The 243,793-nt window shown below is 40.3% G+C and overlaps 8 protein-coding genes and 2 long non-coding RNA genes across 19 annotated transcripts; 5 read left to right on the top strand and 5 right to left on the bottom strand.

Moving 5' to 3' along the window:
* Positions 1–1,012: 1,012 nt before the first annotated feature.
* Positions 1,013–7,841, top strand: LOC132323882 (uncharacterized). Of its 2 annotated transcripts, none has more exons than XR_009485447.1 (3): positions 1,013–1,171; positions 3,684–3,813; positions 5,536–7,841. It is a non-coding gene; the product is annotated as an uncharacterized LOC132323882 (long non-coding RNA). The 2 variants fall into 2 exon arrangements; XR_009485446.1 differs by having other exon boundaries at positions 1,014–1,171; positions 3,684–3,802.
* Positions 7,842–13,500: 5,659 nt separating this feature from the next.
* On the top strand, positions 13,501–24,382 carry PROZ (protein Z, vitamin K dependent plasma glycoprotein). Its single transcript, XM_059839651.1, has 8 exons — positions 13,501–13,649; positions 15,600–15,763; positions 17,121–17,145; positions 19,907–20,020; positions 21,274–21,405; positions 22,636–22,721; positions 22,803–22,926; positions 23,443–24,382. Exons 1-8 carry the CDS (start codon positions 13,583–13,585, stop codon positions 23,952–23,954), a joined length of 1,224 nt encoding a protein of 407 aa, XP_059695634.1. The 5' UTR covers positions 13,501–13,582; the 3' UTR covers positions 23,955–24,382.
* Positions 24,383–24,489: 107 nt separating this feature from the next.
* Positions 24,490–37,158, bottom strand: PCID2 (PCI domain containing 2). 2 transcript variants are annotated; one of them, XM_059839652.1, is made up of 14 exons: positions 37,004–37,158; positions 35,433–35,522; positions 34,787–34,860; positions 34,032–34,097; positions 33,501–33,542; positions 32,962–33,016; positions 31,262–31,365; positions 30,537–30,612; positions 30,277–30,418; positions 29,150–29,250; positions 27,010–27,083; positions 26,722–26,847; positions 26,388–26,511; positions 24,490–25,400 (listed from the first exon to the last, which is right to left on the bottom strand). In XM_059839652.1, the coding sequence occupies exons 1-14, from the start codon at positions 37,037–37,039 to the stop codon at positions 25,308–25,310; spliced, it is 1,203 nt and encodes a 400-aa protein (XP_059695635.1). In that variant the 5' UTR covers positions 37,040–37,158; the 3' UTR covers positions 24,490–25,307. The 2 variants fall into 2 exon arrangements, with proteins under 2 accessions (XP_059695635.1, XP_059695636.1); XM_059839653.1 differs by lacking the exons at positions 35,433–35,522; positions 37,004–37,158 and having other exon boundaries at positions 33,501–33,540; positions 34,787–34,861.
* Positions 37,159–38,069: 911 nt separating this feature from the next.
* On the top strand, positions 38,070–70,319 carry CUL4A (cullin 4A). Of its 2 annotated transcripts, XM_059839648.1 has the most exons (20): positions 38,070–38,290; positions 38,827–38,942; positions 42,233–42,337; positions 44,396–44,464; positions 46,223–46,296; positions 47,711–47,873; positions 49,565–49,654; positions 50,094–50,176; positions 51,128–51,195; positions 54,339–54,457; positions 56,915–57,107; positions 58,519–58,623; positions 60,331–60,441; positions 60,818–60,903; positions 61,861–61,968; positions 63,153–63,266; positions 64,186–64,291; positions 67,269–67,441; positions 68,289–68,441; positions 68,716–70,319. In XM_059839648.1, exons 1-20 carry the CDS (start codon positions 38,125–38,127, stop codon positions 68,809–68,811), a joined length of 2,298 nt encoding a protein of 765 aa, XP_059695631.1. In that variant the 5' UTR covers positions 38,070–38,124; the 3' UTR covers positions 68,812–70,319. The 2 variants fall into 2 exon arrangements, with proteins under 2 accessions (XP_059695631.1, XP_059695633.1); XM_059839650.1 differs by lacking the exons at positions 38,070–38,290; positions 38,827–38,942; positions 42,233–42,337 and adding an exon at positions 45,357–45,713 and having other exon boundaries at positions 44,420–44,464.
* LOC132323881 (uncharacterized) lies at positions 62,355–74,749 on the bottom strand. Its single transcript, XR_009485445.1, has 3 exons — positions 74,639–74,749; positions 64,740–64,854; positions 62,355–62,650 (listed from the first exon to the last, which is right to left on the bottom strand). It is a non-coding gene; the product is annotated as an uncharacterized LOC132323881 (long non-coding RNA).
* Positions 74,750–74,830: 81 nt separating this feature from the next.
* LAMP1 (lysosomal associated membrane protein 1) lies at positions 74,831–93,438 on the top strand. The gene is made up of 9 exons (XM_059839644.1): positions 74,831–74,988; positions 83,805–83,920; positions 85,226–85,439; positions 85,545–85,706; positions 88,725–88,942; positions 90,357–90,479; positions 91,379–91,448; positions 91,648–91,818; positions 92,431–93,438. The coding sequence occupies exons 1-9, from the start codon at positions 74,952–74,954 to the stop codon at positions 92,568–92,570; spliced, it is 1,251 nt and encodes a 416-aa protein (XP_059695627.1). The 5' UTR covers positions 74,831–74,951; the 3' UTR covers positions 92,571–93,438.
* Positions 93,439–94,856: 1,418 nt separating this feature from the next.
* On the bottom strand, positions 94,857–129,411 carry GRTP1 (growth hormone regulated TBC protein 1). 3 transcript variants are annotated; one of them, XM_059839645.1, is made up of 8 exons: positions 129,258–129,410; positions 127,605–127,756; positions 121,497–121,655; positions 113,927–114,051; positions 112,111–112,207; positions 97,789–97,961; positions 97,488–97,673; positions 94,857–95,348 (listed from the first exon to the last, which is right to left on the bottom strand). In XM_059839645.1, the coding sequence occupies exons 1-8, from the start codon at positions 129,293–129,295 to the stop codon at positions 95,259–95,261; spliced, it is 1,020 nt and encodes a 339-aa protein (XP_059695628.1). In that variant the 5' UTR covers positions 129,296–129,410; the 3' UTR covers positions 94,857–95,258. The 3 variants fall into 3 exon arrangements, with proteins under 3 accessions (XP_059695628.1, XP_059695629.1, XP_059695630.1); XM_059839646.1 differs by lacking the exon at positions 121,497–121,655 and having other exon boundaries at positions 129,258–129,411; XM_059839647.1 differs by lacking the exon at positions 97,488–97,673.
* A 30,317-nt stretch (positions 129,412–159,728) lies between these two features.
* On the bottom strand, positions 159,729–180,835 carry ADPRHL1 (ADP-ribosylhydrolase like 1). The gene is made up of 7 exons (XM_059839643.1): positions 180,296–180,835; positions 176,350–176,514; positions 171,230–171,355; positions 168,528–168,668; positions 165,348–165,475; positions 161,735–161,867; positions 159,729–160,646 (listed from the first exon to the last, which is right to left on the bottom strand). The coding sequence occupies exons 1-7, from the start codon at positions 180,507–180,509 to the stop codon at positions 160,489–160,491; spliced, it is 1,065 nt and encodes a 354-aa protein (XP_059695626.1). The 5' UTR covers positions 180,510–180,835; the 3' UTR covers positions 159,729–160,488.
* A 3,795-nt stretch (positions 180,836–184,630) lies between these two features.
* DCUN1D2 (defective in cullin neddylation 1 domain containing 2) lies at positions 184,631–208,178 on the bottom strand. 3 transcript variants are annotated; one of them, XM_059839640.1, is made up of 7 exons: positions 208,025–208,178; positions 205,417–205,633; positions 202,200–202,368; positions 199,575–199,705; positions 189,745–189,827; positions 188,414–188,510; positions 184,631–187,775 (listed from the first exon to the last, which is right to left on the bottom strand). In XM_059839640.1, the coding sequence occupies exons 1-7, from the start codon at positions 208,025–208,027 to the stop codon at positions 187,696–187,698; spliced, it is 780 nt and encodes a 259-aa protein (XP_059695623.1). In that variant the 5' UTR covers positions 208,028–208,178; the 3' UTR covers positions 184,631–187,695. The 3 variants fall into 3 exon arrangements, with proteins under 3 accessions (XP_059695623.1, XP_059695624.1, XP_059695625.1); XM_059839641.1 differs by having other exon boundaries at positions 205,417–205,990; positions 208,025–208,039; XM_059839642.1 differs by lacking the exon at positions 208,025–208,178 and adding an exon at positions 207,571–207,747.
* Positions 208,179–208,325: 147 nt separating this feature from the next.
* Positions 208,326–241,374, top strand: TMCO3 (transmembrane and coiled-coil domains 3). Of its 3 annotated transcripts, XM_059839638.1 has the most exons (13): positions 208,327–208,494; positions 211,087–211,633; positions 216,158–216,337; positions 217,986–218,177; positions 218,956–219,084; positions 222,034–222,126; positions 223,287–223,473; positions 224,421–224,538; positions 225,130–225,325; positions 231,451–231,601; positions 237,831–237,910; positions 238,365–238,514; positions 240,204–241,374. In XM_059839638.1, the coding sequence occupies exons 2-13, from the start codon at positions 211,187–211,189 to the stop codon at positions 240,315–240,317; spliced, it is 2,037 nt and encodes a 678-aa protein (XP_059695621.1). In that variant the 5' UTR covers positions 208,327–208,494; positions 211,087–211,186; the 3' UTR covers positions 240,318–241,374. The 3 variants fall into 3 exon arrangements, 2 of the variants coding, with proteins under 2 accessions (XP_059695622.1, XP_059695621.1); XR_009485444.1 differs by lacking the exons at positions 231,451–231,601; positions 240,204–241,374 and having other exon boundaries at positions 208,326–208,494; positions 238,365–238,504; XM_059839639.1 differs by lacking the exons at positions 231,451–231,601; positions 237,831–237,910; positions 238,365–238,514; positions 240,204–241,374 and adding an exon at positions 225,875–231,424 and having other exon boundaries at positions 208,326–208,494.
* Positions 241,375–243,793: the final 2,419 nt, after the last annotated feature.

Genomic DNA, 243,793 nt, shown 5'->3' with positions numbered 1-243,793 from the left:
TCTGCCTTCAAGGAAAAGCCAGTCCTGAGAAGGGAAGAAAAGAAGATGATGAGTAAGCCCTGTGGCTAGAGTAGCCCTGCAGTAGATATTCCCAGGAGGGCAGTGATGCTGATTCCAGAGTGGGAGATGTAAGGAGATGTCAGGTGTGCAGGGGGGTGATAGGGGCTGCCCTAAGGAGCAAACATGGACAAGCTGCCCTTTGCTATGGCATCCTACAGTATGGGAGGAAAACACACTGCAGCAGGCTCAGTGTCCAACAGCGCTAAAATTAGAAGAGGTCGGTTTGATTCCCTGCTGGCTCAGTAGGTTGGGCTGGGTGGCCCTGTAGGTCTCTGCAGCCCCTGTTTTCTGTGTTTCCAGGTGAGCAGCACCTGTCACTTTTAGGATCCTGCCCTTGTGTCCTGCACTGGAATTTTAAGAACAATCTTCCTGTGTACTGCTCTCTGGCACAGGTGACTCACCTGGCAGGATTGTCTTCCATAGCCTGATTCCCAGAGCACAATGGCCTGTCAAGAGCTGTCCCCTTGGAGAGGTTTGAACAAAAGGAAACAGCACATAAAACCCATAATCCCCCAACTTTCATAATGGGATGGCAATTGATGAATGTGTGGAAGTGTGCTCTGTCCAAGTGTGCTTGTGATGGAGCTGGTGGGTTACGACTGCAATGTGCTCACTGAGACCTGCAAACTTGGTGCCCTGATCTACTCCTCACTCCTGGGGTGCCTTCCTGCTTCGGCCCAGCTTACAGGAGGCACGATGCTCTGGCTCTGGTTGTTCTGCAAGAGCCACATCACCTACTCTAGCATCTGGTTGCCTGCATAGTCCAGCTGCTTTCGAGAGGCTTTGTCAAAATCTCTAGAGGAAAGCCTCCTAGAGGTTCTCTGTCAGCCAAGGCTATCAGTGTGGTATTGCTGCAGCACACTCACATTTTTTGTGTCTCAACACTGTGCCATGGTGCCACTGAGTGCAGACTTTGCTCTCAGAGGTTTTGTTTTCTCATGAGTGGCTGACCTTTGCACTGTGGTGTTTCTCATTCAGCAGCTGCCCCAGAGCCCTGCAGAGCGAGCAGCGGGTGATGCGCAGCGAGCTCGGAGGATGGGCATGGCCGGGCATCGTGGGACAGTGTGGCTTCTTCCCGCTGTGCTCCTTGTCCTTCAGATGAGGCAGACAGGTAGAGTGTTTGCTTCCCCTTGGCTTTGTGCTGCTTTGCCTAAACCATGCAGGTAGCTGTCAATATTTTTGCTTTGCAGGGCAGGGGACATGAGTGAACACCCGGTGGCCTTGCCCTCTCACCAACTTTGCTTCCCTTTGTCAGCTGCAGTGTAATGATATCCAGGGCTGAGGCACATGGGGAATTCCATTTTGGAGTGACAATTGTGTCAGTGTAAATTATGGGGTCAGTATGTAGATACGTAGTGTTTTCAAATGCTCAGCACAATTAATGGGCTATTCTTCATGTTCTCAAAAAATTTGATAATTAAATAATCTTTGCTAACTAATGATAAGATACCAAGGGACATAATGAACCCCACAATGTTTAACAGTGTAGAGGGGAATGAGATCCCTACCCCAGCACCCACTGTAGTTTTCTACACCTCCACAAAACCATCACATCTCCACTTGCTAAATCATCCCACCTGCCCTTCCGGTTGGACCCTGAAGTCCTCCCTACAGAGTAAATTTATGAATCACATTGTGGAAATGGTGTCTGCCTTATGTTTTAATTTTGCTATTGTCTCTGACTGGAGACAACTAACAAACACCTGAGTCATCACCATTACAAGAGCTATGAGTTAGAGGTGAATTTTGACATCCCAGACATGAGATGGTAGAGGTACTTAGTGGGACACAGGGTGCCCTGAGAGTCTTCAGAATGTTTCAAGGAAGATCTTGTATAAACATGTCAAAAGCAATTTTGAGTGCACTTATGTGCATTTAATGTTAAAATATAGACTAGAAATTGATCACAAAACAAAGATAGAAGGTAACTTGTATAAAATTAACTGTAAAAATGACAGAACTCATTAATGAAGTAAAGAAAAAGAACAAGAGGATAAAATTAATGTATTTTTAAAAGAAAGGATACTACTAAAACCCCTACAAATCTCCAAAGTGTGTAAGGCATATGTCAAAACTGTCCCAAGGTCAGGAAAGTACAGGGCAATTGATTAAAACTGTGAGATCTTATGTGACCTGACCTCCAAAAACAAGTGTTAAAGTGCCTAGATCTGTATAAAAGAATTGTAAACATTCTGACATAAAACCAGAAAAGATGAGAAGTAAATACAATAAGATAAATGTGATATGAAAATCAAGAGCTGATCGAAGTATTTTAATAATGGAAGAAAGAATGTGAGTGTTAGTCTGTGCCCAATGGAGAAGAAAGTCTTTCTTCCTTAAGGTACCAAGTAACTTGCACCCAACAAGGAGGAAAGAAACTGCTGAACTGCACTATTCAGGAAAAAATCACATCAAATTTTTCCAAGGGAAAAATCATATCACTTTTCCCCAAAGACAGGATGATTGGCTGTGTGGCTGCAAAAGATGAAGTGAGCCTCAGTCTCTCCTTCAAGGGAGGCTTCTAACAAAATTTTATCTGGCACTTTTATTGCAACAGAAAGAGAAACAGCTGTAAGTTTGGTGCCAATCTGGTCAAGAAACTCTGCTACTTGATTAAAAGATTATATGGAGTGCAAATCTCCACACCTCTGAAGACTTTTGGCACTGGTGTCTTCCACAGTAACGTGCAAGACATGAGTGTTTTCTCACTGCTTTTTCACCTCATTCCAGACTGGAAGGACTACTGTAAATTGAGATGAGCATTCAGACAGTCTTGGGAAACTGAAACACCAGTCCAACATAAATAAAAGGCAATTATATAAACACAAAACCAAAATTTCTCCTTCAGTCCCACAGCATGCAACCACAGAGATTTGTAAAATATGTAACAAAAGAAAGACTTCTTTGTTTTCATGAGGATGAGAAGCTAGGACAAGAAGTAATAGGATCTCACCACTCTAAAGGCTACTCAGATTAGATATTAGGAAACACTTTTTAGACATTATAAGGCTAATGAAGGAGTGCATTAAGCTGTGTGGGTGAGCTGTGGAATCTCATTAGGAATCTGCAGGAGCAGGTTAGACAACATCTTTAGGATCAGTTTACTTGCTCTTGCACTGTTAGAGCCAGGAAGACCTTTCTCACTCTGCCTGTGATCTTGCAATACCAGGACTGAGCTAAGGTAGCACGAGCCATATACAGATGGAAAAGGAACATTGCAAGGATATACCAAGAGCTCAGTACCTCATTTGTTAGTGATGCTCTAGTAGTTTATATTTTTTGCCTCTTACCCACACCCATGTTCACCTTTGCCTTAGTAGAATGGCTGTTCTGGCAAGTACAGATTGCTCCCTGAATTGCCCTCTGAGAGCTGTTAGTTACAGCTGGGAAACACAGCAGAAGATGTAGAATAATTGTGCTCTACCTAATGTTGACAGATTACCAATTTTTAAATAATAATACAACTATGGTTATTATGAAGGCCTTTTGCAGGAATTGGACTGTATTTCCTAAAGTGATGGGGTGTTTGACTAATGGTTGCAAGGCAGCTCTTATAAGCTGTTTGTGCTTTTATGAAGTCACCATGAACCTGTAACCTGCCTAATCATTTGTCTCCTTTGCAGTCATACCAAGTGATGCAAGGTCAACTTGAGAACTCTGAGCAATTCTGAAAAACTGAAGAGGAATCATAAGTTCCTGTGCTGCTGGCTATGCCCTGGGCAATGAAAAAACCTGTGTTTCTGTAGGTACAAAGTACGTTTATAGTTCATTCTATGGAACACATCACATCTGTACCACATTTAGGAAGGGCTGCTGTGTTGCAGTGCCACTGTAGCATAAAGAATAATGGTAATTGTTCAGGCCTTTCACATGACTTACTTGAGCTGCTGATAACAAATTTAGTAAAACCTTAGCCAGAGGACATAATTTAAGTAACATCAGATTATGCAGCTGAGAGGGATGTTTGGCAGCAAAAGCAGCTCAAGAAAGCATTCTGTGCAATTGGGTGTGTTCTCTCAGGGGACTGCAAAATCTGTGTCCCAGCAGGGGGGAAACCATATCAGAAACTGGCGATTACTGCAGGGCTCAGATTCCTCTTCTCCCGAAGACTGAAACAGACCTTTCATGCTGTGGAGGATTTTGTTAGAAAATAACAGGTTAGATTTTTGATTGATAAAAGTTGGTGTCTAGTTTCAAGGCCTCCGGGACATGCTGAACACCTACAGATCCGAATTGGCAGAAATCCAAGATAATTCTCCCTTTACAGTGTACTGTTCACAAAGGCTCATTATCATTTCAGTAGTAGTAACATCATGTGACTAAGTTATATTTCACTCATTTCTCCTCAAATACCACCTGTTCCATCTGAAAGAAACACAATCTGCCTTTCTCTTTTCTTCTAACAACCGGTTTTCTGCAGTTTTCATGTGGCAACCTAAACAGATTAATTACTACTGACGCTGAATTTAATTTAATCAGTTTTGCCTTCATTCAAATTGAACATTAACAATTATTAGTCTTAGTCTATTTTTCTGTCTGATAAAGTACCCTTTGTAATTTAATGCCAAATTACTATTATGAGCTTATGATTTCAAGCACAGAATACTTGACTCTTTTTTCCAATAAAAATATTTATTAACAGCAGGTACATAACAATAATTATACCAGTAATGGAAGATGTTTAACTTTCAAATACTTTGAAATGCTGAACCCACTTGCCTACTTGCTTAAAATTGGTAAGTTTACAAAGAAATGAAAATAATTTCCATTTTTCAGACATTCCAATATTTTTGCATGTGCAAAGTTTTTGTTAATATCTTGAAAAATCTAGCAGAGCCAAACCTGACAAGGACACCTGCATATCTAATTAGATTGTAAAACGCTGCTGTCAAGGAGTTTTTCTTCAAATGAATGTTAAGCAAGTTTTCTCTTGTTTTCATGAAGTGTTGATTCCCTGAAAGTGACCTGTTTCCCTGCAAACCATATTCCTCCACTGTAGGTATCTATCTGTAACTTTAAAGGCTGCTTTTGACTGAAAAACCAGTGTTCCAGCAGGTTGGAATTACTGTGGTGAAAACCAACTCAAGATGCAATGCAAACTAGCTGTACTTTCCTGACCATAAAACTATTCCTTATACCAAGGGCTCTGTCAAACTAGCTCTGCTGAGTGGCACTTCAGTGACAGAAATTGCTTCCAACAGCAGCTGCCTGCTCTCCGGGGTTCCTTGCAGGTCACTCAACTTGGTACCTCAGGGACAGCACAGGCAACATCCCCCACAGAGATGGGAAGACCACAGTCCTCCATTTCCAATATATTGGCTTAAATCAGGTATTTCTGAGCTCAAGTGGAGGCTGGTAACACCAGCTGAGCATTTCACAGAGTGTGTTCAGTGTTATGGACAGGGGTTCTGCTGTCACATGCTTCAAAGTCCCAGTACCACCCTTACAAGAAGCATTTTGATTATGTCTTTGCAGCCCAGCTCCCACACAAAGGTTCAGAAATCATGAACTAGAGGGCAGAAAGTCACGGGACTCACAGCAAACCCAGATGCCCATCCTGAAAATGAGGATTCCACTGAGGTCTTGAGCAGACAGTTGAAGATCACCAGGGAGGCTGGCATTCACCCAGCATGTGCCCCTGGCAGGCAAGGAGCCTGGACTGGCAGATCATGCTCATCCAGCCCTGGGCCTGAGAGGGCCAGGCTTCCCTGGTGTCAGAATTTTGGGTGGGTTATTCCACTCTCCTGAGTACTGTGCTTCTGCACAGGCCTCCAGCCCTGAATGAACTTGTGTCTCCATTTCAGCATCAAGCAAGTGCAGCCCAGGGCAGAAGTGGTTGCAGGTATGGCATTGTTGGTTAGGGGCTCCTCATTGTGCCCTTTACTATAAAAATAAGAAACTGTCCCACGTTTTATTCTCCATATGTGAGACACAGAATTCTAGCAGAGTTTTTCTTACCCTCTTCTTGCTCCTCACTGCCTCATTTTATCTCTTGACTAATAGTGAAATACATGGCTGAATTTATAGAATAGACAGTTTCTTTAAGCTTGGCTTGACCTAGTGTATTTTGTATAAGTTAGAAGCCAAATATAGACTAGGGGTGTATGTGGGCAGGTAAGGTCGAGCTGATGTAGTTAAATTGGTGTGATATTACAACTTTATGCAATTTCCTGTGTTGGCCAAACACTGAAGAATTCCAGATGTCTCATTCAGATATTAGCAATAACTGTTTCGACAGCATGTAGATATTGTTTTGGGACTGTGCCTTACTTGAAACCTCAAATATAATATTTACTATTGTTGTTTATTAAAAAGTAGTTTATCACAAATTCTAGGCACTGAAAATTGGTGTTCTGAGTCATAAAATTTGTACTCAAGCTACCAGAGTAAAGCAAAAATTGTAGTTGCCTTAGCTCCAATTGCCTGACCCTTTAATTCCCAAAGAGTCTTCACACAAATTGAGGAAGACCAAACATAGGAGTGAATTTGTAGATTTTTTGTATGCAGAATGCTGAAGTTTTAAAAGACAATAAGTATCTATTTTCTGTTTAAGTCTGACTATATTGCTCTACAAATGAGGCAAAATCCTTCTGAGTTGAGGTTTGTCTATCATGAGGGCCATAGCAGTACTGCAATGAAGTCCAAAATATTTTATCAAAGTTTTCATTGAAAGCATTATTCTGATTGAAAACTTCTGATTTTCTACTTGTTTGACATTTTGTCAGCCCTCTAAAACCTCTCCAAAATGGGTATGATTTGCTTCAGCTTCAGGACACAGGACTGGTCCATTTTATTTGTACGTCTCATTACCTATATAGAGTGCAAGGAACTTTGGTCCCTTCTATTATTGATTTGCCTTAGACTTGTTGGTATTGTCTTATTAGCAAATATTTTCATTATCTGACACAGGGATGGCAGACAAGGAAAGGTAAGAGCCAATGCACAGAGTGAAAAAAATGTGTGGCCATGCTGAATTGGGCACAGAAACTTTCAGCAGCAACAGCAGCACGGTCTTTCTCAAATTGGAGAAACCTGTCACATTTTCTGAGAATGTTGTCCCAGCATGCCTTCCAGAAGATTTTGCTAGATATGTTCTTGTGGAAGAGGTTTTAGAGTGGCTTCTGTGAGCCAGAGAGGTTTGATAAGAGGATCCGTGTTTACCCCTGAAAGAATTTTCTACCAAGGCCATTGACATAAAAATCAAGAAAGAAAGAAGGATAAATAAGAGAAACCTGCAACTGCCTGCTCCAATAAGCACTTTGTTTGTCTTGACCAATGAGTAAAGTGTAACTTATGAATCTTGTAAGAATGTATAAAAAGCAGGCATGCTATAATAAACTCGGTTTGAAGCCTTCTGAAAATGGAGTGTTGCTTTGTATTGTGACAGTCTCAACTATGACGAATTCTGATGAATTAATTGGAATTGTCAGTGGCTTGGAGAACATGCATTCAGAAAAAACCCCTAGAAAATGCAAAACCCACTCATGTATCCAGAAGAGTGTAATTAACTGTGCATGTCACAGAGTGAAATGAGTTGTTACATGAAGTTCCTTGAATTGGAAAGCCTTGCTTGCTGTCACCAAAATCACTGCTGTTCTGATAGCTTCTCACTTTCTTCCTAAAATACTTCCTTCACCAGAATTATTGATAAAATGGTTTTGGCTATCATAAAGTGAATGCATTGCATACCCCAGAAATTACAATATTGTTATATGTTATTATTTACATTATGTAAATCATTCACAACTGAAAAAATTTTAAATCTGCAAGGGTAATTAATATTTCAAGACTAATAAAAGCCTAACTCTCTTATCATCTGAACCTGACATCCTCTGTCTGCCTTATTTCAATCCAGAGAAAAAATTATTTGTTTTGCAGCCAGTTCAGTGATATGTAAAAATTGTGAAGGAGATACTGAGATATTTGAGCCCCTACAGAAAAATACTCTATGTTGTACTTCAACAGGTGTATCAATATGTATTTTGGGAGAGAGAAGAAAGATGTTACAAATGGGATTGTGGCATAAAATGTGCAATATTTTTCTCATTCCCTACCTTCACCACATCCAGTTTTCAAGTGTGAAAGTCACCATTTGGGGATGGTTTTTACAATGAAATTTGTTGATTAGTTTGAAAGGAATGGAGCAGTCAACTTTGTTCTGCAGTGATCACTGTCTGGTTTCCCTATAACAACCCAAAAAACCCACTCTGGAGTCTGTCCCATTTGTATTATTTCCCTGTCATTTTTCTCTGACACATCTGAACTGCAGGCTGCTGAATGAACTCGATTCAGGAGTGACAGTGCATTGTAGGCCATGGTGTTCAAGCCGGATAGAAGCTCTGCCCCTGCCTGATGGCTGCCTATGTCACTCCCTGACATCACTCTCCAAAGGATATACCCCTGTTTGAATTCCCACAGGACCTCCTTTGAAACCTCTGATTATTGCTCAGCCCTAAACCATAGAGAGAGCCACCCTGATACATGGAACAGTGGGCCAGGCTTGGATGTGTCCCAGGGACTACAGGGAGACCATAACACAGGGCTGCCACTTGCTGACCCATTCCCTCATTGCCATCCAGCTCTCCTCCCACCCAGCCCCTCCATGGCCACTTGTCCCAGTTCTGCAGCACTCCTGGTTTATTCATAATCAGTTACAGAGGGCACAGACACTTCTGATGGGCTTTGATTGCTGTCTTTAGCTCCACGTGCATTCATGAGGAATCAGTCATCTGAGCTTCTCCTTCCTCACCTCCCAGTTTGCATCGCCAGGCAGGAAACAGCATCATCAACCTCCTCAGAAATTCAGTACCAGATAAAAACAAATTCTGTCTGCAGGGACACTTACCCCAGCTGCTTAATTGCACAGAGAACTGCAATCCTCACTCAAGACACATAGCCAGGCACGCATCATCAGTGCTCTGCCTCAGTGCTCTTTGGGTCTGCACAGACAGGATGGAGTTTTAACTTGAGTCATTCTGAAGATGCGCTTTGGAACTCAAATGAGCTTTTTTGCCATCCTATTTCAATACAGATAGAGGTTTTTTCCTGTCATAAATGCAGAAGTCAATCTCCAAAAGCAGTGCAGCAGTGTGACAGTTGCACAAGTCCGCAGAATCTGTCTCCCACGGCTTGGAAGTCAGGTTGATGGCAAAAGCCAGTTCCACCACCCAGCTACAGATATCTGGGCTGTGGCTGGAAGATGTTGGGTGCAGTCTTTGCACTGGTGCTGCTGAGGTCATGTTAGGACTTCTCTCCTGCTGAATCTGTTGCAGAAGGAGTGACTGGTTGGTCAAAGAAACAATTTAAATTATAGCATCTGGACACAGATGCAGGGCTGCTGCCCCATGTGGATGCAACAGCCTGGTCAGAGAGTGAGAAAATGGGTTTCGTTTTTTCACAGTGGACTTGTGAGACTTTTAGGGAGTCATAGAAATATGATAACTTGTTAGTATAAACAACATGCAAGAGGTGTTTTTCTACTCTTGTTTTCCTGTTCTTCTCAAGGACTGTTTGTGAGAAAAATGTTTTTTTTGTCAAGTAGAATATGTCAAATCCATCTATAAAAGAGAGGATTTTTCGTATTAAATGCTCTTCTCCTGCAAACCAGCCTTCGAGTGAATTTGTGTCATTTCTGGCTCAACGGTGACAGCCCCATGTCCTGGAGAGTCAGGCAGAAAGACAGAGGAACAGGAAACTTCATTAAAAAGTCTGAACTCGGGGTAAAGTCCAAGTGCTTTCTTATCTCTTCATTGTCCTCTTCAGACCACATCAGTGTTCCAGGAGTTTGCCTGAAAAATCTGCCATTTAGGTTCCTCTGAGAGCCATCCTTAATAATTTTTATCCTGAACTCCAGGTTAGAGCAGTAAGATGTTACCAGACAAAACTGGAGGAAAAAACAATCTTCATCCAAATGGCACAAATTCCAAAGTGATTTTGCTTCATTTTTCACATGGGATGAGGGGATATTCCTCATCTCAGAGCAAAATTCTGCATCTTACCAACCACTCTTATCCATCACTGAAACTGTAACTAAGAGCTGAAGTGCAATGATGCTGTCTGTGCATGTGCTCTGTCATCTACTGGTTCTTCCATAGACAAGTATTTTGGCTGGAATTTTGTTAGGGAAGAGAATTTTAATATATAAGTTGAGAGAAAAGGTAAAGAAACATGAAGGTGGAAGTAAAGAAATAATGCATTTTAATAAATTAAATATTAACAAAAATAGCTATTTTTAACAATATGTGCAGAGAAAATGTCAGAGCTTGCACCTACAGAGATCCTAGAAGCATAGAAGGGTTTTGGGTAGAGGGGGCCTTCAAAGATCACCTCATACAACACAGCCTGCCATGGGTAGGGACACCTTCCACTAGACCAGGTTTCTGAAAGCCCCATCCAGCCTGGCCTTGAATACTTCAGGGGATGGACCAAATGTAAGAGGAGTTCCAAGGTGGCTTTTGTTTTCACTGCCAGGCCATCAGGACACTTGCATATCCTTGAGGGTAGGCTGACAGTCTTGTTATGAGTGCAGCAGCCAAAGGAGAAAATCAGAGCTCCCTAGGGTTACATTGCTCCTGTTTGCTCCTCCAAGGTTTCCTGCAATCTGTAACCAAACCACAAAGAGAGTGCTGATGTTCTTTTGAAACAGCCGCAAGTTCCTCCTCATTTAGAAATGCTGATGCACTTCAGATTTTGCAAGAAAACCTTTTTTTTTTTTCCTGCAGGTGGTGAACAGACTTGGCTGATCTCAATCCAGGTGTTTAGCTGAAATCAGTATCCATTTTAACTGCACTAAGCAGCTCACTAGCTGAGGTATGCATTCCCAAAAAGGCATGTGGTGGGTTACTCAGGACAGCTGCCCTTGGCACATCATGCTGCACAGGGCTAATGGCCAACCCATGGCGTGAGATGGGTGGCATTGACATGTCCCCATCCCTGCCCCATCCCTGCCCCATCACTGCCCCATCCCTGCCTGAGCAGCAGGTCTCCAAACCCACTTCCCCTGGGTTGCTGCACTGGGCAAGGAACAACTTCCATGTGAACCAGTTCCTGAAGCAGGACTAACTCCCTCAGCTGCTCCATCCCAAGGAACTGCTAACTTGGTGTCTGACACTGCCTGTAGGCTTCACCCTGGAATGAGCAACCCTTCAAGAGGAAGGCAACCCCTAAGCAGAGCTGCAGGAAATGGTGCAGGACTCCATAATGAAACACGTCACCATATGCTCGCTGTGGTAATTAAAGGAAGGGAAAAAGAAATCCCAGTAACTCTTTATAAATAAACACACAAGGAAAGGACTGCCCTTTTAAACCCCCCTTTTTATGAAGCTTTCCATAGTAATATGAAAGTTAAAATGTAAACCTGTTGCATTGATGTCAATAGAGAAAAAGCAAAGTCAGTGCCATGCATACTGAGTACGCTGTGTCCCGTTCCCAAGGACACAGCTGCACAGTCAAGGGATATCTTTTGTAAAAACAATACCACAGCAAGAGGAAAAATGACCAAGTAAACTAAGATCTTGTGAGAATACAGCTTCTGAAGCTCTGTGTTATTAATATTAAACCAATTTGAATGACAAACTTATACCTGCAAGAGTTCCTTAGTTGACATAGGTTTAGGTTTGTGAAATGTAAACAGTTTCTTAAAAAAAAAAAAAAAAAAAATCTGTGGATCCACATTTTTGTGCTGGGTTCTGTAAAGTCCTGTGCTGACATCAAGTGGTGACATATTTTTCATGCCAAAGGGAGCCAGAGTGGCTGTGCTGTGTATGCATGGGATGATATTCATTGTCACAAGAAGGTAAAGGCAAGTGGTCCCAGGCCACTGGGGGACTACAGCAGCAGCCTCACTGGTAGGAGGTCCCATGGGGATGGACAGCCAGAGGAGTGTGGAAAAGCAACACAGCCCCTGCAAAGCAAGGCAAGGGGGGAGAGGTGAGCCTCCACAGCGACTCCTGGGCACAGGAGAGGCTGTCTGAGCCCCCAGCACCCACCAAATGTGACCACTGGCAACAGCTCTCCCTTTCCTAGCCAAGAAAGCTCTGGCTGGGAGAGGTACCGTGGGGCTTGGTGGCCTCAGGGGACTGAGGAGAGCATGGAGAGCTCATTTACTGAGGAAAGATGGACACACAGGTAACCAGAGGCTGGGAGGCTGTCTTAATTAGTTCTGTAGAAATACCAAGGAGGGCAAAACAAATACATAAGGTCATGAACTGGCTGTGAATAAAATTAAGCTTGGTATTAAAAGAGTTTTAACTCCAAGTGAACTTCTGGAACAACAGCCCTGTGGAAACTGCAGGAAAACCCTCCCACAATGGAATTTTAAAGGACAGGTTGATTATTTGCTGCAGGTATTGTGGCTTGTGATGAGCTGTAACATCGGCCCTGGGTTGGTAGGGACTGGCCTTGATGAGGGATGTGGTTTGTTTCCCTCATTGGCCTCAATACTCACTGAAGCTTGTTTCCAAAGGTGCAGTTGATGGGAAGTGCAGTTTTATTTGTGAATTTACCCATGGATGTTCAGGTCAACCATACTTAAAATACTCAAATAATAGCTGGGGATTTACGATATGAAAACACAGAATGGTCTCAGTTCATAACTTCATAACTTCATAACATAACATTAAGTAAAAATCCCCTCTTCCTATCACTGGTTGTTGCTCTGAGTGTAGAAATTGTTTTCTGCTCTTCCCAGGAGCCAGCCTGTTCTGGGAGCCCTGCAGCAACACTACTACTGCATGCCAATGGGTTTATCCTTCCTCTTGTCCAGGGCTGGGAAGCAGGGTCACCCTGCCCACAGGGTGCATATCTCAGCAGCCCAGGGAATGTTTCTGTCCTCCCCATGCCTACACCTCCTTTCACAGACTCCATCTGCCTGTGCATCTCTGGGTGACCAGAATCCTGATATCAGGAAAAGTTTTCCATGCTCTCCTTCATGCCTGGGCATTACGAACCAAAGAGCAAAAAAGAAAAATGCCATATCCATTCAGATGCATCCCTAGGGGGAGAAAAGCATGTTTGTGGCCTTGGTTGCTCCAAAGCTGGTGGGATTTGCCCATTGCAGCTCAGCCTTGGTAAATGTTTTGAGGGACAATGTACAAAAGGGCCACGTCATGTAATTGGTCCCTGAGGTCATTGCCCAGCCTGTGCCTTGCTATGGCACAAAGAAACGCTCGTGCTGTTCTTCTCCACCCACACTGTGTTACAGTAAGTGAGTGCTGGGCCATGGGAGGAACATCCAGGTCTCAGAGCAGCTCCCAGTGGCACTAACAAAGGGCCCCACAGTCAGGCAGGGCACGGAGGGAAGGGCACTGTTGTGCCACTGAGCGGGGCGTTGATTTCTTTGGTTTGCTTTGGGTTTGTTTTTTGGGTTTTTTCCCCATGTGTTGACATTGCAGATGTGATTTGCCCTTAGAGGTTTTGTTTTCTCATGAGCAGCTGGACTTTAAACTCCAACATCTCTCCTGTAACCATTTCCCACAAGAGCTGCAGGAATGCAGGCAGGCACCATTAGGCTCAGAGGGTAACAATGGCAAGGTGCTCTTGGATAATATTCTTCCTTCTCTCTGCCCTTTTCCTTCAGACAGAGCAGGCAGGTATGGCTTTTGTTTTGTTGCACCTTTGGTTCTGATTTGTGCTGCTGCTTTTCTAAAAACACCAGTAATTTTGTACCTTGTATAATGTTTACTTTGTAGCACAGAGGGAAATCAATGAAAACAGTCTGTTCCTTTTTTTCTTTAAATTTCTGCTGTTTATTTCATGCAGCTAAGCGAAAACTGCTGTAAGCTAATGGGGCAATGCAGTTTTGAAGTACCATCATTTATGCCAAGGTAATACCCTGGGATGCCCCAGATATTAAAGTGAATTTTGTTTTATATTTCTAGTTGCTGCTGAAATAAAAATGGGAGAGTACTGTGGAAGAGGCCAATAAGCATGCTCGTTATAGCTCAAAGAAATTTATGTTTTTGTATTAATGCTCCATAGTCTGTCAAAAATAAGGAGGAGCCAGGCAAGGAAGAAAAAATGGTGTTCTCTCAAGAAAGTCAAAATACCCTGCAGCAGAAGTTCACTGCCAGCTGTGCTGCCACTGCATGGCAAAAATATGTGCTGGGGGTCAGATAACATTTAAAATGCAGAACAGAGTCATGAAGCTTTTCTTTTTTTAATATCATGTGCAAGACAGCTGCTTATGGGATGTCCTTTAAAAAGATAACTAAATATCTGTACACAGTGTTGGAATAATTTTGCTATTGCTCTCACCTTTTCTAGTTCTATGATTATTGATTACTTCAACCAGCAGTGTTGGGTCCCCAAACACTATAAAAGAGAAAAAACCCCTGAATATTCCCTGCCCCAACACATTTACTTTCCAAGCACAGAAGAACTGACAAACATGCTGACGCACACGGTCACGCATTGCTTCATGTGGAAGATGAGGCTCCAGGGTGGCACCAGCTGCCCAGCCTGCAGGCAGCTTTTGATGGAGGTGTCATTTGCAAAGAGAAGTTTTAAGATCTGTTAACTGGTTTCTCCTCCTCTTTACTCAAATCTGAAAGATTACAGTGTCTTCCACATGAACAGCTCTTAACTATGAGCTTCAGAACTTCATGACTTCATAACACAACATTAAGTAAAAATCCACTCTTCCTCTCACTGATTGTTGCTCTGGACAGGGTGACCCTGCTTCCCAGCCCTGGACTAGAGGAAGGATAAACCCATTGGCATGCAGTGGCAGTGTTGCTGCAGGGCTCCCAGAACAGGCTGGCTCCTGGGAAGAGCAGAAAACAATTTCTACACTCAGAGCAACAACCAGTGATAGGAAGAGGGGATTTTTTACTTAATGTTATGTTATGAAGCTATGAAGCTCATAGTTAAGAGGGCTATATCCCATATCACTGTTTATGTGGAAGACACTGTAATCCTTCAGAACTGAGTAAAGAGGAGGAGAAACCAGTGTCTTCCACATAAACAGTGGTATGGGATATAGTCCTCTTAACTATGAGCATTGCTGAGAGGTAGTTTTTATTTATTCCCCTTAAAAGAGAATTGATTGAGAACTCAGCCATGTCATGGCTTTGCTTCTGGACAAAAAAAAAAAATTGCCATGAACTAAGACTGAAGAGCATCAGTTTGGATCCACCATCATAACTTAATACCACTAATATCCACTTCTACCAATGCATCTGAGACCCCTGTGCAGTCTCACAAAATAGCCTTTGCCTTTTACAATAATGTTTTCCCCCTTTCCCTGGCTGTGCCACCACACCCTGCTCTGTATGTCTCGTGCAGTAAAAAAATTTGCCAGGAAGGGTTTCAAATTCCCAAATTTCCACTGCTTGGGAGCAAGTCAGGCATTCCCCAGAAGTAAAAGGTCTCAACTCCTCAGCTGAATTTGGGCTAAGACAGTAGAGCTCTTTAAGCATGTAAGTTTAATATGGCTGAAACCCCAAATCAGCCAAGATTATTCATCTTAAAAAAGAAGGTAAAAGTATATAAGGAAATTCATCTAAGTACTTATATTAGTGTTTTGTCATACAATGTTCCAGTATTTATATCAGCTCATGATGCAAACAGTGTTATCAAGAGACAGAGACGTGCCAGTTCCATCCTTCTGGAGGAGGTCCTTCAAGGCAGCTTGGAAAGAGAATGCCTAGAAGAGAGGTGTACACATGAAGAAGCAAGAGAAGTATTTGAAAATGATGAAATGCTTGTAAGTATTTTGTTTCCCTGCATGCACAATAAAGACTGCTGCCACGATCCTTTACTTGTGAAACATGAGACTGCTCCATTTGTTTGGGTTTCTCTCCGTGTGAAATCTTTGCATTTGCCATCTCAGCAGGTAGCAAGCAGGTGTTGTCCATGGTCAAAATGGAAATGAGGAGGTCAGCTCTGATATTGTCCTCTCCAGAAAATGATGTGTCATGCTCTTTGTATTAGTAAATCACGTGGCTGCTGTCCCATCCTGACCACACACAGAAGTACAGCTTCAGCACCCCTTAGGGACCAGGAGGGGCAAAGGGGTGTTGGTCAGCAGAAGAGCACCTGGAGGGCAGCACAAAGGAATTCCAGCCCCTCCAGCCCATCAGGGCCCAACTCAGATGTCTTTATGCAAATGCATGCAGCATGGGGAATAAATGAGTTAGAGTTGTATGGGGCACTGGAAAAGGTTGTCCAGAGAAGCTGGGGATACCCCATCCCTGGAAGTATTCAAGGCCAGGCTGGATGGGCCTTTGAGCAACCTGGTCTAGTGAAAGACGTTCCTGCCCACAGCAGGAGATAGGAACTAGATGATTTTTAAGGTCCCTTCCAACTCAAATAATTCTGTGATTTTATGATTGGGACAGAGGGAGTCAATACACCAGCAAGTAGAGGGGCCTATAGAGAGAGGCTCACTTGGTGAGTAGCTGCAAATTCCTTTGCACCAGGGGCTCTCCAGACTTATGCAGATGGATGCTGTGCCCTTTAATGGCAACCTAGATGGAGCTTTGTTTGCAGGAAAAGCAGAGGAAACAGCTGTAGGGCTGCCCATGAGTAGCCGTGGTGCTTTGGGGAAAGGAGGGGAGGGCAGAGGTGTGGCTTTGGGGAAAGCAGCTCCAGGGTCAGCTGCAGTACCCAGGGAGATGCAGGGCCCAGGGTGGGGGTGACCAGCAGTGGTGCCCACAGCTCTGCCCTGTGCTGACCTCTCTGCCTCCAGCAGCACCTGCCAGGGGCCAAGTGGGATGGGACAGGATGGGGTCACTTCCCGGGCTGCTGCACACCAGAGAGACAATAGCCAGCCAGTTTTTTCAGGGAGCTGCATTGCTAAAGGAGCCAGCTGTTCCTCTCTGGCCTGTGAAGTGTTTATTTTCCTGTACAGCTTCTTAAGAAACAGCAAAGTAAGCAGTAGGCAAAGCCCCTCCCTTCTCATGTGTCTATTTGCTAGCAGCACACTATAGTTGTGCAACTCTGTAAACATTAAACCACTGTATATATTCTCTAATAACATGTTTTTGGGTTTCGCAAAATATTTATTACATATTACATTACTTGGGAATTAAAATCTAATTTCCTTTTTTTTTTCCACCCAGAAAATGTTTTGGGAAGTCTACTACGGTAAGCTGGCCTCTTGATTTCTCTCCTTCATAGTACTGTCACATTATGAACATTATGATTCAGTCTAATACTGGTTTTCTTAGAGTTTATTCTATGAGAAACAATCAGTCTCTATTTTTCATGTCTGTAGTAAAGCAGAAGGAAAATTCTTGATGTGCAATAATTTGTAAAAAGTAATATACAGGAAAAACCATTTAAATCTGCAAAAACAATAAAAGCAGCAGATGAGTAAAGGTTATCATAGTAAATAGGCTTCTTCTTTTCCTGAATCTGAAACAGCCTGGGACATACCAGCAAAATCTCCCAGACACAGAATTAGCACTTAAACCTGAACAAGACAAATAGATATTAAAAGCTACTGAGCTGTCTACAAACTCTGCACAGTGGGATTGCATCATTCCCTGTCAGGTGCCAAGGTGAGAAACAAATCTGTAGAAGCTGAGGCCCTGATGTAAATAAATGCCACCTGAACAGGGAGCCTGTAGCACCAGCTCATGGTGACTGTGCCCTATTTCCACCCTTTTTTTCTGCATGCTTCATCCCAAGTTTTTCTCTTGTTTTTAACTTAGCTATAATTAATTTCTAATCTTAGGTTTAAAGAGTGGAAAAGGAGGTGGCAAAACCAGCAGTCAGTAATAATTTTCTGCACAAGCCACTAAGTCATTGAGTCCTGGGAACCATTGCATAGAAGAATCCCATCAGTGCTATAAAGGTTATGAAGGATGATGCTAGATATCTGGCATTTTATTACTTTTGTGAGGGTGGGATTAAGTTCTAATTTGAGTCATTGGATATTTGTACTAAGCATGTCATGCAGGCTTCCTCTCTAGCCTAGGATGAGAGAAAGGAAACCAGTTCAGAATGGTCCCTCCAAACAAGCTTGGCCACAATCAGGACACATTACTGACTTCAGCCTCAGGGATGGCTTTCTTGCTGCAATTAAAAGCCATATGTTCTGTCTTCTTCCTAAAGAACAGCAGTGTGTGTTTCCTTCTCTGTGATGTCTTCTCTGACATTTTGGAGAGTGTTTCCTTTGAAAAGTGTCTTTTTCCTCCTCACTAAACAAACACATTTTTTCATCCTGTCTTCCAATAATCTCATTTTCTAGACCTCTGGTATCTGTGTTGCTTTCTACTGAAAGTCCAGGGTGCAGTGGATAAATCTGCATTGTGAATACAAGAGGAAAGGCTGAGCACCCACCCAACTGCTGGGTCACCCACCAGCTCTGTTCTGCACTGCTTTGTCCCTTCAAGTCAAAACTGATGTAGTGGCAGTTTGATGGATGTTTGCTGTCAGGGCGCTTTGCCTGAGGTCACACTTGTCCCTGACCCTCTTTTATCAACAGTATAAACTTCACTATTACCAATCTCTCTTTGAACATCACTTTCCAAAAGTTCTGTGCAAGCCTTATAGCAGTCTGCTCCCTGAATGACAATGTCATTTGAGACATTTCTATTTTATCATGTTCACTGATTCCCCCTAGGTCCCTTATCTAGATATGATTAGATGTAAATGGTTTAATTATTTTGATGTTGAAAAATGTATATTGGTTTTTACTATCCTCCTTTTTATATTGCTGTGTGCTTACAGTTTAATCATAGCTCGCCAGTAACAGGAATCAGGCCAATTTCTCTATAATTCTTTGAATCTTCTCTTTCCTCCTTTAAGAAAACTAGGTGCTGGATTTATTTTCTTTCCAGCACAGATTTTAGAGGCTTTAATCCATCTAACTGCTTCAGGCTGCAGGGGTAACTCCTCCCTAGCTCCAGCTCCTCAATTCTGCCTGCTCAGCTGTGCAGGTGAGATTCCCCCAGTTCACCCAAAAATGCTCTCTGGAGGCCTACATTGTGCTTGGATATGCTGCTGGCATCTGACTGCAGATGGGTTGAAAGGTGGTAACCCTTTCAGCCAGTATTTTAGTACATCTAACACTCAAAGACATAGTGCCCATAGCCTAAGCAGATGATGATTGGTGGGTTTTTCCCAGCAGCTGGCAGAGTTTTCACTTTTCCATCCCTGAAATCAGGTAGGGCAGCTTGCTGACTGAATTAACCTCTCTGACGAGGTGTTAATTTTTAGAAAGGTTGGACAGCATGTCCCAGGTTAGGCTCTTCTGGCTTGCTTACTGATAGCCTATGTCTAAATTAAGTAGTTGTTACTTGGATCATGTTTTCAAACTGCTTAGGAGTCATTCCTGTGGGCAGCTTGAAGGGAAACTGGCAGCTCTGCCTGGTGCTTCACTCCCAGTGAGGACACCCTCTTGTTTCAATGTTCAGTTCAGCAGAAAGAGCAAGCTTGCTAGTGTCTGAGCTGCTGCATGATAATTGTGCAGGTATAGAAAAGTTATATTTCCTCCTGTTTTGATGTTGCTTGCCGTACACTTACTCTGTAATTTTGATGCCAGCTTTTTCTATCCAATACATATCAATCTAACATGGGAGACCTAAAACACCAGTCTTATATCACATTTGTAAAAAAGCAGGAACTGGGACTCAGTCCTTTTCCCTGAATCAGAGCATCCATCCTCCAGAAGGAGGCTCTGCCTCTGGGCAGCTCCCAGCCTCTCTGACAGGAGCTGCAAGAGCACCTCTGGCAGCAGATTTGAGCTAATATTACCCCTGAGGAGCAGTTCAGTGGCACTTAGCCCATTTCCTTCCAAACTGCTCTCACAACACTTCTCTGAACAGCTCATGTGCCGGGATAGGGGCTGTGTAATTTGGGATCTGTGCTGGTGGTGACTCCTCCCTCTCCATTTCTTCAGGTGGCAGGAGGTGCTCCTCAAGCCCCTGCCAGCACAATGGTGTGTGTGAGGACAGCATCCGTGGCTACACCTGCACCTGTGCTGAGGGCTACGAGGGAGAGAACTGTGCTTTTGGTAAGGCATTGCCCCTTCTGAGAAGCCCCACCTCATCTCGTCACAGGGTACCCCCATGAAACCATTCCCAGCTCTCCCATGGTGCCACTTACCATGGCTTTGGGTAAAACACACTGCTCTGGCAGAGCAGGGGTGATGTGTGCTGCCTGCCTGCAAAACATTATGAAATCCTGAGGTTCCATGGGCTATCCCTGTGCCCTGAGCCTTCCTTCTCCGGGGTTGCATGGGTACACCCCAAAGCCAGCCCTGCCACTGCCACCTGTGCTGCCTGGCTGCTTGTCCTGCTGTGGTCCCAGGTGTGTGGCCTGAAGGAGCAAGGCTGCAGTGCCAGGGTGGCTTTCCTGGTGCCTCTGAGGCCACACACCCCCACAAGACAGTCCCTCAGGACAGAAGGACTCCAGAAAACAAACTGTTTCTAGTGGAAGTGAGAAGCATAAAGTAAAACAGATGTGTTCTGGCACAGGAAAACCCTGGGCCAGATCCTGCATTTTTATATCTGCCAGGTTCTACTTTCCAGCCCTGACATCAGGATTTCTGCTGGTTCAGAGGTCCCCTGGGGTGGGAGACGCCCTGGCTGCAGCAAGACAGGGTGGTTCTGTGTATAAGGGGTGTGACTGTGACCAGCTTCTGGGGAGCACAGAAGGTGACAGAGCTTGGACCAGTGCTGGGAAGTAGATCATCTCAGAGCCTTAGGCAGCCATGTTATACAGGATTTTTTGCTACCTATGAGCTAGATCAAATAACAGTTGCTTTGTGCTAACAATTTAAGTGCTTGCTTAGCTATGGAAAGTTGAGCATGTTTTGAAGTTCATACTCCCTCTCTTTTTTCTTATCTTTGGAAGCTGATGTGTTCAAAATCAAACAAGTGTGCAAAACGAGAGCTACAGGGTTTTGTCAAAACCAGAAACCTTAGCTGCCTTCTTCCTCAAGCAATTCATAATGTGCAACACTTCCCCCTGCCGCACATACTTGGTACTTTGTTTGAAAACCCACGGCACCCTTTCCCAGAACTCAGAGGTGCAGTGTCTGCTGCAGGGAGGTGCAGGGGGAGCACAGTTTGCAGTGAGTCTTTGAATGCTGCAGAGACTCAGCTCTCTCCAAGTTCTGCTTAACAAGGGGAAAAAAATCCCAGTGGTAAATACTACCAAGCAGAGCCCCAGCCCACATCCACACAAAGTGAATAAAAAATAAAACACAGAGGACTCAAGTGATGAAAGAATACTCCATGTTTTTTCTCTGCTTGCTCTGTTTAGCTAAAAATGAATGTCACCACCAAGCAAAGGTAGGATGTGACCACTTCTGCTATCCAGGAAGGGATTCCTACCGCTGTTCCTGTGCTGATGGCTACAAGCTTGGGAAGGATAAAAAACAGTGCATTGCATTAGGTAGGTGTGAGCACGGAGGTAAAGGGGGCACCTGCTCAGGGCTGGGTGGGCAGGCCACCATCTAACAGATGGGATCAGCCTACCTTGAGCCTAAAGCAATATTACTGGGTAGAAAAAGGAATCTAGGGACCACCACCTGAGATGCCAAAGTAATGGTAAAAGAAGGGCTATTTGATCAGAACGTTTGAGTCAGCAGAGAGGACATCCACCACCCTGCATATCACTCCCTGGACCAGGTTTTCCACTCCTGTGTTTAATAAAGAGTAATTCTGCTGAACCCGTGTTTGCTTGGGAATGAGATTCAGTTGATTCCTATCAGGTGACCAATTGTCTAATAAATGAAGGGAAACATTTGCTGCCACAGTAATTAGCTGGAAACAGTAGCCCTTTTTAGTTCTTCAGTCTCATATTAGGTATCTCATTCAATTTCATCCCCTTACAAAGTAGGTGTACTAAAACCACAGAAGTACATTTAGACCTGTGTCTGTATGACCACAAGTGGGGCAGCCAAATAGGAGTTCAGCTGCAGAGCCACACTTTTGGTGGTGACAGACTGATGTCCACACTCAGTGGACATTTCAGGTGGGCTTTACATCTAACTGGCCTAGTTCAGTCCTGTGGACTAAGCACCAGTCAGCTGTGAGACCATGGCATGTGTGCACCTGGAAGGTGCCCTGTGGTTTAGCTTCACCTGAACAGGATCCAGTGTGTGTGACCCAAACCCAAACCAAGTGGAAGTGTGACAAATGGAGGTAACTGGGTGATCCAATCAAAAAGCATGTGTGTTGTTTGAACGAGATGAGAAAGGCATGCATATCCCTAGAGTGGCAGCTGTAACAAGGAAAACCCAGGATTTACCTTGTCCAGACTGGGCCCCAGCTCTCAGGTATTTGACACAATTTTGAATACAGGATACAAAGATGAAAAAGCATGATGTGCTAACAGCTGGCTGGAGAGGAAGCCCCATTTCATTAGTGAAATGAAGCACAGTAAAACCTGTTCCCTACAAGCCTAACACAGTGACCATGTTCAGCCCCTTGCTGAACTATTATGACTACAATTACCAAACAAATTATTCCAATTTTCACCAGCTGAGATATAGTCATTCTTTTTCTTTGCACAAAAGCAGAACCCCAAAGTCTAGGTGGAACAGTAGGCAAATGCAGGTATTAGCTATCTTGAAATATACAGCATGAAGTTTTGATTTTTTTTTTTTTAATTATTTGTTAGATGCATGTGCATGTGGCAGACTTCAAGACAGTGATAACTTAATAAGTGAAACCAGGAAGAAAAGTGATGAGCGATTTCCTTGGCAGGTATTCCTAGCAATTCATCAAACCCATCACTTTATCCTCACATGGATAGTGTTATCTATTGGTTTTTTTGCATTTTCCTAGGTACTGCTGCTAAATCCAGAAGGGAAAGGCTTCTGTGGAGGAGTGTTGCTAAAAAGTAACTTCGTGTTGACCACAGCAGAGTGTGCCCTTCTGCACAGCCATTTTCAAATCAGGGTTGGTGCTGGTAGGTGATCCAACATTTTTTCTTGCTGCAGCACATTTCAGTATTGACAAGCTAAATTTTAAAAAAGCTTACTAAACTTCTTGCTGCATAAAAATATTGTTGAAGGAAACAAACATTATGTTATTTCATTTAAGCACCTCAGTCGAGTATCTGAGCTAGAACTACAGCTACCCCACATTCCCCTTTACAAGGCAAGCAGAGGTAAGTGCCTCTTGAGCACAGCTCAGAACTCAGCACACAGCCATCAGCTAAACATGGTGGATTTAGTGGTGACTTGTTTCATGCCAAAATCCACATCAGTGCTGGATATTCATCCTTACTGCTGAAAATATTTGTGCTCCTACCAGCATTAAAAAGCTGCCAGTGTATCATTGCTTGTTTCCCTTTACTGCAGAGGAAGTATGCCTTTAGCTCCTCTGCTGCACGTGTTTCTCAGCATGACCAGGCAGCTCTCACGCAGCTTTCAGGTCTCTGATAAACTATTCCTAAGGGCAGTCAAATGTCATTGCTCCACAGGGCCTAATGGAACAAGTGGAACTGGGAAGATAATGCAAATTAGGGAGAAGCACATCCACATCCGGTATGAGGAAGACACTGGTGAGAACAACATTGCATTACTACAACTTCAAGAGCATGTTGAGTGTGACAGCTTCCACCTTCCTGTGTGCACCCCTGAGAGAGACTTTGCAGAACACGTTTTAATTCCAAAACTGGCTGCTACAGTCAGCGGCTGGAGAATGGTGGGTGATGAACTTCAAGGCGAAGAGCTGCAGGTTTCATGCCTGCCTGCTGAGGACTGCAAGCGAATACTCAACATCAGCCTCACAAACAGGCAGTTCTGTGGGCACTTCCAGGAGGCTGGAGAGAAACACCTGGTTGGAGGAAGCTTTTTGGTTACTGAGTACAAGGGCACGTGGTTTCTGACTGGTATCCTGGGATCCTGGCCACGGGAAGACACTGACTGGGAAACACTGCTTTTCACCAACACTGCAAGGTATATGGTATGGGTTAAACAAAAAATAAAGTAAGGCACAAACACAACCAACTCTCAAGCACCAAGCCCCTCCCAGTCATTGCAAGGAAACACATGGAGGTAGCCAGTACCCCCATTTGACTCTACTACTATTTGCAGCAATGGAAGCTGCAACAATGACATGTACTTAACTCCAGTTTATACAGAAAAGCCTGTTTGTCTTTCCTTCTGCTGACACACAGTACTGTGAGTCATGATACAGCAACATAGTTATTGAACTAAAAACTGATTTAATTTTAAATTTCCGAGAACTGTTCATCCTAAACCTCAAAACATGTTGAATATTTTTCTGTGATTTCAAATGTTGCTAGTACCCTGAGGTTTGATTCAGCAAATTTATATTCTTATTTCAGGATCCATACAAGTAAAACTTAAAAGACATGGGGATTGTCAAGCTTTTAAATGTCTTTGTTGAGGTAGCACTTGACATTTTCATCACACTAAAAAGTGATTCCCCTCATACATGGAATTTATGTTTACCCTTATGAATGATGCCCATATCAGTTAGAGGGTAAAATAAAACCCAACTGTCAAAGACAACAAAAAATAAGTGTTTTATTTGTTTTAAAAATAATTTTAAAACCCCCAAACTAAAATCTCATCAGTCTGGACAAAGTTATATTGTACCACCCCCAAACAAACAAACCAACCAACCCCCAGGATAGTAACACTTAAAATACTGGATCCAGTGGTAGTGTTTTCCCCAGAAGCAAAATAAAACAGATGAGATTTTGTTCATCATAACAAAAATTAAACAAAATATGACCAGAATTTAATCCCAAAGCCATCTGTGGGCACCAACCCACAGATATACTCAAACCCATAAGTATTACTGACACAGTAAAGCTTTTGGTGTCAAACACTTCTGTATTTTTCAGAGACAGTTTGAAGAGAGTATTTAATACCAGCAAAATTACTGAGACTTAAAAAACATTGGAAACCATGTAGGAAAACATTACTTCCACTCTGCAGAATGGATCAACACAAGTAACAAAGGCAGATACTTCTCTCTGAAGGATAAACACAGAAATAGTAACATGAAGTACTTTATAAAAGCTTTTAAGTAGTTGGGAAGGAATTTGGAATGCTTTGCTTTATTTCTTCATGAGATACTCTGAATGATCTAGAAAGCCTGTGGAAACTACCATTTCAAAATCAACATTTCATGTCAATGCACTTTGTAACCCTGGCAGCCTTGGCCATTCTGGGAAAGGAGCCACAAACCGTTCCTGGTATTTCAGTCCTGGACATGAACCAGACCATTGACAGTGTTCTTGGGGTCACTGGAAGCAGATCCACTGGGCAAGCTGAGCATCTGAAGAGTATTTGCATAGCTAAGATGCAGTACTCAACAACACACTGTTGACAGTGGAGGAAATGGGTTCTGCTTGCTGACCACAAGCTTCTGATGCTGATGGGATATGTAGCCTTTAATGTGACCCTGGCAGAAGAAGAAAAAAGCAGTGTTAGTAGCTAGAGCTGGTAACACAATCCCTACAACCCAAGCAAACACCTACAAGCTACCCATAGCAGAGCTGTTTATGCTCACTCACCACTGCACTACTCTACTTCAATATCCATGAGGGTCCAGTTTAGGTAACTGGGTCACCTCGGAGAGCCAGCACAAAGCTGGAGCCACCACCCTGTTTGTGCACTAAGGGTGCTGTCAGACTGAGAGCCTCTTGCCAGGGCCCCCCATGGGTCTGCTTACACTGCCTCCAAGAGACAGAGCTCTACAGAAGTGTTTCTAAATTCACTCTTGCTCACTTTAAAATGAGGATTTTAATCAATTAGTATTCCATACCTAATGAACTAAATGACATAGTACTTCCTTTTCAGACACAGGGTTGTAACAGTGAAAGAAATCTCCCAGTGACCTAAATCACATCAAATAATGTTTCAGAAACAGAGTAGTGGTTACTTTTCTTGCTGGCACTACAGTGATGCTTCACAACCTCTGATTTAATACAAATAATTAGATTTCAAGCTTTTATCCATTCATAAGCAGTTGAGATTCACTTAGAGTAAAAGACAAAATGTGGAACAGAACCAAAGAAATCTAGCTCTATTTTTTTCCAATTTGAGAAGACCAAGAGTCTCCTACTTCAAATGCAGACCAAATCTTTCTGGTGCCACCTGAAAGGTTTCTATTTTTAAATCAATGTTTCTGCATATATAGAAATGTCAGTATTGAATTTGCAATGCAAAATTCAACTTCACTTTTAACTGATTCCTGCAAAAAAAGGCAGGAACTAGAAGAAGTCCTCAGGGCAAATGAAAACATTTCACTTTGAGCAGAAGTCTCAAAAAAACCACAAGAAAACCTGGGATTACTGATGAGTTTTTTGTCATAAACTGTTATTCTCTGTCTAATATTTTTCATTGTCAGATGTATGGAAGCACCAGACAACAAGTGGTGAGCACTTACCAAATATATGAGGTTAGCTAAAATACACTGGACTTCATCAATATCAACATCATCTACTTGCATGAACTTCAGAGCAATCAGAAAAGCATCTAGAGATAGCTGATGAGTTTTGAGCAGTAAATATCTGAAAGAAACAACAGGAAAAATGTGTTATTGAGAAATAATCACTTTAAAATTCTGTTTCTTAGAAAAATGGTCTTTCTACAATAATTTCACCTTAAAAGGAAGTCAGCTCCCTCTGAGAGAACTAAGGAGCATATACAATTCTACCCCAGTCCCAGGTGAAACCCTATTAAATCTGCTTTTGCAAAAATGTAATTTTTGTTATGCTTACACTTTCTTGAAGAGATTTCTGTATGTGATGATTTTCAGCTTCTCAAGGATAAGAAAGATTCCACATCGAATAAAGAAGGTCTCATGCTTTGTTAGAGCATCATTCAGAAGGAGAAGATTTCCTTCACTGCAAGGATAAAGAAATGAAAAAGTGAGAAGGTCTGACACCAGTGAGAAAAGGAAGTATGACTTGGTAGGAATATGCCTCCCCTGCCTTCCTCAATTACCCCAAAGAAACACTTTTTACTTAATACTTTTTGAACACAAAGCAGAAAAGCAAGCATCATACCTCACAGACTTTGTTACTTCAGCAAACTGCATAAGGTCATACTTTTTTAAGAGCTGAACTGTTGGCATATGGCCCTGAAAAATAAATGGTGTCCAAGTTTTCCAGGGTAAAGTTAAATACATTTTAAATAGAATCTAGTAAAAAAAAAAAATCTAGCTAAAAAAATTGTTAAGAGAAAAAAAGAATTTTTAACCACTTTTTTTTTTCCTACAGAATACAAGTGAATACAAGTATTTGCAAGACAACCCCCTCGTCCCTCTCAAACACCTGGTAGCACAACTCACAATAACTACTGATTTATCATGACTTAGGGACAATTAATACTTAATGTTAGGGAGCAACTATCAAACTTGTAGAATCAAGATCCTGTGACACGAGGCCTTGGCAGATTCAAATTTTGTGTCACAGTTGTATCATTTAATCTACAAACAGAAGAACTGCAGGAATCTCAAGCACTTCCAAAGGAATATGAGCAGTGCTTTAGCCTTGTCAAGTCTTATCACAGCCTGTAACAGACTTTTTTCTTCTCTATGCCTCCATGCAGAAATAAAAATGTCCTCTCAAAATACAAACACCACCACCATGCCCCATCCCCCCCCCAAAAAAGAGAGAAAGGTTAAATTTAAAGAAACAAAATCAATTTTTATTGTTAGATCGGGTAAGACTGAACCATCTATAGACTCAAAAAGAAACTTTATCTTTTATCCCCTGCACAGCAAAGATCAGAATGCACGTTGACTTGGTCAGACTTTAAATTTAGTTACATCATGCTATGCTGTTGCTAACTCCTTTCCTGGATGAAGGATTAGCTGAGAGCAGAACTGAGCTGCAGGTTTACTGAGAGCTGTTAGGAACAAAAAACCCAACACACAAGCTATTTTAGTAGTTTGAAGTTAGTGTTAATGTTTGGGCTCTGATTTAAAATAGCAACTGTAAATACAATGACCTTTATCTAGTTTCTTTAATGCCTCTTGTGCACTAAAACTGCTTTAGAAAAGCCACAGTAATTCTAAGCACTAACAGACCAACCAGTTTAAAGCACCCAGTCAGGACTGGGACAAAGCTTTTAGGAAGATTGTTAATAAGTTTTCCTTTATCAACCCTACCACTGATTGATCTGAAAACAACCACTAAGAAAGTCAACAAATAAAACAAGGAAAACAGAAGGCAATTATCATACCCACTATACTCCCCCTTTACCCACTTGACACACCAAGGGATTGGAAAGGGAGCACTGAAAGGAAAAAGCAGGGAAGTCATAAACAGCTCAGGGGGAAGGTGGAAAATGGCAACTCAATAAAGGCAGGTGATAACAATCTATATGGGTAACTTTGGAACAGGAAACTCTTAAAAATCTCATTCCTGTCACCTCAGTCACAATGAATTAACACTCGGCATAATCCACTAATTCAGGGATACACAAATGTTAGCACAGCACATGGGAAAGGACAGGAACAAGAAATATGTGCTTAATTATTTTAACAGAAATATGAAATTATCAAATAGTAACAAGACTTCACTGACTTTTCAGAACCAAAATGCTCTGCCTCATGACCCTTCTGACGTGGCCTTGAATGGGAAAATGTATGAGGTACAAATAAAAAAGCCAAAGACAGGCTGCAGTTGTGGCAAACCCCTCTCAACGGTCCTCAGCCATCTGTTTGCACACCCTCCTTTCTTCCACCAGGTGAAATAGACAAATTTGTTCTAGTGGATTCACACCTTCCATGGCTTTTGTGTGCAACTGATCAGCAGAGGCATTCTGCTACAAGACAGAAGTCACACTGTGGAGTGCTTCTCCAAAGAATTCAAATATACCTTCATTAAAATAGTAAGATCAGGTTACACGCTTAGGAGGGGTGGGAGAAAGGTAGGGGGAAAGGAGGGCCAGATTGGTTTTGTTTGGGAGTAGAGTTTTTTTGTTTGGCTGTGTTATTTCCCCTGCTATCTCCTCTCCCATGTTGCTGTAAATGACAACACTTTTTGCCCTCACATAACAAGGTGTGCATACGCTGGCTCTTACAGGGGTAAAATAGCCTCTGGATTCCACTAAGGGAAAACCAAGAAAATACTGAGCATCAGTTTTACAGTCTGGATGTGTACCCCCTTCTCCTTATTCAGGAAAGTAGTATCTACTCACCAACAACATTTTTACTGGCAGCAGGTAGATCAAAATCATTCTTTTGTTCTTCTGGCTTGATCGGTGACAGTGCTCGAAGGCAAATGACAGATACTCCTCAGCTGCAAGCACAAGTAACACAAATCAACACAAAAATGCATTAAAGCTGTAACCCAAATTCTGTGCTCAATGTCCATCTCTCTTGAAGACATAACATTTGAAATTGTATAAAAAAGAATCATGTCATTTAAAATACATGAAGTTGGAGATTCACACAAAATATTACTAGAAAGGTAAGTTCTCCTTCAGAAAGTCAAAGAAAACTCATCAAGATCTTCATGTCAGACATTACAGTTACAAGCAATACTGGATTTTTAAGCTAATTTCAGTAATATTATTGTGCTCCTATTACAGAAGCAGAGAATCTAAGAAGTGCTGGTAATACACTCTATCTCCTAAACTGAGATTAGGTTCCTCAAGAGATGAAAGCTGAATGCAATGCCCACATCTCCTGAGCTGCAGAAATGTGCCAGCGAGACCACACAGCAGAAAAGCATGAAAATCTCTCAGCAGCTTCCACTGATAGAGAGAAAATGATAAGCCTGAAAGGCAGAACACAGTTTGGAGTAACAGAGCCAGCTCCAGAACAGATGTTGGTTGAGGGCTGCAGTTAGTGATGAAGCTGTACCCCTTAGCTCTAGAAGCATTTCTGTTAGTGAAATCTATTAGAAATCTAGGAAATGCACTTTGTACATCTTCCAAAATCAATGGATCGAGAAACTACATTTTGCTACACTACAGTTTGCTGAAGATTTCCTATGTGTCATACAGCAACTTGGAGAGTTGAAGGCTCCTTTGCAAAACTTTACAAACCTATTCTTTTGGATGCTCACTCATTTTGTAATGCACACACATAATGCATAAGACTGTAGGGAACTTCACTGACACAAATATTTTAAAGCTGGGCAAACACTACAATTAGAAGTGTCATGCAACCTCATCTCTGTTTTGAGTCAGCCTGTGGGCCTTGGACCTTTCAGCATGACTTTTCCTTTGATCAGTGCAATTCTGAGTCACACACACACAACTTCAGCAAGATTTCATGCCAAGCAGCAAGACTTTAAATGTGCCTTACAGGCACACAGTACCTTGCTTAAAGTCACTGTCAAACATGGCCTTGCGTCCAACATAGTATTTGTATGTAACTCTCTGTGCCATACTGTACTCATCCTTCAGATTTGAGCTGTCAATTGCTCTAATTAAGGGCTTACAGAGATGGAGCTTGTTGATCTGTTGAAAAAAAAATAGCATTTTAGTCATCATGTAGACATATGGTATCATATAAAACCAGGGTGGGTTTAACTTAGAATATGAAATACAAAACACAGCTTACCAGACTTGAACCTACCTTAAAATAAATTTTAAACAGCTGATTCACAAGAAACAACATGCCCCACTTTTTTGAGTCTTCGATGCCTGCTCGACTGTCATAAGGAAAAAGAAAAAACTTGCTAGTATGAACATTGTAAGAAAATAATGACTTTGTCCGCACAGCAAATTCATTCCATAGATATTCACTCCATAGCATTTTTAGGGTAAATATAGGTGTTGCTCTGCTATATATTTTCTCAACATAATGAAAAGATGTCATACAGAATATTATTCATCTGCATCAGAGTCCTCACTCCAGTCTGCAGATAACATACACAAGCACAGCAGTGGCTTATAATACCTGAGATCAAAGAAAGACCTCAAAAAAAGCATTTTTTCTACTTCAGAAGTGTTAAAATTGCTAACACTGGAAACCAGAGCCACCTCTTTTCCATCTAATTAATTCTAATGGAGTAAACTTCACAACTAACAGGACACAGAAGAATTAATCACCCTTCTTGAGAAACAGGGACATACATAATCAGTCCCTCCCAACAATACCTGCTAGGAATGCTAAACCTAAAGTGAGGGCTCTCCTTCTGCAGTTAATAGTCAAGAGATTAAGACAATAAATGAAAAGAGACAAACCTCAGAAGTGTTCATTCTAAGACCTAGATATGGTCTAAGTATGTAGGAAAATCTAAAGCAAAGTTCATTAAGTTCTTAATAATTGACTAGTGCAGCAGAGGGTCCTTCACTTACGTGTCACTGGCACAGACTCGAAAGCAGCCCATCAGAAGCTCTGCTGCTTTTTCCAGCATGTCACCCACTTTGCTTTTCCCTTTCTTCACAAGCTGTTGATCTGCCTAGCAAGAAACAATATGCAACTCTACATCATGGTTCATTGGGTTGCCAAGTTTAGTTTTAAAATTCAGCATTTTATGAAGTATTATAGCAAGAGATCTGTCATGGCTGCTGTCTCCCAAATCTAGAAGGCAGTCAAGCTCCCAGAACAAAAGAAAATACTCAGAGAGGCTCCTGGACATGCACCAGGCCCAATGTAGAGAAGGAAGATAGCACTGATTATTACCTTTAGTATCACTCAGTGTAATGCAGCTCTCAGAAACCTAAATTCAGGTTTAACACCTGAAATGGAGCATTAACACTTCAACTCAAGTGTACAAAGGCCAAGAGCCTGGAAAAAATTATGGAGTTTGAGTCTTAGAATTTATAATTTAGTTTCTCTCCACAGCCACAAAGACTAGATGTTATTTCTAAACCATATTCAACAGTTTCCAGTACTGACACACGCTGCTGGGACCTGAGACTTCCAGAAGGAAGATAAAACATATGTTACAGCAGCAAGAGGAAAAAAGAATAATTCAGTTGTCAACATATGGGAAAGATCCACACATTGATGCGGAACTTCAACAGAAAAAAAAATAGCAAGTAGGTATTTATTATGTGCATTCTAAAAAGTTTTATTATAGTGTTTGCATTCCCACTAGCTGAAACATAAATAAAAGAAATGGAAATGCATCCTGCTGCTGAAGTCTTCTCTGAAACCAGATCCTCTGAATACACTAAGGTTAGAAGATGGAGTTCAAACACTTCCAGCATGACTGATTCAACACTACCCTTTCTCATGCATCTAAGAGACATGGATTTCCCTCATTCAAACTGAGAATTGAGACTTGTTGCAGAGCAGTCACACACACAAAAAATATTCCCTGTGCAAGCATTCCACATGTGGTTTTGTGGGTAAGTGGGCACAAGAGAGTGATGAGGGGATGAACACTGAAAATACTGGATACTGTCAAACCCTAACCTCACTTGAACTCTAGCTTCAACTCTTCAGGTGAAGTGACTACGAACAAAACCACAACTCTGCCACTTCCCTTGGCCTACAAGTTCTCAATAGATCCCTACACAAGCTACTTCAATTCACCAGCCTGAGAAAAATAATGTAAATTTGGGGATTATTAGCATGTCAGCAGTTGTACGGGCTCACCAAGGGCTCCAAAGAGCATCAGAAGGGTGCACACATCTGGAAAAGGGGAGCAGAAAGTTCCCTCTTCAGATCTGGTGAATGGTTAAATCAGCTTGGTTGTCTGTGACACCTCCAATTCCCACCAAATCTCAGGGATAACATGGAAATAGTGACTTACACCACATGCTACTCAACAGAGAAAATATCCCTTCATAAGTTCTAAGCAACTGCTGGGAGTTGCATTCAGGTCCTCAGAACTCCCCTAGTTCCCTCTTCCAATAGGAGGTGGACAGATTGAGCAACCTCACTTTTCAATAGGATTGGATAAATTTAGCATGCCAACAAAATCCTAAACAATGAGTTAAAGAGAACTGAGCAAAATTAGACTGTGTAATAAACCCTGTAAAAATATTTCTATTGTGGAAATACCAAACAGATAAAAGTAATGAGGCAGTTAATGAGATCTACTTACATTATTAGCAAAAATTCGAAGATCAAGGGCTACAGAATACATAATAGGTAAAGCCCTGGAAAAGAAAATCATAGTATATTGAGTAGGTGCAAATCAAGCAATAAGACATGAGAAACAAGAGATTTTTGTTGTTGTTGTTGTTAGCTGGTCATACAATTAGAAAAGTATATATTAATCTTTAAGTGAAGAAGAATACACTTCTTAAAAGGACAGTTCTTCAAGATCTCAGCATTTCAGAAATCCTACACTATAAAAATTATTTTTAAAGTCTTTTTTACTGTGGCTGTAATAAAATTCCACTTCTCTTTGAACAAATCCTTCATGTACTTAGATATGGACCATTCTATGTAATTAAGCTTAGATGTTTAGATTCCACACTTTGGACATGAAAACTCAACCAGGCAACAAAGCCAATTAGGCTTGATTTTAGCATCACTGGGGATAAATAAAACTACAGGTATAATTTTAGTTTGACTCCAATGGTATTATACTAGGAAAAGATGAGGCTATTTTCTAGTAGCTTTCTACCATGTACTCACCAATTTTCTTCTTTATGTGCCTGAAATGCTCGCAGGAAAGATATATTGTATTTAGGAAAATTTAAAATGCCATGAAATGAAGCACACATATGACTTCAAGAAAGACTAGAAATCAAAACACCATCAAGAAGTTGAGGAGCTGAGTTGCAGCATGGAAGAACATGAGCACAGCCATGCACTCAACTTTGACTGGCAGCAACAGTAAGAAACACTAGCCAGAGATAAGATAGAAGCTTCTTTATCATTATCTTGCCCTCCAGCCATGTTCAAAGGTGTTATAATGATTTGAGACTCTCCTATATTCTGGGAGAAATTAATATTCTGTTTTAGAGCCAAGTAAAACATTTTTTTCTTAGCCCTACAGAAACCTGGAAGAAGACTGTATCTGGATTTCCTTGCTTAGAAACCTAAACAACTGAAGTATATTGGGAAGCAGACCACATTTTATTAGATTTTTAAAAACCATAAAGAGAACTTATTCTACAAGAAGTTAATCTGAAAACAATATGTAAGATTTATGGAAAAGGATATTGGACAATAACTGTTTGGCATTTGTATGCTTCCACGAAGTCATGGTTTGCAACAGCATAAGTACACCTGTCAAAGAAAAGGTCCATTAGTGCAACAGAAAATATACATAAATGAAATACTTATTTTTGTGTCCTACCAGGCATGAAGTTTTTCAGTTTATTTATGGCACAAAGGAATATGACTAGAAGCATTCCTAAAAAAACTGGCACAAGTATTTTAATAGAGCACAAAGCTTGATAATTGTAGAAAAGAGATGCTAGAGATGAATAGTATTTGTTTTATATAAACTAATGTTTATTGAAACTGTCACCAGGATTAAATTTTAAAAATGCAAGATTGTTGAGAGAGACTAGATGCAAAAAATTATTAGTAAAAGCCTTGCAGAATTATTTAGATACTAAGCTCTCTTAAGAGTACTTTTATGATTAAAATTCCCTTTTAAAAATATTTATTTCCCTCACTTATTTTACTCTAAATTCTTGTGCAGCTAGTATGCAGAGGGGAAAAGCAAGCATTGCCACCAAAGCTGTGCCAATGGCCACAAACAGATGACAGCCAGGTACACAGAGCAAACTTTATGTGGAGAGGAGAAAGAAAGTCTTCATTTCCTGCAATTCTAGCATTATTTATAAGAGTAATAAACACCAAGTTTTCAGGTGTAAGCCCTTTAAAACAGGAGAGTAAACTTAAGGATATCCTTCCCCATCCCTGCTGAAAACCTCACAACTGACTTTACATTCCAGGCCCATCTTTACCTCAAGTGGGCTGCAAACATTTCATCATACGGTGATTCCAAAACTTGTTGACATTTCTCCTCTGGAGATGGAAGCTAAGTGTAGAATAAATCAATAAAACATTACAGGAACATCCAATGCACCAGAAACAGAACATCACATGAATATTTTGTCATGGCAGTTCTCACAGATTTGCTAGGGTTGGAAGGGACCTCTAGTATGCATCTACCAGAACTTTAAATTACATTAACAATCACATCCAGTGTAATGAATTACTAGTGTGCATTCTGTCTCCAGAACCTGAACAGAGCCAGCCTTAAATAAAAGCATCCAAAACACACAAACACCAAGCCCTTACCACCCACAGTTTTTTTGTCTATAGTGCTTTCCATGGTGCTATGCTAATAACTGATGCAGACCTGGTCTGAAAGGACATTCAAAACTGAATCTATCCAGAAAACAATTCAAAATAGAATACAAAGAGCCAACCAGAAAACAAAAATTATATAAAGTATCCTTGTAAAAAGAAAAGGGAAGCAAACCTACATGGGGATCCTACCTCAGCCTGTGAAACAGATTTCTGTGGTTTCTCTCCAATGGAAAGGAATCCACACCTAGAGCTGGGAAAACTCAAAGTAAAACAAAAGGTCAAAAAATACATCCTCACCTGTAGCCTTGGGTTTGCAACATGTGGATGTTTAAATGACACTAATTCTGCACAAAATGTACCATCTCTGGTCTCAATGGCTTCTTGTACCTAGATAAGCAAACAGTCACATTACAGAATAAAATCCAGCAACAGGCACATGACATATTTACACAACTACAGAAGCCACCACCTAGTTACCACTGTTTATACATATTAATATCCAATCAAATGCAAGTTTTCAATGGCTTAAAACTGAATAAATAATTTTGTATTTCCAATATACCTGTTGTTCAAAAAGGTCTCAGGGAGAAGGTAGAGAGAATACCATTGTGTTTTTTTCCTTATTTGTAGGATGCAAGCATACATATGGACATGGGTTTAGCATTGTAAAATGGCAGCTAGGAGCCAGATTTGGTTAAGTTTTTTAAAATTCCAGTTGGACTTGTAGGCATCAAACACAAATACAAAGATGCAATATTTGAGAAATGCTTTAAAATGAAGACAGGGAGATTTAACATGTAAATATCATTCCAAAGGCAATGTCTGATATTAGACTGATATTCTATCTGTATCAAATGCTTTTGAAACCTACTAAGACTCTAAATGTTATATTCTGTAGAAGAATGGTTTAATCCTGCTTTCTGCTAAAGATAACTCCTCGTAAAAAACAGTCTGCTTGGACAGGCTATTGTGACATCAAGGTGGAAATTTATTCAGTTATGGAGACAGTTTTAAGTACTGCTTCTTAAGAGTTTCCTTCCCTTTGCTTGTGCTTTGTCATACTTTTGTGTCCCAATATGAAAAAAAAATCTTTTTGATGTATGGAAAGCTCATATCAAATGGGAAAAAACCCCATGGACTAAAACAGCAACAAAAAAGGAAAAATCAACTGTTTAAACTCCTTCAGAAATTTGTGTTTAGCTTTTATTTCAGGAAAAAGAAGATGTAATTTTACGTTTGCAACATAGTTTTCCATCTTGAATGTTCAACGGAGTGTCAACCGAACAAAACGTGAACTTTTCAGAGCAGATTGCTGTCCTGGGAGATCTCAGACGCTCCATTTTTGGAGACTAAAACCGAATTACTTTCTTTTTGTGCCTTAACTAATGCCCGATGAAGTAAGACGGTAACAGCGACGAGAATGCGATGGTCCAGCAAGAACAGAGCAGAGAGGAGCCACAAAAGCTTGTCACTGACGGCCCCATCCAGCTGGAACCCCTGCGGCTGCGCTCCTGCCTCTCCATCCTCCAGGGCAGAAGTTGTGTCCGCATTTCTGCGCATCCCCGAGCCCCGTATCCCTGGAATCCTGAGCTGCCCTTGCTCCTGGACACACACACAACCCTCCGTGCCGGTTCTTACACAGAAATTACCTCAGAAACCTCCACACTTCTCAGGCATTCCAGGTGTACATCCTTGGCACTCGGACGGTGCGTGCCTCACGCACACTGAAGAAATATACTTCCCCACTCATCCTCCGTTGATTTATTTCTTAACCAAGGCACCACATTTACAGCAAAAAAAAACACACCCGCATACTCAAACAGGGCCCATAGACTAATTAAAAAAACAAAGAAAAAAACCTTGCTTACTTGCTGCAAGTACTGGTTAATGGTGATGTGCGCCATTGAAGGCAGAGGAGCTGAGGCGGGAGCCGCACCCCGGTGCCGCAGCCCGAGCCCCGGAATCCCGGAACTGCCCGCGCGCTTCCGGATCCCGGCGCGGCCGAGGGCGGCGGGAACGGCCCCGAGCGTCACGTGACAGCCCCCAGCGGCCGCTGCCCCGCCTACCGCAGGCCCGTGGCGTGGCTTCACTCGGGCAGCCAATGAGAGTGAGCGGTGGGCGGGGCTAGAGGGCGCGCGTCAGCGGTAAACCTCGTGCGCCGAGGGCGCCGCGCGTCTAGGGGCGGCGGTGCGGTGTGCGTGTTAGGGCTGTCACCCGTGCTGCCCCTTGTACCCTCGGCTTGCTCAGCAGGCGGGCTGTGCCCTCCGTGTGGCAGGACCCCAGTGGCGGGACACTCCGGTTACTTCCCCGGGAGAGCTATGGAGGCTCGCCTCCCCTCTTTCCTCGCTAGCTCCGTTACCCACGGGGACCACTGGAGAGGGGTCGCGGTGAACTTGGGTGGAAAAAGTTGAATTGAGCATTAAACTCCCGAACAGGTTGACTCCTAAAAGCACTGCCGCCAAGGAGATGTCATGCTCCATGTTCGTGCCCACTGGGCTCGGTTGGGTTTGGCAGGTCCCAGTGAGCAGGGCGCGGGCGGCCTCTCGGGCTGGTGGCTTTCGTGGGCGGGAAGGAGCGGCTGCTCCTTGGCTCTCGCTCCGGCCACCCTTGGTGGTTCGGCGGGTACCAGCAAACAGAGCCAGGGCAAGCGAGGCACACCGAGGGGCTGCTGCCGCCGGTGGCAGGCTGCCCCGGCCCGGGAGCCATCTTGTGAGCGGGGCTGGCGCTGCCCGAGAGCCGCGGGCCGCCCGGACTCGGGAACGGGCTCGAACCCGGACCCGCATCGAGCCGGCCGCCGGGGCGGGCGGAGACGAGCGGGCGGCTATCGGTGCCTCCCCCGGCGGCACTTGGCAGTCGCCCGCGAGCAGTGGGGGAGGGCGGCTGGGTGGTGGCGGCGGAGGAGGAGGAGGAGGGGAGCGGAGGCGGGGACCAGCCGGCCCCGGCCCAGCCCAGCGCGTTGCCCCGGCCGGACACGGCGCCCGGGGCGGAGATGGCGGACGAGCCGCAGAAGAAGTCGCACTTGTCGGCCTTGGTGGGACACACGAACGGGCTCACCAAGCCCGCCTCGCTGACCGCCACCCGCTCTACGGGAGGGGGAGGAGGAGGCGGAGGCGCGACCGCCTCCTCCAAGAAACTCGTGATCAAGAACTTCAGAGGTGGGTACGGGGCAGGCCGGGCCCTCTGTCCTGGCAGGTGCGCTCGGCCCGATCTTTGTTTACTGCTGCCCCGGCCGCTCCCCGCCCCTTGCCCGCGGCCGGGCCCCGCCGCTGTCACCCGCCCTGCCGCCGTATCGGCGAGGGGCGGCTGCCGCGGGGCTGATAACGCCGCCGGGCTGATAACGCCGCCGGCACCGTGCCCGTGTACGGGCTCCCGGGGACACGCGTGGGGCTCCGTGCACGGGGGCAGCGGCCGTAGGGAGCGGGCAGAAAGCCACCTTAGTGTCAGCGCTGATTAAAGCCAGGCCACGGTGGTTGCCTCGCTAAAAGTAACACGGGCGTCAAACACAGCAGCCGGGGGTGAAGCGCGTCGTGCAAAGGCTCGGGTGGAATTAGTGACCCCTCTGTGTGTGCCAGAGTTACATGGCCAAGAGCACGGTGGCTTGGCAGAACTTGATGGAGCAGCAGGGAGAGAGACATTGCTGCAGGCTCCCCTTGGGTGGCCTTTTTCAAACTACCTGTGTCTTACTTCACAGAAAGACCCAAATTACCAGATAATTATACTCAGGACACCTGGCAGAAACTTCATGAAGCGGTGGGAGCAATACAGAGTAGCATTTCTATTAAATACAACCTTGAAGAGCTCTACCAGGTAAGCTACGTAAGGTTTTGGTTTCGTTTTTTGCAAGTAAATTGCTTTGGCACGCATTCAGCAGAATGTATTTTGATTTCTTAAAAGCTGATTGAATACTTTGCTATGTACTCTATTTCTAGTCAGTTTTTGTTTATCAGTTCCTCGGAGAGCTACCAGAATCTGGGCCCGTGAAAAAGCAGTTTCTGTTGGAAGGCGCACAAAGCTATTCCTGGGCAGGGCTGAGATCTAAGTCTTAGTTTCTTCAATACTCTGCCCACTCAATGTGCTGAAAACAGGATGTTACTCTAACAGGGTTATGGAGTTATATATTTTATAATTATTTTTGTACATGCTCTGGTCTCTTGTAAATAGTAATATTGAAGTGTTTGATATTCATACATTATAATATTACACTTCTGTACCTTTTGGAGAATTAAAAAGGAATCTTGATTGGGCAGGCAACAAACTGTCACTTTATCCACATTTCAGATTACTGTTACATTTTCATAACAATCGCAATCTTAGTTTTCCTGTTCAAGTGGTGAAAAAGTATTTCTGGAGCACCTGGACTACTGGAGCAGGGGCTAGGGAGGGTAAAAGAAAGATGGACTCCTGAGCCATTTCTCTGCTTTCTCCAATTATATGTGGTTTAGTTCTGTGTTATTTCAGATGGATGTGCCTTGAGGTATTTAGCTGAAGTGGTAGCTTTTTAGAATGATCATGCTATAAAAGATGACTGATGTGCTATTTTGTGCTACATAATGTAAGTTAGTTATGAAGTTTCTGTGGCTGCAAGTGTTTGATCTGCAGATTGATGTCCTTGCCAGACCAGGACTGAAAACATTATTATGCACACCTAAAATTTTCTGAATGTTTAGTTGAGGTGCAGAGGGGAGACTGTGAGAGAGGACAAGGCTAGTAGTCCGTACTGGGTCCCTGTTCAAGAAGATCAGGACGGATTTCAGAACTGACTATACTTACCTCTTTAGTTAGGGTATGTAATATATGGGTCTAAAATGGCTGATTATGTATATTGACTTAAAGTAATTATTCCCTTTAAAATGAAAGCTTGATTGTAATATATTTGTCTGTTAATACTTGCAGATTTGCACAGTTTGAATGACATAATGCATTTTATTTCTTTAAATTCAGCATTTGAAAAATGCTGCTTTTTCATGTCTAACAAAAAAAAACCTAAAAACAAAAACTAGCCCACAGATGCTTTGAGTGTTACCTAACTTGTTTTCAGAGGCTCAGAAATGAGATTATAGTAATATGGCTATGAAATCACTAGGGTACGTGCTTCAGTTTTGGCAGAAGAGGAGAGATATTTCAGATAAACTGTGAAGGGAGAACTGTACGTCTTGCTTTGTCTCTTTGCCTGCTTATTTGTAAAAACTGTGCAAGGCTGGTTGAGCAATCCTTAAGGCAGCAAATCAGGAAGATTTCTGCACAGCAGGTGGTGGTGCTCGGTGTGCCTGTGCAGGGACAGGTATTTACTGTCCTGCCAGAGGAATAAAAGATGAGGTTCAGCATCCATTGGAAACCTGATCTGTATTTACAGATTATTTTAACTGCCTATTGGTGAGCATCGAGTCATCCACAGGGGAAAATATCTCTGGGTGCATCAGTTCTTACTATCAGGCGTTTGTGGTGGGTTTTGGGGGTTTTTTTTTGAGTTTTTATCTGACATTATGGCAGGAAGTGAGAGGCCTGCTAGAGTTCAGTGCATTCAGTGGGCTGGTGTACCAGCCTACAGTTGAACCTTCTGATTTATTTATTTAATTTGGCACGATGGCTGAGAAGAAACTGAAGAACAATGATGAGGCTGAGTGGGAAGCCTGAAGGATACTCCTTTCCAGGCATTAGAGGCAGCATGGAATCAGGCATGAGGGTGCTTGGCAGAAGCTAGTCACTGCTGCTAGTCAGTGAGCAGTGGGAGGGTGGCAGCCAGTTTTTTGTGACTAAAATAGAAATGATGTCCGGGATTGATGGTAGATTGCACAGATTTTGATAGAAGTAGCTTTTACTTGATGGGATAGAGAAAGTGGGCCAGTACAAAGAATTGCTGAATGAGGAGTGAGTGATAAAAATAATAGGAAAATGAAAATTACCTTTGCAGCAAGGTGCTAAATAACCTGAATTGGGGCAGCACTGCCCTTCTGGAGGACACAGAACAGGACAGAGTAGTAGCAAAGGAAAGACAGTAGAGCAATGAAGGAAAAAAGTATGAGAGTCCTGACCAGACTTATAATTGGATGGGTGGATAGGAGTGGCTATAACATTATCTGCAAAGTGATTGTCTGAATACTGCTTGTTGCAAGTTATCATTTTACTTACCTTAATACCAGATGAAAAATGTTATAGGCACTGTATTATAATTTTGTTTGTTTGCATACTTTAATGTTGTATCAAAATTCTGGAGGCCATTTTTATGTGCATTTAAATAAAAATAGATTAGGTAGGTTAGAATCCTCTGGAGCAGAGGAAAATATTCTTGGGTCGGTTTTAGTGCTTTAAATCCTTGGCAGTGTTCTGTGCAATATTGCCTCATAATATAACAGCAGCTGATATTAATATAGCAATCCAGAACATTTGGTTTTGGGCAGAATTGGCATCCTTAGTTAACTAAGGATAAAAACTCCATTAAATCCTATGAATTCCCAATAAATAAGTTCAAGTCTTTATGTAATGGTTAAAGTGAGGTTGGTTTTGGGGCTTTTGTTACTGTTTGGGGCTTTTCTTAATTTTTCCCTCTCAGTTTATGTACCTTAGCATGAGTGTGTGAATCAGTGGAAATACTTGGGAAGAAATAAGTGGATAAAAAGACAGGAAAGGAGCTATACTCATTTACCATTTAGACAGACTGGCTGAAATGTCTAACTTAAAGTTAGACATTATAAAAAAATTAAAATACTTGGTATGGTTGTGTTCCTGCCCCCCAAAAAAGCACTTGTGTGCATACTGAAGGATGCACAAAATGGACCTTCTAGAGGAGTTCTACTGCTGAGTAGTACTGAAGGAGGCAGAATTCTGGTAGTGTTTAATAGCGCATCTGAAATATGACCCATATTGTGATGGTGGATCTTGTTTGTGCCACAAAATCTTGCAGAATAAGAGGGGACCAAAATCAGGAGGGACTCCTGACGTCTTAATTTTTCTGCATAACTTTGTTTTGATGTTTTGGTTTTGTGCACAGCTTGAACATATAACACTGAATTTTTTTTCTTTTGTCAGCCTTAATTACATAGACACAAAAATTTAAGTTCTTTTTTTTGTCTCATTCATAATCCTTTTTTGGTTTTTAGGCTGTTGAAAATCTCTGTTCCTACAAAGTCTCTGCTACACTGTACAAACAGCTGCGCCAAGTCTGTGAAGAACATGTGAAAGCACAAATCCTTCAGTTTAGAGAATATCCTTTTGTCATGCACAGAAGTGGTTAGAATGGTTAGTTTAAGTCATTATTTTTTAAAACAAGACTTTGCAAAAAATGCACTAGAAATTGTCAATGTGTCAAAGAGATTCTTTGCTTACATGTTTTTAAATCAATCATAGGCAGCTTTAGTCATCTGAGTGAATAATTTTTGTGTATTGATGTGTAGCATCCTAGTAAGAATTTATCATTTGAACAGGGATGCAAATTTTACACTAAATCTAGAAAATGTCAATACCACTATGAGATATCTCAGCAGGTATGAATTTCTGTGGGAGGTGAGTAGTGATGCTTATGGCAGCAGTAGCTTAAAAAAAAATCACAGTGATTATCAACAACAGTAAAAAAATTTTCAAACACAGTGTACCTGTTTGACTAAAAATAACTACTGGTCAACAGTGATGTATCACAAAGGCATTCAACAACCTTTCATGTATCTTATGTGTACCTTGGGGGGTTCTTGGAAGAGAGCTCTAAGTTCAAGAGATCATTTGGCTGTCTTGGGATGCATAGAAGGATGAAGTTTTATGACAAATTTCCCCATGGTTTACTGAAGTTACATTGCTGGACTTTTCTTCTGGCTGAATGGGTCAGAAGTGCCTATAGATCTTCTGTGGACACCTGGCTGTAGCCAGCCCTGTTTCCTGAATCTAGTCAAGCTTTACATGCTGAGAAGGTGCTTTATATCATAGGTGTCTTTTGTGTAATAGCCACGGGCTTGCACTGCTGGAGCAGCAGATGAATAGTCTATGTCCACCTTGCTGTCCCCAAATTCCTGGAAAATGCCTTAGCCAGTAGATGATGGATGGAGAGTGCCATATTGAACAGATATTATAGCACTGTGGCTGCTGGCATTGTTTTCCAGCTCTCTATTGATTTTTTAGCAGAAAATGATAGGATAAAGTAGAAAAAATGAAAGGGCCAGGGCCCAGAATGAGCCTCCTTTCCAGGTGAATGCTTTTAATGTGCTTTGAATTGTGACTCTCAGTTTCTTGGTTCACTGCAGTCCCCAGGTAGGTGCCTACACTCAGAATAATTTGGGGTTTTTAATGGTATGTAGCACACACATGATTTCAGGCTGTGTGGTTTTGGTTTTTGTTGATGGTTTGGGGTTTTTTTTGAGTCCCATTTATGACATCTGGCTTCTACATAGCACATTAATACAGTAGTCTTTAACATACCTGGTCTTTGAGAACCAAATCTTATAGTCTTCTTTAAAGAAGTGTACAACCATATTTTGCATTCCTGCTTTTTCAGACTTCCGATGATGTTATGAAGAAAACGTTTTAAAACTAGTGTTTTCAAACTTTGCTTTCACCTTGCCCTCTTGACACGGTGATGGTGGATTGGAGAGTTGAAAATTTAATATTTTACAGGTGTGCCACTTTGTATCCCAAGGACATGAGGTCAGATTAACCAGATTTGCCCAGAATGAGTTGGAAATGATGATAATGTGTGGGAGAGGAAGGTAAAGCCTCATTTAGATTTATTTGTGAGATACATGAGAAATGGATGATTTGTAAATAACAGTTGGATCTGTTGTGTAATGAAGAAAACTCTGTAGATTACTTAGGGTGACCTGGAGATGTATATGAAAAGAGTGGTATTTGGATTTGTTGAGGATTATTTAGAACTGTAACTGCTTTTAAGAGATTAGGGTCACTCCTGTTGTGCTCAGTGTGAACTCATTAAATAAACAAAATAACCTCTCCATCCCTCTCACCTCAGCTGGTGACAAACGTGTGTTTGACGCTGGTGGGATTTCTTGTTTAAATCTATATTAAGGTTGCACAGTGCAGCCACTAGATGGTATTACTGAAGAGCTGGGAGTGTTATTCCTTGAAAACACAGGGAGGCCTTTTGGAGAGCTGCCAGCCTCTGTGCTGGGCAGCTCTGCAATTAATGGTTTATCCCTGGCAGGCACAGTAGCATTGGAATATCCATGGAGCAGCTTTGCCTAATGGCTGGCAAAGATCATCTCCAGAATCTGGCCTCTAAAGATACTGGCAAACTAGTTTTCCTTAATGGGTGCTGTACAGATTCTCTGGATAGTCTTTTATTTTTAAAGAAGATAAATAAATGCTGGCAAGATCATTGCAGACAAATGGTAAGTTGAATGTTTGTTCAGAGTTTATATCCTTGAGGTGTGAAATCTGGCTAAAATTAGTTTGTCATAGTTTTAGCTTGGGACTGCACTGCATTTCCTCCTCCAAGTTTTAGCATTGCTTTTCACTTTCCCCTTTGCTGACTGAGGGAACTGCTGTTGTTGAAGTATAGGTTCTGTTAACTCTGACTTTGATAGGTTCATTTAAGGATTGAACATCACTCAAATTTAGTGACTCTTTTATTTTTTTGGGTGGAAAGAAAAACTAACCAAGAAATGCTGAAGTTGTTTGCTGTTCATAATTTTAAGTAATTTGGGGAGTCTTTGCTTTTAGATAGCTCCAAGAACTAGGTTAACTTGTGAATTTTTTTTTCAAAGCAGAGATTTTATCCTGACTATAGAGCTGAGAAACAGAAAGGATAAAGAACTCAAACTTGCTTTCTATCTGCCTTTTTTTTCTTCTATCTCCACAATGATTTCTGTTGCAGAAAAAAGTCCTCTCTGAAACACACTCTATGAAAACTGTGCCTTTAAGAAGGCACCATTTTAATTCCAAACTAACATTTTACAATGAGTTTATATTGCATTGTCACTTACTTAGCTTTGGCTGATGATGCCCCACATGGTTGAATTTCTCTTTTCATTGCTTAAATCTACTGTTCTTTTCTTTCCTGTGAGGCTTGGGCAGAGGTATATGATTTTTATCTGAATTAAAAATGGAAGGTGTTAGGGAAACTATTTGAATTCAGCAGTCTGATGAAAACAGAGTTGAAGATACTGCCTTGAAAATGTAGTTAGTGTGAACCTGTGTTTTCATGAAAGGGCTTTTGCTGTTAACGCTGTTTGCTTTAATTACTTCTAAACATTCTTTTTTTTTTTTTTTTATTCCTTAAAGGAACAACCTGTAGCAAGTGGCTTTCTTGCCCATGTGCTGGGTCAGCACTTGTGCTATTTAAGAAAAAAAAAATCAGCTGTACTGCTGTTTTGCTTTAATATGCTTGGCCAGTAACTATATCAGCCTGAGAATTGCTTCAGAGGCAATGAAATCTTTTAGGAAAGGAGTAGGTGGACAGCTGGGAATAGAAATCTCTATCTGGCCTGGGGGGAGTTACTGACATCCGGAGTTACACGACTGCTAAACTGGGAGTTGGGCAGCCTTCTTATGAGCAAAGTTAAAAATGGATTTTGAATGTAAAAGTCTAGTAAGCTACAAAACCACCTCCTCCTCCCACTTCTTTGTTTAAAAAAAAAGGTAATATATTTTTATACCTTCTTTTGACTGTTGGATTTAATGTATCTCTATTTTTCTTATGAATTTGGCAGCTAACTTTTACTATGAAAAGATCTGTTGCACAGCTTATTACTGTCTTAGTTTAAACCTTTGTTTGTTTTGTTTTGTTTTTATTTTAAAGCAAGAAGCATGGCAGCATGCTATTTCAGGGTGTTTACTGACTGTATTGGAGGTACTGTTTGAATAGCTTCGTATATTAGTGGTATAAAACTCCTAACAAGCTAATAAAACTATTTAGTTAATGGTTATGAATTTGAAAACTGTCTTGGATGTACTTGGGAATACCACCAAGTAATAGTATTAACTTCAGTAGATTGCATACCCGTGGCTGTAAAAGTCACCATAAAAGTTTAAAATACCTACGTCGGTAAATGAGGTGTGTGTCTGTGATGTAGTTTTTCAGAAGCTGTTTTATAATTTAAAATACCACATGGAGATGAAGAGAAAAATATTTTCTTTATACATTTCAGATCATGATCAGAAGCATTTTCTTATTTTTGGATCGTACATATGTGCTTCAGAATTCAGTGCTTCCTTCTATATGGTAGGTATCCATGTAAGTATTCCTATAATCTTTAGAGTGTTGGTGACTATTACATTTGCAAAGATGGAAAATAAATTTTTCACATTATATTTGATCTGTATAATAATCTCTAAAATTTTGTGTCAGTTTATGAAGATGCATGTGTGTGTTATGTCCTCCTTCCCCAGGAATATTCACTGCAAAGGGGGGCTAAAAGAGGAAGGTCTGTGAACATGGGCTTCAAAGTCAAGGCTTATGTGTAGCTGTTGTTGTCAGAGCCTGGATGAGGCTGAGTCTGTGGGAACCTCCCCTTGACTGCTGTTTCCCACCTTAGCACTGGGCCAGCATTACTGTAGGTGCTCCTGGTTTTGACAAAATTCAATATTCAGCTTCTTGCTCTGTTTTCTTAAGTCAGATAGAGTGGCAAGGTGCAGATTATCTTTCCAGCTCCGGTCATTTGATGATGCTTTTGTACTTTCAGCTCACCATGGTCACATCTTTGGGCCTTCTGCTTTAAAGCATCCCCCCTGGGGGGCATTTTACATCATTGCCCAAGCAAACAAACCCAGGCTTTGCCAAACATTTCTGGTATTGTTACTTTATCTGAAGCGCCCTCCCCACAAAAAAAAAAAAAAAAAAAGTAGATAAAGTACTGAAGTAAGAGCCTGTCTTTTCCCTGCCTGGCTGGCTGGCTGGCTGCTGTGCTCTTGTGAGTTCCTCAGGCTGTCTGAAGAGCCTGGCATCTGTCTCCAGTCTCTTGCTTGTCCAGTGGACATCTTTTATTCCCAGCTTCAGCAGTTTTCCGCCAACTCTTTGTATTAGGCTTCTTTTTACTAAACATGGGTGATGAGATCTGTTCATACTTTGTCTTCTTTTTCTCCCACTGGTAAAATTCCTTTAATTGAAATCCTGATGCATGTGAAGAAGTCTGAGGTAACAAGTTCTATCTAGGATTGCTCAGTTTTCAATATTTAACACTTAGCTGCTTCATGGCATAGAGGCACCATTCCTCATCATCTTAGAATGAAACAAGAATCTGATAGAGGTGGTAAGATCCTAAAGATACAAAGAATTCATGCTTTGAACAAAACTTACCAATTACACTTAGAATATCTGATCCAGGGAATTTTATATTAAGGTATATGATCAGGTTTGTGTTTTTTTTTAATAAGCAGAAAAACTTATAGTCTAATATGTGAAAGCTGGACAGGCTGCTAACAGTTTTCCACTGAAGTGTATGCCTGTGGTAGCATGTGATCTGTTATTTTTAGGATAATTCTTGTTACAGTTTTATTAGAGGATGGTGTCAAAAAGAGAACACACACCATAAATATATACTTTTTCTGTATAATATATATACACTGTATAGATTTTAAACATATGTATGATTTTTCAAAAGACTCAACAGTGTGACTAATTTTCAATATCCACATAGGGATATGGGGCTAGAGTTATTTAGAAACCATATCATTAGTGACAAGCAAGTTCAAACCAAGACTATTGATGGAATTCTCCTGCTGATTGAGCGAGAACGAAATGGTGAAGCTGTGGACAGGAGTTTGCTGCGGAGTTTGTTGAGCATGCTCTCAGATCTGCAGGTGAGTATGAGTACAGTCAAATTCACTAGTAACAGCTTTGTTTAGAAACACAGTGTGGATTGTCCGAGTAGTGTTTTGTACAAAAATTATCCTGTTCACCCAGAATATGCATGTAAAATCTAGCTATTACATTGGTATGATTGCCTCTTCTTTACCCCATGTGCTATCTTGTACTGTTTTTAAATGAGACCTCTTTGCCTGTTTTCCTCAGCAGAGGTAATGGCCTCAGGTCTTAATAGATTTGCAGTATTTTGTCTGTCTTAATCACTCATTGTCTCATCCTAGTGCCAGTTAAATGTAGGAACAGAAAGATCCTTCTCTGTCGCTGTAAAAAGGTGTCAGTTTTTGGAGTCCAGATCTTGGGTCTGTATCACAAAAACATCACTCTGCTGGCAACATCTTAGAAATGCTGAGGATAGAATGGGATGCCATATTAAGGCCAAGGTTTTCAGATAGATCATGTCAAGCTGCAATTTACTGGAACTTTCCATGAGCAAAGATAGTAAGTACCAAGGAGACTAACAAATGGCTGTGCTCCTGGCTTCTACATAGGTTGTCCTTGAGTTAGTGTTGCTGCCTTGAGGGATCTGCAATGAAACTTCTAAAACCTGCTTAGGTTGCTCCATTTCAAAGTGGCAATACAGCATCACAGAACTGAATGAAGGTTTGAAGAAGCAGACTACATAAAAAAGCCCTTTCTGGTTAGGCAGCTTACCTGGTTTTCTGCCTTTCATGTTAATCCTCTTGACTTTAATCTGTAGCTGCCTCTCTCATCCCAGAAAAATTAGTCTGTTTGAGAGAGAAGCCATTGAAAAAAAACTTAAGTTTTTGAAAGTGATAGAATAGTTTGGGTTGGAAGGGATCTTAAAGATCATCTAGCTCCCACCCCCCTGCATTAGGCAGAGGACCTTCAACTAGGAGTCCTTAAGAGACAAAAAATGGTCAGAATGTAATGAGGTTTACAGCTCTGTTAAATGTTTTGGAAAAAATATTTTCTTCTATTGTTCCACCACACTCAAGGAATTTTCCCTTTTTCTTTTCACTTTGTTCCTCAGACTGTTATTACTTATTCTTTATGTAGTTGTTCTTTCTGACTTACTTCCTTTCTATAGTAAACTGTTAGTCATTATGCAGAGGTTTTTTTAATGCCTATGATTGTTATTGGTGCCCTTTTTGCACACCTTGTTTGTTCCCTGTAGAAAAAGTTCACCTTATTTGGTATAATTTGTTTTTCCTGGGCCACTGAGAGAAACTTAGCAGATCTGGAGATGTGTTACTGAGCATATTAATATTTTACTGATGACAGTTACCTGGTTTGTGCTAGTTGGAGGGGTTTTTTTGCTACAGAAACGAGTGGGAGTTTAGATCTCAAGTGAATTGGATGTCATGGCTGTGCTGTGATGTTGGGTACTGATGTTGGGCTGTGTACCTTAAACAGAAGCCCATTAATTTAGACTGTTCAAGTACTGATGACTGAAACAAATTGTTGCTGCTCTGGGAGGTCAGTTCTGATCTCAATATTTCTGAAACCAGTGGGCAAACAGAAAATTTGTTAATGTAATGTTACATTGACATTTCTCACAGCTGAGTGCATCCTTAAAATTTTACTTGTCCTCTTACACCTGACAAACAAAACATGATACTGTTACTGTGAGCTTAATGTGAGTAACTACATTGATTTCTTGAGCCAGGTTTACAAGGAATCATTTGAACAGAGGTTTCTGGAAGAGACAAATTGTTTATATGCTGCAGAAGGCCAAAGATTAATGCAGGAAAGAGAGGTAGGTGCATGTGGTAGATGATGGCTTTTATGTTAGTTTTATCAACTGTGGAATTACATAAGAACTTTGGTAGTGCCATGGTGTATTAATGTCCAGTGACATTTACTGGCACACAGGTATTCCAAACACAGTATGTTGATATGGACCATGGTATTGTATCAACAGGGAGAGCAGACCCCAGGTTGTATTGGAATTTGATACAATTGTGTAGTAACACAGTGACATTTTTGTAGCTAAAGTCACATTATCAACTATAGTACCTTTATTATGAAGTAATATTGATTATTAAAAATACAGATTATGTAGTACATAACATTCTGGTGGAATAGTCCTTTCCAATTGATGTACTCTTTTAAAAATGTAGTTTAATTGTCATGCAACAAGATTAGCTGCCTTTCATACTTTTATAGTTGAACTGGTCGTTGTCTTGTCTTGTTAGGTCCCAGAATATCTTCACCATGTTAATAAACGTTTGGAAGAAGAAGGAGACAGAGTTATAACATATTTAGATCACAGCACACAGTGAGTACAAATTTTATAATTTTTGCTATAATTCAAGCATTCTTCATAAATCAGTGGGATTATCTATGGTTGTAGAGACACTGACTTAATGTCTTCATTATCTTACAGATATTATCTTGTTGAGACTGCTTGTGAAATAGCTTTTTTTTTTTAAGACTTTGGTTTTATCAAAAGTTACTTCCTTAAAATGAAGGTATATTTTCTGTAAGAAAGAAGACATTTGTTCAGAAATATTAATTCTGTATAGTGCAGATAAAAAAATCTATAAGAGCTCAAATTTGCATTATCAAAACAGCAGCTGATTTTAGCTGTTCTTGTACTGATAACATCTTTAAAAATCTCTTGAGGGAAGGAAAGACTCATTAGAAAAAAATGCAACCAAAAAAGCAAAACCACAAAAAAAACCCAAACAAAATCTGAAAAAACCCAGGAGGGCAGAGGACATGAGTATCATTTGTAAACAGTCCAAGGTGTGAGCTTAACAGTGCATGAGCTGTTGCCAATGTACTGTATGAGGTAGCTTGTCCTTTTTTCATGTGGGTTTTAAGTAATAGTTTGTGTTTTGTTGGATTAACACATTCCTCCAGGAACTGACACTACATAAATCCATATAGAAATTGTCTTGTAGCAAGTGTTTGCTTTTTTTCTTTAGTTAAGAACATGACATTAAATTTATTGGGTTTTAGTCTTCTAGAGGATTTATTGGCATGTCATTTGGTGTCCAGAAGGATAACTGAATAAAAATTCTTTTATTATTTTCTTCAGACATTTTATATAGATGTTTATCGTTGTCTTATATCATGTGATGGTTTTTGTCTTAATTTGTAATCTCTAAGTATAAAATTGTTGGGGTTTTTTGCATTATAATGTAAGGTATGCACAAATACACTCTGACAGAAGGTAACTCCTTTATACTGTAATGCTTCTAATATTTTTTCTTGTATAATTCAGGAAACCACTGATTGCTTGTGTGGAGAAGCAGCTCCTAGGAGAACACTTAGCAGCTATTTTGCAAAAAGGTATTTTTTTTAATAGTTGTAATCTTTGCTTAGCACTGGAGTCTCATACTCTGCAATAGCTATAAATTCCATAGCTTTTACTTTAGGAGGTATATTAGTCATGGGAAAAACTTCCACAGACACAGAAAGCCAATCCTGTGATTGTTACCCTCACTGTGACAAGTAAATGGTATATTTGGAAAGAAATGTCTAAAATCTAATTCCATATTTGTAAAGGCTGCTAAGCCTCTAAATCTCCTTTAATTTGCAGCAGTGGGCTTAGGAATTAAACCTTTGGAACTGCTTCTTTCGTAGAATTATATAAACTTCTAAATGAGAGCTGCAGTTACTATTGTAGCTTCTTTTATGTGATAATCACACAGCTTAAGTGCAATAGTTTCACTTATTCTGGTGATTGTGTCGTTTAAGAATCACGAGTTACTGGAACTGGCAGCGTTTGAGGCAATGAGCTTTCATATGTCTTTGTCTGTCCCTTACCTTTTGTCTGGCAATTTCAGATAAGAACTGCAGCCTTCTTAGGAGGTCCTTATTAGTGTGTTCAAACTGCCATTTCTGTGTTCCTCTTAATCTCTCCTTTTTCACTGAATTTCTGGGTTAAGAAATTCAGATCATTTAAAGTATTCAAAGATCAAAATTCCCTGATCTTTGAATACTTTGAATAATCTTCTCCTTCTCTTGCAGTAGCCATATTTTAGGTTTTAGATCTTCTAGCAAATTGTCCTTACATCTGTGTTTTAAGTTGCAAAACAGATGTCCCTGGTAGTGTGGTGTCTTCAAGCTCCCTCACATCCATGTTTAACACTTTGATGTTATATATATACCCTTTCTATGTCTTTTTTTTGTCCCTTTTAAAGATGACTTATGCTCAGTTTTATCTCAGCTACCCTAGGAATAGCTTGTTTCACTGTTTTCAATACATTTATAGAAATAAGCTTGGTCACTTCATTTTAGCTATTCATAAACTTATAAACAGAAGGTAAAAATAATTATAGTTTGCTGATATGTGTTAATTTTGCTTGCTCTTTAATTCAACTATGATTAAGTAGCTGTTCCAGTGATATGCTTGTTTATCAAGTGGCTTCAGCAGGAAGTATGTGATCTTGCTTTAAACTGAACTTTCTTGGTTTACAATATGTATGAGCCATCCATGTAAATGTGGAGGGACTTTTACATTTTTCTAGCTCTCTGGTTACTGTGCTTCAGGACTCCAGTATTGTTGGATCAGGTTTTGCATTCTATATCTCTACTGGAAAAAATAGTTTAAAAAGCTTCTATCATCACTTGACTTGCTTAGTTTTCTGTATTTGTTTGATCTAGGACACATTTTAATTTGCTTATGACATCTTAGTATTCTGTTGAAGTAGAAAAAGATGCTGTCTTTTGTAGGCTTTCTTCATTCAGTCAAGGAATGTGAATTAGTCAGTTTGATACAAGAGAAAAAACCTTAAAAATGCAGGGTCTGTATAAGAAACCTTTTTTTCATTACACTAGTATAGCTGCTGTTGACTAGTTATTTGGGGTCAGATCTAGTGGTGGGGGGGGTGTTTTGAGAGTAAATAGATTTTTCCCAAGGCTATGGCAGTGCTTTCTGGAAGCTCTATGAAACCTTTTATCAGAGGACTTTGCTGCATGTCCTTTTTGTTCGTCAAATGTGTGACTAAATATTTTTTTCAGTCACACAGCTCATGTTAGAGAAAGAGGGAAGGCTTTATTTTGTGATCGAGGTTATAATAAAGCAGATGAATGTTCTGGTGTCTTTAACTGAATAGGAGGTAATGGGATGGGATTTTCTTAATTAAGAGATCTGGGGTTATTCAGCATGGAAAAGAGAAGGCTCCTGGGAGACCTCACAGTGACCTTCCAGTACTTAGAGAGGGCTTATAAAAAAGAGAGGGCAGATAGTGATAGGTCAAGGGGGAGTGGTTCTAACTAAAAGATGAGAGATCTAAGATGAGATGTTAGGAGGGAATTCTCTACTCTGAGGGTGGTGAGTCACTGGAATAAGTTGCCTGGAGAAGCTGTGGATGCCCTATCCCTGGAAGCATTCAAGGCCAGGTTGGAAGAAGATGTGAGCAACCTGGTCTGGTGGAAGGTGTCCCTGCCAACAGCTGGGAATTGGAACAAGATGATCTTCCAATCCAAGCCTTTCTATGATTCTTTGATTTCCAGGATCTTAATTCCATGTTCAATGAAAAGAGAACACTAAAACCCTGTATTCAGGACTGTGTAGTCTGTTGTCTTACATTTAAAGTATGCCTTTTCTTCTGATATCTCAGAAGTTTAGGAAATCTCAAAACAGCAGACAAAAGTTTACCTGGCATCATTCTTGAGCGTTGCTTGCCTTTCTGAGCATGTATGTAAGTTACAATATACACTGAAAGTATTTTTGAGCTGAAGAATATAGTAGAATATGGAATAATTTGGTAGTGATTTGCAAATCAATTTTTAATATAATTTAAAAATTAGTATTAATGAAATAAGTTGGTGAAGTAGGACAGTTGTACAGTGTCAGCTACACTGATGGTGTGAATTGTCAACCTGTGTAAAAATAAGCTTTTTGTTTTTTAAAAAAATGTCACATCTTTGATGCTATGCTCTGGTATTACTAAAGCCTCTGTAACTGACACCAAAGTACTTCTGATTACACTGGAACTACATTTGTCATACTTGCAAATGGAAAAATGTGTATGAAGTTACTTGCTTGTTACATTCTTTGGGCTTCACGTCTCCATTTGTTAACCCAAAGCTTAGTCTCATGTAGGGTGAATCAACAAAGCAAAAGTTGCTTGAAAGGAATTTGTAATCTTATGTTATTCCATTGGTAAGAGTGTAGATTGTTCCCAGCACATTCTTAATTTAAAAACATGGCTCACCATACTCCACAGGAAAAATCTTGTGAAGTATTTATCATTACTTTAATTTTAGGGCAGTTTACTTAGCTTCCTGTTTTCTTTAGTGGTTCTTGATTAAACTATACCCTTGAAGTCAAGCTCTCTTCGTAACCATTCTGCAAAAGGCTCGCGATCATCACCTTGTTGGGAAAGTATTTCAGTTGAAATACTAATATATTCTCTAATATATTTCTAACTGTATTTATGTAACTGTATTCAAATTTCCTTTTTTTCTCATTTAATTTGTTTTAGGACTTGATAGCCTGCTCGATGAAAATAGAATATCAGATTTGACCCAGACATACCAGCTGTTTAGCCGGGTAAAAGGTGGGCAGCAGATCCTTTTGCAGCATTGGAGTGAATACATCAAGGTATTTCAAAGATCTCTTACTAATGTAAAAATTTATGCTGTTACAAATTTCTTCTGTCAAAGCCAAGAATAATACATAGGTGTACCACCAAACTTCTGTTTAAGTAAATATGGGGAGGGATGTTAATGCTTCTGCCTCTGTAACAATCACGTGATAAGAAACAGCAACACCTACTTTGGTTTTAAATTTCTACTTGGAAATTGCTTTCCTTATAGGTTTGAACATTATACAGGATTTTTTTGGTTGCATTGCTTTAAATAGAACCACGTGCATATGTGTTTAGACTGTTCTGGACTGTACTATGTGTTGTTTTGCTGCAAATACACTCAAGTGTTTACATACCTGCAAAACCTGTTATTCTTCTGCAGCTTAGGCAGTGCTGCTTGGAACCAGCCTACAACAATGCTGATGGGTTTTAAAGCTGTTGGGAAGAGAATGATCCTATTGAAAATAATCCATCAGTCCTATTTAGGTGTTTTGGGTTTGTTAGGCACAATATCCATATAGTATGCTGCCCCAGAGAGCTTGCAGTCTAGTGTTCTTGCAAGATGAAGGCAGGAAAGCGTCACAGATTTTTCTACCTGGAGTTGATAATTCCTGATGTCAGGGCTCTCCCCTGAATTGCCCATGTGTTTATCAACCTTCAGGACTAAGTACACAATATCAGTTAATTCCAGAGGTGCATTTTCTGCATACCTGTGTCTGGAGTTCAGCATGATCCATCAGTGCTGCAGCTCATGGGAGTGGAACATGGCTACCCTCTGCCCCCAGAGCTGAGGAGGAGTTTATTCCTTAGGGTGTTGCCCAACTGAATTGTGGTGCTGTGGCTGAGGAGGATCATCTTTCTTCTTCTTTCTCCCAGACCACGCTCATCACTTAATCTTAGTGCTGCCTGCCACTATATAGGCTCTCCTGTTACCTGTTTTATCACAATACCTGGGCAAGGTCAGCTTAATCCCAGGTTTAGTGAGCTAAGGAGACTCACAGAAAAGTCCAAGGTCCTTGCTGGTCTAAGGAAAGAAGTAGGCATTCAAGATGGGTAGAAAATAAGGAAAGGAATCTCTCCTCTCACAACAGCTGTTAAATGGGATTATCATACCCCGTGTTTCAGAGAGTCAGACCTCTTACAGCTTTAAAATGGTTGTGTACCTACTCAAAAACCTAGAAAACCTTTTCTGTAGTGTCAGTAAATCTCCTCCTTCCAAACATTGTGTGACAGTGACGAGAGGCTTCAAGAATTTCTAATGTTTATCTTGTGAGCCAATTTACTGTGGTAAGGGTCTGTGTTCTGTTTTAGTCACCCTTTTGTGAATTTGGGGGTGCCATTTGGCTTTCTGCATCTAGGTTTGCTGTTTCAGAATGGGGGGAAAGCCTTGCAATTTATGAATGTATCTGGTGGAGACTGTGAGATGCCCAAATGCTGTGTTAATGAAGGGGAAATTGTGACAAGTGGAAGATCTGATGGACTAGGTGACCATTAGAGGTCTCTTCCAGCCCACACTGCTCTGTGATTCTGTGATACATTTTGATTCTAAGGACCTTGGGAGCCTTGTGTTCAGCTTTACTCTGAAATGGTACTTGAGTGAGATCTCCATGAAAGATGACAGTAGCTAATTAGATAATGCAGTGGAAATTCTGAGGCTGGAGAGGGACTTCCTCCATCTCTTTTACTGTTGTTGGATAACATACTTCAGTTGGCAAAAATATACCCATTGATTACTGGTTTGCTTTTGCTTGTGCTGTGTCCTCTTTCTCACCTTGGAAAACTGAATATTCAGTCCAGGGCAATGATCAGTGTTACTAAGCAAATGTTAATTGTCCCCTAGGTGAAAATCCTCCTTTACAGGATATTTTAGATATCCATTAGACAAATGGTATTCTGTCTCTGAGATAATAAATGTAGGAGCAGGAAGAGAAAGTCAGGTCTGTGGCTGCTTCTTGTACATGGGAAAGTTTTGCTTCCCTGCAAGTCGGCTAGGATCATTTTGGTTTAGAGCCCTTGATGAAAAAGAAATCTTTGAGGGCTGAGCAGCAGTTAAAGTTTTGCTACCTGTTTAATCAGTTAAGCTCTCTAGTGGGTTTAATAAAAATAGTGCAGGGTTTTCCTTTATACTTAACATTTCTGAAGCAGTTTCCATTTAATTTATTTTACATGAATCATAGTTCTGTATCTCGCTGTGAACTTGCACATCATAGTCATGTCTACTGTATATTTTTTTTACTTTTGTCTTAAATGTAAATAATCTTTAAATCAAGCATTAATGTTTGAAATCCATCAATGTGTGTCTAGTTTTTATTTTGAATTTCAATGCATCTCATTTTTAAAAAACTTGAAGTCATAAGTAGTTCTGTAAATAAATTAATTTTTCTAATACTTTTTATAAGGGTAAACGTGTCTGTTGGGGGAGATAGGTAGCACTCTAAAGTATTTTACTATCAAAAGTGTTTGTTTTACAGAACTTTGGGACAACAATAGTGGTTAATCCTGAAAAAGACAAGGATATGGTGCAAGAGCTACTAGATTTTAAGGATAAAGTGGACCATATCATAGAAGTGTGCTTTCAGAAAAATGAAAAATTTATAAACTTGATGAAGGAGTCCTTTGAAACATTTATCAACAAGAGACCAAATAAGCCTGCAGAATTGATAGGTACACAAATATTTTTCTGTAAAATATTTCCAAAATCTATAGAAAGCATGATAATGCTGCTGAGTGTGCTAGTGCAATAGTTGTGCAGTCGCATTCTGCTTTAGGAGACTGGTTTGGGGACACGAGGCAAACGTTGACCGGGGCGGCCCCAAGAGCTTGGGTGTGCTGCCAGGGGGGCTGCTGGAGCATGTGTCACCTCCTGTCCCTGCACGCTGCTGCTTGCACGGGGCCTGGTGCTAACAACTGCTCGCTGCAGCACTGCGGCTGCCACAGGAGAAACTGCTCAGGGGGAAAGCAGCTGTGGCAAGTAAAGGGGAACTGGCTTTAATTGTGGTAGTTGAGAAGTTCTGTGGATGTTCTGGATCTCTCAGAAAGGAGTAAGTACAGCCCATCCCTCTGCCTTGAAGGCTGAAGTTGGGATAACAATTTTAAAGCCTTCAGATACAAGGAGTTTTAATAGAGGGGAAAAAACCCACTACCTGATAGGAGAACTTATGCTTATTAAGGGGAAAGATAATAACAAATACTTTAAAAATATTATTTAGTTTATCCCTGATCGGGCAAAACCTATCCTGACAGTTTTGCCTGCTGAAAAACTGGAGCTGTGACATTTTACACCAGGAGAGGATCCTGCTCCTTGGTTGTTTGTTTTTCCTCTGTACTTTGTTTTGCCTTTATTTGGCTGATTTTGTGTCTTCCTTCTAAAAACAGTTTTATGTAGGACAGATTGCACAACATAGTGATACAGGTTAAAGCCATTATATGGGCTGTTGTCATTTGTGGATCGTGGTGACCCAGCTCCCACAAAGGTTTTCTTCTTACACAGAAGGTTTTATAAGGATACTAACATGGCTTAATAAATACCTAGCTAAATTCAAGGCTTAACCTTATTTCTGGCACTCTGAAACTACTAACTGGAAAGCATTGCTTCTGTTAAAATTTTAATATGCTCCTACCAAGGAGTATGAGGGACATGGTAAAGATCTATAAAAATATAGTCCTCTTCATGTTGTTTGTTTCTGTTTCTCATAAAATACATTCATATACATTGTACGCTCCCAAAACATTGTCTTTCAACAAGTAACGTGCTTGTATGACACAAAATGTAGGAATTTCTAATGTATTAATTTTAATTATTATACTGTATTCATTTTTTTGCCTTGGACTATTCTTTTTGCAGTAGTTTTCCATTATATATAGTAGGGCTCCAGTAATATTCCAGTAATATAGTAGGGCTCTATAATTCCACTGAACACAGGGATGGGAAAAGGGAAAATAGAAAATGTAGTGTTTATCCAATGTTTTAACATATAGTAGTACTTAACACATAGTAATATTTCAAGCAGGAGATGTGTAAGTTGATTATTTTAGATCTGTTTTTAAGCTGTTACCTAATTTTATTTGTTTGTAGCAAAATATGTGGATTCCAAGTTAAGAGCTGGTAATAAAGAAGCAACAGATGAAGAGCTGGAAAGAATCCTTGACAAAATAATGATCATATTTAGATTCATTCATGGTAAGCAATAGCAGTTCACTGTAGATGCAATTAAAACTATTCCCTTTGCTACTAGCAGGGCTGCTTTCCTCTGAATGCAAGAGATCTTTTTCAGCATGAATTTCTGCTCAACTCAGTCTTTAATTCAGGTTGCCTTCCTCTTGAAGGAGCACAATAAATATACGGGGGAGGACAAATAGTTCTGTGGAGGTTGGCAAGTTACAGACCTTTCCAGAGTCTTGTGAGCGGAGACCTGAGAGTTAGAGGTGCTCCTGGAAGTTTTTTAACATAAATTAACCATGGCTGTAACCACAACTTCTCCTCTAATGACAGTGCAGACTTTCCTGTCCACTCATGTGTGTTGTAGGTACTAAGCATGAAAACCCAGCAACTTTTCTTGACTTCTCTTTTCTCATCATAGCTGAGAAGGAACACAGAGGAGGGCTCAAAATGACAGGAAAAAGTGTTACTGCTGAGTTTCACTGCCTTTGAAATGCATTTCCCTGCTGAATTAGCAAATCCCCCCTCTTAGCAAAAACCTTGAATGTGTTAGGATTTTTTTTTTTTTTCCTAGACTGGATATCAGAAAAACCAGTGGTCTAATCCAATATAGGTGAATTGTCACTGCTCTGAGGAAAGTGGAATGTGTGTCCTGGGCTGGGGTGGAAAAGCAAGAATTATCTAATTCTGTATTAGTTTGTCTGAGATCTATGGGGTTCTCTCCTCATAGAAATCCCAGACAAGTACAATATGATGGGAAAGCAGTCAAGTCATAAAGTAGTATCATTTGCATAATTGAATCATAATTGCAGCATTTTTGTCAGATTGAGATGGTGAACAAAAACAGTTGTATTGGCAGCTTGTCAACCTAAGAGAGTAATTTTTCTTAATCTGAAACTTTCACCAACTCTTTTTCTCTTCATAGTTTTTGTAGTACTGAGCTAAAAGCATAGATTGTATTTTGAGCTGTCTAGTACATAAGAGCTCTTTCAAGAGCAGATGATAATTAGTAGTAGTTTCTGGGCATTGGCCTTTTTGATAATATCTTGATGCAGCTGGTTCATGAAACTCCATCAGGACAGGATGGGGAAGGAAGAAGACTGTCACAAGAAGCCCAAAGTGGAAGGTGTTCACAAGAATTATGAGGAGCTACTGTAGGCAGCCCAAGTAGTGCCTTGGGTTACAGTAAGTTTGTTCCTCTTAAAAGGGAAACGCCTTGCGCTGTCATATGGGAGAAGTTTGGGTTTAAGGTGTGAAAGTTTGTGGGTATCTATATGACTCTTTCATTTCAAAAGACTATTGGCAAACAATGTGAGAAGACTTCTGTTACATTTTCTTTCACTTAGGCTTTTATAATATATTCTTTAATATATAGAAAACCTCCCCCCCCACTTTTTTTTTCCTTAATAAATCAGCAGTGGAGGGAAAATGTTGTTCTGGACCCCAGAGTAATTTCATTTGTTTTGTAGCTGATCCAGTGGGAAATAGAAGGCAGCCCAAGTTCCTGGGGCAGAATAAAATGAAATAAGTAAACATTTTGCAAAATATGTTAAAAATTATTAAAATATAAAAAGAACAAAATGTTTACATCTTTTTCTTCACTGCTACATAATGAATATTCTGCTAATCAGCTTTTCATGAGAAAGGCTTGTGTCACAAACCTAAAGGGCAGTGATGCAGATAGAATGTATAATTTAATTTTATTTTTTTGTTTCAATTTCTTTACAGGGAAAGATGTGTTTGAGGCATTTTATAAGAAAGACTTAGCCAAAAGACTGCTGGTTGGAAAAAGTGCTTCAGTAGATGCTGAGAAGTCCATGTTGTCAAAGCTTAAACACGGTAGGTGTCTTCAGATGTGTTCAATTTGTATTACTTTTTGGCATGCAAATTTGGAATCCCTATTTTCTCATGCTTTTAAGAAGTGACAAGCCAAATTTTAAGTAATAGCTGTTCAGCTCTTAAATATTAAGGGAGGATGTAAGTGTGTGTGTATATATATATATCAGACCTTTCATTATGCTCAGCTGACTTCTTAGGTATGAGACTGGAGTATTTAATATACCTACAGAGGAGCAAAATCCTGAAAAGGTACCTATTTGTGGGTGCTCTGTAACCTGGTAAATGTGGCTCAGCTGTCTCAGATTAAGTGTTTATCACTAGTTCTGTGCTTCTTTGTAATTATGGGATCTTTGCTTTCTTTTTGTGTGTGTGACAGAATGTGGTGCTGCTTTTACCAGCAAACTGGAGGGCATGTTCAAGGACATGGAACTGTCCAAAGATGTCATGGTACAGTTCAAGCAGGTACATTAACTTTTGTTTGTATGCTAAGTTTTTCACAGTCATGAGGAGGCATTTAATGGTGCTATCCCTTGGATTAAGCTAAAATTAAACAGAATAGCTTTTGAGCAGGTCCTAGTAATAGTGTCTACTTACTGTTCTGTTTCTACAACATAATTTATTTATTGTATACAATAATTTTATGATTTTATTTTATTCATTTTAAAGTAAGTCTAAATACCACATAGTAATTTAGTTGACATCCTTGGAAGTCTGTATCTCTTCATTCTGGTAAACTGGTACTGCTCTGATCAATTTTTTGTGAATGACCCACACCAGAGAAACTCCCTGAAGGTTGCTTAGTGCACAGAAACTATGAATATCTCAGCCCCAGAGTTTCCAGCTTGTTAGTGACCGATGAATGCTTTCAGGAAATACTGTACATGCTCACCCTGTTGTTGCATTTCTCTCTGGGTACTTGTTTTGGGGCCTTACTGAAGTCAGGATACTGGGTTAGAGACCTGACCCAGGACATCACCTGTAATAAAATACTGTAGTGACTCTTCTGGCCCAGATTTTTCAGTCTGGCTTGACTGATGCTCTACTCCAATTATATAAAAAAAGTTTTGTCTAACAGATGTAGAAGTCCAAGGGGATCCTTTTGACTTTACAGTCCTTGCCGTGGCTTCTTTTCTTTGGCTTTATCTGCATGTGATCAAAGCTTGTTTGACCTTAGCATCCTGTATAGACAGAGGTCTAGAATATTTCAAGGCATGTTGATCTTTTCTTTGTATTCCCAGCTGCTTGCTGTGTTTTGAAGTTGGGGAAGTGGTCATTAGATAGTTACTCAAAATCCTGGTAGAGCGTGTCTAACCAAGGTTGTGGCCTGTAAGAATTGTTGTTATACTAATCCTAAATTTCTGACTTCTAATTTAGTATGTAGATAGTATATTTGAATAATTTTTGTCTCTTGTGTTTTAGTATATGCAGAACCAAAGTGACCCAGGAAATATAGACCTGACAGTAAATATATTAACTATGGGATATTGGCCAACTTATACACCTATGGAAGTCCACTTAAATTCAGAGGTTCGTGTTTAAATTCTTCTTCTAAATACACTTTACCAAATGAAATCATCATCACAGAGTGCATTAATGACCTTCATTTAAAGTTTTTTCTGCTAGATATCTAAGGGGCTTATGTAATTTTAAGGACTCCAGAATTGCAAAAAAAAGAATGTAGTGGATAAAGTCCTCTTTTTTCAGATGACTATTTTACTCAGTGTGGGGTTTTTTTTACCTGTATAATAATAATATCATTGCCTTACTTAGCATTGCAGTCAGCTACTTAAAAGTTTGCAGTGGGTCAGCTCACCTTAATTTAGTCAATCTTTAACTACATTGGTTAGGCACTTTGAACTAGTCAATAGTTATGTTTTTGCAAGTTCCTTTTTTCAAAGATCCTTTGTCTGTTCCCTGCAATGTATCATACAAAACCAGCCCCTACATTTAAAAAGTATTTGCTTGAAAAATGATTGTTTCCAAGTTGATAGATTGTTGCAAAGCTCCTTTCAGTAGCAGTTTAGGTTGAAATGTGTATTTGGAGTCCCTGTTTGCTACAATACCTTGTTTGATCAGAGGTGAAGGAGGCACTGCAGAGGCCAGAGGTGGTAATGGGGTTCCCACTCAGTTTGGAAGATAAGGAAGCTTTTGTACACTTGTTCCTGAGGTGTCTTTTCCTCCGTGGCAAACTACTTCTGAAGGGTCCAACCTGAGCAACACATCATAAAAATGGAGGGGTAGAACCCCCTTAGTTGGAAGTAAGAGGGTGTAAAAGGAGTGGCATTGGACTGGAGTTTCATTCCATCCACAAACTACAGGAAGAACTTAAGAGCAGATGGTACTAGCCAGTGTAAAGGTGTGAGATGGATGCTTGTTGTCCCATGACTTCTAGTTCAGATTCAAAGTCAGGGACAAAACCAGTGTCTCTTTTGAGGTTTAAAACCCTTTACAGAGAGTTTATTTTACTGCTACTCAAAACAAGCAAATTAAAAACCCCAGGAAAATGTAGTTATTTTTGAATTGTGGCTTTCTTATATGCGTAGTAGTACCAGTGTACTTGAGAGCAAAATTTTGCTCTTTGGATTAAGTTTTTCCTACAAAAGAACCTATTATGAAACATAAGGTTGAGGAGAATAAAGAAATTACATGTGTGAAATCATTTGGTATCACTGCAAGATACAATGCTAGTGTTTCTTCTCTTTTCTTAACAGATGATAAAGCTTCAAGAGGTATTTAAAACCTTTTACCTGGGAAAACACAGTGGTCGAAAACTTCAGTGGCAGACCACTTTAGGACATGCTGTCCTAAAGGCAGAATTTAAAGAAGTAAGTTTGCTTGCATAATGCTTTGCCTGTTAGGCAAAATTTAAGTCAATTATTTGGAATCTAATCATGTGTTGCATTTTTTATAAAGGTAGTAGCATTTCTGTGGAGGAACAATCACAATTCAGTACTGTTATTTTGTACAGAAAGTAGGCTTTTTATTATTAAACTGAAAACTAACAAGACAACAGTATGATACCTTTTGGTAATATTAATTTGATAGAAATTGTTGCTCATTCAAATAAATTAAATTGTAATAAAGCAAGAAATAAAAAAAAAACACAGCATTTTTCTGTCTGTAATTTGGAATTGTTTTGATTGTAGAAATCCTGGTGATGCTTTTGGTATGCTTGACATAAAGAGACTGAAGGGTGTTAGTCATGTGATGGCTGTGGTTAAAATTTAAGTGCTTGTTGAATGTTTAATGTTAAATAGCTGCACTGTTTGTTCATGTGGTTTTGTTTTGTCTCATGCAGTATCTTGCCTTGTAATAGTGTAGCTTCACTAAGCCACAGCAAAGACAAAAATTCTCGAATTCCTTGAATTCTTTTACTAACTCATTGTGAACATGAGTTAATTACGGACAAATTCACTCTTGATGGCAGCAACACCAAAATATCATATATTGTAATTAAAATGAAGTGAAGGATTCACTTCACTAAACACCAGGCCACCCTAACGAGCTTCTGCTATGTATTGTATTGTTACTGTTAGAGGAGCAAAAAAAAAAAGAGATTTTATAAATATCCTGTTTCCTCAATACTACATTTAGGGAGATTCTTCTGTGTGCCAGGCATTCTAAAATGCATATCCATTCTTCTAGAAATAGAAAAATTAATGTATGCTTTCTGTAACTGTCAAATGTAGGGGGTACAATAGAAAATTCTCTGAATATTACTATTATTTGTTGTTTCTCTTTTAGGGGAAGAAGGAGTTTCAAGTATCGCTCTTTCAGACATTAGTATTACTTATGTTTAATGAAGGAGATGAATTCAGTTTTGAAGAAATTAAAATGGCTACTGGTGTAGGTAGGAAAAATACTTTCTGATTTTTAAATTTATTCATCAAGTGATTGGCAATTATGATTTGGTATGTGAATAATATCTAATTTTATAGAAATTTTTCCCGATTATTAGGACAAACTTTGTGCCAAAAGCATACACACACCAGAAGAGATGAGGAGAACACACTGTGTGTGTTTCTTAGTGTATTTTCTTGGTGTGTAAAATTGACCCTTCACAAAATTATTAATAAGAGCTGTGTGGCATGTGGTACTACTGACAACATATTATATTTACAAAATGTATCACTGCAATTCTTGAAATGTAAGTGGTGATAAAGACTGTTGTGTGTACAGATTATTTTTGCTCCCGTTCAGTTTCACATACTATATTTTGAAAATAATCTTCTGTAGAATGCTCTCAGTTGGGGGTGATTTAAGAGAGTATTTTCAGTTGAACTGTCCTGAGAGCTCACCTGCCTGTTGCCCATTCCTATCGCTGGGGTGCCCCTTCACAGCAGGTCTGATTTGTTCAGAGCAGCACTGTGTGCTGGGTGTTTACTCTGTCGCTGTCTGCCTCTGCACTTGAACCTGAAGGACAAAGAAAGCTGAGGAAGAGTACAGTTTTTTTCTCTTTAACCATCTGCAGTATCTGTCTTATGTTTTTATGTTCCTGGGTGGGTTTTCTTTCCCCAGATTCTTACACACTCTTGAAATAGTTAAAACACTCATCATTACTCTGCAATTTTTGCATCAATCAGCAGCTTATATCCAGTAGTCCTTCACATGTTGAAACTTAAGATCAACCTAATACAGCAGTATCTGAAAGAGTATTTGAGCCCTTACAAGTACTAAAATGTTGCAATATATTTACTGAAAGACTGTAAAATGGGGATACCAAGAATCTTTGCAGTTCAGAATGATGCATTGCAGAAGGAAGTACAGCCTGGGTGCTCCATTGTCTCAGTGTCAGTGCTTCAAGTTACTTAGTCATCTTCTCCCTTAATGGTAAGGAAGCTGAAGAAAATCCATGCCAGTGATAATAATCATCAGGATAGTCTGGAGAGGCTCATTAGGTTGGAGTACAATGTTTACAGAACAAACATATGTTCATGCAAGCCTGATCCAGGTCCTGCTTTCTCATCTTGGACTGCTGTCCCTTGGAGCTGGTATTCTGGCTGCCTGACAGCAACAGATAAAATCTGCTGCATGGAAATCCATTCCATTATAGCACAAAATAAGGAATTCAATAGACTGTTTTTAAGGAAGGTGGCTGGAATTGATAGCTGGGAGCTACCTCTGTGTCATTGCACTGAGCACCATGTCTGTATTTCTCTCCCCTTTGGAGTAGTATAGAAATTTAGGTGGTAAGGACAGCTCATGGTCCACAGGGTTCCTGTGAGGTCAGGATGAATAGCATAGAATCACAGAATAGCTTGGATTGGAAGGAATCTTAAAGATAATCTAGTTCTAACCCTCTGCTCTGAGCAGGGACACCTTCCATTAAGCCAGGTTACTCAGAGCTCTATCCAGCCTAGTCTTGAACACTTCCAGGGAAGGAGCATTCAGACAACCTGGTTGTCTAGTGCCTTGCCACTCTGATGATAAAGAATTTCTTTCTAATACCTAATCTATTCTGTTTCAGTTTGAAGCTGTTCCCCCCTTGTCACGTCAATACATGGTCTTGTAAATTTACAAGTTCCTTTCCATTTTTCTTGTAGAGATTAACTGGCCATGGTTGGAACCATCATCAGCCTCTTTAATGAGATTGTCCCTGGTACATTAGGACAGTGAGAAAATGCATAAACTGTTACTCAGAGAAAGAATGGTCACCTTCTCTCTGATTGTGCTTCTTCAAGATGTGTTAAATCCAAATATATTCTGTGTTTTTACTTGCCTATCAAGAGAGCCTATAGGAGCTGTAGTTTTTACTTCTGTTTCAGAGATTGATAGGTAATTGTAAATTCCTTCCCTTTGGCATATGTAACCTGTGACTTCACTTGCAAAGCTCCAGAGTGTTTTAACAGCAGCCTTGTGTTCGGGCAAAAACACAGCTCAACAATCTGCATTTACTGAGGCTGAAACACACAAAATGTGCCAAATGTCATAAATGCCAGTTTAGCCCACATTGTTTAAAGGGTTTTTTAAAGAAATCATATAACAGTTGGAAGTTTAAAACAAGGAAAAGGTTGCTCTGTGTAAAAGCTCAAGTATTTTAAAAATAGCAATAGTGTTAATCTTTTACTCAGCTGTACTTCAGCACTAGATTGCAAAACCTTTCTTTCAGTTTTTAGGCTAAAACTCTGTTCAGGAGATCCAGCAGATTCAGTCATAATTTTATACTGTGAATAAAGTATTCTAGAGACTGCAGAGGCTGTTTCAATGCAAAATTTTGATACAAGACTTTGCAACATAATTAGAATGTTTAAGACTTTATTTTATCTTGTCTAAATGCTTTTAGCCTTAAATATTACTAGATAAAATTTTCTTCACACACTTCTGTCTACTACTTTCCCATTTTGGGGGAAGTTTGACTGTAATAGCTGTCAGCTCTACCCTCCCACAAAACTTCGTCCTGTCAATTTAGACTTCTGTATTTTTATTCTATTATGTATTTTTTGCTGTGTGATCAAAACACTGATCAAATCTTGAAATAGGTGGCTTTGAGTTTCTTATCATACACTGAGATTTATTTTCCAAAGTCCTGTTACTACTAAGTTTCTGTTAATGTGAATCTTTTCTGAAACTATTTTGGAAGGAAAACTCACTGAGATGAGCCTAAATATGTCTTTTGATGTATATAATCCTGTGCATGCTCTCAGCATTTAACCTGTGGAAGATGAGACCAAGTTTGAAGGCTGTGAGCTACTTCTTAATTGGAACTTAGTTAGAGAAAGTATTAGTATAAAACCACTGGCTTTTCAATTTATTTCTAGATTAATCCCATAAAACTCTTGATGTTAATGTTTTGTTTTGCTTTCTCCCATATTTGAACTCCTTCACAGAGGACAGTGAATTAAGAAGAACCTTGCAATCCTTAGCTTGTGGAAAAGCAAGAGTATTGATTAAAAATCCAAAGGGCAAGGATGTAGAAGATGGAGATAAATTCATCTTTAATGGTGATTTCAAGCATAAATTGTTTAGAATAAAGATCAACCAGATTCAAATGAAAGAAACAGTACGTACTTTTTGCATTCATTCAGTTTATGTATTGTTTATCTACATAGCCCATATGGAAAGACATAATATCTTGGTTTTTTTGCATATAAAGAAATAAATATTTAAATTCAAATATAATTAATTTTTAGAGTAGACAAGATGACTCAGGCAATAAAGACTTTAAAATCACTGAAATTGAAAACAACTTAGGTTGCTTCCTGTGCTTGCAAATTTAAATGGCTATATATTAAACTAAAAGGATCTTGTAGATGTTTCAGTCCATCTTAGAAGTTTCTGTGGTATTGCTGAAGTGTTGGTACTATACTGAATTCAATTATCAAATGTCACCATGTCACTTACTTAGCAGGTAGGAAAGCTATAAAAGTCAGGGTTGTCCCTGATTCTGCAGTGAAAACAAACCTTTTTTGTTGTATCTGAATTCCCATTCTTGACACAAGGTGACATACTCTAATTAACAGTGACTTGTTTCTTTTTTGCCTTTGCATATTAAGTTCCCTGAAAGTCAAACTCGAGTTTGATACAAAATGCTGCTGTATTTGGGCCGTGAAAGTGTTGTGTTTTCTCAAAAATCTAAAGGGAGTTTCTAAGATTTACTTTTATTTATCAAATAATGTAAGATAAGACACATTTTTTCCTTTACATTACCCTGAATTTTCTTTTACTTGCTTTAGCAGTACACTTCAGAAATCACTTAGCTCTTAGAATGCAGTAATGCATGCATCTGTCTCAAAGATAAATAAGAATGCATGAGCTTCATTTTATTGTGAAGGTTAACTATAGAGATAGAATTAATAAAAAGTAGCAACAGAGGGTGATATGATTTGTGGTGTTGTATTGTTCTTTAGGTTGAGGAACAGGTCAGCACAACTGAAAGAGTATTTCAGGACAGGCAATATCAGATTGATGCTGCTATTGTACGAATAATGAAGATGAGGAAGACTCTTGGTCATAATCTTCTTGTTTCTGAATTGTATAATCAGCTGAAATTTCCTGTAAAGGTAACTCATATTTTTGTTTGTCAAACGATCCTAGATTTATCTAAATATATATAATAAATGTTTCTATTCAGCTTGTCTATAAGAGCAAGAAATGTGAAATATCATAGAATTAAACCAAAGATGAAGGTATTGCATGAACAGAAATAAGTCAGAGTATCATACTACATCAGTTATATGCTAAGGTGCATTTCTGTGTAGCTTTTAGCAGTATTTTTTTTAAAGATGTTTGCCTTTGTATTACTAACTGTTATGCTAATCTAATCTTTTCTTGTAGCCTGGAGACTTGAAAAAGAGAATTGAATCTCTCATTGACAGAGACTATATGGAGAGAGACAAAGACAACCCCAATCAGTACCACTACGTTGCATAAAGAAGAAGAAATAGTTTTATTTAAAAAAATAAAAAACCCTAAAAAACAAAAACCAAAATCATCCACATATATCTTTAGGACACCAAATACATATGCTGTTCCAGACTTCCTTTTAGCAGATTTCAGGTTGATGTATATTATTCAAGCAGCTGCATGCACTGCTGTGGAAGAGAAGCAAAATGACATGTTAACTGATCACCTTTGTCAAGACTTCTTACTAATTTTAAATGCCCTGTTTTGTTTTCTTTTTTTTTTTTTTCCCTTTAGTTAAACTTTTGTTCTCTTGGGTTCTTCAAAATTTAGTTTTACAGTTTTGTTTAACAATGTCATTGAAGTTGGATGGAAAGGTAAAATCACCTGTGTGAGAAATACTTCTGTCATGGATGCAAGTCTGGTTTCTTCATTTAGGTGTTCCTAACTGCATCCACAAAGTCCCTAAATGCTGCATTCTTTAGCTACAGTTACAACTTGGGTAACTTTTTAAAAACCCTTCACTGATGAACATATATGTACAAGCAGTGTTGTTGAAATACACTGAAGTTTTGCACCATGAAAACCCTTAAGCTTATTTTCAGTTGATTTTCTTTCAAGTTATTACAAACTTCAGTCTGGTTTGGATAAATCAGGTTTTGAAGTGAGATTCTTGAAGTGCCAAGAGGACAACTGCATTCATGTGTGTACTGAGCTGTTGGATTATTTAGCTAAAATATGGATTGTTCTATTATTACTACTTCTGCTGGCAAAGATTAGATCTGAGTCAACAAGGCCCTACCTCATTTTAGGGCAGCAGGTGTATTTCACTGTTTCTGTAATTGCCGTAACATTTAGCTCTGCCTTGAAAATAACATCCAGGGAACCTACTGTACAGCGTGCTCCACTTTAAGAAAACAAAACCTTTTTTTAAAAAAATACTTTTATGGTCTCAACATTGGGAAAGCATAGCATAGCTTTTTGTCTTGAAAGACTAAGGACTTTGTGAGTACTTTGTTACATATTGTACATATGTAAGTTGATTTGAATTAAAGAGTGAAAGACACTGTAGATCTGTTAGATAACTGTAACTATAAGGAAGACACTTTTCTGGTAATACTTTGCAAGACTGTTTATTTTCCTGATTTGTCTACTGGTATGTTTCATTCTGAAAAAGAGATACCAAAGGAGTTTTGATCACTACATAAAGGAGAATTTACCTGAGCAATATTTTCTTGAGAGATACCTTACTAAGTTTATGTAATGTGGGGTTTAGGCATCAATTAAAAGGCCACTTCTTAAAGTAAACAGGGCTATGAGGTGACAATTTGTGGAACTACATATTAAAAGTCCTTATTCTGTCCTCTGGTGTTATTAATTGTATTGCATTCTGAATTATTTTTGTTCCCTTTGTGTTTGGAAACTAAACATGTTTAGTTTATTGTATTTAAAGCATATTTAATATTATAATTTAATGTAGACTTATTTTAATATTTGAATCTTCAGTTAATGCAAATAAAATCTCTGATGCATATTAATTATTAATTTCTTAGCCTTTGTGAGAATGTGGCACTTCAGTTTATTTTTGAGGTTGGTTTTCTAGTGTTATACCATTCACTCTGTAGTGCACTTTTTATGTATATGGAAACCAAAAGGTCCATCTTACCGGACTTCTAAACCCAAAAGGAATATGTGCCACACAGAAAGGTAATGGCCAGAGAGGCTTTAACCACACTGAAAGCTGGCAGTAGTGTGCAGTAACTGTTAGGAAGCAGTGAGAATGTCCTGCCTGCCCCTTCTGAACTCAGATGTTCTGGTTCAGTAGTTTTAAACAATAGCTTAAAGGAGTGGTGTTATCCTGAAGATGACGGAAATGGTTTTGCCTCAAGAAGCAATGTTAATTAAAACTGCTGAGATGTGCAGTTTTTCTTAATTGCCACAGACTAAGGGCTCTTCGGCCACGTTATTTTGGTCTAGCAATTAAAAATTAATTGTTCCGCAGCAGTGGAAGTTATGAAGGCTGTTTTCTGTGCTGTATGCCCTTGGTACCCAACTGTATCATCCCCTGAAAATAACCTCAAGCAGCAGTACTCAGAGGGGTTCTCCTTGGTTCTGCCTTTCTGCTTGTGGGAGTGGGGGTTTTGTCCCTCATCTAGCTGCTCATCTCTACCCATCCCCTTCCCCCCCTGAACCCACAGAGAATGTCATAATCCCTGAAGACTTTGCCAGACTGGTCTGCAAGTGGCTTCAGAGGTTCAAAAGCTTTGGGAGAGACTGCCAGGCCAGGTAATTGTGACTCTTTTTCTCAGGTCCTCATTTTTAATTTGATTTCCTCAAATTTTTCTAACAGGGACATTTTGTGTGCTAAACCAAACAGGTAAGCAGTTATTTTATGAATCAGCATGGGATTCACTTCTCCATAGTGAAACAGCTGCATTTGATTGCTTTTCAGTAGCTGGTGATGGAATTTGGCTGAGCAGTCTGCCTCAATCAGTCGGTTCTTTGCAGTCACATTGCCTGAGTGTACCTGTACCCAGAGGGCTGAGGTTGTTGAACATTTTTTCCTGGAAGATCACCCAGTGTTGAAGAAGTTGGGCAGTAGCTAAGTAACAGATGTCCTGTATAGAGTGTCAATGTTCAGGTATGTCAGGGAAACCTGGATCTTGGCAATTCAGTGTCCTTAGAACAAATTCTATAGCAGCTTCTATGGAATCACAAAAATAACAGCAGGAGCCTGGATACAGCTGAGGGCTCTAACTTATCCAAACATATATTATAAGCATTTAAAAAGCAACTTTCCTAAATGTGACATGCTGTTACCTGGCCCAACGTTTCCAGAGGGAAAGTGACTATGAGAATGTAGATTGGGAGCTGACTTAAAAGCGCTTCCCAAGCCTGGCAGTTCCGGCTCTCCTTAGCTCTCCAGCCAAAAGCCTCCTTTCTGCCCTCTCCTTGGGTCTTTTATTCTTAGTTCTGTATTTTAGCTTTCCCTGGATTCCTTTATCTGAACCTGGGCTTAGCGTTTAACTCTCTTGATCTGCTGCAGCTTTTTTCATCCTTTCTTTGTGCTATATATCTTTGAAAAAAAAAAAAATTACACACTTTTAGGTAACTTCAATGTCTCCATTTGTTATGCTGATCTACCTATGCACTGCTCCAGGCAGGGGGGCTGAGTGCCTGGGAAGCTGCCCAGTGGAAAAGGACCTGGGGGTGCTGGTTGGCAGTGGCTGAACATGAGCCAGCAGTGCCCAGGTGCACGAGAAGGCCAATGGCACCCTGGCTTGTATCAGCAATAGTGTGGACAGCAGGAGCAGGGCAGGGATTGTCCCCCTGTACTCAGCACCAATGAGGCCACACCTCAAATTCTGTGTTTGGTTCTGGGCCACTCACTACAAGAAAGACACTGAGGGGCTGGAGCATATCCAGAGAAGGGCAGTGGAGCTGGGGAAGGGTCTGGAACACAACTCCTATGAGGAGCAGCTCAGGGGGCTGGAGTTGTTAGGGCTGGAAAAAAGAAGGCTCCAGGAAGGGAGCCTTATTGCTCTCTTCAACTGCCTTAAAGGAGGCTGTAGCCAGGTGGGGGGGATTCCTCTCTTTTCCCAGGTAACAAGGAATGAGAGGAAAAGACCTCAAGCTGTGCCAGGGGATGTTTACACTGGATATTAGGAAAACTTTCTTTACTGAAAGGATTATCAGTCACTGGATCAGGTGGTCTGAGGAAGTGATGAAGCCACTATCCCTGCAGGTGTTTAAAAGGCCCGTAGATGTGGTGCTTAGGGACATAGTTTAGTGGTAGGCTGGGCAGTGCGGGGTTGCCAGTTGAACTCAGTGACGTTTGAGGTCTTTTCCAACCTAAATGGTCCCATTCTGTTTGTAGGTTTATTACCTTTGGCAGAGATGTTCAGGAGAGTGGACTCTGTACCATGAACTTGGTTAGCCATTCCTAGCAAGTCTCTTCTGAAAGGAAGTAACTGTGTGAAGTCAGGTAATACTCAGCAAAAGGCTACGGGAAAATAGTCATGTTTTGTGGAAGTTCTTTCCTTGTAAAATCTCCTAGCCTGTACTCTGTCTCCCTTGCTTGTACTCTGCCTTGACCTCACAAGACAGTTTTTACTGTAGTAATGACTCCTAACTCTCCTGGGTGTTTCCCATGAGCAGCCCAATCTGCCTCCACAGCTCTGAGGGAAGGCCAGGGAGTGCATCGTGGTTCCTATCTGGGCCTGTGAGCATGCTGGATGGTCAGCAGCTCTGTCAGATGAAATGTGTAGTGGCTGGATATGGACCATGTTTCCTTTCCCTCAGTGACAGCCCGAATCTGGACCTCCAGGCTGTGTATATAGCAGCTTTTACAGAAGCTTTAACTTTGTTTGTTTATGTCTTCCCCTGCTATCATGTTTGATTGATGTCAGCCAACAAATTACCAAGCAGCGGGGCTGATGGCCAGCACGGTTGTGCAAGACTTGATGCATTTGTCTAACAAACACCTGGTAGTACTTGTACTGAAAGGAGGTGGAAATTGATATGGTGCTGTCTCTGCACCATTAATAAAGGCCCAGTGAGCTAATGATCCACATCATGGAAGGTCAACATCATTCTCTGCTGATAACCTTATGTTCTTTATTTACCAAATTTACCCACAGTATTGTTGCTTTATGCAACTTTTTCCCCCCACCCCCTTTACAGATGCCTACTGATTTTCCAGCAGGGAGGCAGAATACTGCACACCAAGTTTAAACCTGACCTTGGGCCTCCCTCCCCATTTATCTTGTGGCAGACTTTGTGTTCCACAGACCTTCCTCCACTCCCAGTGCAGGTTCCAAAAACAATGATCCAAAACGAGAACAACCCATATCCCACCTCCATTACCCTCAACCCCTCTGCAGATGAGTCATTCAAACACTTGACCAGAGCTGCTTATTATGTCCTTTTTCAAACTAACTTCTGCTTTTGGCAATGCATGGAAAGAATAAAGATTGCTAGACGTGTTGCAGGGAAAAACAAACTTAACTAAAATAATACATTACTGTGTCTAAAAATGACAGGTAAAAATGCAGCATTAAAAAAGAAATACGTATTTACAGCAATAGCATTGAAAAAGAAAGGTAGATCCCCATGCCAACCTAAGGAGCAACTACACTTGTCCAGGATGTTTTGGGGAAACAGGAACTGTGAGTGAACTGAGACAAACAGCAAGGAAAGGTCAAGTTCACAGCAGCTGAACTGGACTTTAGAAGCTGGGAGTAACTAAATTGCATTTCAAATGGGTTCAAAGCAAAAAAGTATGAAGGCAGCTTGGGAGCAGAAATCATTCTGCCTCAGAGATGATGAATCTGGAGCCGCCTGTAGTGAGGAGAGGGAGTCCACAGCAGTCATTGTGAGAAAGCAAGAGGCACACTGCTACTAGCACACATTCCAATCGTACTAGAAACAGGACTGCAGGAGCAAGATACAGCTTCTGAGGTTTCAGATGAAGTAAGCATACCCCGAGCAGTGTGGATAAAAGAGAGCATTGGATTGCAAAGTGATCAAATAACCTGGGCTGTCCATCTCCATTACATCTCAGAATGTTTACAAGCTAACTTCACCTTCTTTTCTGGTTATCTCAAAAAAAAAAAAAAAAAAAAAGATTCCTTAACAACCATTAGACATCTGAAGCTGTGTGAAATTGCAATTTTTATCCATGCAAACACACGTCATTAGCAGTCCCTGTTTTGTCTTAGAACACACGTGACTCATATGTATACCTGGGTATATATAGACAGAACACTTCAGAGGCAAAAGACCATCAACTTCCAATGTTCCAATGTTTTTATACAGCTGGGACTGAAGTAATTCTGTGCGAGACGACTATACTGACCTTAGACTGCCTTAGACTTAGTGGCAGGAGCCCATTCTGGCGCAGCACACCGCCCGGCGGCACCACCGGCACCTGAACCAGCTCCCCTCAGAGCGGCCCCGCTCTCGCGAGATTCCCCCCCCCCCCCCCCCCCCCACCGCCGCTGCAGTGCCCCGGCACGGCTCACGTGACGGGCGGTCCGCCTCTGTGACGTCAGCGGTCACATGACCGGCCGGGGCCGTCGCCAGAGCGCCCCGAGCGCGGATCCGCCGCCGCCCCGCGCCCGCCCTCGCTCCGTGCCCGCTCCTGCCGCGCCCCGTCCCTGCACCCCGACATGGCCCGGGGGCTGCTGGCGGCGGCCGCCCTGCTCGGTAAGGGGGGAGACGCGGGCGGCCTGTGCGATCGCCGGGGTGGCGGGGGCGGGTCGCAGCGGCCTGAGGTGGCCCCGGTGCCGGCGGCGCTGGACGCGGCACCTGTAACCGGAGACCCGCCCGCCCGTCCGCTCCCGCCTGCTGTCGGCCTTCCTGGGTGCTGACTGACCCGCGGGGGCTTAGGGTTCTTGGGGGGCCATCCCGCCCCCGGGCCCCTGTGGCGCCCGGGGGCCTCCGAGGGCCGCCCGCGGTACGAGGCCGATGACGGACGGGAGGCGGCGGCTGCCGCGCTCGGCGCGCTGAACCGCCTCAGAGCCCGGGAACGCCGCTCTGGGCACCTGCGTTGGGTGTAGGGACTGCGCTCTGGGAAGAGCCTGGAAACGCGCCTGGAGCACGAGGCATGGAGACGCGGGAGCTACTGATGTCATTGCTGGGAAGCAGCGCTTTTCTATAGGATATGTAGTGCTCCGTTGCTTAATGGCTTTCTTCCTACCCTGTCTTGAGTAAAATATGAAACGTGTCTGGAATAGAGAGATTTCAGTGCCTTGATGAGAAGGTTTGTTTTTCAGCGAGGCTGTTTTACGAGGAAGTGTGTCTTGCTTGTTTACTGATAACTACCTTGCTTTTGGTTTCTTGTCTTGAAGGCCACATCACACAACGCTAGCAGGTTTCTGAGATGTGGCTTTGGCAGCAAAGGAAACTTGTTCAGCAGCTGGCCAAAATATTTCCCAAATAGAGCAGCAGTTGAGAACGCTTATCTGCCATCATTTTTGGGCTGGCACAGTCTTTGTGACTCGTGTAATGTCTCTTTGGTAGTAAATGTCGTTATCACCATTGACCGGACTTCAGTTTCACTGAGCCCAAAAGGTGCCCCTCGCAAAGGGCACTGAGCAGTTCGAATATCCAGGCCTCGTGAGCCACTGTAGCAAGCACAGTGATTTACAGTGCTCCTGCTTTTTTGGGCTGCCAGCTGAAGTGTCGTTGAACTGGTGTCATAGTGGGGATTACTTGAATAGTTTATGCCATTTTGTTATGGCTTAAATGAAGAATTGCTTTACAGTTTGCTTTCAAATCAGCTTTTGTGATTTTTATGTGCTACCACAGTTAATACTTTCGGCCATTGCAGTAGTCTTCCTCTGCTTAATTGGCAGTTACAAGCATCATTTCGTGCACTATCTTTGTTGCTTTCTGGCATGTGAGATGTTAGGTTTCTGCAACTGAGGCAACAGAATGATTTATCTCACTACAGATTTATTTATTTTTGATTTTTTAAAAAATTTTTTTACTGATAGTGAGGACTTTGTACTAGTGTCTAGTAGCTTAGCAGCTGGGTGTTTCTGCATAGCTTTATACTACAATGTTGGGCAAAGATCTTGTGGAGGAGATAGAGACCCTTTTCTTGTTAGAGTGTGGAGGGTTTGGATTTTAGGTGAGGGGAGAAGAATAAGAGATAAAGGTAATATATGAGCTGAAGTCTTCAAATTTTTTAGCTTATTTGCAGCCTTTTAATCATCTGAGTAAACACTGGTTAGGATAAGGTCATGAAAGATTAGTATGGGTGGGGCAGATGTGAAAACTTGTTTGGTGATGCCTTGACTTCAGGACAGCAGATTTTTTTTTTTTTCCCCACCTGAATACCTCACCATACCTCACTTAGTGTTTCAGTTTTCTATTTAGATTGAGCAGCAAGCACTAAGCTGAACGTTTCATGTGTCAGCATTGAGCATTTTGTAATTAATTTCCTCGCTACCATCAAATATACATATGGAATTAAGAAAATACTTAGGTAGCATATGGTACATGCAAGGAAAGGGGGCTATGGGAAATGGAAGTACCTCCCCTAAACTTAGCTGCTGCTTTTTGAAATACTGAGTAAGATGGTGCTTGTCTGTTGTTGAGCACGATGAGTCAGTTGGGTTGTGTGCCAAACCCAACAGAGCTGCTCGTGCTCTCTGAGACCTAGAGCACCCATACATTTTTTCATTACTGAAGCACAGACACATCAGAGAACACTTTCCTGAAAATTTAAGGTTAAAATCAGACATATGTAGTGAATAAGTAATGAAGTGTTTGAGAATTGCAGAAGGGAAAATTAGTTTTTCAAAATAGTGTGATGACATTTCAGAGTCACTGACGTGTAATCCACATGTTTCTATTGTGCAATTCTAGTCCAAAGAGAAATTTCAAACCTTGCTACCCATGTAGAGATATTTGAGAAATTTGATAATGAATTCCAGCTAGTGAGCAATCTGGTGCAGAGTTGTTTTTTTCAGGTTTGGCATTATTGGGTGTTTGCAACTGAGACCAGTATAACTTGGTTTTCACAAAATCTAACTGCTTTAGTGTTGAGCAACTTTGGAAATATTGTTTTACCAAGTGCTGCCCTTGACATAGTGTTTGCTTGATCGCTGCTTGAAGTGTATGGACATAGTCTCTAAGGCTCTGAATTAGTGTGCCAGTCATCATGTGATACATTACTTGGCAGATGACAAAGTGAAGAATTGCCTCTAAGTACAGAGGAACCTGACTCAAACATTGATACTCTGTTGCAACATTAGCTGCTGTTATCTTTGATAAGCTTTTGTAGGTCTCAAAGATAAAAGTTTATTTCTAGCAAAAGGCACACCTTGCTTTTGCTTGTTTCAGCTTCCACAGTTTGTCTTTGCTCTCAAGTCAGCCGTGATTATTTGGAAATTCCTTGAGAAAGCTTGGTGTTGAAATGGATTTCTTGGTATGTGTTCTCTTAAGCTTGGCAGAAGACACTTTTGGGCATGTAAGTGGTGAGAATTACAACAACCATTTGAACAATCCCTTGCATTATCTTGATTCTATATTGCATACTTCTAAATGTACCTTATGATTTGGTAAACCAGGATTCCACAGTTTTTGGGCATCTGACTTCAAGATGGACTGGTGTCCCTTTCAGTCTTAGTATAATAGTTTCTTAACCTTCTCTGTCCCTTGACAGCACCACTGACTATCAGTACTACTTTTTCTACTGTTAATTCCCAAATGTGAGTCTTAGGTGCACCCTGGCATTAAGAGTACAGAGTTTAAATGTGCTTCAGCTCTGCGCAGTGGGTACTTGTTCCCTCTCCAGTTCAGCCTTGAGCACAGTAGTTCACAGTTAATACATTTGGGTTTCTTTTATTTAACTTCTGATGGCATCTGTTTTCTTAACAAGAATTCACTCTGTATGATATGGGAACACTTGTATTCTTATTTTCCTTGACTGGGCTAAGATCTACTGTCTAGAACTCGGAGAGTAGTTTTACTCAAGTAGTTAGTTTATCTCCAGTATCCTCTCCTCTGGGAAGCTTTCTCTTTAAATTGTCACACAGTGCTCCTTTCTTCAAAACATTGTTTGGGGCTGGCAGCTGCCTTGAAGAATGTGTGTTAGTTGTGTGGTGTGATACAGCAGCACTAACCCGAGCCAGTGCAAAATGGACTTATCTGAATGCTGAAAAGGGTCCAGCCAGGGGAGTTCAGCTCTCCCAATGCACTCATGCAATCACTTGCTGTAGAGCTATCCCAAGACTTCCTTCCTTTAGATAGGGTGCTATAAAGAAGTTTCATGTGACTAAACCTGATGCAATTGTGCAATTCTCTGGTCAAATGGCAAGTGTATGGCTGTTAGTTAGCCTTTCCTTTCTAATGCTTTTGTACTTGTATAATTTGGTTTATAAAGACAGGAGTTGTTCATCTGCAAATTGAAATTGAAAAACAAAATGTTTACTGCTTTAATTGAAATCAACAATATCAAACCATAATCTGAGATTTCATGAATTTGACTCTTGGTTGGCAAGGATGCATATTCAGGGCCGGATCAGGAACTTGACATAATCAGGTGCTGCACCTGCACAAGTGCAGCTGGTTCTCTTATCCCCGAAAGTACTTTTATGCATCCTTGAATTAAGCTCTGTTCTCCCTTTTCCCACCACTGTGTGGGTATTCAAGTGAGTCCAGCCTTGTCTTTTCCTGCCACCTTTCCAGGTAGCCAGCATTCAGTCTCATGTGTCTGTTGGTGAAAGGTAAGTATAACCCATCATTTTATGAAGACCATCTCACCTCTTGCAAAGTGTTTTGTACATCAAAGCCTGTCACAGGATTTTCCTGCTTTCAGTTGTTCCTGTCTTTTTCTTTTTGTATTATCCTGAGGTGGCATAGGCGCTGAATCCTAAGGAAGTATCTTGACTTGTCTTCTGATAAAGGACTTGTACCTTGTGTCCCCCTGGGAGTGGTGCATACATTGGAAGTCAAAGCATCGTAGGGGAGTGTAACTGCTCAGGGATTTTTCCATTCTATTCTCTGGCGTAGATTTAGGAGTTAAAAGTGATGACTGAAATTACCACTGTTCACAGAATGAACAGTGAGAGATGACAGGATCATTCTGAACCATCAGAATGAGTAAATTACTGGGCAGTTTGGTTAACATGTACAATAGAAAATAAACCTTCTTTAGATAATAACCAGCATTTCTTATCTCCTTGGATTAATGCCCCACAGATAGCAGTGTTTGCTGTGTTTGTCATCAGAACACCTGGGCAAAGGTGCAAGGCAACACATCAGTGTTGCAGCTCAAGTACAGAATGATTATGTAGGGCTGGCATTGCTTACCCTGGAGTGCTGCTGCACAGTATTTCCAGGGTGGGCTGGAGCTGAGGAGAGTCTGTGGGTTTGACCAGGCTTTGGGATACTCTAAACCCCATCACAGCACATCTCAGGAGCTGGCAGCTGTGCTGTGCTGCAGCCATGGTTTTTCCTCCTGAACACTGCAGGCAGTCCCATCCACTGGATATCTGCATGGCTTAAAGTACCAATGATACAGGATGTGTACCCAGGTGGATTTGGATGGCTTACTGCCCTTTATTCCAAGAGGGAGAACAATGCTAAAGAAGTTTTTACTTATGCTGGAAACATGACTATAGTAATAAATTATACAGAGTAGATAATAGATATAATAGATTATACAGAGTAGCTTTTGTTTTTCCTTATTTTCAGTGTTTAATGTTTCTAATAAAAATTGGAGGCAAAGTAAATAATTAACTGTAGTAACCGGTCCTCTTTGCAAGCAGATGGTGTACGCAATTATCATTAAATATGCTTGAATTTCTAGCACACAACAACCATTCATCTCTCTCCCTTAGTAGGTTTCCATTTTATGGGAGAGTAAATCAGGATTTGCTGTGTTTGACTAACAGGATTTCAGTTATAAAAAAGCTGAAACCTGAAAGCATGTGCTAGATTGTTTTGTTAGCTTTGTAGTTTTCAGCTTAAAACAAACAACTTTATGAGGTGGATTTCTTTAAGATAAATCGTTAGACAATCAAGGAAGTATTTGTTTTGTTTGACTTAGTTATTTTATCTCAGACTGTTAATATACTTCAGGTTTTTTTGAGGTAGGTATGTATGTTAGATAAAGAAGGATGCTGGATTTAATTCAAGCAAGATCTCTAGTTGTTGCTTTAACAGTTACCTTAAATGTTTTCTTGCATAAGACTGTAATTTCAGAAAAAAGGTATAAAGGGAGAGATTGTTTTATGATTTTTCAATTGAAAATATGCAGCTAGAATAAATATTATAAGCAGTCTTTTTTTGGTTCTTACTGGAATACAAAGGAAGCATCTGAACCAAGTGAAATTTATTTGATGTTAGTATATTTTTGGTAATTCCTTTACTAGATATCCGTAGTGTAGTGCTTCCAGCCAAATGAATAATGAACCTAACAAAACTTACTTTTTGCTATTGAAAGGTCTTGGACTGCTTCATTTAAATCTGAAGTACTGCCTTTGCTGTGTCACAGATAGTTGTCATAGAGGGCTCTGCAGTTTAGTAAGAGCCTTTAAAGCTTAAAGTTAAAACTCTGGAAGTTGTATCAGTTTTTGTGTTTAACTACAAAGAATGATATTGTTATGAGATGTACAAACAATATTCTCAACCTGTAGATATACCCTGATAGAATTAAGCAATACATTATGTAACTTTATTAGAAATATTTCCAGGATGGATTGATTCAACATCAGTTTGCTTTTCTGTAGTCTTGACATTTTGACTGTAGGCTTGTAGTGTTTGTAGGCTGGTGATGATTCATGCATTAATCACTGCTCGACACTGAAATTGCCTTTACAAAACTCAACAGCTGCTTTCCTGCGAGCTGTTCCTGTGCCTTAAACTGGCTGGAGCAGACAGTAGGCGGGACCTTCCTTCCCTCAGTGTCTTGGTTTGTTTTTCAGTGGTTTTTTTCCAATTTTTCTTTGCTCCTATGTCCCATACATTTCACTTGGTTTCATCTGCATTCCTTCAGGACCTTGGGAGCAGATGATGGTGCAGCTCGGTTCTGTCTGATCACCATCTCTGTGAGTGTTGCCTTACTTGCAGTGAAACAGCTCTCACCACTCCATCAAGGACACTCAGTGTCTCGTGCTGGAGGCGTCTGTCTCATCACTGAAACTGCAAATCTAGCAGCTGCTGAATAGTTCTTAAGAAGGACTGGGGTTTTTATAGCATTTGTTCCACACTAATGAAATCAGGATTCATAAAATGATATGACTTTACCCTTAAAAAAATCTAGTGTTTATGCAGGTGTTACTATTTAATGTTTATTCATGCCCCTTATTCTTTATTACTTAAACTTGCTGAGGGTGATTTATCAACTCTTCATTACCAGAATTTGTCTTCCATTTGATGCTTTCTGCATTGTCTGTTTTTCTCTGAATCATTTGTAATGGACAGGTCTGTCATGTTTTCATTTGGGCCAGCAACATTTTTCTTAATTGTTTTTCAGTCTTTTCTTTCCCCTGCATTTCTTTTAAAAATTATTTTTCTTTCATTCTTTTACTCCGTTACTTTTGGCAATTTTAGAGCTAAAAATAATAGATTTTAATAGCTATCAAATAAGGGAGTCTGCATGCACACTGAAGGTTTTCATTCTAGAATTTTTCAGTCGTAGTGTTAGTTCAAGGAGCAATGGATTCTTATTCCCTGCCTCTACTCTTTTCTATGCTGTGCTAGAAATCTTCAGGAAGGTGTAAGCAGCTTGCTTTAGAGAAAAGCAGTGCTTTTATGAAATGTAAATAAGTTCCAGATGTAAATGCAAATTGAAACTTCTGTGTGGATAAACATGTTTCTGATACTTCTCTGATACTTCACATTTATTTGTGAATATGTGGTCCTTAATGAACATTTTATGCTGGACATAAAGGCAAAGGTAGGACAGGTTTCATTTGAAATAAGTTTTCTACACTATCTGTTCTTAAGCATTTTCTTTCTTCTGTCTATCTCTGATTTCAAGTCTAGACTGTCCAAAAATTAGGTAAAGTTGAATGAATTCCAGTTTCAGCTCTGCCCCCTTGGTGCTGGGGGAGGATGTGGTGTTGCTAAGGGGAAGATGACACGGGAAAATGCTTGCTGAGTGCCAGAGAAATAGTTTCCGATGTGTTCCTGCAGTTGATGTGCCTTCTGCTGAAGTGCAGCTGACAAAAGTCCAATTTTTCCTAATAATTGTCTTCGTACACACCATAGTTTTGCAGTGAAAAGTTTTAAGATTTGTTTTTTGAGAACTTGTCAGGGAGGGAAGCTAGCTAACAGATAATCCCTCATCTGGATCTCTTTGCTGTTATCAGCAGTTGAATGGATTAGCATGTTTGACTCCTTAAAGCTTATTTGCTTGTGATAATGGCTTATGTCTTGCAGCTGTTTTTTTATCATGTTTTCTGCAAGACTGAAGTTGTTGCAAATGCAAACTGATAAAGTGCTAGCATGAGAATGGTGCAGGCTTTTTGCAGTGAGGTTCACTTGTGGGGGTGGTGGTGACAAATTGAGAATCTGAAAAATAAAAGATTCTAAAATAAAGAACTGGCCAAGTGCAGGAGCACTGTCAAGTATCCCTTGCCACAAATAAAGTAGGAGATAACCAGCTTTCCAGCTGTTTCCAGCCTGCCACAGTGCGTCCCCTGAGTGAAGCTTTGTTGGCAGTGGGCACTGGTCACACTGGTGCAAGTCCATGCTGCCATCAGAAGGGATGACTGCGTGCTCCCCTTGCTGTGTTCTTGCCCTGTTAAGTCAGTACTTTGGGCAGTTGTACTCAGTGTGCTCTTGAGTGTAGAGGCTGGAATGGAACAAGGGGCAGAAAGGCTTTTCTCTGCTTTCTCAGCAGCTCAGTCTGAGTTTAGCTTAAAGCAGTCAGGAAAACATAACCTCAGTGTGTGTCAATGTCTTGGCCTCCTCCTCCTCCTCTAAAGTGTGAAGAGCATGAGGATGGTAAAGAGAAGTTCTCCTGGCAATGGTAGCATGCTCTATCATGCTATTTTTGGCAGTGCCTTCAAAACATCTGCAGTCAATTCAGGCTTTCTAAATGCTGCATTCAGTGCATGTACAGCTGAGTGTCCTGGTACAGCAGGAGTGAAGGCTGCATGGTGTGCCGTGGGGGGAAGGCAGTGTTGGAGGCATGCAGTATCAAATAAGCTAAGCCAGGTCTGGCTGAAGATGGTAGAATGGTTGCTGTGTGCAGAGAACACTGAAGCTGCCTTGAACACTATGACTGGTGTTTATTGCATATCTTTCTTATCTCTTAGGAACCAGAATGTCAACAGTTTTGGTTTGGATGGCTTTGCAGTTTTATAAATGAGGTGTTTAATTTGTCTTCTGTTTGTTAGTGATGTTGAAGCTAAGCTAGAGACTGTCAATGCCCAAGTTTCCAAACTCAGCTTATGCTTAAGTTTTACTCCCAAAATGTACTGTTGTACATATTTGTCTCTTTGGGATTAAAAGTGCAAATTTATGTGACACCAAGCTAACCACTTTTTTTCTTTAATCAGGCTTTTTACAGGCTTCCTCTTCATTTGAAGTGAAAGATTCAAGTGGTAAGGTCTGCATAATTGCTGATTTGACAGTAGCCTTCTCAGTGGAATACAAAACCAATGCGCAAAAAGAGGTAAGGGCAGTGAGGATCTGACTGCTTGTCATTTATTAGTATTTTTAGTATTTATAAAATATAAAATATCTTTGCACATGTGCAGTATTTAAACTTTGTCTGAATATCTGTGCATGAAGAACTGCTTCCACAAAGATTTTTACTCTCCCAGTCATGTTGCATCAGCTTTTCTTTATTGTGGATGCTTCTAATTAAACGGCAAGGTTGAGGCGGCCTGAAACAATCACAAACAAAACATGTACAATTACTTTTGTGACTGAAATTCCACACCTGTCCTGTTGATAACTAAAATGGCTTCCACTGGAACTGTAAAGGCAAAAACACTATGAGTTTTCTTTTGGTAACTTGGTCTCACTCACATGGAGTAAATCTGAACTGAAACATAGCTTTTAAACTTTTTAAACTCTGGAAATCTGTGACCTTCTTACTTACACTGAAATCTAGAGATTTGCTATCTACAGACTAGTGCAACACTTAGAAATTGTTCCATATTAACAGCAAAAGCTTGTTAATGGAAAATTAAGAATTTACCTTAACAAATAAGTTTTGGGGGTTTTTGTATCTTCACTACTGAGTAGGAATTGGGGTTTAGTCTTACTGCAGTTTTGTGTTGTTGATTTTTTTTTCCCTAGCCATCAGTGTAATACAAGGTCAAAAAAATCCTACTACTTTACCAGTGGTGCACTTGCTATGTGTAATTGGAACTGAGCCTTGTATAATCCATGTTTTCAGTGGTGCTGATGGTCTGAAATCCTGCTGATACTGGTATATGTGTTTGCATTCAGAACTGACTTCTTTCATAACATACTTTTGTCTGTTTCTTATTGTAAGCAGTAAGCTCAGAACTTTGCATAAATGTTTTATTGGTCTTCAGATATCACATTTCTTCACAATGTGTAATAAACTCAGAGTGTTACAGGAAGCTATGTAGGATGTACCAATCCCTTTTGTTCTTGCTCAGTTGTGCTACAAGAAGCAAAGCTTAAATTCTCCCATTTTTCACTTGTCCAGAGTTTGATTTGCCTGATTTGATTCTTGTAGAGAAGTATCTACAAATTCATATTGCTGGTTTAGAAGGAAGAAAAGTCTTAAGAGGTGCTGTGAGTATATAGTGCTTAGACCTCCAATTTCAGAGAACAGGATTCTCAAACTTCAATGTCAGTAACATGCTGCTTGCTGTATACTGGTATACAAGTAGACATCTTATATATTAATATCTGCTGTATGTTTGTAACAGTTTCACAGGGCATTTAAAAAGCTGTGAGGTTTTGTGTGCTTACATGTGTTTTATTTTCTACCCCACAGTTTGTACACTTTTCTCTTCCACAAAATGCTTCAGTAGACTCACAGAGCTCATGTGGTAAAGATAATGTGTCTCATCCAGTTCTGGTATTGGATTTTGGAGCAGGACATTCGTTAAGCCTGAATTTCTCAGAATCTGCAGACAAGTACCAAGTTGAAGAGCTAGTTTTCCACTACAATCTGTCAGATGCAACTTTATTCCCAAATTCAACTACAGGTAAAATAAAAACTTAGTGTTGTTACTGTAAAACCCTTCCAGAGACAATACTGAGTCCTTTCTTCGACTACTGGTACATACAAATGCAATGCATTTTTTTTACAGGAGGCATGAAGTCTGTATCACATAAAAGTATCATGCAGGCACATGTGGGCACAAAATACAGATGCATCAACTCCAAGCACATCAATATGAAGAATGCAAATGTGACTTTTAGCAATGTCACTTTGGAAGCCTATCTCACAAATGGCACTTTCAGTGTGAACAGTAAGTATCTTGTAACAGAAAATGTACTTGATGAGCTAATATTTCAAATAATAGGTTATTTCTTTTTAAGTCCTGACTAATCATATTTAAGGTGAGTACTGGATCTAAAACTCTGACAACAGCATCTTTTCAAATGAATGGACTTGCCTCAGGTTTTCTCTGTAGGATGTCAGAATCTGTGGTTAGGGGATAGTGCCCTGGGTTCCCATGGGTATTGGACGGGGCTCTTCATGAGTATGGGTATTAAACACATGCTGCAGTAGGTTGACTGGGCACATGGCCAAAATCCTAGTTTAAGAAGTACCTGATAACTTCCAAGCATTATGGTCTCTACCAGAGTAATTTGAACTAGTTACTCTGTGCTCTGGGGAAAATTAGTGAAATAATGGCAGACAGTAGAGAATTGGTCTGTAGAGAGCAGGAACATACATCTTCCTACTGGAGGTTTTATTTCATCAGTAAAAGTCAGGTTTTTCTCCTTCAGGGACAATCACAAAGTCAAGTTTTTATCCTGATTGTTTGTATTGAAAAGTAGTGTGGCATTTTACTTCCAATTATTGAAGGCCAGTCATGTCCCTTGCTTTTGTGGCAGCAGTCCTCAAACACAAAAGAGCTGTATAAACTGATCACCCATACTATCTTAAGGAGTGATAAGTCTTTGCCTTACTTTTAGAGTCTTCATTTTCCCTGGGATGTAGAACTTTCTTTCAGCTGTTAATCCCATTTATGCACCTGCTAAGTTGAAACAAATATTAAAAACTAGGGTAGCCAGTGCTAGCATGGAATGGTAACAATGAATAGGTGCCTTCTACTGGAGTATCTCTACCTTGTCCCATTTCTGTGAAAAATACCTTGCCTGATGCATGAAAATAGTGGCATTGACTTTTTTTATAGCTGCTTCACATGGCTGGCTCAGATTTGTATGTATCATTCCCTTGATCAAACTTTTCCATTCAGTGAACTAGTTTGCAGTAAAGATGTGTACCTACATTTATGCTTAAAAAAACCCACACCAAGCCCTGATTTCTATTACTGCAGTCTTCAGAACTTTTTTTTTTTTTTTTGAATTATGGAACTTTGATCTGATTGTTCTAGCAGTTAAGTATGATAAGTGATCATTTATCAGCAGGCTCAAACATAAGACATGATACTGAGAAAAGCTGATTTTTGCTTCTACAAAACTTCAATAAAATCTCCCTACTGTGTAATACTTTTCTTTTTAAGACATTAAGATCTTCTTTTATATAATCCTCTGGTTCCATTCTTGTAGGCTTGTGCCTTCCCCTGTCCCTTAGGCAGCTAGTTATTGATCTTTAGATCTGGAATTTTTCCTTAATGTTTTTCTTTTCTCTGCAAATCTTTAATGAAAGGATATTTCTGCTGGTGATTGGTACAAGGCTCACTGAAGGGAAGAAGGGTCAATATTCAGTGCATCTGCATAACTAGAAATTGTGACTTCTGTCAAGTGTACTAGAAGTTAGTGACTGAGGGAATGGTAGTGGTTATCTGCAGCTCTGAAAGGGAAACTTCCTTTTTCTCTCTGTTGGTAGTTTTGCCAGCTGCTTTCCTGTAACTGTCAAGACATAAGGATTTGTCTCATCTTTTGATCTGTCCTGAAGAGCTACTAGAAACTGCTGCTCTAAATCGGTTCAGTAAAAATAATGTATCAAAACTCCAACTAGACTAAACTTCCACTCAGTGTGATTTGGTTGTTTCCATCTGTGCCAACTTAAAGAAGAGCCTCTATGTGTTAAGGTCTTGCAGATAGAGAGTAATTCTCCGTTGAAGTGCCAAGAAAGATGCTTTTTGGTTTGTTAGGAAATTATTGCATTTTGGGATCAGACCAGTATCAGTCTACAAAATACAGGATCACTTCTCTTTCATCCACCTTCATTCTGCTCTTGAACTTTTCAGGCATGGAGTAGAAATAGGAAAGCATGCTGTGTTGGAGTGTGTGTGACTTCAGATGGTGTGATTAGAGTTCTTCTTTCTGAGCCATAATCAAAAATTAAGCTGCTTAAACTGTTTAAGGCTATTTATTAGTTGTCTTGTATCTGTGAAATATGTATGCATTAAATTTTAGAAGTAGGCCCTTTGAGTGAGAGTTGATTGTTGCTGCAGTTGCTGTTGTCCTTAAAAAGTTGCAAGTTGTTATCCCTGGCATGTGGAGATGACCTTGGCTTGGAACATGGAAGTCTCTACTTTAGTAATGTCTTTGTTATGACCTTGGGTTTTGGCTTAGATGTTCAATGCAGGAACCTTCTTGGCTCCCAGATCAAGTTAAGATCTTGCTGCCACATGTTTCCAAGTAGTCTGACAAATAAATCAGAGTCACTGTTCCCTTGGAAGTTGCTGCTGGACTGGATGAAAAGAGAAGGTGAACTTGCACATCTTCACAGCCTTGTTAACCCCGTGGAGGGTGGATCCTCGTGCAGGACTGAAGGGAACATGAATGTGAGAGGAGACAGCAGAAAACTTGGCATCAGAAACAGTGTCTTAGAATCCCCCTGTTAAGGACAGAAGAGCCAGAGCAATATATTAAGGCTACTCTGGTTATTGCCAGAATAATGAGAGTGAGGGGAAGGAGAATACATCTCCTGGGAGGCCACTTTGAACAGTGAGCAGGAGAACTGTTCCCCTGCTTTTCCCACACGAGTGCCCAGAGTGCGTGATAGGGATCCCAGCCTGGCAGACAGCAGGAACGCTGGGTCTGTCAGATTTACCCTGACCTGATGGCAAAGTGAAATGATGGATGGGAATGAAAGTGGATGTGGTCCCCATGCACTTCAGTAAATTACCAGCAGAAGTGTAATTTTCTCATGCCATGCTTTAAAAGGGTCTCATACTCTGCAACAAGACTTGAGGTAATGCTTTACTGTTGTGTTTCTGAGCTTTTATTATCTGTTATTAGGAAAAAAGCTACTTGAAATTGTGTCGTCCTTTCCCTCAAGGATTAAAAAGGTAGATCATCCTACAGCTTCATCTTGATTGGTAATGACTGTTTTCCTTTCTCTGCAGAGACAGAATGTGCTGAAGATATGGTCTCTACTACTACTATGGTGCCTACAACTCCTAAACAGACTACTAGCCAGGTTCCAACAGCTGGCCCAGCACCAACATCATCACCCCCAAATCCTACAGTTGGTAAATACAACGTGACTGGTCCAAATGGAACCTGTGTACTTGCCTACATGGGCTTACAGCTTAATATCACCTATCCAAAAAAAGATGAAAAGGTACATTTTGATTTTTGTTTCTTCAAAACCTTCAGTTTTCTTCTTTGGGAAAGACTTGGTAAATTATTATAAGCTAACTTTTCTTTTATAAGCCCAGGTGTTTGTGTTCATCCATCATTATCCTCTATTTGAATTGCTCAACCTGGTCTGGACTAGTGACATTCCAAACACTTGTACTGAAAGTGGTTCTTAAAGATTATTCCATTCACTAAAAGCAGCATTAAACTTGTCTGTTGAATCTAGGAAGTGTATATATCGTCATTTAAGAGAAGTAGTCAAAATTACCAAGATATGACTAGGGGAATCCTGTTATCAAAGTTGCAATCAAAACAAGATTTTTAAACTGTTAAATAAAATACAGAAATTTGGCCTGAGGTATAGAAAGAGTGAATGACTAGTAGAAGGGAAAATTAGTACTGTAAAACTGAACAGGCTTCTGACTTAATTACCCTCCAGCCAGCACTGAAGAATTTAGGTTTGACTTTGATGCTTAAAAGCTACTTAACAGCTGACTTTAATAGTAAAAACAAACAAACAAACAAAACCAAACAAGGTTTATGTAAGATCCAGCCCTACTGGTGCAGAGCCTGGCTTGCCAGCCAGTGGACAAACCCAGATTGCCAAAGGGACTGTTGAATCCCTCCAACAGGAAACAGTGGTTTGCAAAAGGAGCTACTGCATTTATTTATGATGTTGATGACTGAAAGGTAAAATTTATGCAGTTATAGCTGGTGTGTGGCTGAACAGTGGCTTATTGTGATGGTACCTGTGTTTTAGCCACCTTAATTGTGTGAAATTCCCTGATTCTGGTCTTCTGCTTCTGGTGGAACAGCTGATTTCTAATGTAATGACCAGTGAGGAGGTGGCAAGTAGGTTTTCTGGTCACATGGGGATCAGCTAAGAGCTGCTGAAAGGGTTTCTATTTAATTGTTTGGCAAGTGGCATTTAACCCACAGCCTTCTGCAGATGCAAGACAGTATAAAATCACAAACCATGAACAAAACTAAAACATTTTGAACTGAAATGACATGCCAGATGATTTGCTGACAGGTGGCCCCTTAATTGCTTCTACCTTATGTCAAAGCAGTATTTTATAGCATCTTGCCCTCTGTGTGGTTTGATGGTTCTTGATGTTTTTTCTTACACCACAAAGACCAAAGCAGTTTGTGTGGAGAAAGCAGTTGGGTTCCTTCCTGCAGCCAGCCAGGGCTGCAGAAAGCTTTGTTAGATGTGCCCTTAGTTGTGTGTCAGCCTGGTAACTCGGGTGCAGCCTGCATGGGTCTGCCCTGGTGTCTGGGACACAGGGCAAACACAACACTGCAGGCACAAGACACAAGCAAGCCACGCCTCAGCTGAGTGTAAGGTGATGTGCTCAGTCTCTTCAAGTGTCATAATTTCTCCTCTTCTCTCACAGATGGGTTTGGATTTGCTGAATTTCATACCACATAATACAACTTCTTCTGGGAGATGTGACAATACATCTGCCTTGTTGAACCTGACTTTTGAGAAAACGAGGGTTATCTTCCACTTTGCCTTGGTAAGAATCACTGCATCAAGTGTGTAGGGTCTGCAGCACTTTACATGTGGGAAAACTAACTGGGGCAAGGGCAAGAGGAAAAAAGACAGCTACAACGAGAGTAACTAGTTCCTTTGGTTTTAATACTAGGATTTAGTGGGTTTTATGCTTGGTTACCATTGTGTGAAAAGAATGTGTTTGTGTATATATGCACACATATATATGTGTACACAGAAAAGTATTTTGTATGGAGTGGGAACTTCCTTGAAGATTATGTTGCTTACTCTTTAAGGCTTCTTGCTGAAACTGGGAGCAGCTGTGACAAGTGGGCATCTAATCTAATTTTAAGCCTGGAGCTGGATTTAAGTTCTCATTAATATTCTGTGTACAGCCCAAAGGCCAAGTGTGCTCATCTTCTGGTCTCCCATGATGGTTGGGAATCCTGTTTCCCACAGTCCTGCCCCAGGTGCTGTATTGAAGCTGCATACCTTTGAGGACTGAATCCACTGTTTGTCAGAGCTTCACGCTCCTTTTTATGCTGATCACGTTGAGCTGTTGCTGTTAAATGACTCTACAGCTCTGTGGGGTACCAAGTTCACTGCAAGTAGGCTGCTTAAGCAATGGGTGGGACTATGCCTGCAGTGTGGAAGTCAAGTCACCAGTTTGGGGGTGTCAAGGCCTCCTTTCTCTGGCTCTTTGCCCTCTCACAAAATAATCTTCCTTAAGGTGCATACTTTCTGTAGCTTTTCTTTCCTAAAGTCCAACTAAACACCTTCTCTGGATGCTAATCCCATTTGTGAACATTTTAAAAACCTTTCTCAAAATGCATGGAATTGGAACCTGAACATGAACAGCTTACGTTGTACAACATCATCCTAAATGACAACTACTGATTTGTTGGTTTTTGGTTTTTTTAAAAGAATGCAAGTGCTGAAAAATTCTTCCTGCAAGGTGTGAGTGTCAGCACAACCCTGCCTTCTGAAGCAAAAAGTAAGGACTTCTAAAAAATCTACTCTCTGTGACTACATCCTTAAATATTAAGGGTAGCCTGCATTAAATAATGTATGAGAAATGTTGGGGATGAGTGTATCAAATTGTGGCTCTATGAGCTTATAGCTCCTGCTCTTCAGATTTATATAATTAATAAGTTTCTCTTAATAAGAAATTAATCAGAGTTTCTCTTACACAGATCCAAAATTTGAAGCATCAAACAACAGTATGAGTGAGCTGAGAGCTTCAGTAGGGAACTCCTACAAGTGCAGTTCTGAGGAGAATCTGCAGGTCTCAGACCAAGCCCTTGTCAATGTATTTAATGTTCAGGTCCAGATTTTCAAGATTGATGGAGACAAATTTGGGCCAGGTAAGAGGTTTGCATTTGGTAGCCCCTGTCAAATCCAAGATTTGTGAAGTATACTTAGATATAAATACAACATTCTGTAGTCAAATACCAGCTTGTGGGTGCTATGCTTAGCCTCTGCATGCCCCACCACAGATGATGTGGGGGCTGATTAAGATTTCCAAGTTGAGGCTAGTGGGAGAAATATGTAAAAAGCTGTGAAACAACTTGGACTTGTTCCTGATGGTCCAGAGACCAATTAAGGAAGGGTGCTACCTTTCCCTCCAAACTGTGTGCAGACAGTTGTGTGAAAGGGGGAAAACCTGTCCCTTGTAACTGTGATGAAAGCAAATGACTGTGGGAGGGGTCATGTAGATATTTATGATGGCTAAATTTGTGTATAGCTAACAGCTCTTGAGAAGGAAACAATCGGTACGATCTCTATATTGTGTATACAGCTGGTGCTAGAAACTTCATCCTGAATGATCATAGTTAGTGGACCTGGCTTCCTTTTCACTGTTGACAAGCTAGCTGAGCCAGTTTTATCGACATATTGAGAGCAGAATGCTGAAGTTCTCTATGTAGCCATCTGTTGGTGCACTAGTACCTAACGTAGATCTTTTTCTCTCTCTTCAGTGGAAGAATGTCAACTGGATGAAAATAACATGCTGATCCCTATAATAGTTGGTGCAGCCCTTGCTGGTCTTGTTCTAATTGTCTTAATTGCCTACCTGATTGGCAGAAAGAGGAGCCATGCTGGATATCAAACAATTTAATTACTTGCACTAAAATCCAGCATAGATGAAAAGCAATTGCAAGAGGCTGGGGGAAGAAATCCCCCTACATTTCCCCTGAACTGGTTGATATTGTAAGGTAACATCTTTTCTTGCAAATTGCTTCTTTAAAGTCTGCTTTATTAAATGTGAAATCATCTTGCAGCATTTAACTATGCACAAAAATAACTTCTGAAAATTCTGGTGTTTAATTTTGCTAACTAGTTTTAATATTTACCCACTTAGAAACAAGCTAAAAGTTTTTAAGGGTGCTTTTTTGGAATTGGCGTAAGATTATGTCAGCTACTGATTCCAGAGAGGGATGTTGCTAACTCTGACTCAATTTCAGAACTCTTAACAAAGGGAAAAGGTTCATTATTTGCACCGCTGCCACTGAGCGATGATGTTAAGTATACTGATGATGCATTTGAAAAAGTTTAATAACAACTGACAAAATTGAAATGTAAAATCTGAACTTCACCTTGTCTCTTAGGTGTGTATTTTTTACTAAGCTTTAAACTCAATGCCTGGCACATGCAGGGTGTGAACGACGCAATACTCAAACCTTACAGGAACTCTTTATGATTGGACAACTCCCCTGTTTGATATTTTTGATGATATGCCAGCTTGTTAGGAGCTGGTACTTTTTTAAAATGGGTGTTATTTTTATTTACTTTTTTTTGTAAAGTTATTTCAGTCTGTTCTGTTGGAAGGTTCAGAGAGATCCTGTTACTGCACATGTGTACAATATAGATCTCAATCTGCTGATTCTATTGCTTTAAACTTGGCTGGGGGGTTGTACACTTTAAGGATCAGTTCTTATGTATGCATTGCCTGTAACAATGCTAATAAAGACACTTTTTTTTCTGTATTTCTTACTATTGCTGATCACTCTTAAAAACCATTTGTTGAGGGCTGAAATCATGGTTTGGCAATACTTGGGAAGCTTGAGACAATCTTTAGTGCGGAGTTAAACAAGTGCTTAAGTTTTTTCTTTGTGGCACAAAGGAAAACTCTGTGTGTGTGTGTCGGAATCAGGTTCATTTTGCACTTTGTGTTTGGAAACAAGGAAAGCTATGTGTTGGTAACCTGAGACCTGGAGGAGTTAACTCTTTAAACTGTCACTTCTGAGACATGTCACTATACCAATCTGCCTGCCTAAGCCTCACTTTCTGACAGTGCTGCTAAGGTTCTTAGTCGAAGGACTGTGTCAGTGACGTTTCATGTTTGATTTTGAAGTTGGCCTCTTACCACAAAGTAGGAAACTTACATCTGCTGAGGGCTGTGTGCCTTGTTATGTGCTGGAAATGAACCTTGGTGTTAAAGCTTCCCTGACTCGCTCCTTCAGGAAGGCTCTGGTGTTAACAGTACCAGCTCTGCGGGGCAGGAACTGGGGCCCACCACAGTATTGCACAGAACACTCCTGACCAAGAGAACCTAATGCAGGGCAGTAAGGCTGGCTTTGGGCCAATGCCCCATGATCTTGAAGGTAACTGGAAGCTGTGAATTTTCCTAGGAGTGAATAGTGTTTCCCAACACCTGCTGACATACTAGGAGTATGTTACTGCTACTGTCCTTATAATTCAGTACTTGAGGAAAAAGTGTATGCCTGGTACCATAAAGGATAGGGTAGCTCAGAATCACTGTTGAGCTACCCTTTAGTTGTCGAGAAGAGCAATCCTCTGCTTCCTCTGAAAAAAATGATTTTTTTTTTTTTTTCTGCTGAGGAATGAAAAAATCTCAATGTGCGAGATAGGGGCAAGCCATGTTTCACGAGGAATGAAGAGAGCTTGGAGTGCTGTTAAAAGGTGAGGCTTTCCAAAGTCGTTGTTGCACATGGAACATAAAACCTCACTAAGTGCTCCAGTTGTCTCTGTCCTTTCCCCAGCTGGAAGGAGAGAATTTGGCCACGAGAGGGCTCTGTACGGACAGGAAAGCAATTTCCAGACTCCTGGCCCCAGCAGGGCTACACGTGGCCTGGTGCCAATACAGACTTAGGAGCTATGCCGTGTCTTCCCCTGTCAAAGAAGTCTGTTCGTGGATGTCTTTACAAGTGTTTCTCCTCAAATTTTTAGGGCCACAGGTGTGGGATAATTGCACTACAGCTGCTGTATCCCACACTGCCCAGATAACTGCTAGTGACGATCACTGCTTGCTCTCTTGCCCTGCACTTTGCTGTGTTTGAGTTCCTTAAGTGAGAGCAGTGAGGAAAAAGCTGGTTGTATTCCATCCAATGACTGGCAGTCAGGACTCAGATCACATAATTTACTCTCTACACCATGAAACAGGTTCTGACAAATTAAATTAATTTATTTTGTACAAATGGTAATGGTGTCACAGTTAACACAGTAATACATAATTTTATACATCTGTTTGCTTTTAATATTACAAAATTCCCTGGGACTATTTATTTAAAAGGAGGGTCCTGACATTGATCACATTCTAGTTTGAAGATACCTTAATCCTTAAAAAATAAAAACAACACACCACCACCAAACAGTAACAGAACCACCAGTTCCAGTTATCAAATCTGACGTACAGTACAAAGTGTTAACACGCTTACTTGAAAGGCAGGAAAAATTGGTCAAGTGTCAATTAATTCATGGAAAGCTTAAAGTGTGCTTTAATCAGTGCAAATAGAGGAATGTGTCAATTGCTGTAGTATCTCACCACCTGGTTACATCTGGCATGTTATCCCTGAGAAAGCACCTTCTCCCTGCAAGTCTCTCGGAGTTTGTTGATTGTTGCCATGGATAAGCTTCCAGGATCAGTGAATATTTTCTGAGGGCAAAAGAAGAAAATTCTTAGTTAAAATGCTGGCTTTGGACAGCATACTAGAATTCTCACATAATTCTCGGAGGTGTGAAATCCCTGCTTCAATGTCCACACTGTGAAATTGCTCACTGCTCTTTGGCCTGCCTATGACAGGGTAACATCTTCATCTACTGGGCTGTTAACACACAGTAAACCTGCAGCTCATAACAAGTGCAGTAAGTTACACAAAAGCAGCAATAGAAAATTTGGTTTGAATGTGTGTCCAGTTGAGATTATTTTAGATGGCAAGTGGTAGCAAGTGGCATATTTAGAACATATTAAACTGTCCTGGGTAATGTGACAAAGCACCAGTGCACTACTTGTGTGGTGCTAGGTGGTCCAGGCTCTGGAACACAAACCAGTGTCTTCCTACTGCAAAAAATCATTTTTAATCCCTCACGAGACTACGTTTGCTCCTCTTCTCCACCAGGCTTCACAGAGGGGTAAAGGATCCGATGTAAGGAGTTGGTGTGTGCTGAATGCCAGCACACGTCTTCAGTTCGTTTTTTCCTTTTGTTTTCACTCGTTGTTCAAGAACAATACATTTGTTTCCACTACTTCACCTAGAACTTCTGAGTGAACAAAACTATGAAGCAAAGCTGCAGGTTTATGCACTTTAAGCTACAGTTAAGGTGTGTGGGCACCTCAGTTCTATGGAGCTGTTAAAGGACAACTCTAGGGCTGAGACTGTAATTGAACCAGTTTAGAACAGGTTTCTGGCAAAGAAGCCTTCAAACTGAAAACTAAGGTTCTCTTCTGGGGGAGGAGGCATAAAGATACCTGCCATCACCTCTACTGCTACTAATACCTGTACTGCTGTTAAAAACCCAGCCCAACAAACATCCAAGCACAAAAGTTTCAAAGTTACAGAAGAACCTAACCTAAATTGTTTATCTGTCTTCAAAGCCCCATTACTATAGTAAATAACAGTTAAAATTCCTTTACTCAGGGTAACTGCAAGAAAAAGGTGGTTGATTTTCTAAAAGTAGCTGGTGAAAAATTTAATACAATTAAAGAGGCGGGGAGGGAGGTCCTTCAAGAACAAGTGTTAGCATCAGCCTCTGAACAGGTGCTCTTAAGGCAGTTAACATTTAATAAAATCCTTATTCTAAATTGTGGAATGGAAAAACCCCTCAAACATCCCTCTTCTAAATTAAAGCTGTACCTGTGATTTTTCTCTTGCTCCTTTAATTAAAAGAGTTAAAAGTGTCAGTAAGTTAAGCTGATTTTTCTTCTACATGAACAATAATGAAAGTTAGTATAAATGGCATCCTACTGTAACTGACCTAGGCACAGAGATGTGCCATGAGCATGAAACACTTTGAGAGGTAAATGTGACCCTCCAGGACATGGTTTGGTGCACACTGAGCAAACAATGACAGTGGAATTGACCAAGTGATTTATGACAGATGTGCTCCTGTTACTTGTTTTGCAGCTACCACCTTTTCTGTTTCCATCTTCTGAGATAAGCCCTGAATCCAATCTTTTATGCTGATATGGCACCCATTGTATTAATAATTTAAAATAATAATTCTTAGCTTGCAGACTGTCATAGCACTTGGACATTCAACTTCATAGGTTTTTGTGTGGAAATAAGAACCCACTGGTACCATCTTGTTCTAAACAGAATGCTGTGTGTTCAGGTACTGCAGCCATATTATATAATTATATAATTATCAGTGCAAACTTAAAATTCACTTTGTGCTGATTCTACAATATGTATTTACAGTTCATCTGAAAATGAACTGCACAGGATCAATATCCACAGTTCACTGGAAAAATGAACTAAAATGATCTTCTCATCAGACTTCCTGCCTTAACTGGTAAAAAGGGCAAAAAGAATTTTCTTCCCTGTATGACAGTTAATGTGGGTAGATTTCTATATATAGAATTAGATAATAACTATTAAATATACTATTTAATTGATAAAAATTATTAAATATAGACTATTTAATATATGTATTAGAAAGGTTTGAGTTACTTATTTAAAAAACAATCCTAACAGCTATGTTTCTCCTAACTGTATCCATCTTTTGCTCAGTGAAAAACATTTCTAAGTCAGTCTTGGTTTTAATTTGGAATGACTAAAAGCTGCTGAGAATTTACCTGCATGAAGCTGTGACACTCTGTTACAAATGTTCCTTTGGTGATCTGCTTAAATTTTTCACAAATGTCAGGGAAATTAGTGGCTTCCAAAATAAAAGCTTGGTTTTGCTTAATCAATGTTAAGGCCACACGGAAGATGATCTTTGACCCTTCATAGAATAAACAATCCCATATTCGGAGCACAGTCTGCAGTAAAGGAGAGAATTCAGATTAACCTTGGTTTCCAGTAAGCAATTATTACTAAAGCAGTACCAATGAAATAATCAGGGGTGTAGTAAGAGAACTTTATGTTACCAGTTACCTCCACTGGAAGAATGTCAATGAACAGGCATATAAACCAGCGTGACACCACTAGGGTCCACATGACTCCATGTCTTTCCATCAGCTCTGCCACAGCTGGAACTTTCATTTTCACAAGTTCTCCAAGGACTTCCTGATCAGTTTTCAGGCCCAACATTGCAGGACTGTAATAATCTTGGAGAGAAGAAATCAAAACTCAGGAATCTGTGCACATGATCTTTTCACGAAATTGAAGAGAATGTCCTCTGCAGCTGAACATATCAAGGCACACTGAGCCTAGGAATCCCAAGGTGAAGTAAATTAACCCGCAGCACAAAGATCTCTGCACTGTGGTCATAGAGTGCTGCTCTTTCAGCCAAGCTGATCCCTCTACACAAACACTTCATTCATGCCTTCTGAAGTATCTTCTTTCTCTCTGATGTTTTTTGGCAATGCATTCTTCCTTCCCAAGGAAGGATTGTTTAGGTGGGTTTTGACTGCTAGCTTAAATTACAAAAGTTTAAACAGTTCAATATAACCACCACCTCCTTCCTGTGTGGGGGGCTGCACAACTCCCAGTCCACACGACACCCAGAGAGGCAACAGAAAACTCAAACCACCACAATAACCTGTAGCCTTTAGACCAGGTCCAGTCAAATTAGAAATGCGAATTCCCCAGAGCATCAGCTGTGCAGGGATGCTGGAGGCTCCCCATCTTCCTAGGTGTGACCTAGCCATTAAGGTAGGAGTTTTTCTCTCCTTTCTCTGAGCCAAGAAAATCCCACTTTTCATCGAATAATTCTGAAAGGAAGTGAATTACAGATCCCTCAGGCAACATCTCTTCCTACTTAATTTACCTGCAAGACAGGGACTGAAATAAGACCTACATTCCTGCACTTGTGCTCACTGCAGTAACTGGTAAATTCACAATTAAGAACAACAGGGCACTCTGGCTGTCAGTCCACAGCCCGTTTGTCAGTGTAAGCATTTTCATTACCAAGGTGCAGGCTGAATAACAAGCATCTCAGCTCCATAAACGAGTAGCTTTGGGTATATTTAAGGGAAGAAAAAGATGTTTCAATTCGTAAGTATTCAAATGCCCCAGGTATGACACAAGAATTACACAGATGTTTAAGAAATTTGTATTTTGGGTTTGTATGTTGAGAGAAACATTTAAGCTGGATTTGGCTGCTCCAGTCCTGGGAAGCAACTTTTGGTAGTTCACGAGCACTTTGCTGACAAGACCTATGTTGTTAACCTTTGATTATGGAAAGAAACCAGTGGTAACACGAGCGCCTTTCTATGCCTTTCTTTCCTTCACTGATTCTGGAAAGCTGCAATTCAGGTTTCTGCCATTGTCCCCAGACATACAGCATATAAAGGTGAAGGAATCAGAGCAAAGTGTATTTGCCTGAAATAATTCTAACAAAACCTCCCAGTGCCACAGGTAAGTTTAAAAATACGTCCAAACTATGCAGTACATCTATAACCATTTAAATTTCTGTAATTTCACAAGAGAAGTTTAATATTCCACTCTTTCCTGTGCCAATGGTTTACCAGAACAGACTTCGCACCCCATGAGTTATTTGCTCTACATTTGTTCTGTCCAAACTCTAGAACATCTACAGGAGTTTTTAGTGGTACTACAGAGCATCACATTCAATCTTTAGGAACCTAGCTTTCTGTGTGAGTTCCCCATGAAGACTGAGATGTAAAACTCCTCTACAGACCTAAGTCACTGCACTCATATATATTCTTTAACCATCTGCCTTTCAGTTGCTTATAGGGAAAGCTCCAACAGCTTAAACACAAGTAATCCCATGGAAAAGGGTACTGAAAACACACCATGACCTCAGAGCCAACACAAAACCCTCTCTTTCTGCATGAGTTGTATTAGTGCTGTGCTCATGTTTGAACTGGAACGCAGTAACAGTAACATTTATTGACTGAGTACATATTTTTTAATGTAATATTTTTTAATTTTTAATTTTATTTTTTCACTTGCTGCTTTAATGCAAGTGAAATCTAATCACATCTCAAGTAGCAGAACAAGCCCTTTCCCTTGCCTATCCCTCCTCCTCTCATACATCCACAAACCATTTTTTTCCTCTTTATCTGTGCTCCTGAAACACATGAGTACTGAAATCTTCAAGTTACCACTGGCAAATGTCCTCAGGAGGAAGGACAGCAGCCCACTCGCTCTGCTGCAATCATCTGATATGCTGAAACCAACAGCAGCTGCTATTTTTAATCTGAACAGCAAAGTAAATGTCACGATCTCAGGAACACAACTAGACACGTACCCAGCTCTTTGAGAGCTGGGAAGCAAAAAGTTAACTGACAGACTGTGTGGATACTTCACAGATTACTGAAGCAGCCAGGAAGCTTTGGTGTAAATTAAACTTTCATTCAAGTCTGTTAGATTGTAGTGCTGGAGAGGAAGAAAAAAGGAACTATTCATCTATCTGGGGCAGCCCCCTGCTGTTCCTCGTGGAGCAGGAGCAGCTCCCATGTGCCCTGGGACACAGCACTGCAATGTTCAGCCCAGCACTGCTGCAGAACCAGTGGGAGGAGTGATTAACGATTTATGCAAATGCCAATAACTGAGTTGCAGGGGTTTTCAGGACATTAGCTGCCAGTTCCTAACAGAAGTTAGGTTAGAAGTATCTGCACTCAAGACATATTTACGTGTAATTGTAGTATGTTAATTATAGTTCATGTAGGTATTCATTATAATTATTACATGTAATTAATACATAATTATAATATTCTATTTATTTTTCCTGTATAAATGCTTTTATGCATAAATGTATATATATATGATTAGCTCCTCAAATTAGGAAAGCCACATTTCCAAATCCTTCAGAAACATTCCTGGAGGACCTCATATTTGTGCAAAACTTATCCACAGATCACTTAAAAAGAACACCTTTCACAGTCCACGTCTGGTTTCACTAGGGAAAATGATTTTGCAACTTGGTTCAGTGTCTAAGTGCTTGGTAACATTTAACCTACATGGCTCTTCTACTCCCTCCTTATTTACTCGGGATTCCCAGTCATTAAGCCTTCTGGAAATGTCCCCTCAGCAAAAATCTTGCAGCGCTCCCTTGCTGCAAATGCTTCACTGTGTGCCCTACTTTCCTAATATTTTATAATTGGCTGCTCTGCCCAGAAGTCAAAATATCCTTGTTTATAACCAAGTCAAAATATCCTTGTTTATAACCAAGTCTCTCCCCCACACCACAAAGCTGTTTTTCAGAAAATACAGTGCAGGCAATTATTTTTACTCATCTACCATGGAAACACATTAGCTTTATATTCCTTACATATCTTATATCTTACAAATTGTTTGAAATTTTTAGATTTGCATGATCTACATTAAATTAGCATCTTAATTATTTTTCCCCTCTCAATAATCTGGCAAAATACTGAGCAGTTGATGACCCAGAACAAACCTGAGTCAGTTACTGCTCTCAATCTGCCACTTACTAATTAAAAAAATAGGCTAATTATATTGTTGATATCTGTTGATCTAGGTGGTTCATAGGAATGTCCTCTGACAAAATATCATTCCCATGAAAAAAAATACATAGCCAGGTTTCCTTCAAATGGTCAAACAGAAGTGATAATTTTTTAGGTGATCATAAACTACATTACTTTTCATCACATTTTCTGGAAGGCAAGAAGTGAAATATTGCATTATAATTATTATTGTATTAATTTATTACTAAATTCCAGAAAAAGATCTAGATGAAAATCAAGTTTCTCAATATGCAATTTGGCAATTGCTTCTGTAAACTGATCCAAGGCTTTCTGTACTTTCCTCTCAGCTTTTCTTTGTTGCTTACCCATGTGCTTTGCCCAATCTGTTCTGAGTACCTGCCTATGGATTTTGGATGCCTTGCTACGTTTAGGAGTGCCTGAGAGTGTAACAGAGGGCAATGTGGGCAGGATCCCACATGGAATTCATCCTGCTAAGTGCTCCTTCCTCATCAAAGTCCTGACCTGAACAGCAGTGTAGCCCTGTGGCTCTGTTGGGATCATCAGCTGCTTCTTCTTGGAGTCAAGCAGCAAACAGGAAAAGCCAGCTTCACCAGCTGCCAGCTACTTTATTGCTACTGTACAAGAGTGGTGACCACATGAAGGGACCTTTTCCCTTGTTCAAAGGGCTTTTTGTTGCTAACACTGCACTGCCTGTGGCATGCAGTCACTGAGCTGGAAACCTGTCCTGGCAGAGACACTCCTAGCACTACATTTCATTGTCTCCCTGTCACAATAGTTAGCACCTCTGGATCTTACCTCAATGTCCAGGACTAAGACATAACTGGCTGCTTGTGCTCCAGAACAGTAATAAGATTTGCAGGAAATAAGGATAAAGCTTGTAGGGACTCTATGACCTTGTTCTCTGTTACAAATAGATTAAGAGGTTCCAAAAATAAAAGTTTAAGAAGCAATACTCTTATAGTCTTAAATTATCTCTAGGAGTCAAGAGCTACACAAGTTTAAAAAAAAAAATCCTTCCAGTCTGTTGTGTATATGTCAGGTTAAATATACATATTCCTATGGAACTAAATCTGTAAGTGTTACAAAAATATCCAAAACAAGACCTCAGCTCCGCTGCTTATCTTCCAGCATTTCTATTATTTCAAGAGCTTACACAGCCCAGCCTGGAAGAGAATGATTTGTCTTGGAGATCCAAACCAACTAGAAAGTTAAAAACTAGCTGATTTAATTTTTCACACAGTCTATACAATGCAAAGTATTTTATTCACAAGAATACATCTGTAAATGTCCATGAGAACTGAGGTGGGTTTGTGTGTATGTGTGTGAGATGATGATAATGCTCTCTCTTCTCCCACAGTAGCAGAAATGTTTCATTTTTTATACCACCAAGCACCATTCAAGAATGTCTCCTTGCTGGAGATACCATTTGCTACCACACCTCACTGGAATCCAGGAGGGAAACAGAGGAAGCCTAAGGGCTGGCACAAAAATTCAGAGGTTTCCATGAACAGGATTTCATGAAAACCACTCCATTCTACATTTCCTATATTTCAAGTCAAACCCAAAACAGATTCCATCATGTGCATTTGTAGGAGAAAAATACAAATACTTAAAACATACCAGCTTTTGTGTCTTCTTAGTATCTGCATCAGGAGCCTTACATTAAAAGCTGAACAACCTGCATTTGGGAAGAAATCAGAAAGCCACAACAGGAAAAGGAGGAAACCCAAGAGTACTGCCAATTCTTTTTGTAGTATCAGGCCAGAGTGACCCCTGCAGCTGTCCTGGCCAGAGTGATATCCTGCAGATATGTGGTTAAATGGCAAGCTAAAACCTCTTAACTATGCCATTTTTAAAGCACAAGTTCCTAATTTTCCAGGGAACAGAAAAAAGAAATCTAACAAACCAAGCAACAGGCTCAAGCTATATTTTATCTCTTCCTTCAAGCTAAACTGACGGACTTTCTGTCCTGGGGTACTGAACTCACACAACAACCACCATTAGCTGTATCACTCACAACTGGACATTGGCTTTAAGAAAATATAAGGAAATCAAATTTATTTTGGATGGCTGAACTATCTTAAAAAAAATGGGAATTTTATAGCAAGCATTTTATAGATCCCTATTGGTTGATATTGAGATTACACAGAATTTAGAGTAATATATCTTGAGAAATTACTTACTAGTAACACCTTTCCAGCAGCACAAAAAGGCAGTATTTGTTTCTACATAATGCCATCTGCCTGTATTTATCTTTTGCTTCTAGTCCCAAACTTGGAGAATAGATCCCAGGGAGCTGAAAGAGCCTTTGGTTTCCCATTTGCATTTCACAGAGCACAGTGGGACTCTGAGCAGATGTAGCTACCTGCCATTTGGAAACTGAAGAAGGATGCTTGTTAATTAGAAAGACAATGGAAAGGCAGGCAAAGATGTCATCCTTCCAGAATTACAGAAGACAGATGAAATACAAAGAAACAAAGACTTTGTAAAACCCTCAGAGAAACAAACTGAAGTTAGCAGCATGTGTTTGGAAAACACAAATGCAACTTTCAGACATTCTAGTTACAGAGAATGAAATTGGCAATTTTAACTATTTATTTATGCACCAGTTCTATTATGTGTTGCTCAGTAGAGACATTTGCATAATTTAAAACTGGTCCAGCTTAAAGTTACAGATACCAAACCACTCCCATATAGCTTAGATATAACTGAGCAAAATACTGTTGGCCAGCTCTGCTCTCTTCCCTCTCTCCCCTCTTCATTTCTGCTACCATTGGAATGGCTACATTTGTCGACAGCAGTTTTTTCACAGCATCACTGAGCTGACAGACACAGCACACACAAAATATCCCCCACTCAGCTGTTCCCAAATAGCCTGGCCTGACTCCAGTCCTTGCACCCCATGAATTGTGCCTGCCTAAAGCGCTGCATGCTTTGGAGAAGTCTGCAGCTTATGGGGCTGACCCAGGAGCCGAGGCTTTTAACTCACAACACCCTTTGACAGACTTTTATCACCAATGTCCTCAAACAGAGGAAATTCAAGAACAAGCACTGAAAACTACAACTGCTTATCATGCATGTTGAGGAAACAAACTTTAAAAAAAAAAGCTTACAACTGTATAATGAGTCTTAATGACCGATGGCTTCAGCTGAATAAGGATTCCTGGATCTGTGTTTTTAACTCCTCTGTGGGATTAGGAAGAATAGGTATTTTATCAGTTGACCACACTGACAAGTTATTCTTATAACCTCAGCACAAAACACAGCAGTGATATCCTCTCATGCTTAAGAACCACCCCAGTAGTACATTTTCATCAGCTCTTCACAAGAATGCTACAGTCACACCACGGGGGCCACTGAGCACATGACCTGAGACTCGGACAGAAGCACCTTAAAACAGAGAGCTGGACCAACATGTATGGTTCTAGTGCAACCAAGGCTGCATTTTCTAAGCACTTCTCTCAAACAAAACACTCACATCTTGTACATTGAGTTACTACTGTACATGATTTTCTTCATTTAATTTCCTTAACTCCCAAAGCACATCTCCTTACACCAACACATTCTTTATGTTGCCACCTATGCTGCATGTGCATTATATTATATTTTGAAACAGTATCAAAGCCTGCTGTCAGTGCTTCTTTCTACTATGGCATATTTTAAAAAACCAAACACTTAATAGAGTTGAACTTTTGAAAAAAATCAAATTTTAAGTTGCAAATACAACAAATCCAGAGTAAGCATATCTTAGCTCAAAAAAGCCAAAGCAATCCTTGGATATATTCACTACTGAAGAGAGAATATATCATCTCTGATTATGACATTAGCAAAACTGAGGTTAAAAAAACTCCATCCAGCTCTGATATTTACAATTCACTCAGAAAGTTGAAGAAGTGGAAAAGACATGAAAGAAAAGGTCATATTTAGAAAAACTGAGTTCTGTAAGGAACCTCTTTATTTATAGCATTTATGCAAGAAAAGTGAAAAGTAAAATCAACAAATTCAGAGAAAACATACCAGGCACTGGGGGCTTTTCAATATAATAGGAGAAAGTCTTCAAAAAAACAATACCTGCAAATTAGGACAACTCAAATTCCAATTAAAAATATAGCAAGTGTTTTTAATAAGACTGCTTTACAGTTTGAATACATTACTAGCAGTGGTGGCAGGGTCACTCTTTCAAACCAAGTCTGGGACCTCTCAGATGTCCTGACCTGGCCTTAAACACTTCCAGGGACAGGCACCCACAACTTCTCTGGGAAGTCTGTTCACTGCCTTGCTATCCTCTGAGTAAAAAATTTCCTCCTGACATCTAATCTAAGCATTCCATATTTTAATTTAAAACCATTCCCCCTTGTCCTATCACTACCTGCTCCTGTAAGAAGTTGCTCTCCACCTTTTTTTAAAGTTCTCTTTAAGTACTGAAGGGCCACAATGGGAAGAATTACTATTTCCTCACCTGGCTTTTTGTATGAAAAGTTAGATTTCCAGTCACATTTCCAGTTTTATGAGTTTTGATATTTAATACACAGATAACTTCAAGCATATTAATACATTTTATGGGGATTTACAAGTTAAAATACAAAACTGTATACTGGGATCTGCTTTGAACCCATCATACATGTCTCAGCTGATATGTTATGCTTCTTAACTGTCAAAGTGACATATTCAGGAAGGTTCATTTATTAAAATTGTAACTGAACATACAGAACCCTGGCTGACATCAGAAAGTAACAAAACCCAAAAGAAGCTGCTGAGGCTTAGCTGTGTTAACTCTGCAGGTAGAACAGCACAGTCCCTTTAGCATGGAGATGGCTCTGTCACAAGTATCATTTCAATACCACGTGCACAGGAGTGCTTTCACAACTCAAGCCATTAGACAAAAATAAAATTAAAAAAATTTAAAAAGAAAATGCAACAGCCCTCCAACATGGCTACTCTAACAAAATATAAAGCACAAACTAAGTAAGCTTTGTGCTGCATACTAAGGCTTGGCCACTAATAGGTTCTTCCACATCACAAAAAACCCAGGACCTCTTCTCCCAAACCCACACTTCTGTGTTTATGCCACTCTACCCAACTTCCTCCTTTGCATGCAGCCATGGAATTCTACCTTTGATCAATCCTAGCTGAATTAAGATTTCATCTGACAAGTTATTTTTCTGATGGCTTTTGAAAGGGATGAAAGTTTGATTTACTGGGTAGATAAAGAAGCAAATAGCACTGTCTGCACAGACAGCCAAAGGCTGCAGTCCACATAGAGAAGTGCCATGGATGGCCTACTGAAGATACTTTAAGTTCAACATATTCAAATTATATCAATGAAGGCTTGCTTGTCAGAATGAAGGAGGCATTCTTGACTTTGCCGTGGTGGAACAGGTCATGCTTCTGGTGTAAATACAGTACTGTAAAGACACATGTCAAGGAACACAATATTCTTCAGCATTTTTAAACACTAGGGGTGCTTTTGCTGCATGTTTCCTCACAAAACTAAGGCTGACAGCATGGATATTCTTGTCATGTACAGCAAACCTCTGTTTCACACAAAAGTGCAAGAGTTCTACCCAGCCACCTAAAACACACCTAAATAATGAGATTGTTCTTTTATTGATGAAGTTTGAGACTGGGTGGGAGGGAGATATGATACAGAAAGTAAATAAATTATTTCAAATGTTATTACCTGTGTAATTCTAAAGGAAAAAAAAAAAAAAACATCAGTTGCTTATTTCCTGCTTGCTCAAGTCTCACAAATCCCCTAGCAGTTCAGATTTGTAAGTAATGAGGATTTCAGGCTAATCATGGTTTCTAAATACAGGCACATGACTCCTTTATTCCACCTTCAGCTTAACAGGACACTGCAGGCTTAATTCCTAGGTATGTTCAACTGACATCTAATGCTCAAACATTAATGCTTTCATTGTGGCTTGGGGTTAACAGTAAAACATGATGGAGTCCCATATTTCAAAACTCTTAACTGTTCAACTGACCAGCAAAATGCTCCTGTCTCAGAGTACCAGATGTGATGTTGGAGGCCAGAGGGGCACACCACTATGCTTCAAATGCAATCACAGAGGAACTCCATGGATGAGTGAGAATCCTGCCAACTCACAGACCTGTAGCTGAGAGCTGCCAGAGGAAGAAGATAAAGAAGCAGCCCAGAACTGATCAATCTGCTGAAATTTTCTGGCTTGATGGTACTATAAAAAAAGAAGCTTAGTTGTCAACAACAACTTTGCAAACATAGTGTCATGCGTGTCACACATAGCCTTAAAAGGAGCTTTCCACACCAAAAGCACATGCTTGAGGTGCTCAAATCTTCTCTCTGAAAGGAAATGCTTGTCATCACAACAGTCCCCATCTTAGGCGGCAAATTCAGCTCAGTTTAGGTTGAGCAGTGTTTTCTACCTGCACAGCTAAATAAAAACACTTCCTATGAAGAAGTCAACTCCCTTTGCTTTGAGATCTTTGCTTTGAGATGCAGATCTGAAAAGATCCAGCTGGCAAGCCAGTTCTGCATTCAGAGGTTCCCTGGCAATACCCAGTTAGGGTATTTAAATAAATTCAGCCACAAGAACAAAATAAATACAGGCTCAACTTCAATTAAAAGCAAACAGTCAAAACAGAAATACTTTACAGCTTAGTACAGCCTTCTGCATTCCCCAAGTGGTCCTTCCCTTCAAACCTGGAGTATGATGGGACTCGAAAGATTGTTATAACATGAATCACTCAAAAGAGAAGGATATTCAAGAGTTTGACATGTAGCTATGATGCCATTCAGCTCAAATATTCTTGTCTCTTACCCTGCCTAGTCTCTTGTGCAACCTGTGAGTCCGGCTGATACAACTGCGAGCCAGAGAGCTGAACAGACATGGGAGGTATCTGTTATCTCAGCATGCAGCCACCCGCCTTAACCAGCAGGCACTACACTACACACCAGTGGCACCTTGCTTTGCACCTTGTGCACTTGCAGCTAATGCCAGTTTCTTCAGTGCAGTCTACTACTTTGGTGACCATTTAATCATTCAAAACTCTACTCTTTTTATTTTTTATAAACAACCTGGCAGTACACATGGGTAAAAAAAATTTAGTAGAGGCTGCTAAAAAGTAATAAGACTGAAGGACGATTGTTATTGCTGCTAAAAAGTAATGAGACTCATCCTTGAAGAATGCTACACCTCATTTAAGATTTTTATTATGAACATTAGAGAAAAAGAAAAAGCTGGTATTTACTGACAACATTAAAACAAGAGATACTGACCCATGTCAATACACAAAGCACAACAACGTAACGGTGGAAAGACTGCAGTAAGAGATGTGATGACATTTAAAATAATAAGAATGTGCAAATAAACTTCAGCAAAAAGGTGTTATGAATTCCTAAATGCTGTGGAAAAAACATCTGTTGACAATGAGAGAGAAGGAACAGCACATGCATTATGATGGGGATTACAAATCAAAACCAGAGTGCCACTAGGGAAAAAAGGCAAGGGAAATCCTACAGCTTTTCTCTCTTAAGGAAAACACTTTCCACTGTGAAAAGAGCCACTGCACAAGGCACTAGCTGATTTCTCCACCAGAAAATAAAAGTGTGCCATTGTGATCAGGTTTACAAACATAAAAACTGAAAAATCAATTCTAACTGTAACAAGCACATAATAATTATTAGGCTAAAACAGGAACAGAGAAAAGTTTCATGCAAGAGTTTGACTGAAGGATCATAGCCGTAAAAAAAAACTCCAAAATTAATTGACTGCATCCTCCAAATACCTAAAAAGTAAGCACAAAAGAGAGGGGGACTTGTCTCACTCCCAAAAGTTGGCATTGACACTAGAATAAAAGGATATCCAGTTGGCCATGAATGGGATAGTGCAGAACTCATGACACCTCTCTGAACCACAGGGGGGATTATTCTTCTACACATAAGCGTAACTGTCATGCTAAAATGAGACCAAGCTGTTGAGTTTTTCTTCTCATAAGAACACCATTTAACCACAAATATGTAAAATATGACAAGTATACTCCTTTACTTACATACTGAGGTACCACAGTTAAAAGGTCCTACCTACCCAGTGCTTTCTAAAGCAATCTCCTCACTCTTTCCTTAACAGCACAAAAAAATCCCCAAAACTTGTCAACAAGGATCAGAGTGATGAACAGAACAGAAACGTCAGAGCTATGCTGTGTACAAACGGCAGGCACATCCACTCTGAGCTTGAATTGAATCTATACTGCTTCTTGTGGGCAATGCTGTCTGCTCCAGCCATCTGTCTGAAAGAGCCTGAGAATAAAAAATACTTGGTAACACCAAAACTTCAGTTAAACAAATAATTCTCTTCCCCCTTGCAGTGTTTCAATGATAATCCCTCCAAATCCCTGGCAGAGCTGCTGACAGACAACAGGCAGAAATTCACAGACTTGCCCTCAGCAAAAGCAGGAACTTTCTGGCCTCACCCAGCTGTATCCAGCAGTGCTGGATAAATGAAAGTTCAGCCAAATGAGAGGCATGCATACAACTCCTCTTACCAATCAACCAAAGCCTAATTTACTGGCTCTCTCTCCCAGCTGTGTTATCTCCATTTGGATGTGACAGAACAATTCAGCCAGAAAACCTTTACTGATGGAGTCCCGTTTTCTGTCACTTGCCCAGAATGTTCCCATCTGTCACACTGTACATTTACCAATCAATGCCATTGATCTGAGGCTGGCTCAGTTCATCTGCTGACCAAGAAAACCACTGTCAGCATCACGGCTCTGGAGTGGCTGTTTAATGTAATTAAATGTGTGTGGGCAGGGGAGGAAGCACCCACAGGGACACGGCAGAGGGCAGAGAATGGATTTCCAAATTGTCCTAAAGCACCACTGATTTAACTGGAAGTGACAGGACACACTCAAAAATGAGGACATGACCTGGAGGCATATTTGGTGCAATGATGGGGCAAATATGTATATTATAATGCAAACAAATCAAGAAAACCAAATCAGCAACCAAACTAATGGAAAAATGTTGGCTAATCCAACTGATAGGATCCAACAAAACTGATTCTTAATCTTCCCTCTGAAAACCTGGAAAACATTCAAGATCTACAACATCTTGAGAGGTGCTTCTCTGCTTCCCTAACAAATAATTATAGGGTTTAAAACTGAAATGTGCAATACCTTGCACTGTTAACAGGCAGTAATTCTTTACCTGAGTGAGTTGCTTTATGAATATGGTCTGATTCTTTCTCACATACACACACACACACTATTTCATTGAAATTATGCCAATTATTTTATCAGTCATGCTTTGACTTTTATAAATATACAAACCAAACTATATTGGAGAGTGGTGGGAATAGAAGGGATAAAAATATTTTTTAACATCGGGGGGTGGGGAAGAGCATCAGCAACAAGTTTTCTGTCAATAAAGCCTTGTATTATTCAATACAAATATTCACACTATATAGAAGGTTCATATTGCCTAGGTGGATCTAGGCTAAAGTCAGTGACAACAATCTTGTTACAGAAAATTAAAAATATACCTATAACTTGAGTAAATATACACCTACTTTATACATAGTAATTGCATTTCATGTTATGAGTTTCTTCTCATCACCAATGCCACCTGCCTAAGATAAAGTCAACAGCTAGGAGGGAAAAAAATAAGAACAACTTTAGCCACAAGTATCAGTAAAGTGTAGAAGGATATATAAAAATGAAGGTTTTCTGATAAAGTGAATTAGAGTCAGAATTTTGTTTGCTGTTTTTGGTAGGGAACCTATCTCCTTTGCCTCAAAAAAAAGTGAGTAAGACTATTGAAAGGATTAACAGCAAGAGTTTCCACACATCACAATAAACCTGCCTTTTACTGAGTGCCTTATTCCTGACACAGTGATGCCAAAGCAGACAAATACCCATGCAAGGCAATGGCAGGTCCCAGGGCAGACAGCAGCCCTGTCTCCTACCTGTTTGCACAGCTTAGAGCTCTCAAGGCTGAACAAAAGCAACAGTCACTTGATTTCTTTAGACTATTTTTACAGCTTGAAAGTAAACTTCAAGGCTGCATAATGTTAAATATTTGCAGACTGACTGAACAACTCATAGCATTCCCTGCCTGCCTCTACTCTTTCAGTCTGGAAACAAAGTCCAAGCACTGTTTCCACACAAGGAAAATCCAAGTTCCTACATAGTGTATTCAATGTAAAATACTTTCTTACAGTCATTCAAAAGCATGAAAAGAATCTTTCAGCTATTCTTTATTTGTCAAGGTCTTTCCTTTCTATTCAATAGGGAACCAATTTTTTTTTTGTTTAATCTTAAACATGTGCAGACAAAAGGGAAAGTGAAAGTTTCAACTAACCTTGACCATTACCTAGTTGACAGTGTCATACTGAATTCCACCTCCAGCCATTTCAGATAAAAATCAGTGCAAAACCAAAACTAGGCCAATAGGGAATCAGTCCTCCATTTTCTACTGGTCTTCCAATGAGACCTTCCACCTACATTAAAGGTGTATCTGTAGTCAGACTGTGCAATGCTAATAGCAATTCACAATAAAACCATTCTCCCTCTGTAATTAAATCCCAAGAAAAAACATCCCCAAATGCATTTCACAGGAGTAAAAAATATAGCTGTGCCTCGTCTGCTTCTGGTTTTAAACTACCTCATTGTGCAGTGAGGTTCAGCTTATACATGGGGCAAAACTGATTGTGTAAACACCTCCTGCAAACCCAGAGATCCAGGCAAGGGAACTCAGAGAGCTACTGAACAGACCAGATGCAGATATTGTCTACAGCTGGAGAAGAATGCAAAGATAAAAGCCAGGCTCCAATATATGAATAAAACTATGTTTTTAACATACCAGGCAATATTCTTCCAATAAGAGCATCTAGCAACCAAAAAGACTCCTCTTCATTCTTTGTAATAAGAATCAGGTATCCAGCAATGAAGTTCATGCCCTGAAATAGAAAGGTTTTGAGATGCATACACTTATCTTAAAAGTTTCTAGCTTACTTCTTTTGATTAAGGGCTAAATACAGTTCTACCAGGTCTGCATATTAAATCAACTGTAGAAATGAAGGCCACTGGTTGAATAACCTGCTAAACCTGCACACAGGAATTATTAACAAAGATCAAGGAGAGGAAAATTAAAAGAAAAGGCTTAGCAGTCTATACTTTCAATTTTGCCTTTTTTTTTTTTTTTTTTAAATTCCAAAGCCCAATGCAACTGAAAGTTGCTTTGATCAGAATCCAAACACAGCTGTATTAGATGAGCACTACAAACACAACAAACCTGAAGGTAGATAGTGAGGCTGCAGGAGGAGAATGTCTGACCCAAACACATTAAGTAAAATGTTGCAGTTCCAGCAGCTTTGAGAAACTTTTGCTGCTTAAGTCATCCAAAGGCTGTGTACAAACTGTTTTCTTCCATAATACCCCCAATACTCCACAGACACATATAATAGCACTGATCCTGTGAGGAGACCAGATGTGCAAAGAATCCACACAAGAAGTGTTCTTCTTTCATTAGCCCATTAAACAGTACAGGTACCAAAATATTTTATTAACAATTGGACATGTAGAAGCTACTATGTTTAGAAGTTGTGTGTTATGTTGTGTTTAACCACCTCTATATAGAAACCTGACACTTGCAAAATTGAGTATTCATAATTCTACCCCTTCTGTTTTTATCAACATATTTAAATTATATTTTGATAAATACACATTACTGAAAATAATAGAAATCATTCATCTTTTGAAGATTAAGTAAATTTCTGTACTAAAACTAGTTGGGGTACACAAGAAAAACAAATTTTTCCAGAGACTTCAATGTACATTTAAGTCCCTCTCAAGATTTAAAAAAATACTGTTCATATTCTTTCAACTTTGGAGTAGTTGTATTTACTACATAACTCTCTCAGCTAAAATGAGCTATATGTTAGCACACACATTCTTGCTCAGGAGCCAGAGGAGACAGGAGAGAACTTAAGTGAACTGAAAACATAATTTGCTGATGACAGTGCCTGCTTCTTTAAGATCCTTAAAGACAGACACTTTTTTTCTTGACTGTCAGACTATCATGAATCAACTTATGTTCTTTGTGTCCCACAAGAAACTTTACAGTACTTGACAGAGACAACAGAAGCTTTCTTGAGCTGCCATCAAAGCAATATCAGGTTGAATTTCAAAGACATTTTCTTCCTACTTGTGTTATCTATACTGGGAGATGGCACTAAATAATGCTACCAAGTACATGATGCCACATTAATGCTGGTCTTCCTGTACTTTGGAAAATGTGACAGTGAAAACACAGGAAACTGAGATCTCATGATGCCTTCTACATACCAAGGCCTGTTTGGGGAAAGCTGGCAGGACGAGGGAATGGCAAGCTCGCTTCCTCTTGCTCTCCAAAGCAAGAACTTATGTTGCAGCTAACAAATGGAACCAAAGGGATCAAGATGGCTACAAGAACAGCCACTGAGAAATTCAGAAGGATATTTGAATTTGCCTGAAGCTATTCATACCCTGCCCCCCATCCCCCCCCCCCCTAAACCTCCCAGGGCCAGTTTATAAACAGAAATAGTTTGTGGGTATGCTTCTAAAATCACACATTCAAAGGACAAGAGCAGTTAGCACTGGTGAAATGCAGCATTGTTTACAAAACAGTGATTACCCACCTGACAATATCCTACTGCTTTATTGTGATGCCCATATGCTACCAATACATTGTAGAGTGAGTGTTGCAAACACGGATCAGCAGTTTTGCGGAATTTTACATTATCTGGAAATGTTCTGTTCATGTCTAAACAAAAGGGAAAAAGACCAAAATTAAGAGCTGTTCCTTGTCAGTTTCCAAAAAAACTTTTATAGGTCTTCTGAAGTACAACTGAAGCTTCACTATGGCTTCATTGAACAGTTGTTTTGGTGGATTAATGTTAAGAAACAGCTTTACCTCCATTTTGGCTAAAAGGGCACTTACATTCAAGGATAATCTATGCCTAGAAAGAATAATCCTATTAGTGTACAGAAACCAATTTCAAGCAGACCTAAAGAAATTTTCCTGCAGACTAGACTCCCTCCATGTCTGATTGCAAAGGCTTAAATGAAAGCATACCAGGTATTTAGACTGACAGACACAAGACACGCCAAATGTATCAAGTCAAATGGCATGAAATGAGTTTGCCTCTAGGAAAGCACATTCTCATAGCAAGTCAGATGAACTTTCAATTGACTTACTCAGTGAACTTCTACCAAACAGTAACAGCCAAAAAAAACCCAGACCTGTTCCCACAGCTGCTGACTTCCACTTAAAAATCACTTTTTAAAATTTAACTTTCTCCATGATGTGATCATGAGAAGAGTTGTGTCATCACTGGTGCAAGATCATCAAGAATGGGAGTGGTTTCTGATAATCAAGCAGCAGAGCACATTCCCACATACTTCAAGCTCAATGCTTAACCAAGTAAGGAGTATGCAATTACTGACATCTCCAACCATTAATTTCTTTCAGACCAAACATTAATAGTAGGATTCATCTCTCCTTACAAAGGTCTAAAAATTAGACATGCAAGTTTGAGCTAGTCACCCCAAAACAGCTCCTAATTGTTGGAAAAAAACAGGCAGACCTAATTTTTGGTCTGCTTCACTCCATAAAGAGAAAACCTGAGGTCACTGGCACAGAGCTGTGCATCTGATCTTTAAATAGCATTTTTCTCTCCAACTTAAACTTCTAAAAGTAACTTCGCAGATTTTCAAAACCCAAGAGTTATTAATAAAATATGAGTAGTTGTTTGGGTTATATTTAACAACAACAAATTGGGTTAAAGTTAAAAACAAAAGTCAGTAACAGCACTTCTGTACAGATCTTCAAGTCCTAAGAATTATCACTTTTTATCAGCCTTTTCCGGCATAAAGGAAGAAGTCTGTTACAGCTTTGACACAAAGTTCAGCTATAAGCAACCAAAGGAAGAAAGCTTCCCAAAATCATGAATAGTGTAGTGGAAGTCACATGCATGAAGAAGTTATCACACTAACTGCTATTTCTTCCTTTTAAAGGGAACAAATCATTTGCAGGAAAATATTTCACTTCACCTCTCATGTGTATGAGAAGAAAAGCACAAAGGAAAAGACAATTTTTGAAAGGACTTGAACAACAGACAGTTGCAGGAAAAATAAATTTCTTTCATTTCTTCTTGGTAGGGAGATTATGCAGCATAGTATTTGCATACTCAGAATTTATTCTTTATTAAAGTATATGCAGAATGTTATAGAAAAGATTAATGCTGAATTTTAGCCATGGCTCTTCTCCTCAGGTATGCAGAGAAACGGTGAGGGGAGAGTAAGAGAAGTCCATCACATATCAAGCAGGGACTACTCAAACTGAACGAATCTGTAATTTCATAGACTGCAATTGAGAGAATCAGCTGCAACTTGTTTTCTGATTGCAGAGCATGTTTTTTCCCCACAAGGACTGAGGGAAGCCTCCCCTAGTTTTATGAAGGATTTAAAACTTTATATATAGTATCAATATTTTAGTTTAGGGTGAGGGGATGGAGAGAAAAAACAAGATACAAGCGGCAAAAAGCTTTACCCTTAATAGAAGACATGGAGCATGGTCTTACAGGACTCCTTGTGCCAGATTATTCCTTTGAGCACAAGGGCAGAGGATCCCATTCCTTCTCCATCCTGTCCTTTCTGCTCCATTTGCATGCTCTCCCTCCTCCTCCAGTTCTGAGGCTACTCTGACTCAAGATGAGGGAACTCAACCCTCCACGGGCACACACAAGCCAGTGTTTTACCATGCTACAAGATGAGGGTCAGAGATGACTTGAGGCAAATGGAAGGAGCAGGCAAGTGCTGTTCATTTGGCTTCACCACTTACATCCACTTTAATCCATCTTTTCCAGGGGAGACATACAAGCACATCCTTCTCGTGCTCTGCACAGCCTACCCTCTGACCTACTGTCCATTAATCTATTTCACTCTTAATAGACACTACTGTCCAAAGGAACACAGCCTCAAACTAGTCCAGTTTTTTTGGGGGGGGAAAAAAAATCAGGGTTCTTTTCAAACAGCAAAATGAACATCAGAATCTTACACTGCTCAATAAATCCCAAAATTGTGACTATCTTTTCATTATGTGCAGATCTGCTGCTTAAAAGTAAACTAGGTATGGGAGCACAGAACCAGGAAGGGGATCACAATGAAAAGACTAGCTACTCTTTTGTAGTAAATTCAGATTAAATCCCAATAGCAATTTTTTTTACAATCTTTCAGCCCTCTGAGCTGGCAGTTTTATGCTGCTATAAAACAAAAACAACCACCAGCTTTCCTGCTGATTTATCTCTGTGCAGCAACCATGAGAAGACCACTGGCTTCTCTCTTCCCTCTCATGAGTCTGCAGTATTTCAACCTTATTCAGTAATACAAACAGGCAGAATACATTAGCCTCAGTTTATAAAACAGATGTCTATTTTGGTACCAAGAACCACAGTTATTGATGCTATTTCTGGAGCAAAGAGATTTGAAAGCACAGTCCAGAAAACCAATGCTTTTGGAACCAGTCTTGTGCTTTTCCTACTTAGAGTACTTCAAAAGTCATGCATCTACAAGACAACCTTCTTTACCTGGCTATCTCTTCCTTCCTTTTTGTCCTGATCCCAGCCAGGACAGAGTTAATTTTTGCAGTAGTTAGGAGGGGGTATAGCTATAGGGCCTGGAGGTTGGTCTATACAACCACACCAATGCCAGGGGCCTGGGAAAGGGACTGTCTTCCAGGGAGAAGGGGTTCCATCCAGTTGAGAAAATTGCAGAGGGAGCCACCTGGTATTGTCTATAATCATTTGTTTTCTTTCTGTGTGAATTGTTTTATATACCTTTGGTTATTAATATTGTTGCTGTTACTGTTCATTTTCGTATCTCGTTGCTGTTTCCAGTAAATTGTTCTTATCCCAACCCATGATCTTTGCCTTTTGTCCCTCCAGCTGGAGGTGGGGAGAGGAACTGGCATGTGGTTTTAGTAGGAATGCTAAATTGAAGAATACATTTCCTAAACCATGGCACTTTTAGTTTCACATCCTGGTACTTCCCACTCCAAGACACAGGTGGTCAGTAAATTACACAAGTATTTTTATAACTAATATATCCTACTCCACTTATGGTCATTTCTTTGCCACAGCTACATCTGTGATGTGCATCTGCTCTGAAGAGCTTCCAGGCAGGTGATTTTTTTCTTTTTTTACATAGTAGAGAGCAGAGCAAAAATTCACTTCAACTGTCAACTACAAGCACTCAAAAACTCCACTGCACATCCAGAGTAATGAGGTTAGGCCATAAATTGCAACTTGTAAAAACAGTATAAAGGGTATTTTAGATTTGTTATAACTGGGTGTTTAGCAGTCATCCTCAAGCTTTTTCCTGCAACACCTGGAACTATAAATTGTTTTGGAGGCTTGGGGGGTTTGTTTGTTTTAAGTTAAGGCCAAGTTTTTCATTAACTAAAGTCAGGAAAACTGACCCTCACAACCCCCATTACCAAGTAACAGTTTAAGAGCTTTTAGCAATGAAGAAAGCCAACAGGGTTAGGATTTCCTACAGAAGAATAATATTGCCACTGTATAAATCTGAGAAGCACATGCATAAATTCCAGTCTCCATCTCCAAAAGATTATACCAGAATTAGAGAAATTACAGAAAGAATGGCAACAAGGAAGACCACAGATATAAAATGCTACCATATGTAGCATAAACCCAGGTGGATAAAGGCTACTTAGTTTAGAAGGAGATGCTTAACAGCACTGCAAAATGAACATAAAATCTGCAAAATCATGAGCAGATTTTTTAAATTTTTTCCCATCCAGCATTATTAGGTACAAACATGCAGTGTGTCTTGTCAACTCTTGAAACTTCAGATAACTGGAGGCTAGGAGAAACATTCTGAGGAAGCGTCACTACACACTTTGCTCCGCCAGTTCTCCCTTCAGCTGTTCTAGTGGACCAAAGACCACATGAGGCAGCTGTTTGGATTTGACCTGTCAGGGCTCCTCTTACAGAGAGCCACAAGAGCTGACAATGCTCTTCCTCTTGCATGGCTAAATGCTTTAAACTCACCTGAAAATTCCCAACTTCCACTCACAATTTCAGAGATGCTTCAGAGAAGCTTCTTAGTGCTTTGATAGTAAAATATTCCCTGTCTTCAGTGAAACAGCAATGACCATTGTTTGAATTACTTCTCTGACCCTGTCAAACTCAGTGAAGATCCTGCAACTATGATCCAATCCATAGTCAGATCCTTATGCCAGCTGTCACACAGCACAGCTCAGGCTCTGGGACTGACTGATAAGTATAAAATCGTAGCCTTCACAGCACCTACAATTCCTCCTTGTGAAATGCAAGAGTGGAAACACAGATTAGCTGCATGTACATGCCTGAGCACTTGCAGACACGGACACACTTCTGTCCAGTAGGGTGTTTTTCAGTGGAGAGAAAGGACAAGATACAAGGGCTAAAATTCAAAATGGCCCAGCCTAGAGGAAGCTTACTCCAAGGAAGCTACAACTTACAATCCAGTCTTTCTGCACACAGCACATGGCCTCTGCATTAGAAGGACAGCCACTTCTTATCCTACAACATCATTTGTCCTACTAAACTTTCCTATAATAGGGCATGAAAAACAGTGTTGCTGGAATGCATGCCCTTCTAAATGTGAACATAAACTAAGACATGAAAATTTAGACATCTGCATTCTTTTAGCTCTTTTTTAATGGTTAGAGTAAGAAGCCTGTTTCCTCCTACATTTTTCTTAAAAAAACAAAAATGTTCAAAAGAGCAAATACCATATAAAATAAAGTAGCAATAAAGCTCATCAGATCAGAATCAGGAAGTTAAAGGGCAAAAATGGTGAAAGAACAGATTACAGATTTAATTAGCTGAAAGACTTCCGCTGCTATTACTAATCAGATTTTTCTTTAAAGATTAGACCATTTCTTCACACAGTCTACCTCCCCTTTTTAACCTGATTATACCACATCAAAGACTTTCCCATATGAAAACTAGTTTCAAACATACAGGAAAATTGTTTGCAGCTTCTGGGCATGTGAAAGAAAGAGGATACATTGGCTCTTACACATTTTAAATTGAATTTGAAATAAAGTTTTTGGTTGGCCTGGTCCTCCTGCCCCTCCCCTGGGGGAAAAGAAAAAAGTGTGATTGCTGTTCTCTTGTTTATAAACCCCAGCACTGTGCTGGGCTGTAACTTCACAGCTATGGGAATAAATACTGCACCATTGCCTGAAAATTCTGGAAACTGCAAATATGAAAGCAAACAGCAATACAATTTCACAGCTTACCTCGCTTTATTATTAAGAACTACAGTAATGGGAGAACAACACTTGAAGGAACAAAATCAAAGGCAACAACTCACACTGAAAGAGTCCTCAGCCAAAGCCCACTACAAAATATGCACAATCAACAGGAGCATAAGTTCATTAAACACACTAACCACAAAGCTTACATTCATCTTAAGTACTTTGTTTCTTTCATCCCTCCTATGTCCACATTGGTTCTTCGTTTCTGAAGGAGGAGTGTCTGAGGTCTTTATTATATTTTTTCCCCTCCAATAAAATCTTCCATGCCATTTTTCTTTATCTTTTCTTTCACTTGCTCCACATTATTTTCTCTCCCACAGTTTTCCAATCAATGCAGTAGCTCATCTGAACTTTATTTCCTCCATAGTTCACAAACAGATCTTTATCCTCTCCCAGTATTTTTCCTCCCACACAAATATATTTTTATTTCATTTTAACCTGTGGGGAAAGCCACCTACGGACCCTTCCTGTCTTTGTCTTTTGGAAAAAAGTTGCTTTCAACTCTCTCTTGCAGCACTTTTACCCCAATTGAATAGTTTGATGTTTCTCCAGACCCTTACCAAGGTGGGCTTTAGAAAGTCATCTTACTAGCTCCCTCTTTATTCATAGTAAGAGCTCTACTCTTTCTAGTTCTAAACAGGATATAAACCTGCAGATTTCTGGCTAGTGTCCATATTCATAGGAACATGAAGTTTATGCTCCAAAATACCTTACTAAGGCGTGTAGTCCCAAAAGCCCAAAGTACTACTGTTGCGGGGAAAGGCAGAGAAGAAACTCTGCATAAACCAAGGGTTTTTGAATGCTTATCCAACTTGAATAAAAATCCATAACACCCAAACTTTAGGTACCTGGGTTTCTGCAAGAGGAAAAAGACAACCTGCCTTTCTAACCAAATGACCTCAGCATTGTGCCGGAGCAGAGCCCAGTCTCTTGACTTTTTAATTGGACAATTCAGCCAGTATCAGCTGGGCCACAAAGGCTCTGCTGTAGCAGGTTTCAGGACAAGTATCAGTTACATCAAACTCCTACTTGCTTGTCCTCACCTACTGCCTTTTTCCTCCCAGTGGGCCAGCCTAAGGTCTGGGTGCCTTTATAACCTGCCATCAGTACTGGCCAGTGATCCATGTTCACAGAAAGCACACATGAAAATGGATTAGTAGAGGAGGGCTGTTTTACCCCTGCTCTGCTCCTACATTTCTCCCAGGGATTTAGTGTTTAATATTTCATGCATCAGGCAGATTCCCCCATCTCTCAGTTTATCAAATTCCTTTCTAAACCAGTTCATATTTCTAACCTCTGCAGCACAGTAACAAGTGCCACAACTCTTCTAAACCTGCAGCACAGCCAATTTCATTCAGTGTCCTTGGTTCTTATGTTACAAGAAACAAATAACAATTGCTCCTTAATCACCATCTTTGCACCATTTATAATTCATATAAATCTATCAGCAGCTTTTTCTTGTCTATCTTCTTCCTCAACCTGAAATCCTAGCATACTTCACCTGCCTCATATGGGCCTCTGTGCACATCTTCAACCATCCCTGCTCCAGTGTCGTATGGGACAGAATTAAGGAGAAACAGACTCAAAGGCAGGTGTCATGGCTCAAAGTTACAACTCTTCAATCACTTAGATGACACTGCAACGTTTTCTAGTTTATTCCTTCTCAAATAATTTCTAATCTTCCTTAAAAGCATTTCTTAATGCTTTTAACCACATGATGAACCTGGAAAGATCTGTACTGTTAAAGAGCTTATGGCTAATCTAACTCAGCACTTAAATCACTACTACAGAAACATTAAGTTTTCCATGACATAACTTGATCTCTAACACTTAAGGCCATAGGATGGACAAATACAGATAAACAGCATTATCAAGAGAATAACCTGTTTTGATTGCTTCAAGCAGCTTGGCATTCTTCTCTCCTTCAAGCAGTCTGTGGTAATACCCAGGGTTTTGTTCCATGTTGGTTTGGGCCCCACTCACAATCATCCAGACCAATGCACGGTGTTCATTGGGGATGCCTTTCCTGATATATCTCTTCACTGCAAGACAAGAAGTTTGGTTTTGTTTGTTCATTTTTAAACAAATAAAAAAATATCCAACTGTATTATTATTTTTTAAATTAGCAGCCTGAAGTTAAGAAGTCATAGGAAAACTCTTAACTGAGTATTATTATATTTTCTCTTCTATGCTACCATTTCAGGATAAACATTTACTTCTCAGCTGCATAGTGTATTTTAGATTTACTTCTAAGTTCTTGTCACTCAGATCTTCAGACTCAGATTTTCCTCCCTCCTCTCTTCCCTTGTGCAAATTTTGAATCCTTTCTTCTTCTTCTGCTTTTCTGGATGGAGATACAAACAGCAAAGCTTCCCCCTTGATCTTTGTCCTTTTTCATTCAGACAAGCACTGACCTGACTTTTCCTACACCACCAGTGGCCTCTGACACAATGGCTCTGCCCATTTAGCTCTAACATCAATGGCCATGTTACCATAACCCTAGGGCTTCAGCTCAGCACCTGACCACTAAATACAGCAGAAACTGAAGATTATGAAATATGTGCCTCCTGTCTAAATGAGCCCTGGAAGAACTGGAGTGATGTGAGTGAGCAGCAGCTGACTTTTTCCTAGAATAACTGTAGAAGTCTTTTCAAATCTAAAGTAGCTCTTATCTCCTGCATCATTTTCATCATAAGGGTGTGCTTCAGGGCTTTTATTTAAAGCAGATGATTCAGTGTAAATAACTATGATGCAAAATTACAGGAAGAAGCATCAGGCTAATGACAACGAAAGCAGCTTCCTCCTGAGAATGGTATGAAAAACATTAATAAGGAGTCAATGCTGCTTATGGGTACATAGTCCTAAATCAGCTTTACATTTTCTGACCCAAAAAGACAGCTGAACGTTTGAGATTCTTCTCCTTTTTTCACAGAGAAGAAAATAACAAATGAAACAGACATTTTGTACTAAATGAATCATGTTGTATCAATAAAAGCATCAACTTCTCCTCTCTAAATTTTATGGGACTCAAATCCGAGTAGGGATTTTTATTCCGCCCACACATTACCACACACAATATCACTACCTAGCCAGGTTTTATTGAATCACACAGTTCTGTAATAAATGCTGCCTCAATTAAAGGCTTAAAAACAACAGAGTGAAGCAAGGTTGTACAACTCAGCCAAACACCTTCTAAATACATTCCACCTAATTACAGCTACCTATCCTTTAGGATCCAAAACTGCTTCCCCCGTGTCACCCAACATAAAGATGCACATATAATGAGCATTTCACCCACCTAAAATCTGGTGTTTTCTCTCAAAGAAACATATTGGCAATAAATGCCTGGTCTGCAGGGTACAGTTTTTGTTTAGCTTTTCAATGAGGATTTATATTATGGGTTAGAGACTCCACAGGTCTAACTGTAAAGTTACCTTAACTACAACCTTCTTTTAGACTGGAAATAATTCCCTTGTTTCCATGGTGGTTTAATAATCCCCACTTCATCTCTTTTACAAGATTTTGAACTGTAATGCTGAAGAAATCCTATAAATCAACATAGCAAATACAGGAATGACTATCAAGAACCAGTTCCATTTAGGTTAACAGGGGACATTCAGATGAGCCTAGAAACAAACTTACTGGCTTAAATACTGCATTATAGCATTTTAGCACATAATCCCAATGGCATTTTTTCTGGAACAACTGTAAATTCTGGAAGCACAGCCAACATTGATATCCAACAACACACATTAAATTCAAGAGAAGCATGGACAAGCCCTTGACAGTGGCACAAGGGGAAAGCAGCCTGCAGCACAGCACACACTCATTCCTCATGTCATCATTCTCATGGCAGTAGACAGCCAGGGGCTTGTACCACCCCAAGTGACTACTGACCCAGCTCCCTCACTCCCTGAGGAATTGCACGAGCCCTTTACATTGTACTTTTTTCTCTCACACCATTATAATACTTGCCAGGATCTGCAAACTGGCATTCATAAGCAGCAAAATAGTTTTGAAAAGGAGCACACCTGCAGTTTAATATATATCATTTATATATGTAGACAGACGCAGATATATCATATTCTATAAATAGAGTTGTGTTTATACAAATATATATATATATATATAAGCTCTCTTCCACATTATCTTTGGGAACTAAGAAGCCCACAAGAACAGTTCACACTGCAGAATATTCTCCCACTGTAACATCTGAGAACTTTCCCAGATGAACCAAATTGTGCAAGGGTCTCCACCCATACATGCAATACCAGTTGAAAACCAAACGCTTGATCTCAAAAGTAGCACTGTTGAATAACCCCAAGCCCTGCACACAGAATCACTCCCACAAGGACAATCCTAGCAGGTGGTCTAAATTCTAGACCATACACAGCTATGAAATATTTTTATGTAAAATTTTGGCCTCTGTTCATTAACAAAATATGAAACATCAATTTTTAGGAAACCCTCCCCCCCCTACATAATTCAATTGCCTCTGACACTTAATGCCAGTTTCACGAGTTTAGAGTCACACTTTATGAATGTGGTTTCCTTTTTACAAGAAAAAACAGCTACCTGATAGGGTAGCAGTCTAAAAGTGATAAGAACCCAAAGTAACTTTCAAGAGAAAAATATGCAGAAAATAACATTTCTCTAATATTGTACCCTACTTACAGTAACAAGATGTAAAAATAAGTAATTTCAACCTGCCTGTCCTTGTTTGATGATAGAATATGAGAATTTTGGAGACTTCTGCTTCAAGGCAAATGTTGTGTTGCCTTTTTCCCCTATTAACACTGTTTCACTCTACAACATAGACTCAAGTTTATGTAGCAAAAAAACCCCTAAACATTTGAAAAAACCCCAAAATTATCTCATCTTAAAAATATTTTTTGAGAAGCATCTGCACATCTACTTTTTCAGGTACTAACAATTATTGTTGAATGTTGAGGAAATACACTTAGGCCCTAGAAGAAAAATTCTGTGGAAGAGGTGGAAACAGCATACAAGGAACTGAAAGCTTTATTTCATGAATACATAACAGAAAAAACCAAAGCACACAAGTGCTGTAAAAAAAGTTCCAGTCAAACTGACTTTCCTTCCGCCAAGCTCTGGGCTGGAACAGAAATGCTCATGTTATAGCCACTGTTTAATACCTTTACTTTTCCCTTTCACTGTATTTTATCAAAGATCAGAAAGTATCTTCTGCTACTGGTCACTTTTGACTAGTACACTCAACAGCCAAATTCCTTTGTGTAGCATGATTTTGGTCAGAATTAAGATAGTTTGAGCAATTATTTCAGACAGTTTGTTTCCCACCTGTAAACAAAACAGAGCAGAAAGCAGAGCTTAGAAAGCTCTTTGGTCCCATAAAGATAATGTTGAATGAAACAAGGAAAAAAATTTGGAGGATCTCAATAGCAAAGGGAGAGACAGAAAGAAGGCAAGTGACAAACAATGATTATAAACTCTCATGTGTAAACAAGGAAACAAGGTGAAGATAAAGGTGGGGGGGAAAGAGAAATACCAGAAAAGTAACAAAAAGGAAGAGACTGGAGAATGAGTGAAAGGAACTGTCAGCCAAATTCCCATGACCCACCCCTCCCAGCAGGCTGCAACACAGAACAACAGAATGCACTGCTTAATTACCATTGTTAAAACATAGTCTAATTCTTTTTCTTTATAGTGGAACAGAATTATACATATACAAACCACCCTGGATATGAGGCAAACCCAGCAGCATGTGAACATGCCACATTTCCAAAATGGAAAATTAAGACAAGTCATCACTTCTTCCTGTTCACCCAGGCAGAAATTATGAGCTTCTCTGTGTGTAGACAAATGGGTGTGGAACTACTGAGATACCACACATACACTGCCTCTCTAATACCTCCTCACAGCAGGACACACAACATTGGTTTGGTTCACAGCTACTGTGTTTGGGGATGGAAGTGGCAAATCAAATATTCTTCTCAGTTCTAGCTTATGGCAGAGCCAGCAGTTCTGAGCCAAGCTTCATAGCAATGAAGTCAGATCTTGGAGGAGGGAAATTCAGTGAATAACCAGCAGATCTTCTGCTATTTGCCTGCAAGGAAATCACTGCATAATCATTTTGCAGGATAAAGCACACACCTGCTTACACAATTCCATGTGCATGTCACAGAATTCCATCTTAGTACTGAAATGAGAAGGAAAGTATTTAAAAATCAGTAACTGCACAGGTCAACCTGTCACTCTCCTCCTCTGAGGAATCAGATGAGGCTAATGCAGAAAGCTTTCTTTATCAACTCTGAATCTACACTCAGACTACATTTCCTCAGTATTACTTTTTCCTGTCACTCTCCCTGCAATTAGATGTATATGTGAGAATCCATGGCCTAGAAATCCAGGTATCTTTAGTACAAGTCAGCAGCATCAAAGGTGATGCACCAGCCCACAGGACTTTAACAGTCCAGAGCCATTGTCTGTGTCCCCCCAGTGGATTTACAGAATCCCACTTTCCACAATGAGCAACCTGGAGACAATCAAAGCCACATTAAAGGCTGCTGCTGTTATATGCCCAGTGGGGCAACGTGACCATTGGTTCTGAGGCCTGGTGGACAAGTTGAGAGATTTGGTCAAAGTTTTGGCTCCAAAAGAAGACCAAAGGCATTCCCACTGTTAGTATCACAGTAACATACTGTTTCTAAAATGCTAGAACTGGGAACACAAAGAGAAATGAAATTAACTCACAGAAATTGCTAAAAGCTGCCACTGTTACCACTCACACATTAATAGAATGCATCAAAACTGAGACGATTCTTCCCCAACTAGAAGACTAAGTTCTGCAAAATTTCAAAATCCCCACTAATTTAAAATGGCATGACATTCTCACTACATTCAAATTTGACACCCCAAACAAAAACATATTTACATTTCTAAGAAAAAATAATATAGTAGAAGTAGATACTTTCTGGTTAGCAGCATATGATCTAGCAGTCATAGCTCAAACCTATATTTTCTGGAATTTCTCACCCATAAAACAGACATCTGTACACAAAATACACTGTTATATTTAAAATGTCTCGCTAGTTATCATCCCATTTCTGATGCCAAGGAAAAAAAAAACCAACACCAAAACCATCAGAATCACCAGCCAAAGGCTGCACCTGGAGTACAGCTCTAAATTTTACTCAGTTTTCCCTTAACATTCTTCAGAGAACTCTGCCCAACTCCAAAAGACACCCAAAGAGAAAGCAACCTGATAAGCACCATTTACAGCAAACAGGAAAATTTAGATGCTTATATGAAAATCATAACCCAGAGAGAGTGGGAGGAAATGCCATCCTTTAGTTTCACAGGATTCCCTAACACCTTCTGACTCTCTGCATTTATTTCTACCTGTATCTCTTGCAAGAGAAAACATTAGTAGAGATTTTCATGCTCTTTGAAGCAGACATTAACACTTCCATCAGCATTTTATCCAGCATTGCATTAGCCCCTGCATTAATCTTTCTTCACTTCTTAAGGCATTTATCATCAGTTCTTAGTAGACAGCTTTTCAGCTGCATGGTACATGGCATTTTACAAAAGGAGGATAAGGAGAGCTAGAAAATCTCAGCAGCCTAAAGAACTGTTAAAGAGGCAGCAACTGAGAGCCCCAACTTCCTGATCCCTGGGGTTCAAGACAGCATCTTCTACATAATCTCATGTCTTTTTAAAGAGAGCACAGAGTACAATACAGCCAACAGCTGCAAAACGGCATCCTGGAGTGCCAGTGGCCACAATAGCTGGGTTACAGATGTAATAAGATATTCCTGTGCTGAAGAGGGATTACTCTTTTGGAAGGTTTAAATGAAATCTCTCTCACAATAGCATACTTGCTTATGAATTATTACTGTTTATACTACTGGTTTTAATTTGAAGACAGAAATAGTATTCAACACTTAAGAATACAAACCCATTGAACCTAATATAATGTACTTTAACTTACAGAGAGACATGAAGCTCACCTTTTAAACTCTTCTGTATACTGTTATTTCCCTTTAGGAGCTTGGACCATTTTATTGCTCTTCTAGTGAGTACCACTAGGTATCTGGAAAAGAATGCTTCATAGGATGCATAATCAAAGTCTTCTGGCCTTTCAAACCCATATGGATCAACCCTACAAAATAAAAAGAATTCCTATAATAATGTTTCTACATACCTACAGCTGAAGAAAAAAAAAAAAGCAAGCATGCTTTAAATAACTTCCAGCTGCTATTTCTAAAAGCAGCTCAAGACTCCCTCCTCCCAGCAAAAGCCTACTTTACACAAACTGTTACACTCCATTTAGCATATCAAAGCTGTTTAAATATATTAACTTAAACATGCACTGTTCAGTCAGTTTCACAGATTTCACTTTTTTTTTTAAGTAAGGAGTTTTTGGAGCAAAGGACCCATTGTGTGCAAAACTGACACAAAATTATGGTCATACAAAAGTCCGGGAGGTATTTTTCTCCACAACATAGGCTAACAGTTGAAAAGTATGAAGTATAACACAACAGCTCCAATATGGCCTGAATTCTCTTTTCAGACAGTTCTTTGCAGAAAAATGACAACAGAAAGTACACGTGAAACAAGTTACAAAGGCTATTTTTAAAGGGGTAATTTCTGAAATTATCCTCATAAAATATACAAGGTGGAGAAAGACAAATCCTTGTGTTGAGCTACCTTCTTCGCATGAGTACCAAAATGCTTATTTTACTATCTTTCACAATTGTTCAAAGTTATAGCACATTATCTCAGGCAGCACAATAATGACAGAGTATCAGAACTGCATGGCTAATTCCACTCTAATATATCAACTCACCTTGTAAATGATATTTATGGCAACTTCCTAGGGTGCTCCATACCTGCAAATTATCACCTGAGTACAGGACACTAATGGGCTTCGCAGAAATTAAACAGGCAGAGGGATCTGTCCAGTCAGACAAGGTTTCAAGACAGACTTCAGGATTTAACTTCCCAAAACACTGCCTGTTTCATTCATGGCGAAGGAATTTGGCCATGGAGCAGCACTTGGGAAAACTGGCTCACGGGAGCCAGGTAGTAAAGCATGAATCAGATGAGGAACAATTAAATATTCAGAACCACGATCGTTATTACATTGTTGGCTGTTTAGAAGAGCACCTTAGTATTCATGTACTCCTCAAATCTGACACGAAACCCACAGGCGTAGAAAGCACCGAGACTCCCGACACAGGTTTCTCTGAAGACACGGAACATGAAACCACACACACACACACACACACACACACACACACACACACACACACAAAACCCCCTCGCACGTCCATCAACACACATCTCTTATTTACGACTGCGACTGCACAGGCAGCAAGTACAGATTAATTTCATGCTCCGCTCCATTCCTAAGGTAGAAAGGGAAAACAAAGAGGGAGGACGCAGGGTTTTAGGGAAGCCGCCTCCCCCGGCTGCCCTCGGGCAGGGAAGGTTGTGGCGGCCACTCGGTGCCCTCAGCCACCAGCAGCGCCTGGGCCGGTCCGTGGGGGCTTCCGCGGCCGCAGCCCCCGGCAGGGCCGGCTCCGAGCGCTCGGGGAGGCGCAGCTCGCCCTCAGTGCGCGACCGGCGCGGTCCGAGCTCAGCCCTGCCCGCAGCCCTACCTGTACGCCCAGTCCCGCCCGTCCTCTCGCCTCGCCATCGGCCGCCCCGCTGGCGCCCGGGCGGGCGCTCCCCAGGCCGAGCAGCGCCGCGGCCGCGGCCCCGCGCCGAGCTCCGGCTCCCCAGTTCAACTCTCCGCCGCCCTGCGAGGGGCGGGGGCGGCCGCCGGGCCCGCCCCGTGCCCGTGCCCGGGCCGGCAGCGGGCAGGGGAGGGCAGGGCAGGGGAAGGCAGGGGAAGGCAGAGGAGGAGAGGGCAGGGCAGGGCAGGGCAGGGCAGGGCAGGGCAGGGCAGGGCAGGGCAGGGCAGGGTAGGGTAGGGTAGGGTAGGGTAGGGTAGCTCCGCGCCCGCGGGGCCAGTCCGGGCCCCTTCCTTGCCCGGCCAGCCCGGCCGGGAAACGCGGGTCTGATGGTGGTCCCGGCTTATATTTGTGCACTTCACATTTCGCTCACATCTTGGAAAAAAAAAAATTAAAATGTTTTGGCACGAGGGAAATATCTCACTAATACGAGGGGAGAATGGTTTCAGGTACAGATCTTCAAACCCAAGGAATTTCCCAATACCCAGGAAGAAGAGATGGTTGGGTTATTATTTAAGTTCACTTGGTTGGTTTGGGAAATTTTTTCCCCCAAATCATCACAATCTTCTTTTTAATTTTCCCAAATAATTCATTACAGTCATAATCACAGACTATTCTGAGTTGAAATGGACCCACAAGGATCATCAAAGCCCAACTCGTGGCCCTGCAGAGGACACCCCAAGAGCCACACCATGAGCCTGAGAGCATTGTCCGAATGCATCTTGAGTTCTGTCAGGCTTGGTGCTGAGACCACTTCCCTGGGCAGCCTGTTCCAGTGCCCAGCCATCCTCTGGGTGAAGAACCTTTTTCTAATACACTGAATATTCCCAACTTCAGCTTCTGCTGATTAGTTTCCACCATAAACTAGCATTCATTTAGATATTATTTAAATAACAAATGGCAGATTGTAAAAAATGTGGTGTAATAACACAGAAAATTATATTATAAAAATTGGCTTCCCCGTTTCCAGAATCCACCTCTAAAATTAGCACACTGTTCCTCATCTTTAGAGGTCTTGAACAAAGCCTGAAGTCCACAAGGACTCAGCCCTACCTGACTGCCAGCAGTTTCATTCATAACACACTGCAAAACAGAAGGGAGAGCGTGAAATTATATCCCTGCTTGTCCTTTTTTGAATAAAGTTCTGACTTTGCACCCAGCAAAGTGCTTGGAAAATTACAGCTACTGCTGGGGAAACATTATCTCGTTCAGCCAGCAAGTAAGAGTTGCTGCAGACAACAGATGGGATTTCACAAGGGAGATCAACAGTTGTTCCAGCACACTCTTCAGGAAAGCTACCTTCCCTCTGCGGGATCACAGGCGATCGCCCACGCAGAAATGTAAAAGTAGTTCGGCTCCAATGGCAAGGAAAAGAAAATAAAGAGGATTGTGCTTGGTTTAACTGACACGGCAGCGCTGTGAAAATTTGTGATTGTTCAGCAAAACGTAATTATTACCTTTTCTGTGCGGGAGGGCGGGAGGGAGTTCTGTGCTCCAGCGGGCATAGGGCTGCAGCTGCGGGAGGGTGTTCCTGCTCCAATTACTGTGCGGCACCACGGCTCGCCGGGGCACCGGCAGAACCGGACCGGGATTGCAGCCCAGCCCGGAGAGCCGGCCGGGGCTGTGCCAAGCCGCGCTTGACTCGCCGCCAGCGTTGCCTTGGCGGAGCGTAGGCAGAGCACGCTCAGCAAACAGCTCTGCCCTGCGAGATGGCCACGCTCTCACAGAAAATCCTTGGCAGAGGTGTGAATAGGAGGGAACGTTGTCCCACGGAAGAAAAGGAAGCCTCAGTTAAGCAGAATATCCTCTTCTCTTCTAAATCCTGAAGGCACAGTCTTTTTAGGTAGCAGAGTTATACTTCATCTGTCAACATCAGGCTCTTTGGTGCATACACCCTTTAAAATGGATGCATCAAAAGTTCCCCGCAAACAGCAGATTGTTGCTGTGATTAATTAAGGTACATCTGCTGTGCATCAAGGGTAGCCTTGTCTATAACACTGAATACTTTTACTCAAGCCTCAAATGCTATGAACAGTTTCTGTTGCTCTAACATAAACACAACTGTGTGGCTGACTCAGATTTATGCCGGTTACACACAAAAACTCCCATTAACAATGCTTAGGTTATTAATCGATTAATAAAATTATTCCTAAATTTCAGCACAATAATTGGATCCCCATATTTTGTCTGATAATACGAGCCAACCCCCTGGCAAGAGAGAATACCTTGGTTGTCCTTCGCAGGGTATCAATGCTGCTCTCTTCTGGGCAGATGATATCATGTTGCTTTTAAAGGCATTCAAAGAAACTAATGCATAAACCCTTGAATCTGAAAACTGCTTTGGTGCTGTGATCAGCAGAAAAAGATACTATTTACTTTTGATCCTTTACTTCTGAAGGAGCTGGTGACAGTGTCAGAGTGCAAAAGGGTAGGCTTAGTTCACATTCAGACCAGTGAAGCTCACAGCCTTCCTATCTGCCATCTGTTGCAAAAGGAAATATACTTTATGTAACTTCTCCCCACCTCCTTTTTGCATCTGAACCTTATGCCTTAAGTTTTTATGTTATGGTGAATGTGTTTGGTAGAAATTCTCATGGTTCTGCTTCCAGAGTAAAATAGTGACTCCCTTAAAATAGTGACTTCCCTTTAAGGCTAGGCATTTAGACGTGCTCCCTGCAAAGGCAGATGAAGACAGCAGATGAGTGTTTCACAGGCTGAGGCATTCAGTGCTTTGCTTGTCTCATACCCTGTATTTTAGTGAGCAAGGCTTCCCTTCTTGTGTTTGCAGAGCAGTTGCTAAATACCAGGATGATTCTCAGCCTTATCAGAAATTATTCTGGAATGGCTTTATGCTTCCTAACATTACGTGACATGCATGCTACGTCACCTATGTTTGATGTATCAGCAGTGCTGAAATGTGGTTCAGCCCTTCATATACCACCCCACAGCCATTTGTTAGTCTTAAGGCCAGAAATGGAGAAGAAGCACCAGCAGAAATTCCTTAGTAATATTTGTGCTGGAAGTATTTCTTTGACTGCCTGTGGGAACCATAAGGATTTTTTATCTATTCAAGAATGGAAGAAATTTATTTATTATTTCAAATATCAGATACGTGTCTGGAGTTTTTTCCCCTGTGGTTCTTTTTTGCTGGCTTCAGGGAAGCCAAAGAAGAGAAATTGTTAGGGGAAAGAAAAGCACCACAGGACCAAGAAATAATAAGGTGTGTGTGAATATAGATGTACATGGATATAGTGTGCCTAATATTTTTAAAGCAGCATGGGTGAATCTGTTCTTAAGAAATACCAGTGAGGAACGCTATTTCCAGCAAAGGCAGCAGCTCTGCTTTTTTAGATCCAGACAGGAATTTAAACTTTTTAAAAAACCTTAACTGCTTACAAGATGGTTTAATAGCCCCTTTTAAAAAATATTAATGCATCGACATTGAAGAAGAGATAAAAAGATAATTCTCACTACAGACTGGATGCTGTAGTATCCTATGTAAGGGATGAAAATCCCACAGCATACGTGGCTTCCCTAGCTGATGCGATTTTCCATACAGCCACTCATCTTTCTGTCTGTACTTAGTTCACCACGCCACACAAGTGTACCCTGCTTCCTTGGAGCTCTATTTTTTGGCTGGAGCTGCTTTCCCATGACCTGACATAAATCTGCTACTCCATATTTGGGGAAAAACAGTTAAGGTTAAGTAGATTTGGCAGTATAGAGTATCCAGTAAAAAGTAAATATGTGTGTGTGTGTGTGTGTGTGTGTGTGTGTGTATTTATATACCATATATATAACCATCACATCCAGACATCTTTAGTTCCTGTTACAACCAGCCACCTACCAAGTTTAGTCAATCCTCACCTACGTAAGGATTAAGGCTCTCAATCCATAATGAAATGTAATGGAATGCTGAACTTGTTCCATGTTTTTGTCCCAGGAAATTGCATCATGCTTACATAATTGTAGTCTGCAGGCCTGATTAAACCTGTTCACATTGAATTGTTCCATCAGCATTCACTGAACTTTAGAACAGACTGCATAGCAAGGACAGAAATGTATTTTTAAAGTTAATTTCCACTATTCCCTAAAGGCTTCACAGCTTCATGACTATGAAGGTTACTAACTGTAAGGACAAGTTACATCCACGTGTAGTCTGGGAACCGCCAGTATTTTGATTATTCTGGGTATGACTGTGGCCCTGGGAGTCAAAGCATACTGATAACTGCATCTATAAAAAGGAGCTCTAAAGCTTGCTGCATAGCACTGCAGCTGCCTGGAGAATCAACATTACCCATGGAAACCTCTGCAGAAGGGTTTCTGCACCCAGCTGCCATCCTCCAGCTGCGTTAGAAAAGAAGGCTCAAGGCTGTAAGTGACAATGCTGGAAACAGCAGGGGAAGAGAAATTATATGGTACTGCCCTCAGTGTGAAAAACACAGCAAAATTATATGTCAGAAGGGATATGGGAAAGACACTTAAGCATTATTAGCAGGAAGTGTTCCTAAGGCAGGGACAAGGGTGTCCTTAGGAAAAAGGTCAGTAGCTATCACAGATCACTAACCCAGCAGTGTGGAACTGAGTAGAGCAGGGGAGAAATTAATGAATCCACCTTAGGTCAAGCTGCAACTCTGTAAAACATTTTTGTTATTCAGCTGACAAAGTGAAGTATTTTCTAGATGGCTTTGTTCTGTTTATCTTGTTTTTCCTTATCTACTTGAATGATCATGAGGGATGTGCTGAAAGCCCTCTCAATCACACTGATGATGTTTACCTTCCTGGCTGCATGAGTACAAGGCTTATAACTGGACTTTGAAATTTCATAGGGAGAGATGGTAGGCAAGATTGGAGATTATTAACTTCCTTCTTGTCCCATCCCCTTTCCTTTCTTATCCCCAATTGTGAAGGTACCCTGCCTAGCAAATCTGGCAGCTCAAATATCTACTGATTAGGGATGGAGTTTAATTTGGATGCTCTCTGTCTACTATGAGTTCACATTTGTTCCTAATTGAGAAAAGCTAAGGCAAACCTCCTGGCCTTTGATGGTTTCTGCATTAGGTTTCCTCTGCAAGGTCTCTCATTTCAGTTGTCTCAAGTAGTATGCCAGTTGGTAAGAAACAGGAAAAGTGATCATTACAGGTCCTTAAAGACAGTATTTGCATATAAATACATAGTCTTGACTGTGAAGAACATCAGCTATTTCACTTAGTTGTCTCTATGCAAAAAGGGGTTTCTCTAGAAATAATACATTAAATTAAAAAAAAAAAAAAACCTTAAAGTAACAACACGATTTGGTGTAAAGAGAAGAAAGTATATCTACCCACTCAGGAACAGTCATCAATTTCACACATGGAAAAAGGATGAGTTTTGTAGGAGAACAGCTGTGAAGTTTCTGTAATTAAGTACTATTTTATAATGCATACATATAGGGGTACTTAGTTTAAGTTAGATCAGCAAATTCCCTTTCTGTGAGTTCCAAGTGCTGAACTCTGCAAAAGGTAATGTGCTCCCAAGGAGGTTGTTCTTCACCACAGCTTTCTGCATGTTTATCCCCTACACATTTTTGAACAGCCTGAAAGAAAAAGAAGTTTTGTGAAAACCTAAAACTGGGTTTGACAGCCAGAGAGAGTGAAGCTTCTTGGAACTGCAAGGTTATAGCAACAACCATCAGTACAGACATGCCTCAGTACTTACACGGGATCAGGATATCAGCTGAAGTATTATGTTTTTAAATTCCTTTGGAAGGGAAGAAACTGTGATTGCAACATCTAGGATCAAATTATTACTTTCTTCTGGCTTACTTTGTCAGGTTACAAATTACATCACATGACTAATACTGAAGGAAAAATGTCATTCTCATGTTGTGTTAATTTGCAGATAAGTGTTTCTAGTACTATGACAAGCTGGTACATTATCAAAATTGAAATAATTTAATTTTTATTTTTCATATTTCAGGTATTTCTGACACTGCTCTTTCCCATCTTAGAGTAATCATATTGAAGAGGGAAACGTAACATTGAAAACCAGCAGCAACATTTTAGTATTTCCATAGTTTGCTGCATAATTAGATACAAAAAGAATATGTTCTCAGTCCACTGTTTGATCCTTTCTTCCATTCAAAGTGTAGCTCTTTTGTCAACAAAACACCAGTTTGTGTTTTTCAACTGAGAAATTTTATTTTAGCTGTGTATGAATTAAAGAAAATTGTAGAACTTAATTTGGTGTAATTATTCAGGGAGCCATAACAATCACTGAGTGTGACAGTGCTGCACATTTATATTGCTTCTGCAATAGGTACTATTTCTGTTTTTCCATATTTCTCAAAAACTTATTTTTCAAAAATTTTCTTCTCAGAAACTCCAGATGTCTAATGTTTATAATTTCCTTTTACATTACATCTTTTCACTGACATTTCTTCATGAGCAACTGCTAATTTTCTGAACACAGTCAAGTAAGCTTTATGATAATTATTATCTTTCCTGATCTATGCAAAGTAATTTTTTTCATATGGTTGCAAAAGTGCAATCATTGTCTTATTAGATGCTGATGGAAAATTGTTAATGAAAAAATTGACTGTAGTCATAATCTACATGCCGATGCAAATCAACTCACCAAAATACATAAGTAATACTTAGAATTAACATTAGACCATTGGAGTTGTGGACATGCCTTGTAGGGGCCCTGATTCTCTGCCACACTCAGTTACAGTTTAGCACATGATATCTACATGTGATGAAACCATCTGGAATTCTAAAGAATTACTGTATAAGTAATTTCAGCTGCAATTCTCTTAACTTCACTGTCTTCTCTCAGACAAAGCTTTTTGTATTTTGATGGCAGCATAAATGCCCTGTATAAAATTTGTTGAGAATTACAGACTTTGAGAATTTAGTGTTTCTTATATGTGGGCAACGGATTAGTTTGTATAAATGAAGCACTTTTCAGCAAAGAAAGCTCAGATTCAATCCCACAGAAGTCAAGGGAATGGGCTGAGTGTTCTTCACGCCTCTTACTAATTTTCAGTTCTTTGTTTCATCCTGTCCTAGCCCCTGGGGTTCAAGCAGCTGAGGAGTTGAGGATCAGAGAGTGTATATGAATCACTCAAGAAGAGATGATTCTCCTCCACTGTGAAAATTTGTCACTCAGGCCTTCACTCAAGAAAAAAACGTGGTTTCTCTCTCCAGCTCCAGTGTCCAGCTCTAAAAACCCACCCAAGCCTTAGAGCCTTCCAAGGTGCAACTCAGAGTTGCTGATCCAGAAGAAGCAGTGCTGGGAAGATCTAGTGCTCCTCCTAGTCAGAAAGATCCAGTCTCTGCTTGAAGGAACAAACTATCTCTCATGAAATATATTACATGTGGCTGCTCACATGGCATTTCTTTGCTTGTGTTACAAAAAGTAGAGGTGGGGGCTATGCATTAAAGCAATTAGATCATAAATGTGAAAGTGTAGTCACAGTTTTACTTCACATCTGAGTACTCAGGGAAAGCGAGCATGAAGGAGTTGCAAGTAGAACAAAAGCAAGTTCAGCCTTCCATCTGGTAGAAAACAATCTGGTGGTGCATTGAAAATTATGCAGAAAAATGCAGAATTTCCCCCCTGCACATCACAGGATCAATTATTGCTTACAGCAAAGTTGCAAGTCTAGCATCTCTATGCAAGCTGAGAATCAAATGGTCAGATACTAGGAAGATGGATGCCGTGCTGAGAACTTCCTCAGATTCACCCAGTGCATCAGAAAAGAAAAAAAGAAAAAGAAAAAAAATAAAGAAAAAAAGAAAATAAAAGAAAAAAAAAGGACTCTTGGAAGTCCTCTTCTAGGAAGGACTCAATTTTTGAAGTGCACACAGTATTCATGAGCATGACTGGGACTTACTCTGTGTGGAAAAACACTGTAGTTCTTTTGATTGCACTGGCTGTATTTTAGAGTACTGCTGTCTGGTTACTACAAGGGGTGGCCAGAGTTCGCAGTGTAGGTTCTAGCACCAAACAAATGCAGGATTAGCAAGGTGTTGTATTTCCCTCAGCAATGATAGTGTGTCTCTGACAATATCTTTCATATTCCTAGGAGAGAAAGCTAATGCCGGTCCTTGCAGTTAAGTTTATGCAGTCATAATAAACAGGACTTAAAAACCTCACAGTTGCTGTCAAGGGTCCTCACAAAGGGTCATTTGTAATGAAACACAGGACAACTCTGGTGGGCTGATTTCTGGGAAGAAATAACAATTAGGTAACACTTACATAAGAATCAATGTCTAGCTTTAGCTTTTCAGTGGTCTGATTTGCTGCTCCAACATGCTTCAGTACCTTTTGTAAATACATCCTCCTGTGCACTTATTGGCAACTTGCACTCCCCTGACCCACAGAGCTACCTTCAGTTGTCTGGGTCCAGCCTTCATTTAACATTTCTTGCTAAACAATTTTGAAAAGCAGTGGAGTAACATCAAATAATATTTGAGAAATTTGCAGGAGATGATTGCAAGCAGCAAAGCTGTGAATGCTGAAATATTGACAATAAGGACATGCAAGATGCTTATCTTGTCACTTCCATTTTACCATTTAACCTTTAATTAAACTGAAAAACAAAGGCATCTTGGATCTCCTCCCTGAACATGCATCCATACTGCAATACAGTAATTGTGTTGATGGTCTGTACTATTAAAGATGGGTAAAAATGTTTAGAGGAGACAGAATCAGTCTTTGACAAATGTGAGGAGAGATGAGGCAGGACACCACAGAGAATCACTGCATCAGGGTTTTTGCAGCTCTAATTTGAACATGACTATTTTTAGAAGACCTGTTGTACATACCAACAATACTGATAACTGCCAGATGAAACAACCATATTCCTAAAGCCACTGATATCATGTGCAACTTTCAGGATTTAACTAAATTGTGTGTTTGGCAAATAGTGATAAAAAGTAATTAATTCTTTTTGTTTCCATCAAACTGAATTATGATTTTATTTTGCCTCTTTTTTCCTTATAGATGTTAGTCTTCAGAGTAATTTTACAGCCTTTAGTTCTTACTATTTAATGGAGTGAATGACTTTTCTACAAAATTCAGACTTTTTATGTTATGGATGGAAGCCATGATTTCCTGTTGCCTTCATTTTATTGCTATTCTGTGATCCTTCTAAGATTTTGGGAAGCAAATAATCCCTACACAGAAACCTGTCTCCCCCATTACTAAATGGTGAGAGAAGCAGAGAAGACTGTAATCACTGGCAGGAGACACATGAACACATTTGCCATATAGACCCACATTTATAAGAGGGGCATCCTGAGCTGGCCCAGAAGAAGGGAGCCACTGCAGGGCAAAATTCTGTCTGCCATTGCCAAGGGCATCTTTCTTATCACCATTTACTACTAGCAAGCTGTTCACTCAGAGATCTACCCACAGTGCTGAATGATAATGTTCATAAGTGATAAAGCAGCCTCATTAAAAAAGTTCCCAACTGGCTGTGCTGGCTGGGGAATGCAAGTTGAGTGGCAAGCAGCGAGGAGTCAGAGAGAGCACTTTGAGCTATGCCTGCAGCAGAATAGCACCCAAAGAAATCACTGTGCAGACACTATCAGTGAATGTCAAAGGGCCTTGAAGTAAATTGTGGAGGATTTGATTGTTGATCTCAGCAAAATACCATCCAGACCTTGTCAGCTGTGGAAAATGGAAAGAAAGAATCGGAGCCTACTAAATGCAAGGGCTCCAATTAGGCAAAGCCACTTGGCTGTTGGTTCATGCTCAGTGCAGGTCCACTGCAGACACAGCATAGAACCACAGAATCTTAGTGTCACCAAAACCAAGGGGATCAAAGAAACTCTCCAACACCATCTTTTAAGTATTAGAGAATCAGGCATTACTTTATTCTGACCAGGGCGTGCAATGAAAATCCTTCCTTCCACACATGACAGCAGTCATCATTTCTGTTGGCAACAACCTTTAAGATCATTGAGTCCAACCATTAACCCAGCACTGCCAAATTCACCTTTTGCCCTGAAGTGGCAGAAATGGGGTGGGGAGGGAGAGGGAGGGGCTCCAAAAATGGCTTGTGTGAGGTGAAGGAGCCAGTGCTGTTCTTAGAGAGAGATTGCCAGTGTTACAGTCTTCCTTTCAGTTCTGCACAACCACATAATCTAAATGACAACAAACCCTGAGATTATTTTTGTCCATAGTAATCTGGAAAAGCAGTTGAAGGATTTCCATCCTATAAAAGTACACTCTGTGCCAAGTGGTAATAGGGCTTTAAGACCTCCATGGTCTGGTACTCCTAAGTCCCTGTCACAACTTCACTGTCAACTGAGCCTGGAAGCCCTGTATGCATCAGGAAAGGCAGAAGTAATGACATAAAAGGTCTTGCAGCAAGGAAAGGAAGTTTAGTCAAACCTCCATTTTAGCCAAAATTCCTGCATTTTATCAGGCAAAAAGTGCTCTGTGTGCAAAAGGGATGCTTCCATATGTATGGCAAAATATGGTATGGAGGTATTGCCTCTGCTCCCCTTAGCTTTGCCCATATAACTCACAAACTGTTGTGGGGTTAAAGACAAGCTATTAAAATCTAGGAATGCAATAGAGTGTCTGGATTGCCGGAGGGAGAAGGTACCAAATGCTGCTCTTTGCCAGCAACAGGGGCTTCTGGGCATAAATCGAGGTTTCATCTTTGTTACCAGAGCCTTTGCTATGCATTTCTCCTTCCCTGGTACTGTAGGAAGCCTGCACACTCTTCTGTGCTCCACAGCTGCTCATTGAGGCAGCCCTGCAGCAGCCCCAAGACAGCTCCTGTCATGGCAGCAGCCCTGCAGCACTGGGAATTGGATGAGGAGAGGGAAAGCCATGGGCAAATACATTCATGTATATGTCCAGGTGATGCCTTGAGTTTCTTGCACAACCCACCATTCCCATGGGCAAGTGGGAGACAGTGGTGGCATGGCAGAGCAAGAGGAGCCTGGTGTTTGTAGGAGGTTTTGGGTCAGGGCTGCGTTACAGAACACAGCCTTTGTGGTCTTGTGGCTTTAGAGATGAAGATGATGGCAGAGCTCAGCCCTGGTGCAAATATAACAGGCCTGGCTTGTTTGCTGTGCATTTGTGGTCCGGTAGCTGAGTGCCAGATATCCTTGTGCCATGCTGGAAATTTCACAGGGGATGCTGTACCTGCTTTGCAGCAGTAGCACCAGCTGCCTGTCCCTCGTGCTGTGGTTTTTCAAGGTTTCCCCTCTATGATGAAATATTTTGAAATTCATATTCTTATGGAATTAGACTCTCATGGAAAGAGATTTTTTAAGGGCACTAGGCATCCTTGTGCTGCCCAGGGTTCCAAGGTGCAGAGGACTCAGCCTTCCTCACCAGGTTCCTCCTGCAGCTGGGGTGGTGGCAGAGGGCAAAATCCCAAGGTATCCAAGGATGAGTGGGTACTGCCCTAGAGTGCAAGGAGGGGTGGAAATGCTTCCTCTGCTTCTCCCAGTATTTAGCTATTTGAGCACTCAATTGTCACCAAATTTGTGATCTGCTGGCCGAATGCAGTATATGTGTGCATCTGTGTAGCTGATCAAAATAGCACATCCAAAATGCTGGAGTTTTTTTAATGTCTGTGAGTGATTTCTTTAAAAAAATAGCAGTGAAACTTCAGAATGGAAAGATTACTATGTTACTGAAAACTCAGTTTGTTTTCAGGGTTTTCCCAGGAATTAACGAGCAGCTGCATGTTGGAAAGAAATTCTTTCTCATGAGGCTCTTGGGAGGGCTCAGGAGTCTTTATTGAACAATAACTGGAAAATCTGACCCAGAGAAAGAGTTCTCTATGTTTCTTGGAAACACATGATTCATATTTCAGTCTCATTTTGTAGCCCTTGAACATGACAGAAATGTAAGGGGAAAAGCAGGAAAATGGAAAGGAAAAGAGGGAAGCCAGCAGTAGGAAATACATGTGTCACAGGATGAACTTGGCAGAGTTTCCATGTGAGCAGTGAGGGAAAAACAAATATTCTTTTGTCTATTAAAACTACTCTTTGCAACACCTTATTTTTACTTTTGTGAAGCATTCATAATTTTTCTTCTGTGAATTGATGAAGGAATCCAGATGAGTTTTAAACACAAACATGGATTTTGAAAAAACAGATATGTAAAACATATTTTCCTAGAAAGATGTGGTGATTCAGTGGGGCCCAGACTGAAAATTTTTGAACTCTGGAGAATTTAACTCGTTGTGGCACAGAGATCAGCAACACTGCAAGTCATTGCTTGAGTCTTAATCCTGGACCTTGCTGTGGGACCTTTGGAGTCAGTCAATATGGGTATTAATTCAAGTCTGTGGATTACTGAAGAATGTAGGGGGGACCAGAAAATGGTCACATAATCACCACGTACTGTTGCTTCAGCTGCTGGAAGAGCAGTTTTAATGATTTTGTGCTGTGGACTGTGGCTGCTGCTGAAGTGGGGAGTAAAGATCCCTATTTTCATTACAAAGAGTGATGTTTACTGCTCAGCTGAAGTATTGATATTACCATCTTAGGGCAATATCCTCGTGCACACAAAGCGTAGCGTTGTGGGAGAACTGTCGGGCGGGGTCAAGAGTTAACTCTGAGCTATCATCTTCAGGCAGAATTTATTTTCCCGACTCCCTTAAGGATGCAGGGCTTTTCCTTGGCAGCAAAAAGACACATCTCCACATGGCAAACTCGCCATCTGCAGGCCAGTGAGACAGCTCGAAAGGGGCGAGGAAAAAACAGCTCCACAACTCAGGGACACCTTGCTTACGGCGGTCTTACGGTTTCCTCCTCTTTTGTGCCCCGTTTAACAAAAGGAAATCACTCTCTGGGTGTTATCCCAAAGAAGTTTAGAGTGTCTGTCTCTAGACCTTAATCCTATCCCAGTAGATTGCTTAAAAATGTAAAAAAATGAGACTTCCGCAGCAGGCTTCTTCTGCCCTTGTTAGCTCAGGTCTGGTCTCAGCTGCAAGGAGACCCAGCCCGGGCCTTAATACCCTCCCCCAGCTACTACAAATCAGCACTGTTTCATCCCATGAAACACCATTTTGATTAGAACACACTGTTTCATAAGCATATTTTTGCCATGAGAACATGTTTTATTTTTTAAAGATACTAAAATGTAGTGTTTCAGGAAGTTTGAGCTGTCTTTGTCAGGCTGGAAGAATATTATTGGAATGCATTTTTCTGTTTGAAATAAATCTTAAGGAGGATAATTACCTTATTTCAGGGGTTATTTTGCACTGCTCTTGAATGTCAGTTGCATCCAATTAACCATAGAAAGTCAAAACTTTAAAAAATGTTTCATTTTTGTGATAATGTTTCCATTCAGCTCTCAAAAAAAACTCAAGAGGAAACTGAAGTTTTCCCTCATTTTGAATAAAAACTATATCTAAGCTGAGATGATTTTTCATTTAAATCTGGGTTCCTAAAGAAGAAAGCATAAAGAAAGACCAGATTTTGTGTTTCTGTCTGCCTAGAGCTGGGCACTGGTGGTATAGATTGGAGAGCTGTGTCCACTTGTTTTAAAAAAAAAATATTTAAAGAAGACTGAACCTGATTTGTTACCAGATTACTGACTTCTTCTGCCAGCCATGAACCACAGGTAGCCAAACCTGATCCAGCCCTGCCACAGCACCGGGTTGGTTTCAGGTGTGCATTTAACAGCTGCCCTCAACAGGCAAAGGCAAGACAGGCAGTCACGTCAGGTGGTGCAGCCCTGGCCAGCCAGCCCCTCTGTGGGCAGCACAGGAGGAAGCTGGTCCAACCAACCCTGTCCTTAGCCCGTTCCTGCTCCTAGTTCAATAGCCAGAGTCACCTCCCTGACACACAGTTTTCCTTTTGCCCGTGTCTGAGGAGCCAGCAGGGAACAAGCTGCAGAAAATGTAGTTTGCTGGGCTCTTTTCAAAGCCATTCCATTTGCATAATTATTCTTCCATATTTTCTACCTATTCCCAGCTGTCACATGAAACTTGGCATGTGTCAGCTCTCCTGGGCATAAGGAAAACAGTTTGTATACTGATGAGACATTTACTGGTGCTGTTTGTCTTCATTTCTCATGCTTCTTCCCTGATAATGACAGAATGAATACCAGGTTGTTATTTTATATGCTTTTACTATTTTAATCTTCCCAACACACAAATAAGATTCAGTGGTACAAATAAGAAACCCTCTGAGGAGGAAAATAGTTTTATTAAGAAATCTGTATGGTATGACAATGGTACAGATTTTCTTGTCAAATTATGTGTGTAATTTAAATGAGTTAATAAAGAAGATGCTTTTGGAGATTTCTGGTCTTCTGCAAAAAGTGTCCTGGAGCTTGGAGACAGTTAGAGTTGAGATATATTTGGTGGGACCTTATTTGGGTGTTTGGAACACTGCTGCCTGCACTGTTCCCATTTCTAAGAATCAAAGATCTCAGTAACTGGGTTAGCAATCCAGAGCTGCCTTTTGATAGTCCATTGTATTGGTAAGAATCCCAGGGAGCACAAGGATTTCACTCTGATGGTGTAATTTGGCTTCACAGTAGTTTATTGAGAAGGATGGGCTGGCTCTAAAGTGTCCAAAAGGCTTCTTTCTTTGATTCCTTGCAGAAGTCTTGGGAAGTACAGTGATGGAAAGGACTCACCTACTATTTAGACTGCTTCTCAACCAGCAACTGCAGCAAATGGTGTTGTGCAACCTGCAGAAAGTAGTTGAAGTTCTTTGTGGTAAAGGCAGGCACTGGCTGCATTCACCTACAGAGCTGCAGGGAGCTGGCCATCCCTGCCCACCTATTCTTTTGCTCACATGCTTTTCTTTTGTAGGTGCAGGGAAAATAGGTGCCCGTGAAACTCTCCTGTATTTCTGGAATCTGGGGCACTTTATTTAGAAGGGGCTTTGGTTGTCTAACATGAGGCCTCTTATGAAACAATCTTGATTTTCAGAGTGCAAATGCTGAACACTTTCCCCAAAAATCAGATCTGTGATAAGATGCCCCTTTTTGGATATTCGGGGTCACTATCAATTTTTTACAAGAGAGCCCAAAGCTATTTGGTGGCTTTTTGATGATAACCAGTTCAGTGCATTATAGATTTTTATGGCTTTATTTCCCAGTGATTTTTTCCTCTGGCAGTACATTTCTGCTGTTGAATGACAAGCACCATTGGCAGCCTGCTGTAGTGCTTGTTTGCCAAATGAAAATCCCACCATCTCACACAGTTGTTCTTGCACTTACAGCTGAGGACACATTGAGGTTACTACCAAGTGCAGTAACAGGAGGTGTGTAGCAATTCCCTAAACTGTTTCACGTCCTTCAGGTCATAAGAGGTAAAATACTGACCTGCTGATTCTTTGGTTATTCAGTATACAAAAAGTCTTTTAGTTGGCAGGAAAGTAGATACCTAGCAAGCTTTCCCCCCTCTATTTTTCCTAAATTCTCATCAAGGAGTGAAAAATGTTTCAATTCTATAGAAAGGTGTTTATGGAAATGAAAAGGAGAAATAAAGCTCACTAATACGTTTTGGAAACCACAGTGTAAGTGCAATAGTTGAAACTGTTTTGCTGATAATACACATCCCTGTGCTCACTTTTCAGGTAAGAGAGATTTACTTTAGTGTTCCAGAGAAACCCCCTGCCCCAAAATCGGTAAGGATCCCAGCTATTACTTGTCAGGTTTCTCTGATTACCCAGACAAACTTCTTTGGGAAGTGGCACAGGAATAAGAGAAAAAATGTTTCCCTAAATTTTCCTACTATTCCTGACACTATTTTTCATCTGCTTTCACCACTGCTTGCCTGCATCCTGCTTTACAAATTCAACCATTAGGTGGGGCATTTCTACTGTCAGCAGCCCAGATTTCATCTGCAGCATCTTGTGCCTGGGACACATGCTGAATAGTGCTGGGATATGAGGTTTCTTCTGTTATCTTTAGTGCTTTCTTCTTTTATCAGTTCCATTGACATCCAAAATAGTACAAAGCGGGAAACCTGAGTCAAATGAGGTCTTGGTCTCTATTTTTTTTTGTCATGTGTAATGTGTTAAATGTTATCCAACTGAAGAAGATGCTGATCAATTACTAAGTTATACAGTTCATAGCCAAAAGTGTGCACTCATTCATTTTTTTTTCATTTCATTTGAATAATTTGGAATCAGACAGCACTTCCAGGACAACTATTTCTTCCTGGTTTCGATGTCTGGGTAAAAGCAGTGACATTTGATTTTTTTTTTTTTTCAAATTTAAAAAGGGCACATAAAGAATAGCTTTTCCCAACAAAAGAAGCCCAAACCCTGTGAAGGTTTACCCCATGGAAGAACAGAGGCTAGTGTTGTGTCATAAGACACAACTGGTCCACTGCAGTGTCAGGAAATGTGTCACTGCTTTTACCCAGACATTGAAACCAGGAAGAAATAGTTGTCCTGGAAGTGCTGTCTGTTATACTTATATAGAGACAATGCTCACCCAGCATGGCTGAGCAGCCCTTTTCTGAACTGGTGGGAGAGGGAGCTCTCCTGTGGCCCTCTGAGCTCTCTCCTAGCACCTGAAGTCCCAGAAATATAGGCATCACTTTCACTTCATGAAACTTTTGGAGAAAGTGATGGGCTCTTTGCAAACCCAGGATTCTGAGGCCAGGGTTTGTCCCAGTCAGCCCGAAGTGTCTTAAGCAAGGACTGCATTGCTGCAGGACATCGAGGGAGAGAGAGGCACATCCAGAGGGCAGTTGGACTTGTTCTGAGTTTGGGGACCTGGAGAGGGCCCCAAAGGCAGAGGTTTGTCCTTCAGTCAGAAATGTGGGAGGATGAGTGGGGCTGCTGGAGCTGGTGGGCATTTGTCCAGCACTGTGAAGGGGACTGTACTATTATAAATATGTGCCAGGTCCAAGCTTGACTATCTAAACCACCCCAAACCAATCCTTTTGGGATTTCTGTATTACTAAGCCCATCTGGCAGGTGACCTGCCAGGAAGAAGGGCTAGGGGAGATTTGACTATGGCCTAATTAGAGAGGCCATAAAAAGTCTGAAGGACTTTACTGATGGCTGGTACTGGGAGCCTGCCTGGCTTCTCTGTTGCCTCACCAATAACTACTGAGCCCCCCTCAGACCTGCTTCTGCAGATGGGACCCTTCAGGTACCCCAGCTCCAGCTCAGAGTCTGGACTCCCCTTAAATGCCTCTTTTATTCAAAGTTTCAAAAACTTCTGGAAAGCTTCACTTTGGAGACTCCAAAGCAATGGACTATGCTTGAGGCAATAATATTGTCAATAATTTTGTCTAGTGTCCTGAAAAAAATCTCTTTCCATGAGAGTCTAATTCCATAAGAATATGAATTTCAAAATATTTCATCATAGAGGGGAAACCATGAAAAACTGTATCTACCTGGGCTTTGGGGTTTTTTTATACTCCCTGTTTCTGGCTTGCTTGTGACTGTGTATCTGTGTCTATAGCTAAGCCAGGGCTTTATGGAATCATTACTAAAAAAATTCCTGCTACATTTAGTATAGGCTAAGGATCTAATTCCTCTAGTGACTTTGAGAGATGCTTGCCTTGAGAACTATATATTAGTAAAACAGAGGGTTGTAGTATGGAAAAGGAACAGAACTGCACAGAATTACACCCATTGTCCAGAACCCCAAAAGCAAAAAGATGTGCTGGCAGATGCCTCGAGAGTATCTGTTATTAGGTCAGACAAACTGAAACAGCAGCTGGGAGGGCTCTGTTCACTGCCTCTAATGTGATGGGAGTGGGAGATGTGCCTAAAGGATAGCAGGGGCAGAAGGCCTCTGCTCCTGGGGGTAAAAGATTTGTGAAGGACTACTGGACACTGAGAATGAAACTGTTTTCTGTTGTGTCAGAAAGGGTCTCATCAGAGTTCAAGCCTGGCCATTTGCACCCCTGGCACCATTTGCATAGTTTAATACATCACTCCTCAAACTCTCTATATTTCTGAAATAATAATTTCTGGCATTTCTCTGCTTATTACCAGTGCTAAATTTCCTGCCCACATGGTCTGGAGTGACTTTTTCTGGAAGAAAAGGACCTAGGGGAGAACATGAGCCAGTGTGTGCCCAGGTGGCCAAGAAGGCAAATGGCATCTGGGCCTGTATCAGCAATAGTGCGGCCAGCAGGATGAGGGCAGGGATTGTCCCCCTGTACTCAGCACTGCTGAGACCACACCTCAAATCCTGTGCTCCATTTTGGGCTTCTTGATGAAAGAAGGACATTGTGGGCCTGGAGTATGTCCAGAGGAGAGCAATGGAGCTGATGAAGGGTCTGGAGCACAGGTCTGATGAGGACCTGCTCTGGGTGTTTAGCCTGGAGAGAAGGAAACTGAGGAGGGACCTCATCACTCTCTACAACTACTTGAAAGGAGGCTGTAGTGAGGTTTGTGTTGGTCTCTTCTCCCAGGTAAAAAGAAATAGACAAGTTCAGAAAGTCTTGAACTCCAATAGTCCAAGACTTGAGACCACTCAAAACTTTAGTGGTTTCAAGTTGTGCTGGGGGAGGTTTAGATTAGATATTAGGAAAACTTTCTTCACCAAAATGAGTGTCAGGCATTGGCACAGGCTGCCTGGGGAAATGGTGGAGCCATAGATCCCTGGAAGTGTTCAAAAAATATGTGGATGTGATGCTTAGGGACATAGTTTAGTGGTGGACTTGGTGGTGCTGGGTAATGGGTGGACACAACAGTCTTAGAAATCTTTCCCAACCACAACAATTCTATGATTCTGTGATTTTCCTGTACAGGCAGAAGAAGCCAGCGAATAGAGAATTTATTCTTCAAGTCTGGTGCAAATGCTCTATGCTTTAAGGACTTTTCTCAAATGTGAAATGAAATCATGGACAATAAAAGGTAAATTATGCTTTTGGTTTAGTAATAGTGGCCTTTATGGTTGCCTTTATGGTTGGTGGGCGAAGTACTGCCCTGTGTGTAAGGGCAGTGTTGTATTTCCAATAAAATCTATTTTAGTTTTTGAGGACTGGTGTGATGCATAAATAAAATTTTTATTTTGTGACCCTCTACATGCCAGAAAGCCTAATTCTTGGCAGGTTGGGAAGGAAAAAGAAGTCAAAGTTTAAGCCTCTTTAGTGGTCAGGAGACACAATGTTCGCGTTCCTGCTTCCTCCCAGCAATGTCCCCAACTGGGCCAGCCCAGTTGTCATGTATGTGACTCAAGTATATGTGCTGGTTTGATGTCAGCTTGCTGCCAGCCTGTTCTTGCCCTCAGTCTCTTGATGGCAGTGGGTGGGGGCATTCTGCCAACCTGTGCTTCAGGAACAGCCAGCCCTCAGCTGCGGAGTGTGGTCATGGAGAGCATCATAAAAATGGAAGGGAATTCACTGCAGGGCCCTGTTTGTATGAACCCTCTGTCCTACTGAAGTTCAGTCCTTAGGATATGCCTTTAGGGTTCCTCCACAGTAAATTTTAATATGAATGCAGTTACAATGTGCAGTTACAATGCTAAGCTAAACTCCTGTATGGAAGAGCTGGAGCTGTGAGACGTTCTGTCTGTCACAGCTTTACTGAGAGACCCCAGGCAGCAACCCTGCCCTCACCTCTCCAAAACACCATTCATCACACACAAACCTTTTGCAGAAGATGCTATTATTGTAAACACAAAAATTTACCCCGTTTTTAGGATTCAGTGACACTGGCTGCTTTTTACTGCTCTGTTTCACATTGCATTGTAAAATAAAAACTTCCTAAGACTTTAAGTGTGAGCTGAGGCACCTGCCTCATGTCTGCGTGCCCCAGCATTCAGAGTGGGACAGATGTCCCAGGAAAAGCTGAATTGCTATGTCAAAGTGTTGAGCCCCTCTGGCTTACCTTGTCTTCATGGCCTTTCAGCGTTGAGCTTTTTTGAGCTCCTACACTTGTTGCATATTCATTTGCAGTAATTAAGAACCCCTTGAAATGGTGTACCTTTACAACAATAATGCATACAGTGTGTATGGCCAAAGTGCAAATAGCTTCAGAGGAGGTTAAATCACAATTTTTCCAATATTAATATTAATGAGGCTGACCATTTGCATTTGCAGTAAATCCCCTTGTAGCATCAATGTCCTTTGAGGATTTTTCTGCAGATAAATGAAGCATTCCCCTCCCTCCCTCACTACATCTGCTAACAGTGTCACTCAGTGCAGCAATAGATCAACAGTTCCTGCTAATCTGTGAAAAGGCAGAGCTTAGAACAAGTGCTTTTTGACATAATTAAAGCTACACTGCCTACCACCATTCCTGGAAGAAGTACTAGCAGAGTTTCATTAGAACAAGTAAATACAAATAGAGTTCAGTCTGAACAGTTGTCTTTGTTACAAACAAAGCCCATTAGTTAGCAAGGAGAATTTGAAGCAGGGCTGAATTCACGCTGATCTCAAAGCCCTTCTCATATTTAATTTATAAACTGATGATTAATTCAGTGATTAGCTAATTCACTTGCAGTGATTAATTTAATTCATGTCTTCAGGCTAATGTTTAAGAAAGAAAAAAACCCTAGCTCTGATAGGTGCACATCAATGTCCTTGTGATTAAAAAATGATAATATAATGCCCTGGAGAAAAAAGGAGAAAAGAAAGATCAAGTGAATTGGTAGCATGATCTGTTGTAAGTTCTTGCCTAAGCTGTAGCTGTAATTTTTAGCTGTGATGTTTAAATGTGTCAGTTACTCTAATGATCAACGGTTTGAAAGCTGAATCTAAGGATCCTTCACTGTAGCTTTCCACTGTGTATTTTGAGAATGTCGTTGCTTTAGAGCAGTCCTCCAGTTCTGCCTTTTTCTCACTTGTTTTGCCAGCTGCCTGCCCACTCCCCTCCCTTTCAGCAGCATCTTTCTCATGCCTCACCAAAGTCTTTGACGAGAGTGCTTTGTACTTCTTAAATCCAGGCTGCTTTCCCCTGTTTCCAGCAGGATTTACCTCATCTTTTGATGCAACATGTGATGATGAGAATGATTTGGGGGATTTCTCTGTATTAGACAAACTGTTCTCTTTTGGGACAGCACTGCTTTTACAGTTTATGCCATTGCTTGGCGATGGAGCTTGATAGCTTCTGAAATCACCTACAGGGCCCTCCTCTCCTGAGCCAACATTACTGTGCCTCTCTGACTGAGCTGAAGAGCCTAGCTGATATTTCTCTCTTCTCTCAGGTTCACTCTTCTTTTCTGGACTACCAGTTTTATACGTTGGTTTTTCCTCATGTGGTGGCGGCGAACGCTCCTTTTTGACTGCGGCATTATTTTCTTGACACTTCACAGGCAAATTTGAGTGTGGGGACTGGCACATCCCAGAAGCTGGATCTTTGCTTTTATCTTTTACAGCATTTGCATCAGGCTTTGTAAAACTTTCTGATTCAGTCTCTGGTTTTTCTCCTCCTGGAGTATTTTTCTCAGGTTTCAATAATTTACTTGAAGGAGGTAACAGATGGTTACCAGAAGCTTGGTATTTATCTTTCTCTTTCTCTTTTACAGCCTTTTCTTCAGGTGAACTGCTGTCCTCTCCTGCTGATGTCTTTTGCTTCCTCTCTCCTGAAGCACTTTTTTCTTGAGGCTTCAGCACTTCATTTGAAGAAGGCAGCTTCTCAGAATTTGGATCTTCATCCTTTTCTTTTACAGAACTAGTACCAGGCTTCCTAAAACCTGAAGATTCTGGTGTTTTTTGCTTTTGTTCTGCAGTAATTTTTTCTTGAGGCTTAACCAATGTTTTTGGTGGTACTGATGGACACTTCCTGGAACTTGGAAGTTCATCTTTCTCTTTTGCAATATTTGCATCAGGTGTCAGAAAATCTTCAAATCTCATTTGCTGTTTGTCTCCCAGATTATTTTCCTCATGCATTTCTGATTTTCTTGGTGGAGGTAGCTGGTGTTTCCCAGAAAATTGCTGCTCAATATCCTCTTTTACTGCCTCTGTTTCAGGTGACCCAGTGTCTTCTGCTGCTGGTGTCTTTTGCTTCCTCTCTCCTGCAAAGCTTCTGTCTTGACAATTTGGCACTTTGTTTGAAGAAGGTGACTGGAACTTCTCAGAGATATGTTTAGTCTCTTTTTTGTCTGGCTTAGTTTCAGGCTTTACAAGGTCACCTGGTGACATCTGTTTCTGTGTCTCTAGAGAGGTATTGTCCTCATCAGCCATATTATTGTCCTGACTTGTTGAATGTCTTGGTGGCATTGAATAATTGCTGAAGTCTGACTTGACATTTTGTAGCCCTTCACTGTCATTTGTATGTTTCATTGGCTCGTCTGATGGGTCCAGGTGTTTTTTCCTATTATTGTAATAGATGTTTTCATCTCCTGTCACATCCTGTTTGTGTTTCATAAAACCTTTTGGAGATGCTAGATTCTCCAAACTCTCTCCAGTATTTTTCACTCCTTGAATGTCAGTATCATGCTCTGATGAAGGTAACTGGGATGTTTGAAGACTATGAGCATCATTCTCCTTTGGAGAGTTATTATCATGGTCCATAGTATCATTTGGTGTGAATACTTGTTCCTGCTCAAATTTACACAAGACATTTCTCTCTTCTTTCTCCTCTGTCTCCATGCTATCAATTTCATGCTTCATGTCATCATCTGAGGAGACGAGCTTATCCCTTGTGTGTTCAGATATTTTATTTTTACTTTTTGCATCCTTCTTTTGGTCTGAGACCAATTCTGTTGATGAAGGAATTGGGTTCTCTTCTAGCATACCACATCCTTGCTTTTTGGTATCATCTAATATTGGTGTTTGGCTCTTCTCCAAGGGTAACAGGGGATTTCCTGCTACTGTGATTTTGTTTTCATGTTTTCCTGGCTTTGTGGTTGAATGTGAAAGACAGTTCTCAAGTCTCTGACATGTATTTGTCTCTTTGTCTGTAGAGTTTTCATCTTCTGTTGCATCATCTGGGAAGAGTGCTTGGTTCTTAAAATCACACAGGGTTTTCTTCTCCTGCATTGTGTCATTCACACCATTTGTCAAGTCATCTGAAGGGGGGTGTGGATGCTTCTCACAGCCATGGCTGTCATGCTCATGTTCCACAGCACCGGCTCCCTGTCCCACCAAATGAAGAGGTGGAAGTGCAGGAGGATTTCTAAGAGTGCGATGGATACCTTGTCCTGCAATCCCACTCATCGATATTGGTAAAGGGGTTGACAAGGGTGACTGCCATGCCTCAGAGTCAGGCCAGGGCATCTCATCTGCAGTGTCCTCTTCATGCTCAATGACAGATTCACGTGGCTTGTAGCAGGTCTCCAGGTCAGTTAAGGAACTCCTTTGCAGGGCTTGATTGTTTGCGTGATTCACCCCTTCATTTGATGAAGATAATTTGTCCTCCCCAAAATCTTCTTCTGAAATAAAGGAACTGTGCTTCACAAGGTCACCTGGCAAAGGGCTTTGTGTCTTTTCCAAAGGAGAAGAGGTGTCCTCTTCTGCTGCAGCACCAGGCTTTGGCTCCAGGCTCTCATTTGAGGAGAGTGTAGGTTTGTTCTGATTTGTGTCTTGAACTTGCATGTCCCCACTGGAAACAATAACATTATTTTGTGAGCTAAAACTCATTTGAGGAGGCTGAGGCTGCATGGTTTTTAATTCATTTTGCATTTGGCTGTTGGGTGTCTTATATTCCTCCTCCTCTATATTTGGGATATCACTGTCATTTTTGCTGGAAGTAGAAGACATTTTGTCTTCACTGTGAAATGTTCCTTCTTTTTTGGCTTCCTTAGAACATTTGCCTCTAAAATCCAGTGCTTCCAGTGCTGGTGGCTTTGTGCCAGAAGCTGGCATTAGGACCATTAGCTGTCGATCATTCATTGAAGGCTCAACTTCACAAGATGCTGAAAATTTTGGAGAGTAAAATGGCAATATGTTTTCCAGTGCTTTCTGCTGTGGAACACAATTTTGGTCTGCAAAGAAAGCATCTTTTTCTGGCTCTGTGAGCTCTGTGTCATCTTCATCTGAACAATATACATACAAAGATATTTCAGGAATCTCTCCTGGTTTAGTGTCCTGAGGACTTTGTTCACGGGATCCTTCAGCTGCACTAGAGTCAGGTGAGTCAGAAGGTGGGCTGTCTTCCTTCACATGTTGCAGAGCGTTGGTAATTCCCAATAGTGAAGATGTGTCAGGCCCAGCTGGCATGTCAGTCCTGTCACAATCTAGACCACATTCAGGTAAGGGGAGGATGCAGTCTTCAAGAGCTTTGTTTTCATGAGTAGTTGAAGAGTTATTTAGAATAGGATGAAAGTTGGGTCCCTGTTTTGTGGAATCTATTTTACCCTCAGCACAGTTCTTTGCATCTGACATGGCCTCTGGTGCCACCAGTAACTCTTCTTCGTCCTCCCTGACCTGTGCTGCATTTCCCAGGGTTTTGTTCTCTCTGTGGTCTCTGTTGGATCCCTCCTTTTCCTTCAGCAGTGTGCCATGACCAAAAGGCTGCTTTGTGGCATTATTTTTCGACCAGCTCCAAGGATGGTTAATTTTGGTAGCCATGCTGAATCTGGGCACTGGAACCATGGAGCACACTAAATTTTGGGACTCTGGACTCTTTATACCTGTGGCTGTCATTGCTGCCATGCGCAGCACTCTGACCTCAGGCTTATGAATAGCTTTTCTGCTGGGGAAGTTTTTAGTCTTTCTCTCACCTTTGCGCAAGAGTGATGCTTTCACCTCTGCAGCTGAGCAGAGAGTGCTTTGTTCAAACTTTTCCTTCAGTTTGGACAAGACTGAATTCTTGTTGACTATTTTTGGCAAACTGCTGTTTGCTCCCTTCTTTTTCCAGCTGGGAGAATTCTCCTTGGCTTCTTTTTCTTCAGCAGCTAAAAATTTCTTCAGGATGTTCTTCACTGTGTTTTTCCCAGTCACACACCTTGCCCTCTCGCTGGGTGCTGTGTCTGCATCCTCATCCACTGCTTTTCCATCTCCCTTCCTGTCTCTACTTCTGTCCAGCTTGTTACCAGCCCTGCTCACCCACATCTTCTCTTTAATGACCAGTTTGCCGACTTCTCTTCTCTTCTTGGTGTACGGCTCGCGATTGTTGTTTAGAAACCTGGACCGCAAGAGCTGAAATCTGGTTGGATACTGAACCCTGACTGGATCTGGACATGGCTGGTTAGAGCTCACCTGGTTTTCTTTACCTTCTGCCCATTTTGTCCTCTTGTTGCTGATCTGCGGATCGCCGGCTGCGAGCTCGGTGACGTATTGCAGCAGGCTGCTGAGAACAGCAAAGGCTCCTTGCTCTGTTGCCATCCTGTTGAGCTTCTTCTTCAGCACCAGAGGGTCTATAAGCATCTTATTATCTCCACAGAACTGTGCGCTTTTTGTGCTGTGCAAGAGAAAACATAAATGTCTTTTCAACTTGTCAGCATTGTCACTACCTTCTTACTTTGCTTTAATGGCATGCTGCTACGCATGAAATGGAAAAAAAAACACTTAAAAGTAGAACTTCTCAAGAGATGTTAGTGGCCTGTTAAAAAGCATGCAAAGTGCTCAACAAGCTTCATGAGACATGGTGTAGCAGGAATGTCAGGACTTCACATCGTCCCCCCAGCACTGTCAGCTCATTCTTCTGTGTTTTGTGGGCAGTAGAAGCACTTAGGAAAGCAAGCAATGCTAGTCGGGGTCACTGCATCTCCTCTGTGCCACTAGTCCCTCATTTAGAATTACCATGTCCTAAAGTGAGGGCAACGCTGAACGTATGTTCCTTTCCTGCTAGGTAAAGTGTAGGTAAAGATAAATATGATGAGATTGCAGTTAGCACTAAACCATGGTTCTGTCTCTGGTTTATAACCATTTAAACAAAATATCAAGGCTGAGGGGCCCAAATGCACCACTGATGATTTCTACTACTGGTATAGCTGAGAAGTCAGTACATACCTCCCCAAAATTTAAAATAACCACAACAGGGTTGCTGGTTTTTGCTTTTTGATAGCATTCAAATCCCACATCAGGACTATGCTCTTAAATCTGCTTTGTTAAGGCTATCACCACAACAACAACCCTGGCAATGTCCCTTCACTACAACCTCTTTTAATCTGGCGGAAGAAGGATGGTATGTTGGACCTTTGCTTGTTTGAAGAATCAGGCCCTTGGACAGCTGGGGATTTAGGCAATGCTTTAATTGGTGTGGATCAGTTACTAAATAAAATACTGAACTCAGCACAAAAGCTGGAGCTTGAAGTCAATAACAATAGATAGGTCTAGGAGGGGAAAATCAAGAGGTGTCAGCTTTCTGACACCATGAAAATCTGGAAGGTTACTTCACCATGAAGTGAAATAGCTTCATGCACAGAATGCAGCCTGCATACCCACAGGGGATTAATTTTTATGACCAGAAGTGGAATAAAAAATTCTTTAAATTAAGTCCATATGTAGAAAATTAAGAAAGGCTGCAAAGAGGGTCATCCTTTAGGGAGAGTCAAGCTCGGAAAGTTGGGGAAGGCCCAGCTGTGGCCCAGCAACTGGCCCAGCAACTGGCACACCATGGTCTCTGAAGGAAACTGGACCCGGCCCCCCACTGCAATATTATGGAGGCTGTTTGCAAAGTGAAGGGCTGGTCCTTGTCCAGTTGGGTTGTGATATTTGGATTCCACTTGGCTGCATTTCAAGTGCACATATTGAAAATTACATCCCTCAGCTGCATTTGCCATCTTGAATGGAAGAAGGTCTATTTATAATGACTTTGTAGGTATTTTTAAAGGCCAATAAAAGAAAAAAGCCTGACAACTGGCCCATGTCTAATGTGACAAACAATACCTCGTAGGTTTTGATAGGGAATAAGCACATTTCAGCATAGCACAGGTGGTATCATCCACCCTTTCCCTTACCAAACTGACCACAGCCAAAGAGGCAAAGCTTCTGTGTTACACCAAGAAGCCCATTTGTCCCAACTGTGGGAATTTTCAGAAAAAAGAAAGAACCAAAATTCAGAGTATAAATGGCTAAAAATATCCAGGTTCATTCCCTCTATTGCAAGTCTGCTGATATTTTAACTGCAAGCTTACCATCCCTCTCCTCCCTAACTAGTGTCTGGTATATTCAGAAAAACACGTGGGGCCATCAACCAGTGTGCTTCAGGGTCATCTCATCTCTCAGAACAGCAGTGGAACCAGATGCCCTGCTTGCCCCTCCCTTCTCGACTGCTTTGATTGCTATAAATGGCCACAGGAAAATACAGACTAGTCTTGCTTTCAGGATAGCCAAACTACTATTGATTGTGAAGGAAAGGAGATCAGACCCTCTCCGCTAGGAATATTCACTGTAATTAATCACATATGAGCTATGAAATTCAAACAACTTTGTTAAAATGTTCAGCTCTATTCAGGGATTTCCTTTTCCATGTTAGAGTGTTATTATAGGATGCCATCTGAAATGTAGCATTTGTGGGAATACTGCATTGCCTTAAGTACCAAGACATGTTGCATGGGTTGAGTGTTTGGTCCATATTCACCAGCCAGCAGCAGAAAATGAACAAACAGCTATGGCACCTATTTAGGGCATCTGCAGTTCTTCCAAGAAGACGTCACCTGCAAATGACCATCGTGACCATGTAAATCTGAAATGCATTCTGTGCCAGGGCAGTGGTACAATGACACTGAATTCTGAGACCACCAGAAAAAATGGAGGTGGTGATGGGTCTGCTTTTACCTAGTGTTTGGGAAACACTATGGTTTCCCCTCAAGGAAGGAGGCCTCAGTAAGAGACTTCTCATGTTTGGGAGCATGACCACCATTATCAAAAGGCTAAGTCATCATCCCTAATTTTTCCTTACTGTCTTTTCCCAAGTTGCATCCTGCTGCTCTTAAACTATGTTAACTATCAATGAAATATAGTCACCTCTGTATCAACTACAGTCAATTCTAATCTCATTGGGAGTATCCAGACAGGTAGCCCCCATGCACAAGAGAACCCCATGCCAGCAGAATTCACTTCCCAGCACTGTGAGCTATGCCATATGACGAGGCAGATACTTGGGCTCTTCCCTGATCCTGCAAAATGCAGGATGTGTTTTATCTCCCTCACCCCTAACATGTGCTTTATCTCCCTCACCCCTCTCTTCCCCTGGAGACGCTGGTTTCCACTCTTTTTAATGACTCTGATGCGCCTCAATATGCTGCTGGTTATGGAAGCTGGTTTATGCTGCTGCATGGTTTTCAGTGTCTGGAGAACAGACTGCTTGGACCTGTAGAGGAGGCAAGGCCACCTTCAAAGGTTTCCTGTCCTCTTGGCCTACAAATAATTAAGATGCATAAGACAGGCTGCTTAGTTACTTATTTATAGGTTCTTTGGGGACACTTATCACAGGCAGCATCAGAGTGGTAACAGCCTAATATGCTAATGGGCAGCAGTGCAACCCTATCCCGCTGGCGGGCCTGTCCCAGAGAAAACTCTGCACTGGATACTCCTATGTCACAGGCAGAGGAGAGCTGAGGTGCCAAGGCCAAGGGACAGGAGCTGGCACTCTCTCCCAGACCTGTCCACTGCCTCCTGCACCAGTGCCCTCCAGCCTTTCTATTCAGTTAGGGGTACAGATGCTGCTGAGTAGCAGGGCGTGGTGGCATCCTATGGCATTTGCTAAAAGCGTACAGTTGTAGGATTTTCTGGTTTAGTATCTCTGGTTTGGAAAAGAGAAGGCCCTGTCTCCTGATCCTGAATTTCATGTTAAATATCTGATCACTGTTTTAGACACTCTGGCAGCCCAAAGGACTGGCTGTTGCAGGGACAGTGGCATGGGCAGAAGGAAACAGCACTATGAAGGCCTCATCAAAAAACAAGAAACAAATTGAAAAACACTGTCCCGCAAAAGCTGCCAGAGATCAATGAGATTTGTCTACCTTACTGTTGGTAGGCTCTGGGGAAATGGCCATGAGCTGGAGTGTGCAAAGTGCTGCATCTCATGGCCTCCCTCATCCCTGGGCATCCCTATATGTCTTGGTGTGGTGTTTGGTCAAAAGACCTGCCCCTAGATAAGGAAGACAACCAGGAGCAGCTCTGCCCACTCAAAATGATGCACAGGCCTTTTGAGTGTGTTCAGTGAAATGATGGCCAAGGCACTGCTCACCCCAACAGCTGCAGAAATGGTGCTTTAGAGGGTCAGTCCTTATTTTTCAATGAGATTCTCCTACTGATCTCTGAAACACAACTTGGTCCTGCTCAGGTTGGATAGAAGGTGAAGTGGAAAAAATTATAAATCCCCTTAATATTTGTCAGTGATTCTTTTTTTTCTAAAGGAAGAAGAAAAGCCAAAGTACTAGAAAAAGTCCTACCTTATGCAGAATATGTTCTTCTCTCTTCTCTACTGCTGAATTTATTACAGGAGTGCTAGAGGCATCCTAAACTAGCAGCAATGTTTTCAGAAAGTCTTGGTATTCTCTGGCACCAAAAGCTACTGACACAATTGCTGCCTTTGGTTTAACACATCTCCAAAGCAAACAAGGAAGCACCTTGCGAAGCTGCCAAGAGAAAACATGCTACAACAACAGAGCGAGAGGTAAGGCGCAGTACGGAAACCTTCCCATACGGACATTGTCATGCAGGCTGCTATTCCTACTGACAGGCATCACCTGCTCCTGGGTCTGCCACACAACATCCCAGGGATGATTCCAGCAAGGGCTTACATGGAAAAAGGCGTAGGAAAGTACTCATGTATTTTTAGCTATCTTTTTAAAACACAGTTCAGCAGCTGGAGAAAGACAGGAGAAACCAACACCATGTAGGCAATCACGCATGGTGGATATGAGAAAGTATTATGTAGACCTCACTTTCTGAACTTCTAAAGTAAAACCAGAGGTTAAATGTGGGAACAAATTTTGAGCTCACTTCTGTGTTATTTCATTGAGGATTCCATATTTGTGCCTGTGCTGCTCTTTGGGGGCATTGGGATCTCCTTCATCAAGCCTACTGTTTGCTTTGTTTATGGTATGCAACTTCTAACCCAATCGCAGTTTCCTGGTTTTCTTGAAAAATGAGAAAATAAAAGAAAAAGGAAAAATGAAAAGACAAGGAAAAAAAGGGAAAGGGAAAGGAAAAGAAAAAAGGATGAAAAAAAGGACAAGAAAAAAATAAAAAGTAAAAAGAAAAAAAGAAAAAAGAAAAAAGAAAAAAGAAAAAAGAAAAAAGAAAAAAGAAAAAAGAAAAAAGAAAAAAGAAAAAAGAAAAAAGAAAAAAGAAAAAAGAAAAAAGAAAAAAGAAAAGAAGAAAAAAAGAAATGTTGAAAAATAACTTGGAGAGGAAATGTGAGATGAAGCTAGGCAAGGAAAGGAAAAAAAGAACAAAAGATAATAAAATGAAGGGGGGGGGAATGAAAAAGGTAAAGCAGTTGTAACTTTTCTTCTTGGGGTTTTCATGGTGCTCAGACTTGTGAAATGTATCACAGACTAACTGCTGACCTATTACAACTGGTTGAAGACCTCAGCCAAAAATTCTGATACTGATACAGCAACATACAATCTGTACAATCTAAAAATAAAGACTGATACTTAGAAAATAGTGCAAGATTAATTTATTTACAAATATTTCAGCCAGTTATATTTTAGAGAAAGTTTTCTTCTGGAGACTGAATAAGAATAAAAACATAATTCAGAAATTTTAGACACATTGATCAGAAATTTTAGACACACTGATGCTTTGCTTGTTCCTTGGAGGTATTTTTAGTGTTGGCTTTTCCTTTTCTGGAAGCTTCTAATGTAACAATACCTTACACCACAGTGCTGATACAGGGATCAGTGAGTCATTAAAAGCTAATCCATGAGACATTAGGTTTACAAGTGTCACAGACACATTAGATTTGAGAACAAGGAGGGACACGGTGGTGAAAGGATTGTCAAATATACAGAGAATATCCCCGTGAGTGGGTACTACCATTAGTTTTGCAAGAAAGCATTAGTTCTGAAAATTAATTTCAAATGTGTAATTACTGGAAACAGCTGTTTAAGAAGTGGTATTATAGCAAGTTAGACTGAAATCAGTCAAAAGATGTTTTATTTCTTTTTTGTCATTTGAGGTTTAAGCAGCACTCCTTATATTTAGAAATCCCTACATCTGTAAAAAACCCACAAATATCACATATATCTAATCAGTCTAATGATTCTAATCAGTCGAATAACTCAGCTATCTTCACTTGCACGCAATGTACATAGAGCTCTTCAGACTAACTCACGGCTACTTCCTTCACCATGAATGCCAGTCAGATATCTACAGGGTTTGATATAATCTTTAGAGAAAGAAAAAATGGCAGAAACTGCTTTACTTTTCCTCCATGGATAGTCGGTAAAGGTTCTCTCCCAGGAACTCGAGCCTCTCCCTTTGTTCCAGGTCCTGGTACAAGCCCTTGGGCACCTTGCTCAGGCCGTAGACCAGGCCGAACAGGCAGCCCGCGATGGAGCCCGTGGCCGCGCTCTCCCCTGCAGGTTCAAACACAATTGCAGTGCTCTCTTAGTGTCACCTTCACACACAGCCAAAAACTGCCCTGCCTGGAGGAGGGAGCATTCCACACTGATGGAGGGAGCATTCCACATGTATTCCAGCATATGGAGCGAAGTGGGGGCATGTTGGGTCAGTCCTAAAGGCAAAGGATGTCTAAAGCAAGAAAGTGGTGCAAAGGCAAGCACATGGAGGTGCCACTGTGGTGCACACTCCTGGGCTGGGAGCTCACTTGGTTTTGGGAAAATCTACACCAGCACAGCAGCTCTTGTAGGCAGCTAGCCATTGCTAAGAACAAAGGAGGGAATAATAGTTCCAGGGATGTCTACTATACAACAAAGGTTCTGGACTGGAGAGTGTCTCTTCCCTCTGCACAGCACAGTGCAGGCTCTAGAACACCCAGCCCTGCTGAGGAGCAGTGGGGCTCGGTGCATGCAGTGCCTGTGGGTTAGTGCCTGCCAAGGTCTGCAGTGGGGACTGTGAGCTCTCACCACTGTGTTGGGGCAGGGGAGAGGCCCAGAGCCTCTGCAAAGGGAGGCAGAGCCTCACACAGGGAGGGAGTGGGCAATTCAGGGCTGGTCCTACCATCAGCTATGCTGGCGCTCCCAAAAGCCCAGCACAATGCTTCTGCTAATGAGAAAGTTCCCTCTCACAAAGCTGTGGAAGTACTTAACTGTGTGCCTTCAAGTGCTGGATTTTATTTGGCTGGCACTTGTTTGGGTGCTGTATTATTTTTCTCCCTAACTTGGTTTCATTACATGCAGCTAAAAGGTTGCTTTGCCAAAGGTGCTTGTGTTCTGTCAGGATCTGTCAGCCCTTTAGAAAGCTGTACTGGACTTAGACTTCATGTACCTCTGGTGGAACCATGAGATGTAGATGGAGCAGCATTTGAAAAGTGCTGTAAATGGCTTGTGTGGCAGCTGCTGCCAGAACAATGGGGTTTAGAGGCTAAAAGCAGAGGTGACAATGTTACAGACAACATGGCAGATTGGCCAACAGAGGGATATGACAGCCAGGGGGGCTCTATCGCGGCCCTGGCGAGGGAGCAGGGGGGGACAGGGACCCTCACCTCCGTGGAACATGGAGCGGTTGCAGAGCTCCGTCCAGTCCCCCCCACAGCCCATCAGGGCGTCGTACGCGATCATGGGGGCGTCGTGGCCTCGTCGTCCCCCCCGGCCTTCGGAGCTCCAGCGCCGGTAAGTCTGTGGGAGACACAGCTCTGTCAGGGCGGGGCACTGGAGCTGCAGGCCTGGGGCACGGCCACGCCAGGCTGGCGTCTCCCCTGCGGAGCGGGAATGGCTCCTCGGGCTGGGAAAGGGCAGCAGGGCTGTGCTGTGCCTCCTCTGCTGCGGCCTGGGACGAGCCACAGCAGCAACTCCAGCAGCCCTGGCGGTGCCTGAGGTGCCGGTGTAAGCCTGCCCTCCAGCTTAATGCACCAGGCCAAGAGGCTGGTTTAAGCAAGCCAAAAATGCCAAAAAGTAGATCAAGACAGATTTCAAGTTCACATCCTAGAAATTCCTTATCATATAAAAAATTACGGTTGGTAAGGACATATTTTGTCAGTCCTCTTACTGCCTCTGGGAATATTCTCAACTCCTCTTGTCACACGTTTGCAAATGTTTCAATTAGCCAAATTTTCATGGGGGGTGAAAATGTTCTGATCCAGTAATTTCTTTAGACTATGTAATTCAAGCCCCTTTCTCTGTCTTTTTCTTGCCAGCCTTTTCTCTCCTTTTCTAAAAGCAGTTGTTGAACAAAAGGGAAAATAATTTGCAAATGTAAGAAACAGTTCTTCCCCAGGAGAAGAAGCTAGGAGAGCTCCAAACCTAGTTTGGAAATTTGCAAAGGAAAATTAGATTCTCTCTAGAGCAGGTACCTCCGGCCCCAAATCCCCAAATGATCTCAACATGCATAAATTTATAGTTAAAAAAATCATCCTATTAAGAAATGGGCCGCTTTATTTCCTGAAGTTTAACTTACATCATGGCAAGTTGGATGTTGCTGGTTGCCTGGCTCTTGGCTTCTGCATCATGTATGAAGGGTTGGCATTTCTCTCTATTCACTTTCACCTGAGCTATTTCATACTTGGTTGAGATTTATCTACACATACATCAAACGTGGCAGAGTCGGACAACAGCTTCATTCTATGCTGCTTTTTGTTTTTTGTTTTTTTACAATTTAGAGAGATTATTTATGCCTTTATGCCATCCTCTGCCCCATGCAAATTTCCAGCCCTATTGCTGCAGTTTGGATGCTGGTGGAGCAGCACAGACAGACCTTCAATGCTACTACCAAAGGCAGGAGGGCTCAGCACGAAGGGGCTATTCTGGGTGTGCAGCCAGGCTGCTCAAGTGTCACCCCAGTTATTCCTCCTCATCCTTGATGCTCTGCACACGTCCGATGTAATCTCGCCTTGCTGAAACAGCTTTACATTGCAGATAGCTGTCCTGGGACTGAACCTGGCAGGACTTAACTGCCCCAAGGCAGCATTTCCCAAACTGCTTCCTTCTCCTTTCAGCTCCAGTGCCCTTGTGCAGCCCTGTGCTGTGCTGTGGCACCAGCCCAGCTTCCCTTGGGTGGGCCAGCAAGGACCTAGGACTTGGATGGGGTGTTAGCATGCACTCTCCTGCTGAAGGCACTGAGCTGCTGCCAAGCCCAGGGGGTAGTTCACATCTCCCCTCCTTGCTGCCAACCCCTGCCACCAGTAATTACAGCTGCCTCTGACTTCCCCACCCTTCAGGAGCTGACCCCCTGCTGGCTAGCACTCCTTTTCCAGTGTTTTTTTCCCCCCCTTTTCTGGGTTCTCACTGCTGGTTTAAGTAACTCCATCTTAAGGAAGCAAGGTCCTTATAGTCTAATTGTCCTGGATGACTTTGCTTTTGTTCATCCCTCATTTTGTAGCACATTGTGTCCATCACAGGAAAGTGAGTCAGGCAAGTATTTTGTTTGCATAACCAAGGTTGATCCCATATGTTGAGCAATGTCTGCCCATTCTCTTGTATCTAACATCTTCCAAAGGCACATCACTGAAAAATTATATATGCCACTTATAGAGAATGTGGCTTTTGCTGCTAAGCATTTCAGAGTATGACTTCTTTTTGGGAGGGAAATTGCCTTTGAAACATGCTTGGATCAATCCAAGCCACGTTTGAGGGCTTCACTTTCACATACTGAAAGTGCAGCCCTTACTTTCAGCTGGCAGAAAGGTGCACCTGGCCAAGCTGGAACCTGCATGTGGTGACCCGTGGGCACGGGCTGTGCCAGAGACTGGTGCTCTATTAACTGCATGTGGAAAGGCAACTGGCTGTATTCCCAAACACAAGAGGACAGCTAGTCTGGAGGGAAGGCAAAGGGAGGACACTCCTGGGGAAAAGCCAGGCCGAACAGTTACCTTCTCATCATCGCTTTTTTCCATACCTGTTAGCACACTAATAAAGTGTCTTGACTTCTGCCAGGCTATGATCTCTGCCTGATGGGGGAGTTTGAGGGTCAAGCACCATTTTTCCTTTCTCGTTCATCAAAATACATAGCTGAGTAGGACAACATAGTTGGGCTAGGGTAATGAAGGTAAATTTTGCTTCTGCATTAGAAATTCATACAGTTCCCTCTTGAAATAATCATGGGAAATTACTGTTTGGTTTAATCTCTCCTAAAGCTTTGCAGAGACTCCAGTAGTACTGGAAGGAATATAAAACTAGTAGCAAATTCATGGCACTGAATTAGTAAAATAAACCTGGAAGGGAATATTCCTTATATTTAGAGTGAGCAATTTCTTATTATCCACAGTCAATTGGACTTCCAAAGGCATCTTTCACTGCACAGATAATCACCTAAAAATACACGAAGTGACTTGTAAGCATAGAACTATACTTACATAATCTGGAAAAAAAGGGATTGATTTATGGCAAAAGGTGCCAAGAACCACATACTTATTGCTTAACTGCTAAGTGGAGAGCTTTGGGGGGTGCCAGCCCATATCAGATAGCTGTAAACAGCAGGGAAGAAGACACATTATTTCTCTCGAGTTAAGAGGATATAACCAGCAAAGAAAAGATCATGTACATTATAAAATAGTATCTCATGGAATGTGGTGAAACACCATCTCAAGACATTTAAAACTAGCTTGGCAGAGCCCAGGTTGGCAGCAAATCAATCACTTGGGATGTCTGCCTTCTGCTCAAAGGACCAAAAAATCATAGACTGGTTTGGATTGGAAGAGACCTTTAAAGACCACTGAGTTTTAATTCCCTGCCATGAGCAGGGACACCCTCCACTAAACATGACCAAATCCAGACTCTAATACCTGGGGGTATTTTTGTCAGACTCTGGCCACAGCTCCATTAGGCTTTAATGAGAGCCCTAGGCAGGACATTTGCCTTTTCCACCCTCAGATAACATTGGCCCATATTTTGTACCTGCTCAGGGTACCAGACCATTAAGCCTGCCTCTCTGCACTGTTTCCTCCCAGGGCAGCAAACCCAGGACTGGTGGTAACTGTTTGTTTGGGGTTTTTTAAGCTAACATAAACTGGGGTCAAGGATGAGAGTTGTTTTTTCTCTCTTAAAATTAAAAAAAAATTCCTGACTACAGTGGCACTGTCATCAGTTGAAAAATAGTGGTCTCTTTGAAAATACCTCTGTTGGTTCAGAGCCATCCCAAGAACTTTTGGAAATTGCAGTTACCTTTTCTCTCTCCTCTGCATCATAGTTAGCTGGAAAGACAGGTTGATTCTGATTTTCCTCATTGATTTCTCTCTCCTCCAAATAAAACTGCCACTTGGCTTCAAAGTAAAACCAGTGCTCCTGATATTCTGAAGGCAAAAGAAATTAATGATGTAGTATTTCATTTCAAGAACATTTTCAATTCTACTTTAACATATTTTCAGGATAATGACTGACATGAAACCCCAGGTATTTTACAGTAATGTACTGCATACATACTAAGTATGTATGGAGCGGGATTTCTAATTGAAAACAGAGGATGCAATAAAGAAAATACTTTCAGAATTTTGTGCTATTTTAATGTCATTTAATATATATCAAGATGAAATTTTACAAGAATTTATGGAAGAGCACTCCAAGGAAAAGATAAGAGTCAACAAAAAGAAAATAATCAATTCTTTGTCAGTTTTTATTCCTTTACTATGATTAAAAAATATCTAAAAATGCTTCCACATCCTAAATACAATTTGCCACCTACCTCAGCTATCAACTTTTAATTGCATAAATTCTTCAGTATTTCTGTTCTATTTTTGTAGCATTTATTGTGTGATCATTCAGGAAAAAACAGATAGGAAAGTCCAAAATTTTCATTTGCATATATTATAATCCATATTGAATGTAGCAAAGGGATAAATAACACACACATCTGCTACCTGTGCCCATAGAAATAAGCCTTTTTTAATATCAATATGTCTGTCTTCTTTTTTTCTGTCACTTTGGGAAGTGATCTCTCATCATGCCTAATGTTCCCCATGAAAATAAACTTATTAAATTTAGATTTTTTTCAAGCCAGTGCTCTGGTTCTCCCTTTTTATAAAGGCTTAAAAAAGCACCTAAGTCAGCCACACTGGATTGTTAAGCACATACACATGCACCTGCCTGCAGAACTGAGACTTGAGGGAAACCCTGCCTGGCAAGCTGAGAGGGGTCAGGAGTTAGAGAACAGTGAGGTGGCCTGGATAGCTAAGTATGCCAAGGTAAACTAGCAGTTTGGGATGGGACTGTGTAAAATAAAATTTACCATTCCTACTTTTTCCCTGTCTCTCTCCTGCTTGGCTGCTCAGTGGTGTGTGCTGCCAGGGCTGAGAAGCACACACAAAGCACAACCAAACCATTCACCTGAAGGATGCAATCTGATTTTGCTTCTTTTCCTAAAACGCCACAGTGGTGACTCTCTTTGGCAATTAAGATCTTTAAGGGGCTTTTTTGTAAAAATCCAAGCTGCTTTGTAGGACCTGATACTTTCACAGAGTTGTCAGCTGCCAGTGCCCCAGCCCCAGACAGTGATGAGCTTTTGACCACATGCCCAAGACACCTGGAAACATCCAGCAGCCCTTTTTCTGAGACTGTGACCCAGCTTGGCCTTATTCCATTCACCAGAACCCTAAAAAGGGGAGGTGTTTACAGAAACAGAGTGAAAGGGCATTTACAGCCATCAGGCCAAGGAGAGCATCTAGATGCATATAGAGCACCTAGAGGAAAACAAATGTAAGCAAAGCAAATGTAAACTATCAACACCCACTACAGCAGCTGGTTATGACAGTTTTTAGAAATGTGAGTGACCTGACCTGTCTCTTTCATTTTTGTTGGCTTTTTCTTTGTTTGTTTGTTTGTGGGGGTTTTCCCCCTAATTCCCTCATGACAATAAACCACAAATGCCTCAGAACTGAGTGTTTTCTATGTAGCACCTTAACAAGCAAGGTGCTTCTTCCACAGTTTCAGAAATAGAGGGATCAAGCAGGTGAAGGAGATTTTTGTTGTGTGGATCTGTAGCATGGTCAGAATCCCATGGCACTAACCCTAGCAAGGCTCTGCACCATCCCTTGAGCCCAGCCGAGGTGATGGTCACATTCAGGTCCATGGAACCATCTGGCCAGTAATTGCAACTGGATATCAGAGAGGGGTGTAGAGTCGAACTCTCTGTGACATGGATAACAAACTCTCTGTTTGTTATCCATGGGGGATAATATAGCTAAAATAGGATTTTCTAAAACTGGAGGACTCTGTTTGGCAGGATTTCTTTGCAGAACATCTCAGCAGCCAAGGAGCTTAACTTTAATGCAGGACACTTTTCCCATTACCAAAATAGGATGAAGCTCAACAATACGGGCACTGGCTGGAGGGCATGCCTCAGGAGCCCAGCACACATACCTCCACACGAGGGGTCCTGCTCCAGTGGAGTGACAGGGACCTGCTGCAAAGCCACTCAGAGAGAAGCTTGATCACATTAATCCTGCACCTGCTCCTCTTGGGTCTCTGCTAAAAAAATCCTGGTGTGCAATGAGGCACAGATGAAAATGCAGGGTCTTTCAGAAAGCCTTCCCAGGGCTCCTTTCAGATTTTAAAGCAGCAGCTTTTCTTCAGGGGTAAATTTTAATTTCTGAGTGCTCTTGAGTAAAGATTTCTATAGAATTCAGTCTTTCTCAACAGCTGTCCTTTAATCTCTTACCTTGATGTTTCCATGTAATGATAATCATCTGCCCACGGCAGGTCTCACCATTACAAGCATTGCTTCCTGGCAAGGGGGGACTAAAGTACCTTTGCCCCAAAAAACACATGCGTAGCAATAATAAAGTGGTAGTATCAAGTTCAGGAGTTGGATGACACTTAGTTGTTTAAAACAAGGATACAACAGGTTGTATCTTAAGACAAATCTGAATTGCCGTCAAAAGCTAACTCTTGGTCAGGAGGCATCTGCAGGTGAAATTTTCCTGGCAGGATGAGGAGTGTCAGTGGTTTTCTTTAAGGAAGATGTTGAACTGCTCTAATTGATGGAAGGCAGCTGAATAATTAATCTCGTCAGTTTGCCTAATGACCTGCTAAATATAATTTCCTTCCTCCCCCCTGCCCAGAAATCTCTGAAGATTCCCTAAAAATAAAACTGTGCAGAAGGGCACGGTCATTGCTATTTTACTTTGTATTTTTGCCACCCATACACCAGGCAACTAACTGGTGGTAGAGAAAGGTGGCACCACCTGTGAATAGCTTACTTCTCTGAGCAGAGAAAGCAGGAGGACAACCTCTGGAGGGAGGAGAGGGGGGAAAGCAGCAAGATGTAAAGACTAGGGAGTGACATTTCTTCAGTGCCTTTCCAGCTAAAGATAGCTTTAAGAAAATAAACATTTGATCCAGACTCAGTACCTGCCATGTGACGAATGGTCTTCTTACAGTATTCTTCAGCCATGGGCACAACCTTCATCATCTCTCTGCCCCACTGAGCAAGAGGTTTCCCTTGTATTGCGTATGCCACAAAGAGAGCTGTGCAAAGGGACCCTAGGAAACCTGGAATTTACAAATAATGAGGATTACCAGTGTGCATCTGTGCTGGTACCATCCTTTTTGTCCATGTTTTTCCTCATAAAATCACCAGTGGAATGCCTTGTGGCTATCAGGTAGATTAACAAATGTACACAACCCATCTCTGCCTGTTTGCAGCCTGACTTGTGGCATGTCGAGATTATTGGCTAATGAGTGCTGCCTGTTGGTTTGCGACTTATCTTACATGGAAGGGAGCTTCTGTTCTCAGTGGTGTAATGTGATAGAAATTGAGGTAGGGGTCAAAAATAAACATCATCTACCAATGGGATACTGAAAATCTTCTAATTGAAGTCACATGAAATAATTGACTTCTACAAAGTGATTCAATTACAGGCTATATCAGCTTGTTTACAGCATCATCCAGCCCAAGAGTGGTGGTTGCTAAATCTAACCCTATTTCTGGCTCATTTGACTCTAAGGGAGCAAATCCATGTTTCCTTAGAAGAAAGAAGAAATTTTCCAAGAAAGACATGCTGGTCTTCTACTTTGGTTACAAATATTTCAACATTTTAAATATTACAAATAACTGTTCATGGGCACTCAACACTTCCATGACACCAGAAACAGTTGGCTCATTTCTTGTATTTGCTTGTCCTCTTGGCATTCTGGCAAGGGCAAAAAACCAACCTGGTGCAGTGTGTAAAAGAAGCTTAAGGAAACCAGTCAGTCATCTAAATAAATCCTAGCTGAGCAAAGTATTGATGCAGATGCTTATCTCAGTGCATGGGTCCAAAAGCATTCACTCATGCATAGAGGTAATCATGAATTTTGTGTGTTTTGCTAAAGGTAAAACAAACTATTTTAGGAGGTGACAAGCCCAGATGAGGTGATTACAAATTCCCTCTGCCACAAGACCTGCAATACTGGGTCAGGCCCAAGGCACGTCCAGCTTGAGTCCCAGAGGTGTTCTCATAGAGAATAACAGCCCGGGTCGACCCAGCCCAAAGGGTCTCACTCTGACAGACAGCATCTAGCCCAGATGCCACAAAGATCCTTGAGGGCCACACATACTGTGAAGGTGGCAGCAGAGGGTTTGGAGTGTGAATGAAAGGGCAAGCAGGGGGCAGTGGGACAGCTCACTCAGAGGGTGGCAGAGGCTGGGGTGTGCCTGAAGGTTTCCAGGGGCTGGCAGTCTCCTCCTGCCCACTCCCCAGGCTGCCCACCCCCTGTTGGTGTCGCCCTGCTGCCCCTGCTCACGGCAGCCCTCACACAGCCTGCTGCTTCTCACTGGGGAAGAAGGCACGCCCAGCCAAGGTGTTCGCCTCTGTAGGACAGAGGCAGCTACAGAGTGAAGTGGTTTGGCTTCTCCATTCCCCAGAGCAACCAAGCTAGTTTTAGGGGCCATTCTAATTACACAGCTTGTTTAATTTTGACAAGACAGCGTCTTTGTCTGGTCCCCTTTGAACCCAGGGATACCTGTGGACTTTGCAGCTGCCTGTAGCAGCAAGGTCTGAGGCTTCACTGTGCATAACATGGGCAAGTATTTCCTTTGTCTTCATGTTTCAGTCCCAGCTGACACACTGGTTGGGTTTTCTGAAGCTGAGTTATGAGGATCATAACTGGCATTTCCCTGACACATTTCAGGATGGCAGTGAGGTGCATGTGGCCCTTCCACCCCTCTCCTTCCTGCCTTCCTGCTGTACTACTTGTTTCTTTTCCCAGCTGAAAACTCTTTCTGGATGTAATTTCTCATTGTGTGGAAGGTGTCAGGCAACTTGTATCCTCCTTGCTGCCATTTTCTTGGTCTCATAAAGCCCTTTCTGACATAATGGACACGGACTACAAGCAGTCTTATGGCTGCTAATATGTCATGGACTTTACATGCCAGCCTAATTTTCTGCTTTGTTTTGAATGCTTTTCCCTAATTTTATGGCATCCTAATGACTTTTCTGACTGCTTTATAGCACTGAGTGTGTTGAACATGTCATCATTCATTATGGTTTTATTTATTGCTGTTTAAAACAGACAGAATGAATACATGTTTACATTGCATAAAATTATCAAAATGACAGACCTGAATATTAAAAACAACATTAAATCTGCTTATTTAGGTTTTGTTTAGAAAATGTTTCAGATTGTATCCTAAAATATGTGGAGTTAGATTTTTTTGCTACCTTTACCTACAGTGATTGGATATGACAAAACCTGCCAAGAGAAAAATGTTGTTGTCCCCTGAACCATAAATTTGAGTGCTAACAGTGAGTCATCTAGATATACATGAATCCTAAAAGTTGATCAGGGCAACAAACATGAATATGCTTCGGACAAGGCAGGTTATGTTTACATATTGGGATTTTAGGAGAGAAAACAACTGTGCTTGAGGATGCTGTCAGTAGAGTATACAAGCAAATATATAAGCCTACATAAGTAATATACATACATGTATGTGTCACCAAGCAAAGTTCATACTGAGGCCTTGAAGCCTGCAAAGCAGAAGTGGGTTAACCAGGGGAGATCACAGGGGCCATGTTAGTCCCTGCAGAAGAGCAAAGCTGCCTTAGGGGATGTCAGAGTGCAGGCATTACCTGTGGGATGGTTGTGAGTCATTCGTCCACACTCAATGCTCACTTCAATGAGTGACTCCAGCCTTTCTGGCTTCCAGTATCGCATCCCTAAACACATGGCTTTTGTGGAGGCTCCAAATCCAGAACCTAAAGCAAAAGGACAACACCGTGCCTTTAAAAGGAGACTGATTTCACACAAATAAAATTATAAAATTGATAAAATGTGAGACAAGCACACTTCATTAATTCAGCTCATGTGTGGGAAGGGAACTCCTCAGGGAATGGGAAATTACCATGCAAAATGAGGTACAAGTTTTGAAAGTTTCTTGTAAGGAATTTTGGTCCTACATAGTCATTCTGGTTTTACAGGTGTATTCCAGTATAATCAAGTGCTATGAAGACCACAGTGGGCTCAGAAAGCCCTGTGCTCTCTTGTTCACAGGACTTGTTTGATCCAAACTCTCCTCCCATCTTCACTCATTTTTGGCTGATACTGCTGTTTTCTTGCTCTGGGTATCCACACCAGAAACAGAGCTTTGAGAAACAGATACATTTCCACACACCCTTATGTTATAGTTGTAAACACACAATTAAAAAACTTTTATAAGAGCTTCACAGTTCACCTTTCAATTTTAATGCATATTTAATCCTGGAGAGCCTCACCAGTTTCTGCTACATATGAAAATAACGTGTCCAAAAGAAACTATAGGCTATTGAGCCAAATCCTACAAAGTTAGCCAATGTCAGAACTGAAGTTTCCCATGTAACCTGAAATTAGTGCTTGTTGTGCTACAGCCTACAGTTACCAAGCTTAGTCTTGGGAATCTCCACCCCCCGTGTAGCACAGAATTTGTTTATTGAAGAGCTAATTCAGAATTTCTTTTAATCCTTAGCACTGAATGTGTGATCCCAGGTGTTCAACTTTTATACACTTCATTGAATGGAGTTAAACTTACTAATGAGTTTCTCTGCAGTACTTATCACAGTAATTTTAGGATCCCTGAGAAGTTTTAATGAGCTTATCTTCTACCAGGCACCAGTGAGGTGATTATCTTCTCTTTGCAGCTGGTGAGCCAATGCCCAAAAAAGCATTAACTCATTGCAGGCAACCACACTGAGAAGGATAGGCTTCTATTTTTCAAAGTACTTGGCATTTTTCAGCACTGTCTTTGCTCAATCACACTTCCCGGTGACCTTGGGAATAGCTGAGAGCAATCAGCATTTCTCTTCTAGGTTCCTGGAAGATAAGGGGCATATTTATGCCACCTAATTTTAGCTTATGTAAAGCTAAAGGAGCCCAATCTCCTTGTCTTTCCCAGGCAGGCTGCATGGAGAAAGGCAGGATGTCCATTTGTGTGCATGATGGCATAGTAGGAGCAACTCGGGGGCCAGAGTGAATTGGAGCAGCAGATGCCAAGGAGCCAGGTCACAGCTTTCAGTCCCTTATCTGGAGAAGGGCCCTCAGCTGCTCCATTGGGCTTTGTCTGCTGTGACAGCAAAGCACCAGGGGCTCTTTTGGAACACCTCTTACCATCAAGTCTCATGCCAGCTTGAGAAAGTGGCTCCAACTCCAATGTCCTAAGATTATGAGTGTGATCCAAATGGAGTAGTGGGAGTGGCAGTGAGATCTACTTCAAACCAAACTGAAGCCTGAGCCAAACTAACATAAACCACCTACTGGCATTTCTAGGTGCAATATCTGAATTTCCCCCTTAGGAAAAGAGTTCTTCCTCTCCCCTAGAGCAGCTATCCAGGAACAGATAAAACTGTCTGCCTAGCCCACAGATCACACAGAAACCACAAGGAAGAATCAGGAAGGAAATCCAGTCTTCCAGGGCACCCCTCAACTGGGAGAAATATCTCCTGCTTGCAAGACCAAACTCTTCATTAAATCATCTGCTGCCATAGAGCAGCAGATGAAAGTCTTCACTGTGCAGACCTGGTTTCTCCAAAGGACACGGTCCATGCTGGTTATCCAAGAGGGGAGGTTCTTGCACTACACAAAGCTGCTCTTTAAATAACATCTCTCAGTATATCTGAAGTGGAAGATGTGCTACGGTAATCTGACTGCTGGTCTGGAGGAGCTTGTCTTTCTCACTTCATTGCTTTCCTACAGTCTGGGAAGTTCCATTAAAACCTTCTGCAGAATTAGACAAGTAAACTCTGTAACAAAAAATTCCATCACATGGAGTAGCACTAAACCTGGACAGGGCTTCAGGGAGCAAACTCCCATGTCTCACATCTACCATTTGAACTAAGGACACAAGGCAAAGACTAGTCCAAGCAACTGGGGTGACACATGTGACGACATAAGGACTGTCCTCCATGCCCAGACCAAAGGTCAAGCCAACTCGTCATGTCTGACAATGAAGAGGATACTCAAGAAAGAGTAAAAGAGAAGTACAGTGACATTATCCCTTTGTACTAACTAAGCTGCTGACAATTTGTCTCCCTGATCTAGGAGGCAGCTGGCTATTCATCTTTCTGCTTAAAAACCCTTGAAGGATTTCCCCTGAGCGAATTTGCCCAGCTCATTTTCAAACTCACATGAACTATAGCATCTGCAAATTGGCATTGGAAAATAGTAATACAGCTTATGTAGATGTTGTGTGAAGTCCTTTTTTTTTGTCTTGCTTGGAGCTCATGACCTCCAAGTTTCATTAGAAATCCCTTGTTGCTGTCCTGCAGGAAACAGTGAATTTTTGCTGTACCTATCACTTTTCCTTTTAATTTGTGCACTACATTATTCTTTTTTAGTATGTCATACCTCAGTGTGTTTTTCTTCACTCTACACCTGTAGAATAACAAAGATTAGGGTAATGGATGCTAAGCCCTGAAGAGGATGTGCCTTTTCTGACTACAGATCATTCTGCATGAAAACTTAGGGCCCAGCACCTTTATCGCCTGTGCATCTGCAGCTTAACCTTCTCTTCAACATTCCCCTCACTTTCCTCATTTTTCCTCACACTTTTCCCTCATGCTCCTCTGCCAAGAACACCTGCAAAAAGTTGTCAATTGCTTCCAGGAGGCCCAGAAGTTGCTTCCACAGCTGCAAATAAAGACCTGCTTGGATGCAGCAGTCTCAGCCTGAAATACACATGATACAGGTGTATTTGACCCACCATTTGACTGGCCTTTTGCAGTCACTCCAAAAGCAAATATCTGGCTCAGGGGATACTACCTTATTTAAATTTTGGTTCCAGTTCTACAACATCAATGATTCTCTTCTGAACAATTTGAAGTTTTGGCACTGGGTCAAAACATTTTTATCGTGTCTCAGAAACAGCAGACACACCTGCATCAAAACTTTAAACAAGTACTTACAAACAGAGGCAAACACTTAATGGAGAGAATTTTAGCCTTGTGCTTATCATGTTGTAAATTGTAAACAAGCTCTTAAAATGGAAGGTGTTAGACAATCTTGGGCAGGTTTTCTGGTGGTCACAGGAATCTCATCAGCCTCTAACATAACCCAGGTATCTCTGCAATGAGTGTGGCAACGAGCATGACATGAGGTGGCAGAGACACAGGGCAATTTGACTTAGGGATTCAGTGTGCTGACTAAACCCACAAGAATTTGAGCAGAGAACCATCCATAAGCAATGCAAAATCACCTAAGATAAGTCCATGAATGCTGACTCATGAATTATTGCTGGAAGCAAGATAAGATAGAATGCCCACAGCAAATCAGCCTTTTGGTTCCAGCCCATCCAAAATATAGTCTGACTGCTAGGCATTCAATGCCTGTGGCATGTTTTTGCTTTAAGAATTTTGTGGAAATTCAATTAAAAGTTAATTATGTCCATAGCACTGTTGGGTCCCATTGAAGACAGAACATCTCCACTTCAGGTTCTTCTGCTCTCAGGGTGAAAAAAAGGCTTCCTGAGATGTTCCAAATACTTATTTGTCAGACCAGATGGATAAGGTGGCTTTTAGCTGCCAGATCTCAAGGAAGGAATTAATTTTAGATTCTTCTAGCCCAGAGTATCCCAAAGCAGATAGTCCATGGAAAGCTGGGAAGGAGGAAGGCTGAGAGAAGAGTGGTAGCTCCAACACTGCAGTGGACCAGGCAACAGCCATACTCAACTGCTTGTCGAACAATGTTAAGAGCTACTTGGGGCCAACAGCAGCTCCCACAATTATTTTCCCCAAATTTTATCCACTGTCAGTCACAAAACACAGCTGCCAAAGGGGCACTTTCTCAGATCTGGCTGGCTGATAGCAGGGTGGGAAGAATACCCCCTTTTCACTCCCAGCAGCTGTTGTGAGGAGTGGGAGACAAGTGAGAGATGCTTTTTTTGTCAGAGAAAGCTGGTTGCAGAGACCCAGAAATAGCCATGGCATTGTGCCACCAGGTCTTTGCCATGGTGTTGCATCAATAGGCAGTTCTGTTGAGGCAGTGTGTTCTGCAGTGGCTGAGTGTCACACTGACACAGCCACCATGGGTGTGAGCTGACACCGTTTTTGGCTGTCTGGGTGCCCCTCCTCTGATAATGGGGTGTCTCTACAGGCTTTCAGGATGAATTGCACTGTGTGTGTGGGTGTGCACATGGCTGCATGCATGTTATTTAAGTAGAAATTTTATTAATTGTAAAAGTAAATTATCATAAAGGGAAAGAAAGAGAGGAACAGTCATAGGTAAACCAGGGTAGGAATATTAGGGACTATCAATAAAACAGTCATAGTTGTTAGCAGGGCATCCAAATGGAGAAAAGTCTCTGCTTTCCCACGAGTGAATGTGTTGGTGCTTAGAGCAATTTACAGGCTTGGCATTTGGTTTCAGATATGGTTTCACTGAAAAGATCCAAGTCTACAAATGTTTAAAGGAAAAATGGCAGAAAATATTTCTTAAAATAACCATTAAACTCAAGGACAAAAATCTGGACCCTGTGGCACAGAGCCAAGGACAAAGTCTCTTTAAATAGATGGTGAAGAGGGAGGGGTTTGCTTACAAGAGGACACAGTGCCCTACAGAAGGAATTCTTGGCAGATCTCTTGTCATCCTCAGGCGAGCATGGAAATGTTGCAGGGGTAGTGGCCTTTGATGTCAGGGGGGAAAGGAAACAATTTCCATATTTCCACAAACACAGACAGCATGCATTATTCCAGCCAGGCCCTCTACAAGGAAAGTGGTACTGTACCCTTTTCATTGAAGGGTGTGTGCCAGGCCAGGAGGTGGTTGTCTGGCTTTAACTCCCTGCAGCCTTCAATGGTGGCGGGGTCCGGCCGCCTGCCCGAGAGCTTCTCCACAGCATCCACGTAGCGCTTCACCAGCTCCCGGTACAGGTCTTCCAAACACCAGTAATCTGCCCAGAGGAGGGGAGAGAAGGTTGTTGTGTGAAGGCAGAGGAGCAAAAAAACATGCAAGCAAGCTCACTGTGCATTTGAGAAATATTCCTGTTTCCACTTCCAATATACCGAGTCACGTTTCTGGTGCCACTGTCACATTTTTACACAACATGACAGCAAGCTGGAGGGAGAATGGTCTTGACTCTCAGTTCTCATCTTTCTCTCCTTTTCTTTCCATGTTTAATTCCTCCACTGGCATGATGAAGCACTCTGTTAATCAACAGTAGCTGCTGAGGGCCTTTATTTAAGCTCTGTGGTGTGAAGTCATTACAGAGGTGATCAACTGTCAGGTGACAGAGTGTCTGCCATGGGGTCTGGGTAAAGCCAACTGTGCCTGGCTCTGCCCCTGCCTTTACAGACGTGAATCCAATTTAAAAATGAAAGCCTTTTTTTTTTTTTTTTTTTTGAAATTACCACATTACAGAATCACTTTAAGAGATATGTATGACTAGATACAAAAGCAAATTGTGACTTCCTTTTTTTAACCTGTATGTTATATGTATTTTGTCTAAAATTTGTAAGTCTTTCGTGCAGGGCTCCAAATATCTTATAATATCATGAACAGTGAGGTTTTTAAAAAAATACTATATAAATGAGTAAGAGTAGTAAATCCCTACTGCCTGAAGGCAGTTTCCAGCACATAAATTTCTCTCTGTAATAAATTCGCTGACAACATCTGTTTATAGATTATTTTTACAAAGTCCTACAGTCTTGCCTAAGGAGGAACCTTCCCTCTGTTCAGCATAGACTGTTCCTTCAGTATTGCTGCTTCTCTCAGCTGATGTTGTCTGTTGTTGCTCTTGAAGAATCCTGCCCTTGACTCATGTCAAGGAAAACCTTCCCCTGGCATCTATTACAGCTGTGTAATCAGTAGGAACAGAGGCCAAAGTGATTTATCCACTCATATATTTTCTACATACTTAGAGAAACCCCATTTAATACTTGGTTAGTTGCACAGGTTGAATGACACAGGAGGGCAAGTTCTTCTAAAAATATCTTCATTTTGTCAGAGAGGGTGAATTCTGGAAACCCACAATTTAACTTAGGAGAAATTTTGGAGTCCCAGAAGCAAGAGGCATTTTAAAGTACCACTTCTGGAGGCAGGCAAAAAAGAAGATGAAGGGTAGAACAAAGATTCCTCTTCTTTCACATAAAATAATACACTACCAGTAATACTGGCCATCCCACATAAGATCCTTGAAGAAACAAGACACTTTCAAGCTGCCAGCTCTTTCCAGATTTAGGAGTCAGGTATCACAGTTTATCCAGATGGGAGCCAGAAGCAGGGTTTACTGGCTGGGAGCTCCTGCAGAAACCTTGTCCAGAGAGCACAGAGTCTCTGTGGTCCAGCATCTCCAGGCTGTTCAGGCCCACCATGGTTCCCAAGCCTGGAGCCAGATTGTTGTCTCAGCCATCAATTGGACAGGTTCTTTCTTTAGAAATCAACTATTTTTATTTTTTTTTTTTTTTGAACCCCTGTGTAAGCAAGAGAGGAAAACGACAACGCTTTTGTTGTTACTGAGATAGTTTCCCTGCATTTGATGATGCTGTCCTTGTTCCTCCCTTATAGGATGCTGTCCTTGTTCCTCCCGAGGGCAGTGCCCTGTTACGGAAGACTCTCTAGTGGCTATATTATTCCCTGATGTACTCCCTTATAGGACAGACTCCTCCTGGAAGCAGATGTTTTGTCTGTCCTTCATTGTCAGATCAGCCTCTCAGTCAGGGCTCAAGGTGGATTTGGGGAGCAGCAGCTCAGTCTGTAGCAGTGCCCACAGCCCAGGCTGCTTGTGGCCATGCCCCTCCTGGGCTGCTCTCCGTGCAGCTGCCAAAGCGCTGGCCAAACTGCCTCTGTCTTCAACACAAGCCTGCCCCTTGGCTGCTGCCTCAGCCTCCGGCTGAGAGCTCCCCGAGGGCAGTGCCCTGACAATGACAGCAGGTCTTCATGGCTTTGAGCCGTGGGCAAGTATGTTCCAGCCTACAAATATCCTGCAACTGCAGATGAGTGTCTGGGGAATGCTGTGGCCAGCAGGCAGCCAGCCAGGCAAACAGGATATGCAGGGAGCAGGACAGGGAACAACAGAGATATTTGTATTGCTTATTTCCCCTCCTTTTTTTTTTCCCTTCTTTTTGAATCTAGGGCTGGTGGCAGATGCTTTCATTCTCACAAACATTCACCTTCTTCAGCTTCACTCTGTTGATGAGGGTGATTTGGCACCTAGGCTGGGCCATGAGCAAGCCGTGGGGCTTTTTTGCATTCTCCATGTCAGGAGACACTGCTGTGGGCTGGAGCAGTTCTTGTTTCCCTTGTGGGAAGCAGGAGAAGGACTCATTCTATCCCACTCACCAATGTTACTCTGAAATGAAGATTTTTTCTAAAATTCCCTACTCCATCTTGTTGTTTCCTCTCCAGCCCATGAAAGCACCTTTGTAAAATGTTTGTCTGACCAGGTGAAAGAAATGAGTGTAGGATAAACACAGTCAATGGAAAAAGTAGTTTAAATTTTTTTTCTTTCGAGCAATTTACAGGCTGCTATACTTAAGAAAAGAATTATTGTTTTACTGTTGTTCTAACCAACTTGATTACCTAGAAGTTAGCAAGGAACATATGATATGTATTTAATCATAGCCTATATTCAGAAATATGCTAGTCATCTTTTTTCTTGATAGGCTGACATCTTACCCTTATCTTTAGTGTATTAGCTACCCCTTAAACCATTGGTTAGCTAATAGCCAAGTATGAAGTGTCCTACACACTCTTCAACTGATCTCTACCTACTAAATTTAGAGCAGATTGGAAGCAGGCAGATAAAGGAGTGAAACACTAGCACAAGGGAAACCTCACTGATGTCAAGGATACTCTGCTACACTGGGAGCTTCTGCTACTGGTAGTTATCCAGTGTTATGAGTTTTGAGAAAAATCAGGAATACTTCTACAGAGATTTAAGAAAAATTGAATCATTCTGAAGAAGCAAAATACTGTTGAGAGGTCACTGTCTTCTGGTGTACTTTCTATGATCTTGCCAGTCTCAGAAGGCTCTAGTTTCATGGGTAAGGTGTTGATACAAACACTTCTCATCTTAAAAAGATTAACCCCACCTTAAGAAAAAACAAATGTTCTCTCTCAGACCATTGTGATTTTAGAAGACATCTTAATAACTTCCACTATTCTCACAGATTTTATTATAAATACGGTATGTTAGGATACTTTTTGGACTAAAGACATGGAGCTCTCCTTATAAAACAAATAGGTTTTTGCAGATGCAACCCTTTGTTTGAGGGGCAGCAAAGAGGAGACAGCACTAAGTGCTTCTAGCCTGAAAGAGGTACTAAGGTAACTCTACTCCAGCCTGGACACAAACATTTGAAAAATGCACTCAGAAGAATTCTTATCTGTTACAGAAGACTCTCTAGTGGCTATATTATTCCCTGAAGTACTCCAGCATACGGATAATCTACTTGGCAATATTTTGTTATGCTGGACATGTGATATTTTAGTCTTTAACCAACTGTATATCTCTAGGGGAAATATAGGAAGAGCCTGTCCACACTCCAGAAATCAAGACCCCCAGTTTGTGAGAGGGTCACAGGAGCAGCCAAACTAATGCACATTCTCATTCCCATAAGCAGCATTTCTGACACGCTTTCTCACGATCTCCCCAGCAATCAGGCTTATTCTAAGAAATGCAGCAGCTCCACAGCTCCTCTGCAGACCGTGGTCGCTGTTCCCGCCGTACCTACCTGTGATGACAGCCTCAGCTGTAGCCATGTGCATGAGCGTGTTGTCACTTACTGGCCACTTGTCAGGAGAGAGCACCAGGTTCTCAAGCCCTCCGATTTCCTTCAGCTCCTGCTGGATTTTTGCTCCTAAGGCATTGTTTTCGCGGGAGAAATTGCGATAACCGAGAGCATCCCCTACCCCAGCCAGAACAAGTGCAGCCTTAAATTTATCCATGCCCAAGACACTTTCCACTTTCCTTTTGCCTGAGACAGCCACCGAATCTTGATCTTCCTTTGTTCCTTTGCCTTCAACTCAGCTCCCCCGACACTTTATATCAGCCATTGTGTCACACCAAGAGCCCTCTCTATAAGGCAAGGACTTCCTTTTCTGGCTCTGCAGATGCCATCTCTTGTCTGGGACCAGACAGAGAGGAAATATTTCATAACCCAGGGATTTTGCAGGGGCTTTGTTCAATGAAACTATAAGAGCGACCTGCAAAAGCCTCATTTCTGCAACACAGCTTAAAGCAAGCCAGGAGATCCTTAGCCCTACCCAGCCAAAGTAACTCTACACCCAGAAAAACAGATGCCTCCACAGGGGTGCTTATTTATCCAACAACATGTAAATTAATATTTTTTCTTCTGCCCGTTTCTGATATGCTGTCAGCCTCCCTCTCAGGGACCAGTCAGAAGTAAAGGCTATTATAAAAGCCGTTTTCCAGGCTTTGCACACTCTAGAAGGAGGGATTAAGCAGTAAGAAATCAAGTGAAATGCAGATAACCTCTCCCATTTCTAATTACATCCTATGGAGATATTTTGTTAACAGCTTTCTTGTTCTGTCCCACCTAGTACAAGAATGTTCTGCTAATTCACTGCACCCACGGATAAACACTGAACAAAACACCAACTTCAGTTCCATGCCTCTTACTCCCTGGCAAAGAGTGACTTTTTCCTAAAGCTGAGGTCAGTCCACACTTCGACTCTGGAAGGAAACTATTTTGAAAGATGTATTGAAATGGCATCCTGTGTCTAATAAAATCCTTAAGACTCACAAATTGATACTATTTTACAGACAGAAATAGAAATGTAAATATAAACATAGAGAGGTAAACAGAACGCATTGATTGACTTGACTGTAATTTTGATAACTGGTACCAGGGGAAAGGTGTTTGTTTTCTTTGATCTTTTTCAGAGGGCAGTACTGATTGCTATTCAGATGGAAAAGACCAGCAATGTAAGGGATGCATCATCCTAGCACCCAAACCAACAAGTTAATAAGCAATAAGTTAATCACGGTCTGAGTTACTGACCTGTGTAGAAATATCTCTGTACTTAATGGATTTTCAGGACACACAGAAGCATTGCCGTGCCTGCTCTACATTAGAAGAAATAAAGTGCCCAAATGGTGAAAGTAGCTTCTCTTAGTGTACTCTTGGTTCTAAAGATGGGAATTGGTTAACAGAAAAGGACTCTGAGAGTGTGTTTTCATTGCTAGAAAGTAACAGAGCCATGCTGAAAAAGCCAAAGGAAAAAAAAAAAAAGGAGAAAAAGAGGACAACTATGCTTTAGGGACCAGAGGATATGCAGGGACAAGTATCAGTGGGGCATGGCCAGCCTGTTCTAGGGCTGGCTTGCCACAAGTGGTGGATGCCAGCCCTGTGTGGGGCAGGGGGAACAAGCCTCACGTCCCACAACCAGGACATTTACGCAACACAGAGGTAACCTTAGAGTCACCCCTGCTCTGCAGGTTGCCTCACGTTCCACGTGTCTGAAAACAAACACTAAAAATGGAAAACCAAGGCCAGGGCAGCTTACAGAACACACCAGGCACAAGCACTGACGTTGACATCTCTGTTACTGGTCCATCCACCCCTCTGTGGCACACACCTGTTCTCTATTCCTGCATAGCATCACGGTTTGGAGGCATGTGGGCATTTGAACTTGCAAAGCAAGGACAGGAGGAATCACCTGCTGAGGCACTGTGGTGAGCTAGCAAGGGCCTCATCAGATGGAAGGCTCCTCCCTGAAAATGGGCAAAGCTATTCTTAGTTTTCCATTTATCTTTTTCTTCCGAATGTGGCTGGCAGTTGCACTGCCCTTTTGCCTCCCATAGACTTCATTCTGTAGCAACACAACACACTCAGCTGCTCAGAACACAGCCCAAATTAGGCATAAGGCTATTACAAAAACCCAGAGAAAATTTCAGAGAAGTTCTATTTTTCAACTCTGTAAAATAGAACATGCAGGGAAGACATTTTTATTTTGTTTTTTAATTACACATGATCTCCTTTTCATGTGGTACCTCCAGCTACTGTGAGCTTTCTGGGCGGAGGTAGGCTAGATACACTAAACTACTCCTACTCCCCATAAAGGAGACAATTGCTAGTAAAATATACCTACATGTCTTAAACAGAGATAAAATACATTACTTCCATGAGGTGTTGGGTAACTATTCACAATAGGAAAAAAAGGAGAAGACCTGAGCAGAGCTAGCAAAACTATTTGGTAAATCATATTAAAATGCATCTTGGGTGTCTTTTCATTAGTGTACATATGACAGCTTTCAGATGGGGAGAATCCCTAAAAAAAGGAATGGGAAGGCAGGACATAGAAAAGGCTTGTCTGTGTTGGTGGCAACACACTGTTGTTTCAGCTCAACTGCATTTGGAACCCGAGGTGAGAACATGAAAGCAGCCTTTGGCAAATGTGGCTCCTGTGCCTCCTCCAGTAGAGGGAAGTGCATGGATGGGCTCCAGGCCCTGGCAGAGCCTGTGCACGCGGCAGGCACTGAGCTCTGCTCCAAACCAAGGAACTGGCAAACGGAGCTGGACTGATGCTGGCTCGACACAAACCCTGTTTAGGTTAAAAGAGGACTGCCCCCCAAATGTTTCCTTCCACCATGACTGAGTCAGTGATCCTTTGCCATTAAAAGACACTTGGCAGAGAAATGCTCTTGTTTCCAAGTTCACCCATCCAAAGGATGCAGAGCCATATCCTGGAAAAGTAAGTTGATGCCAGGTGGGTGCCAGACTTCTGTTAGACCTGTCTTTTTACAGCTCTTGAAGTGAAGGATTTTACTTGAGCATCAGATCATTCCTTTAAAACAAATTCATTGAGATCCGGGAAAAAATAAACTGGTTTTACTCAATTCTTAAACAATGAAGATGAATTATTTCCATACAGCTTTACACCACTGCCTTGAAGGAAAAAGATCCTTTACCACAGGATGGAGTTCTTTACTGTCTTGACAGAAGGCTGAGACCGTGACATGAAACCTATAGGGTTTGCTAAACAATAGTTAACTGCTGGGAAAAGGAGGCACAAAAAACCCCCCCATGGGAATTGGTCAAATATGTGCACCAATAAGAGGAAGTATCCCAATACTCAATCAAAATGTAAATGCCCCTGAGTTTCCCCAGCACTTCTCATGAAGAGGTGAACATTGACCCACTTGTCTGAAATGGAGTATGTTCTGTAGTGGCAGCTGCAGTTGCAGATGTGGTTGTAGAGGCAGCTGCAGTTGCAGATCCCTCTGTCAACAGTTTAGAACAAAAAAGTTAATTTTAGAGGTGTGTCACCTAGTTCTACCCAGCACACAGCAGAAAATAAAAAGTTCAGAAAACATGTTTTGCTGAACAGGTTTGTGGTTGTAAAACATGACACTTTTTTCAGAAGGGCTGTACCTTTTGGTGAGTGAGATGCTGGCTGGCATCAGCTGAGGGAAGTTACTGGTGCTGACACTGTAAAGAAAACAGGCTTGCCGTGGTTGAACTATCAACACCTGCAGCTTCACTATCACAGGAAAAGACAAAACTTGTGCAACACCAAAGCAGCCCATGGTTGGTGAAAGCACTGGACAAGGATGGCAGCTGGGTGAAGATAGAGGACAACTTATTTATTTTGACTTGAACTTTCAGAAGAGAATTCACGATAGGTGAATGCATAACTCTGAAGGTCTTTGCACAGATTTCTGAGTATGCTGCTTCTCCAACAGAGCTCAGAGCTAGGACTGAGCAATTCTTTCCTGCAATTACAGCTCCCACTGCCAGCACAAACGAATGACACAAATTGTGGAGAGTCTGGTGACCAGCAGATCCATGCAGTGAATACAGTACTGCAGCTAAACATGTCAAGCCTCTTAAAAGCTTAACGGTGAGGTGACACAGATGACCAAACCAAATATTTATTAAGGCCATTTAAAAATTAATGAGTTACATCCTTACCCCTTCTGGCTGGTGGGGTAGTAACACAAGAACCTAATAAATGAACCAGAAAACAACAACAAAAAAAATCCCACTAGACCAAGACTTCCAAAGCAGAAAACTGACAAGAACCATACAGACATCTCACATGACTGACTTCAATCCTTTAACAGTCCATTTATTCCTTTTTCCAGTGCCAAAAAATATACACACATGTACAGCTTACTCAGCAGCAAATCTCCCAGGTGCATTGAATGAGCAGATGCCTGCAGGTTTGCTCTCCTTGGCATGAGACACATGATAAATTACGTTTAAATTTAGAATTGGCAAGTACAAATCCTATGGCTCAGTTTCAAACCAAACAACTTGGCACCAAGTTTAAAAATACATACAGCATATCTGTGAAGTAATACTGTATGCACTGAACAACTTGAAGACATCTGTACCATTTAGGATTATAAATTGAGCAGCCTAGGTGTTACCACTGTATCAGCTTACTTAAAATGGAAGTAAGAGTACCCTGTAAAGTGAAACTGCGGACAACAGCAAATGATCAAAATGTGTAAGAAACTTGTAAGGTGAAAGCAGTTTATTTGCATTTTTTATGACTGTTCAAGTGTGAAGGTGTTACTTCATATAGGAATGTAAAAATCACATGTGGTTTAAAATGGGTAGAGGACCAGGAAGAAGAAAAGAAAAAGCGTAGCAAACCTCAAAACCTGGCTCACAAGGATCAACTACTATCACTGGAGTATTTTTCCCAGTCTTCCACTATCACCCATGAAGGATTCCCCCAGGAATGAGATTTAAGAGTGTGTGTGTATATATACACACACTGAATCCTGGGCTAAGCATCCCTTCCTTCTTGCTCTGATTAACAAGGAAAAAACCTTCAACCCACATGCATTTTTTTTATGCTCTATTTATTCTAAAAGGTAGAAGGGTCATCAGAATGATTTGATGGAGCTCTCATCACGAGCAAATGTTTCACAAGCTGTAGTGCTATGAAACTTCAGTTACATCACATACCAACAGATTAAGCTACTTCTGGTCAGTTATATTTTATCTATATATTTTAAATGGCAGTTGTGTGAGTAACAAGCATTCCACTGCTTCTGGCTAGTAAATGCACTCGATGCTGCAAGATGTTAGACATTCTGCAAAGCCTGTGGAACAGATATAGAAATGGCTTCTTTTGGGGAGGAGGTGTAGATAAATCAAAAGCAGTACTAAGAGTATAACTGCTTCTAGCTCTCAGCTGACTTCTGTAGAATACCTGGAGTTACACAAATGCCCTTCTAAAAGGATGCAGTCAGAAAGCAGCAATTTGGCAGAACCTCAGTGGGTAACTGCACAGGAGTGCCAGACAGCAGCGGGCTCAGACGCTGACACCTGGTGGCTGTTTGGCCAGGGCTGACACTCACAAAAAGAGACAAATATTCATAACAAATCACTCACGGGGCATTGTAACTCGCCTGCAAGGCTCTTACTAAGTGAAAAAATCACTGATTTGTTCCAATTTTCCCTCCTCTTGGTTTTAAAATGCCATGCACAACTGAAATTCTAGCAAGTGGAAGAACAAAGGCAGTCTCTGTATGCAGCATGTACACTTGTCCTTGCACGTTGTGTTGACATAATGCTCGTCTGAAACTCTAAATATTAGAGTTTAAGAGAATATTGTAAGCTTTTATACCCTGGCAACTATAAAATAAAAGAGTCTGCTGTCATGCAACACTTCAACGATCCAAACAGATATATTTATATCACTTAATGCACTATTTTCCCCAAAATTCTTGCATCTATTCAGCCTTAAATACAGAAAATATATTGATCATAACTGTACATACTCTCTAGCAACTCTTCATTTTAACAGACTTTTACAGTGGCTATGACAAACTCATTTTGATGAGGTAGCATTTGCAAGAGCCCTGTGCGAAGACACGCTGAATAGTTTCTGGTAAAACTTTTGTGCTTAGACATCAGAAGACACTGATGAGAAACAGAAGACTGACACCACTGTGCACTTCATAATCAGTGGCTGGCAAAAGGGGAAAAACAAGTGACTGAAAAACTTAGATTTGGTGAAAACTGGTCCAATTTCACCAGCTTTGAGATCACTGAAACTGCACTAATTTGCTTTTTAATCTCCTTAAATATAATTGAATGCACAACACATTCACAGGTATGAACACTTGTAATCATTAAGTCTCCTTACCCTTAACTCTTTCTCCACCATGGAAGCCAAGTAGTTAAGTCTTTGGGCTTACTCACATCTATTTTCTGTGAGAAGTGCCAGGAAATGAATTTACAACTATGTTGCATTTAGCTAGAATTTATGATATGTTTCAAGCTACAAATAAAATCCATGTTCCACCAGTTCATTATTAAAAATAAATAAAACACATAATTGAAGACTGAATGATGATACCTAAACATGAATTACAGAAGCATCTTTGGTTGTTTAATGTCTGCTTTAAATGGTAACTAAAAAAAGCTGGAGTTGCAACACAGCACAGAGCAGCAGCCTGTCCTCAGCAATGCTATTGTTCCATGTCCAAGCACTTCAAGAAGAAAAATGAGGAAGTCAAATTCACTGGGAGAGAGAAAAAGGCTGGATGTAATCACTGTACACATCTAGGATGTGAAAATACAAATTTAACATTTTGGCAATAAGTTAAAAACAGAAAAAGCATACGTTCATTTGTTTGGGTTTTTTTACAATTCTGTATTGAGACAGATCCACAGAACTAACTTTTATAAAAATACAACATACTACATAAGTTTTATTTATGGGTTTAATTTATATACCACAAATACTGCTTTTAATATAAGTACAATATAATACATTTTTATTTATGTAACTGCTGGTGTTCACTTTGGATTATGAACTGAATGGCATGCTGTGCTGTCAAAACTTTAATAAAATGGCCTCTATTTAAACTTCTCCAAAGTATAAAATCATGCAAAATCTACATCCTATATGATACAACCAGTACAATAATTGAAGCCAATAGCCTACAAACAGCTTGGATCTTCTGACTTTGTTCTTGAAGTGTCCACACGTCCGTCATCATTTTCTTCAGGCAGAAAGGAGGAATTGCAGTTTTGTCTGCAGAATGTCATCATGACCACTTAAACCAGCACCAAAGTGCAGTTATCAGCTAACAAATCTTCATTTCCCACTGCAGTTCATTTAGTCCAGATTAACCAATCTGGGGTTAGGAAGTTTTATGTTTTCCTCCTGTGACTACTGGTCGTGCATATTCCACAAAATCATCTATTAGAACAGGCCATGCTCCTACAGAGAAATCAAGCAATTGAGAAATTAGGCAACCATTACCAGCAGTGAACTGGTGTAGTCTACAAAGGATTAGAAGCTTATCTTGACATTTCTGGCCTTGTCTAGCATTAACAGGCACAACAAGATAAAATACTTGAAAAAAACCACCTAACTAATGAATTCCACATTAGAATCTCTTCTTTCAGCAATAGTTCTTAAGACAACCAAAATGTATTTAAAACACAGAACTCCACAGTAGAGCTATAAACATTAGCTGATAGCATAACCATGGCATTCTTATTATAGCCATTCATATCTCAGGACTTATTTCTGCACACATTCCAAAACTACATTTAGGGTAACAAAAATTTTGTACAAACCATTGTTTCACTCAGAGGTCTGTAGCACAACACATTCAAATAATGTGCTCTATCATGGTGTGACTCTATCTTTACCCCTGTTTTCAAATTACAGCAAACCAGTCAACCTTCTTATCACTATTACTATTTTGGCAGTAAGTATGACACTGTATTGGCAGCTGAAACTATAAGGGTAAACAAATTAGGACACAAGGTAACAACATGTTCTCTTGTTCATTTATAGCAGTATTTTAATTCTGCTGTACCAATTTTTGAAGACATTCAGGTACTGCTTACCTTCTTCATCATAGTTGGACATATCATCTGCAATCATATTTCCAAAATCTAACAAAAGATTCCAAGTATCTTTTGGAATTGATCTCTTATGATGTTCCTGTACAGAGGAATAACAGTATGTTCAGTCCAAACTACTTTCAAATTCCATAGCAGTATTTTATATTGACATGTTCCAAAATACACCTATTTCAAACATTTCTTCACCTTCTTTATCTTAAAAAAAAAAACAACAAAAATAAATCCATCTGAAAGACTTCCTGCTTCTTTCTTAGGTTGAAATCTTTGAATTTAAATATTTCTTCTCAACTAAACTTGCAGATTAAATATTTCTTCTAAAGTAACACACTTTAATACCAGGATGTAGCTTGCAGATTTTTCTTCAGTTGCATCTACAGATCTGAATTTGGATGTCTTACAGTGTACTGAGGCAGTTAAAACATGAAATGCTTTCAAAAGCCCTCTTGATGAAATTGGTACATTTTTCAATGATTCAAATAAATATAATACCAAAAAATTTAGAAAAAAATACAAAAAAATATTTCAGAAAGTGTACACCTTCCCTACTAAGCACTGGGGGACAAAAATGCACAAAGATTTTTTATTTCTTCTTAACTACAGATAAAAAGATAAAATGAAGAAAATCAAGATAAATTATATATTATGTAACTTCATTTTTTATAATTATATAGACATGCAAATGTAGAAACATGGATGAGAAACATGAATTGGGTCTTTTACAAGAATATTTTTGAATTTCTAAGATTTAACTTATGCATCTTTACTTCACTGCCCACAGAACTGCATTAGTAATAAGGAAACTGTCAAGATCAGTTCACTACTATTAGCTAAAAAAATTAATCAGCCTAATTACTCAGGCAAAAAAATTTGTGGAAAATGGAAAGTCTCTTAAATTCTGGTATGACTGATTTAAAAAGACCGAGTTTATGCACCAGTACTACCAAAGGCAGAGCATGGTAAAATACACGCTTGACAATAATCACAGCTGTCTTGAGAATCAGCAGCACCAGTTCCATCTACAATCATGGCTCCCTTTCATGCAGAAACTTTCCTAAGTAGGAGGATTCAGGAATAAGCAAGCAGAACACTCTATCACTTTGCTGCATCTTTTTGCATTATTCTAAATTAGAAAGCCATAAAGAGAAGATTTAATTTGGCTTGATTTGAGAGTATTTTATATCAGTTTTCAAAAAGGAAAAAGTCAGAAGGAAGTATAGAGATATCCCATCTTTCTGTTATTGGAAGCACACAGCCAACAAAAGCCAGACTACTGTGGAATAAGATAGGCAGTAAGGAATAAAGTATGTACTTACCAACAAAAATTTATTCCAGAGATCTAAAAATTTAAACCTTCCTGACAAGACTAAATTCCAGTATGCAATTGCCATTTCGAGATCTGCAAGAGATAAAGCAACACGTAAATATTGCAGTACATTATAAGCAATAAACCCCTTCTGGTTAAACTATTAATACTACATCTAGTATATTATAAAACAACTAAAAAACACTCTTTCAAAATCACTAAAAAAACCTATAAGGAATTGTTTTCTACTCTCCCTGACCCACAAGGTAGAAGACAAACAGTAACAGAATAGATTTTGTATTGAATATCAAAGTCAATAAAACTAAAATATTTTTTGTTACCATCCACCAATGCCAGATTAAAGCTACTTTCAATCTACAGAAACAGAACAGTTAATGATAAATCTCTCTGCAAATTAAAAGAAAAATGTATACATACATGCACAAACATAGGAGATATTGATTAAAAAACATTTAAATCCACAGATCTCAACACCTCTTAATTTATCACATTTTGGACACACTTGACTTTGAAGGGAATTTAAGGGCATGAGGGGAAGAAAAAAAGCCATTTATCTGTGGTATTCTCCCTTACAGCAATAATTCTGGCATCATTAAGTGGACAAACAGCTACATCCAGTACTGAAAATACAAGTCCAAGAAATCAGCCTTATTTTGCATCGTGACCAGTGATCTGAGAGCAGGGGTCAAGGAAGATGCAGCACTGCCACATATTCCAGCAGAAAGGCAGAAGCAACATTAGATGCAGCTTTAGGGTAGAAAAGATGCTTCCCTGAAGGCCTGTTTTCATCCTCAGCAGCTCACAATACCTAATGGCTTTGGTGCTTGCACTAAGTACATGAAAACTACTAGGCAACCATAAAATAAGGCACAGCCTTTCTGAAACCACAGAAATATTTCAGCTTGTGCTTTCAGTAAAAACAAAGTGTAAACAGAAGATGAAGCTTAAGAGAAAGTACTGTGATAGCACATAAAACAGAAGCTCAACCTGCATCTACAAGAAGAATGGTTTTTGAAATTGTACATATCACACTACAAACCAAAGGACAATGTCACCTGAAATCAAGCTTCACATCTGAGAGAGATGTTCCAGATTTTAACACAGCCTTGTGCCTAGAGTCCCTGTTTCAGACAGGGCTGGGCCCTGGATGAAGTGCAGCAGTTAAGATGCAGAGAAATGCAATATGCCTCTCACCTATCTACACAGGGACAGGGCTGCCAGTGTTTGTCCTAATATGATCAGTGCTATTGAGCACAGAACTTGAATTATGCTCTAATAAACTTCCTTCAACTCTTCCTGTCTATGCCACCACACTCATTTTTCACAAAAAATATGAGGAAGAGGGTAATTAATAGCATTACTTGCTGCTTAGATATCCAGATTAATTATTATTCGTTGTCCCAAATTAAAGTAAAAAAAAAATGAAAAAGGAGAAATCTAATAGTTTCTAAATTTCACTGTGAAGTAACTGGCTTAGATCCCACTCACTCAGGCTTCTTTATGAAGACTCAAGCTCTCCAAGCAAACCTTGCAAATCTTTCACGTGATAACTTTAAGAAAAATGCACTTTGGAGAAATAACACCTTAATAGCTGAAAAGTTTGTACTTCTGATGGAAATGTTCCTTGGAAAAAGGAAGAAAGTACAGATAGGGAAACAAAGATGATTAAAGGTACCACAAAAGAAGAGGTAAAAGGGAAAGAAGAGAGACCACTTCCTTGGTTTTTGTCAAAGTCAGTATTATGTTAAGGTGATTACTGCAAAATTGTGTTTAACACAATGCACGTGAAATTCTGTCTTAAGCTGAGACTTGAGGGACACTGTGTACACGTGTCTGCCAGTGAATTCTCCTGCACAAAAATACAGAAGTTATTTGCTATAACATATGAAAAATGCATATCCCACTGATGATGCTGCTCTGTAGTGGATCAAACAGGTCCACACTGGTGGTACTCTTCCCAGCAGGCACAAGGAGGAAAGTTCTCATTTCAGTAAAATTTGCTAAAGAGGGAAAGAAAAAAAGTCCATCTTTCTCATCTGGTTCAGTGTAATCCCACAAAGCCATCAACTAACGCAAGTGTTATCTGAACACAAGGGTAGAGATAGATGGGACTATCACTTTTGGTAGTGAAAGTGCCAGTTTTTGCAGCCTGCAAGTACATGAGCAAACTAGGCCTTCAGGTCTGCCACAATCTCAGGGGATATGCCTACGCTTCTGTCTGAAGACAATTCCCTATCGAGGTGGAAAAATCTGGCATTGGAGAACAGAAAAAGTGGATTTTTCTGCTTTAAAGGGAAGACCTAGTTAGAGAGTTCAAAATCTACATTAGCATGCTGACAGTAGTATCAATAAACAGTACTGCTGTGGATCTGCTACAATTAGTGCTGCACTGATAGATACTGAAAAAAGAGAAAAGCCCTTATGCCATTAGGGTTCTGCATCCCCACAGGAAGATGCTTTTGTAAGGCAAAAATTCCTCAGGCAGAATTAGGAATACCTCTTTCAATGCTGTATAGATACAAAGGCATCATTACAATAAGAATCAAACTACAACTATAAAATATGCTGGGTTCTTTATACCAAAATATATGCTACCCACATTATAGACCAATAATGTAACCTTAATAAACAGATGCATGGATCTCTGAAAACACCTAGACAAGGATCAGTTTAAAAGAGACTTCATTGCTAACATCCATTTTCATATCCAAAGCATGAAATTGCTAAAAGGTTGAAGAACATCATAAAAATACCACATCATATACTGTACATTATATAGTTTGAGCTTTCAACCCAGAAATATTTTTAGTATCGCTATCTAGTGAGAGCTGTATGTCATGCAGACCCTTAAACTATCAGCTTTTCTCAATCAGAAATAGTATTTTGCATGCAGCATGATCTATCCTCCCACATTAAAACCTCATTCTAAACTGGCTTTTAAAAAAACCTTAGCCTCTTCTATCCTGATTGAACAGAACAGTGATAACAAACAGCACAATTAATGCAGAAGAAGAAATACAGCCTGTGTCTACTTTTAAGATTTGACCAAATCTTGTTAAGAAAAAAAAAATTAGATTGCTGTATGAAAAAAATAAGAATCAAATTAAGTTCCTCATGCTATGATTTTGGACCAGGGCAATGAGGTCATTGCACACTAGAAATTAAGGAAGTGTAAAAACAAAAAGAGAAATCAACAGACAGCAAGGAATTGGCTGGAGAGCAGGATTTCTGAGGAACATGAAATGCAGCTGATTTACACCTGCTGTGCCAAAAACCACCCTCTGGGACTGCAGCACTCACTTGTCATCCTCTGCCAAACAGCTTTCTAGCTCTCAGTCTGCTCTACCACCAAGACCTGTTCATGCACTCATGTTTGAAATGGAGAGAATATTATCACTATTTCACCTGAATTACTAGTATAGCTTTTCAACACTGTGCTGAACTGATGCACAGGTAAGAACAACAGAAGCTGGTGTCAATCTGTCTCAACAACAGGACTATTATACCTGCCTGACCAATAAGCATCAAGTGAAAACTTGCAAGATTCAGTGATTTAATAAATTCCTTGTTTCTTCCTTTCTGTATGATTTTTAAGAGTCTTCTTTGGCCTCCAAATTGCTAAGAACACAGACACAAGAATTAGTTTCTTCTTTCCTAATGACCAAAATAACAAGAATATACCATGAGGATTAAACCTAAAAACACGTAATTGAATTGTCAAAAGCTTAGAGCAAAATAGGCTGTAGTTGCAACTGGAAGCTCCCCCACAGAAGATAGGCAGAAGAGGAAAGAACAAGTTAAGGGGGGGGGGGGGGGGTGATACAAATACAGATCATGGCTAAACTCAGGATCTAGCTGAGCTGGATCCACTCATCCCTGCAAAGACATCAGCAAGGAGCTTCCCAGTGGCCTGTGATAGGGGACAGATAATGCAGAGTCAGGCTTAAGTGCCTGTGGTGGGCAGAAGGAATGGTAAAGCACAGCACAGGGATTTCAGAGGAGCACTGCAGGAGCCCAGCAGGGTCTGGCTGTGCTCATTGGCTCTGTCTCAGCACCTGCCACACTGAAGCAGCCTGATTCCATGCAGAACCCTTCACATTTATCTGTTTATCACCTTAAGCACAAAAACAGATGAACTGCTTTGGAATGCAAGTTAGACTTAGGAGATGACTTTCAGAACACCAGTTTGAGTGCAGCCTAATGAACCTGATTGTAGCCTGTTCAAAAATCCTTTTGCCTCTTTACAAATCTCTCCATGTACCATTCAGATAAATGACAACAGAAGGCCTAAAGTTGACTGGATATTCATTTCCCAAGCATGAGTAAAAGACTCAATGAGGCATTAATAGAACTGGCAGTTAAGCCACACCTTTACTGATCAAAAAACCTCTTCTATACTAAAGTTTCCCTTAAACTGCTGGCATTTTCAACATGGAAAATGTGAACAAAAAAAAAGCAAGAACCATACACACAAACCAAGGTCACTGGAACACCTAAGATACAGCATTTACAGACCTCTTAGAAAATAAATATAAAATTCATGTATAGACTTCACTCAACTTCTTCCATGTACTCACTCCTACAAACTGCCTATGAATCCAATTCTTCATTGAAAGGGGAGAACATCTCGATAACTAGCTTGGGAGGAGAGCAGGAGTAAAAAAAGAACACAGAACAGAAAGAAAAAATATCCTTTCCTAATGTCTAAAGATCTCTTCAGAGAATCTTGAGATACTGCTATGATAAAAGCCAAGCTGATGTTGCTTCAATTAAAAAGAGTACATTATACTCATCTGCTTATAGGAGAGGAAACCTCCTTGAAGTCCACATACCGGATGCAAAGATAGTCATTCTTCTGGTCTTGAGGTAATATCTGATTCAAGTCTGAATGCCCTCCTCATCTTTCATCTCTTGCTTGATCCCAGGAAACTGGCAGAGAGAAGGAAGCACAACCTTTTGAGCCAGCAGGCAGATGAAGGGATCACAAAGAAGTGATGAAGGACCCAATCGGCTTTTTGTTTCCATGTTGGAAGGTGAAGACCATGAAAGAATGCATTAAGCTCCTCCCTGGGGCTGAAACAAACTGTAACAAACTCCTGAGCATGTCTTTTTGGGGCTCAAAGGGAGACCCAGTAAGAGAATCAAAGCAAGTATCAGATTCAAAAAACAACCAACCAAAAAAAAAAAAAAAAAAAAAAAAAAAAAGAGAGCTAAGGCCTTGTGTAGAAAGCGCCCTTAGAAATCTGAACTGCTCTGTAGACATGACAAAAGACCTATAATCCTATTCTTTAATACACTTACCAACAAGAGCTACGATACAAAATTTCACTCAGACTGCAATAGAAAAGCTGAACCTTGAGAGTAGAATGCAAGATAAACCTCTCCTAATCTACACTGTGCAAAAATTTAAGATTTATTGCACTTTATACAGTAGTAAGAACATGAGAAAGCAGATTAAAGACAGAATCATACTTATCCTTAATTATTTTTAAAGTCTCCTGGCAAACCAGATAACTTGATAAACTGCACCTTCAGAATATAAAGACAAAACGCAAATCAAGTTTAATATATCTAAATATTATGTACTCCAGGTCCAACACACAGCCATTGAGATGGCACTGCTGTGCTCAGAGTTGGCTGGTTTTTTTCCTTAATTCTGTCCACCACTTTCAGAGTCACAGTTTTAACAGTCATAAGCATCCATTGTCTTCTTGGATAATGATCAAATCTATTCAGATGTATTTGAAAGACAATCATTGGGTGCTTAGTAACAGTCATCAGAACATCATTTTCTGCTTCAAGATCATCATGGCAGATCCTATACACTGAGCTTTTGCCTCCTGCATTGCACTCCTTACCCAAGATATCACCCTGGGGCACTGCTACTACTGTCACTTCTTCCAACAGCACGTGCCCAGGCTGGAGCATTCCACCTGGCAATACTGAGCTAACAAAAGTAAATGCAAACATCGGAGTTGGATGAGACCACAGCAACAGAAGTCCTGCAGATACAAGGAGAAATAAAAATTCCCTACTGTCACCACATGAACTGTGGAAAAAAGACTCCTATAAAAGGCAGTCCTATTTCTAGGAATGAGTATCGGTGTACTGAATTCTGTGTCTATTTTAGGGCATGACAGAACAGATGTAACTTAGTTTATTGGAGAGGATTTCTTCCCATCTAATTATATAATAGCAGAATTTCTTGCATTGGTTTTGAGGGGAAGTGGAGAAGAAGAAATTAAAAAGCAAGGGAAGACAGGCTAGTCCAAAAATAGATAAAACACAGAACTACATGCACACTCCTACTCTCCAAGACCACTTTACTGGAGCAAAACCCCCTCTGAATTATGAAGACAGCTGTGTCAGGTATCATCTAAATTCTTCTATCACCAAAAAAACTTATAAGAAGGGCTTCTGTGCCTTCCCACTCCCCATCTTACAAATGGCAGCTGGTGTGGTAAAAGATACTGTGTCCCACTGATAACTCCAGAAAGTATGGGACACTCACGAGATTTTTTTCCAAGCTATGCTCCAAGCAAAAAAGATCCAATGAAAACTGACAGTGATTTCAGAAAAAAAAACTTTTAGAAATTCCATCTTCAAGCACTGCTGCCCAGAGTGAAACCAGATACAGTGAAATTCACCTCAGTGTGCTGAAGCAATCTCAAACTCTGACCATGTTTGAAACTTCACAGTGGTCAAAGAAGTTCTGGAAGAACCTCAGGCATTCCCTGCCAAACTGGGAGAAAGTAACTCATCCAAGAGGGTCAGTCCCGAGTCTAACACCCAATACTTCAGTAACTCAGATGATAACAAAGAAAACTATTAAATTTGCAACTTAGACAAAACCTGAAAAAAGTCTAACACGACAGAAGACAGGATTAGGATTCAAAATTATTTGGACAAATTGGAAAATCATGTGGAAGAAAGTAAGAAAGATTTCATTAAAGAGAAGTGCAAAGTCATAGTGCTAGTGGGAGTAATCGACTGCAGAAATATCAGATCAGAAAGATCAGACTCAACTGGGTACATTGCAGTGCTGCAGAAACCCAATAGTAAAATAGACTGCAAACTGCAGACAGTATCAAACTTCAGCAAACTCAAAAGGATGCAAAACCAGAAGTAAAATACTTAAGACACATGGCTGGTTATCTGGCTTGTTCGGATATTACATGACAAGAGAAAATTAGGTCAATTTGATTGCAAAGGAAATGAGAGTTGGAAGACAAAATTCCAGTATCAGAGAGCTAGGCAATGAAATTTATCAGGGTAGTTGGTTTTACTCAGTCCAGAAACTAAATGAAGACACATACATAATACCAACTATGTAAGAAGTCGTTACTCACTCTAAAAAAATGCATTCTGCATATTTGCTTTGGCTGGTTAAAGTATAAACTGGAAAATTCAGAAACAGAAATTTAACTTATATACTAGAAAAAGAAAAAAATATCTAACAATAGATTTAAGCAAACATGGACAAAGATGTATGAAACCTGCCATCAAAAATTTAAGATTATATTTTGTGAAGGCAATGGCTCTCAAACTTGTTCAGCCAGAGGACCAGTACAAATCAAACCCCAAATCTTATTAATAACTACTGAAACTGAAGAGGCAATTTAGTATATATTGTAGCATACCACAGAGCATTATTTGTTTAGAAAAGTGTGTACAAGAATTGGTTTTGGTAGATGCTGACCCCATCTAACATAAGGGAATACATTATCTAAGTATTTCTCTACCTTTTAAATTTAAAGACCACCTGGCATATTAAAAAGGAACCCATAAATCACTATTTCCTGGTGTTTTTCAGAGGAGAGGAGACAATAAATAAAGTAGTAACTACTGCATATCACTTCTTAAAAGGGCAGATACAGATTTAAAGAAAAGTAATCTGAAATGATGGAGCAGTGAACATGACTCATAACCAAAGCATTGCTGCTTGAACATTTTAAAGATTTTTCACTCATTTCTTATGGTTTCAATATGCTAAGATAACAAGAAAGAAAAAAACATTTAAAGTAATAGTGTAAGTCAGTCTGCCTATCACAGACTATTTTCTGGTAAGCTCCAGTCTCAAGAGTTATTTCTTTAAAAATATTAAAAAAAAAAGAAGCCCTAGCACTTAGCCTGAAGGACCCAACAGAACGAGTTTAATCACATTTTCTTTTATAAAAGGTTTCTATTAACAATCTGCTAAGAATATGAATTTCTCATTTGTCACTGGCACTATGCCAAACTTGGTTAGTTTTCAAATAGGCACATTTATAGTTTATGTGTATATCCAAGAATTAAACAATATTCTTTTAGCCTAAAGATCAGTCCCCTAACCAATTACCAGCCTAATAAGAAAAAGCACTGAATACTTCAGACCCTAGAAAAATACTGAATAAAAAGAAGTACTGGAAAACAAGTCAGTTTCCTCCTCACATCAAATAAACAGTACATTCAGTTCCAAATCTGGATTGTGCTGCTTCCCCTCATCCACTACTCACAGAGGCTTAGGTGAAAAGCTTTTGAAATATAAAAAATGAGTGTCATGTTGGAATGACCCAATTAAAACAGGAAGCTATCTGTAATACTTCTTTAGGTATCCCAAAAATTCCAACTTCAGCTGTCACTGACTTAAGTTTCCTGCAATTTGGAAGTACTAAGCTTTGTTAATGAAGACTAGCTAAGGGACAGAATCCTAACCAACCTCACAGAGTCACTACTAGACTTCATTTTCATGTCAGCAAAAGTGGCATGTGAGCCATGAGAGAGTGACAGATGGAATGAAAAACAGAACTGGTGAAAAATAATGAAGAAAAACAAACTGGCTAAAAGTTGTCCATAGTTAAAAAAAAAAAAAAAAGAAAAAAGGAGACACCAGGAAAGACAATAGAGATTATTCAAAATCAAGAATGTGGAACAGACACACCTGGTTGACGTCTAAATTGATATTCTGCTCTCCTAACAGTTCTTGAGAAAAACATTTATCAGCTTTCCAAGTAACTTAGACACAGATTTAAAGTGGCTATGCTAAAAAAAGCAAAAAACCCAAAGCCCTAAAAAAACCAACAAACCACTTCCTCTCACACACGGCACAAAGAACAGGGATGATGGTACAGTGCTGTTCTATATACAAATCATTACTTCCTCCCTACACGGGATCTTCTGAAAGTGGACATAAATTTGAGAAGAGTAGACTTCATCTTACTGCTTTTTTCATCTATTCACAAGCTAGAACTTCTTGATTTGAAGAAAAAAACTGAATTTAAATGATGTATCAGTTTTACTTCAGCAATATGAGGCATGGATTGGGAAAAAGCTCAAACTTTATGAAGAATAATAGTTTAATGCTATATAACCTATGCCTATTTGTACTCACTAGTTTTAAACCAAGTCCATAATACCCTTTCTCTAAACTTTACATAAAAACTGAGCTAAAACTAAAGATTTTAAGGAGAACAGTAACTTGTGCCCAATTTTCTCCCTCTTTCTGAGCTGATATGGACATCTTGTTCCAGTAGTTCTTAACACACAGAGCTCACTAGCTCAGTATTTAAAAAAAAAATAAAATTTGACAGGTCTCAAAGAACTGCAGGAACTTCATTTGACAAGTGAACAGAGAATGTCAATACTAGCAGAGAACCCCATTAAATTATCTGTACCAAGGGGATGTGAATAAGAGATTAAATGAAAGAAGATGGGAAAGAGAAGTCAGTGAAAGAAATCAATAAAGAGTTTACTACACAATTGTCAATGAGAATATTGTAGTACTGGAAACATTTGGAAGACTTCACTGACTGCAGACATTTTCTCTTTTTTTCTACTTACCTAGACCTTTTTGTCCAGGATTTTTAGCAAAGTTAAAAGTAAACTGATAAAAATCTTTGAACTTTGCTGGATCCTTTAGCTCTTGTTCCAGCCTTGGCAATAGAGCTTTTAGCTTTTCTGTGGTGTCACACCTGTTCAAAAGAGATTACATTATTTGCATATATTTAAAATTTCTTCCTACTTTCCCCCACCTTTTTTATGGTTTATTTTAAGAGAAAAACCAAACAGTGGTTAAAACAAAAGTTATTATCTTTGTGGATATCATTCTGAAAAATATAAATGCTCATGTGCCTTTACTAAAGAATTTTAAGTGGAACATTGTATACAGGCATCCTTTAGCTACACAATGCAAACAGGATTTAGTGGTTTAACTACTTTTCTATCTCTTGCTGAATTTCTGAACAGATGATATTTTGCTCCTAAAGAACACCCAACCCTCACTGAACTCTGTTATTCCTTCCCCTGAGACAGACGCTGTAACACAAGTGTGCGGTTTTGCTTTAATCTAGATAGACAATGCTTATTCCCTACTCTCCTGAATAAAGAGCTTCACACTACATTTTTTACAGTTCATCTCAACATTTGAGTACTTTCCAACTAAAGGAAGTATTATTTGCAGTCATTCTCTCCCCATCATAGAACAACTGAGAATAAAACTGAGGAACAAAATAAGCCTTGAATGATAGCCTGAAGTCTGGCAAACTATTCAACAGCCTGACACAGGTAAGCTAAGACAGAATCAAGTTACTGAAATTCTAACAGAAACACACCCCTGAATAACACCACCAAAGCATTTTCAGTGAAAACACCTGAGCTGAGAAGTCACACTTTTAAAAGGGAAAATGTTTCTGCCACAACAAGGCGTCAAATGAATACTGAAGGTTTACAAGGACATAACCAATATCTTGAATTGTACCTACAAACTCAAAGTGAAGCAAAAGGTTTTCAAAAGAAGCAGTATCACAACTAACACTGTGTATCTGAAAGTTACCCATAGTTAAATGTTTATTTATTCTAAAGATTCGAGAATACTTCTTAAAGGATGGGTAACTATAACAACCTCCATAAACCACAAATGCAGTTTTAAATGTCTTGCATGGTACAGATAAAAATAAGTACCTTTCTGGTCTCCAGCAGTACCTGGCAGAGAAAAGAAAGAATTCTGCCAACAGTCTTCAACTGAGAAGCTCAGTTTGGGAGCTTCTTCCAGGGACTTGATCTAGACAATAAATATACCTACTCATATGAATCCTACAGATGCTATGTGATCTGAGCCTCAGGGAACGTCTTTCCATTTGACTGCTCACTTGTCTTCATTGCTAAAAACCACAGACACTGTGCCCCCAAGTATGTAACAAAATCATTCCTAACTCTCAGTAAGAGCTATGGCAAGCAGGCACAGCCATATTATGATCCTAAGAACAGCTGTTGCTCCAAGAACAGGTGGTTTAGCAAAAGCTTTTTAATCACTTCTATGAAAAAAAAAAAATTTAAAAATGCTGGCAGCCTTTAATATAATAGGATGAGCACTTAATTTCTGCCCATGGTTAGAAAATCATAATTATTCTTGTAATTTCTACCAAAGCTACCCAGTGGGACAAAATAAAGCAGTGAACTTCACATAGTATCAGAAGTTATTTCATCACAATTTCCTAAAAAGGAAAGCTTAAAAAGAAATCAATAACTGATGAGGTCATTAACATCAGACTGTTACAATCTCTGCTCAAGAAACAACCACCACATTTCCTAAAAGCTGGTCTGTCTCAGAAATGTATTGATCAAGGTGCCATTCTAAGATCAAATGAAATTGTTTAGCTACAAAAAAGAGGAACAAGTAAAAAACTGTACTTATCCACCCATTTAATGCAATCTGTTAAAAAGAGTCATTTGGCATCTCTAAATATTAGAAATGCTGCTCCTCTTGCAAGGAAAAGTTATATACCAAGTATTATTTTATGATGATATATGCTTGACTTTATTGGTAAGCAGAGAATGTTCAAAGCTGATTATCCAGAACAGCTCCATAATCCAGAAAAGAATTTTTTACCAGTTACATCACAGTTGGACTGATGGTTTCTACTACCAGTATCCTCATTTTTATTTCAATATAGATATTTTGTACAAATGAAGTATCTAGTATGAAAGAAAGTATAGGTGGTAAAATGGACAAAAAGAAATATGGGTCCATTTGTTGGTGGCAAGGTAAAGGGAAAGAACTGAAGACTCTTTTCTGTTTTCCTATTTATTTTTTGCTTCAACACTGACATTTTTTACCTTTCATACACCTCCAGTGACTTTCAGTTTTTAACAGCAGGAGGTCCAACTCAAGTCCTTAACACAAATATGCATATGCTTACTACAAACTACATAAAAAGACACATGAATCATCTGACTCCTTTGCTGTACAGGTAGAAATTGTTTTGCTTTCCCCCTGCTGTGGTCATTAAGGCTTTGCAGTAAGGCACCAATTCAAGGAAGACAAGACACTACAGGCATTTTGCACCTGTTAAGCTTGGCATGAGCCTCAACAGCTTTTTAGAGCTTCACGCAATTTAAGTGAAAATGTCTTGAAGAGAAACACAGTTTGGGCCCTACATTATAAACTATGCAGAAATGGATACTTACCCCAACTCTGTCATGCCATCAATAAATTCCTTTTTACTGAATTCACACTGTGTGGCTGCCCTGAATTTCCATGCCACAACCAGAACACTGATACTGGCTGGGTCCAGGCTTAAATCATCACAGAACTGCTGAATCCCATCAATGCCAATTTTATTTTCATCTTGTGGGTCTGCAGTTTAAAATACAAATAGGAGAATTATAATTATTTGTAAAACATATTAACAAATAATAATCTGACAGCTCTGATGTGCTGCATAATACAGGTGTTCATTTTTTCATAACTGTCACAAATATTCTCACTTGAAGTCAAGATATGTTTAAAAGAAAATCAGTAAACAGATTAAGTATTCTGTAAACTTACAGAGAAATTGGTTTGTAACTTTTCCTGAACTTACATGCTGACATCAACTAAATTTTGTTTTCCCTCCACAAATCTAAAAAAGATTTGAGTTAACTCAGGAGATGCTCCCTACATTTAGAAACAGTAAGGGTGATAAACACATCAAAATGTACAACACATTTATATTGGTCAGTGTACATTAAGCTTAAAAAAAACCCAAATCAACCCAAACTCAAGTCCAACAAAAACACACCTACCACATTAGGTCCTTGATTTTTTTTTTTTCCTAATAGTGACATATGGGTATCCACTATATCTACTTAAAGAGCACATTCAAACATTTTGGGGGTTTAATTAAAAGTCAGGGAAATCACCAAAACATTGTTCAAGCAATGCCTTAGCGTAACAGAGTCTTATGCTAATTAATACAATTTAGTACAAGTGAAACATAGTATTTCCCCAGTAGTACCTTTCTGAATGTTGGTAGATGCCTTATAATAATTCTGTAACAAAATTCTCTCTCGAAAAAGCCCCCAAACAATAAACTGCACATAAACTTAGATAACTGGAGAAGAAAAAAACAATTGAAAACAAGAGAAAATAAACCCAAACCTCTAGTTTGCAAAGCTTGAGACTTTACAAACCACAAAACTGTCTTTCCCACCTTTGAGAGGAAGACATTTCAATATCATAAGTCGGGCTATGGAAAAGAAGCATCTCTTGAGTAGATTTAATACTAACTTCTTAAACTGCTACCATTTTCAACCATGCCATTTTTAAGTCCTGATCCAAGAAGGTGATTTTAAAAAAATCAAGCCTAGATAAACCCTTTTGAATTTTATTTTAATTCTTAAGCTAAGATCTCTTTTACTTTTCCAGCCAATACTACAGTGAAAGAAATTGTAAATTCCAGAGAGGAAGTTAATTTGGCAAACAGACTCACATCTATTAAAACAAGAATTACACCCATGGTATAATTCAGGGACCTTTGATCCCAAATAACAAGTAAATATATCTATTCAACTAGTTCTAAGACATGTAAAATATATTTCTTGTGTATTTGGGGAGTAATTGAAGAACTGGAAGGCAAGATGTGCACTGTCTTGAAATCAGTGGAAAAATTCTGGTGGATTTCAACAAGGACTTTTCATCCTTATCATATTTCACATCATCCAGGCAACCAGTAACAAAAATGCAATGGTTGTTTTGACAGAGTTGCTCAATAAACAAGTAGGAAAACAAAGAAAAAACAACAGAAAGAGACATTTCAGATTTCAAGTACAGTGCACTCTTCTATAGGCTTTGTAGAACAAAGGAATCCCTTACTGTTCAGAAGCCAGTGATTCAGGTTTAAGCCTGATATGAATCAAGGTAAGGTGCTTAACTAAAACTTTTATAGTCTTCTGTCAAATCTTGTGAAAGTTTTTAACATTTACACCCTCAGTTTTTAAGTGCCAGAACTGCAAAGATGTGCTGCTAACTAAAACACTGACATAACCTGGCTGGACTTGCTTTCACCAAAGTCAGATGGTGCAGTCTGCCACTGCTAGTACTTTATAAATAACAAATAACATTTGTGACAATCTTCTTCCATTTTAGATAGTATTAACAGCATTTATGAATTTGAATATATATTTTTGACCCAGCAATCTACAAGACTTGACATTCAAGGAGCAAACAAAAGATTCAGATGCATGCATATGCTATATATATAAAAACATCCACATAGGCATATATAAACCAAAACATGGTTCTCTGAGTTCTGTCTCTGGGTTTTTGTTTTCACAAAGAAATGCTATATCATTTTAGCCTCTTTGTCCCTACATAATTCATTACCACACGATAATGAAGTATTAAAGAATGCCTACACTTAAAATAGAACAGATTATGCAAAGAAGAACAAAAATGGTGGAAACAGTAACATAAAAAAATATGAAGTGTACACAAAACATGCCATATATTTCAATTAGAAAAGTACATACAATCATAGTTGGGTAGTGGTTAAGAGTATGTGTTTTCAAACATGAGATGTATGGATTTCAACAGGAGCTAGCAATGATTCCAGCCTGCACTGCTCCAACACAAACAATGCACTCATGTCAGGTGCCACAGCTCAGCAAGCACTGCCTCCTGGATCACACACTTTAATATATTTAAATGCCTATTTTTTTTGTTGTTCTTTTTAATAACGACATAAAATGAAACTTGCAAAAGAAACAACTCTGCCTTTAATCCACTTTCCTGTGGTCTTCCCTCCAAACCTCTCTGAGAAGGCACAACACTTTTGCTGTAATATGCCAGCATGAAGGAAATAATCAAGGCTGCAGTATCTAGTTTTTAAGTTTTTTTATTTGACTGTTTGGTCACACTCCTAGCTGTAACATTATCTGAAACATTTTTGCTTTTAACATATAGAAATATTACTGTCTCTGAACAGAATTAATTCCCCCAAATATTAGCATAAGAACAATATGTATTATTTTACCATGGAAAGACCATCATACACATTTAAGAGCAGCTACTGGCAAAAAATAATGTAAATTGCATAATAAACTTTGCTACAATATTGACAGCTGGCACTTTTTCCTCACTGGAAGTTTAATTTCCTACTTTTAAAGTCTACAGAAATCTCCACAGAAGTTGTGTACAGATCATTAAGAGCATTTAAAACCTTTTTTCATTCTTATCTTATTACTATAAACACACAGTGAGAAGCAAAAACAAGCAAGCTTTACTTAAAACTCCTCAAAAATAGTAGAGGATAAAGCAAAAAAAGTTCTCACACAACACAATTTAGAAAAAACCAAAACAAAATCCACAATAACAACAAAACCCCAAGCTGACCAACCAAAGACTCACCAGAAAACGAAATCTTACCTTTGTATCGATTATATAGTTGTTCTAATTTCTTCTTGTCTACTGAATTTTTCATGGATTCTTTGTAGTACAAGTCTGGATTCTGGAAGTAGTTGTCTGTTGCCACTTCTAGTTTCCATTCATTCTGTGTTAAGCAGTATATAGCAGTCCTTTCACCAGCCTGGGTAAATGCCATAAACTGGCGGACCTTGTCCTTCTGGGACGATTTAAGTTTATGCTTTGGGATGCAAAAGAAGCAGGAAAGCCAATGAAGCTAATCCAGAAGTGTGTTTCAGCATTCTACTACTAATGCCTATCTTTTAAAGGTTTTAGTTTTCTTGTTGATGACAACTTTCACTTCAGAATTACAGGAAGACAAAGCCTTGTTCTTCTGCAGTTAAATAGACAGCATTTTCTTCTGAAAATTGAAATGACAGCATCTATATATACATTTTTAGCAGCACATATTCTGTCAGTAACAAACTTGTATTTCTGCTTTATTGCTCACATAATGCTGACGTTTTTTTCTGTTCTGTAACAGCAGTAAACACAAGTTTCGTCATATTACAATATGGTTATCTTCTGAAAGATATGCCTAGTGGTTATAAAAAAGAGAAATTAAAAGGTGCAACTTACAGATTCTCAAATTCTGTATAAGTCCATACATGGAGAAAAAAAATACTCAAGGGTTTTTCTAATATTTTCTTAGCAACAATTAGCAATGCAAAGTTTAATCAGTCATCAGCTGAAAAAGGCAGAAGCATTTCTCATATAATTATGTTACCAAACACTGCCAACAGAAGACATAAGGCAAAAATAAAATAGATGAAATGGACATATTGGAGACTGCTGAATGTTACAATGAAACTATAAGATTGCTGTAAATGTGATCTAAAACTTCATTGTGTTAGTAGTATAAACATATTTTTCAAAGTTTAATTAAACAACAAAAAAGCCTGTTGCAGTGGTCTACAGGAATTAATATGATGTTTCTCTCAATTAAAACAACCACATGGAGACAATAACCCTAAACTTCTGAACACCCAAGAGGTAGGAATGGGCATTTTATAGGGAGAAGATTTGCTAGTAAGATATTTCAACATTATTCTTTACATGAAGTTGGAAGCAGAAGGAGATAGCTTAAGTCAAACTCTGTACTTTCCAATTTGGTTAAATCATACTTAACACATGTTCTGGGCCAACAGTTAAGCTGAGAAATCTGTATAAATTCCCCACTACAGCTTAAATAGTCAGGTATAATGGAAAATTTACATGTCTCTTAAAAGAGAACTGAATTCTGATCCAGTGAGGAGTAAACATAGGACCATCTTTCAGCTTACTTTTTATCTCTTGTCCCCATATGGACATCTCGACTATAGATGGTCCTGAGACAAGAAATACATCATGTAAACAAGATAAGGATTTTGGTCTTTCCAACAGCATTTTTCAATCTAATATAAGAAGAAACGTGCCAGGTTTCTTTTTACACAAGAAATGTGTACAGTGGGAAGAAAAACGTGCAAAATATTACTACTACATACTCTGGTAAGTGAATAACTAATAAACCTTTGGCTACAAGCTCCAGCCTGCCTCCAAATTTTCACGAAGGTCTAGCTTTGGGAGTCTCTGCACCTAGATCTTCCTCAGTTACATAAACTTCGTCTGGGCAACAAACTTAGCGATAATCACTTCAAAACAGAGGGCTCTGCCAACAACGCCAAAGCAATCCCCATGTCCTCTCTCAAGCCCTGCTAACGCCAGGCATTTACGGATATTTTCCAGCGAAATGAAACACTGAATTATTTGAGGCGATAAGAAACACACACGGCTCTCCAGCCCCCTACCCTGCCACGTAGCACGGTTCGTACCGCTCATCCGCGGCCGGTGCCCTGCAGCGGGAGCGGCACCCGCGCACCTTCCCGGGGCCGGGGTGGCTCCGGAGCTCCCGTCCCCAGCATGACCCCTCGCTCATGGCACCCGAACAAGGATGCGCACCTCGCATCCAGGCACAGCCCAGCCACGTTTCTGAAGCCCTCTCCCAGCGCTAATGACACCGTACCGCACACCCCAGGGAAGCGCTGAAGCTGCTGCAGAAGCACCAGGAGAGCCCTTCCTTCCCAAAACAGCCCCGGCCGACGCCACCACCCCGACCCAGCAAGGGGATTTGTACCGCACCTTTCCCACCGCCTCCGGCTGCACCTGCCGCGTCCCGCGGCGGGGAAGGGGCCGGTGGGAGCGAAGGACTCGCAGCTCCGGTGACCTGCCCCGCCAGCCCCAATCCCAAAAAAGGGAAAGGTACGCGCTGCGCCGGCTGCCTGCGCTCGAAATACCCGCGGCGGGGCCCTGCCCCCTCCCTTCCCCCGCCGCCCCCGGTGACCTTCCCCGCTCCTGGCCCGGCGGAGGAGGCGGCGGCGGGAGAGCGACTCCGCACGGGGGGTGCGCGTCCCCGTCTCCCCGCGCCGCTCGCCCCCCCCCGCCTGGCGCTTCCCCCGGCAGGGCGACGGGACTCGGCGCGGCGGGAGCTGCGGGGGCGCTCGGCTCGCCAGCCCGGGGGATGCCTGGGGCTTGTTCGAAGCTCCCCCTCCACAGTTTCGCCGCCTCCCCTCCCCCCTAGGCTCGCACAACCTACCATTTTATCACCGGCGCTCCCACCAACTTCACCGCCCGGCGCCGCCTCCCGCGCAGGCGCGCACCGGCCCGCCCGCGCCGCCTCCCGCCGGGGAGCGCTCCGGGCACGGGCCGCAGAGGCGGAGCGCGGGGTCGCGGTGCGGAGCCCGCAGCGCTGCCGGGGGGAGCGGCGGCGGCCGCGGCGCTGGGGCGGCTGCGGGGCCGCGGCTCCGACTACAACTCCCGGCGTGCGGCGAGAAGCCGCGGTGACGTTTCCCGCCGCGAGGCGGCGCTCGGAGCGCAGGTCCCGCCCAGCTGCGCTCCGAGGCGCCGCCCCGGCCCTCGAGCACCGGCGCGGGGCGAGGGGCGGCCGCAAGGACGGGGCTCCTCGGTGCCCTCCGCCAGCGGCCGCCGCCCACTGACACCCCTGCTCGCCGCCCTGCGATCCCGCCCTTCCCGCCCCGCCGCTGCGGGCCTCCCTCCGTCCCTCAGGTGAGCGTTGCTGCCAAAGCACCGGGCGGGGCGGCCGCCTCTCTTCCCCCGTCCCTCCGCCGCCATGAGGGAGAGGGAGCCGGGGCGGTCGCCCCCGCGCTCCGCTTATCTCCTTCTGTTCTCCCCTTATGCCCCGGCGTCTGCCCGGGCTGCCGCAGGGAGCGGCCCTGGAGCTGCCGTCGCGCTCAGGTGGGAGCGCACCGGGGCAGAGGTGCCGGGCGGGCACGGCCCCGGCCCCGGCCCCGGCCGGCCTGCGGCTCCCGGGCACGAGCTGGCACTGGGAACGGGGGCGAGTGGAGGCGAACCCACAGACGTTCCCACAAGAGCGGTCTGGAGGCAGGGTCCAGTGTTACCAGCTTGATGAAATCTGGTGCTACAGTGTCGTGTTCAGGAAGGAAAAAGGGGGAAGATGAGCTGCAATCCAGCAGGAAGCAAACGCTGTTTAAATAAGGACTCTCCCTCTGATTTGATACTGGTGGTGAATGGAGCGGAGTGTTAGTTTTTTTGCCTTGGTTTGGGGTTTGTTTTGGTTTTTTGGGTTTTTTTTTTTTTGTGCTCAGCATCACATAATTTATTTTGGTGCCTGCGATCTTTATTCCCTTACGAGCTTTTGAGCACTGCCCCAAGTGTCTCTCCTCTAAACAGTTTTTGCCAGCAAAGTAAAAGCACAGAAACAAAACTGTCCCCATGTGTAAACCGCAGTGCTAAGTTTGCGCAGCGCAACAGGGAGTGAACTTTGCTGGTGTAAATCTCTGCTCAAAATTTAGTTATGTGGTTTGATGTACCACATAAGACATGCAATAGAGTCTTTTAGTCACCTTGGATATACACTGGGTGTTTTCTTCTCCTTTCTTGCAGAAATAGTTTGTAATATATATTTAGCAAAATCTCTGTCCCAAGCCTACTGAACAGGAAGAGTTTGTATATATGAAGAAATAATTCCTTAAATTTCACTCTAGAACTTTGCCAGATTGTGAGGATCGTTACTTTCTTGATTCCTTAAAAGTAGTAAGCCCCATAGCTTTATTAAGTTCCAAAACGTTTGTTTTATTATGTTATTGACATTATAGTGATGTGATATACTCTTGCTACTTTGATTGCACTTTCAGCTCTTAATTTTAAATGTTTTAGCTCTTTGTGTTATTAAGCCCTAGCCCACAGTCAACTAATAGTTACTAAATACTTTGGCTTGCATTTCATGCATTGAAAAAGAAATAAACCAACCCACAGACAGATTTTCTCATTTCTCTCTGAAACAGAGATGGAAGGGCTTTTAACAAATGAAGGTAGTGCATGACTATGCTTGCCATGTTCCCTTCCCATGGAATCACAGAATGGCCTGGCTTGGAAGGGACTGTAAAGACCAATGGCTCCAAGCCCTCTGCTGGGGGCAGGGACATCTTCTACTAGACCAGGTTGCTCAGAGCTCATTCCATGTATTGATGATGGCTGGCTTGGATATCTGGGACTGTGACTGCTACTGCCTTGTAGGAAAAGAAGATTCTCTCTTAGTCAGACTGCTTCCAGATGCCTGTGTCCATGTGTTGGTTCCTGATTAAGGCTGCTGGCCTAATGATCAAGACTAAATTTTTAGGGAGATACTTGCTTTTTTGATGATCTGTTAACATGTTGTGTGTAATGTGAGTTTTTAGAATGCCGAGTACAGAATTTTATATATTGGTATGTGTAACTTTGTGGTGTGAGGGTTTTCTTGAGGGTTTTTATGTTTGTTTGGATTTTTTTAAAAGAAACTATAACTGTTATTTTTGTGCAATAATATCAGTAGTTCCTTCTAGTTTCTGAGGGAAGGAAATTAGTTTTTAAATTCTGTCCTGCTTGGTATCAAAATTAAATACAGGAGTTTAAGTATAGATTTTCAAGTAGTTGCTGGGACATGAACTTATGAATGAATGGAGTTAGTGTTTTTGTAATTTATTTTAAAATGTTGAAGATCCCTAATAGGTTTAGAAGTAAAGTACCTCAGGGCCCTGCAGCCTTTCAGGTGAAGGAGGTTCATTGATCGAAACTAGTAGTACTCAGAAGTTCAGGAAATTTTGCTGTTCTTTCTTCCACAATTATGATTTATAATGTAATCTGATTCAGTTAGGGTTTTTATTTTTATTTTTTGTTGAATGTGTGTAATTGAATTTGTTAATGCTTCTGAGACTTTATAAATAACAAATGATTACGATACAATGATATAGGATAGGATTTAGAAGAGACAGGAGATTTACTGACAGCTAAGAATAATGAGTTCTAGTGCTGGGTTGAAATGCAGCCTATGACATCATGGCCTGATATTTTTAAAGGCTTTTCTTTCATGTAAGAAGTGCAGATGAGTACCATGTGAAGTGATTAAGCTTTCCAGTCACTGCTTTTAAAACAAGATGTTATCTAGGTAATAGTCCAGGGAAAAACAAAAATCTGTCAGTAACCTTGGACTTGGTTTTCATAAATGTTGAGTGAAGAAGACTATATGTGTTCAGTTAAAGCTTGTGGTGCAAGGGGTAGTCTTGGATTTATTTTCTATGTTTGTGTGATCTAACGGCCCAACACTTCCATGTTTGACCACTGATTGGTACTATCTTGCAGCCTGCTGTGCATACTGGAGATGCAGAAACCATGTAGCAGAAAGCTTTGAGCAGCTGTGGATTATCAGTTTCTCCCAAGAGGAATAAAAAGTGAATGAAGGATGAAGGCGACTGGATTTATTTCCCTGTGGACGTTGGTTTCGCTGCCTTGTAGCCCCTTAGCAAACCCTGCAGAACGTGAAGATGTTGTGAAGCATGCAATAAAGCTGCACCGTGGGAAAGGGGCTGGTATCACTCAGAGGAAGCAGTGGGTGTTGGAGAGCTGCAGAAAACTGTCTGGTCTTCTTCGCCAAAAGAACGTTGTTCTCAACAAACTAAAAAATGCCATAAGAGCAGTTGAGAAGGATGCAGGACTGTCTGATGAAGAGAAACTTTTTCAGGTGCACACCTTTGAAATTTTCCAAAAGGAGCTAAATGAAAGTGAAAACTCAGTCTTTCAGGCAATCCATGGCCTCCAGAGAGCTCTACAGGGTGACTACAAAGATGTTGTAAATATGAAAGAAAGCAGTAGACAGAGACTGGAGGCCTTGAGAGAAGCTGCAATTAAGGTTGGTTTCCCCTTGTTTGTTACTAGAGTGTTCATATTCAACTCGTGATTTTAACTTTTTTATGGCACAGTTTCAGTCTGTTTTAATAATAAAGATATCTACATAAAACTTGCAGTGTTTACTGTTTAATGAAGTATTTTATTTCATTAGTAAATTTACAAGTAATTCTGGTGTAGAGCTTAAAACTTACTAGCAGTCAATAGTTCTTATCTCAAAGCTAAGCATAATCATAAGAAGTATGGCAAATATAATGTTAAAGGGAGAGGAATAAAAGAGTAAATCAGTGCACACAGCACAGTTGCACTAGACAAGCCAGTGGCATTAGCTGAGTGGAAATAATGCCATCAAATGGTGAAATACTAAGGTTTTTTTCCATTTTGAATGAGAATTGCTCAAAGTCCACAGTTAAAACAGAATGACTTGCTGCCTTTCATTTCCATGTTTGTAAAGATATGAGTGAAATGGATGTGCAAAACAGTAGGTGACTAGATTTTTAAACTCAGTATTGCACTCCTAGCCTAAGAAGTGCAGGTTTGAAATGCAGTGCTTCCAAGAAAGTCAGCTGAAATAACTTTGCCAAGAAAAACCACAGGTGAGTAACAGTTGAACACAGATACTTCATGGAACGTTTGAGTTCCTGTGTCCCATTAAGTTGAGCACAATCTGCCACTGTCTTCTGGACTTGGTAGTGCTCAGACTGTGTACTGAAAGTCTCCCATTGAGAAAAAATGCAATTTAATGTATTTGGTATTTCAATTTCTCTTTTCCTTTCTCTACTCCTCAACCACTGGAGGAGTATATTAAGAATTTTCTTTATTTTCTGTCTTCCAAAAGAAGAGGCTGCCCTTGCACAAGGGAGCAAGAGAAGGAATAAAAATGTGATTGGCATTTAGCATTTGAGTTGTGAGAGTCTCTGAAGGGCATTTGTGCTAAGAAATGTGCAGACCTTGACAGGTGAGGTTGGAAAGAAATTATGTGCAGTAAAGTTGTCCAGTGAATCGTGCCAAGATAGGCTGGTGGAAGTAGAAATTAGGATGTAAACTTGGCAGACTAGAGTGATTCTGTGCAGTGGAAATGAAGATGGAATTACAACAAATTTGAATAGGGAATAATTTGGATCTAGATGTATTCCAATGAACTTTTTTATATGACTTGTATAGTAATACTTTATGGTAGTGGCAGCCTCTGCTGCGTAGAAATGTCATAGAAATTATCATGAGCTTTTCTTAGTTTTCTTTCTTTTTCTTTTCTTTTCTTTTTTCTTTCTCAGAGCTTGTAAAATAGCAGCAGTGAGACATTCCAGAACCTTCTTTCCATTTACCTAATTCTTAGTAATGTTACTGTAAAATAATGAAGTAATTTATCCTTGAACTTGAGAATGGTGCTTCTTCTAGAAGGAGGCCTTTGTGTACAATTATGTGTTTTAGAGGTGTGTCCTGTCAAATGTTTACTTTTGCTGAAGTAGATCATGCAGGCTTTTTTGCTATTTTCAAAATATTTACTTGAGTGAGCAATCTTTTGCACTTTCCTTCTTATGCCATGCATGTGGTTATTTAAACAGAGTGTTTGTCGTCCTAACCTTAGAATTGTTGTATAAAGGGAAGCAGAAGATAAGGAAAAATGCATGCCAAAAAGATGAAAATTGCATGGGATACATTTGTTTTGAACTTGTTCTTAGTTCATAAGACACACGTTAGGCCCAACTTTGTCCCAGTTTCATTTTACTGTAATGATTATTTTGTTGGAATACTCATAGAACATCTATTTTTTAAACAGTGAGTGAATGGAAAATACAAATGACTGTAGGGGGTGCTGGACTCTTCCCTTTATTTTATTTCTGTTGAGTAGAAGTGCTTGGAAGTCGTTAGAGCTGGGATATGTTTGTATGTCTGATGCATTTCTTGCTGGTTCTGCTGCTGTGAGAAGATGTAGTGGGATCATTCACACTGTGAGGCAGGGGGAAGTAAGAAAGAAGCACTGAAGATGGTTTCTGCCTTCTTTTGTTCCAGGATCCTGTTTGGAAGTTCAGGAAAAAGCAACAAAATCTTACCTACTTTTTAATTAGCTCCTAATTTCTTGGATGCCTTCTAATCAGACATGGTTGGCAAAAAATGACTTGCAAGTATTGCAAAGATGCAGCCTCTTCTGCATGTGCTTTTGTCTCTGAATACATAGTAGAGAACAACAGCAACTCTGCATTGCTCCAAAGTCTTAATCTTCATTTTGCTCATATGTTTTCAGGTGTTCCTATTAAGTACACAATCCATATCTGTATTACTTTGCTTAGGAGGTTGCTTGTTATCCTCGTGATCAAATGTCTCCAATCCCAGCCTGAGTTGCAGAACAGTGTTTGTACTGTGATGCACTTCTGCTTAGCATGTAGCAGGTTGGTTGAATTAACTCATGCTTTTTATGGACACCATTGCCTGTGGTTGTCCCAGTCTACTGCTGTCACATTTGCCTCTTTGTGGAAATAGATGCCACTTTAATAGACTACAGAAACCTTAATCTTCATTATTTGAAGGAACCTGCAGCTAAACTCTTATTTTTTCAAAGCTTTTCTACCTTGCTATTAGGGAATAACTTCTTTGAAATTAGACATTATTTTTTATGTATTTTTCCTTTAGCTCTGTTTAGCCTGTTTGTCTTGGCCGATGGAAAGGACTGAGATGGGCTCCTTGCGCCCAAAACCTCTTCCATTTTTATGGGGAAAGAATCTAACCATTATCAATTTCACATTGTGTTCTAAGTTGTTGCTGAACTAGCAGAGAATTTGCAGCTCATATGGGGGCTGTTTCTTACATCTTTTGAGTTATGTCTGCTAGCAGAGAGCAACAGATAGGAAATGTTTTTCCTTGAGGCTGTATGAGAATGACTGTGTCTCCTACTTATGTGTTGCATAAGAACTAATTGTTGACATTGGGCCAAACACATTAATAGTTACATTCTTCCTAGCTCCAGTTATTTTGGGCTCTGGGTAGCTTTCACCATGAGGGTGTAACTATGATAGTTCTAAACACCAGCAGACACCAGTACTGTCGTTTCCTCACAATCAGAGGCATTCATCCGACTGTCAGGATTTTAAAAGGGTTTGGCTACAGTTGCTGGTTGTACTGAACATATTCTTCTTTTGGCGTCAAGGAATAGACTGAATTTTGTGCATGTTCTTGCAGATTCCAAAGGGAAAAATGTCCATCTGCAAATGTGTGGTGGAGGAGACACTCCAGTTATTTAAGCATAGGTGTTTAGGACCATTTAATAAGCTCAGGTTATTGATATCTGTGGAGGGTAGGCAGATAAAACACACAACCTATGGGAGATCTATGTTCTCTGACTTCTAACTGGATGTGGCAGGGGCAAGGCATCTGGAGACAGCAACTTATGTTTCCTGGGAATTGAGTAAGACCTATAGATTGCTTGCATTTTTTTCCCTGTTTTTTTTTTTTTTTCTTTTTAATAATACTGGCTTTTTAAAAGAGCAGAAGAAGGGTCTCTCTCATCCAGATATTCTCAGCATCCTGAATCTAACTGAAAGGAAGGAGTGCTGCCCTTGTGTGTGTTTCCTTATAGCTGTTCTTTCAACAATCTTTAAAAGAATAGAGGCATGTAAAGGAAAGAATCTTTTTTCCCCAAAACCCTCAAGTTGTTCTCTGTCAATACACAAAGTATTCTGTTTGGTTACTGTCATGGTAACTATGTAAAAGGTGTTAGGCCCAGTTGTCAGTAAATTAAGCTTTTTAGTTATTTTTTTGAACCTGAAACATCATGACTTTATCAGGGAAAGTACTGAAATATTTTCACACTATATGAAACCATATCAGCATATTTTCTTTTTTTTACTTCAGAAACCTAGTAATTTCAGAAGTTGTCAATGCAAGTTGATAAAAGGCCCAAACTGAAATAGGGTGAAAAGTCACATGTTTTAATTCTGATAGGAAAAGTGCTTTTTGGGAAACATGAACAGGAAGCTTGGCTAGAGTGATTGGCTGCTCATCTCTACCCCAGCTCTTTTTTTCTTCCTGTTTCCACAGTTACCATAATTTTTGAAAACTGTAAACAGACCTCTTCCTATGTTTATAAAAGGGTTTATAAAATTAAGATTCATTGTGCTTTACATCTAATTTGTTTGTTTGTTGTAGATAGTATAGCTATGCTTTCAAGGTATTATGCTTCCCTTCAAAAGCACAAAGTTTTAAACTTTATTTGGCTCTGAAATGTTTCCTAGAGTTTCTCAAAGTAAATCCTTTTTTGTATTTTCTGGATCATAACCTTGAAGCAGGTTTGCTGTTTAATGTAATAGAAACGGCTATTGGTGGATATTTTGTTTGGTTGTTTTGTTTTCTTGCCCGCTTACCCAATGAATTTTCTTAAAAGCAATCTTTAAATATCTTCATGATGCTTATATTGCTTTTGCAATTCCACTGATAAAATGTTTTGTGTCAAAGGAAGCACACATTTATCTTAAATGTTTTTTCTGCTCAAAGGCCTGCCAAGACTTTATCTGTGTGTTGTAAAATTCAACAGGAAGAAATGGAATATGTTGAACTCCTAGCAGCAGAGAAACACCAGGTTGAAGCCCTTAAGAACATGCAGCACCAAAACAAAAGCCTGTCGATGCTTGATGAAATTCTGGAAGATGTCAGGAAGGCAGCTGATAGATTGGAAGAGGAAATAGAAGAGCATGCCTTTGATGACAACAAATCTGTAAGTGATGCTTTAGACTCACTCATTTCACTGGAGTGCGTTTACTTATAGTTGATGTTTGGCCTGTGTGTTTCTCTTGTGCTATATAGTGGTTAGGATTTTAGTGATTGTTACAGAGTGAGCAAACAAGAGTAATTGCTCCTTTTTGGTAGTGATTTCTGTGGTTTTGATTTGAAAGTCCTCCCTGCAGCTGCCACTTTGACGGGCCCAAGTGTAGTACACCTGAGTGATACAGCTCGTGAGAGATACGGAATCTCTGTGGTGGTGGGGACTGTGATGGTTGGACTTGGCAGGATATGGAGTTACCACTTTCAGCATTGTCTCCACTTTTTAATTTTCTTGAGAAAGTTACGGGAGAGCAAGGATCTTTGCAGTTGGTTTTCACAGTCTGCGACAAGACATATTTTTCAAAGGAAAGACCTGAAATGTGTTTGTGATGTTACATTCTTCCATGTCTGACTTCCTCTGCATTTTGTACCTTGGCCTACCTGCCCTGATCCTTGTTTTTATGTTGCATGATGGGACAGTATCCTTCAGGTAAGGTTATATGTCTCTAGAGCCAGGAATACGTCAGTTTATTCTAGTGTCCCATTTTTCCATCCTCAGGAAGACTCCCTAAATTGGTCCTGTTTGCATAAATACGGGTTACAGTTTATTTGGCTTCTTCTCTTGGGAGGTTTTAGTTGATTTCCAGGTTGACTCCCGAGGTGAGCATAGCTCTTGAGGTCTGCTGAGGAGGCAAAACCAGTTTCTCTGTAGCAGAGAGCCAAGCCGTGTGTGGTTTTGTTTGGGTTTCTTGTAGTTGAGCTCGAACCGAGAGGAAGTGGAAGCAGCTTTTTTATTTGGCGTGCAGCAGATGCGAGCGGTTGTGCCCGTGGGAGCCGCACCTGGCGGCGGCGGCGGGGCCGGGCCGGCGGGAGCGCCCTCTCCTGTCCCGCCCGGGTAGAACGGCCTCGTCGGGGCCGGAGCGGGCGCTCTCCCGCGGCACCTGGAACTGGCAGGGCGCCCGCACCGCCTCCTCCCGGCATCTCCCTGCTCTTCTGCTTGTGGCTCCATCCCTGAAAGAATCATGAAGTGCAGCCTTGAGGTCTGTGTGCTTCTCCATCATTGCAAGGATCAATTTTTTAAACTAAAACAGTGGAATTTTAGACTAGAGAAGCTTTAACGCGGTAAGCAGTATTCTGATAGAGACACAAGCTTCTATTAAAATATAGCCAAATAGTGAAGTGTAGCAGGGGAAAAAAAATAAAAAATCTGCACCACAACCTATGTTCAAGAATTGCTGTTCTGAGAAATAAAATCCTGAAAATAACAAGGTAGAAACAGTTCTTATAATATCTCCTTCAAATTTACAGGATAGTGACCTTTTCTTAACTTGGAATACAGTCTTTAGTTCAGATTTTTGTGAACTGAATATCACTTTGTAATCTCCAGTTGGTTTTGTACAAGGTAAGAAAATGTTACTTTTAAAGACATCAAGTTTTGATAAAGAGATGGAAAGATTTTTAGAGAAGAAACCTGCAGTATTTTTAGTTGGTGTCAAGAAGTTCTCTAGAAACTTCAAGCACAGCTAATTCTGTTATTATGATATTCTTAATGGACTCCGCTTTTTTTGTTTGTTTGATTATTTGTTTTCTTTTTTAAAAAGGTAAGAGGTGTAAACTTTGAAGCTGTTTTAAGGGTGGAAGAAGATGAAGCCAACTCCAAAAGAAATGCTTCAAAAAGAGAAGTAGAAGATGATTTAGGACTTAGTATGCTTATTGATTCTCAGAACAATCAGTATATCCTTACTAAACCCAGAGACTCAACCATTCCTCGTGCTGATCATCATTTCATAAAGGTAATAATTTTAGAGACATTCTTGTCATTCACTTTTGGACTTAGTCCCACGAGTTTGCATGTCAGTACTACTTGGTTGGAGTGAGTATAGTTTCAGCATTTGTCTGTCTGAAGTTACCCCAGCATTCATGACTCCCCCATCTGTTCTGATTCAGCCATGTCTTCCCTACTCTTAGGTTTGTCTTCACAAGACTGATCGTGATGCCACTCTCTGTTTTTCTTCGGCTTTTCTTGTTGCACCTTTGGGGCACTGTCCCTTCTCCCAGACTACAAAGTGTTAAAGCTACTGCTGTGCTTAATAAGCCACTTGCATGCTGTCAGTAGAGAGAATTTATCTGGTTGTGCCTTGTGATGAAAAAAAGGATACTGAAAAATACATAGACATGGTAAAGGTTTGATACATATATAGAGAGTAACTGGACTGGGATTTTTGTTTTAATTATAAAACCCAAAACAGTTCTGTTTCACCATGTTTTAATGCAAGGTGTCATTCCACCCAGGAAATTGCCTACTTTCTATAATATATTTAAAATATTTATAAATTGATTTAAAGTCCCCCAGTTACTTAAGGTCAGTACCTCATCTGCTTCATCTGAAAAACTGCTATGCTTACACCTGCAACAGCACTGAGGTTAATTTGCAGTTTTGTTTTCTTTTCATTCAAAGTAGTCTACGTTTAATTTTACAGTGCTATTTATCTTCTGAAAGATAATAGTTTTCATTTTCATCCCAAATTTGTGTTCTTTATATTAATGCCTTTGTAAATCCTACATATTTAGGATATTGTGACAATAGGAATGTTGTCCTTGCCGTGTGGCTGGCTGTGCACAACAATAGGATTGCCAACCATGTTTGGATATATCATCTGTGGAGTACTCTTAGGACCCTCAGGACTAAATAGTATCAAGGTAAGTGTGCAAGTTAGTTCTTGACTGATTTAATTCATTGAAATCTTTAAAAGTAGTTTTAAAAGGATATGATATAGCCAGCCTCAAATGTATTAAAAAAAAAAGATATCCCCAAACCTGAACCTTTACAAGAGGAGAGCTTCAAATTTTATGTCTTTGAATAATTTTGTTTTCAATCTCTTTTTCTCCTACAAAATTATGACAGTTGTTGAAAGTGAAAACTGAAGGTTTTGTGTTGTGGAAGTTTTATGTCACGTGGTTTTTTTTTTTTCTTTCTTTTTGATTTTAATCATAAAGCGTCACAATTGGGAGCCAAATTATTTAAATGACATAAAATATACAGAAACTTGCAAAAAGTCAGTGTTGACAGTGAAGGAAGCATTTAAAACAAATAGTTCCCCAAGGAACATAGCTTGGCTTTGTAGAGTTATTTTGCACCTCTGTAGTGCTTTCATCCATCCTAGTCCCCCTATTCCTTTCCCAGTACCCTGCCCACATTCCTGAGGTCTTTTGAACCTTTTTAGCTCCATCACGTGTACCCTGATTAGTGGCTCCTGTGGAACTGGGGGCTGTGGTTGGCTGGACATGTTTTGATTAAGTGCTCTGGTGTGCATTAACAGATTGTTTAGCCAGCAGGCAAAACAGAACACATGCTAGGGCTGCACAGTAATGTCTGTTTAAGTTGCATGTGTCTGTTGCACTGATATCCATGAAACCACTTGGAACTTACTGTCTATGAAACACATGCACTGCCCTACGTGGGCTTCTGTTGAAAATGATTGTTGAGCTCAGAAGCAGGGATTAGTAGAAATTGTGGCATTTTGTTCTTCTTGTATTGGAAGAGATTAAATATTCTCAGCCTCTGTTTTGTATGTAATTTCTGGGTTGAGAATGTCTGGAAAGTTTGATCACTTAGACTGAGAAACAAGATTGTAAGCTTGGCATGAGAAAGAGACCCAACAACAAATTTTCAGGACACTTACATTGAAGAAGGTGATGTGGTCAGAGCAGATATGAAAGAAGTTTCTTAAGGACAGTTAAAGTGACTTGCCTTTTTCTTCTGAAGCTGTGATTAAACAATTCACCTGGATAATACTCTTGTTGACTGGATCTTTTGTGTTTGGTCTCTTCTCCATTTCCTTAAAAAGTCAAATGTCTGAAGAGCTGAGAAGGCAGGCAGATTCTAACCTGGCGGAAAATATGGTTTCCACCCCCACTTCTGTAATTGGTGATAAATCTTGTTTTCTTCTACTCTGGCCTGTCAATACATAGAAAAGAAATACTAGGATTTTAGAATAGAATTGACTATTCCAGTCAACTGCCTGAACACTTCAGGGCTCACCAAAAGTTAAAGCATATTGTTAAGGGCGTTGTCCAAATGCCTCTTAAACACTGACAAGGTTGAGGCATCAATCAGCTCTTTAGGAGGAAGTGTGTTCCAGGGTTTTACCACCCTCTCAGAAAAGAAATGCCTCCTAATGTCCAGTCTGAACCTCTCCTTGGGCAGCTTTGAACCACTTCCACTCATCCTGTCAGTGCATACCAGTGACAATAAGAGCTCAGCACCTCCCTGTCCACTTCTCCTCAGGAAGCTGTAGAGAATGATGAGGTTGCCCCTCATCCTGCTTTTCTCCAAGCTGGGCAAACCCAGAGTCCTTAGCTGTTCCTCACAGGACATTCCTTCCAGCCTTCCACCAGCACTGTCCTCTTCTGGATGCGTTCAATGGCCTTCACATCCTCCTTCCATGGTGGGGCCCAGAACTGCACAGAGTGCTCCAGGTGAGGCCACACCAACATGGAATACAGCAGGATAATTTTGAGTGACTGGTGATGCTCTGTTTGATGCACCCCAGGATGGGGTTTGCTCTCTGCTGACTCACACTGAGCCTGCTGTCCACCAGCACCCCCAGATCCCTCTCTGCAGGGCTGCTCTTCAGCCACTCCTCTCCTAATCCATACTTGTGCCTGGCATTACCCCATCCCAGGGGGATCAGAATTCAGCATTTTGAATTGTTAAATAATTTCCTCCCATTAATCATTGCCTAATGCTCCAGTGTATCTACATCCCTCTGCAAGGCATCTTGTTCCTCAGAAGAGTCAACAGCACCTCCCAGTCTGTTATCAGCAGCAAACTTGTGAGTGGTGTGTTCACCTCCTTCATTCTGATCATTGATCATGTATGTATCTATTGAACAAAACTGGACTGAGAACCCTGAGGGTACACCAGTTGCCAGCCAGAAATATTCCCATTTTTCTGTTGTGATGAGGAAGACCACCATTTTTCTTGCTGTTGGATCCTTCTCTCTGTAGCACAAAGGTTGGTAATAGTGCTGGTCTGAGATGGATGTGTGGAGCCTGTAGGATGGAGAACCACAGCAGCCACAGTCTAGCAGAAAGATTATACCAATAGACCAATAAAATAACTAGCAAGAAGTGGCTTGTGGAATGCAAGCCTTGGAGATTTAATAGTACATGCATAAAACATAGCCTATTTTTTTTTCAATCAGCAAGCTTACTGTTAAGGAAACTTCCCAGTCTGACTATTCGCAAGTCTCTCTGCCTTCTTCATCTTCGTGCCCTTGGTTATCCCAAAGGTTGGTAGTTCACTGACCCTTGTTGCAGGCTCCCACTGAGAGTTCAGTCTCTATCTCAATCTGCAGCTTGCCAGCCAAGCTACCTGGATCAGATGTATTCCTCCACACTTACCAAGATCAATGCACGTGTGCACATTGGGTGACCAGCACTCACCCACCACATTACTGCCTAGTATCAGCCAGGTGATAGGAAAAATAATTGCAAAGGTGCTCTGGGAACTTCTGATGTCATATGAACAGCAAGTGAACTACCTGTGGAAATGTAATGAGAATCAATTTGTTTTGTAGTGTATTTATAATTTTGCATTATAAGTCGACTGCTGTGCACTAATTTTTTTTCTTTTTTTTTCCTAAGTCTATTGTACAGGTGGAGACGTTAGGAGAGTTTGGTGTATTCTTCACTCTCTTTCTAGTTGGTCTGGAATTTTCTCCTGAAAGATTAAGAAAGGTATTTTTTATAATAGCTCTGTGTTAAGGGATTTAATTGCTAATTACTGAAACTGCAGATTTCAGTTATATTTTAGATTTTTACACACTCCCTACAATACACTGGTGTAGCTTTGTACATTTTTGAAAAGGCAAATGTGACATTTGCTTCTGCACTTTGGAAAGAACAGAATGCATTATTTATTCAGTGTCTCAAAAAAACTTGCATTTACTCCCTATTTTAGTAAAACAGTTTGATTACTAGAAAAATCTCTCACAGTTTGACAGTCCATTTCTGCTTTATTTTAACATGTAATAATGTGCAGTTGTTGTTATGGAGTGTCAGTGATGTTTGCCATTCCTGGTTTAAAAAAATCCAAAATTTTAAGTACTCCATACTGAATTGATAATACATAGTCTACTGCCTAATAAACTGATTAAGCAAGTATGTTAACACAATCCAGAGTATTAAATTACATGGCCATCAGAATTCCGCAAAAACGACAAGTTTCTTTTTGTCTTAATTTAAAAAGAAAAAGTTATAAGCCAGCTAGAGTTTTAATAGTGGAAAGTATGGCTACAAATATGTGAAGACTCTATTTATGTAAAGAATTGCACTGTGATCTGTTCCTAAACTGATGGCTGTGAGTTTATGATACTAGAAAAGCTTTAATTGAGATATGTTACAATTAATGACCATTTAGCTTAATCTGCTGTTCTAGTCCATCTAAAGTACAAGATAACAATCAGTAATTCAAGGGTTCCTAAAGTGTAGCAGGTAAATTGCTGCTTCAGATTTGCTTCTGCCCTAGTTTGGGGTGGGTTACTGGTATTGGTGACTGATTTTGCCACACTGATTTTTTTCTTGTCTTAGAATTACATCACATAACTGGTCTTTCATTTAATAATTTTAATGTATTTCAACCCATACTGGACCATTTGGCCTGGTATTTGTCTGTGAGCTTTGGGAAATTCACCTGGTTTCTGGCAGGGAGTCTTTTGGGGGAGAATATCTACTCAGTGTAGTAGTTGGGTGTTTTAGGTGATATAGTGTGACAGTCCATTACTCTGTGCCATAGTACTGCAGCCCCAAATCACACATCTTAAACTGCTTATTTGCAATAAAAAACATTGTAACTTGGCAATGAGAAAAGTGTCATAAGAACTTGTTTTCTTCCCAAGGTATGGAAAATATCTTTGCAAGGACCATGCTACATGACAGTTCTGATGATTGCCTTTGGTTTACTATGGGGGCACTTGCTCCAAATTAGACCAACACAGAGCGTCTTCATTTCCACTTGTTTGTCTTTGTCAAGCACACCACTGGTGTCCAGATTTCTTGCAGGTAGTGTTCGAGGAGATAAAGAAGGTAAATACGACTTTAAATATGGACTACTGTAGTATCTAATAAAATTTGAAAGAAGTTGACTTTGTAATATTACAAGATAAGCTAGTTAAAAAATGAAAACAAAACCCACTCTTAAGCCTGGTTTACAACCAACCATCCTTTTTTAACACTGGCCAGTGTTGTGTGTATTCTTGCTAGGAAGTGTACTTGATTTGTACATTGCTGTCTTTGCCCAAAGAGGACTGGCTTAGTACAACCATTGTAGTACTCTCCATTGAGAACTGACTTTACTGGGTGTCTGGAATCCTTGAACTTTTTTAAGAACTTACCAGATTAGCCCACTGCTACCTGTCATCAGGGCAGAAAGGTTAATTTGAAAAATTCACATCCTTCTTCAGGAAACAGAAACCAGTTCTGATGGTCTTTCACAGCTAACAGCTCTTCAAATAAGGACTTTCAAGGACCATATTTCTAGCTTCTCAAATACTTCTAAATGTTTCCTTTTGAAAGTTTTGGCATTGTGCTTTCTTCCACTTAAATCTCCTCATACAAATTGTGTTCAAGTACTCCTCACCCTCTAGAATATTCATTCTAATGCCAGAATTCAGAGTGTATATTTTACACATGCTGGCTCAAATGTGTGTCTTCAGAATAAAGCCTGTATACTCTCAGTAGAGGAATTTCATTCAATGTGTAACTAGTGCTTAACTGCTAAGCAAAGTCTATGTTTTTATTGTGTAACAGAAATTTCATATTAATATTTTGTTTGTATTTTAATATGTCTTTATAGATACATTTTAATTTACCTACTAATGGGGAAAAACAGGCCATAAACTGCTTTGAATGACCTTCAGCACATTAAGAGCTATATTGGGCTTCCATTTGATTAAGCCTTTTCTAGATTTGAGTGTTTGCAAGCATTCATAGTTTCTGATGACTGTTTCCATGACCACTTTGCTGGTGTACAGGGGATATTGACTACAGCAGCGTACTGCTTGGCATGTTGGTGATGCAGGATGTGCAGCTTGGTTTATTTATAGCTGTCATGCCTACACTTATTCAAGCAGGAGTGAGTACATATTCCAGGTAAAAGAAAATCATTGTATGGATCTTCCCTCTACCCCTTGCAATTAGTATGTAGATTGCCAATATGAATGTGAAAGCACTGCAGTTAATGTCAGTTCCATGGAATATAAGCTCTCTGTTCAGTGAGACTTCCTTTACTGTTCCTGCTTGTTGTGAAGTAGAAACATATAGTAGTCATATGAAAGTAGTTGTATGAAAATAATCTCTTTGCTATAGCTGCTTTAATCCTGTGTGTTAATTAAAATTTTGAGTAAAAAGTTTGTTACTGTAAAAAAACAAGTTAATTTCTTTACTTACTTTATTCCTGCAGGGCATGTTTTTGTTAAGGACTAAGCAGTAGTGTTATTGTGCCTAATGGCTTACCTTGGAGATTAGTCAATGAAAATCTTTGAGTCAACATGGAAGTAAATTCTAGACTGTAAAAGAAGTTTCTGGGCACTCTCCAGATTTAGTCTTAAATTTGTTTACTAATGTATCTAAATACCTTCCTGATTTGAGCATTTATGGAATTAGGTATTTGCATTTACGGGGAACTGGTTGGGAGATGTGAGAACACTTGAAAGAAACTTTTTGTTTGTTCTTCTCTTCCAGCATTTTTAAGGAAATTCTGAGAATACTGATCCTGATTGGCCAAATTCTGTTTTCTCTGGCTGCTGTTTTTCTTCTGTGTCTTGTTATAAAGACTTATCTCATAGGACCTTATTACCGCAAGTTGCACACAGAAAGCAAAGGGAATAAAGAAATCCTCATTCTAGGAATAACTGCATTCACCTTCCTTATGTTAACGGTAATCTTTTAAATTGATAAAACATTTTTATACATGTGGTAGTTTGCTTCATCAGTATCACAAAAGCCATCACACTTAGTGTTATTGCATATACATGTGCCTCTGTAATTGTCTGGTTTAAAATTGTTTTAAAACAACCCCCAAATGTGCAGATGATTCCTGCATTATAGCACAGATGAGTAAGAAGAGATACAATTTGGATGTGAATCAGCTGAAATTCTGCTGTTAGCTTTTAATTCAGCCAGTTTAGGAATCATGATCTGAGTTTTAATTGTAGGCTACTTTATGCATTTGAAAATCTTTCAGGATGGGTTTTGAGGTGTACTGATAATGACATTTGTGACATTTGCTCACAAATTTCTTCTCAATAGCAAATTCTCAACATGGTTGTTACTATAAAATAATTTTCTTTTTGTGTGAGAGACACATTTTGGGATGAAGTTAAGAAAGTAGAGAAATGCTTTAAGGTTTATAGAGTTTGATTAACCCTCTTGGGTGTAGTTAATTTTCTCCTGAATTCTCCTTTTTTGTTTCTATCTTATGTTTCAGCCTTCTGAAAAGCTATAATGCTGGAGAGCAGAATGTGACAGTTGCTTGATAATGTTGGTTTGACAGTCCATTATCCTGAATGTGCAGATTGTTACAACCCCCAAGAATAATTAAGCCAAAAAGTTCCCATGCCTGTTTTCTAGAGGTGTTAGCTTAGTTACTGCAGACCAACAGGAAAACCTGACCTTCTTCAGGAAGAAGGTTAAAAAGAAGTTAGTGAGACCATTGCTTTAGTTAGTGACTTCTACTGTATAAGTTAAAAATTCCATTGCTCTAAACAGCTATTCATATTTCAAATGTGTCCTCTAATAAGAGAAGAAACAAAACTAGTTTCACCTTTTTACTTTTTAACAAGAAAACATTACACTTGTAGAACAACCTTAATAAAAAACAGCAAAGAAACCGCTGAAGTTGTGTAAAATATTATGGTATCTAGAAGCAATTTTACTTTAATTAAAACAGTGGCCTTCATAAAATTTGGCTTCTTATATCCAAATTGCATTCAAAAACACAAGGAGTTTGTCTATGTGACTTTACACAATACATGTGCATACACAAGCGTGGTGGGGGGAATACGTTTGAGTTGGTTGTATTTATACTGCAAACCCAGAAGGCTCCTTCAGCATTTTCAAAACTCTTTCCTTTTAAAGTTGATGAATAATTTATCAAAGGGAATGCTGCAAAGGATACTGCAGGTAACTTCAGTGAACCAGTTGCGATGCTTAATATTCACTGACATTTATAAATTCATTATAATAATGGTACAAGTTATAGTTTGAACACATAAACTTAAAAAAAAATTAGGAAGTGAAAAAAATGTTTGCTTGTTGAGTTGAATAGGTGAACAAACAAATCTTCTGAAAAAACAAACTTAATTGGTATAGATGCTGTACTTTGTCAGGAATACAAACATAGGATGAGTGATTGCAATCTAAGCTAAAATGTTGCATATCTTTGGAAAGGTTAAATTAAAGTTTTTGGGTGCCAGGTAGGAAAACAATTAAACTCTCATGGATTCTGCAAAGATCATTCTCCTTGGAAAGCCAAGCCTAAATATTGAAGAAGCTTGTGTAATTAATCTGCAAATGCAGAATTTTCTGTACTGGTATAATTCTAAAAAAGCTTTTGAATATGTAGAGGAGCAATAAGAGCGTGCCTATCCTTAACCAAAGACAACTCTGGCTCCATTTAGAAAATTTGAGTTACGTTTTAAATTTAAAAAATTAACTCCCTGTTTAGCATTCTATGTTACTTTGCAGGACACATTCTTTCCAATACACAAAAAAGAGACTAGGAGTGATAAGGTGTTCCTGCCCCATGCATATAGTTACTTATTACATGCTTCAGTGTTAGCTGGGTTTCTGGGGTCCAGCTAAGCTTATTTAGTGTTTGGATTAATGTGTAACACCAGCACATGTAATGCTCATTATATATAAAGTTGATTTATTTTGCTTGGTTCCTGTGTTTGAAAAATCTCAGATGATTATTAAACAAAAATTGCCATTTCCCTGCTGATAAGGGCAAATTGTGTATGGGAGGAAAGAGGGGAGGTGAGACAGAAGAGGTTCCTATGCTGCAGTGTGAGTAAGCAATTTTCATATACGGATTATCATGTCAGTTGAGCTGCTTTGAGTATGGTTGTGACTTTTGAGCATTTCTGAGCTTGAGTCACTTAGATAACATTGCAACTTGTTACACCTGCAGGTATTTTAATAAGTCTTGGAGCTGAATATACCCATTCTGTTCCCAGTATTCTCAGAAATAATTGAACTTCCCCTCCCTTTTATCCTTCAACGAGTTAGGCAGATCAGGGCTGGGAGGTGGGGATTGTGTCAAGTGCCAGTCCTGTAATAGTGTAGATGACACTGAGACAAAGTTGTGCATCTTTTAATCATGTACCTTGTCTTCAGTAACAAAGGTGCAATAGATCATTGTTGTACTTCTCAGCAACTCCTTTTCAAGCATTGAGTTATGCAGATAGAGGTTTGATTGATTGATTGTGTGTTTGTTTGCTTGTTTGAATTGGTAACTGTTCTCCTGAATTGCAACATAAGGAACAATCTAACTTACAGTTTTAAACATGACCATTCAGGATCACTGGCCAAACTGGTAGTTGTAAGTCAAGGTATTTACCAGGATGAGCTGAAGAATATGTCAGTCTAAGCATTCAGTGGTGTAGTGTTGCTTTTTCATGTTCTATATGTACAGAAACATTACAAGGAAAATTGTTTTAAACACTGTCCTGATAATGAAGTGCTGTATTGGAAACCTGTGGAAGAATAGTAGTCAGTTTTATTGTTTTTTAAAACTGAAATTGTGGAATGTTATAAGGGAAATGGAAAAATATAGAACCTGACCTGACAAGACAGCAGTTAGATTTACGTGTTTATAGGACTGTGCATACGTGTAGGGGAAAAGTGACTTCTGGTTTCACTGTCTGATGGTTGACCTGGGACGATGGCAGCAAGTGGAGGCAAATTGCCAGTTTGCTTTATATACCAAAAAGAAAATACAGTGATGTTATTGCAGTACTTTATATATGAAAATGTATGAGGTTTTTCTGCAGTCTTATGGATATCATTACTAGTATTGGAATATTGTTCTTTGCTTGCCTGAAGCACTTCTCAATGGCTTATAAACTGCTTATGAAATCATTTTTATCAATTAAAAGAAGATTAAGGAAGAACTGAAATCTGAAATATTTTAGTTAATTATTTCATTAACACAGTTGAGATAGAGTTTTTACAAGGTTCACTTAAAATTGTTTCCATTTCTATTACAGCTTCTCTTTCTTGAAATGCAGTCTTAAAATTCACCTCTTTATGCTTGAGCAGATCTATGTTACTAAAGCTTGAAATTCTTTATTTCCACCAAAATTTTATTTAATTTTACTGGCTTACCATATTCATTAAGCTTCTGTGATGATTAAAGAGTAGCTATAAGATAGACATCATTGGAGAATATAAGCAAAACAACTGCTGAACAGATGGTTGAGATTCACCCAGAAAATGTTATAGCAGTAATGTTTATTTCTTTATTTATTGTTGTGGTGGAAAATTTGAACATAAAAATCCATTATTCTAGTGAAAGCAAACCAATCCTTTCTGAATTGAGTAAATTTGGACCCTTGAATACAACTGAAAACTTAGTTGTGCCGAGAAAAACATGTGAATTGGCAAAGTTTTTAATGTAATTTTGTCTGAAAAAGCTTCCTGTAACATGAGAGTTGAGAAGAGGACAGTGCAAAGCCCAGGGAATAGTAATGGCTAAAGCCCTGTTTAGTAAAGGCTGAGCATTAGGAATGATGCAAGCAGACAGGGAATACTAAATGCTCAATACTCTCCAGGTTTTGCTTATGTAAAAAACTCTGCTGTGAATGCCTTCCTGCAGTAAAACAAGTCCTCTCCAGTATGTGTGTTCACATGTGCCCATACATTATATATAATAAACCCTGATGCTACAGTTTAGCTGAGGAAATGTGTCCACTTGTAGGCAATACTATGGGACAACTGGCAACAAAGATGGGAATTGTAAAAGGAGTTTCTGTACAAAGCTACATAGAAAAGGTTGGATTTGATGATCTCAAAGGTGCTTTCCAACCTAGTTGATTCTGTAAATCTGAGGAACAAATTGGAGGAGAGGAGAGAGTGTTGAGAACTCAATTATGTAATTTTTTCTTCTTTGCTTACTCTCTGATGCACTTTACACTTTTCTGTATGTAGAGTGACCTATGGATTTTGTAGAGCTGAAGTTGGGTAGTACCCAGAGACTAGACAAGAAACAGTAAAACTTGCCTATTTTTTTACCAGGGCCTTGAGCTTATACTTGACTTGCCATAAACTGAAGGAATGTAATTCAGGTTTTATGCTGTGGGAACAAATTCCCAGTTAGACATGCAGTTTGCTCCAGTTATGTCTGATGCTTTGTGAATTAACATGTTTCTTTCACACTCAAATTGCTCCTTGCTTGAAGAGTGATTCTTACAACAGTGCAGTATTGTGCAATTCTGGTACAAGATATGCTGCATGTCTTTCTTTATAGAACCTAATCCTGTCCAAGGGAACGTTTAAAATACTAGCTATAAAAGTTTTGATGTAGAGCTCTGTTGCAGTTGATAGCACTTAAGTACGGGAAGATTATAGCTGAGCAGTAAAAATAATTCCAACTTTATTTGAAGAGGCTGTATTGGATCTTAATCATTCAAAAGAGGATGTGACTTTTAAAACAACTAATGTATGATTGAGATTAACTTAAATGTTTCCTATTCAAAACTGTTTCCTTAATTTTATTCATCTCTTGGTGACTTTAAAGTCCTTCATGTATATATTGCCTTCTTCCCTCTTACAATTTCAAATTGTTCTAAAAAGCCCTGAAATTCCTTTTGTTTTAAAATGAGAATTACATTACCTTGTTTGCTTTGCATGATCAGCAACTAATTATATTTGTTGACAGAACCAATTTATCACCTCAAATATCTTGGAATAAATTACAGAGTGTTATCACAAATGCACTTCTGTGATGAGCATTCAGACATTATTACTTCAATACACAAGGGTTTTGGGGTTATTTTTAGGTGCCATCTTATGCATAGTGTGGAGACTTATCTGTTGTGTCTTTTGCACTCCTCCATTGGAGGAGTGGACACCATTCAAGATACGATGAATGGTATCCATAAATGTACCAGAGTGTATTCTTGCTTAATCTAAATTAGAATAAAAATAAGTCATTGGTTTTAAATGTTCTATTAATATTAATAACATTGTCCTTTCTCAGCAAGATGACCATCTGCAGCTCCGTGATTTTGAAGTAATTATTTTAAAATATACTTTATACCACACCATACATTAGAGGTGCAATTTGTTTTTTTTTTGTGCTCCAGGCATTGCCTTAAGCAGTTGCTTTGTGTTTTGTTTAGTCTCTTTACATGTTTTATCTCTTCTTCTAGTATTGCATTAAAAATATTAAAAAAGAATGAAGCAGTCTGAATTCTTTCAAGTAGTCATTGTGCTTCATTTCAGCAGTTTACTTTTCACACTGAAATGAATCCTTATTCAGTAAAGCACACAGGCACATTTGAATCAAATTTACAATAATAAAATGTAATTTATGCCAGGGACTTCTGCTAGATTGAGACTCTTCTCCCAAACATAAACTTAGATTTTCATTTTTTTTCCTCTTGTTTGACAGCTGGAAAACACCTTGTTCTTACTGCTTTATTTCACAGCCTCAGTGTATTATGTAATCCTGATTCCAAAGCTGTCGTAGTCTCTCTCTGACTTGTGAAATCAGATGCTGTCCATAAGGGTCACACAAAGCATTGCAATGTAGATGAAGAAATTTATTTTTGTTTTTGTGGGAAAGGAGGTAACATAAAGGGAGAAACTAGATTTGTGAGTCTTCAGTATAAATACAATACTGCAGAACATTGAAATACATACACTGAATTCTGTTTGTTGTTGAACTTGCATAAAGACATCGTAATTTCCTGCATTTGGTATAATGTAAAGTTTTATAGTTTCACTGTGAAATGGTATATAAAGTCACTCAGCAGTAGATTCTCTGTTATTCCTTAACAGATCACAGAGCTGTTGGATGTTTCAATGGAGCTGGGATGCTTCTTAGCTGGAGCTCTGATCTCTTCTCAGGGTCACATGGTTACTGAGGAGATTATGTGCTGTATTGAACCAATACGTGACTTTCTTGCCATCATTTTCTTTGCATCTATAGGTAACTTCTAAGAAACCTTACTTTAAAATATTTGATATTTATATGTAATATTAAATCTATACTACATAAAATATATACAATATATATAATGTATAAAAACATTGCTTACAATGTGGGTGAGGAGAAAAAAATGGTGTCTGTAATGTGAGGGGAGGAGATAGATTTTATTTTGTTACAATACTGTTAATTGACCACGACATTGGTTTGCCTTTGCTACTACTAAATGTAACATTTAGTTTCATAAGCTATTTCAATATTGTACTTCCAAGTCTTGGTCTAGTGTCAGTTTTTCAATGTTAATTCTGAAATCACCCTATTTAAAACATGTAACTAAATATATTAAGATAAAAAGGCCTTGATTTGGTTGTTGATTCTTTGGGGTTTTTTTGAATGTTCTTTTGTCTTTCCAGCAGCTGTATATGTAATTTATACTAAAATTGTAGTACTTTTTGAGTTAATTGATAGAGTAGATTTCAGATTTTTGTGACTTGGTTTTCTATAGAAGCAGAATGTCATAATATCATAATTTTGTATAGCTTGTTTGTTTAGAAATTTAGTTGGGAGGAGGGTGTGATCTGCATGTTCTCAATGCAGGGAAAAAATAATTGAAAGATGATGTATCTCAGATACTACTTGAATGCCAGCTGAAATGCAGCATTGAGGTATAAGACGAGGGAGTAACTCATTATGCTTGATATCCAAAAGGAGTTAACTCAGAATACTTGCAGTAAATCAGTAACCTCCTTTTGAACTGCTACATTCTCTAGCTGTCTGTGCATGCCCCAATACGCTCTGTCTGAAGGAAACTGGAACACAGTACTGAGGTGCTCGGCTACAGTGGGTGAGGAGACAGGCCCTGGGAAAGCCCTTGCCTCTCCCTGTGATTGTACAGGAGATGTATGTCCCTATGCTGGGGACATTGCAGTGTCTAAGAGGGGGTTTGGATGTGGCCTGGTGCACCAATCCAACCTCCTTCAACCCGTGTTTTACCCAGAAAGTCCTAGGGTTTGGACTTGGATTTTTTCAACACCACCCTTAGTTTTTCCTCTGCTGTTATTTTAAGTTTTTAATTGTTCTTTTTATTTCCACATATTTATTCAGATAACAGTGAAGTCCCATCATCCATAATTTTAATGTTTTTTCCTTATGTACCTGTTTGATACTCATTGTTTCGTAACAGAAACTAAAACTGGTGGCTGTCACAACAAAAATGAAATAGCTATGCTTGCCAGTCTTAAGTTTATTTTCAATTTTTTTTTATCCAGCCCATGATAATAGTTTCTGGTGATAAGTCAGATTAGTAATAAATATGTTTATTTGAATAACTTATTAATGGAAGGAAAGTGAGGAGCTCTGATGAAATGTGGGCCCATATAACTGACAAGTTTGCATGAGTAATTGCTAAATGCTTACAGATTGCTAAATTGCTAAATGCTTACAGTTGTTTATGTGTTTCAGTAAAGATGGTGATGGAATGGATAGTGTTATCAGGAATACAAAGCATGACAAGTGATTATAAGCCCAAAGTTAATTTTACAAGGGACTGAACAAAAATAGTCCTAAACTCTTGTGGCTGCATAAGTTAAGACTAGAGATAAGACTTTACTAGAGTAAAATTAAATAGCAAGACCTCAGTTGGTCTGCTAGCAGCACTCCATACAGCCTATATTGTACTCTAAGGAAATTGTTTTAGTCATTCTGCTTCAGAATTTTTAAAAAATCTTTTTAACAAATTTTGCCATTTTAATTGCAAAAAGGGCAGGAAAGAAAATTGCATAACAAATTGGTGTGATTTTACAGAAAATGGGTATTATTGCTGCCTCAGAAGAAAATTAGCTAAAAAAATCAGAACTATGTTACAGGCATCTGACAAAATGTCATAATGCTTGCTTGTTTAAAAAAAACAACCAAGCAACAACAAAAACCCGTCCAAAACTGACAAAAAAAGGAGACCCAAACCCTAAAAACTTGCCACCCTCAAACAAAATCCCCTTCCTCCCCAAATAAAAGTTAGCTGCCGCTCCTCCCTTTATTTTCAGTTACTTTTAAATTTTGTGCTTAAAAGGAAATTCTGTGGCAGGGAGGTAGGTTTTAAAAGGAGTGATGTGATGTTTTAAAGCAAACCTGAGTAGAAGAAAAAGTATTCCTTAATTTTTCTTCTTACTAGATTTCTTTTTAAAGACTTCTTGCTTGCTCTTTACTTACATATGTGCACATGCAAATTATATGTATATAGAGATTTACTCTGTGAGATTATGTAAAAGCCACAGGGAAAGATTCTTCCCCTCTGCCTAAAGAGGAGTTTGTTACTATATACAGCAGCACCTTAAAGAGAGCAGAAACACTTGAGCTCCTGAGGAACACCACTGCAGTATTATCATTTCTGGTCCCTTTAGAATAAAGGCACAAATGGAAAAAATTAGCTTAAGTGAAAAGTGACTGTAAGTATGTCATTTGGAGAAGTTCATTCCTGTTTTGCTTGTCTTAAATGCCTGCTTTTTTGTTCTTACTACAGAAATCCTTCTGGTGCCTTAAAGCTGAGCTGAATATTACTTGTTCATGTAATATCCAGTGGACCTGCCCTTAGCTTGACCTGTGCAATGGTACTGCTTTCAAATTTGCGCTTGGGTGCATTTGTGGGAATAATGCACCTTTGCAGTTAGGCATTAACAGCTGCACTTTGAGTTGCTCTCTATCTGTACATTCACTTAGGCCTCTGGGTGCTCTTCAAGGTTCCTGGCACTCCTTATGCCACCTCCTGAGTTTAGAGAGTTTCTGTTAGTCTCTGTCCTTAGTGGTAGTTTTGAGAGAACATCGTGACCAATCCCTTAGAGCCACATTTTGGGCACTTTCCTTCTCATTTCTGTTTTTGTACCTAGTGCACAGATCTTTATCCATACCTCATTTGATTTTGTTTTGATTACTTTTTGGAAAGATGGAAGGCATCTTTCTTAGACTGTTTGACTGTTTTAAAAAAAGTTCAGTTTCTGCATGTGGAGTATAGAATTTGAAACTGTGCATAAAGACCCTCTCTGCCACTGCTGAGGTAACAGATTATTTCCACTGACTGACAAGTTGTGTGTTCTCAATGTGATGTAGAGATGTAGCCACCTGTCAGGCTCCACGTTTCCCTTCCGGGTAACTCCTGTGGTCCATGTTGGACCTTGAATACAAAGTGTTGAAAACCCTTTAGCAGCTCAGCCTTTTTCTTCAGAAGATGGGTGATGCTGACACTGCCTGCGCCACCACTGTCCAGAACAAACATGCACACAAGAATTGTCCAATGAGCCTCTTTACTCTTCCATTGAATCTGAGATAATCAAAGGAAGATCCCAACTGGAATTTGTTAGGTGGCATTCATCGCCTTCTCCTAATCCATCCAGCTCTACTGCTTTGTTTTTCAAAACAAAGCATGGAGCACAATGAAACTTGGAGGTTTTATGCTCTCAGAACTGACAATAGAGTCAAAAATACTTTCCCCTTTGGAGAACGATTAAGAAGATTGGTTTTCCCCTCTGCTGCTTAATGATCTAGCCAGGGCTGTAGTATTTATTGCATTTGCAGGCTATGATCTTCGGACTCTTAGTAGAAACAGCATCTCAATGCATAGCTAACGTGATTTTTCTGAGTGATGTCCTGTCTTGAGGATATGTCAGAATTCATTCTACTGGCTCCAGTTTTACCCTCAGAGTTCTGATTTTTGTACTCTTGTTTGCCATCAGTGATCTCCAAGATTGCTTTTTTGGTGTTGGATCTAACCAGGATGTGGTCATGACGTCTGGATCTTCACATGCTGTTTAGAAGCTATCCATCAGATTGGTAGAATCTGCCTAATTAAGGAATGAGGGAGTTTACTTATTGAGAAAAAATATTTTTTAAAAGACTGTGCAAAGTCTTGCCTGTAATTGTCCACAGAATACATACCAGCTTCTGTGAGTGAACTGTGCTTTTTGGCTTGACAGTGATGCACCCCAAGGCCTCTGTTTCAGCTCTTTGCCAACACTTCTTGGAGCTGAAGGTCTGGTAACTTGTGGCCAATTCTGTAAAAGTGTACCTAAGTGTTATCCTAGCTGTTGACTGCTAGCCAGTCTGACATGTGCTGATGACACTGCTGAAGTTTTTGAGTTATTTGAAGTGTTTCTTCCATGTCAGAGAATTATTTCAGAATTACTGCTGAGCTTAGTCACAGTCTCATCAAAACCATTGCAATAATTGGCCATATTCATGCACCTTCTGTCTATGAAATAAATCTTTCTGATGGTGTTTGTGTTGTCAGAAAGGCGCCAGGTGCTTGTTTAGGAGTCTGATAGCACTTCTGGCTTTATCCTGGGTTTTCATCTAGGAATGGGGCAAAGGTCTGTACTGACCATAAAAATACCTTATGATGGGATTTATTTCCTTAAAAATGTCTGGTTTCTGGCATGTTGATTTGTCTGCTCAGAATAGCATATGTGACAGGTTTAGGCTTGTTTTCTCCTTGCAGACACTGTTCTCCAAAGAATTGGTATAGAAATCTGCTGTAGTTTGTGCTTCAGCTCTTTGGAATATGGCAATAATCTCCACACTGGGCAGCTGTTCAAATGGACTTCAGACTGCCTGTGTGCTCCAGAACTGAACACATATTAGTGATGAGAGCACTAGGCTTTATTTATAGCCTTTCTTGGAAACCTTCAGTTCTAGATCTGCCAGAATTGTCCCTCTTATCAAACATGCCACTGCTATGGGCTGTATTTCTCTAATCGCTTTTCATGTGTTTTCTGAGGTCCGCCTAAAGGTGAAGGAGTACTGTGCATGTGATATTACAGTGAAGCTACTTCCACATGCATCTGTGCACATATGTGGATTTCTCTTATTCTGCTGTCTCTCCTCTTACTTTGATAGTCTTTTGCATTTGGATTTCAGTAGTTGAAAGGAAATTAAGAAATAAAACAGGGTGTGTGCGTGCCGACTGGGTGGCACTTGTGTAAAGATCTCTGATGTAATTGAAGAAGGTTTCCATTGGCAATTGAATGTGCATACAGACAAAACCCTGTGAAGTTACTGTAAGTCTGGAAGAGATGACAACTCTTGGTTCTCTACAGCTCATCTGGATCTGCAGCACTACAGAGAGGGAAAATTAGTGGAACCTTGTCCCACATTAAAATAAGAAGTTATCTAGAGCATTGATTTACATGCCTTATGCTTTAGAAAGCCAAATTTTGGCCTTCATCAGAAAATAACTGGGTTGGAGAAATGCCAACTATTAAGAATTTGTCAGGAACATTGCCATTATTTTGATTTCACTTTTTAGAAGTTTTTATGAAAAAGGAGCGAGCTTCCAAAGATACGCAGTTATGTTTGCCTGCAGAAGTTCTGCATGCTTCAGGAGATAACAGTGGACTTAGTTGTAAGATTATTCCTCAGTGACTCTAGGACTTCTCCAACAAATAGTTCTTTTTCTTATGTTTAATATTTGCAGGATTTAGTTTCATGTTTCTCAGTTCTTTGTGGTTCTTGTTACCTTTCTTTATATAATTACCAAGTTAAAATGACCAAATATTGCAAAAAACCCAAAGACAATCCACTCCAACAAAAGAAACCCCATCAACATCATAGCAATGGGTTTTTCTGTAAGTCCTTAATTGTTAGACTGTGCTGAAGGGTTTATCGCCTTACCTGATTCCACTCCAAGTGACTTTTCAAGTTTAGTTGACTTTCAGAGTTTGGAAGTGAAGGTCATAGAATGAAAACAGTTTGGATTTCTGTTGTAGCTGTAGTCTATGCACATACTGAGTATCATGTTCCTCCCACTGTGATAGTCCATTACCATACCATAAAAAAAAGTTAAATGACCAGTAAAATGTTAGAATGACTGTGCATAACAACAGAATTATTTTCTTGCAGGATTTTTATAGCTTTCATTAGATTTGTTTTTCAGTTCAGATTTTGTATTGCTGACTGGTTTAGAAATTAAAGTGCTTGTGCATCAGTCATATGCAGCTTAATTCAGTTGGAAATATTGCCTGTGCTAAACCTCCCCAAAGTAAAAATGGCTGGATATTGTGGGAAATGCTTTTGTGATCAAGTATATAGTTAGGGCTTTAGTGATCAAGTGGTTGGTAGGTGAGTTAAGGCTTTTTGTTTGATTTGTTTTGAGAATACAGTCTTTCAATTAAATATATTATTAACCCAGAAAATTACCATAGTAAGATATTGGCCTCAAACTGTGCAATGTTTTCTTTCCTTCTAGGACTTCATGTTTTTCCCACTTTTGTAATATATGAACTCACAGTCCTGCTATTCCTTACATTGTCTGTCGTCATAATGAAGGTATTTTCTTTTACACTTTAAAAAAATATTTTAATCTTAATTAATCTAAGTAATCTTTGTGCTGCATGCCCTAAAGACAATTTATGCAAGAACTGAACATTTGATATAACAGAGAATATTACTGTAAATATATATTTGGAAGAAACTTACTGATTAGAATACAGTTTGAAACAATATTCTCCAGGTATTTAAAAACAAAATTATTTAATGTTAAAAGAAAATTGCATGTGGCAAAGCAGCTATTTCTCCACCTTGGGATTTGTGACAGTTATCAAGTGTTTTATTATAGTAAAGAAGATGCTACTTTTTACTGTGCAATGTAAATTTGTCTCTTTTGATATTAATACAGAAGACACACTTGGAAGTCCATTATTTTATGTTATGTTCAAAAATATTCTGTTAAGCAAACAAACAAAACAAACCCCCAATAACTCAAAAAAACCTGTTTTTAAAGTTTGTCTTGGCAGTGCTTGTCCTTTCTTTGATTCTTCCAAAGACCAGCCAGTATATCAAGTGGATTGTCTCAGCAGGACTGGCACAAGTCAGTGAATTCTCTTTTGTTCTGGGAAGTAGAGCACGCAGAGCAGGGATCATATCTCGGGAGGTAAGCTGTACTGTGGTTATTAACTTCATTTTTTGCACCTGAATAACTTACACTGTAAGACAAAATCACAGTATTTGACATACCAGTACACTCCAATTTTGTGGCACCTCTCAGCTGTTAAAAAAAGTAGAATCAACCCACAGAAATGGATACTTGTATGTCCCTGACAGGGTTCTTAGTGCTGGTTCTCACTTGTTTCATATTGTACCTTAGTATTTTAAATAACTTAGTTATAAATGCTTTAACGTCTTTTACTTACAACTTAATTATGTGAACAGTGAGTTGCAGATAGCACCCAAGTCATAAAGACTGAGAAGTCTTTGCTTTTAAAATCTTGATACAGCTATTGAAAGAAGTATAGGAGTGTACAGTACAGAGATACTACAGGATTTGAAGAAGGAAATACCAGTAAATAAGACCTGGAGAGCAGATATTGTGAAAATTGCCCTTAACATTTAAACAAGCAAATACACTTGTAATCACTTTAACCTGGTTATCTTGTTCATTTTAAATCCTGCACAGAAAAAAACAACCAATGTTTTTGGTAGTCATGAAAAAAGTCCCCTGGGAAAGAAGCCTTAAACTTAGTTTTATACTTAACTTGTGAGAATGGAATGTTACTTTTTTTTTGAAGTCTGATTTATGAAATTAGGTAAATTATGGCTATAGAGATACAGGAACTGACCTCCCTTTCTAGTACTGCTTTCTAGTAGCTGCTTTATCCTCTGTGCTTCTGCTCACAAAAAATGCTTTCCTGGTGCTCCAAGGTTTTCATTTTCATTGAGCAAGTGGACTGCATAGTGTTGGAACCAATTCCAAATAAAGCACATGTGAAAAACTTACACAGTGCTGTTCGCTTGTAGGTAAAGATGATTCACTTTCATGTTCACTCCTTCATATAATTAAGAGTTACAAATATTGCATGTTTGCATTGAGTTTCAAGATATCTCTATGTGATCACAGAACCAGTTTAGGGGGCCACCCACTGAGCTTGGAGGCTTTTAGACTTTCATTTTTTTCTGCTCTCACATGATTATCTAATATATAGGTTTGTATACCTCTGAAATTTCCTAAACTCATTCTTTACTTGAGACCTCGAAACTACTTCCTGCCACTGTTTTTCTAAGATTTATTCAAACTATGTGTTAGGATCTTTCTTCTTTTTTTTTTTTTTTTCCCAGAAGATGTAAAGTATGACTTAAAGGGATTTATGTTTGCTTTTTTCTGTTGATAAGTGAACTAGCAGTGAACTTTGCCATTATATTGTTAAACCAGAATAGTTTAGAGTAGTGGTGATGGGGTTTTTTATTTGCTTGATTGATTGGGGGTCTTTTTGGTTTGGTTTGTTTGTTTGGGGAATTTCGTTTTGGTTTTTAAATGAAGTGATAATTGGCCTTTGACTTTTGAACAAATACTGAATTTTCAAAATTGATCACATAAAACCAATTTTTTTTCTATATGCTCATAATTACGCTTTTGCAATTTTATCTTCACACCAGGTAAACAGGTAATTAGATTATTTGAGCATGTATGGTTTGCTTTTGTAGCAATGTGCAAAGTTGCTTAGGAAGACAGGTGAAGTCTCTTGAAAACATGGTCTAGAAGAGCCTAATCTCCTCAAACTTCTAGATACTTCTTTGTACTGCCATGTAACCAAGAGAAGTAATGGCTTTTATTTGCCTTTTGCAGGTCTATCTTCTTATTCTGAGTGTGACTACTCTAAGCCTTTTACTTGCCCCTGCCCTGTGGAGAGCTGCAATTATGAAATGTGTTCCGAGACCTGAAAGACGCTCAAGTACTTGATCAAGATTTGCACAAATTGAAGGATATGTCCTCTTGCAAGGAAAACATCTTCATTGCTCATTGTATTTCTATGCACTCAGAAAGCAAGGCCTGTTGAGTAGTCAGTCCTCTTAATAAGCACTTGGTTATAAGCCTTATACTGACCTTAAAACAAAATTCAATACTAAAAAAATAATTGTGTCATATGAATTGCACACCTTTTACAAAATTTACTTTGATTGGAATCTACTAGAACATTTGTTTCTGATCCAATCTGTTATTCAGAGCATAAATTATTTTTTTTAAATATAGTGTCATGCAAACTATGTTTATTTTTTTTTTTTTGCCTGAATGTGCCTTTTAATTTTCATCCTGTTAATGCTGGTTCATCACCAGATTTTGTTCAAAAAGGAAAAAAAGATATATATATATATATATATATTATGGTGCCTATGGTATCTTCTTTCACTAAATGACTTAAGTCATTTTCACATTTATGATTTTAATATAGCAGTATAAAATTAACTACAAACCAAATTTCTAATTGTGAATAAAAGAGTGATCCTCTGCACAAAGAAAAGGTTTAACTGTTTACCAATCAGTTCCAAGCAGTTAATTACATATTCCAGTTCATGCAGCCAATACTGCATGATATTTTATGCCAAATTGCAGCATACAATGTATTTTCTTATAGTGTTATATTTTGTGTTGGCTCTTGTATTTATTTACATATTTGACTAAAAATTGACAGTAAGAAAGGGCATAATTTATGTTTGCAGACTGACAGTTGTTACCCATTCTTGTTGCTAACTGCTGCTACAGTAATGGTTTACAGGGGTGTTTTCTTTTAAATAAAAAGTAAATGTAAAACTGGGAAGTGTAATTTCAATTAGATGTGAAAAATAGTACTTCTGTAACCTTGGAGGTTGAATCTTAGTTGACACTATTCTAGATTTGAAATTATTTAAAGTAAATTAACTTGCAGAAAACTGGAAACGGCAGACTGGATGTGTATTTGCAACCCCATGACCTTTTAAGTTACATTTACTTTGAATAAATTGTTAGTCTTTTTAAAGTACCATGATATTTTAGAAAACAGTGTTTTGAATGTGATCTTAAATGTGGTTTTTCTTTAAAATGTTGTATGTAGTGAGATAGGTCTTGTAAAAGCCCATTATTTAAGTGTCATAGAGAAGGCTTACTCACAGGCTATAGTCCACTCTGTGACAAAGCATTTAAGAATCATCTTGAGGTTCATCTGCTAAAACCAATACTATTTAAGATACATCAACACTTCAGGTCAGTATTGCAGTGTCATCTGAAATAACATTGATACCCACCAAATGGTTAGAAAAATGCATGTTACGAGGTTTCAATTGTCAATTAAAATGAAAATTGTCCTCCAAGTAGCAACACAAAGCTTTGGATGGATCTTTGTGCTCTGTACCTCTTTCCCCTGTAGCAGCCTCAGTTTCTCCTGTGTTTTCTCTGACATCTGCTGGGCTTGTCCAGATGAAACTTGGATTACTCTGGAGTGTGTATGTACTGGTGGGACAGGGTAGACATCATCATATTTGAGTTCTTGCTCACTAGATTTGGGGCTTTTCCTCTAGGCACTAATAGTTCATAAAGATTGATGGAATGTATAGCAAGTCCACCTCCCCTTAAATGGTTTCAAAAGTTGTCACAAAACAGACAAATGCAGAACAAAAAGCTGCTCTATAAATAAAATATTTTTAAATAAAATTAATCTATGACACAAAAGAAACTCAAAACTGATTTTTTGCAATATTTCAATATTTTTATTCAAAATAGAGGAGCAGTTCAGCTTTTATGGTTCCATTTAACAGTCTACTAGCTCAGACCTTTTACTCTTTTCCAGGTACCTCACTGAAATAATTTGTTTCTTAACTGTCCTATCCACTTTGTCCACTCACCTGGCTCATTGTTTCTGCGTGAAATACAAGCATCTCTCCTAAATGCTTCATTTTGGCTTTGAAAGATTCTTATTTCACATGTAGTTTGCCACCTGTTTCAGGGGGAAAAATGTATGACAGGTCATGGTAGAGACCTCTGTATGGTTTCCATTATGTCACTCAGCTCTTGAAGCAATTATATGACATACTGCACTTGTGATGAGTCAAACTCTTATCTAAATAAATTGCTGTGAGTAGTTGTAGTTTTCTAGAAACCCTTTAAAAGTCAGGAAAGAGACTAGGAAATACTGATGGCTTGTGTCTCTTAAAAGAAAGAAAATATTTTCCTGAATATCTTCTAAAAGATTTGGGTGAAAAGCTCATTTGGTACCATGTTCAAAAAAGGAAAGCATGCATCTAGATACCTTACTGGTTGCCTCATCTCTCTCAGTCCTCTCCCAACTAAGCTTTGTCATGGTTTAGGAATGGTATTCCCCAATTTAGTGCTCTCACCACCACCACACTGTCAGTTGTTTCCCCTCTCCCCCCAGATGGAAGCACAAAAGGCAAAGATTGTGGGTTGAGATAAGCACCATTTACTGGAAACAGCAATGAAATAAGAAAACAAACAGTAACAGCAACAATATTAATAACAAAATTGTACAAAGAGGACCCCTAGACAACAACAGTTCCCCACTAGTATAGAATAACAAGGTACACATGCCCACACCACTCCAGGTTCCACCTCCTCATGCCTACTGTGAAAAAAGCTCTGTCCTGGCCAAAACCAGGACAACTTGGCTAGGCTTTAGGAGAACTGGGGGTAGTGAAATAGACTTGTGTGAGTACCAGTGTTCTGGGCCTCTTTGTTGACACAGATTTGGATTGCCTGGTTCAATATTAGATATAAGTGCAAATTAGTAATCTTAACAGACATATGGTAAGTTTGTTTGCAATCAGACATTTGAGATTGAGATTGCCTCACAGAAATCTGGAGGTATATTGAGATACTCTAAATATTTTGTGAAATGCAAATAATGGCTCCATGCATAATTCCATGTCCAAATGGGGTAGTCTTCATGATATGATCTTAGGACAGAAACAACAGACCTTATTCCTGAATGATCACTCATTCCTGTATGAAAAATGGGGAGAATATTGCATAACCAGCCCACTTAGATATAATTGCAGCTTTTCAGAAACCTTATGCTTGTACTGTGGAATATTCTCTTTTTGTGTCAAGCAGATAAAATTAAAGCAGAGTTCCAGAAGCCCTGCAAGGAAAATCTACTGATTTGTTGAAGATTTCTTGGAAAACAAAGGTATTTTTCTGGAAATTCTTGTTCTAGCTTGTTGGACAGTGGTTCTATCTCATTCATTGAGCAGTATCATTTTAATACAGAAAAGCTGATACAGAGCAGAAGCCTCATTCAGTGATGAGAGAATATTCCTATGGTCAAGCTGAACTTAAGGGAGTGAAAAGGGAGGTCTGCTCTATGCTTGACTCGCAACTCAGTCAGCTAACCTATTTTGGGGTTGAGATTCAGGGGTTTTTTTTGAGGGGAGGGGTTGTTTTATTTA

Source organism: Haemorhous mexicanus, chromosome 2 (genome assembly GCF_027477595.1).
Source record: "Haemorhous mexicanus isolate bHaeMex1 chromosome 2, bHaeMex1.pri, whole genome shotgun sequence".
NCBI lineage: Eukaryota > Metazoa > Chordata > Aves > Passeriformes > Fringillidae > Haemorhous > Haemorhous mexicanus.
Note: the sequence above shows the minus strand (reverse complement) of the source record. Positions and strands in the feature narration are given on the sequence as shown.

Coding starts and splice junctions, on each gene's coding strand:
- PROZ (XM_059839651.1), top strand. CDS start 13,583: ATGGCAAGGTGCTCTTGGATAATATTCTTCCTTCTCTCTGCCCTTTTC. Junction 15,764..17,120: donor TTGAAAATGATGAAATGCTT/GTAAGTATTTTG, acceptor TTTTCCACCCAG/AAAATGTTTTGGGAAGTCTA. Junction 22,722..22,802: donor ATGAGCGATTTCCTTGGCAG/GTATTCCTAGCA, acceptor GCATTTTCCTAG/GTACTGCTGCTAAATCCAGA.
- PCID2 (XM_059839652.1), bottom strand. CDS start 37,039: ATGGCGCACATCACCATTAACCAGTACTTGCAGCAA. Junction 35,523..37,003: donor TTAACCAGTACTTGCAGCAA/GTAAGCAAGGTT, acceptor TTGCTTATCTAG/GTACAAGAAGCCATTGAGAC. Junction 27,084..29,149: donor TGCCAGTAAAAATGTTGTTG/GTGAGTAGATAC, acceptor TTTATTTTTCAG/GGCCATATGCCAACAGTTCA.
- CUL4A (XM_059839648.1), top strand. CDS start 38,125: ATGGCGGACGAGCCGCAGAAGAAGTCGCACTTGTCGGCCTTGGTGGGA. Junction 64,292..67,268: donor TAAAATGGCTACTGGTGTAG/GTAGGAAAAATA, acceptor ACTCCTTCACAG/AGGACAGTGAATTAAGAAGA. Junction 68,442..68,715: donor AGCTGAAATTTCCTGTAAAG/GTAACTCATATT, acceptor CTTTTCTTGTAG/CCTGGAGACTTGAAAAAGAG.
- LAMP1 (XM_059839644.1), top strand. CDS start 74,952: ATGGCCCGGGGGCTGCTGGCGGCGGCCGCCCTGCTCG. Junction 83,921..85,225: donor AAACCAATGCGCAAAAAGAG/GTAAGGGCAGTG, acceptor TCTACCCCACAG/TTTGTACACTTTTCTCTTCC. Junction 85,707..88,724: donor TGGCACTTTCAGTGTGAACA/GTAAGTATCTTG, acceptor CTTTCTCTGCAG/AGACAGAATGTGCTGAAGAT.
- GRTP1 (XM_059839645.1), bottom strand. CDS start 129,295: ATGGCGAGGCGAGAGGACGGGCGGGACTGGGCGTACAG. Junction 114,052..121,496: donor GCTTGAAGCAATCAAAACAG/GTTATTCTCTTG, acceptor CCTTTTGTTTAG/ACATGAACAGAACATTTCCA. Junction 95,349..97,487: donor AGTGTCACAGCTTCATGCAG/GTAAATTCTCAG, acceptor TTTTGCCCTCAG/AAAATATTCACTGATCCTGG.
- ADPRHL1 (XM_059839643.1), bottom strand. CDS start 180,509: ATGGATAAATTTAAGGCTGCACTTGTTCTGGCTGGGGTAGGGGATGCT. Junction 176,515..180,295: donor AGCTGAGGCTGTCATCACAG/GTAGGTACGGCG, acceptor TCCTCTGGGCAG/ATTACTGGTGTTTGGAAGAC. Junction 165,476..168,527: donor GACCATTCGTCACATGGCAG/GTACTGAGTCTG, acceptor TTTTGCCTTCAG/AATATCAGGAGCACTGGTTT.
- DCUN1D2 (XM_059839640.1), bottom strand. Junction 202,369..205,416: donor ACTATATAATCGATACAAAG/GTAAGATTTCGT, acceptor TTTAAACTGCAG/ACCCACAAGATGAAAATAAA. Junction 199,706..202,199: donor GATGGCATGACAGAGTTGGG/GTAAGTATCCAT, acceptor TCTTTTGAACAG/GTGTGACACCACAGAAAAGC.
- TMCO3 (XM_059839638.1), top strand. CDS start 211,187: ATGAAGGCGACTGGATTTATTTCCCTGTGGACGTTGGTTTCGCTGCCT. Junction 211,634..216,157: donor TGAGAGAAGCTGCAATTAAG/GTTGGTTTCCCC, acceptor AAAATTCAACAG/GAAGAAATGGAATATGTTGA. Junction 222,127..223,286: donor CTCCTGAAAGATTAAGAAAG/GTATTTTTTATA, acceptor TTTCTTCCCAAG/GTATGGAAAATATCTTTGCA.